Consider the following 288,358-nt stretch of genomic DNA (forward strand, 5'->3'; position numbering starts at 1 on the left):
ACCTTATGCCACAAATATTATTCCAGACCCTGAGTAGAGTAATATTGGTTGCAAGGCACACAGAGGCACATTCCACTTTCCAGACACGCCTGATTCATTAAGAGGTTTGTGTCTCTTAAGGAATCAGGCATTTCTGACTCCAGCATGCCCCCTCAATAAGACCAGCATGAGCAATACCATCAGGATGAATCGGGACCAGAGTATTTAAACAATGTCTGGCAGACTTACCTGAAAAATTAAGTTGTATTTTCCCTGCAGCCACTTGCTTCCAGTCATCAATCTCTGAGTTCTACACAGTGAGCGTGCTTTGATCCCTCCCCAGCACAATGATTGACAGCCTGCTCTGCAACATGTGTGTGCAGAGTGTGTGCAGAGCAGACTGTCAATCAATGTGCTGGGGAATGATCACATTGCCCTCACTATATAAAATAAAACTTCATTATCTCCCTCTAGTCACTGTAGATCTGATTATGTTATTTATTTACCTGCAGATTATCACTATATCTGCATGTAAGTAATATTTTTGTAGGTGAGTTTTTCAAGTTGTATGTTAAGAATGCAACTTAGTAGTAATAGACATCTGACTGGGATGATTTAGCGAATCCTGCTTTGAGCAGGCGGTTGGACCAGATGGCCCAGGAGGTCCCTTCCAACTCTACGATTCTATGATTCTTTCTGTTCCACACTGTTTTCCCCATATCAGTGAATTACAACACTGTGGCTGACATTCAAAGATACATGAGCTGAAAACCAGGACACACACAAGGACAAAATTGGTGGTTTCCCTTGTGATCAGGGTCGGTCTGGCCCCGTGTGGTATCGGGGAAATCCCCTTTGGACCCTTTGCTGAGGGAAGGAGAGGAGGAGAATAAGTAGAAAAAAAAGTCTGTGGTTTTAAGGGGCGTGGGCCCTTTAAAAGCGCAGGCCATGTATGTGCATGGGCACATGCACACAGCAAGACTCATTACCTGAACTGCCGCGTCGCATGTCCCGATCCATACTGGCAAGTGTGCGCCCGTCGTCACTGGCATGTGACGTCAGTGTCATGCGCTACATGCGACGGGTGCACACATTCACCGCCGGCCTCTGCTATGTCGTCGGCTATTTTACCATGTGCACGCTGGACCTGCAGAAGAGGAGGACGCCGCTCAATGCTGGGAGCGCAGGAAGGTAAGACAAATCTTTTTTTTTTCCTCCTCTCTCTCTCTCTCTTTGTGTGTGTGTGCATGGGGCCAGGCTGGAGACACATGGGGGGACCAGGCTGGAGACACTTGGGGGGACCAGGCTGGAGACACATGGGTGGGCCTGGATGCATACACATGGGGGACCAGGCTGAAGACACATGGGGAGGCCTGAATGGAGACACATGGGGGACCAGGCTCGAGACACATGGGGGAGCCAGGATGGATACACTTGGGGTTACCAGGCTAGAGACACAAGGGGGGACCAGGCTGGAGACACATGGGGCGACCAGGCTGGAGACACTTGGGGGGACCAGGCTGGAGATACATGGGGGACCAGGCTGGAGACACATGGGGGGGCTTGGATGGATACACATGGGGGGACCAGGCTGAAGACACATAGGGAGGCCTGAGTGGAGACACATGGGGGACCAGGCTCGAAACACATGGGGGAGCCAGGATGGATACACTTGGGGTTACCAGGCTAGAGACACATGGGGGACCAGGCTGGAGACACATGGGGGGCAGGCTGGAGACACATGGGGGGACCAGGCTGGAGACACATGAGGGGGGACCAGACTGGAGACACATGGGGGGTCTTGGATGGAGACACATGGGGGGACCAGGCTGGAGACACATGGGGGGACCAGGCTGTAGACACATGGGGGGACCGGGCTGTAGACACATGGGGGACCAGGCTGGAGACACATGGGGGCCAGGATGGAGACACATGGGGGGGTCAGGATAGAGACACATGGGGGACCAGGCAGGAGACATATGGGGGGACCAGGCTGGAGACACATGGGGGATCACGCTAGAGACACATGGGGGACCAGTTTGGAGACACATGGGGGCCAGGATGGAGACACATGGGGGACCGGACTGGAGACATATGAGGGGACTGGGCTGGAGGCACATGGGGGGACCTGGCTGGAGACACATAGGGAGACCAGGCTGGAGACACATGGAGGGACCAGGCTGGAGACACATGGGGGGACCAGGCTGGAGATGCATGGGGGACTAGGCTGGAGACACATGGGGGGTCAGGATAGAGATGCATGGGGGGACCAGGCTGGAGACACATGGGGGACCAGGCTGGAGACACATGGGGGCCAGGATGGAGACACATGGGGGGTCAGGATAGAGACACATGGGGGACCAGGCTAGAGACACATGGGGGGACCAGGCTAGAGACACATGGGGGACCAGGCTGGAAACACATGGGGGCCAGGATGGAGACACATGGGGGGTCAGGATAGAGACACATGGGGGACCAGGCTAGAGACACATGGGGGGACCAGGCTAGAGACACATAGGGGACCAGGCTGGAAACACATGGGGGCAAAGATGGAGACACATGGGGGACAGGACAGGAGACATATGAGGGGACCGGGCTGGAGACACATGGGGGGTCAGGATAGAGACACATGGAGGACCAGGCTGGAGACACATGGGGGGACCAGGCTGGAGACACATGGGGGACCAGGCTGGAGGCACATGGGGCCAGGAAGGAGATACATGGGGGACCGGGCTGGAGACATATGAGGGGACCTGGCTGGAGGCACATGGGGGGACCGGGCTGGAGACACATTGGGGGCCAGGCTGGAGACACATGGGGCCAGGATGGAGATACATGGGGGACCGGGCTGGAGACACATGGGGGCCAGGATGGAGACACATAGTGGGGCCAGGTTGGAAACACATGGGGGCAGAATGGAGACACATGGGGGGGCCAGGATGGAGACACATGGGGGCAGCAGGACAAGGTGCCAGGATGAATATATGTAGAGGCAGGACAAGGGGCCAGGATGGGTACATATGGGGTAGGAGGGACCAGGATGGATATATAGGGGTAAAGATAAATGTATGGTGGTCCAGGATGCAGATATATGGGGGAGCCAGGATGCATACAGTTGTGGCCAAAAGTATTGACACCCCTGCAATTTTGTCAGATAATGCTCAGTTTCTTCCTGAAAATGATTGCAAACACAAATTCTTTGGTATTATTATCTTCATTTAATTTGTCTTAAATGAAAAAACACAAAAGAGAATGAAGCAAAAAGCAAAACATTGATCATTTCACACAAAACTCCAAAAATGGGCCAGACAAAAGTATTGGTACCCTCAGCCTAATACTTGGTTGCACAACCTTTAGCCAAAATAACTGCGACCAACCGCTTCCGGTAACCATCAATGAGTTTCTTACAATGCTCTGCTGGAATTTAGACCATTCTTCTTTGGCAAACTGCTCCAGGTCCCTGATATTTGAAGGGTGCCTTCTCCAAACTGCCATTTTTATATCTCTTCACAGGTGTTCTATGGGATTCAGGTCTGGACTCATTGCTGGCTACCTTAGAAGTTTCCAGTGCTTTCTCTCAAACCATTTTCTAGTGCTTTTTGAAGTGTGTTTTGGCTCATTGTCCTGCTGGAATACCCATGACCTCTGAGGGAGACCCAGCTTTCTCACACTGGGCCCTACATTATGCTGCAAAATTTGTTGGTAGTCTTCTGACTTCATAATGCCATGCACAGTCCAGTGCCAAAGGCAGCAAAGCAACCCCATGACATCAGGGAACTCCGCCATGTTTGACTGTAGGGACTGTGTTCTTTTCTTTGAATGCCTCTTTTTTTCTCCTGTAAACTCTATGCTGATGCATTTGCCCAAAAAGCTCTACTTTTGTCTCATCTTACCAGAGAACATTCTTCCAAAACGTTTTAGGCTTTTTCAGGTAAGTTTTGGCAAACTCCAGCCTGGCTTTTTTATGTCTCGGGGTAAGAAGTGGGGTCTTCCTGGGTCTCCTACCATACAGTCCCTTTTCATTCAGATGCCGACGGATAGTCCGGGTTGACACTGTTGTACCCTCCGACTGCAGGGCAGCTTGAACTTGTTTGGATGTTAGTCAAGGTTCTTTATCCAACATCCGCACAATCTTGCGTTGTAATTTCTTGTAAATTTTTCTTTTCCGTCCACATCTAGGGAGGTTAGCCACAGTGCCATGGGCTTTAAACTTCTTGATGACACTGCGCATGGTAGACCCAGGAACATTCAGGTCTTTGGAGATGGACTTGTAGCCTTGAGATTGCTCATGCTTCCTCACAATTTGGCTTCTCAAGTCCTCAGACAGTTCTTTGGTCTTCTTTCTTTTCTCCATGCTCAATGTGGTACACACAAGGACACAGGACAGAGGTTGAGTCAACTTTAATCCATGTCAACTGGCTGCAAGTGTGATTTAGATATTGCCAACACCTGTTAGGTGCCACAGGTAAGTTACAGGTGCTGTTAATTAATCAGTAGTGAAACAAAGGAGGGCACCACCAAATGAAATGTTGGGATCCTCCTGCAGTCAGCAAAAGACAGATACTATATAGAAGTAGAAAAGCTACTTACCAAAAACAAGCAGGGATCACCAAAACAGTATAGTAAATTTTATTAGACAACCATAGACAACACCAACATAAAAACAATTAAAAGTCATAACACATGACAAATTGGGCAGGGCACTCCACAAGCTCCCCCATATGTAAGAATGTTATCATGACATTGCGGGCAGTATTTTTTATTTATCTCTTGCAGAGCATTTTGTGCTTCTATCGTTAGATGATGTAATACATGGGTCTTATTTACCTTGGCTTTATTTCAGCTTGTCCTTTTATCTTCATTAGTGGTATTTATATTACATTGAATTGTGATTGTTCTGTACTACTGTCATAATTGTTAGCGATAGGGGATGTTGACATTGTTGTTTTTTTTACTCAATTACTACAATTTTTACATCAAATTACACACTGCTCTCTTTAGGTTATTTGTACCACTTTCATATTACATTTAACTGCCTAGCCATTTTCTTAGGTATATGGGGGATGTCTTTTTTGGCTTTATTAGGAGCCTAGTGTACAATTTGTCATGTGTTATGACTTTTAATTGTTTTTATGTTGGTGTTTTCTATGGTTGTCTAATAAAATTTATTATACTGTTTTGGTGATCCCTGCTTGTTTTTGGTCAGTAGCTTTTCTACTTCTAGATAGGTGCTGTTAATTACACATATTAGAGAAGCATCACATGATTTTTCGAACAGTGCCAATACTTTTGTCCACCCTCTTTTTTATGTTTGGTGTGGAATTATATCCAATTTAGCTTTAGGACAATTCTTTTTGTGTTTTTTCATTTAAGACAAATTAAATGAAGATAATAATACCAAAGAATTTGTGTTTGCAATCATTTTCAGGAAGAAACTGAGCATTATCTGACAGAATTGCAGGGGTGTCAATACTTTTGGCCACAACTGTATGTATGGGTGAGCCAGCATGCATATATATGGCAGAGCCAGGATGCATATATATATATATGAGGGGCCAGAATGGATTTATGAGGGGTGGGGCAGGACAAGGGACCAGGATGCATATATATGGCGGACCAGGATGGATATTTGGGGGGCCTGGATGGATATATGGGAGTTCCAGGATGGTTATACATATATATATATATATATATATATATATAGGGGGCCAGGATGGATATATGGGGGGACCAGCACATGGCATCAGGATGAATATATGGGGGGAGCAGCACAAAAGGCCAGAATGGATGTATGGGGGGAGCAGCACATGGCACCAGGATGGATATATGGGGGTGGCATCACAAAGGACCAGGATGGACATATCGGGGGAGCAGCACAAAAGGCCAGGATAGATATATGGGGGTGGCAGCACAAGGGACCAGGATGGATATATGGGAAGGTGGCAGCACAAGGGACCAGAATGGATATATGGAGGAGAGCAGCACAAGGGACCAAAATGGATTTATGGGGGGAAGCTGTTGTGAATTCTCTTGATCAGACTTCTGAGTCGGGGCTCCCTCTGGTGGTTATTGCGGGTAGTGGAGCTGGCCGGGTTGATAGAAGTCTGCCACCCGACGATGACGATTGGAAATCAGGGGTTACTGATTAGGAGGATATAAGTGAGCAGGCTTCCCTCACTTGTTGCTGGTGATTAGTTTCTTCCTGTGCATTCTGAGTTCTGCTGTCTCCTGCCTGATCCTGCATTTTTCAGTTAAGTTGTTCATTTGCTAATCCTTTGCATCTGTTCTGGTTTTGCCTCTTTCTGCTTTGCTGTGAGGGTTCCGGGTGCTCCCTGCTGGAGCAGTGCTGGACCCCGCTCCATATGTTGCAGCTTGTGTCAATTTGTTCAGTCCCCTGTTATATTAGTCTCTTTTGCTTTGCTGCCAGTTCACACCAAGATATAGTGATATAGTGGGGGAGAGGTCGTGAGACCTCAATGTTTTTTGTACATCAGACGTGTTGGATTTTTTAGGGTTTTTGCGTAATTGCAGACAGTGTCTTTCCTTTCCTATCCTATCTAGACAGTTTGGGCCCCATTATTTGCTCAGTCTATTTTCTGTCTGTGTTTGTGACTCATCTTGTCTAACCAACAATATATGTTTGGGGGCTATCTATTTCTTTGGGGTTCTTCTCCGGGGCAGTTTAGATTTCACCTTTCTTACTTTAGGCTTAGTTAGTTCTCCAGCTTTGCCGAAGTGTCTAGGGCATCGTAGGTACTCCCCACAGCTACTGTTAGTTGTGTTGTTAGGATTAGGGGTCTGCAATCCGCTAAGTTACCAACCTTTCTGGTTTCCTGGGGGCCTAGCCTATTCCTTCCATCCTCCTCGGTGACCTTTTCATAACAGGAAGCAGCACAAGGGGCCAGGATGAATATATGGGGGAGCACCACAAGAGGCCAGGATGGATATATGTGGGGAGCAGCATAACAGGCCAGGATGGATATATGGGGGGATGGCAGCACAAAGAACCAGGAAAGATATATGGGGGAGCAGCACATGGGCACATGATTCTTATATGGGGGGGAGCAGCACAAGACACCAGGACGGATATATGGGGGATGGCAGCACAAAGGACTGTGATGGATGTATGAGGGGGGAGCAGCACATGGGCCCATGATTGTTAAATGGGGGGAGCAGCACATGGACCCATGATTGTTACATGGGGGGAGCACAAAAAGGACTAGGACAGATATATAAGGGGAGCAGCACATGGGCCCATGATTGATATATGGGGGGAGCAGCACAAGGGATGGATATAGAGGAGGTGAAGACAAGGGACATATGGGGGCCTGTATAGATAGCTGGGGGATGGTGGATATCTGGGGCCCAGGCTGCAAATATTGGGGCCAGGCTAGACAAGCGACATGGGGGGCCAGGATGGGGCATATTATAAAATAAAAGGTGCCAGGCTGGGCGAGATTATTAAATAAAGAGGGCCAGGTGAAGGGACTTAATTACTGTTTGGGGGCCAGAATGAGGAACATGCTGTATTAGTTTATGGTAGCAAGTGGGGAACATAATTTTTTTAGGATCCAATTAGATATTATTACTACTGTCATATAATTACCTTTTTAGGAAACTGTTTTCTATGGAGGGAGCAAAATGGGGTCCTGTTGCTGTACAGTGTGGCATTATGTCACTTTTTTTATATCTGACATAGTGTTGAAGTCGGGGAAAAAAGTGTGGAAAGTGCTCTGGAAGCGATCAGCTATTGATGACTATGTGTTATATTTTGCAGAGATGAGCCCTGGCTGCAAGAAGTGATGGTCTGTGCTGGATGAAGAAGAAAAGTGAAGGTAAAGGACTTCAACTGCAGATGTCACTGCTGAGTCAGTGTATTACATGTACACGCATACTATACACTATATGCAGAGCTCCTGTGTACAATGTCACTGGTGATCCCTGTATTATCTGTACACTTACACTTTATACAGAGTTCCTGTGTATAATGTCATTGGTGTTCGCTTTATTACCTGTACACTGACAGTATACACAAAGCTTTTGTGTATAAGGTCATGGGTGATCAATGTATTACCTGTACACTGACTCTATATACAGAGCTCCTGTCTATATTGTCACTGTTGATCACTGTATTACCTGCACACTAACATTATACAGAGCTCCTGTGTACAATGTCAATGGTGATCACTGTATTACCTGTAGACTTACACTATATACAGAGTTCCTGTGTATATTGTCACTGGTGAACACTGTATTACCTGCACACTGACACTATATACAGAGCTCCTGTGTATAATGTCACTGGTGCTCACTATTTTACCTATACACTACATGCAGAGCTTCTGTGTATAATGGCACTGGTGGTAATAACAGTGTTTAGTATTTTGGTTTGTATTCATGATCAGTATTGTAGTATTCAATAACTGTGTTGTGGTAATTTGTGGTCTGATCATGGTGTTGCGCTATTTATCTCCTGTATGTGGAATTATTCGGTCACTATGTGGTGGTAATTTGTGGTCTGGTCACAGTGTGGCGGTATTTGTCCCTAGTATGTGGTATTATTCGATCACTATGTGGTGGAATATGTAGTCTAGTTATGGTGTGGTGGTATTTCTCCTTGTATGTGGTATATTCGGTCACTATGTGATCTGTTCATGGTGTGATGGTATTTCTCCCCTGTATGTGGTATTATTGATCTCGGTATAGTCGATTGTGTTGTATATGGTGGTCATTTGTTGTCTCTGATATTAATTAGTAGAAGATTCTTTATTTCCATTTAAAATTAGAAACTTGGAACACAGCGGCATAGATAAACTAAAGCCCCCGTCACACTAAGCGACGCACCAGCGATCCCGACAACGATATGACCTGGTCAGGATCGCTGGTATGTCACTACATGATCGCTGGTGAGCTGTCTAACAGGCAGATCTCACCAGCGATCAGGACCAGCGACAACGCGGGTAACAAGCGCGCGTCGCTTAGTTACTCCCTGCGTACCCTGGATACCAGCGTGCTCGCGCTGAGAGCTGGTGTCCAAGGTAAGCAGCGGGTAACTAAGTGCGCACGTCGCTTAGTTACCCGCTGTTTACCTTGGATACCAGCCCCCAGCGCGAGCAAGCTGGTATCCAGGGTACACAGCGGGTAACTAAGCGATGCGCGCACTTAGTTACTCGCTGTTTACCTTGGATACCAGCTCCCAGCATCTGCTTACAGCGCTGGGAGCTCACTGATCAATGGTCTCCCGCTGCCACACACACGTGCTGGCCAGCGGGAGACCAACGATCAAACAATGGCCCAGGACATTCCTGACCGATCAGCGATACCCGGGGGGGGCCATCTCTGATAGGTGTCACACACAGCGAGATCGCTGCTGAGGTCGCTGTTGCATCACAAAACTTGTGACTCAGCAGCGATCTCGCTAGCGATCTCGCTTAGTGTGACTGGGGCTTTACAGGAGTTCTCCTGTGGAAAAAAGTAATCACCTCTCCACAGGATAAGTGATAACGTATTGATTGGTGGGGGGTCTGACTGCTGGGACCCAGTCGGCAGAATGTGGAGCTTTTATCCCCATTAGACTGGAGTAGCATGTACAACTCGACCACTGATCTATTCATTCCAAAAATGGCTGTACTTGTTTTTTATGGAAGCCTCAAAGAGGGTGAATGGAATCAGACATTCCACCTGCCGCTCCAATTTAAAACGGGGATAAGTGTCCTATCAACGATAAAACTTCATAATTCTTCCTATCGGTGCAGTCTGTAATGGTCGAACCTAAGCAATCACCTATCCTGTGGAGCCCATGGATCGGTTATAACATGTTTTAACTAGAGTAGGGCGAAACAGGTCGGCCAGATTCATAAGTCGCCGACTTATGGCAAAGTCGGGTTTCACCGACCGAAACCCGACCACAGCGTGAGGTCGGCCATACGGTCGGCAAAACGAGCTGCAAAGTCGGATTTCCCAGAATGCTTGCATGTGACTTTTTTCAGCCACTGAGGAAGGACGTACACTGTGGGCAACGAGATGACATGTGCAGCGTCCGGGGAGAGAGAGATAGATAGAGAGAGAGAGAGAGAAATCCGGCATGTAGGTGTGCTTACCGTTCTCCACTCCCTGCCGACTTTGCTTCCACATTGACTTGCATTGGGTTTCATGTTTCAGTCGGACCTTCGACTTTTCACGATAGTCGTGCCGATTTCGTTCGACTCGACTTTTGAGAAAGTCGGGTTTCATGAAACCCAACTCGACCCTAAAAATGGTAAAGTCGCTCATCTCTAGTTTTAACCAAAGAACCCCATTAGTGTAATCCACCATAATTATACATCCCAGGTATGGGGGCGCACAGTAGATGTGCAGAAGCCGCCTGTATTTTTGAGCCGATGCTCCACTATAATGTGGATAACTACTGACAGATATTTGCATATAGCTGTAGGGTGGGCCCCTAAAGTCCATTCCCCTGGTGGGCCACAGACACCTCAGTCCGATCCTGCTTGTGATAAAGTAAGAAAACCCACAATTGCCATTGAATTAATGTTAAACTCTGAAAACTAATTTTCAACTTCAATTTTATTGAATATGAACTAATGAAAATTAGACAAATCATAAAAATAAAAAAACTAATGAAAATGGTCTGAACAAAAATGATGGTAGTTCTCGAAAAGTTTGAAAACAATTTGACCATACATACATGATAATCTAAGGCGTGTAATGAACTGTACTGTACTGGGTTTTTCTTACTTTACCAGATGGTACCAACAATTTTGTCCATGTGTGTCACAGCCTAAGCAATGGTTTGTGAGCAAAAACTAAAACTAAGAGCAGCGACTCTCAGGTACCAGTATTAAGAGGCATTCACCTATTTATGGTGAAATACTGTGGGGAAGGTGACCTGACGGACAGACTTGTCAGCAAAAAGAAGGGATGGTTTGTGCACTTTAGACAGATGTTAGTTATGACAGAAGGGAAACAGCTGGAAAAAGTGTAGATTGAGTGCAGTACCTTGGGTTGACCACAAGATGGCAGGGGAGAGCGTGAGTTCAGGACTTGACAGCAGCTTAGGGCTTTAGAAACCGTTGGTCATGGGGGCGGAGTTACAGGGAACTGGGAAAGTTATAAATAGGACACGAGGGTTCCAGACCTGGGAGGAGCTCAAGAGGACAGGAATCTGTGACGAAGTGTGTGCTGTGTGGAGAGCTCAACTAGGGGACTGAGGAGAAAGGAAGTCAGGGGGGTGGCCCCGACACGAAGAACCGCAGAACAGACGAGGCCTGGGGGAGATATAACAAATTGACGACGACCTCTGACCAGTAAATTGCTGTTGGTGAACAGGCCTAAGGTGGCCACAGTGACCGAGCTGGTAGGAACGTCACTAAGCTAAAAAGTACGGTGTATGTACCCGGGCCTGGAAACGGAAGGCTGTGGGAGAAGTGCGGTGTATTGCTGGAGTCGTCAGACGGACGACTAAAATAAACTTGGACCTGTTGTACCTGAAATCTGCCTCCATCTTGTGTCTGTGACGTCTGTGCGCGGTAAATGAGGGAACACCCCCCAGTCCGGCCCACCCTCCTACATTACTGTCATGATGTGGCTGAAAAGCCAGGTCCATGAATAATGAATGTGTCTTTAGATGCTCTCATTTGCAAATCGCACCATGGCTTTACATTGGCTGAAAAATGAAAATATCCAGTTTTCCTTTAACTGATTCATCCCAGGAGCAAGACATGTGTTGGATCCTTCACATGACGTATAATAGCAGCACATCATTGACCATAAAGGTATCCGTGGGGTCTTGTTATAAATTGCACAGCATGCTGCTCTAGTCGTTCTGGAATGTTTATTGAAATTTGCTATGTGAGCGCCTAACAAAGCCTCCAATGTAGCTGTGCATGGAGCCTAACTAAAGAGTCCAAGTTGTTTTAGGCTGTGATCCTGAGATGAGTATTGGGTGAGTTTTTCATGGTACGGATTTTCTGCAGCATCTCTGGACCTATTAGGTGAATTAGGTTGCATCCACTTTGCGTTTCTTTAAGTGCTTTTTTATCGCACTTTTAGTGTTTAGAGCGGAAATGCACTAAAATCGTATATGCTTTATTTACCTGTGGATTTTCTGCTGCATAAAACAAGCACAGATTTCATGCACTTTACTGAAACTCTAAGAAGCAGAAAAATACCATCACCAACACCACCAAATATCAATATCTGAAATTCAACAAAATCTCATTGTTGGAACTTATCTTTAGGATGATTTGTTTGTTTGTTTTTTTTACCGGGATTTTTTTATCTGCATTTTAAGTTTTTTTAAATTTTTATGTACACATGCATTTTTTTCCCCTGCATTTTTCCCATGAAGGAACCTACGGGAAAAATAGCGGGGTAGTGGTGGAGACTCAACATTGGACTAAAGCAAACTGGCCAAGGAAAGGTCACATGCATCCACCATAGTGGGAGTCATTGCAATGGTAATAGTGGAAAAGGTATTCAGCTCACCTTTTTAGCGTATGGTCACCAACAAGCTCTCCGTGTAAGTCGATAAGAGCCTGGTTCTGACCTCATTCTGGCTCTCTGTGTTACATTACTGTAAGTTGTTACTTCTGGATTGCCCAGGAAACACTGATACTTTAAATAAAGCTATATCCTTTGGGTACGTGCAACAGCTCCCATGGCATTCCTTGTCCCACCCCCTGCAATAGTATTTAAACTATAAAGTACAATGCAGCCCAATAAAGTCCAATGCAGGGTATAATGTAAGCTTAGGTAGTACCCCCTACCTTTGTGGCCACTGTGTGCATATGATCATGAGATATGTGCCCCAATGTGTCCGTAGTGAGGATGAGGCTACAGAATAGTGAGCTATTGCAAGAAATTGTATGTAGCATATTGCAGCCCCATAGAGTATATTGCAGCCCCATAGAGTATATTGCAGCTCCAAAGAGTATTATGCAGCACCATAGAGTGTAATGCAGCTCCATAGAATATATTGCAGCCCCATAGAGTATATTTGCAGCCCCAAAGAGTACATCACAGCCCATAGAGTGTAATGCAGCCCCATAGCATATATTGCAGCCCCATGGAGGATAATGCAACCACATAGAGTGTAATGCATGTAATGCAGCCCCATACAGAAAATGCAGCCCCAGAGCATATTGCAGCCTCATAGAGTATGATGCAGCCCCATAGAGTGTAATGCAGCCCCATAGAGTATGATGCAGCCCCATAGAGTGTAATGCAGCCCCATAGAGTGTAATGCAGCCCCATAGAGTATGATGCAGCCCCAGAGAGTGTAATGCAGCCCCATAGAGTATGATGCAGCCCCAGAGAGTATAATGTAGCTTCCTTGAGTATAATGCAGCACCATAGAGTATAATGCAGCCCCATTAATATAAGCTTAGGGAGTACACCTTGACTTTGTAGCCACTGTGTGCATATGATCATGAAATATGTGTTCCAATGTGTCCGTAGTGAGGATGAGGCCTACACAATAGTGAGCTGTTGCAATAAATCTTATGTGGCATGGTAGAAGTTTGTTTGCATTGTCCCTCTATATAAGAAGTGTGTTCTGTGGCTGACCATACTGTAAATGCGACAATATGGGCACTTATTTCTGGCACAAAAAGGCAGAAACATAAACTTTTGTCCTACATGTTAAGATTGCACCTATAAGACAACAGTAAAGTACACATATTCAAAGCCCCCATGGTATAGTGTAGCCAGTGCACTGACACAGTGTGTACCTAGGCTAATGGATCATTACTGTCCACTACATATTCATCAATTTACCATTTTCATTTGTCACTCACCTCTACAGGATCCATCTCAGTTTGTTATATTTTTTTTTCTAGCTCTGTTCCTGTGCTCTTACGATTTGGCAGACAAGCCCGGTTCACTCTTGTGAAGCATTATAATCCCACCTCCTAAGAATTAATTTTGTTGCTATTAATTTTTTAGTAATTGAGGAAGATAGATCCGACTGTATTGTCCCATTCCTCAATACTGTTATTGTGCAATATCAGACATCACAGCTAGAACTGTGTTTTGAAATCAGCCTCCAAAGAAGGAACAGAAGTGATTGCTCTCACTTGTCGGCTACATTTGTTATCACTATTACAGCTATTTTATTCCACTTTAGCATAACCTGAAGCGACTTCTCACATGGCGGTCTCACATTTGAAAATGACTTGTGAGGGGTTAAGTGTTGGAATGTGACCTACTTCCCATCACACAACAGGAGTTTAAAGAGTGTCCATCACCAGTCTGGGGATGCCTTTAGCATGTGGCAGGGACCAGACTTATCTTGCTCCTAAGTATAAGTTATAACCGGGGCAGAGCCACTAAGCTCAGTCATTGGCTGCAGCATTATCAATGTGATGTCATCACTCGCACACAATAAGAAATAGCGGGGTAGTGGTGGAGACTCAACATTGGACTAAAGCAAACTGGCCAAGGAAAGGTCACATGCATCCACCATAGTGGGAGTCATTGCAATGGTAATAGTGAAAAAGATATTCAGCTCACCTGTTTAGCATACGGTCAAAAAGCCCACCACAGAAATAGTCCAAAAAGACACCAGAATTCACTTCATCTATAATGTACATATACATCTTTATAAATATGTATATTTTTTGTTTTTTTTAATTTTTTTTCGTTGACTTTAATATGTACACATGTGTATGCTAATTGATAAATTTGAGATTGCATTCATTTGACTTGTTTTGGGTGCAGGAAAAATATATATCTTTGTACCATGTTAGCCAGTAGATAGAAATATATTCAGAATTTAGAGTCCTAAGTGGTTGATACCTTTTAATGGCTAAGGCCTGTTTCACACTTCCGTTTTTTCAAAAACGGCAAAAACCGTTGGTTTCCGTAAAAAAACGGATCCGCCATTTTTTTGCAGGATCCGTTTTTTTTGTCCCATAGACTTCCATTAGTGGTTACCGCGGATCCGTCAAAAAAACGGATCCGTTTTTTAAAAACGGATCCGTTTGCATCAGTTTCCGTCAAAAAAACGGAAACGGATCCGTTTGGCGGACACAAAAACGGAAGTGTGAAACAGGCCTAACTGAAAAGATGGTAACAGATTGCAAGCTTTCCAGACTACGCAGGTCTCTTTATCAGGCTAGACTAATACAACATCTGAAAAATCACATATTTATGCACAAGACAGCACAGAAATAATGCAATAGATAAGACAAGTGATGTGAAGCAGAATAGTCATTATGGGAGAGGGATAAACATAAATATTGGAACAGTTCATAGATAAGGAACCTGAAAGTTTTATTGCCCTCTGATTGGGGTCTGGTTCTGTGTTGTGATGACCTCAGAAGGTCTGAGGAGCAAATTCCTTAATTGATGTAAAAAGACATAAGTCCATGCAACACATTCATTCCTGCACTGAATGTGTCAAAAGTTGTCATAAATTTGTACTCCGAGACTCTTCTGTCTCTCTGAGACTTGAAGTTACCTTTTAACCCCTTACCTACATTGGACGTAATATTCCGTCCATGTGACCCTGGACCTAATTCCCATGGACGGAATATTACGTCACAGCGATCAGCAGCGCCCACGTGGTGAGCGTCGCTGATCGCGGCCGGGTGTCAGCTGATTATCACAGCTGACACCCGGCACAATGTGTCAGGGGCGGTTACGGACCGTGCCCGACACGTTAACCCCTTGCACACCGCGATCAAACACGATCGCGGTGTACCGGGGGTTAAAGGGAAGCATCGGCAGGGAGGGGGCTCCCTCCGTGCTTCCCTGAGCCCCCCACAGCAGCGCAATGTGCAGCGCTGTTGCGGGAGTCTTTTTCCCTACAGGTGACCGGATCCAAGATGGCGATGGGGACCTTCAGGGGCCTGTAGGGAGCTGATTTCCTCAGTGCCTGCAAAGAGCAGGCATGAGGAAGTCTGCGTCTATGCCTGTGACAGATTGCTGATCTGTCACAGTGATCTGTGATGTGACAGATCAGCGATCTGTCACAGAACAGTGATATCCCCCCTGGGACAACCTAATGAAGTAAAAAAAAAAAAAAAAAAAAAAGTGTAAAAATAATTTTTTTAAAAATCGCTAAATAAATTAGAAAAAAAAAATATTCCCAAATAAATTCATTTTTTGGAAATAAAAAAACCCCAAAACAATAAAAGTACACATATTTGGTATCGCCGCGTCCGTAACGACCTGCCCTATAAAAACATCCCATTAGTTAGCCCCTTTAGCGAACCCCTTAAAATTTAAAAATAAAAAACGAAGCAAAAAATTATGATTTATTATCATACCGCCAAACAAAAAGTGCAATAACGCGCGATCAAAAAGACGCATATAAATATCCATGGTACCGCTGAAAACGTAAACATGTCCCGCAAAAAACGAGCCACCATACAGCATCATCAGTGAAAAAATTAAAAAGTTATAGCTCGCAGAATAAAGCGATGCAAAAATAATTATTTTTTATATAAAATAGTTTTCATTGCATAAAACCGCCAAAACAAAAAAAAGACCTAAATGAGGTATCGCTGTAACCATACCGACCCCAAGAATAAAACTGCTTTATCAATTTTACCATATGCGGAACGGTGTAAACGCACCCCCCAAAAGAAATTCATGAAACGCTGGTTTTTGTTCATTCTGCGTCCCAAAAATCGGAATAAAAAGCGATCAAAAAATGTCACATGCCCAAAAATTATACCAATAAAAACATCAACTCGTCCCGCAAAAAATAAGACCTCACATGACTCAGTGGATCAAAATACGGAAAAATTATAGCTCTCAATATGTGGTGATGCAAAAACTATTTTTACAATAAAAAGCGTCTTTTAGCGTGCGACAGCTGCCAAACATAAAAACCCGCTATAAATAGTAAATCAAACCCCCCCGTTATCACCCCCTTAGTTACGGAAAAATAATAAAATTAAAAGAAAATGTATTTATTTCCATTTTCCCATTATGGCTAGGGCTAGGGCTAGGGTTAGGGCAGAGATTAGGGTTAGGGATGTGTTGGGGTTAGGGTTGGAGTTAGAATTGGGGGTTTCCACTGTTTGGGCACATCAGGTGCTCTCCAAATGCAACATGGTGTCGGATCTCAATTCCGGCCAATTCTGCGTTGAAAAAGTCAAATGGTGCTCCTTCCCTTCCAAGCTCTGCCATGCGCCCAAACAGTGTTTTAACCCCACATATAGGGTATCAGCCTACTCAGGACAAATTGCAAAACAACTTTTGGGGTCCAATTTCTCCTGTTACCCTTAGGAAAATAAAAAATTGGGGGCAAAAATATAATTTTTGTGGAAAAAAATGATTTTTTTATTTTCACGCCCGGGTGTTATAAACTTCTGTGAATCACTTGGGGGTTCAAAGTGCTCACCACACATCTAGATAAGTTCCTTAGGGGATCTAGTTTCCAAAATGGGATCACTTGTGGGGGGTTTCCACTGTTTAGATACATCAGGGGCTCTCCAAAAGCAACATGACACCTGCAGACCATTCCATCAAAGTCTGCATTCCAAAACGTCACTACTTCCCTTCCGAGCCCCGACGTGTGCCCATACAGTAGTTTCCTCCCACATATGAGGTATCAGCGTACTCAGGAAAAATTGGACAACAACTTTTGGGGTCCAATTTCTCCTGGTACCCTTGGGAAAATAAAAAAATTGGGGACTAATTGATCATGTTTGTGGAAAAAATACGATTTTTTTATTTTCACGCCCGGGCATTATAAACTTCAGTGAAGCCCTTGGGGGGTTCAAAGTGCTCACCACACATCTAGATAAGTTCCTTAGGGGATCTAGTTTCCAAAATGGGATCACTTGTGGGGGGTTTCCACTGTTTAGGTACATCAGGGGCTCTCCAAAAGCAACATGACACCTGCAGACCATTCCATCAAAGTCTGCATTCCAAAACGTCACTACTTCCCTTCCGAGCCCCGATGTGTGCCCATACAGTAGTTTCCTCCCACATATGAGGTATCAGCGTACTCAGGACAAATTGGAGAACAACTTTTGGGGTCCAATTTCTCCTGGTACCCTTGGGAAAATAAAAAAATTGGGGACTAATTGATCATGTTTGTGGAAAAAATACGATTTTTTTATTTTCACGCCCGGGCATTATAAACTTCAGTGAAGCCCTTGGGGGGTTCAAAGTGCTCACCACACATCTAGATAAGTTCCTTAGGGGATCTAGTTTCCAAAATGGGGTCACTTGTGGGGGGTTTCCACTGTTTAGGTACATCAGGGGCTCTCCAAAAGCAACATGACACCTGCAGACCATTCCATCAAAGTCTGCATTCCAAAACGTCACTACTTCCCTTCCGAGCCCCGACGTGTGCCCATACAGTAGTTTTCTCCCACATATGAGGTATCAGCGTACTCAGAACAAATTGGACAACAACTTTAGGGGTCCAATTTCTCCTGGTACCATTGGGAAAATAAAAAAATTGGTGACTAAAAGATCATGTTTGTGGAAAAAATACGATTTTTTTATTTCCACGCCCAGGCATTATAAACTTCTGTGAAGCACTGGGAGGTTCAAAGTTCTCACCACACATCTAGATAAGTTCCTTGGGGGGGTCTAGTTTCCAAAATGGTGTCATTTGTGGGGGGTTTCCACTGTTTTGGTACATCAGGGGCTCTCCAAACGCGACATGGCGTCCGATCTGAGTTCCAGCCAATTTTGCATTGAAAAAGTCAAACGGCGCTCCTTCCCTTCTGAGCTCTGCCATGCACCGAAACAGTGGTTACCCCCCACATATCAGGTATCAGCGTACTCAGGACAAATTGCACAATAACTTTTGCAGTCCAATTTTTTCTGTTACCCTTGGTAAAATAAAAAAATTGAACCTGAAGTATTTTTTTTGTGAAAAAAAGTTAAATGTTCATTTTTTTTTTAAATATTCAAAAAATTCCTGTGACGCACCTAAAGGGTTAAGAAACTTCTTGAATGTGGTTTTGAGCACCTTAAGGGGTGCAGTTTTTAGAATGGTGTCACTTTTGGGTATTTTCTATCACATAGACCCCGCAAAGTGGCTTCAAATGTGATGTGGTCCGTAAAAATAAAATGGTGTTGCAAAAATGAGAAATCGCTGGTCAATTTTTAACCCTTATAACTTCCTAACAAAAAAAAATTTTGGTTCCAAAATTGTGCTGATGTAAACATGTGGGAAATGTTACTTATCAAGTTTTTTGTGTGCTGTATCTCTGTGATTTAAGTGCATAAAAATTCAAAGTAGGAAAATTGCGAAATTTTAAAAATTTTCGCCAAATTTCCATTTTTTTCACAAATATACGCAAGTTATTTGAAAGAAATTTTACCACTAACATGAAGTACAATATGTCACAAGAAAACAATGTCAGAATCACTGGGATCCATGTAAGCGTTTCAGAGTTATTACCTCATAAAGGGACAGTGGTCAGAATTGTAAAAATTGGCCCGGGAGTTAACGTGCAAACCACCCTTGGTAGTGATGGGGTTAATACAAGTAATTTAATGCTCATCATGCTATGACCGGGGATACAAAAATGTTTTGCCACAGGTAGATCCATTCTTTTTTCTCTTATTGTGTGACGATGAGAATTCATCCTTTTTTCGTGGTTTTCCTTTGAAATGAGATCTGGTCCCTTCTTGTACTTTTTTATTGTAACGGTAGGTACGTAAGTTATTATGAACATACAGTACATTCAGGAAATATCTGGCCAACAGGACCCACAGCCAGGATGGCTGCCGAAGCCTTCATCTATCAAAGGGATGCATTGAACACAAACTCCTCTTTATGTCGTTCGTTATGTTACTTCCAGGAGCACATATGAATAATGAGAGTTAAGCCTTTGGCCTTCATCATATCTGCCCTTTGTGGTTCATATATACAGTAGATTCCATTTTCCTTATACAGGATCTTATATACTTTGCTGTTTTACATCATGGTATACATATATTAGCAGAGGCCCTCCATATAGGATGGCGCTTTCCTCTACTGTACATAGCATGTAGAAACACATCGTATCTTCCAGACAGCAGTTACGAGAACAGTTTGGACCTCCGTCTGGTGAATATGGGCGTATGGAAACGTTACAGTTTACATTGAAAAAAGCTGCTAACGTATACTGTAGGCAAAGTGCACATACGCAGTTAGGCTAAAATATGCTATATTACATGGTATCTGTAGGTTTGTATGTTCATACATATAGAATAGCGCAATGCTTTCTACTTTCCTGGAAGACAAAATAACTGTATGGAGACAGCGTCCAGCCGTAGGGTGAAAGAACACACTTTTGTCCTGTGTATGTGTAATGTGTGAAAGGGATAGGATGCACCTCCATGAATACATTTTAGTGATAGGGTGCTACACCTTGTTGGAATATGAATAATGCAAAAACAAGGAGAGAAAAGACTGAACAAATAATGGCGTGCACATCTAATGCAAATCAATAAAAATACATATAAATCTTTTTTGAGAATCCGAGACAGACAACAAGTTTGAAAGCATCTAATACCAAAAATATGACATGATGATCAAAACACACCCCCAAGGGAACATGCGTCTAAATGGGACAATGAATGTATGGAGCTCCATTACCAAAACTCATGAAGTGATACCCAGATAATCACTGTAATAGACATAGAAATGAGACTGTCTCATGTGGACAGTATGCCCACTTGGGCTTGATAGGAACTCCTCTCTCTTTGAGCTACACAGGTAGCTACTTTTTGGGTTCTTACTGCAGCTTCTGCTCTCATTAGAGCATTTAGTGTTTCTTTGAACATTCTATTACCAAGGCACTTGCACCTTTCCTCTTTTATTTATCTACAGATATGCCCATACCATGCAATTTTCATTCTCTTATTGGGTTTCTATTAGAGTGATTATCTGGGTAACACTTCATGAGTTTTGGTATTGTGATTAGCCAGTAGTGGTTTTGGGTGTGTGGTACAGTAAAGGGTGTTTTACGTGATGGGAGATACATTTCTCCCAGCAGGTTAATGTTTGGCCGGGTTTTTCCCTAAAGACAGGTCCTGCGATGATGTCATGGTCACGTGATCAGCCCATGTGATGTTTACCTCACTTGTAGGAGGGGTTATGGGCTACATAATGGAGGTTGGTGTTTGGCACATGGTGAGTGTGTCTGGAAGTTACAGGAACTTGGCTGGACTTAGCCTGAACTTGTATACAGTATCCCCGTGCTGCAGGACTATAGCAGCAAGACTCTCAAAAACCCTGGGAATGGCACCTGGCAGATGCCGCGGACCTGGCAGCCACTTAGTTAAGCCCATCCCGTGCAAGGGGTGAGTCTGGGACCAGTGGTTCTCCAAGCTGGAGTATATTTATGTTTTTCCTTACTTTCTGTTAATCTACTGTTTGCAATGTGACATTAAACCACTGAAATTGGATTTTAATCCTGTGTGTTGCCTCGTTACTGCAGCCCTGCCATTACCTACCAGAGCGAATCCCTACAGGTGTTACATGGTAATTGATATTGCTGCATTATTATGACTGTATTTCGTATTTTACTATTTAATGTTAATGGAGCTCCATACATTCATGGTCCCATGTAGACACTTGTTCCCCTGGGGGTGTGTTTTGATCATCACGTCGTATTTTTGGTTTTAAATGCTTTTAAATTTGTTTTCTGTCTCGGGTTCTCAATAAATATTTATATGTATTTCTATTGATTTGCATTAGGTGTGCATGCCATTATTTGTTCGGTCTTTTCTCTCCTTGTTTTTGCTGTGTATGTGTAACAAGAAGCCGTGAAATCCAAGAAGAGCCCGTGCAGGATGTGCCATTAATGAGGAGAGACTGCCATATGCTCGCCAGCCAAAATCAAACTGAACAACATTGTGCTGGAAGATTTGACGGGGGGGGGAACAACCTCATGTGCTGTACTGGATCAGGTGACCCATTGGAAGTACTTCCCTGATATAAAAGCCCTGTGCCCCAAGCCACGAGAAGATTTTGGCAGCAGAGAAGAAAGCGGAGCAGATGTGCTCCAGAGATACCTCTGACACCAGCATGACAGGCCTCAGCGGGAAGTCTACGCCACCCAGGTGCCGGTCACCGCATGGTAAGGTATGGATCCCCCGCATGAGACCTCCAAGTACCGCCTACTCTGGTCAGAGCCAGGATCTGCGCCCTCCGCTTGTCAAGCCTCTGAGGCCCAGTGTCGCCTTTTAAGAGCCGAGGCCTAGTCCTCTAAGAGACTTCTGCCGACGGTCAAGCCGAGAAGATTTGTGAGGAGACTACGGCAGGTGAGGCCACAGAGTGAATGAACAGCTATCACCTATGGTACCGGGGTCAGCTGGGATTAGGATTACAGGTTGGGAGGAGGCTGGCAGGTGCGTGGGAGGCTCAGCGGGCTTTGATAGACTACGTCAGAAAGAGACTTGCAGCCTAGCTGGAAAACCCAGTGACTCTTGCTAGGGCAAGAGCTTCAGAGAGAACTTACGTGGTGACTCCCATGACTGGCAGCACCACCTTTTGTGAAAAGAACATTAACGTTAAATAGTGACAGACTTTCTTCATTATTCCAGTCTTATTGTCATTCGTTCTACTATTGATTTGCATAGTTACTAACACTAATAGTTTAAGGTTACTGCTGTATAGAAAAATAATTATATCAATCCTTACTGTTTCCCTCCTCATGTCTCTGTGCGTTGCATCCAGACACCTGCATTACATATGATGATGAATGGATGCTTATGCAACAGTACGTATCTGGAAAAGATAAAGACGTATATATAATGTAGCCGAGATGCACAGTGCGCCTGCATGCAGTTCTTTTACTGTTTAGTAAAGCACTCAGTGCACCCTTAAATATTTAGTGAGGCACTACAAATGTATTTCATGTGGTATCCAGTAGTGTTGCTAGGGTCAGAAAAGATTAGGGGCCCAAGCTCCATGACATACTGTATACTCCTATCGCCCTTTCCCCATTACAAAAAATGTAAAACCATAAATAACACAGTGATAACTCTCAGTATGGGTATAAACGCACATATAAATCCCAGCAGAGGATGACTAGTTCACTCCCCTTGAGTGACACACACATAAGGTGAGACCTGTTGCTTTTTAAAGGGGCTATACAATGTTGTAGGGGACTTAGCCCTTAAAGCACCCTTACTAGCACTCTGTTACTGGTACAGTGTCTGAGAAAATAACTTTTAATTCATATACAGATGAGGGTCCTTCCGCTGCTTTTGATTGACAGTGCACTCATCCCAGAGTGAGCACTGTCTTAATGCACTTTTTGATGATCAAAGCCAAGTGATACAGATTACCAAAAATCCGGTCTGCCCGTCACTAACTGTAAACACTGTATCAACCTCAGACTGGGAGCTGTGGTAAGGGGCAATGGCCGCACCCTTGTGCTGACCCGTTACATGCCCAGCAACTTTATCCCATGCAGTTTCCTTTTGGCCACGTCACATCTGTCACTGGCTACTCCAATAAAGAGCATAGATTCGAGAAAATAAAAATACATGTATCTCAGAACGTTAATCTGGCTGCTATCCAATCCGGTTCATTAGAAATGTTTAACTCAAAAACAAAATGACAAGCTGATATAATAGGAAAAAAATATGTTTTAATATATTTTATGTGCTAAGTGGGAAGTTTACTGCATTTTAGGGGAACCTGTCTTCTTCAAAAACATTACTTACCTGCAGATATAATGGTAATCTGCAGTAAAGAGAGTTTACATCACATCTGGCTGGTTTACTGAAGCAGCAGCTACAGGGAGAAAATGAAGTTATATTCTCCGTGTGTCCTCTCACTTTCAGTCATTGGGGGTGGAGCAGGTAGCACTTATAATCACCGCTCACTCTCCGGCACATTGATTGACAACCTGCTCTGCACACATACGCTGCGAAGCAGGATGTCAGTCAAGATATAGAGGAATTGATTACAGCCACACTCTCTGTATAGTGAGCAGTCACTGTTACAGCTCCCTACACCGCCCCATAACTAGAAGCGAGTGGCTACAAGAAGAACATAACTTCATTTTCTCCCTGCATCGGCCCTTCCAATAAACCAGGCTAGCATCATTTTAATGCTATTTACCTACAAATTACAGCAATATCTGCAACTAAATAGCATTTCTGGGCATGTCAGGATCCCTTTATTGTGTGTTATTAAGAACATTGACAATAATCCAGTATGAAAATCTAATGTTCAGCTCCTGATGAAGCCATCAGCGCAGTAGACTTCTCTTTTTTACTGTTCCTATGATGTTACTTTTATTTAGATATTTGGGAGGCTTTGCAATGTCCTCTCCCGAGCGGTGTTTAGTAAGTTCCAGGAGGAGCTGCTGTCTACTTCATATGAGTTCTCCTCCAGAACTTTTTGATTTGGCTTCTCCATTTCTCTCATTCTTCTAAAACTCCTTCGTCCCCAGCATTCTCCAGTGCTGTTCTTCCTCCCTGACTTTAGTTCAGGTTGGTCCCAGTGAACTTCAATATTAATCTCCTGGCAGTGTATCACACTAATGCTTTCCATACATTCGCTTCTGTCTTTCTGGTGGTCGCTCTGATTATCTCCTGCTGTAGTGAGTACAGCATACGTTCTACTCTCGGTGTCTTTCTCTATGTTGTCTCTTTGGTTTTTATTTGTCTCCGGTTTTTCCAAGCTTTCCTTTCTTCTATGCTTATTACTGTTCTTTTGTACACTTTTCCCCTCTTCTGACTCAGTTACTTGCCCCTCTCCTTCCCTAACAGCCAAGAGATTGCCCAGGCTGCCATTGTCTCTAGTGTCCTTAGCGGAGATAATGGCCAGACTGGTCCGTTTTCTGCTTGGCATGGGCTCCGACTGTCTTATGCAGAGTCTTCGTAAACACGAACATGAAAGTTTTGTCATAGCCGCGGTCAGTCTCCTCTGATAATTATCACTGGCCATGAAGTACAAGACTGGGTCAAAGCAGCTATTGGCACTGGCCAAGGGTCGAGTTATCTTGTATACCACATTTATCACATTGAGTAGTTGACAATTTGCATCCAGTAGTCGAAAATAATAATACAATGTACGGGTAATATGAAATGGCAGGAAACAAATGACAAATACTGTAAGGACCACAGCAATGGTTTTTATGGATTTTTTCTTGTAGGAGGGCAATGTCCTGCGAGAGCCACTTTCTACTGGTTTCATCAACTCTCGAGCCATGAGGCCATAACAGATGGCAATCACAAGGCACGGTACTCCAAAGAGAAGGCTCATAACCGCCGTGCTGTACTCAACATAGTTCTCAAAGTCCTCAGGCCTTGTTGTGTCATGGCATATCGTGTCATTACCATTAGGACTGACAGTAACAAAAATGAGATTAGGCACCAGACAGGCACTTACTGAGAACCATACCCCGACACACAACATATGAGCGTATTTAGCCTTCATTCTCTGCAGAGAAAATAGCGGGTGACAGACACCCATGTATCGGTGAACGCTGATACAGGTGAGGAACAGGATACTGCAGTACAAGTTTGTGTAGAACAGGAAGCGGACAATCTTGCATGAAGACTCCCCAAAGGGCCAATTATTACGATCAGCATAGTAATGGATCAGTGTAGGCAATGAGAGCAGATACAGTGTGTCAGAGAGGGCTAGATGAAACATATAAACTGTTGTAGGGCTCCATGGGCGCATCTTTGCAAAAAAAATCCATATTGCTGTAAGATTTAATGGCAAACCCAATATAAAGACGGCACTGTAAGACACCGGCAGCAAGAGAAACTTAAATTCTTCATTAAAAACACAGGGTTCTACTGTCTGATTAGATTCGTTCTGTGGAAAGATCGGCGAGATAGGCGTAGGTGTGTAGAAATGATCCATTATATCAAGTGGCGATGGAGAGTAATTTCATGACAAGCGTAAAAATGTTCTGATCCTGAAAGAGAAACAGAAAAATTCAGTTCATTTTTACACATGATGGGGCAATGCTAAGACTTCATTCAGACATCCATTCATCACATATAGTATAAACGTCCGTGTTTTTTTAAGATCACGCGTTAGTTAAAAAAATCATGGAGACATGTCCGGTTTTGATCTGAGTCATGGATCAAAATCTCCCATAAAAATATATGGGTCCAGAAAATCACTAGCGGCTCCAGTTAGGAAGAGGTGAAGCAAACCAGGCAAACTTTTACGCTAGAATTCTGGTGTAAAAATTTTTGAAAAGTTGCAACATTTTTGAGCAACTTTGAGTTCTGGAAAGATTTAGCAACTTTTGCCATTTTCACACCAGTTTCTCTCAACTGTGACAAAATAGGCATAGCTGGGGCAGAATGGGGGAGCGGCAGGGCGCGACGCCACAACTCCTCTAATTCATGATGAGTTGTAGAATGTTCTACGCCAGAAAGCTTACTCCAGTCAGGAAATGGAGTAGTATTTGTATGACGGCAAACAGAGAAGCAGACCACTCTTCAGGTACAGAATTAGGGGAAGCAGATAGTAGGTAAATAATGTAGGTTGAGAAAAAGTGGGGTGAATGCAGGAAAAGTCATACAATAGTGCAAGTGCAATAATTAAGATAAAATGACAAGACCCCTCCTATGTATGGAGTGTACCAGGTTAGGTTTTCATTACCTGCAAGATCTTAGTAGACAGAGCACCTGTGTCCTTAACCCTGTGTATACCAGACTGAAACTTGTACTATAATTATAAGTTATTTTATAGTATTCATCATATTAAATATTTAAAGGGAACCTGTCACCATAAAAAATGCTATTAACCTGCAGATATGGGGTTAATCTACAAATTTATGCGTTAGTAACCTGCGCGACGGCTGTGCCACCAGCTCTTGCTTGAGAAGTCCTCTACACATAAGGGGCAGAATAAATACCCAACTTAGCCATTGGATTTTTTTTTGTTTTTTGCTGTCCCATCTGACAGCAGAATAATGTAGAGCCAGAAACCCTGATTCCAGCAATATATCATTTATTGGGCGGCTTGCTGCAGATTTGATAAAATCACTGTTTTCTCTGCTACAGATCTACCAGTCCTCTGAATGCTGAGCCCTGTATAACCCCGCCCTCACTAGTGATTGGCAGCTCTCTGTGTACAGAAAGCTGCCATGGGGGAGGGGTTATAGAGAGCTCATGAATATGGAGGAAACATGGCAGCAGGTTTACCAGTCCTCTAGTGATAATCTAGTGCTGACAAAACAGTGATTTTATCAAAACTATAGTAAACAGCCCAGTAAAAGATTCATCACTGGAATCAGGCTTTCTGTCTCTTTATTACCGTATGTTGCGCTCATAATGGTTGCCTAAGACGTGGTAACAGATTAACTTTAAACATAGGTCAAAAGCTTAAATATAAGATGATGTGTGATCATCATCATCATGTGTTCTATGAGAAAGAGCAGAATGATTTGAACACAACTATTACCATTGAATGTGGCTCATAAGCTAAAATCATTTTGGAATCTTCACTTTTTAGAGAAATATATCAAAAACTTTTATTAGTGGGTGGTCGGCTGCTGGGAATCAATTGATCACCTCTCTTGATGTGCAATTAGAGAGTACAAATACTATATTCTGCTATTTTCTCCAGATCTCATTGATGGTCTCCAAAAAGCAGTTTGTGTTACATTATTTTCACAATAAAATGTCAATAAAATTACAGTATATAGCAAAATCTCATTTAAGATCCTACAGTACTATCCTAATGCAGTCCTAATACAGCGTAACTGTCCTAATTTATTAATGTATATTTTATTTAAAGGATCATCACAGAAAACACCTTATTATGCCTTGAATCATAGAATGGTAGAGTTGGAAGGGACCTCCTGGGACATTGTGTCCAACCTCCTTCTAAATGCAGGATTCATTAAACCATCCCAGACAGATGTCTGTCCAGCCTCTGTTTGAAGGTTTTCATTGAAGGAAAACTCCCCACATCTTGTGGCAGCCTGTTCCACTCATTGATCACCCTCACTGTCAAAAAGTTTTTTCTAATATCTAATCTGTATCTTCTCTCTTTCAGTTTCATCACATTGCTTCTCATTTTTCCATGTGAAAATAGGAATAAGGATGATCCATGTACACTGTGACAGCCCTTGAGATATTTTTAGACAGATATTAAGTTTAATCTTAGCCTTCTTTCCCAGATCCTTTAACCGTTTCTCGTAGGACATGCTTTGCAGTCAGCTCACCATCCTGGTAGCTCTTCTCTGAACTTGCTCTGTCTTTTTTAAAATGTAGTGCCCAGAACTGGACACAGTATTCCAGATGAACCCTTACCAAGGAGGAGTAGAGAGGAATAATTACTTCATGTGATCTAAACTCTAGGTTTCACTTAATATATCCAAGAACTGTGTTTGCCTTTTTTTGCTGCTGCATCATACTGTTCACTCATGTGCAGTCTGTGATCTATTAGTATACCCAAGTCTTTTTCACATGTGATGTTGCTTAGTTCTATTCCTCCCATTCTTTAGATGTAATTTTTGTTTTTTTTGCCCACATGTAGTACAGTGCAGATTGTGCAAGTCTCCAGGGGTGATGCATGGCTTGGCAATTCAAAGAGCTCCAATCATCTGGGGGCATTCACCTGTTACCAATGCTGAGCCTTATATTACATTTTCCATAAAATTAGGCAATTTGTCAGATGAAGGTCTCAAATTAAAGTCCAAAATGTTATGTTTTGTACTACATTATAAAGTCTTGAAATCCTTTCATTCATTATCTGGAGTGCAGGGTCCCATTTCTTTATATCAGCAATTCAAAGGTTTTCAAAGAGAGCCTTTCTGCCATACTCGACCCCTAAGGTATTGTACTAGCCGTATCACAGAATTTCATTAGCCCAGATTGTTCCTCCAATCAACATGCTGATTATAGAGATTGTCACTGTTTATTTCTTATTCTGTGGGGTTTTTGTTACTAGTAGACGCTTTGTTTGGATACCATTTATGGATGAATTAGTTTGCAAATTAGGGCTTAAGCAGATGCTTAGACTAAACAGAGGTCTTAATTATAATTATTTTTTTGTAGCCAGGGCCAAAGTAAAATATTTGCTTTGCTTTTAAATAGTGTTGATGCAAAGGAATAGTACTATATTGTGCAGTCGGTCACGTTCACTACTGGTAGTTGTCCATCATCCGTAAATTTAGATTTTATGATTTTAAAATGGGGACTTAAGTACTTTTTCCGTAATGTGCAATAGATGCAACTGGGGCCTTTTTTTTTACCATGGAGGTGTTGTTAAAGCTTTGGGCTAATAATTAGCATTTTATATTTCCTTGAAGATGCTGCTGTTGTCCATTCAATACATAGCTCCTTTGCAGTACAGCTAATACATCCGAAGCTGCTCCACACCAAAGCATGTTCTATAAAGACAATGAACCAGCAGGGGCTGCTGAGAGATGTGACCTCATGCAGTTTCAGTACAGAAAATACTAGAATATTGAATGCAGTCTGCAAGTGAAGCAGATTTGTGATGGGCAGCAGGTAATTCAGGATCAGTGCGTGCAATTTAGTAAAGTAGGTTTTAAAGAAGAAAAAAATATATTATAAGGCTAAAGAGGGTCTGTCACGAAAACAAAATGGCCTGAACTTACTTTTACATTATTCTCTCTGTTCCTATAAGTATTTTTTTTTTAAATCCGCCATACAGTTCCAGAGATTTGGGCATTTTCATTTAGTGCCAATCTTACAAGGAGTGTGGCTCACAGGGATTCTCTGGGGGTGCCACATTGCTTTGGGACAAACTATAAAAATTAATCACTATATAAAAAAAGTCAATTTCCCTGGAACAGTTTGGCAAATTTGATAACAAATAAAAAAATAAAATAAAAATAGAATAGTCAGGCTGTGTGCACACGATGCAGATTTGCAGCGGATCCGCAGCGGATTTTACCTCGCAGAAACGTTGCATTTCTGCATTGTGATGTACAGTAGCCTTAAAATCAATCTAAAAAAAAAACGCTGTGCAGACGCTGCGGATTTTTCCGCGCGGTTTTCCCGCGGTACAAAATCCGCAGCATGTTACTTCTTTTGTGCGGTTTTCCATCTCCCCTGTCACCAAATCCGCAGGGGGGAAAACCGCACAAAAACCGCATGAAAAATGGAAGAAATCCGCAGGGGGAAAACCGCGATGGAAAACCGCACAAGAACCGCATGAAAACCGCATGAAAAATGGAAGAAATCCGCAAAAAAAAATGCAGGTCATTTGACCTGCGGATTTCTTCCATTCTGCGCGGAAAAATCCGCAGGGCCAAAAAGTACGTGTGCACTCACCCTTAGAGGAACACCGGACGTAAAACGAGCAAAATGTGCACTTTATGATATACAGTGGGGCAAAAAAGTATTTAGTCAGTCAGCAATAGTGCAAGTTCCACCACTTAAAAAGATGAGAGGCGTCTGTAATTTACATCATAGGTAGACCTCAACTATGGGAGACAAACTGAGAAAAAAAAATCCAGAAAATCACATTGTCTGTTTTTTTTTCATTTTATTTGCATATTATGGTGGAAAATAAGTATTTGGTCAGAAACAAGCAATCAAGATTTCTGGCTCTCACAGACCTGTAACTTCTTCTTTAAGAGTCTCCGCTTTCCTCCACTCATTACCTGTAGTAATGGCACCTGTTTAAACTTGTTATCAGTATAAAAAGACACCTGTGCACACCCTCTAACAGTCTGACTCCAAACTCCACTATGGTGAAGACCAAAGAGCTGTCAAAGGACACCAGAAACAAAATTGTTGCCCTGCACCAGGCTGGGAAGACTGAATCTGCAATAGCCAACCAGCTTGGAGTGAAGAAATCAACTGTGGGAGCAATAATTAGAAAATGGAAGACATACAAGACCACTGATAATCTCCCTCGATCTGGTGCTCCACGCAAAATCCCACCCCGTGGGGTCAGAATGATCACAAGAACGGTGAGCAAAAATCCCAGAACCACGCGGGGGGACCTAGTGAATGAACTGCAGAGAGCTGGGACCAATGTAACAAGGCCTACCATAAGTAACACACTACGCCACCATGGACTCAGATCCTGCAGTGCCAGACGTGTCCCACTGCTTAAGCCTGTACATGTCCGGGCCCGTCTGAAGTTTGCTAGAGAGCATTTGGATGATCCAGAGGAGTTTTGGGAGAATGTCCTATGGTCTGATGAAACCAAACTGGAACTGTTTGGTAGAAACACAACTTGTCGTGTTTGGAGGAAAAAGAATACTGAGTTGCATCCATCAAACACCATACCTACTGTAAAGCATGGTGGTGGAAACATCATGCTTTGGGGCTGTTTCTCTGCAAAGGGGCCAGGACGACTGATCCGGGTACATGAAAGAATGAATGGGGCCATGTATCGTGAGATTTTGAGTGCAAACCTCCTTCCATCAGCAAGGGCATTGAAGATGAAACGTGGCTGGGTCTTTCAACATGACAATGATCCAAAGCACACCGCCAGGGCAACAAAGGAGTGGCTTCGTAAGAAGCATTTCAAGGTCCTGGAGTGGCCTAGCCAGTCTCCAGATCTCAACCCTATAGAAAACCTTTGGAGGGAGTTGAAAGTCCGTGTTGCCAAGCGAAAAGCCAAAAACATCACTGCTCTAGAGGAGATCTGCATGGAGGAATGGGCCAACATACCAACAACAGTGTGTGGCAACCTTGTGAAGACTTACAGAAAACGTTTGACCTCTGTCATTGCCAACAAAGGATATATCACAAAGTATTGAGATGAAATTTTGTTTCTGACCAAATACTTATTTTCCACCATAATATGCAAATAAAATGAAAAAAATACAGACAATGTGATTTTCTGGATTTTTTTTTCTCAGTTTGTCTCCCATAGTTGAGGTCTACCTATGATGTAAATTACAGACGCCTCTCATCTTTTTAAGTGGTGGAACTTGCACTATTGCTGACTGACTAAATACTTTTTTGCCCCACTGTAAATGTGAAATTACCTTGCCATACCACAATTTCTACCATCCTCCAGTGCAAAATTCTTCTTGTCATTTTGCTCAAAAAAATTGTCCATCAGGGTTGCCACATGCCTAGAAATTAGAGGACAGACCGTAAATATAGAACACTTTTTTTCTTGTTCATAACAATTTTTTAAGGTGTCTGTGATTTTTTTTTTCTTTTGAAGCTGAAAAAACTTATACAAATTATTTTAACTGTAATTATCATCAATTTAAAATTGAGAGTGAATGCAGCTAATGTCTTTCTATCAGAATTATGGACTGGAGAGATGGATCACTTGTATTCATAGTGAATTATTATGGTTTTCCATTGTCTCCGTAAAAAAAATTGTGGCTGTCTGGGATTTTTTGATAAACTGTCCAGAAAAAATAAACAGTCAAGTTTGTGCACTTAGAGGAACATGTCCAAACTGAGGCATGCAACTAGACCGATACACAATTATGCCGTGTATAAAAGCATTATGGTGGAAATAATTCTCTGAGGAAAAAAGAGAATCTTTCCCATTACATAATGACGGAAATGTTCTGGCGATAAGAACACAGTTCAGAGAGTGAGCAGCGGTTACTGATTTACATCCCATTTTATGTTCCTAACACAATCCATCAACAGCTGGAAGCCAGTATGGACGTCTTTTGGCTTCAGCGACAGCTTCTGTATGTGCCTTCTTCTTATACTAACAAGGATGCTTTTCTTTTATTCTGTATGCATAGGAGGACAGAGGTCAGGAGCATATAAGAAATGACCCTATCGTGATGCTATCAGCTATGTCTTCCAGTGCCAGATATTATGTAAAGCCAGATGGGCACAGCTGTTGGGATTAGTTCCATTGCCTATGAGGAGCAGACTGGTTACAGAGCTCTGTGTAATGTACGGCTGTGCACCGATGTTGTAGTTTTCCCTATGAAGGAAAATTACAACCTCTCTTACTCTGCAGGGCTCCGTATGAAGGTGTTTGCACCACTACAGAAGCCTTATCATTGCTCCCTACAAATACATATAATACAGCTGTGTGATTAAGACCTTCGTCAGACCTGTGTGCTGCAAAAACTGCCCTGGTCGCTAAGACCTGTTTCACACTTCCGTTTTTGCAAAATTCTTTGTTAAACAATGCGTGGGCTTCCCATTGCCCTATATTGGTGGCGAGTGGGTTAATCTAACAAAGGGTTAATGTCACCAATCGATAGTAAGGTGACATTAACCCTTTGTTAGATTAACCCATTCGCCACCGCTACAGGGCAATGGGAAGCCCAAGCATTTTGTAACAACGAATTAACCCCTTAAAATAAAAACTACAACTCCCAAATTTTGCACACAAACCCTCATCTAATTAATAGTCAGGGACATATAAAAAAACATGAAATGAAATGCTTTACTGAATGTAAACCATGTGTCATTTGATGTCGGGTTGGTGAATGATTTCATAGAAGCCGGCAAGTTAATTAGCGGCTATTCTGCTATGAAGAAATCTGTGAAGTACAAATATATATATAAGTTTGTAACAATGACATGTATGTATATATATATATGTATTCTATGTGTCTATATCTATTCTTTCGTTTGTGTTATAAAACCTGTCATAGGGCTCCATTATATGTCCATTTTGCAAGCCTGCGAGAAAATCTCACAATACGGATTACATACGGATTACATACGGATGCTTACATGCGCAAAATACGCGACCACACCTGGCTTACGGATGACATACGGAGCACTATTTAGGGGTCATTCATCCGTATTACGCCTGTAAACTACGGACCGTATTTTGCGCCGGTTAGTGTGACCCCGGCCTCACCAAATTTATTTTTTATTTTTTGGGGGCAGTGACTCAAAAAATCATAGACAACTTTTTACTGATACAATAGATGACTGTAGTGAACCATTAATAGAAGCGATACATATCTACAGACCACAAATCCTATATGAAGACGTGAACTGTAAAAGGGTGATAAATGTTGGCATAAAAGTCTCTCCAGCTTCAAAAAAAATAAAGCACAAGCACATCAATTTTTTTTACGACAAGCTAGAAAAGTACCTTATTTTTACGGACTGTCCAGGAATATATAACCAGTTGGCCACCTTATCTACCTGGTAGATATACAAAAATATCTCACGAGGACACAAATATGTTTTTAACCAACTTTATAGTTTGGTTGTAGTACAGTAAATGTGCTGTGAATATACACTAATACATAGAGTAGCTGTACAATGTCTACCTCCATCCCAACAAATCCTGATGGATGCAAAATGATATATTGGAGTTCCAATGTCTCTGACGGGAAGAACAGAACTAAGAATTGCAATATTCTTCCCAATAAAAATAATAGAAGCTCAGCAAAACCGCCTTTTAGGAAAAGCTGTATCTCACAAAATATTTAATGAAATACATATCCTGAGTTGTCACTGTCCTTCCCGAAAAGTCCAATATGACAAATGTGCCCAGTTATGCAGAGCAGCTCCTCATATTGCTGGATGATAAGGCATTCTCCTTGTTCGGGAGCCTATGAAAGTAATATTTGTGTGATGGCGTATCTAACACTGTCCATGTAAAATGTAAACCATTCAATATTATAAGCAAGCATTGTTAATTTTAATAATATGATCAAATGTCATTAACTCTTTACTGAATGCTAAGAATAAATGGCCAGTGTATTCTGCATAACTTGCAATCAACATTGTGTTTCCTAATATTGTTAAATAAATTATGTCTGGTAAAGTTCCTAACAATTATACTGAATTCAGGTCACTGAGCGCTGGCAGTACATGGGTGTAATCATAATGTATATGGACATCCCCATCCGTAGGTGTGATCATTATGTTTTTGGACATCCCCATCCGTGTGGTCCTCCGCAAGCAGCATTGGTGCAGATCTATCACGTAGGCTTACCTGTGAGTGTGACCTGGAGTGTCCGCTTTACTTCCCATCATTTTTATGGTCCGCTCTTCACAAACATTGCAGCTTCAGTCAATCAGCTTTAGAAATCTGATATGTTCCCTGTTGAGTTTTTCTCGGTAAAGATAATATTGGCGCACAACCGGCTCAATGGGAAACTGATGTTCTATCCATGAGACGTCTTCTCTTCACATGTGCTCAGTATCTAGGTCTCCTCTAGTGTCTGCTCCTGTGTTTCTACATGAAGACATTCTTGTGAAGCTCACAGTGATGTCACCAGGGGTGGGATAAACAGTTATTGGGGGCAGGGGAAGGGACAGGGTAATGCTTGGGTAGATCACAACAGATACAAGCTCAGAAAACCACAGAGTTGTGTGCAGGAATGTAGGCAAAAACACTATTTATTGAAAAAGGCATGTTTAACGTGTTCTAAAGTTTACTTTTTTCAAAGTAGAGGAAAAAAAATTATATTGCAAAAGCCAGAAAAAAGTGTCCAAGGTTTCAAGTGTATGAGATAAATTAGGTTACTTTTTTGTAAATGTCAGAAAATTGTATGGAAGTACACATGCAGTACACATTTGGACATCTCAGGAATTCCCCAGGAACACTGGTTTATTTCCATTTCTATTACATTTTTTTTTACTCTTAGATGTACATATTTCACAGCCAGGTGTATAACTAGGGTGATAGGTGCCCCAGGGCAAATTTTTAATCTAGGCCCCCTGACCAGAACAACCAAGTTTTTGGTTTGATCAGTCAACACAAAATGTCCAAAACGTAGAAACATAAAGGCTTCAGAAAATCACATATAAACACAACCTGGGAAACGTGGTCTCAGGACACAAAGCCACATATGCAAAATTAAAATATATAATTTTTATTGGAAAATTTCTATTAAATGGTAAACTTGTAAGTCAAGCAGGGATTCCAGCACTGCAGCCTTGCAATGCTGGAGTCCTGGGTTTGAATCCCACCAAGGACAACATCTGCAAGGAGTTTATATGTTCTCCCCGTGTTTGCGTGGGTTTCCTCCGGATATTCCGGTTTCCTCCCACATTCCAAAGACATACTGATAGGGAATTTAGATTGTGAGCCCCATCTGGGACAGTGATGATAATGTGTGCAAACTGTAAAGCGCTGCGGAATATGTTAGCGCTATATAAAAATAAAGATTATTATTATTATACCAATCGGTAGCAGGTAACAGACAAGATCTAGGCACAATTATATAAACACTAAGGACATAACAAAATAATATTTCAGGATATCTTTGTAGGGTTACGACAATCAGATCAAACCAGTACAAGATGGTTAAACATTAGAGATATACAAATTAGGGATAGATAGATGATAGATATATTTATAGATAGATAGATAGATAGATAGATAGAAGAAGAAATTTAAAGCAGCAGAAAAGAAAAAGAAAAATCAGGGTGCAGAGCCCCCAAGGCAAGTACCTAACCTCAATTGTAGTAATCCAAAAATCAGAGGTAGCACACCGTTCCTATTGAAAATAGAGCTATTTTATTTAGCCCATCTTGGCGATGTTTCCATCCAAAAAGATGTGAAATTGAAAAAGAATATGAATGATAGCACCAGAACTTTTTCTCCACTCATAGTTAGTGGTTGGGAGAAGTAATTTAAGCCAAACTACTGTCTCTTTTTAAATCATAATGACAACCCAAAACATCCAAATGACCCTGATAAAAAAATTCATATACCCCATTTCTTAATACCGTGTACTGCCCCCTCTAACATCAATGACAGCTTGAAGTCTTTTGTGGTAGTTGTGGATGAGGTTCTTTATTTTCTCAAATGGTAAAGCTGCCCACTCTTCTTGGAAAAAAGCCTCCAGTTCCTGTAAATTCCTTGGCTGTCTAGCATGAACTGCATATTTGAGATCTCCCCACAGTGGCTCAATGATATTGAGGTCAGGAGACTGAGATGGCCACTCCAGAACCTTCACTTTGTTCTGCTGTAGCCTACGACAGGTCAACTTGGCCTTGTGCTTTGGATCGTTGTCATGTTGGAATGTCCAAGTACGTCCCATGCGAAGCTTCTGGGCTGATGAGTACAAATTTGCCTCCAGTATTTGCTGTTAACGTGCTTCATTCATCTTTTCTTCAACTTTGACCGTTTCCTGTGCCTTTGTAGCTCGCACATCCCCGAAACATCAGCGATCCACCTCTGTGCTTTACAGCAGGAATGGTGTTCCTTTCATCATAGGCCTTGGTGACCTCTCTCCAAATGTAACATTTATGGTTGTGGCCAAAAAGTTCAATTTTGGTCTCCTCACTCCAAATTACCTTGTTAGAGAAGTTTTGAGGTTGTCTCTGTGCTGTTTTTCATATTGTAGGCAAGATACTTTGTGGCATTTGTGCAGTAATGGCTTTCTTCTGGCGACTTGACCATGCAACTGTTACACCCGGTCCCCGTCCTGGCTCTGTGCCTCGGTCTGCTGCTGCTCCCCGTTCAGGGCACTCACCTCGTGCCTTGCACGCTGTGCCTGTGCAGCAGCCGGCTCCCCGTGTATCCCATCCTGCTTCTCAGCGTTCAGTTCTCTCCCCTTCCCCCACCTCCTGGCGTCCTGTCGGCAGGTCTTCAGCCAGAGCTAATAGGGCATGCGTGCATCCCATCCTGCTTCTCAGCGTTCAGTTCTCTCCCCTTCCCCCACCTCCTGGCGTCCTGTCGGCAGGTCTTCAGCCAGAGCTAATAGGGCATGCGTGCATGCCCCCCGGCTTCTTAAAGGGACAGTGTGCATTTTTCAAAATAAGCAATTATCCAATTGCAGCGCACTGGCTGCTATTTCAGGCCTCTCCTCCATAGGGAGAATGCCGGAGCAATGAGTATCAATCATTACTACATCCGGTTCTGTTGCTAACCTGTCTGCGCTGCGTAGCAGTCTCTGTGCATTTTCTTATGTTGTCTGTCTCTACAGAAATATCTGACTCCTGATAACCCTGGTTTTAACTGCAATCATCTGGGCGAAAGCCATCCCATTCCGCCAACAACCAACCGAGTCTGAGAACTGAATCAAGGTTACCGGAACCAGCTACACCCCATCTACCCGGATCCAGGACCCGTCTTATTACGAACTCTGCTCTCATTTCTGTTATCCCTTTTGGTCCCGCTGGGACAGCTGCCACGTGTCCGGGGTTTAACTTTAGGTAGCACCTGTGTCCTCCAGGTATTTCATTCTGGTCCTGTCTGAGGGGCTTTACGAGTACCCGGGGCTCACTAGTTACGCCCCCTTCGGAGCCCCCTGGACCGTGGTCCCAAGGTTCCACTTTAAAAATAAAAAACGAATGTGAACTTCACCATCTCTGCCTCTGCTTCCATTCGTTAAAGCAACTCATTTTTCTTGAAGTCCCTATTTATTATGCATCTTGAAACAGCCACACAGCTAGTTTTCAAAGAGTCCTGTATTTCAGCAGATGTTATTTGTGGGTTTTTCTTTGCATCCCCAACAATTTTCCTGGCATTTTTGTTGGTCTACTTGACCATGGTTTTGTTTTTACAGAGCCCCTGATTTTTCATTTGTTAATCACAATTTGAATGCTGCTCACTGGCATTATCAATTCCTTGGATATCTTTTTGTATCCCTTTCCTGTTTTATACAGTTCAACTACCTTTTCCCGTAGATCCGTTGACAATTCTTTTGCTTTTCCGATGACTGACAATCCAGAAACTGGATATTATGGCTTGGACACCCTACTTGAGCACCTTTACCTTTTCACTGTATGAGTGCCATGTTTTTTGATCTCACAGTCCAGAAACGTCAGTGGCTGGATGAAAGATGCAAGAGTCTGTCTGGAACCCGGAAACTCACTCAGCTTTTATGCACACACACTGATTACAAACAAACAGGTCACAAGTGAGTATGTTACCTTTAGTAGCCATTCAAACCCATTTGTGTCAACTTCTGTGCATGTTATCAGGCCAAAATCACCAGGGTATGTAAACTTTTGTTCAGGGTCATTCGGATGTTTTGCGTTGTCATTATGATTTAAAAAGAGAAAACACAGTAGTTTAACAATAAATGGCTTCACCCAACAACTAACCATGAGTGGAGAAAAAGTTTTGGTGTTATCATTCATATTCTCTGGAAAAAGGCCAAAAAAAGCAAAATTTCTGCCAGGGTATGTAAATGGGTCGACTGCCAGGGCAGTGGGGTACTCGGTACCGGGCCGGTATATCAGAGGGAAGTGTCACAGCAGCGGTGACCCGGTCCGTGGCCCTGGGCGCCCATGTAAAAGGGGTAAAGCGTGGCTGATTAAAGTTTATGAGTGGATGATACGTGATGCCACCTGTAGTGATCGGCAATGAAGGTGTTAAGCCGACGCTGGGGTGCCGATCCTCTGGGACAGATGGCGTGGGGCAGCAATGATGTTGTAGCCCTCCACAGGCAGGGCTGTAGTCCCAGGGCAGTGAGGATAGATGTTGAGGAAGAGGATGTAGTGTCTGGCACAGAGATGTAGCAGTGCTGGAGAGTTTGCAGGAAGAATGCAATGACACAACAGGGTGCAGTTTCCTTTACCTTTACTTTGCTTGGTAAATGCAGTCCAGAATCCAGATTACAGATGGAGCAGAGGCTGGCCGGCCTGGAAGCAACTTAGGAATTTCTCTATCAGATGGGTTGTGTAGTCTCCTTTCTAGTGCTTATATTAGGTACTTGCAGTACTGTGTTACACTGAAGTTCCACTTACTTGTTCTCATCTAGAACTCCCTCGTATGGCAGACAGCTGTAGCCTTCTTCTTCTTCATCCGTTGCTGTTGTGCCTCCGAGTCTTATATGGGAACAGAGCATTTACAGCTTCCTATTCCTCCGGTTTCTGCTGCAGGAACATCAGTATCCATACAACCTTGGAGACCGGGCTCCAGATCATGCGCTATAGCTAGAAGTGAGCTCTGAACTCTGCTCAATCTTCCAGCTCCTCTCCTCACGTCCACACACATTGCCCTCCTCACACAAACTGACTCATTTCCCCTTCCTGGCCCCCAGAGAGTAGCTCTTCCCCCTAGTTTTGGGTTCAGAGCTCCCTCTGCTGGCCTGGAGTGGGAGCTGTGTTGTGTGTTGTGATTAACTGATAGAGAGACCCTTCATTGCTTCCAAGCATGACATCACACTCCCTAGGAGGAAGGTAATGCCACTGTGTTGACCATACTCCTGGGGACGCCACATTCCGCCCTAGTGCAATTCAGTACTCCCGGACTGAGGAAAACATGCAAAAACATATAAACAATTGTAACTATTACAAGATTTAAAAAAAAATGAAAAATTACAAAAACCAAAGCTCAAAAATAATCCTGATGATGATTAGTCCATACGTCAGTCCATGGTCCATTTCCTGAGCAGTTGGTAACTATGTACAAGATAGTTTTGACCACACATAGTCCTGTGGCCCAATTGTCCATCAAAAACAAACTGATATTTCCAAAAGGTTCTTACAGAGTCTCTGTAGGCACATAAGCTTGAAAAGGTTGCATATTTACAGTTTACCATTTACATTAGTTATTTATATACGAAACCTTATGGGTGGTATACCTTGGGTACTACGGACAGACCTACGTAGCACTGGTGCTGTTGGGGACCTTACTGGATGCCTTGTGTTAACTACTACTGGTGTATTGTGTGTTGTACTGCCAGATGCTAGATTTCCTAGGACCACTTCTACTCACTGTGGGCATGACAGATTCACCACTGGCAGGGTGAGAATTCTCTTTTCCACTGCTGGTGTGGCATCCGCTGCCTGTACTTGCTGGTTTTCAGGGCGGTCTTGAGTCCATCTATTATGGGTGGGCTTTACGTTATGGTGCTCAATGTGTGACCCCCACATTTTTCCTTTCCTGGCTCTTGGTGTCATATTTTACATGCAACTATGCTATGACTATTGTATGCTTTTTCTGTACTTTGGTGTTAATAAAATTTGATATTTTTATACACATTTTTGGATTCAAGTACTCCGTTTCTCCTGGTTTATACAGATATCTATGGAGTAGAACCACTCATGATTATGGCAGGCCCTAATCTGAGGCCATTGCCATTTGTTTCGTATAAAGTATTGGGCTATCTTGCTATACTCACTCTCATTAAGTAGGCTGGTGTGCAGTTGGTGGAATTCACAGGAATGTGATTGTACAGTAGAGGTCTACCAGATCTGGCAACTTTTCGGGCCACAGATTTCTCTCTTCCAAAGGCAAGGTCTTCAGTAGGTCGATCACCACCTGATTCATCTTTTCACATGCCATTGGTCTGTGGATGGTATGGTGTTGTCCTGATCTTCTTGCAACCGTACAAGTTACAGAATTTCTGGAACACTTCTGCCTCAAAGGCTGGACCTTGATCTGTAAGCACTCGCTCGGGATATCCGTGTAGTCGAAAAAAGTGCTGTTGGAATGCTCTGGCTGCTGTCCTGGCTGTTTGATCCTTGACAGGCACGACTACCAGGAATCTCGAGTAGTGGTCAACGATGGTAAGAGCAAAAACGCAGCCTGAACAGCTTGGAACCACATGGTCCAGGGCGACCAACTCAAGTGGTTGTTTGGTTATTATTGGCTGCAAAGGAGCTCGCTGGCTGTTACGGTCCTTTCTGTGCAGATTGCATTGTCCACACTCCCGGCACCAATTTTCAATGGCTTTCCTCATACCAGCCCAGTAGAATCTCTCCTGGAGCAAGGCCTCCAACTTCTCCCATCCGAAGTGTCCAGCTCCATTGTGGTATGCTTCCAAGACCATTGATGCCTCCCTCTTTGGGACTACCACTTGCCAGACCAACTCATGAGTGCGGGCATTGATACTCCTCCGACACAGCTTTCCCTCATAGAGGAACAGCCGGCCTCTTTCCTTCCACAACTGCTGGCTTTCTTCAGGAGCATCTGAACTTGGGCGTGAGTCTACTTGTGACAGTAGCTCCTTTACCAGGCAGACTGCGGGGTCGCTATACTGCGTTTCTGCCCAGTCATGATGAGGCAATGGATTTAGGGTGGCCTCTTTTACGATAGACCGTCTGTTTCTCACTCCTTGGGCACGTTGGGCCGCAATTGGCCGGTGGAAGGCAGGTAACTCTATTTCTTCGAGTGCCTCAGGGTCTTCTGCATCTGGCAGATTAGGCATTCTGGACAGCGCATCAGCATTGGCATTCTTGTGCCCCGCTCGGTACTTGATGGTGAATTCATAGTTAGACAGCCGGGCGATCCATCGCTGCTCCAGTGCACCTAGTTTTGCAGTTTCCAAGTGAGTCAACAGGTTGTTGTCCGTGAAGATGGTAAACCTGGCTGAAGCTAGGTAATGCTTGAATTGTTCAGTCACAGCCCAGACTATGGTGAGGAACTCCAGTTTGAAGGAACTGTAGTTGTCAGGGTTCCTTTCAGTGGGACGAAGCTTCCTGCTGGCGTAGGATATCATTCTTTCTTTGCCATTCTGTACCTGTGACAGTACTGCTCCCAGTCCCACATTGCTGGCATCAGTATACAAAACAAAAGGTTGGTCATAATCTGGGTAGGCCAGAACTTCATCTCCTGTGAGGGCCATCTTCAGTCGAGTGAAGGACCTCTCCAGTTCCTCATGCCATTCAAAAGTAGGACTCTTCTTCCTGGCTTTCTTGGGCTGGCCCACCAGAAGATTTTGCATATGGGTGGCTATCTCAGTGAAGTCTTTGATGAACCTTCGGTAGTAGCCTACCAACCCGAGGAATTGACGTACTTCATGGAGGTTGCTGGGCTTCTGCCAGTCTCGGATGACGGTGACTTTATCAGGATCCGGTGCCACAACTTCTGCACTCACTACATGACCGAGGTACTGTACCTTCGGCTTCAGGAGGTGGCATTTGGATGGCTTCACCTTCTGGCCAAAGTTGGACAAGGCTTCAAACACCTCAGCCAGGTGCTTCAGATGGTCTTCATAAGTCTTGGAGAAAACAATGACATCATCAAGGTATAACAGAACTGTCTCAAAGTTCTTGTGTCCAAGACAGCACTCCATTAGCCATTGAAATGTCCCTGGGGCGGTGCAGAGCCCGAACGGCATGTAACTGAACTCGCAGAGACCCATTGATGTAGTAAACGCTGTTTTCTCCTTGTCTGCCTCTGCCATGGGAACCTGCCAATACCCACTAGTGAGATCCAAGATGGAAAAATAGCAGTTTTAAGTGCAGCTAATGACTCCTCAATTCTGGGTGATGGGTAGGCATCCTTATGTGTAATGCTGTTAATTTTTCTGTAATCAACACACATTCTCATGGTACCATCTTTCTTTTTCACAAAGAGCTATTGGAGCTGCCCAGGGGCTACAACTGTCTCTGATCACCCCAGCCTCCTTCATTTCCCACAACATACTTTTGGCACATTGGTATTGTGTTGGGGGTATAGGCCGATACCTTTCTTTAATGGGTGGATGATCTCCAGTGGGGATATGGTGTTGAACCCCTTTGCCTTCCCAAAGTCTAGAGGGTGTTTACTGAATACCCACGCATACTCCTGAGTGGCTCGGTAAACCCCACTCTTTTGGTATGAAGGGGTGGAGTCAGTTCCCACCTGCAGCTGCTGACACCACTCATCTGGCTGCTTTACAGAGCCATTGTCCCCTGCCTGGTCAGACGTGACCAAGGGCTCTGCTGCCTGTATTGCGTTGTTACTGACAGTAAGCAGCTTAACCAAAGTATTGTGGCCTCCTCCTCCCCACAATTCAAGAGGCGTACAGGTACTCTCCCTTTGCGAACATCAACTACCCCTCTGGCTGTCAGGACAGTGGGCCGGCTATCAGAGTACACTGGCTCTACCAATGCTTGGTAATCTTTTCCTCTGAGGCCTATGGCTGCCCGACACCAAATTAACATTTCACATCTGGGGGGTATCGCAATGGGGAAAGAATCACTCACTCTGACGCTGCCAATTTCTCCGCCAGACAGTTCTACCTGCTGTCTTTGCATCAGGGCCTTGATCTCCTTCTGCAGGACTCGTTGTTCACTGGAGCCAGCAGTCTCAGCCACCTGTTGCAACAAAACAATAACCTCAGCAAGACAATTTTCAATCACATTAGTACCTAAGGTCATCATTGGGTTACATTCTCGTCGATCAATGTCTACAACTATCAGACCTTGAGATTTTAACTCCACTCGCCCCACTTTAATGGTAATCTCTTTACATCCTACTTGCGGCAAAGACTGACCATTGCTGGCAACTACTGTGAGTTGATCACTTGGGCCGCGAGTAAGTTCAGATTCAGCCCAATACCGCTTGTAAAGGATGTATGGCATAGTTGTCACCTGAGAGCCAGTGTCCAACAAAGCGTTCATGGGGATGCCGTCAAACACCAGTGGGAGGACCGGTCGCCCTCCAACATACTTGGCTCTCCAGTTCTTTGGGCCTTGTGGTCCTACTCCTGGGGGTTGGCCCTCTGCCCCAGGGGTTGCTCGTTTAAATAACATAACCTTGCAATGTGGCCTGCCTTGTGGCAGTGACGACAGATGGGACATCCGTCCAGGTCATAGCAATCGTTGTCTCTCCCTCGGCATGGCGGGATCCTCTTCTTCCATAGCCACAGGACATCCTCTGGACTGGAGGCCAGGTGGATCTTCTCCTTTGACACCTGCATGGACTGCACAGTTTCGGCAAGTGCAGCCATATTTTTGGTCAGCTCTTGGACCTGAAGGCGCAGTTCTGTAGACGGATCCTTATCCAGAGTATGTGCATCAGGCTCTACAGGGCTGAGAAGGAAAGATGCGGCTTCTTGGTGGTATGTGATCACTGGGCGCCTAGGGGGTGCTGGAAGGCTGTCATTTGGTTCATGCAGCACCCGGATAGCCCTGTCTTTGAAGTCTGCAAAGTCTAGATCAGGGTTCTGTAGGGCTATGATGCACAGCTGTGCTCTGTGGGTACTGGATAGGAGTCCCTCAATAAACTGCTCCTTTAACAGTCTGATCCAGACAGTGTGAAAGATGGAGACAATCTGCTTGATGGCTCGCAGCGCCTCCTGCTGGTTAAGGGCATAGTCCCGTATACTGTCCTGCGCTCTCTGCTTACACCCAAAGAATCTCATCTTTATTTCAGCTGCAGTGCGGATGTCAAAGGTGCTCTTTAGCTTAGCCAGGATCATTTTAACAGTCTCTTTATCAGTGTCCTGCCAGGCTTTTACTTCCCTCTGTGCTGCACCAGTTAGCTGCCCAATAAGGATGTTCACTTTTTGGTTTTCAGACAGAGGATACACCTCAAACAAACTGCACAGTCTCTCTTTAAATTCACTCAGGGTATGTGACTCCCCTGAGTACTGCGGTAGCCAGGCTGCTTCCGGTATATAGGGCATGGACAGCGGCATTATGGGAACTGCTGCGGTGGGCGCTTGTTCCTGCTGCACGCTGGAGGTGGCGCTGGCTGCTGGATTCTGCGGTGCTATTGGAGCCGCAGCTGCGCTGGCCCCTGCATCTTGCAGCGCTGTGGGGAGGTGCGGTGGCGTCCGCCGCTGCATCTGCTCTTGCTTCAGACATTCTCCTCCCCTCCTAGTTAACGTTGGCCAGGCCCTGGGTTGCACTGGCTTACCAGTTGCCGCTTTGCAGGCTGGATGATCGGGGGACGCCGGGACTGCAAGCCTCGGCTTCTCACTTCCCACGCGCTGGCCTCTTCCCGCGCAGCACTTCACTTTTTCGCGCTCTTCGGCTGGCTCCACCCACGACGGCCCACTCCTTTGGCTTCCCACGCGCGCCAAGCAGCGGGGTAATGGCGCCAATTGCGCAAACAGTCTATGGCACACAACACTGTCTCTGGCACACAGGACCCGGGGACATCGGGCTCCGTAAATCCTGTTCGTGACGCCAAAATGGGTCGCCCGCCAGGGCAATGGGGTACTCAGTACCAGGCCGGTATATCAGAGGGAAGTGTCACAGCAGCGGTGACCCGGTCCGTGGCCCTGGGCGCCCATGTAAAAGGGGTAAAGCGTGGCTGAGTAAAGTTTATGAGTGGATGATACGTGACGCCACCTGTGGTGATCGGCAAAGAAAGGTGTTAAGCCGACGCTGCGGTGCAGATCCTCTGGGACAGATGGTGTGGGGCAGCAATGATGTTGTAAACCTCCACAGGCAGGGCTGTAGTCCCAGGGCAGTGAGGATAGGTGTTGAGGAAGAGGGTGTAGTGTCTGGCACAGAGATGTAGCAGTGCTGGAGTTTGCAGGAAGAATGCAATGACACAACAGGGTGCAGTTTCCTTTACCTTTACTTTGCTTGGTAAATGCAGTCCAGAATCCAGATTACAGATGGAGCAGAGGTTGGCCGGCCTGGAAGCAACTTAGGAATCTCTCTATCAGATGGGTTGTGTAGTCTCCTTTCTAGCGCTTATCTTAGGTACATGCAGTACTGTGTTACACTGAAGTTTCACTTGCTTGTTCTCATATAGAACTTCCTCGTATGGCAGACAGCTGTAGCCTTCTTCTTCTTCTGGCTCACCCGTTGCTGTTGTGCCTCCGAGTCTTATATGGGAACAGAGCATTTACAGCTTCCTATTCCTCCGGTTTCTGCTGCAGGAACATCAATATCCATACAACCTTGGAGACTGGGCTCCAGATCATGCGCTATAGCTAGAAGTGAGCTCTGAACTCTGCTCAATCTTCCAGCTCCTCTTCTCATGTCCACACATGTTGCCCTCCTCACACAAACTGACTCATTTCCCCTTCCTGACCCCCAGAGAGTAGCTCTTCCCCCTAGTTTTGGGTTCAGAGCTCCCTCTGCTGGCCTGGAGTGGGAGCTGTGTTGTGTGTTGTGATTAACTGACAGAGAGACCCTTCTTTGCTTCCAAGCATGACATCACACTCCCTAGGAGGAAGGTAATGCCACTATGGCGACCATACTCCTAGGGGCGCCACATAAACTTTTGAGCACAACTGTATAGATAGATAGATAGAGAAGAAAAAATCAAAAAGCAGCACAAAAAATAGCAAAAGGGTGCAAAAAGCCTTCCAGTCATGTACCCAGTTTCGGACTGGCCCACCGGAGAACTGGAGGATTCTCCGGTGGGCCCTGGCATCCTTTGGGCCCTGGCACCTGCTGGCATACAGTGCCAGCTGCCTAGGGCCCCTGCTGCTCCAGGGGCCCCCAGCCAGTGGTGTGTCGCACACCATGCAGCTGCTATGGGGGCCCTGTGCCAGTGGAGCAGCAGCGGGTGACAGGAGGCAGGAGCCCCTGTCCCCGCTGCTAAAGAGAAATGAATATTCACTGCAGTGAATATCATTTCATGGTCTCCACTCCCTCAGGGGCCCCGCCCCCCAGCCCAGTAAGCCAATATGCGGCCCCAAATCAGGGCCGGCGCCGCTGTGTCTGGCAGACATGCAGCGGGCACCAGGATAAGCACATTGATGGCAGCCATGAGGGCGGCACCCAGAGCAGTGAGCGGTGGGAGGAGCGGCAGTCACCAGTGGCACCGCACGATGTTGATGGAGCCGGGACCGGCGATGCTATCCAGACAGTCTGGGCAGTAGCGCGGCAGAGGCGGCCGGGAACAGCGCGGCAGAGGCGCTGGGAACAGCGCGGCAGAGGCTGCCGGGAACACTGCACCAGGGCCGTGCCAGCAGCACCTGCAGGTGAGACTGGGCACACGGCGTGGATGGAGAGGAAAACGGCGCGGAGTTGGTCAGGTCACGTGATCCTTGCATAGAACTGCAGGCAGACTCGCTGCATCCTCTCTGGAGCTCGTCCATATGGATGTAGCAGTGCTGAGCCGCTCAGGTGAGGAGGAGGTCAGAAGGGGTATGTGCTTCATGACAGTATCACAATGTGGCATCCATAGTTTTACATAGGACTACAAGATCTTATCATAATGGGGCATCCATGGTTTTACATAGGACTGCAGCAAAACCTGCTCTGTTTTCTTAGCGTTGGTAAATAGCTATTCTGCACAATTGTAGCAGAGCTGAGTTTGTCTGCTGTGCAAGGGGAAGTCCGTCACTTAGCAAGGGTCCTGGTCAAAATGTGGTTTTACCTAGGACTGTAGAACAAAACTATCTTATACTGATGTAGCAGAGCTGAAGCTGTCAGGTGTGTGAGGTTTGTCACTTGGTCCTGACACACACTGAAGCTGGAATCAGTGTGGGAGCGAGGAGGATAGGTGAGTATTGAGGCTTGTTTTTTTATATCTCTGTCTATCTATCTATCTATCTATCTGTCTGTCTGTCTGTCTGTCTATCTATCTATCTATCTATCTCTATATCCATCTATTTATCCATTATCTATCTTCTATCTATCTATCTATTCATAGATCTATTGTGGCGCCCCCAGGAGTATGGCCGCCACAGTGGCTTTGCCTTCCTCCACGGGAGGGTAATTCCAGGCTTGGAGGCAATCATGGGTCTCTCTCGCAGTCAATCCATACATGCAACACAGTTCCACTCCAGGCCAGCAGGGGGAACTCTGAACCAGGATTAAGGGGAGGAGTGCCCTCTGAGGGCCAGGAGGAAGGGGAAGTCAGTTAGTCTGCGGAGGGTGAAGTGTGCAGACGTGTAGAGAGCTGCTGGAGGTTGAGCTAGGAAAGGAGAGCTCCCTCACAGTGAGAGCGCAAGAACTGGAGCCTGGTCTCCACGGCTGTATGGATACTAACGGTCCTACAGCAGATACCAGAGGAGTAGGAGGCTGTAAATGCCCTACTCCCATCTAAGACTTGAGGCACAACAGCAGCTTGGATAGAGAGCCAGGACTCAGAGTGAGAGGAGTCCCCGAGAGAGGCTACCGCTGTCTGCCGTGCAAGTAAGGTTCTTGGGAACATCTGACAGGAGGAACTTCAGAGTAACTTAGTACTGGAGTGCTTCATTCAAACAAGCGTTAGGAAGGAGACTGCACAGCCCGTCTGCTGAGAGAGAATCCCTGAGTTGCTTCCAGGCTAGCCTGCTCCGTTACCCTCTGTAATCAGGACCCTGGACTGCAGTTATCAAGTAAAGGTACAGAAATTGCACCCCGCTGTGTCATGTCTGCTTCCTACCCTTACGGCACTGCTACATTCCCGTGCCACCCACATCTACACTGCCCTGGGACTACAGCTTCACCTGTGGGGAACTTTTACATCCTTGCTGCACACTACCATCAGTCCCAGTGGATCTGCATGCAGCGTCGGCTTAACACCTCCCTTGCCGAGCACCACTGGTAGCGTCACGAACTATTCCACTCCATTAACTACATTCCCCCATTACTTAGGCGCCCAGGGCCACAGACCGGGTCACCGCTGCTGTGACACATTCCCCTGATACCGGCCCGGTACTGAGTACCCCACAGCCCTGGGAGGGTGACCCAATTTGGTGTCACGAACAGGATTACGGAGCCCGGTACCCCCAGGTCCTGTGTGCCATAGACTGTGTTTGTGCAAAAAGACTGTGTGTGAAAATTGGCGCCAATAGTCGCCATTGCCGCGCTGCTTGGCACGCGCGGGAGGAAAAAGGCGGGCCTTCGTGGGCGGAGCCTGCCACAGAGCGCGAAGAAGTGAAGTACCACGCGGGAAGAGAGGACAGCGTGTGAGAGAAGGAGGAGCTGAGGCCTACAGCCCGGAGCGTCGGGCCTGTGAAGCGACCGCCTGTGAGCTCCCATAACCCTCGGCCCTGGCTAACGTTAACTAGATGTCCGTGCCCAACGGCGATGCAGCGGCAGGTGCCAGTGCCAACCCCGCAGCACCGCCGGGAGGAGCACCTGCCACAGCGGTCTCCATAATGCCGCTGTCTATGCCCTATATACCGGGAGCGGCCTGGCTACCGCAGTACTCGGGTGAGTCGCATACCCTGAGTGAATTTAAAGAGAGACTGTGCAGTTTGTTTAAAGTATATAGTACGCTCTGTCTGCTGTCTGAAAGCCAGAAAGTGAATATCCTGATTGGACAGCTAACGGTTACAGCACAGAGAGAGGTGAAAGCCTGGCAGGACACTGATAAAGAGACTGTTGCAAAGATCCTGGCCAAGCTGATGAGCACCTTTGACACCCGACTGCAGCTGAAATCAAGATGAGGATCTTTGGCTGTAAACAGAAGGCGCAGGACAGTTTCAGGGATTATGCTCTCAACCTGCAGGAGGCGCTGTGAGCAGTTAAGCAAGTTGATCCTGACAGTGTAAAGGAGGAAGATAAACTAAAGGAGGAAGATAAACTGTTAAAGGAGCAGTTCATTGAAGGACTCCTATCCAGTACCCACAGAGGACAGTTGCGTATTATAACCCTGCAAAACCCTGATCTAAACTTTGCTGATTTTAAGGACAGGGCTATTCGGGTACTGCAGGAGTCCACTGACAGCCATCCAGCGCCCCCTAGGCGCCCAGCGATCACCTACCATCAGGAAGCAACATCTTTTCCTTCCATTCCTGGGGAGGCTGATGCACAGACTCTGGATAAAGATCCAACTGAGGAGCTGCGTCTTCAGGTCCAGGAGTTGACCAAAGGAATGGCTGCACTTACTACCTCCAAAGAAAAGATCCAGCTTGCTTCCAGTCCAGAGGATGTCCCGTGGGTCCGGAGGAGGAGAGCCCCACCACTGCGAGGGAGGAACAACGATCGCTATGACCAGGACGGACGTCCCATCTGTCGTCGCTGCTACAAGGCCGGTCATCTTGCAAGATTTTGTCCTTTAAACGAGCAACCCCTGGGGCAGAGGGCCAACCCCCAGGAATAGGATCCCCAGGCCCAAGGAACTGGAGAGCCAAGTATGTGGGAGGGAGACCAATCCTTCCTGTGGTGATTGACGGTATCCCCATGAATGCTTTGCTGGACACTGGCTCCAAGGTGACCACGATGCCGTACATTCTGTACAAGAGGTATTGGGCTGATTCAGAACTTACCCGTGGCCCAACTGATGAACTGACAGTAGTTGCTAGTAATGGTCAGTCTTTACCGCAGATAGGATGTAAAGAAATTACTGTCAAAGTGGGGCGGGTAGAGCTAAAGTCCAATTTTGGAATGAAAGTGAAGCCCTCCAAGTGCCACCTCCTGAAGCCCAAGGTGCAGTACCTCGGTCATGTGGTCAGTGCAGAAGGTGTGGCACCAGATCCTGATAAGGTCGCAGTCATCCTTCATGAAGTACGCCAATTCCTTGGACTGGTAGGCTACTACCGAAGATTCATCAAGGGCTGTACTGAAATAGCCACCCCTATGCAAAATCTCCTGGTGGGGCAGTCCAAGAAGACCAAACAGAAAAATTCCACCTTTGAATGGACTGAAGAGTTGGAAAGGTCCTTCACCATATTGAAGATGGCTCTCACAGGAGATGAAGTTCTGGCCTACCCAGATTATGACAAACCCTTTGTGCTGTACACAGATGCTAGCAACGTGGGACTAGGAGCAGTACTGTCGCAGGAACAGAATGGGAAAGAAAGAGTGATCTCCTACGCCAGCAGTAAGCTGCGCCCCACTGAAAGGAACCCTGATAACTACAGTTCTTTCAAGCTGGAGTTCATTGCCATAGTCTGAGCTGTCACCGAGAGGTTCAAACATTACCTAGCCTCCGCCAAGTTCACTATCTTCACGGACAACAATCCGTTGACGCATTTGGACACTGCAAAACTAGGTGCACTGGAACAGCGATGGCTGGCTCGGCTATCGAACTATGAGTTTACCATCAAGTACCGGGCAGGGCACAAGAATGCTAATGCTGATGCGCTGTCCAGGATGCCTAACCTACCAGATGCAGGAGAAGACCCTGAGGCTCTTGAAGAGATAGAGCTACCTCCCTTCCACCGGCCACTTGCGGCCCAGCGTGCTCAAGGAGTGAGGAACCGATGGTCTGGCTTGAAGGAGGTCACCCTGAACCCATTGCCCCATCATGATTGGGCAGAAACACAAGATAGTGACCCTGCAGTCCGTCTGGTGAAGGAGCTGCTGACCCGAGCTGACTCACGTCCAGAGTCGGATGCTCCCGAAGAAACTCAGCAGTTGTGGAAGGAGAGAGGCAGGCTGTTCATTTATGAAGGGAAGCTGTGTCGGAGGAGTATCAATGCCCGCACTCATGAGCTGGTTTGGCAGGTGATAGTCCCAAAGAGAGAGGCATCAATGGTCCTGGAAGCATACCACAATGGAGCTGAACACTTCGGATGGAAGAAGTTGGAAGTATTGCTCCGAGAGAGGTTCTACTGGGCTGGTATGAGGAAAGCCATTGAGAGGTGGTTCCGGGAGTGTGGACAATGTAACCTGCGCAGAAAGGATCGAGACAGCCAGAGAGCTCCCCTACAGCCAATCATCACCAAACAGCCCCTTGAGTTGGTAGCCCTGGACCACGTGAAGCTGGTTCCAAGTCGGTCAGGCTACATCTATGCTCTTACCGTTGTGGACCACTACTCAAGATTCCTGGTAGTTGTGCCTGTCAAAGATCAAACTGCCAAGACAGCAGCCAGAGAATTCCAACAGCACTTCTGTAGACCACATGGGTATCCTGAAAGAGTGCTGACAGATCAAGGTCCAGCTTTCGAGGCAGAAGTGTTCCAAGAATTCTGTAACCTGTATGGTTGTAAGAAGATCTGGACAACACTGTACCACCCACAGACCAATGGCATGTGCGAGAAGATGAACCAGGTAATGATTGACCTCCTGAAGACTTTGCCCTTGGAGGAGAGGAATCTGTGGCCAGAGAAGTTGCCCGATCTGGTGGACCTCTATAACCATATCCCAGTGAACTCCACCAACTGTACCCCAGCCTATTTAATGAGAACCAGACCTGGTAAGCTGTCTATTGACTTAGACATGGGAGTCCTGACACCTGAAGTAGCATCACCAGATGCTGATTGGGACACGGAGTGGCAGCAACAGTACCGGAGAGTTCAAGAATGCGTGGAAAGGAGTCTGGCTCAGGCAAGGCAAAAGCAGGAGAAGCTTTACAATCAAAATACACTTGCCGTTCCTTTGTTGCCGGGGGAACAAGTCTTGAAAAGAAAGAGAAGATTGCACAAATTGGATGATCAGTGGGAAGCTGAACCTTATACCATTCTGCCCTCTAACTTTGATAATACTAAGGTATGCCTTGTAAGTAAACATGGAGGAGAGACCTCTGCAGCGGTATCGAGAGATCATTTGAAGTTGTGTCCTGACCAGTTGAAGGAAAGGAATGAAGAACCAGATAACATCCAGCCCATAGTGGAAGAAGAGAAGGTCAGCACAGTGCTTGGAGAATTCTCTGTGAATTGGACTAGAGTGAACGATGCTATAGTGGTGCCAGTGTTGCTGTTTCCCCAATTGGTAGCACAGGAAGATGTGACTCAAGAGAATCAGGAAAATCGGGTAGCAGATGCCACACCAGCAGTGGAGCCAGAGAACCCTCGCCCTGCCAGTGGTGAACCTGTTGTACTCTTGGTGAGTCTAAGAGGTCACAGTCAGTCTAGTATCCCTGTGTTACATAGAACCCCCAGTAGTGTATCCAGTACATTACCCACTACACCAGGTCTACCCGCACCACACAAGGTACGAGGGGCGATCCAAAAGTAATGATAATCGGTTATTTCTATTGCACACAGAAATTAAAATAAAATGTTTTCTTCTCTCTTAGGTACCCACTAGTCCAGGAAAAAAAAATCACTTAAATAGGCCACGATTCCCGGGAGCTACATTCATTTGAATATGAACTGCCAAGGAGTGAACATCAAAATGAAAAAAAAGGGGTTAAGGGCTGTCATCAAATACCTCTGCTTGAAAAAAATATTTACCAAAGACATACACAGCGACTTGGTGGAAACATTGGGGGACTCTTCTCCTCCATATTCCACAGTTGCACGCTGGGCCAAGGAATTTAAGCTGGGAAGAACATCGACAGAAGATGAACATCGCGAAGGACGCCCATCCACGTCCCTCAATGAAGAAAACGTGAAAAAAGTTGAAGATGTTGTGTTGGCTGATCGAAGAGTGACTATCAGGCATGTAGCTGAGGTCACAGGGATCTCATATGGCAGTATTCAAAGAATCCTTGCAAAAGAATTGCATATGAGAAAGGTCTCCGCGCGTTGGGTGCCAAAAATGTTAACCGACGAGCAAAAGAAGAAGCAAGTTGACATTTCAATAGCAAATCTCGAAAAGTTCCAAGCAGATAAGGAGAATTTTTTGTCACGTTTTTTGACCATGGATGAGACCTCGATCCACCACTTTGATCCCGAAACTAAACAACAATCGATGACTTGGAAACGAGCCGACAAACCGACGCCGAAGAAATTCAAAGTGTCAAGCTCAGCAGGGAAGGTTATGGCGTCCGTTTTTTGGGACGCTGAAGGAATTATTATGGTGGACTATTTGGAGAAGGGAGCCACTATTATGGGCTCCTACTACGCAGAACAAATAAGAAGATTGCGGGAGGCTATCAAGGAGAAAAGGCGCGGCAAACTGCGGGCTGGAGTGCTGTTTCACCAAGATAACGCACCGGCTCACAAAGCTGAAGTTCCCATGGCTACCATTCAAGAAGCGGGCTTTGAACTGGTGGAACACCCCCCCTATTCGCCAGATCTAGCCTCCAGTGACTTATTTCTCTTTCCTCGGCTCAAGGAACACCTCTGGGGCAAGAAATTTGATGACAATAGCAACGTGATAACCGCTGTTGGGGAGTTTTTTGAGGGTCAAGATCAAGAATTTTTTTCGAAGGGAATTCTAAGTTTAGAAAAGAGATGGACTAAATGTATAGACTTGTTAGGAGACTATGTAGAAAAATAATTTTTTTTTTTACTATATTCATTGTGTTTATTATTGATTATCATTACTTTTGGATCGCCCCTCGTATATCACCCCTTAGATATCGCATATAGCAAAATAAATGTAAATGTTGAAATTGTCTATGTGTAAATATGTAACAGTTTTTCAAGCTTTGTGCCTACAGGTAACCTGTAAGAGTTTCCTTTGGAATTTGTTTTATGGACACTGAACCACAGGACTTGTGTGTGGTCAAAAACTTTTACCATTTGCCCAAGAATGGACCATGGACATTGATGCTTGGACTTGCCATCATAGGACCATTTTTGAAGCACTTGGTTTTTGCACATTTTTCATTTTTAAATCTTGTACAATTGTTATTATTGTAACTGTTTATATGCTATTCATGTTTTCTTTTATTCAGCCCAGGAGTGCTGACTTGCACTAGGGGGAATGTGGCGCCCCCAGGAGTATGGCCACCACAGTGGCTTTGCCTTCCTCCAGGGGAGGGTAATGCCAGGCTTGGAGGCAATGATGGGTCTCTCTCACAGTCAATCCATACATGCAACACAGTTCCACTCCAGGCCAGCAGGGGGAACCCTGGACCAGGATTAAGGGGAGGAGTGCACTCTGAGGGCCAGGAGGAAGGGTAAGTCAGTTAGTCTGTGGAGGGTGAAGTGTGCAGACGTGTAGAGAGCTGCTGGAGGTTGAGCTAGGAAAGGAGAGCTCCCTCGCAGTGAGAGCGCAAGAGCTGGAGCCTGGTCTCCACGGCTGTACGGATACTAACGGTCCTACAGCAGATACAAGAGGATAGAGAGCCAGAACTCAGATTGAGAGGAGTCCCCGAGAGAGGCTACCGCTGTCTGCCGTGCAAGTAAGGTTCTTGGGAACATCTGACAGGAGGAACTTCAGAGTAACTTAGTACTGGAGTGCTTCATTCAAACAAGCGTTAGGAAGGAGACTGCACAGCCCGTCTGCTGAGAGAGAATCCCTGAGTTGCTTCCAGGCTAGCCTGCTCCGTTACCATCTGTAATTAGGACCCTGGACTGCAGTTATCAAGTAAAGATACAGAAATTGCACCCCACTGTGTCTTGTCTGCTTCCTACCCTTATGGCACTGCTACATCCCCGTGCCACCCACATATACACTGCCCTGGGACTACAGCTTCACCTGTGGGGAACTTTTACATCCTTGCTGCACTATACCATCAGTCCCAGTGGATCTGCATGCAGCATCGGCTTAACACCTCCCTTGCCGAGCACCACAGGTGGTGTCACGAACTATTCCACTCCATTAACTACATTCCCCCATTACTTGGGCGCCCAGGGCCACGGACCGGGTCACCGCTGCTGTGACACATTCCCCTGACACCGGCCCGGTACCGAGTACCCCACAGCCCTGGGTGGGCGACCCACTATCTATCTATCTATCTGTCTGTCTCTCTGTCTGTCTATCTATCTCTATATCTATCTATTTATCCATTATATCTTCTATCTATCTATCTATCTATCTCTATATCTCTCTATCTATTTATCCATTATCTATCTTCTATCTATCTATATATCTGTCTATCCATAGAGCTATCTATTTATCTATCTATCTATCTATCTCTTTATCTATCTATATCTATCTATCTATATATATATATATAGCATTATATCCTATTACGGGGTGCATTATACCCTATCAGGGGGTAGCATTATACCCTATGAGGGGGGAAGCATTATATCCTATGAGGGGGCAGCATTATACCCTATGAGGGGGGGCAGCATTATACCCTATGAGGGGGGGCAGCATTATACTCTACAAGGGGGGGCAGCATTATACCCTATGAGGGGGGCAGCATTATACCCTATGAGGGGGGAAGCATTGTATTCTATGGAGGGTTACATTATATTCTATGAGAGGGCTGCATTATATTCTATGAGGGGGCTACATTATATTCTATGAGGAGGCTGCATTATACTATATGAGGGGGCTGCTTTATATTCTATGAGGGAGGCTACCCCAACTCCTGCTACATAATTAAGACATGTACTACCTTATATTATACCCGGATATTAGCGTGTTTTACCGCACAATTGGTGGTCTTGTGTTTATTTCTATGTAGCCACATAGTGGGCCCCGAGAATGATTTTCTCTGGTGGGCCCAAGGTGTTCCAGTCCGACGCTGCATGCACCAAACCTTACATTTAGTAAGAAAATGATGAAGGCAGCACACCAATAGTAGAATATCCAAGTGCAGTTTATTGGCCCATGTGCGACGTTTCAGTCTTAAGTGTGGACGTTTCTCAAGCAAACAGGTCCACACTTGGGACCGATATGTCGCACATGGGCCAATAAACTGCACTTGGACATTCTACTATTGGTGTGCTGCCTTCATCATTTTCTTACTAGATAGATAGATAGTTAATAGATAGATCCACAAAATACATTAAAGTGCAAATACTTTTAATGTTATCATAGATTTCTATTTCTGTTTGTAGAATTGGATGGTATTGATCTAGCCAAAAGAACCTAGACTAACAATAATGAAAAGAATTTGAAAGAGGGTGCCATTAACCCCTGGAGCTTTGTTCGGATTTGCGTTTTCATTTCTCACTCCCCTTCTTCCCAGAACCATAACTTTTTTATTTTTCCGTCAATTTGGCCGTGTGAGGGCTTGTTTTTTGCAAAAAGAGTTGTACTTTTGAATGACATCATTGGTTTTACCATGTTGTGTACTATAAAACAGGGAAAAAAATCCAAGTGTGGAGAAATTGCAAAAAATGTGCAATTCCACACTTGTTTTTTGTTTGGATTTTTACTAGGTTTACTGATCTGCCATTATAATTCTCCAGGTCATTACGAGTTCATAGACACCAAACATGTCTAGGTTCTTTTTTATCTCAGTGGTGAAAAAATTCCAAACTTTGTTAAAAAAAAGTGCTATTTTCCGATACCCGTAGCGTCTCCATTTATCTTAATCTCGGGTTGGGTGAGGGCTTATTTTTTGCGTGCCGAGCTGGCGTTTTCAATGATACCATTTTGGTGTAGATACGATCTTTTGATTACCCGTTATTGCATTTTAATGCAATGTCGCACCGACCAAAAAAAGTAATTCTGGCGTTTTGACTTTTTTTCTCGCCACGCCATTTAGCAATTAGGTTAATCTTTTTTTTTACTGATTGGATGTTTCTGAACGCGGCGACACCAAATATGTGTATGTTTGATTTTATTTTTATTGTTTTATTTTGAATGGAGCGAAAGGAGAGTGATCTGAACTTTTATTTTTTTATTTTTTTATATTTTTAAACATTTTTTTTACTTTTGTCATGCTTCAATAGTCTCCATGGGAGACTAGAAGCTGCAGTACTTTGATCGGCTCTGCTACATGCAAGCGATGATGAGATCGCCTGTATGTAGCAGAAATGCTCACTTGCTATGGGCACCGACCACCGGGCAGTGCTCATAGCAATCCGGAGACCTCTGGTTGTCATGCCAACCCATTGATGACCCGCGATCACGTGACGGGGTCACCGATGGGTGGGATTTCCAACTCGCTTCCAGAAAGTGCGAGTTAAATGCCGCTGTCAGAGATTGACAACGGCATTTAACTAGTTAACAGGCGCGGATGGATTGTGATTGCACCCGCAGCTGTTAGAGGCTCATGTCAGCTGTTCAAAATAGCTGACGTGCCGGGAAAGATGTGGGCTCAGCGCCGGAGCCCACATCAAAGGGAGGGATTCTGACATGGGCATCCTATTACTCCCAATGTCCGAAAGGGGTTAATATGGAACTAATGTATTAGCAGTCACCAGAAATTAATACAGAGCAAAGAAGAGCCAGTGTTAGGTCATTTCTATGTAGAATACAGTTTATTAATATTTTCTTAAAATGCAGAAATAAAGGTAACAGCTGAAAAGATTGAAAATATGTGAGTAGCGTAAGTCTAAATATATGCAAACATATCCACTGCCAAAATCTAAATCTGTCTAAAAAAATGTATACAGACATAAATTTTACAACATAAGCTTCAATTTCTCAGGCTTTCAACTTGGGAGAGCCCTAGGAATATTTTCTCTTTGACTCTGAATTCCCATCTCATATTAAAGATGCTTAATGTGAGGGAAGGTAGAGCCTTAAGCTGGCCATTCACATTAAGTTCACGTTGGTTGTACCTGCCTGTTTAAGCGGGTCCAGCTGACCATAGTCTGTTATATAGGAACCCTCAACCTGGCCACCGGCAGTACATAAGATTTCATGCAACTTAATGATCCCGATTCATCAATGATGAGGACTCTGAGGAGTAGTGATGGAGTCAGACACTCCTGAATCAAGACAGTCGGACAAGTGGTGGGCACATATGTGCATCTTGGCTCACATTCTTCTCCAGCCCCTGACTGGAATAAGATTTCAGGCGTAATAAATTCCAAAGCTCATCATGAAATAGGCAAGATGTAGCGTCACACCCATACCATGCCCAAGCCCACCATTTTGGAGGAGCTAGGACAAAATGGTGTGAAAACGCCAAAAGTCACAACAATTTTGCAGAACTTCAAGTTGCACAAAAATGTTGCAACTTTTCAATGGAATTTTTGCCACAATTGTGACAAAATTGCTTTGATGAATTGCGACTTTATTCCTCACCTGTGGCTCAATAAAAGGTTAATTCAGTCAGTTCAGCAGCAATACCAAAAGCCTCTGTAGCAGTAAAAGAAAAATGAACTTAATGGGAACCTGCCAGCTGATTCATGCAGCCCAAACCCAAGCAGCAAGGATCTAAGCACGGCTGTGTGATTGTAGCCAGGTATGTTTCACTCTGGAGTTTTAGATAAAATATAGTTTGAAGATCCATCCAGGGACCATAGTCAGACAAGACTAGTCCTTTGGCTTTTGCCAGTGGTGTGAAAGGTGATTGACAGATCTTTCGCTCTAGAAAAGAACTGTCAATCAACTGGAGCAACACTGGGAGAAACCAGATCTGAACGGCGCCAGAATAGTCTCGTCTCCGGTTATGGTCCCAACTAGTTCTTCAAATTATAATTTTTCTGAAACGCCAGGAAAAATATACCTGGCTGCAATCACACAACCAAGCTCTGATTGATGCCACCCGAGGCTTGAGCAGCATGAATAAGCTGACAGGTTCCCTTTAGAGGGTTATTCCAATTTTTCTTATGTACAGGGTGGGCCATTTATATGTATACACCTGGGTGGGCCATTTATAAAATGGCCGCCATGGTCACCACCCATCTTGAAAAGTTTTCCCCCTCCCATATACTAATGTGCAACAAACATGAAGTTTGTGAAGTTTGTCAGTGATGGTTTGGGGAGACATGTCATCTACTGGTGTAGGTCTACTGTGTTTTATCAAGACCAAAGTCAGCGCAGCCGTCTACCAGGAAATTTTAGAGTACTTCATGCTTCCATCTGCCGACAAGCTTTTTGGATATGGAAATTTCATTCTCCAGCAGGACTTGGCACCTGTCCACATTGCCAAAAGTACCAATACCTGGTTTACAAACAACAGTATCACTGTGCTTGATTGGCCAGCAAACTCGCCTGACCTTAACCCTATAAAGAATCTATGGGGTATTGCAGGGCCGGACTGGGACTGGCATTTGAAGTTACACAGGCCCACTAGTCACATAGTGACTATATAATATCTTTGTACACTTGTAGGTTACAAGAAGTGAGAAGAGATTAACACAACTATATAACATGTAGTCAGAGCTGTGCCCTGTATTTCAGCTCAGTCCTATTTATTGCTTTTAGGTACAGTACTCTTCCCAAAGCTCTGTCCCCTTTTGTATGCATGGTGACAGAATTCCTGGCAGAACTGCTATCCATTGGGCAACCAGACCCCCTGGTCATAGCTGCCCCTATCATACCTCCCAACTTTTGAAGAAGGGAAATAGGGACAAAGACTGCGGCGAGAGAGAAAAAAGAGAGAGAAAGAAAGGAGAATGAGAGAGAAAGAAAGAACAGAGAGAGACAGAGAAAGAACAGAGAGAGAAAGAAAGAAGTAAAGAAAAGAAAGAAAGAACAGAGAGAAAGAAAGAGGAAAGAAGGGGAAAGAAAGAACAGAGAGAGAGAGAAAGAAAATGAGAGAAAGACAGAACAGAGAATGAGAAACAAAGAACAGAGAAAGAAAGAAAAAGAGAGAAAGAAATAAAGATTCTATAAAGATACTATAGCAGCCCAGCTCCCATCGTAGTGCCCACCTGAGCCTCCCGATGCAGGACATATCATGATGCGCTCACATTGTCGACATCCCCGATTCCAAGGCGATCCTGCTGTCTGCGCTGTCGGAGGAGGACACGGTGATGGATCTGAAGCATTCCTGGTTCCGTCACAATCTCCTCAAGAAATTATCTCATTTACGGTCAGCTTCCAGCACATCACTTCAGGTGGAACGTCATGTGTGTGTTTTAAAATGCTCCTCGGGGCTCCGCCATGTACTCCTGTGTCCGTGGGAAAAGCCCGCTTTGTATGCTTCGTACACACTTGGCTCCGCTCCGTACATCCCGTACACATATGGCTCCGCTCCGTACATTCCGTACACACACGGCTCCGCTCCGTATACCCCATACACACATGGCTCCGCTCCGTACATCCCGTACACATATGGCTCCACCTCGTACACACGCGGCTCCGCTCCGTACACCAAGTACATACATGGCTCCGCTCCGTACACTTCATACACACGCGGCTCCGCTCCGTACACCTCGTACACACACGGCTCCGCTCCGTACACCTCGTACACACACGGCTCCGCTCCGTACACCTCGTACACACACGACTCCGCTCCGTACACCTCGTACACACACGGCTCCGCTCCATACACCTCGTACACACATGGCTCCACTCTGTACAACCTCACAAACATCTCTGCTACATCTACCCTGTAAACCCCTCCTGACCCCACACATACGGTACTTACCTCATCCAGCAACATGACAACAGCACAGCAGAGTCTTGCAGACACCAAGAGGCAAGGCTGAGCGCACAGGACCTGTGATGAGGTCACAGGAGGGGCGGAGTCAGGGGTCATATGATCAGGGGTCTGAACAAATGCTCCCGATTATGTGACCCCTGACTCCTCCCCACCTGTGACTTCATCACAGGTCCTGTGAACAGAGAAGAGAGCAGGCAAGCGACGCTATGAGTGGCTGCGGGGGGGTCTCATGCTACGGCGAGGATGGGGGTGTGGGGGGCGTGGCGGCTTATCTCCCTGCAGTGCGGGAGGGTAGGAAACTATAACCGCCATGCCCGCAGAGGGCCGGCAGCAGGAGCAACAGCCAGGCCAGTGGCCGCATCAGCTGGCAAGCAGCCAGATGACCGGGCGCTGCCGCCCGCAGCCCACATGACAGCAGCCCAGCGGGAAAATGCCCGGTTGGTTATATTACCAATCCGGGCCTGGGGTATTGTAAAGAGGAAGATGAGAGACACCAGACCCAACAATGCAGACGAGCTGAAGGCTGCTGCTATCAAAGCAACCTGGGCTTCCATAACACCTCAGCAGTGCCAAAGGCTGATCGCCTCCATGCCAAAGGAGCCCCAACCAATTATTAAGTGTATTTACTGTGCATACATGTCAGTAGGCCAACATTTTGGATTTTAAAATCATTTTACAAGCTGGTGTTATAAAGTATTATGATTTACTGAAATAATGACTTTTGGGTTTTCATTGGTTGTAAGCCATAATCATCAACATTAACAGAAATAAACCCTTGAAATAAATCACTCTGTTTGTAATGACTCTATATATGAGTTTCACTTTTTGTACTGAAGAACTGAAATAAATTAACTTTTTGATGATATTCTAATTTTGTGAGAAGTGTAGAGACCAGAAAAACCATTACTAATATACACTCACTGGCCACTTTATTAGGTACACCTGTCCAACTGTGTGTTAAGACTTAATTTCTAATCAGCCAATCACATGGCGGCAACTCAGTGCATTTAGGCATGTAGACATGGTCAAGACAATCTCCTGCAGTTCAAACCGAGCATCAGTATGGGGAAGAAAGGTGATTTGAGTGCCTTTGAACGTGGCATGATTGTTGGTGCCAGAAGGGCTGGTCTGAGTATTTCAGAAACTGCTGATCTACTGGGATTTTCACGCACAACCATCTCTAGGGTTTACAGAGAATGGTCCGAAAAAGAAAAAAAAACCAGTGAGCGGCAGTTCTGTGGCCGGAAATGCCTTGTTGATGCCAGAGGTCAGAGGAGAATGGGCAGACTGGTTCGAGCTGATAGAAAGGCAACAGTGACTCAAATTGCCACCCGTTACAACCAAGGTAGGCAGAAGAGCATCTCTGAACGCACAGTGCGTCGAACTTTGAGGCAGATGGGCTACAGCAGCAGAAGACCACACTGGGTACCACTCCTCTCAGCTAAGAACAGGAAACTGAGGCTACAATTTGCACAAGCTCATCAAAATTGGACAGTAGAAGATTGGAAAAACGTTGCCTGGTCTGATGAGTCTCGATTTCTGCTGCGACATTCGGATGGTAGGGTCAGAATTTGGCGTAAACAACATGAAAGCATGGATCCATCCTGCCTTGTATCAACGGTTCAGGCTGGTGGTGGTGGTGTCATGGTGTGGGGAATTTTTTCTTGGCACTCTTTGGGCCCCTTGGTACCAATTGAGCATCGTTGCAACGCCACAGCCTACCTGAGTATTGTTGCTGACCATATCCATCCCTTTATGACCACAATGTACCCAACATCTGATGGCTACTTTCAGCAGGATAATGCGCCATGTCATAAAGCTCGAATCATCTCAGATTGGTTTCTTGAACATGACAATGAGTTCACTGTACTCAAATGGCCTCCTCAGTCACCAGATCTCAATCCAATAGAGCATCTTTGGGATGAGGTGGAACGGGAGATTCGCATCAGGGATGTGCAGCCGACAAATCTGCGCCAACTGTGTGATGCCATCATGTCAATATGGTCCAAAATCTCTGAGGAATGCTTCCAGCACCTTGTTGAATCTCTGCCACGAAGAATTGAGGCAGTTCTGAAGGCAAAAGGGGGTCCAACCCCTTACTAGCATGGTGTACCTAATAAAGTGGCCAGTGAGTGTATGATTGCATTTGTGTCAACGGTTTTCTGTTTTGCCTTGGGAGGAGGTAAGTTACTTATTATGCTGCCCTCTCCTGCCTTGTTTTGGTATTAAAACTTGTTTTTCTGATTGGAAAATAAGTAGCAATTGGAGGTGCTGTGAGAGTGAAAAAACATGTTGTTACATGCGGTCTTGGTGGTGAGAGGAGGTAGGAAATTGAGGCTCCTTGTCTAGGACAAGCGGGTAATACAAAGCACCTTTTTCTTGGAGATCCCCGCGTTTACAGCAACAAAGTGCTGAGACAAGTGAAGGAGCTGCAGAGCTGCGCAGCAGATTATCCGGATACTCCGATCTGATTAAGGTCAGCTAATCCTCCCCCGTCGTGCAGCACAGTTAGTTATATGAAAAGTTACTGCCATCCTCCCAAGGCCGGGACCGAGAAAAAGCTTTGACTAACACAATGCTTAAGGAAAATTGTATCTGTTATGCATGACTGTTTTATGGAAAAACATAACAATTGTTTCAAGCCTTCAGTAAAATTCATCTTTCAAGTTTGCACGGATCCTCCGGTGTATGCTTCTTTCCTCCGCGGCCTCATACCTTGCAGGTATCAACGTAACCCTCAGTCTCATATATCCGTAAACTCTCCCTTTTATAATTGCCACCTAGCCTAGGGATTGTTAGAGCCAACGGAGTCACCATGATTGAACCACCCTCCGAGATACTAGGCCTGCATCCCACAAGGCGGTGTGACAGAAGCACCTGTAGACTTATTTGCAATCAGAAACTTGTAGCAGGAATAACAGAAGAGGTGTATATGCTATCAGGTACATTGATAGTAGAAATTAGTTACTTTTAGTTTGAATGAACAGAGCAGAAACAGGATTCACCGGTCAGATCCAGGTTAAAAGAAGATAGATCCTGGAAAGCAGGTAGAAGGCAGAAGACAATTAGCCAGCAGCTGGATCTGAGTTTTTAGTTAGAAGAAGCCATTTACTGCAAAAGCATGTGGTAGCTAAGTCCTAGACTTTGCTGAATACTCAGGCAGCTGCCAGCAGAGCAGGCCTAAAGAGGCCTTTGTGTGATAATGTCAAAATGTCAAAGACGTCGATTAGTACAGAGAGGGCCAGCCATATGAGAAGGGAGCAAGGCCCGACACTGGAGCCAGAACAAGTGAGTAACAGTTAGTCAGTGGCACTAATTTTTAAGCAGGCTTAAAAATCATGGTTATCAACAGCACATATTCTTGTGTAAACAGGTGAAATGCTGCGAATAACATAATATTCTTTGGGCACAGAACAATCATATTATTGATCATTCTGTGTGCATAGATTGATTGTTGGCCTGTGTAAACAGCTTATATATAGCCAATCAGAGGTCATTTAATGTCCTGGATCATGCCATAATAAGCCTAGCATAAAAGGACTTTATTAAACACTAGATGGAGGCCCGATGCTATCGCATCGGGAGGGCACAGTGCTCTGCAGGCGGGATTTCCGTTACAAACAGAGATATACTCACCTTCCCACGGCCCCCAATCTCCTGTCCATGCTCCCGGCATCTTCTAGTCCCAGTAATACGTAGCACGAAGGACTGGAGCCAGAACAAGTGAGTAACAGTTAGTCAGTGGCACTAATTTTTAAGCAGGCTTAAAAATCATGGTTATCAACAGCACATATTCTTGTGTAAACAGGTGAAATGCTGCGAATAACATAATATTCTTTGGGCACAGAACAATCATATTATTGATCATTCTGTGTGCATAGATTGATTGTTGGCCTGTGTAAACAGCTTATATATAGCCAATCAGAGGTCATTTAATGTCCTGGATCATGCCATAATAAGCCTAGCATAAAAGGACTTTATTAAACACTAGATGGAGGCCCGATGCTATCGCATCGGGAGGGCACAGTGCTCTGCAGGCGGGATTTCCGTTACAAACAGAGGTATACTCACCTTCCCCCGGCCCCCAATCTCCTGTCCATGCTCCCGGCATCTTCTATTCCCAGTAATACGTAGCACGAAGGACCTGAGATGAAATCACTCTCGCGTTAGCGCGACGTCATCAGCGGTCTTTCGCGCAAAGCATTACTGGGACCGGAAGATGTCGGGCACGTGGTGAGAGGAGGGAAAGAGTCTGGGGGCCGTCAGAAGGTGAGTATATCACTATTTCTTATTTTAATTCTATTTTTACAGGTTTATGGTACCCAGGGCCTGGAGGATAGTCTCCTCTCCTCCGGTCCCTGAGTACATTGAGCGCTGCGCCGGTCATCTCCCGGCTGCGTTGCCACTGACTTCCGTGCGGCAGGAAATGACCTGCAGCATCCATCGGGAGATCAGTGGCTAGTGCCGCAGATCTCAAGATGGTAACAATGGCGTGCGTCGTTCGAATGCCACGCCAATTTGCGGCCGGACAGCGCCTGTCTCTGATTGGTCGCGGCCGGCCAGGCATGACCAATCAACGATGCGGGATTTCCGCTACAGACAGACAGACAGAATTAGACGATTATATAGTAGCTGATGGATTTTTATATGTATGCATGATATTATGTCAGCACCCTGCTGTTCCCAATGTATGGTAGTCTCCACAAGACCTTACAGTTGAATGTTGTTGCCAAAAAGAGCTACACCAATAGCAAAGAAATATATATAAATGACTCTCAACACAGCATGAACTTTAGTTTACATCAGCCATAACTGTATGAGGATAATTTCCATTGTATACATAGCAGTTGGAATTCAAGAAATCTTTGTCTGTAATTCTTCATGGTTTTTTTTCACTGCAGTCACAAGTCAACCATAACAACCTATTATTTTTTATGTTTATGTAAAAATGGATTGGAAGCATATTTTACAGAATGGCAATAATTTTAATGACAATGTATACAAAGAAGAGATTAACATGGATTGTTTTCTCATGTACAGACTGCTAATTCCATAATGTATTTTAGTACATTCCCGGCAATACAATTTTCATGGATTGTAATAAAAGTGCTTCCTGTCACCATGAAAGCCTTTACACCGATTCCTGTTGGAAGCTTATTGTTCACTCCGTCTTAGTGAATGTTACGTGCTACAGGCTGATAGGCATCGCTAGTAAGGCAAAAAAAAATTTTTTTATTTTTGGCCACCGTTTTTGTTGTGTGTGGAAATGTGTGCTCAAATATGGCATTAGCGATGACAGCCACAAAAATACCAAAGGTCGCTATTATTAATTTATTTTTTTCAAAATATATTTCTCTGACTTGTGTCTTTGTGGACATAATCATAGAAATTGTTGATTTGTTTTGTATGGTTAAACCATAAAAATAAACATAAAAACCTTACACATTTCCTTTAATATAAGTGTTATCTTTCACCTAAAGGTGGGTCTCTTAGAACGAGATGATGCAATTGCCCACTCCAAGTCATCCCGAAATACTTTTTGTCCATGTTCTGGTGTTTTTTCTCCACTCACTAATGCAGAACGAGGCCTTGGAGATGTTGGGGTGGAAGAGCCACTTAAGCTCTCAAACATAAAATATTCAGCGTTACTGTAACTTTCACAGCAGATACTTGCAGGACGTTGTCTGTAAAGAAAAAGAAATTTGGCATTAAAGTTGCTCATAAGAATCATAAATAATAAAGGCTGTGGTGGCCAAAAAATGCACAAACCCTGAGATATTAAAAGGAATCTATCAGTAGGGTCAACCCTCCTAAGCCGTCTATATGGGCATGTAGGTCACAGGAAGCTGAATAAAATGATACCTTGATACCTGTAATTTGACTTAACTTAACTTATATCAAAGAAATCCATATTTATCTTACTATATAAAATGAACTGTTAAGATCTTTTGTCTGGCACAAATCTTCTGAATCTGTCTCCAGAGATTATTTTAAATGTAAGGAGATGTTACCAGTAGCAAAAGAGAAAATCCAGCAATTCCAAAAGAAAACAATGTAGAATATTAAAACTTCCCATTTAATTAAAAACAATTAAAATACATTAAATGTAAATTAGAAAAAGGGGCATAACAAATTAGAAAAAGGATGACGCGTTTCGAACCAACATGGTTCTCACTCATGGATATGAGCAAGATGTGGTTATGGGTAAAAACCATGCTGGTTGGAATCATGAAATCCTTTCTCTAATTTTTATGCCACCTTTTCTAATTTCCCTTCAAATTTAATGAAAAACAAAAATATTTTAAAGTTTTAATGTTCTACATTTTTTTTCTTTTGAGGTTGCTGGATGTTTTCTATTGCTACTGTGCCTTATCCATCCTCCCGTTGAGATTTTTTTCCTTCCGTGCATTCCTACCTTGATTGAAAGATCCAAGGGCTGTACTGCTCTTCAGGAGAGGTGATAAGTAGTTTTTCCTACTTTGAATTTGGGTATTACCAGTGTGAGACATATAATGTCTGACAGTCTGCACTCTTGATGTCACTGCAGAGCTGTGCTTGATCATAACTAATACAGTATAGTAGATCTGAAATATCTCATTACAAACACATTTGCAGTGGCAGTTGTTGTCTCATAGTGCTGTCAGCTCTGCTGAAGTGCTGTGTCTGTTTTTAACTAACACAGTATAGCAGTGCTGAACATTGTCTCATTACAAACACATTTGCACTTGTCCTGTCAGCTCTGCTGTACTGCTCTTCCTCTCACACCGGCTGAGAGAGGACTGCAGCTACTAATGTGTTTCTAATTTAAACAAAGCTACTTGATACCTCACAAGCTTTATCCGGGCATAGTGGAGTGGATTGCCCAGGAAAACAGTCTGAAACCAGGGTGAGCTATAGCTACAAACTTTTTTATATTACTGTGTTTGTAATTAGACAAAGTTCAGCTCTGCTTGAGCCTACTGACAGATTCAACAATCTGAAATATAATCCTTCAAGGGTTCTCAAATAAACTCATAAATTTATTCCCTAAAATGATACTTTATTATTTAAAAACCACGAGTGTGGTATACACCAGAAAAAATGTGACAGAAAATGAAAATAAACAAACCAAAAGTGTTCAAACAAAGCCCACACTAAGGTGACACCTTCGAGTCCCTAATTTGTTGCTGAGCTGTACCCTGCCTGGCCGCGGAGGTTGGCACCCTAGGGGGGAACGTTGTGGCGCCCCCGCTCACGATGGCTATCCCTGGGGGCCCTGACAAACCCTACAGCCACTAGTGGTCCCTTCTACCCGATATATAGGGAACCCCTACTTCTAAACAGAGATCAAACCTGCTCTATAGAGGACCCTGTGTCCCAAAGAAAGAGGTTAAAAATAAATTTAGAACACACATGGCATTAGGTGGTCATATTAATGTCCCACAAAAAAGCAGACAGCCATAAGGCAAAACAATGGGATAAATCAATTCAGATAATGCCTAAATCTTGTACAGAAGATTCATAACAAAGAGAGGCACTTATTACATTGACTCAATAATAAGCCATAGCCCAAAATAAGGCCATCAACAGTATCCCACTGTTAAAAGTATAGGGAACGCAGAGCTGCAACAGCGGTACTTATCTGCGTTTGTCGCCACCTGCCATCCAGTAGTTAATGCCTCAACGCGTTTCGCCTTCTAGGGCTCATCAGGAGGCCTGATGCTGCGATAATTTGTGTCCCATAAAGGTGCAAATAGCTTACCGATGTTCAATACTGCTCCACTCTTTAAACCTGCCGCGCAGAGCCTAAGCTCTGCCCACTCACATCCTGTGGCATCTCTGAGCGCCACCCATTTACTGTTGCTCCAATCAGCTATCAGATCTCTCATGCAGCGTCATGATGACCAATCATGTGTCCCCACACAGAGGGTTCCCCAGCACTCTCCAATTGTCCGGGCTTAGACTGGTTACCGCATCTGACGTGAATGCAGCGTCGCTGCTGACTCACCAATCACATGTCCTTAGACAAAGAGTCTCACGGCAATCGCCAATCACTGCATCTCAGACATATTGTCAGCTCTGAGATATAACCCCATATACACAGTAAACGCTCCACAAACCAGGCATATATGTCCACACCACTATATTTGACCTACAATCTCATGCCTGACGGTCTCATTAAATATGTTACCTATATTATATTAATAATTAGCGTTTTGCTCGGTATGTAAAATCGCATCATACCCTTCAGCAATGTGAGCAGGCATCTATATATAACTACCTCATCATATGTAATCACCATATGACCTATGATCCCATACTTGGCAGCCTGGTTACAATGTGGTAACTGTATTACACTCATACTTCGCGCAGAGCTAGACACAAATAAATCGCATCATAACCTTTAACAATGTGAACAGGCATCGATATGCAACTACCACACCAAATTCAATCCAAGGTATCCACTCTCCCAGAGTAGTCACTGTGAAACATATGTATATAGATATCTGACTTATTACTCACTCCAGACAGTGCATGCGTTGTAAAGATGATCAAATTCATAGATCACTTCAATATTATAAATATGCAACTGCCCTATCAAAGTCATGTAGTGAGGACCTTATTTATATGCAACCGGGGTTAGGATTAAAATTGCTCATAAATCATTTAGGGAGTGGATATATAACTACGGCAGTAAAGAGGGAGATTTTATATATATTCAGTATTCCACGACAATGCATAGAGATTCCACTATAACAGGGAACCAACAAAACAAAACCCAGAAGGCCGGTATCCTCAAAGAAGGGAACATATTATTCAATTGTGGCTCATAAGAAACAGGCATATGACAGTTGCTCATTCAGCCCCTTCGGCTCGAGTGACTCCATCCTGAATATCCATTCACATTCTCTCCTAAGAATCACCTTATCCATATTCCCTCCTCTTGGGTTCACATTGACTACCTCTATAACACAGAATTTTATGTCACCGGGGTCACCTTTATGACACATCCACATGTGCTTAGCAAGCGGGGTTTCTCTTTTGTGTCTGATGTCTCCAAGATGTTCTCCCACTCTTCTGAATTCTCTCCTGGTCTTCCCTATATAATTTTTAGGGCATGAACATGTGGCCATATAAATGACCCCTGTAGTTTTGCAATTTGAGAAGTCACGTTGAAAAAACATCTTACCAGTGCTTGCACTACAAAAAGACTTCCCCGGTCTCATATATTTGCAAAAACTACAGTCCCCGCATTTAAAAAAACCACATGGTCTCCTGTCTAGCCAGGTACCACCAGCCAATGGTCTCCTATATTGGCTGTGGACCAACATATCCCTAATTGATTTACCCTTTCTAAAGGTAATATTGGGACGCTCACCAATTATATTTTTCAAATCTGGATCCAACCTGAGAACATCCCAGTGCTTAGACAGGACCTTTCTGACCTCCTGATGGTTAACGTCAAATGTCCCAATCACTCTTATTAATTCTGTCGAGTCTTCAGTCTCACGTTTCTGCAGCAATTTACCCCTGTCTGCTTTTCTTGCAAAGTCATACGCAGTGTCTAGAACATGTTGCGGGTACCCCTTGTCCTTAAACCGACAAAACATGTCCCCGGCCTGTTTTTGGAACAGATCATTCCTGGAACAATTCCTCCTCAATCGTAGGAACTGTCCCTTCGGAATGCCTCTGAGGGGGACTGGATGGTGGCTCTGCCAATGTAACAAACTATTTGTACTCGTAGGTTTCCGAAATATACTTGTAGAAATACCTCCCATCCGATCTTTTTGGATTTTAATATCCAGAAATGGTATTTCGGTTTTCTGAATTTCTGAGGTAAATCTCAAGTTAACACTATTTTGGTTCAGTTCTCTCACAAATTCTTCAAACTGATCTTTATCCCCTGTCCATACCATAAAGACATCGTCTATGAACCTGTACCATAGAGAGATCAGACAGTGCCACCACTTCTCCTCTCCTCCAAACACAATGGTCTCCTCCCACCAGCCCAGGAACAAATTTGCATACGAAGGGGCACAGGGGCACCCCATCGCAGTGCCCCTGAGCTGGTGGTAGAATTTGCCATCAAAACAGAATGCATTGTGGGTCAATATATACCGCAATAGAGAGGACAAAAAAATGTTATGCCCTCTACAGGCTGTTGACCTCTGACTTAAAAAGTGTCCCACACCTTTGATGCCTACATCATGCGGTATATTACTGTAGAGCGCTTCTATATCAATGGAAGCCAGCCAAGCATTCCCTTCCAGATGTACGCCCTCCAATTTTAGCAATAGATCTGATGTATCCCTCAAGTATGACGGCATAGAAACCACAAAGGGGCGTAATATCTGGTCAATATACAGGCCACTATTTTGTGTCAACGAGTCCACACCTGATACAATCGGCCTCCCCTTCAAGGGATTCAGGCCCTTATGTATCTTTGGTAATGCATAAAACGTGGCCACCAGTGGGAACTTAGGAAGAATGAAATCAAATTCTGTCTTTGAGACCACACCCTCCGCTAAGGCCCCATCAAGAATCAGCTGCAACTCCTCTTTATAGGAGACCATAGGATTCTCTTTTAACACCTCATATGTTGAGTTGTCCTGCAATATAGCATAACACATTTCACGATATTCAATGTGGTTCAGAATTACCATATTGCCCCCTTTGTCGGAGGGTTTTACCACTATTTGATCATTTTTCTTTAAGGCCTCAAGTGCTGATCGCTCACTGGCCAGCAGATTATCATTATTTTCCCACTCTGGTCCTGTTAATTTCTTAAGGTCCCTCTCCACCAAGCTGGCGAAGATATCGATATTTCCCATATCACCTAAGGGTGGCATCTTTTCACTTTTATTTCTTAAAGTAGTGAAGGGACCCTTCCCAGCAGTGGGAACTCTATCATTTTCATTCAAAAGTCCAATGAGCGCCTCATATCCTTCAATATCTTCCTCATTAAGGCCCTGTTGTCTACAAGCCTCACGGCTATTGTGTCTAAAAAACTTTTTCCACTTGAGTTTTCTGCAAAACAAATTCAGATCTTTGACCCATTCAAAACAGTTGAACCTGTTCACTGGCACGAAATTTAGGCCTCTAGAGAGGACACTCTGCTCATCCCTAGTAAGGATGTGCGAGGACAGGTTCAAAATCTGACCTTTTAATGGTTGAACCGAGTTCTTAATTGGTAACCCGTCCTCGCACCTTGTTCCAAAAAAGAGGAAGAGGAGACAGTTGGAGTATAAGGCTGAGCAGAACCAGAACCAGATACCGAATTGGAGCCTAAAAAGGGAGTTGACATTCGTATACCTCCCCTGTGCGGCCCTCTTCCCTTTCTCACGGATCTGCCCCTCCCACCTTGCCATCTCTGTTTCAACAGCGTATCTCTGTACTGATGTATACCCCCTGGTGCCCTCTCCGTCCTTTCTGTATCGGAGGTATCAATATCAGATGACGAAGCCTCAGACTGTCTTTCTTTCTGGTAGTTGAACACCTGATTATCACTAAAGTCCCTCAGATCTCTATGGAACTGGAGATGCTTTCGCTCTTTTAGCAGGGCCTGATACCTCTCAACAGAGGTTTGTAATACTCCCTCCCTTCTATTAAAATCGGGATCCCCTTTAAACTTCAGGACTCGTTTGATCAACTTATTCAACTCCCCAGTAGCCCTCTCAAGCACCTTTTTTTCTTCTGCCAACAAAATTTGCATAAATCTAAGGGATGACTCGATGGATTCCTTCATCCACACATTCATAAGGTCAGGTGAGGAGATTCTAGGGGAGGGATTGATGTTTATCCTCAGGCCTCTTGGAATTATCCGATTTTTTATATAGTTTTCAAGTGTCCTAAGTTCCCACCAAGATTTCAAAAATTCTTTATAACCTCCATATACTTCATTGAACAGATTCTTAAGAGCCAAAGGGCCAGTATTGCTCTCAGCCGACCCTGCTATATTAAATGCCTGATTAGCATCTTCTATCCACAAGTCTGAATTAATAGGACCTGCAAGGAAACCAGCCATCCCAGATTCGAATAATAACAATCTGAAATATAATCCTTCAAGGGTTCTCAATGAGCCCTAGAGTCCTGATGAGCCCTAGAAGGCGAAACGCGTTGAGGCATTAACTACTGGATGGCAGGTGGCGACAAACGCAGATAAGTACCGCTGTTGCAGCTCTGCGTTCCCTATACTTTTAACAGTGGGATACTGTTGATGGCCTTATTTTGGGCTATGGCTTATTATTGAGTCAATGTAATAAGTGCCTCTCTTGGTTATGAATCTTCTGTACAAGATTTAGGCATTATCTGAATTGATTTATCCCATTGTTTTGCCTTATGGCTGTCTGCTTTTTTGTGGGACATTAATATGACCACCTAATGCCATGTGTGTTCTAAATTTATTTTTAACCTCTTTCTTTGGGACACAGGGTCCTCTATAGAGCAGGTTTGATCTCTGTTTAGAAGTAGGGGTTCCCTATATATCGGGTAGAAGGGACCACTAGTGGCTGTAGGGTTTGTCAGGGCCCCCAGGGATAGCCATCGTGAGCGGGGGCGCCACAACGTTCCCCCCTAGGGTGCCAACCTCCGCGGCCAGGCAGGGTACAGCTCAGCAACAAATTAGGGACTCGAAGGTGTCACCTTAGTGTGGGCTTTGTTTGAACACTTTTGGTTTGTTTATTTTCATTTTCTGTCACATTTTTTCTGGTGTATACCACACTCGTGGTTTTTAAATAATAAAGTATCATTTTAGGGAATAAATTTATGAGTTTATTTGAGAACCCTTGAAGGATTATATTTCAGATTGTTATTATTCGAATCTGGGATGGCTGGTTTCCTTGCAGGTCCTATTAATTCAGACTTGTGGATAGAAGATGCTAATCAGGCATTTAATATAGCAGGGTCGGCTGAGAGCAATACTGGCCCTTTGGCTCTTAAGAATCTGTTCAATGAAGTATATGGAGGTTATAAAGAATTTTTGAAATCTTGGTGGGAACTTAGGACACTTGAAAACTATATAAAAAATCGGATAATTCCAAGAGGCCTGAGGATAAACATCAATCCCTCCCCTAGAATCTCCTCACCTGACCTTATGAATGTGTGGATGAAGGAATCCATCGAGTCATCCCTTAGATTTATGCAAATTTTGTTGGCAGAAGAAAAAAAGGTGCTTGAGAGGGCTACTGGGGAGTTGAATAAGTTGATCAAACGAGTCCTGAAGTTTAAAGGGGATCCCGATTTTAATAGAAGGGAGGGAGTATTACAAACCTCTGTTGAGAGGTATCAGGCCCTGCTAAAAGAGCGAAAGCATCTCCAGTTCCATAGAGATCTGAGGGACTTTAGTGATAATCAGGTGTTCAACTACCAGAAAGAAAGACAGTCTGAGGCTTCGTCATCTGATATTGATACCTCCGATACAGAAAGGACGGAGAGGGCACCAGGGGGTATACATCAGTACAGAGATACGCTGTTGAAACAGAGATGGCAAGGTGGGAGGGGCAGATCCGTGAGAAAGGGAAGAGGGCCGCACAGGGGAGGTATACGAATGTCAACTCCCTTTTTAGGCTCCAATTCGGTATCTGGTTCTGGTTCTGCTCAGCCTTATACTCCAACTGTCTCCTCTTCCTCTTTTTTGGAACAAGGTGCGAGGACGGGTTACCAATTAAGAACTCGGTTCAACCATTAAAAGGTCAGATTTTGAACCTGTCCTCGCACATCCTTACTAGGGATGAGCAGAGTGTCCTCTCTAGAGGCCTAAATTTCGTGCCAGTGAACAGGTTCAACTGTTTTGAATGGGTCAAAGATCTGAATTTGTTTTGCAGAAAACTCAAGTGGAAAAAGTTTTTTAGACACAATAGCCGTGAGGCTTGTAGACAACAGGGCCTTAATGAGGAAGATATTGAAGGATATGAGGCGCTCATTGGACTTTTGAATGAAAATGATAGAGTTCCCACTGCTGGGAAGGGTCCCTTCACTACTTTAAGAAATAAAAGTGAAAAGATGCCACCCTTAGGTGATATGGGAAATATCGATATCTTCGCCAGCTTGGTGGAGAGGGACCTTAAGAAATTAGCAGGACCAGAGTGGGAAAATAATGATAATCTGCTGGCCAGTGAGCGATCAGCACTTGAGGCCTTAAAGAAAAATGATCAAATAGTGGTAAAACCCTCCGACAAAGGGGGCAATATGGTAATTCTGAACCACATTGAATATCGTGAAATGTGTTATGCTATATTGCAGGACAACTCAACATATGAGGTGTTAAAAGAGAATCCTATGGTCTCCTATAAAGAGGAGTTGCAGCTGATTCTTGATGGGGCCTTAGCGGAGGGTGTGGTCTCAAAGACAGAATTTGATTTCATTCTTCCTAAGTTCCCACTGGTGGCCACGTTTTATGCATTACCAAAGATACATAAGGGCCTGAATCCCTTGAAGGGGAGGCCGATTGTATCAGGTGTGAACTCGTTGACACAAAATAGTGGCCTGTATATTGACCAGATATTACGCCCCTTTGTGGTTTCTATGCCGTCATACTTGAGGGATACATCAGATCTATTGCTAAAATTGGAGGGCGTACATCTGGAAGGGAATGCTTGGCTGGCTTCCATTGATATAGAAGCGCTCTACAGTAATATACCGCATGATGTAGGCATCAAAGGTGTGGGACACTTTTTAAGTCAGAGGTCAACAGCCTGTAGAGGGCATAACATTTTTTTGTCCTCTCTATTGCGGTATATATTGACCCACAATGCATTCTGTTTTGATGGCAAATTCTACCACCAGCTCAGGGGCACTGCGATGGGGTGCCCCTGTGCCCCTTCGTATGCAAATTTGTTCCTGGGCTGGTGGGAGGAGACCATTGTGTTTGGAGGAGAGGAGAAGTGGTGGCACTGTCTGATCTCTCTATGGTACAGGTTCATAGACGATGTCTTTATGGTATGGACAGGGGATAAAGATCAGTTTGAAGAATTTGTGAGAGAACTGAACCAAAATAGTGTTAACTTGAGATTTACCTCAGAAATTCAGAAAACCGAAATACCATTTCTCGATATTAAAATCCAAAAAGATCGGATGGGAGGTATTTCTACAAGTATATTTCGGAAACCTACGAGTACAAATAGTTTGTTACATTGGCAGAGCCACCATCCAGTCCCCCTCAAGAGAGGCATTCCGAAGGGACAGTTCCTACGATTGAGGAGGAATTGTTCCAGGAATGATCTGTTCCAAAAACAGGCCGGGGACATGTTTTGTCGGTTTAAGGACAAGGGGTACCCGCAACATGTTCTAGACACTGCGTATGACTTTGCAAGAAAAGCAGACAGGGGTAAATTGCTGCAGAAACGTGAGACTGAAGACTCGACAGAATTAATAAGAGTGATTGGGACATTTGACGTTAACCATCAGGAGGTCAGAAAGGTCCTGTCTAAGCACTGGGATGTTCTCAGGTTGGATCCAGATTTGAAAAATATAATTGGTGAGCGTCCCAATATTACCTTTAGAAAGGGTAAATCAATTAGGGATATGTTGGTCCACAGCCAATATAGGAGACCATTGGCTGGTGGTACCTGGCTAGACAGGAGACCATGTGGTTTTTTTAAATGCGGGGACTGTAGTTTTTGCAAATATATGAGACCGGGGAAGTCTTTTTGTAGTGCAAGCACTGGTAAGATGTTTTTTCAACGTGACTTCTCAAATTGCAAAACTACAGGGGTCATTTATATGGCCACATGTTCATGCCCTAAAAATTATATAGGGAAGACCAGGAGAGAATTCAGAAGAAGAGTGGGAGAACATCTTGGAGACATCAGACACAAAAGAGAAACCCCGCTTGCTAAGCACATGTGGATGTGTCATAAAGGTGACCCCGGTGACATAAAATTCTGTGTTATAGAGGTAGTCAATGTGAACCCAAGAGGAGGGAATATGGATAAGGTGATTCTTAGGAGAGAATGTGAATGGATATTCAGGATGGAGTCACTCGAGCCGAAGGGGCTGAATGAGCAACTGTCATATGCCTGTTTCTTATGAGCCACAATTGAATAATATGTTCCCTTCTTTGAGGATACCGGCCTTCTGGGTTTTGTTTTGTTGGTTCCCTGCTATAGTGGAATCTCTATGCATTGTCGTGGAATACTGAATATATATAAAATCTCCCTCTTTACTGCCGTAGTTATATATCCACTCCCTAAATGATTTATGAGCAATTTTAATCCTAACCCCGGTTGCATATAAATAAGGTCCTCACTACATGACTTTGATAGGGCAGTTGCATATTTATAATATTGAAGTGATCTATGAATTTGATCATCTTTACAACGCATGCACTGTCTGGAGTGAGTAATAAGTCAGATATCTATATACATATGTTTCACAGTGACTACTCTGGGAGAGTGGATACCTTGGATTGAATTTGGTGTGGTAGTTGCATATCGACGCCTGTTCACATTGTTAAAGGTTATGATGCGATTTATTTGTGTCTAGCTCTGCGCGAAGTATGAGTGTAATACAGTTACCACATTGTAACCAGGCTGCCAAGTATGGGATCATAGGTCATATGGTGATTACATATGATGAGGTAGTTATATATAGACGCCTGCTCACATTGCTGAAGGGTATGATGCGATTTTACATACCGAGCAAAACGCTAATTATTAATATAATATAGGTAACATATTTAATGAGACCGTCAGGCATGAGATTGTAGGTCAAATATAGTGGTGTGGACATATATGCCTGGTTTGTGGAGCGTTTACTGTGTATATGGGGTTATATCTCAGAGCTGACAATATGTCTGAGATGCAGTGATTGGCGATTGCCGTGAGACTCTTTGTCTAAGGACATGTGATTGGTGAGTCAGCAGCGATGCTGCATTCACGTCAGATGCGGTAACCAGTCTAAGCCCGGACGATTGGAGAGTGCTGGGGAACCCTCTGTGTGGGGACACATGATTGGTCATCATGACGCTGCATGAGAGATCTGATAGCTGATTGGAGCAACAGTAAATGGGTGGCGCTCAGAGATGCCACAGGATGTGAGTGGGCGGAGCTTAGGCTCTGCGCGGCAGGTTTAAAGAGTGGAGCAGTATTGAACATCGGTAAGCTATTTGCACCTTTATGGGACACAAATTATCGCAGCATCAGGCCTCCTGATGAGCCCTAGAAGGCGAAACGCGTTGAGGCATTAACTACTGGATGGCAGGTGGCGACAAACGCAGATAAGTACCGCTGTTGCAGCTCTGCGTTCCCTATACTTTTAACAGTGGGATACTGTTGATGGCCTTATTTTGGGCTATGGCTTATTATTGAGTCAATGTAATAAGTGCCTCTCTTGGTTATGAATCTTCTGTACAAGATTTAGGCATTATCTGAATTGATTTATCCCATTGTTTTGCCTTATGGCTGTCTGCTTTTTTGTGGGACATTAATATGACCACCTAATGCCATGTGTGTTCTAAATTTATTTTTAACCTCTTTCTTTGGGACACAGGGTCCTCTATAGAGCAGGTTTGATCTCTGTTTAGAAGTAGGGGTTCCCTATATATCGGGTAGAAGGGACCACTAGTGGCTGTAGGGTTTGTCAGGGCCCCCAGGGATAGCCATCGTGAGCGGGGGCGCCACAACGTTCCCCCCTAGGGTGCCAACCTCCGCGGCCAGGCAGGGTACAGCTCAGCAACAAATTAGGGACTCGAAGGTGTCACCTTAGTGTGGGCTTTGTTTGAACACTTTTGGTTTGTTTATTTTCATTTTCTGTCACATTTTTCCTACTGACAGATTCCCATTAACATAAACACTTAGGTTTCATTCAGACATCCGTGTTGAACGTACGTGATATATCTGCTTTTTTCATGGATGCAATATGTGCCCATTATAATCGATGCAAAACTCACGGAGACAAGTCTGTTTTTGTCTGGTGTGGCTGATGAAAAGTGCCAATACGAGTCTATGTGTCCGTGAAAAATGCATACAGCACACAGATGACTCTCGAGTGCCATTCGTGTGCTGCCCATATTTAAAATTGCAAATTATAGAAGTTTTGTAATTTACTTATTTATGTATCCATCCGTGAAAAACACTGATGACACATTGATGATAAAAACGGACACACGGACCGTACACTCATGACACACTGATCCAAAACACTGATGACACTGGTACTATTTCTTCACATACATGTTTAAACGGACATGTAAATGAGGTCTTGGGTATACATTGCACACAAAACATCACTTGATGAAGATGCAGCAGCAGAAAACTTGCACTGTCTACTGACAAAGATTGCAATAGTACTGCAGAAATAGGGCAGCATAATCAAAGCAGAAAATCTTCAGTGAAGGTGATTTTGGAGGATGGATTCTCATCTCCAATTGTAATACTGGTTGAATAAACCTGAAGCACTTTTGAATTTCCTGTGCTGCTTTGAATATTTAAATAGTTTGGACTTTTACAAGCCTGGCAATGTGAATTATTTTTATTTTTAATTTTTTTTATTTTTAGATGGAATCTGTCAGAAGGTTTTTATTATGCAGTCTGAGAGCAAGTACCGTAAGTAGTAGCGGCTTCAAAACTAAAATATAACTTTTAACACGTATTACTTAAAAAACGCTTTATGTTCAAAAACCAAACACTAGACAGATAAAGTGCAAATGTGCCAACAAATCACTCAACACCAAAAATAGCCTGTTTTTTTGATAGTGTATCACAGATTGCCCACTTAGCTGACCAGAGTAAACAAGATAATACCCATGCAGATCCACAGCTTCCGCATTCTTTGATGATAGATACACAGGCCTAAAATCAAGTAAAGTATCCAATTTAGTTGCAGGATTTACCCGTTATATCCTGAGCAGCCTATCACAACTCATATACACATACAGAGGCTCAATAGTATTTACTATATAATCTACCCAGGCTCAATGAGATCCTTAACCCCTTAAGGAACGCCGATACGCCTTTTAACGGCGGCAGTTAAGGGTACTTAAGCCTCAGCGCTGCTTTTTAATGGTGCTGAGAAATAAGGGTATAGCACCCCCCAGAGTTGGAATTTCTCCGGGATCTCAGCTATCGGGCATAGTTGAGACCCCAGAGAACATGATTTGTGTCGGTTTTTACTGACCCCAGTGTTGCGATTGCCGTTATTAACGGAATAAAGGGGACCGCAAAAAAAGTCCGATTTCCCATTTAATTTCTCTCTCCTCTGATGTGCTTGCACATCAGAGGAGAGAGAAATGGGGTCCCCGATTCCACCCCGGTACCTTCGGTGTCCCTGGACCCTCCTGCATCTCCCAGTCCTGTCCCCCGGCCACCAGCGTCTTCTTCTGGTGCGCATGCGCAGTGCGCCCGCCGAGATCTGCCGGCTGCCACCCGGCAACAATAGGAATTTTTCCTATTGGTTCAGTTTGATAGGGTCTATCATAGTGATCAAAATAAAAAAATAATAAATCAAACCTCCCTTTATGACCCCCTTAGGTAAAAATAACAAAATAAGAAAGTGTATTTATTTCCATTTTTACATTAGGGTTAGAGTTGGGCTAAAGTTAGGGTTAGGCTAAAGTTAGGGTTGGGCTAAAGTTAGGGTGGAGCTAAAGATAGAGTTAGGGTCGGGCTAAGGTTAGGGTTGGGGCTAGGGTTAGGGTTGGGCTAACTTTAGGGTTGGGCTAAAGTTAGGGTTGGGCTAAAGTTAGGGTTGGGCTAAAGTTAGGGATGGGCTAGGGTTAGGGTTGTGGTTATGGTTGGGATTACGGTTGGGGTTGGGATTAGGGTTAGGTTTGTGGTTAGGGTTATGGTCAGGGTTGGGATTAGGGTTAGGGGTGTGATGGGGTTAGGGTTGTGGTTACGGTTGGGATTAGGGTTAGGGCTGTGTTGGGGTTAGGGTTCAAGTTAGAATTGGAGGGTTCCACTGTTTAGGTACATCAGGGGGTCTCCAAACGCGACATGGCGCCACCATTGGTTCCAGCCAATTTTGCGTTCAAAAAGTCAAACGGTGCTCCTTCCCTTCTGAGCCCCGCCATGTGCCCAAACAGTGGCTTTCCCCCACATACGGGGTATTGGCATATCAGGAGAAATTGCACAACAAATTTTGTGGCCCATTTTCTCCTGATACCCTTGTGAAAATAAAATAATTTGGTTCCAAAGTAAATTTTTTGTGAAAAAAGTAAAATGTTCATTTTTTCCTTCCACATTGCTTTAGTTCTCATGAAGCACCTGAAGGGTTAATAAACTGCTAGAATGTTATTTTGCGCACCATGAAGGGTGCAGTTTTTAGAATGATGCTATTTTTGAGTATTTTCTGTTATATTGACCTCCCAAACTCACTTCAAAAGTGAGGTGGTCTGTAAAAAAAAATGGTTTTGTAAAGTTTGTTGGAAAAATTAGAAATCGCTGGTCCTCTTTTAACCCTTATAACGTCCTAACAAAAAAAATGTTTCCAAAATTATGCTAATGTAAAGTTGACACATGGGAAATATTTTTTATTAACTATTTTGTGTGACACCACTCTGATTTAATTATATAAAAATTAAAAGTTTCAAAATTGCAAAATTTTAAAATTTTTTGCCAAATTTCCATTTTTTCATGAATAAACGCAAGTTATATTGAAGAAATTTTGCCACTAACATGAAGTACAATATGTCACTAAAACTCATTCACAGGATCAGTGGGATACGTTTCAGAGCTATAACCTCATAAATTGACAGTAGTCAGAATTGGCTTGGTCATTATGTAGCAAATTGGCTCTGTCACTAAGGGGTTAATATTAATATCTATGTTGTTGTATTCAGAAGGTAACTATGAAACCAACTCATTTGCTCACCTAGAGTATGAATAGAGTCCTGCCTCCACCTTCAAAGGGGCAAGGATCTCCCTTCCCACAAAAAACTCCTTTATTTGTTATGTTCAGCCCACAGACATAGGGAATGGCAATCTGGTATATATAAATATAAGGCAAGACTATCTCACATATAGCAGGGAAATATTCAATTTCAATATCCTGTAGGTCCTACAGTGGGTATGGAAAGTATTCAGACCCCTTTACATTTTTTACTCTTTGTTTCATTGCAGCCATTTGGTAAATTCATTTTGAATTTACCCCATCTTGACTGAAAAAACCCAGAAATGTAGAAATGTGTGTACATTTATTAAAAAAGAAATTCTGAAATATTACATGGTCATAAGTATTCAGACCCTTTGCTCAGACACTCAGATTTAAGTCACATGCTGTCCATTTCCTTGTGAACCTCCTTGAGATGGTTCTACTCCTTCATTTGGAGTCCAGCTATGTTTAATTAAACTGATAGGACTTGATTTGTAATGGCACACACCTGTCTATATAAGACCTCACAGCTCACAGTGCATGTCAGACCAAATGGGAATCATGAGGTCAAAGGAACTGGCCAAGAAGCTCAGAGACAGAATTGTGGCAAGGCACAGATCTAGCCAAGGTTACAAAAGAATGTCTGCAGTACTCAAGAGCAAAGTGGCCTCCATAATCCTTAAATGGAAGAAGTTTGGGACCACCAGAAGTCTTATTAGACCTGGCCGTCCAGCCAAACTGAGGGAGAAGAGCCTTGGTGAGAGAGGTAAAGAAGAACCCCAAGATCACTGTGGCTGAGCTCCCAAGATGCAGATGGGAGAAAGAAGAAAGTTCCACAAAGTCAACTATCACTGCAGCCCTCCACCAGTCGGGCCTTTATGGCAGAGTGGCCCGACGGAAGCCTCTCCTCAGTGCAAGACATATGAAAGCCGCATAGAGTTTGTTAAAAAAACACATGAAGGACTCCCAGACTGTGAGAAATAAGATTCTCTGGTTTGATGAGACAAATATAGAACTTTTTGGTGATAATTCTAAGCGGTATGTGTGGAGAAAACCAGGCACTGCTCATCACCTGCCCAATACAATTCCAACAGTGAAACATGGTGGTGGCAGCATCATGCTATGGGGGTGTTTTTCAGCTGCAGGGACAGGATGACTGGTTGCAATTGAAGGAAACATGAATGCGGCCAAGTACAGCGATATCCTGGATGAAAACCTCTTCCAGAGTGCTCTGGACCTCAGACTTGGTCGAAGGTTCACCTTCCAACAGGACAATGACCCCTAAGCACACAGCTAAAAGAACAAAGGAGTGGCTTCAGAACAACTCTGTGACCATTCTTGACTGGCGCAGCCAGACCCCTGACCTACACCCAATTGAGCATCTCTGGAGAGACCTGAAAATGGCTGTCCACCAACGTTCCCCATCCAACCTGATGGAACTGGAGAGGATCTGCAAGGAAGAATGGCAGAGGATCCCCAAATGCAGGTGTGAAAAACTTCATTCCCAAGAAGACTCATGGCTGTACTAGCTCAAAAGGGTGCTTCTACTCAATACTGTGCAAAGGGTTTGAATACTTATGACCATGTGATATTTCAGTTTTTCTTTTTTAATAAATTTGCAAACATTTCTACATTTCTACGTTTTTTGAATTTACCAAATGGATGCAATGAAACAAAAAGTGAAAAATTTAAAGGGGTCTGAATACTTTCCGTACCCACTGTATATTGTTCATGACTTAAAGCCTAGGATAGGGATTATACTTTTATATTATGTGTCATTGAATGGACCATCAGGTGCAGGACATGTTAGAAAACACAGCTCCTACAACGGTCATCAATCAAATGATCAGGAAATATACAGTATTTATTCACTGGAGGAGGGAAACAATAAAGATTCTTATTGAATGACAGCAAGCAGAAATCTAAAGAATCATAAGCACATTATACAGAAAATTGTAGACATTTTAATTAAACAAAACATTTATTTGTGAAAACTAGATTACTGCTATAAATGACAGTCACTTAAACTATTATTTATGTTGAAACCAGCTAAAACATGTTTGTTTTATGGTATAAAATTGTGGTAAGAAACAAAACACAAAGAAAAATAAATGGGTTGTCTACTTTTGAATGTCCCCAGTGTGCTGAATAAAAAAGTAGAAACCATACTTACCACCAGGATCGGTGCTGCTCCGTCTCTCTGAGCGATTTTGTGGTTTTGTTTGCGCCATGTGTGCGTTGCATCCCATCGGTGGCTGTGGCCTGCACAGTTCTAATAGGGCAGATGTCTGACGGAACTGTGAATGCTGCAGCCAATCATCGGCCACTGATAGCCTGCAGTGCCCACATGGCAGGAGATGACTGGGATACCCAACACCTTCATTGGAGGATTTGCTCCAGTCCAGGAAGCAAGTATGCTTTTTTTTTATTTGCGTCAACACATATCTCCAACAGAGAAAGCCCTACAATGCATCCACCGTCATACAAACAAGGATTCATTTTGCTAAAACCACAGTAGTTTATTTTTCACTGAAAATAGGTGCATTCAACAAGGCTTATCACCTACAATTACACACATACAGCACAATACCTGGTGAAACGTGTTGATGATCGTGATTTGCCGCAGAGAGATTCGGCAGCACATGCGACCTGGGCAGCATTTCCTCTCACTATGGAGTCACCAAAAAATATAAGTGAATAGGGAAATTATAGAAAATTGTATTCTAAAGCTTACCGAAGATATTTTAGTAATATATCTTTTTTTTTTGTTAAATAGACATGGCATCGGATTTCAAGGGGTATTCTCATGCAGAAAATTCTGTCTATACAGATATAAGGTAACACATAAGGCTGTCATAGCTGGATGCCCTCTGACCAAAACCCCCTTATGCCAAATCAATTACTTACAAAACCTACAAAAGACAAAATGTAAAAAACCCTGCTATAATTAAATAAGTAAAAAGCAAAAGTGCATTTAAATCATACAGAGTTTTTAGTAATACTGTATTTGATCAAACATAGCATAAAAGCCGTCCCACCATCGACAAGGTGACTCTGTATTTAAAGACTTCCCCTGACTGGTGTCCAGTGGTTGGGACCCGGTCCTTGTCTGCCCTTATTCACACAGACGTCAACTTTGACACATGATAAGGTTATTAATACTAGACAGTGTAGGACCGCCCCGACCACAGAGTCACCTTGTCGATGGTGGGACGGCTTTTATGCTACGTTTGATCAAATACAGTATTACTAAGAACTCTGTATGATTTAAATGCACTTTTGTTTTTCAAATCAATTACTTGCTATATATATATGTTGATGATTTAGCGAATCCTGCTTTGAGCAGGGGGTTGGACCAGATGGCCCAGGAGGTCCCTTCCAACTCTATGATTCTATGATTCTATGATTCTATATATATATATATATATATATATGTTGCCTCCAAATCTTTTGTTTAGATGTCATGTCTGCTCTTCATTGGCTAGTCCACTTCAATTATCTGTTCAAAGTAGGAGGTCATAGATCAATTGGGGTCAGATGTAGTGCTATAGTAATGATAACTCATTTTCCTTTCAATTTATGATGGAGCCATCCTTCCCCCTCAATGTGAGGGTAATATGTCCCTACTCAAGGGATGGCTTTATACATTGGTTCTATGTTACCATTACATTATGACAAGCTCTAAAGGCCCCGTCTCACTAAGCGATCTCGGTAGCGAGATCGCTGCTGAGTCACAACTTCTGTGACGTAACAGCGATCTCACCAGCGAGATCGCTGTGTGTGACAGCGATCAGCGAGCGGCCCCCCTGCCGGTATCGCTGATCGCTGGAAGAAACCTCTGGACATTTCTTTTGTCGCTGGTCTCCCGCTGGCCAGCACGCATCGCTGTGTGTGACAGGCGGGAGACCAGCGATCAGCTGTAAAAAATAATAAAAAAAATAAAAAATATAGTTATTCTCACCTTCCGACGTCCCGTTCAGCCATCCTGCCTCTCTCCACGCTCCGGTCCCAGTGATCCTTTGCACGAATGACCGCGAGATGTCACGGTCTCGAGGGATAACAAAGTCTCACGGTCATTCGTGCAAAGGATCACTGGGACCGGAGCGTGGAGAGAGGCAGGATGGCTGAACGCGACGTCGGAAGGTGAGAATAACTATATTTTTTATTTTGATTCTATTTTTTACAGCTCACCAGCGATCACATAGCGACTTACCAGCGATCCTGACACCTTGATATCGGTGTCGGGATCGCTGGTAAGTCGCTTAGTGTGACGGGGCCTTAAGGCAAATAGCTACCGAAACATAGTTAGAAGTCCAGTACCCATCTATATGGTCTGATATCAGGTACCTTTCTAATTTTTAAAATGTCAACTCTCTATCCTGTACTGGGAACTAGAGGTTCACATTTTTTACGACCCTCCCCAAGTTATTCCCTATCCAGTTTTGGCTATCCGCTGTATTCGCATTGAGAATGAATGGAGAGGATATGCGATTGGTCAACCTCCACTACCTTCAGAGTTGCCACTTCAGAGCCCCGTTCTTGAGATCGCTGGGGCTGACTTGGAAATTGATTGATATAAATATTAGGGCGCAGTCAGACAGCCATCTAACATGGACGATGATCGCATAGCAATGCTCAGACTGGCCGTTGACTCTCCTGACCCAAGCTTGACAGCTGCATAGAAATACATGCTGTCATGGTCAGGTCAGGAGAGATGACGGCCAGTCCGAGCATTGCTATGCGATCATCGTCTGTGTTAGACGGCTGTCTGACTGCACCCTTAGAATAAGAATAATTCTTTTTGACTTAGCATTCCATGCACAAATTAAGGAACCTATTGTTAAAAACTTGAATTCCACCCTTGGTCAGAGCAGTTGTGGTATGACCAGTCCTTCCCAATGCAACACACATATTTGTTCAGACACATTGGGGTAAATGTAAAAGATATATAAAAAGAATTAAAATAGATCAAGTAATGTAAATGACACTTGTCAGGAGGCCAAAAATGTTACAACCTTTCTCACTTTCTCTGCCTGGCATGTTAGGACTTCTCTCTGGATTGACTGTTAGTAGGTGGCTCATTCTCAGCCGGCCCCTCAGTGACCCAGTTTCCTCTCCTCGTTGGGACAGAAATACTTGAATATTATGCTCAGTATTAATGCTTTCTGACTGTAGTGGAACACAACATTCACCTTGAAGACAAACAGCAGAACAGAAAAGATGGAATAAATAAGCATAAAACATTCAAGCATGCATGAGGAGCAATACAGCTACTTTCACTTACCATAGGAGTCTCCCCCGTCTGTTGGGCGAATACTTAAGAGTATGTGCCTGGCACAGGTAGCTTGGGTGAGATCTTCAACCAAGATGAGCTAGGATGATACAATGTACAGATTTTGTAATGCAGAATTGTGTATTTAGATTTCAGAAATTATTGTATTAGTTCTTCTCAGTCGCTCGACTTCTCACCTCAGGCAGATCTTGTTCTGACCAGCCAAGCTTTAGAAATGCTGCCCCTTCTGAATTGTGGGCACTGTTTACACTACTTTGTGGGGCGCCTGAGAAAAAAGACCCAACAAATATAAAGCAGTAATAAAAATAGGCCCCTAAGAATTCATAATGAGTTGTGAGTGATAATAAAATGGCTAAATCTTGTGCCATTTGAAATGTGTCGGATTTGGAGCCCAAATTCTTTTTTTGATATTTGACCTTCGGGTGCAGCATACAATCGTCTGAAAGTGAATTTCAACCGTTTATCAGCAAGCCGGTTTTAAGTTAAAAACTATGTACTAATAACTTTCTTAATTGGTTGTTATTAATGGCTGGAGACCCAGTTCTCTGATACAGAGCTCTGCATTCCTTGCAGAAATAGAGACTTTAGAGGAGTTTATTGCATAATGTGATGGTGGCAAACTAGCATGTTATCCCATTGTATGTAGGGAAAGGTGGGCAGTAACATTACAGCTGCATTTACAATGAAAGACAATGAGGAATGAGCTTTCTTAAAAAAGGTTCATTTCACAATTATCTTGTCGTGTAAACAGGTTGCCAATCACCCAATGATCGAGCAAAATGCTCATTCATCGGGAGAAATTATCTTTTGTGCAGCGCTCGGTGTAAACAGGTCTGAGAACCATGGCAGCCTATGTGCAATGAGCGATCTATTGTTCCGTGCACATCGTTTACTTTTGTCCACCTGTGCAAATAGACTATTAATCAACTGCCGATCCATAAAGGTTTTCTGATTGGCGGTCATGTCGTGCCGTGCCGCTGGTCAGTCCATGTAGACGGACCTGATTGTTACAACAGATTATCAGACAACATGATGGAGTTTATTTAAGAAAAATGAGATAACATGGATTGATATACCTTTAAGGCATAAGGATCGGAACTCAATGTATCCTTGGGACCGGCTTTGCGTTTTAATAATGGCTTCAATACTCAGGAATTTAAGACTATATCTGCAATCTAGAGAAGTACAAAGGAGATATGAACAGAATTATTCTGTAGAAGCTTGTTATTCTGCCACAACAATATATTTGTATTTTACCTCTTTGAGACAAAGCATGAAGTCCAACCTCAAATGTGGAGAACACTGGTGAATGGTCACTGGTTACAATATCATCTGTACAGCCTAAAAAATATATGGAAGCTTTAAAGGGGTGAAGGACAAATATCAGAACAGTGGGGTCCGACATACACCCTCTGACAGTCGTTATTAGCTGCGGTAGTTGCTTGATATACTGTACATAGTGTACAGAGCAGAATACCACAGCGCTGTACTCTGTATAGTGGCCATTACCGGGTACTGCAGCCAGTTCCTAATGAAATGAATGGGAGCTGATCTGTGCTACGCATGAGTGGACTCTGCACGGAACTGTGCTGTTCCAGCTCTGTACACTGCTTACATCTGGGTGGGGTAGAAGCACATAACAGATATTCAGTGGAGATGCCAGTGTTGGGTCCCTAACTATCTGGTATTGATAATATATGCATCAAAGCTCTTGACAAATCCTTAAAGACATCCCTCAAATTTATAGTAAATAGTCTACAGAGATACAACATGTTCTGTGCAGTTTATGCATACTATATTTAGTGTATTAAAGGAATTTTCAAGGCATATGAAAAGGTCATCAATATCAAATTGGTGGTAGGCTGACACCTGGTACAGCATAAATTATTAGCTAGAGCAGAAGCTGGATGTTACCTCTGAATGGAGAGGACTGCACAGCTCCATCCATTGGGTTGTGTCTGCTGCCGAATACTGCATTGCAGTTCCTTTCAATGTGTAGCGTCTGCCGCCGAGTACTGCAATGCAGTTCCATTCAATGTGTAGCATTTGCTGCAGAGAACTGCAGTGCAGCTCCATTCAATGTGTAATGTCTGCCACCGAGTACTGCAGTGCAGCGCTATTCAATGTGTAGCGTCTGCTGCAGAGTACTGCAGTGCAGCTCCATTCAATGTGTAGCATCTGCTGCAGAGTACTGCTGTACAGCTCCACTCAATGTATAGCGTCTGCCACCAAGTACTGCAGTGGAGCTCCATTCAATGTGTAGTGTCTGTCACCGAGTACTGCAGTGCAGCTCCATTCAATGTGTAGCATCTGTTGCAGAGTACTGCTGTACAGCTCCATTTAATGTGTAGCATCTGCCACCGAGTACTGCAGTGCAGCTCCATTCAATGTGTAGCGTCTGCCACCGAGTACTGCAGTGCAGCTCCATTCAATGTGTAGCGTCTGCCACCGAGTACTGCAGTGCAGCTCCATTCAATGTGTAGCATCTGCTGCAGAGTACTGCTGTACAGCTCCACTCAATGTATAGCATCTGCCACCAAGCACTGCAGTGGAGCTCCATTCAATATTTACATCCAGCTACCAGAGCTGGTAGCAGCTAATCGGTAGGGGTGCTAGGTGTTGGACCCACACAAATCTGATATTGATGTCCTATTTAAGGATAGGTCATCGATATATTATGCCTGGATAACCCCTTTAAAGAATATGTTGACAAACCTTTTCACCTAATGTTTATTTTTTCATCTTACCATAAGAGGTACATTTAACCTCAGTGCCTGGGTATGATGTCCACAGAATACGATCACTCCAGGATGGTGAAAATATTCTGGTCTTAATAAAAAACACATGGAACAGAGTGAAAACTATTAGAAGCCTATTTATTATTGATATAATCAAGCAGCGTTACTAACTTGATTTTTTTTTTCTGGACAGCTTATCAAAAAATCAAGGACAGACAATAATTTTTATGGACACATTGGAAAACCATAAGAAATCATTATAATTATAAGTGATAGGTGTCTGCAGCCCATTATTCTGATATGAAGACATTAGCCGTATTTACAGTAAACTGTAAAATGATGACAATTACAGTCATTATAATCTACGGTATATAAGTTTCTTCAGCCTCAAAAAAATCAAGGATGTTTTCAAAATTTTTTATGGATAGATGAAAAATTTGCCCTATGTTTATGGACTGTCCTGGAATTTCTGGATGGCTGGCAACCCTGTGGTCATCCTGGGAAATAAGGATTGCTGAGTGATCAATATCCACTATGGCTGATCTCCTCTTCATTATAATAGAGCAAATATGTAACATCCTGCTCCCAGGTTCACAAGGGTCCCATCTGTCAGGCCGCCACTAATCACACATGTATGGCATATAGATGATAAGAAAACCGCTTTATACTAGAAAGTTCTTGGCATCAGTGGTATTAGAGTCTCAATAATTTCATTCTTCGGCATTGCTAAAGTTTTTTAAATATGCACAAACTTCTACTCTTCCTCTCTGAAGAGACAATTTGCAAACTACTACTGTCACCAAAAAGTTCTTCAATCTATAGTTTGTTACATTCCCTTGATTTATTTTTACTTTTTCTATTTCTAATAAAGGAAACAAAATTTCACCTTTTTGTTGTTTTAACCAAGATGCAGGAACATTTCATACTACTAAATCACCATTTTTCCTTCATCATTCAGATGTGGATAATAGATGGACACATTAAGATATAGCAGAGAGAACATTTAGAAATTCAATAAATTAACCTCACTCCAGTTTTCTTGGCTTTCTGCAAATCATATGAGCGGGAACCTCTCTCATAGCGACAAGTGGGTGGAAATGTGATTGGATGCTCCTCTGAAAAAAAATGATAATGATAATAATGATTAAAGTGGGTTCATGTTATGTTAACCCCTTAGTGACGAAACAATCTTAACCTTAAAGGGGGTCACATACGCTCCAGCCGCAGGATTCAGCTGTGTGTGCTGACGCGACAGGACTTCCGAGGTCATTTTGATTGACAGCCTGCTCCCCCAGTTAGACAGCAGTGATCAGGCTGTCAATCAGAAAGACCTCGGTAGTCCCGCTCCATCAACAAAGCAGACCATAAAAGAAGCCTCCACTCTGCAGACGTGACCTCATCAGAGGCTTCTCAATTTCTGACAGGAGTGGTCTGTGACCACTCTGTGCTGGGGAAGAACGGCGCTGCATACAACAGGCAGGTAAGTTGCAATTTTTTTTTTTTGTAAACTTCCGAATATCCCCTTTAATGACCAGGCCAAATTTTTTTTAAATCTGACCACAGTCACCTTACGAGGTAATAACTGTGGAACATGACAAAATGCCCATAAGTGAGACCAGTCTAAAAACGTCATTCCTCAAAACCACAATCAGGAAGTTTATTAACCCTTCAGGTGCTTCACAGGAACTAAAGCAATGTTGAAGGAACAAATTAACATTTTATTTTTCTTCGCAAAAAAATATTTTAGTCCCAATTTTTTTTGTTTTCATGAGGGTAACAGGAAAAAAATGAACCCCACAATTTGTTGTACAATTTCTCCTGAGTACACAAATACCTGATATGTGGGGGAAAACTGCTGTTTGAGCGCATGGCAAGGCTTGGAAGGGAATAAGCACCGTTTGACTTTTTGAATGCAAAAATGGATGGAATCAAGAGTGGATGCTATGTCGCCTTTGGAGAACCTCTGATGTTCCTAAACAGTAGAAGTCCCCCACAAGTGATCCCATTTTGGAAACTAGACCTCTCAAGGAATTTATCTAGATGTGTGGTGAGCATCTTGAACCCCTAGGTGCTTCACAGACGTCTATAACATGAAGCCATGAAAATAAAAAATCAAAATTGTCCCACAAAACTGTACATTTAGCCCCATTTTTTTATTTTCACAAGGGTAACAGGAGAAAATGGATCCCCAGATTTGTTGAGCAATTTCTCCTGAGTACATCAATACCCAATATGTTGTGAATATGTTGTGAATATGTTGGATTTTGGAGCACAGATTTGGTAGAATACTTTTCGGGCAAAATTGCAGAGCCCCAAAGGTGCCAGAACAGCAGAAATCCACAAAAGTGACCCCACTGTAGAAAAAACACCTCTCAATGAATTTGTCTATGGCTGCAGTGACTATTTTGTAACATCCACACCAGGATTTTTTGCTGGGGAATTACAAATATGCCAGTTTAGTGCCCATATATTGTGCCCCCATAAAGTCTAGAACCTCCATATTGTGTAGTGCCCACATACATTGTGCTCATGGTGACGCGCATGCCGCAAATTGTTAAGTGCTCTGTCCCCATTACAATAATGCCAAACATGTGGTCGCTTACTGTGGTTTAGGCATAGTGGGGCTCAGAAGGAGGGTGCATTTGGATTTGGGAGAGCAGAATTCACAGGATTTTATTTGAGGGGGCAGGAGCCATGTCGCTTTTCCAGGAGTCTTTGTTCTACCAGTAATGTGAGAACTCCTCATTTCCAGTGACAGATGAAGGACCTGAGAGGTGACTGGTTTTGTCTGGGATAAATTATGATTTTTATTGGTAAGATATTGGGGTACATCATAATTTTTCGTTCGCTTCCAGAATAAGGCTGGGATCGCATTCTTATGTTCAACGCTGAGCACTTATGTCTGGGTTTCCATGTGAATCTCACAAAAATATGATTCAGACTCAGACGAAACCCACAAGGGAACCACCCACCATAATGAGGCAGGTGGAGACACTTTGGAGTCCGCTTGGGGTCTGCTCCAGTGGTATCCATCTTTTTAAGCATACCTAGATCTGTGGTCGCCCACACTTGTGTGCTAAAAAGATGCCTTAAAATGATGGGACACCGCTGGAACACAGACCAGTCCAAAGCGACTCCATCTGCCTCATAAGTGAGTGGTTCCATCTGGAGTTTTGTCTGAATTGGGTTTTGTGGAATTTATACCGAAACCCCAACTTAAGTGATCAGCGGAGAGCGCAGGAGAAATGTGACCTGAGCCTTATTCCCATTTTTGGGAGGTAGAATGAACAAATAGACAGCAGTACAAGAATAGTTCTTATTTTTATTTTTGCACAGTTCACCGTGCGGTATAAGTGATAAGGCGGATTTATTCTTTAAGTCGGTGCGATTACAATGATACCAGATTTGTATCTTCTTTTTAGGTTTTGATGCTATCACACAATAAAAATGCTTTTTTATAAAAAGTAGGGGGGTTTTTGTTACCATATTCTGAGAGCTGTAACGTTTTAATTTTTTTAGCGAAAGGAACTGTATGAGGGCTTTTTTTGCTGGACCAGTTGCAGATGTTTTGGTACCATTTTGGTTACATAATTTTTTTTATCGCTTTTTATTGAGTTTTTCAAATACAGAATGAACAAAAACCAGCAATTGTTTTTATTTTTTGTGTGGTTCACCAAGCAGTAAAAGTGATGAGACCGATTTGTATGTTGGGTCGGTACGATTACAGCGATGCAAGATTTATATTGTTTTTTTGTGCTCTGCAATTTTTACAGACTAAAAACAATATTTTACAAAAGTTAATTTGTTTTTGCATTGTCATATTCTGAGAGCTGTAACTTTTTTATTTTTTGATAAATGAGCCATATTAGAACTTGTTTTTGCTGGACGGTTTGGCGTTTTTATTTGTACCTTTTTTTACATGCAACTTTTTTCTCGCTTTTTATTCATTATTCACTTTTTGTGAGTCAGTGTAATGAAAAAGCTACATTTTTGTCTAGTTTTTTAATATTTTTACGTTCGTCATACGGAATAAATAACGTACCAGTTTTATAGAGTAGGTCGTTCCGGACGCATTGATACCAATTAGGTGCACTGTTTTTGTATATTTCTGTTTTGTAAAAAACGCTGTGTTTTGAGTGGCAAAATGGATTTTTGTTATTTGTGTGCCTTTTTTGTGTTTTTTTAACTTTTTTACATATTTTATTTCAATTATTTTTATCACTTTTTTACTTAGCCCCACTGTGCGACATGTATAATTTTTTATTTGATCACTGGTCTTATGCACTTCACAGCCTGTGAGACCCAGCTGAATCTCACAGGCAACCGTTCCCTGGGGTTTTCACATCACCTGAGGGTACCATGGTAACGATCGGGACCTGCGATTCTCATCGCACTGGCCCGATGGTTACAAAGGCGGTCTTGTAACCCCCTTGCAACCAATTAATTACCAAAATTGACCGCGGTGTTTAAGGGGTTAACTTGTCCAGATCGGCTTCAAAACTGGACGTGGCTGATACCGCAGGGTGTCAGCTGTCATGTACAGCTGACACCTGTGGAAATTGTGTCCGTCAGCTATTCCCTTATTGCTGATCGCCATTTTAAAATGGCAATGAGGGAGTAAGGCCACATAATGCCGTTTTAAGGTGTATCAGCGATCGTTAAGGGGTTATCGCATGATGATGAGTATTTTGTCGGGGTTGTACCTGAATATCATAAAAATGGTACCGTATTTGAAAGTGGCCCTGTGCATATCCAATCACTTTATTTTCTTCATTAAAGTCTAGAAGATGAAATTTTGAACTCCATTTAACCTGTTTTTCATAGTTGTCAATACAGGGATAACATCTGTGAAATCTGACTTCATTAATTACTGATTTTCCCATTACGGAGATAGGAACTGAAAGTTACTGATCATAAAATTCTATGGGAAGGGGAGGGGTTTAGAGGAGGAGACTGATCTCCTGAAACGACAGTTAGGCTTTAAAATAAGGAGGTCAACCCCTTTAAAGAAAATTTGCCATGTCAAGAAACGCTATAAACCTGCAGATATGGGGGTAATCTGTAAGTTAATTGTGAGCCCGGCTGCTAGAAGGGAATGAACTTTATTCTTTCAGGCAGCCTCCGACTTTCAGTCATAGTCCCAGCTTCATTCACTGCTCAGTACATAGTGCGCGGCAGCTGTAACCATGCATCATCACTGATCGCCGGCTCTGTGCTGATACTGGGGCGTGGTTATACTATATCCTGAGCTGTGAAACTATGACTGGAAGTGGGAGACTGCCGGAAAGAAAAAAGTTAATTTCCTCCCGGTAGCCAGCCTGTCAGTCGCACGGCTCCTAAATACTATTGACCCGTAGATTAACCACGCATCGGTAGGTTCATATTGTTTTTTGACATGATGGGTTCCATTTAAACCACACAAAATACTAAAAGGGAAAAAATTGGGACACACTGACCTAGAGCAACTGTTACATACTGTGTTTGTTCTTCTCTTTCAGAACAAGTCAATTACGGAACACAAAGCATCAGAGAAGATTTCACAAAAAGAGTTTTCTGACATGACTACATTAAATTATTTCCCATACTTTCATGGCAGCTAATTATCTACATTGTAGTCAAATTACTAGTGTTTGTAGCCACTGCAAAATACTAGAAAATAAGGTGACGTGTGGCAGTGATGTGAATGTGCGGGATGTAGTAGCTATGTACAGTATATAGGCCATATGTATGGTAGTAAAACAGGGTTAAACTTCTCACTGAATCCCAGGAAGATTTTCTTCTTCTCGCGTTCTTGGTTGAGTTGATCCACCGGAAGCAATAGTTGGTGCTGACCACTGTAGATGCACTGTAGCACATCCTACATGCAAGGAACAAAAAACTATGGATCAGGTGTAAAAGCGATTGACACAAGAAAAGGCTTATGGTTTAGTGCAGAATATTGTAGGACTGAATTGAGCAGCACAGAAAGCTTAGGAAGTGTTAGCACTGTTCATAGGCACTAGGATAGAGCAGATTGTTCAAATAACACAATCCCCAGATGTTAGCCATGTTGGATTTTTTACTATAAAGGGAAAGTGTCATCAGAAAAATTGGTATTTTTTTTCGCACCACGATCTTTAATAAAAATAAAAATGAGAAATCTTGCAACTTTCAGAGTAGACTTTAACTTCCTCTTCTTTCATGAAATTGACATGTACATTAGCACCAATGAGCACATGCCAACCCTATCTTTTATAATGAAGCATCTAAAAGGGGGAGCAGCGGAGCTGTGACATTTCCTATTATGATTGGTGGATATGCTATATAATTGTGCATAGAGGTGTTACCTGTCGTTGTAATCCTGCCTCTGATGATAATGAGCTTGCTGAAAACACTTCCTGAAAGGACAGGAACTATATGCCTAAAATAGCCCCACTATGTGTCTACAATTAGTTAAAGTTTGAAAACTGCAAGTTTACAACATTTGTTTTCTAAAATTAAGATCATGATATAAAAAAAAATTACTAAGAGTTTTGAAAAAATATATGTAACACAGAAACCTGATTTAAACAATAGGTCATTTTATGAAGACACATTTCCTTTTAGACTATCAGTAGAAACTTCTCTGGCTATACCTGAAAAGGCATGTCTAGTTTATAGTTTAAGTCGCCAGCCCAAAACAGGTATGTTAGTCTCAGAGGCAGCTGGAAGCTTCTTAAAGATTCATCTCCAAGCATTAGACCTCGCAGGATATCCCCAAAACTCTGGTTCCTCCTGCAACAATTTATCTGATAAGGACAAGACTCTGAGAATGGACAACATGCAGTGAGAAATACAGTACATATACCCATACGAAGTTGGACCTACTCACTTTTGGACTTTCTCTATTCCAGACATAAGGTGACAATTAACAAAACCCAATGACACCAGGTTGAAACTGAAGGAGACACCAACGGCTCCTCTGATACCTGCAATTATTATTATAGCATCACTATGTACAATGAGATCATTAGGTTTGCTCCATTGTATATTTTATAATGAACACATTGTAGGATCAGATTATCCCGTGTTGCGAGTCATACCCAAGGTGTTGCTGATTCCCGTTCTCACAGTTGATGTTTGCACATTGGAGACGAAATATTCATATTCTTCTCTTACCAGTAAAGCAAGTTTTATCCCACCAAGGGAGTGAACACAAACCTTGGTAGAAAAAGAAGGTAAACCACTGAAATGTCTTAGTAAACACACAAGCTGAGCATACATATATTCCATTCCTTCATGTAATAGAAATTAGAGGAGTAAGGGGGTTAACAAACACTGAAATACATTTTTTCTAGATATTAATGGTTTAATTAAAAGCTATAAATTGAGGCATACTCACCTATGTGCTTCAGAACACATGTCTGTGCTGTATGGAAGTCACCAGGACCGCTGCAGGCAATCATAGGTGACTAAAAGAGCACATCATCTAATGTTTTTCTGCTCTTTTTGTCACTTGTGAGTACCTGCAGTGGTCATGGTGGCTTCCAAAAGGAGCAGACATTGCTTATGGAGCTGGTAGAAACCCCCAGTGCAGCTTACGTTGCATGTATGGAGGTGTTGAAAGGTGAGTATTACATAACTATAGAAAAATAGACATGAAAGCATCAAAATTGTATACATTGATCTATTGAACTAAACAAAAAAGTAAAGTTCTTAGTTAATACTGTGGTCAGAATGTATAATCACATTTGAAGTGACTTTGAAGGGTCCATGTGACAGAGAATATCCAAAAGAAACACCATTAAAATAACTGCACCTTCAAACTACACAAAGCCACATTCAAGAAGTTTATTAACCATTCAGGTGCTTCATGGGAATTAAAGCAATGTCAAATGAAAAAATGTACTCTTTTTCCCACAAAAATTATTATTATTATTATGCATTTATAGAGCGCCATTTATTCCATGGCGCTTTACATGTGAAAAGGGGAAATATAGACAAGTGTAATAAACATGTGTAAGACAAGGGACACACAAGTACATAAGAAGAGGGGACCCTGCCCTCGAGGGCTCACAGTCTACAGTGATGGGTGAGGATACAGTAGGGTAGAGCGTGGAGCAGGTCGGGCGGTGGTTCAGTAGACCGAGGATCATTGCAGTCTGTAGGCTTGTCTGAACAGGTGGGTCTTCAGGTTCTTCTTGAAGGTTTTTGTTGATGGTGAGAGTCTGATGTGTTGCGGCAGAGAGTTCCAGAGTATGGGGGAAGCACGGGAGAAGTCTTGTATGCGGTTGTGGGAGGAAGAGATAAGGGGAGAGAAGAGAAGGAGATCTTGAGAGGATCGAAGGTTGCATTCGGGTAGGTACCTGGAGACCATGTCACAGATGTATGGAGGAGACAGGTTGTGGATGGCTTTGTATGTCATGGTTAGGGTTTTGAACTGGAGCCTCTGGGCAATAGGAAGCCAGTGAAGGGCCTGGCATAGGGGGGAGGCCGGGGAATAGCAGGGAGACAGGTGGATTAGTCGGGCAGCAGAGTGTAGGATGGACTGGAGTGGTGCCAGAGTGCTAGAGGGGAGGCCAGAGAGTAGGAGGTTGCAGTAGTCAAGGCGGGAGATGATAAGAGCATGCACTAGTGTTTTTGTGGTTTCGTGGTTGAGGAATGAGCGGATCCGGGAAATATTTTTGAGTTTGAGGCGGCAGGAGGAGGCGAGGGCTTGAATATGTGGTTTGAAAGAGATCGCAGAGTCGAGGATCACCCCAAGGCACCGAGCGTGCGGGACTGGAGAAAGCGAGCAGCCATTGACATTGATGGATAGGTCTGGTGGAGTGGTAAAGTGAGATGGGGAAAGATGATGAATTCTGTTTTGACCACGTTCAGTTTGAGAAAGCGAGCAGAGAAGAAGGCTGAGATAGCAGACAGACATTGTGGGATTTTGGTCAGTAAGGAGGTGAGGTCGGGTCCAGATAGGTAGATCTGCATATCATCGGCGTAGAAGTGATACTGCAAAAATGTACTTTAGCACCAAAATTTGAAATTTCACAAGGGAAAGAGGAGAAAATGGACCATACAATTTGTTGTGCAATTTCTCCTGAGTACGCTGATACCCCATATGTGGTAGGAAAACTACTGTTTGGGCTCACGGCAGGGCTTGGGAGAGAAGGAGCACTATTTGACTTTTGGAACACAAAATTGTCTGGAAAAGATAGCAGATGCCATGTTGCGCTTGGACAGCCCCTAATGTGCCTAAACAGTGGAAACCCCCCACAAGTTACCCTATTTTGGAAACTAGACTCCTTAAGAAATTTACCTAGATGTGAGGTGAGCACCTTGAACTCCCAGGTGCTTCACAGAATTTTATAACGTTGAGCAGTGAAAAGAAAAAAATCTAATTTTTCCTACAAAAATGTTATTTTAGCCCCAAATTTTTTATTTTCACAAGGGTAGTAAGAGAAAATGAACCTCAAAATTTGTTGTTCAATTTCTCCTGAGCACACCGATGCCCCATATGTGGTAGGAAACTACTGTTGGGACACACTGCTGAGCTCCAAAAGAAAGGAACATGGATCCTCTGTGTACCTGAGAGAAAGAAAAATCAATGGTGGCCACTGAGATCCTCCTGCAAACTCCTTTATCTCCTGTGATTCAGTGCTGTGCTTGGGTGCATGGCTCAGGCGATGTAACAAGCTCATGTGAGCCCTGGCAACGTGAGTGCCAACACCACTCGAACGGGAGTTTAATATAGGTGTTATTATTTTAACGGGGCCAAACATGGGGACTGAGAAGGGGTTTTCCAAGTGGTGGGCAACCCCTTTTAAATAAAGAACAAAACCATATGCTTCTTTTTCATGGATTATGGAACAAGTACAGAAAGGTCACAGAGAATGTAGCAGGGTGATACTGAATTTCTCACATATTGCCTTGTTGTGACTCACCCTTGTATAGCATGAGGGCACTGAGTATTCTGAATGATATCATGGTATATTATAACCAATTCAGTTGTCTTGGTTTGTCTGTAGGTTGCTCTTCTTGCTCACTAGTTCTGTTTTCTGTTACCCACAGAACCAATAAAATACCCACCAGTTCACCATCCTCCTGAGCACTTATAGAAAGGTCAGAGAGGTCCTGCGCCTGTGCACTGCAGTACTTTACTCTGCCTTCAACAGGGCCTGCGCGGGAACCATGGCAGAAGTAAGGAGGAGAACGTCATCGCAAGAAGATGGGAGGCGCCGGACCAGACCGCGACACCTATTGGACCGGACCCTGGGGTGAGTATAATCTAACTCGTTTTTCTTATCTTTCAGGTTACATCGAGAGCTTATCTGCAGCATTACAGAATGCTGTAGATAAGCCCCTGATGGCGGTGGCCGCATCTCATAGGCCAAAAATGAGATGACAGATTCCCTTTAAATATAACCCCCCACATTCCCTATATTTTACAATATAATACCCATTGTTTCAGCATGCTTTGTTGATCATCAATACACATTTACCGATCATATTGCTAATATTCAATTTATAACAACTTTAGTCTGTTCCCACGTGCACAGGCATATATCCCATTTCATTACTACACACTTAAGGCAAACTGCACTATTATAGGCAACACAACTTGCTCTATGCGCACCATCTCATGAGATATGGATGGCGCTCTGCATTATCCACATCCTACCACTTCTCTTCTACCATAAATGAATCAATCTCTACCTAGAGACGACCACTGGAAGAGCTTTCCATCTCATGATCTAATACACCCTGTATCCTTTAAATCAGTGGTCCCCAACCTTTTTTGCACCGGGGACCGGTTTCAAGCAAGACCATTCTTCCATGGCCCGGCAGGGCGGGGATGGAGGTGTGGCAGGGGCGGGGCTTTGTCATAAGGGGGCGGGGCTATGGACACGGTTGTAGTGTAGCAGTGCATACTTATAATTAAATAACATTTATAATGTGACTCAACTCACCATAGGTTTTGAATAAATGCTCCATCACCCCCTTCTCCCCATCATTGCCTTCACCCCATCACTCCCTTCTCCCCACCATTGCCTTCACCCCATCACTCCCCTCTCTCCATCATTGCCTTCACCCCATCACTCCCTTCTCCCCATCATTGCCTTCACCCCATCACTCCCCTCTCCCCATCATTGCCTTCACCCCATCACTCCCTTCTCCCCATCATTGCCTTCACCCCATCACTGCCATCTCTCCATCATTGCCTTCACCCCATCACTGCTGTCTCCCCATCATTGCCTTCACCCCATCACTCCCCTCTCCCCATCATTGCCTTCACCCCATCACTCCCCTCTCTCCATCATTGCCTTCACCCCATCACTCCCTTCTCCCCATCATTGCCTTCACCCCATCACTCCCCTCTCCCCATCATTGCCTTCACCCCATCACTCCCTTCTCCCCATCATTGCCTTCACCCCATCACTGCCATCTCTCCATCATTGCCTTCACCCCATCACTCCCTTCTCCCCATCATTGCCTTCACCCCATCACTGCCATCTCTCCATCATTGCCTTCACCCCATCATTCCCCTCTCCCCATCATTGCCTTCACCCCATCACTGCCATCTCTCCATCATTGCCTTCACCCCATCACTGCTGTCTCCCCATCATTGCCTTCACCCCATCACTGCTGTCTCTCCATCATTGCCTTCACCCCATCACTGCCATCTCTCCATCATTGCCTTCACCCCATCACTGCTGTCTCCCCATCATTGCCTTCACCCCATCACTGCTGTCTCCCCATCATTGCCTTCACCCCATCACTGCTGTCTCCCCATCACTGCTGTCTCCCCATCATTGCCTTCACCCCATCACTGCCTTCACCCCATCACTGCTGTCTCTCCATCATTGCCTTCACCCCATCACTGCTGTCTCTACATCATTGCCTTCACCCCATCACTCCCTTCTCCCCATCATTGCCTTCACCCCATCACTCCCCTCTCCCCATCATTGCCTTCACCCCATCACTCCCTTCTCCCCATCATTGCCTTCACCCCATCACTCCCCTCTCCCCATCATTGCCTTCACCCCATCACTCCCTTCTCCCCATCATTGCCTTCACCCCATCACTGCTGTCTCCCCATCATTGCCTTCACCCCATCACTCCCTTCTCCCCATCATTGCCTTCACCCCATCACTCCCCTCTCCCCATCATTGCCTTCACCCCATCACTCCCTTCTCCCCATCATTGTCTTCACCCCATCACTCCCCTCTCCCCATCATTGCCTTCACCCCATCACTCCCTTCTCCCCATCATTGCCTTCACCCCATCACTCCCTTCTCCCCATCATTGTCTTCACCCCATCACTCCCCTCTCCCCATCATTGCCTTCACCCCATCACTCCCCTCATGGCCTTCTCCTCATGTCCCCATCTCCTCCAGGGCCAGGCTACACAAACACAGACACACACACACACACACAGACATACATGTACACACACATTATACACACACACACAGACAGACATACATATACACACACAGACACCACCTCTCTCCTCTCACCTGTCGCAGCATCGCCCGCGCTTCCTCGCTCTGACACAGCAGCGGCGCGCTCCTCTCTGTGTCAGTCAGAGACAGGAAGCGCGGGCGGCGGGCAGGAAGCTGGACGGGTCCTTGCAGCTCCGCTCCTGCTATTCCCTCTTGCAGGCAGCGGAGCTGCTTGATCGCTCCCTGCCCGCCGCTAAGAACTGCTGCGCGTCGCCCCAGCCCCCGCTACGCCACTGACCGCCCCTGGCTCCCCTTGTGTCCGCGGACCGGCAAGGGCACTGCAGCGGCCCGGTGCTGGGCCGCGGACCGGCGGTTGGGGACCCCTGCTTTAAATGATCTACTTTTCACACTATCATAATATAGCTTACCATACTTAATTTATCAGTATACCTATTACAATATTTATATTGTCATGCTTATATTTCCATATATGATGGTGCATATTACCACTGTTAAATTGAATGAAAGTTTCTGCTGTTAGATGCATTTTCTATAAAATAATTTTTTGAGTACTTCTTATATTTTGAAAGAAGAGAAAGAATGTCAGTCAATATACATAAAAAAAACTTTTCTTAACGTTGATGTCATAATGCCTGTAAGAATTTTCACTTCTTTATGTATATCTTACTCAACCTCCTTAATTTTTTTTTTTTGTATACATTTATTTTTCACAGTTCTGAGGAAGGTTTGATTGTAAGCCCGAAAAGGTTTATCTTCTTTGCCTGAATAAATTACTCATTTCACTGCAAATTCTTCTGAGTGCAAAGTTTATTTGCTTATTACTGAATAAATCACAAGCCAATATTAAAATATGACCATCAAAAATATATGTACTATAAAGGCAAACTATGCAGCCATGTTTCACATGTTTGACAAACAGTCAGGAGAATTAGCTGCTGGCCAACAGTTGACAGCATTCTGATGTTGGAAATCAGGGCTACCAAACTGCTTTTCTTTTTTGGACCACTCACCCACAAACCACATATCACCACCAACTTTTATTGACACATTTGAAAACCACAAGTCATTGAAATAATTAATGACTCCAATACGTATGTGTATAAATCCATTGGATCTAACCAGTGTATTTATACACATACGTATCTACCTACAGTGCCATATTCTTTCCATTAAATGTAGATACTAAATCTTTTATAAAGGGATAGTTGTGTACATTTCACACCTTGTCATGAAAGTTTTGCAATTAGAACTTGCGCATGCACACTACCCTGTGAAAAAGCGGAACGCAAAACGCTCGTCGGGGCATTTGTGATATTGTGGACGGGCGGACAACTGTGGGTATGTGTTGTTGTCTACATATTTGCTGACATATACTGCTTTTTGCACTAGGCACGTTAACATGACCATCATGGATTTGATTTACTTTATGTATACCGATATGTTGGTGCTTATATAAACATCATGAGTTCCCAGAGCCTGTACCCATTTCCCTTATCACCTTTTTGTGCACTTTACTCGGGTAAAATTCCTTTCCTCTCTATATGTGCTATGCTGTCATCTTATGACTGTGACTATTTTTAATATGAATTGTAATTTGAATGAAATTTATTACTTCTTTAACACTCTTTTTGTGAGTGGTGTGCTTTGGATACCTTGTATCCACATATGAGCTAGCATTTAGAACTTACTAGTTTATATTGATTCATTGTTTGAGATATCAATGTTGTTCTAAGAAACTCGGCCCATTCCCGGTCTCCTTGAGGATTTTCTTGTGTTCCAATCATGTACAGGTCATGGGACACACAGACAGAAGCGCTATCCAGGTTCCCTTCAATCTTCCTTGCGGATAGCCATGAAGAAAGAGAACGAGGAGGAGTTGAGCCACCTGAAGAGTCAAAGCTTTCATTATTTATAATCGTAAGACAAAAAGGACACTCTTTTCCCTTATGTTTGACTAATGATAACCTATACCCATCCTATACTTATAGACTATACATATAGACAATAAGCACTTCTGGTATGTGTACCAGATGTTCACTTACGTGATGTGTACCTGTCCAAATATTTACAGTTGCCCAATGCCAAACAGATCTTCTACACAAAATGATAAGTGATGTGATTGCCATATTATCCATTAGAAGGGCAGGATGGCACCTGTCCGAGTGCACAGCAAAATAATAAAATAACAGATACAGTACAAACAATAGCTGGCACTTACATCTTCATAAAAAGTGCGTTATTAAATCCAAATTAAAAACAGCAGCAACAATGGTGCACATGGTGGCACTAAAAAATGTTATGAAGAAGGCTAAAAAAAAAACCCACACACTGCACTCTCAGGCGACGTGTTTGTGACCTACATGGTCCTTTGTCAAACTTTGCCTCCTTCATAACATTTTGTGTTGCTGCTGTTCTTGGACTTAATAAAGCACTCTTTTTATAAAGATGTGAGTGCCAGCTATCGATTGGACTGTTGGAGTATTTTGTTGTGTACCGAGACAAGTGAGCTGACTGCTCCTACAGTGGGGAAAATAAGTAAGTTTTAACTTAGGAAATGATGTCATTGTATCCTCACATCTTACTGTATTTCAGCAAGTTGTTGTCATAAGATCCTTTGTCAAGTTTTATTTTCGAAGTACCTTAATGCTTTCTGGATGTCTGTAACCCATGTGTGGTTAGTCATTTTATTCATCTGTGTAAAGCTTCACCTATTCTTTAATGTATTCGGACAATAAAAAAGCTTTGGCATCAGCTGTCCTTCCACTTATCTTCCAGGATTGCATACTTGTCGCCTTGGAATTTTACGAGTCCTTTAGCTGTCATAGGTTTTATGGATAATAGTTCTCCTTCTAGACTCGAAACATACAACACGTCTTTTACTAGTGTAGCTAAGTTCTGTCCATTAATACAAACACAATCTGTCACTTTTTATGATGCAATTTTGATGCAGACACAACTCCTCCGTTGACTCAGGTCATACATACTCCTAGCTGTATCCTCCTATTGGTTTTGTCTTAGAAACGCACTATGAATTTGCTTTAAAATTACCAGATTGAATATGCTCTTTGTGTATGACTGATGGAGGTCAATGGGACATAAACTTAGTTTTTTTCATTTCGACCTATCCAGTGAATACAATAAATTGCATCATAAAAAGAGTGCCAAATTCCATTTGTATTGTATTCTGGATTGGGACCCTATACATGCATTTACCACTAGGAGTGCCGTGCTTCCCATATTGTCTATAAATTCTCTCCATTGTTAGTGGGACATGTTCAGCATATTCTATATTTATTCTGCTACCATCAATAAAATACCGTACATGATATCCTTGTTATTATGGTTAAGTCCTGTGAAAACACTTACGGTATGTAATTTGACATATGACTTCTTGCTCCGGAGTCAATGCATAAACCTTGTAATGTCCAATTATTTGTTAATTTTAATGTTCTATTCCATTTACAGTATCTGCACATGAATCAGAAATTGTAGCTTTAATGTTTGTCTAGTGCTTTTGAATATTGTTTCTCTTGTTCTGTTTTCCATATTGCACTGTACAGTCTTTCTTTAGTTTCTCTATTTGACGCTCTTGTTTATTTCATGTGTAACCATGTATCTATTGCTTTGATAGTGATTCCACTGTCACCTTCTGTGGAGTCCTGCACACATTCTTTTCTTTGTACTCATCGACTAGCCTGGTTATTACAAATTCTAGTAGCCGGTCTGTGTCAGGGCTTCTTTTTAGTCTAGTAGTAGTTCATTTGTAACCTGTATGTGTCAGGTAAACTGCATATCAACATGGCTTCAACATGGCTTTCTCTTATATCCTTACCTACTGATCTCAGGTGTGTGATAACTTCTGCCATTATAAAAATATGTTCTTGCATATCCTTTTTTTTTGCTTAGTCTCATTGTGTACAGTTTCCTTAGCAGAAATAATTACTTACTTAACAAAAGCATTTTTGCAATGCATTCTACGTGAATTTAGCAGACTTCTCATATCTTACATGGATCAGTTGGTCATCCTCCACTGATATGCTGCCTGTCTGCTTTTCTTGTTCTATTCCTGAAGTCTCTCTTTAGTAATAACCTCCCACGATCTGGTGATCTCTGGTTGTAGTTTGATTTCCCTCTCTGTTGGACCACAGCTCGTGTTTCCTCTCTCCAACGGCTGATAATGCTGTTGTCTTTACTTTGCTGTGTTGCTTCTCTGCAGGCGTTTTCAGTTCATCGTTTGGTTTGTACTATCACATTCTGGCAAGGACAATTTATACTCTCCTGGCACATAAAAGGCTTTGATGGCAATTTTCCAAGTTAGATGGATGTTTGGAGTCCCAGCTCCCCAGTCAAGGATTCTGTTGCTGAAGTTTTCTCTATTGCTTTTCCTGCAGTTTATTTGTGTGTTTCCCTTCCCAGCACTCTTCCCATTTTGTTACATTTAGGGTTTAGTGGGGTTCCACATATATATTGAAGGTCTTTTGGGTTCCTTTCTTTTTCTTCTGTCTTTCATGTGGAGTGCCCGCCAGGGCTGTGGGGTACTCGGTACTGGGCCACTTCTTACAGGGGCAGTGGCACGGCAGCGGTGACCCAGTCCATGGCATGGGCCTCCAAAAAAGGGGAATATTTACAGGGGAAAAATAAAGAGTTTGTAATAAGTGTTCGTGACGCCACCTGTGGTATCTGGTCAGAGGTGACCAGCGCTGCAGTGCAGGTCCTCTGGGACTGATGGTGTGATGCAGCAGAGTTGGTATAGCTCTCCACAGGCAGAGCTTTGTCCCAGGGCAGCTTTGGTAGAGGTAGATGATATGTTTGAGGATGATGGCAGATGAAGATAGATGTAGCAGTGCTGACTGAGTGTTGCAGTAAGAATCAGAGGACACAGTTGAGTGCAGTTCCAAAGCTTTACTCACAGTTCTGGTGTGCATAGATGCCCGCTTGATGCTGCGTCCTTCAGGTGAGGGGCTCAGTCAATTCCCAGGCAGATGGAGAACACCTTTCCAGCACTCCCTTCAGTATATGCCTTTCCTGGCGTCTCACTGTGTTGCTTTCTCGCCTCTTCCTACACAACACCTCAGTCAGTGTCCAAGGCCAGCAGCCGCGGACCTTGTCGGATAACGTAATCTCTGCGTTTCCTTGCTCCCTTTTGGCTGCCTTTCCAGCAAAGATAACTGTGGTTTGTGGCTGAGGTACATAAAGGTGCCTCAAATATCGGCTTTATAGCTGAGTCCATTGTTCACTCCACTAGGCTAGGGGCCAATATCCTTCTGCAACCTGATCCCTCCACCTGACATCAGTCAGCGTGGAGCGAGTCCCACGGGCAGGATGGTCACTGCTCTGTGTCTCTAGAATCCCTTCCATCTACAGGGAGCTTCCTTCTGTTTCTTTCCCTTCCAGCAGCTCCTCCAGACCAGGAGCTGCTCCACACATGTCTGTTCCCTTCTTCCCCTCTGAGAAGACTGTCTCCACGCGTCCTTCCTCCTCTTCCCCTATGGGAAGACTCTCTTGACTTCCTTCTATTCTCCCGTACTAACCCTCAAGCTCCACCCACCTCCCAACACCCTTTATGACCAAAGCAGGTGTTATCCAGGGTGCCCTGCTACTCTAGGGGGTGTGTTGGTTGCAGGTGTAAGAGTACTGTCAGATGCCTTCACCTTACCTGGGAACTGGGATACCACACCTCTGGGTGAGGTGCAGTACCTCTGTGGTGAATGAACCTTCAAGGGCACCACACGTGTACAACTGTGTGAACATGTCTTTAGCCCTGTATCTCACCCCAGTCTGTGTGCACTACGTTCTGCTGTTGTTATTTTGGGTTACACTCCCTGTATAGTTGAGGGTGCAGTTAAGGACCCTCACGGTCAGCCAATGTTGAGTGGGAGTGCCATTGCATAATTTTAGGGTGCCAACCTCCTTGGTAAGGCAGTGACAAATCAGGGTCAAGTTCGGGATTTGCCTAATCTGTAAAGGAACCTGTAGTGTGCAGGTTTAACATCTGCCCTGGTTTCTTCATCCTCGTGCAAGTGCTAGGACTCAGCCATAACATTTTATCATTATTCAGCTTGGTCACTGTCAGTTTATGCTATGAGTTGAGGGCTATTTTTATTCTCTTATATACACTCACTGGCCACTTTATTAGGTACACCATGCTAGTAACGGGTTGGACCCCCTTTTGCCTTCAGAACTGCCTCAATTCTTCGTGGCAGAGATTCAACAAGGTGCTGGAAGCATTCCTCAGAGATTTTGGACCATATTGACATGATGGCATCACACAGTTGGCGCAGATTTGTCGGCTGCACATCCCTGATGCGAATCTCCCGTTCCACCACATCCCAAAGATGCTCTATTGGATTGAGATCTGGTGACTGAGGAGGCCATTTGAGTACAGTGAACTCATTGTCATGTTCAAGAAACCAATCTGAGATGATTCGAGCTTTATGACATGGCGCATTATCCTGCTGAAAGTAGCCATCAGATGTTGGGTACATTGTGGTCATAAAGGGATGGACATGGTCAGCAACAATACTCAGGTAGGCTGTGGCGTTGCAACGATGCTCAATTGGTACCAAGGGGCCCAAAGAGTGCCAAGAAAAAATTCCCCACACCATGACACCACCACCACCAGCCTGAACCGTTGATACAAGGCTGGATGGATCCATGCTTTCATGTTGTTTACGCCAAATTCTGACCCTACCATCCGAATGTCGCAGCAGAAATCGAGACTCATCAGACCAGGCAACGTTTTTCAAATCTTCTACTGTCCAATTTCGATGAGCTTGTGCAAATTGTAGCCTCAGTTTCCTGTTCTTAGCTGAGAGGAGTGGTACTCGGTGTGGTCTTCTGCTGCTGTAGCCCATCTGCCTCAAAGTTCGACGCACTGTGCGTTCAGAGATGCTCTTCTGCCTACCTTGGTTGTAACGGGTGGCAATTTGAGTCACTGTTGCCTTTCTATCAGCTCGAACCAGTATGCCCATTCTCCTCTGACCTCTGGCATCAACAAGGCATTTCCGGCCACAGAACTGCCGCTCACTGGATTTTTTTACTTTTTCGGACCATTCTCTGTAAACCCTAGAGATGGTTGTGCGTGAAAATCCCAGTAGATCAGCAGTTTCTGAAATACTCAGACCAGCCCTTCTGGCACCAACAATCATGCCACGTTCAAAGGCACTCAAATCACCTTTCTTCCCCATACTGATGCTCGGTTTGAACTGCAGGAGATTGTCTTGACCATGTCTACATGCCTAAATGCACTGAGTTGCCGCCATGTGATTGGCTGATTAGAAATTAAGTCTTAACACACAGTTGGACAGGTGTACCTAATAAAGTGGCCAGTGAGTGTATTTCTATATACGCTGAGGTATTTAATTGTATGCCAGAGATGTGAACCTCTACAAGATTCCTTGTCTCATCTCATTAACCCCGCTGTGCTCTTTCTGCGCCTGGACTCATGACCTGCTGCAGATATCAGCTTTCAGCAGAATCATCCAATACTCAAATATTGTGGAAGAATGTACTGTTTGACAAATACTGTAGCAACCATTATTTCTGTCATCTCAGCATGGAGGATATACAGAGAGTTGGCATAAATAAAACCGAGAGGTCATACTATGCAGTCTAGAGGAACTACATAAGAGTATGCTAACAAACTCCAACAGTTAATACAGCACCATCTGCTATCTACTTAACACAATGTCTCCAGGATAAATCTGCAGCTACTGCTATTACGCCAACACCCAGAAAGGAATGAATGATACCCAATAATTTGGGAGTTTATAGCAGTTTATCTACTTTGGTGCTTCAAACACATCCCTGTTATATTTACCCATATTCCAGGTCCCGACAAATACAGACAGACTGTGGGGTGCAGTCTTTTGGGTCCGAAGCTGATCAGTTTGTTTCAGCTATAGGAAAAGTATCATAATCAGTCTAGTGAGAACTGTTAGCTACTGTACATTGCAAAAGCAGCCTTTATTTTCCTACTTACATGTTGAGATTCTTTTGCTCTGTATGTCTTAATACCGGGTGAATAACAAGTTGCCAGAGAAGTGGAGCAACCAGAAACACCCTCATTGTATGTCCGTTTGGCCTGTAAACGTGTAAAAAGTAGCACCAAAAATAAATGAACATACAATAATACGTTTATTCGATGCATAAACTTTAATTAAATTCTACCAGAAAAAACTAATAATCATGACAATTATAAGATAACAAATGAGCCTTTAAATAAAAAATGAAAATTTGAAAAGCATGTATCCTCATTAAAATATATCTAAAATAAAAAAAACAAAAGTAGTTTGAAAATCATTAGAGCTGATAACACTGGTCAACAGCATTTTTGGTGCCAAAGATATTTCATCGAATTTAGGGTATTTTTGGGGTGCTGATTCTGAATATGTCATCAGTTTTGCCAGATTGGCTCAAGTTTTTGAGATTTTTGGTATCTTATTTATAGCACTTGTTGGTAAATGCGACGCATCATCTCATTAATTTCTTTGGATTAGTACTTGAACTGAGCAGTTCTCAATATAGTTTTGTGTTAATTAGTGTTCTAAAAGTTTGTTCATAGCTTGATTTTTGCACTAACTTTATGTTGTTGTCTGTTTTCCAGTGAAAAGCATGAACTCATCAAGAAGAAGTTGTCTTAACGATCCAGACTCATTCTGTTACATTTGTGGTGAATACACACTGCCAAAACATAGAAGAAACATAACAGACTTCGTAAAAAAAGTGTATTTTGCCTATTTTGGGGTTATGCTTGGGGACCAAGACAAGTTTTGGGCACCACACATAGTGTGCAAAGCATGTATCGAATTATTACGAAAATGGAGCAAAGGACAAAGAAAAAGCTTCAAATTTGGTGTTCCAATGGTGTGGAGAGAGCCAAAAAATCATCATGATGACTGTTATTTATGGTAAACACAGGTACAGGCACATCTTCACAATGAGGGACAGGCCTTCTTGCAGATTCCATGTTACTCCCATTTTCGTTTCTTATGCTTATTGAATCCTTGCACTTGCACTGCACAGAAATAACAGTCATCATGATGATTTTTTGGCTCTCTCCACACCATTGGAACACCAAATTTGAAGCTTTTTCTTTGTCCTTTGCTCCATTTTCGTAATAATTCGATACATGCTTTGCACACTATGTGTGGTGCCCAAAACTTGTCTTGGTCCCCAAGCATAACCCCAAAATAGGCAAAATACACTTTTTTTACGAAGTGTGTTATGTTTCTTCTATGTTTTGGCAGTGTATATTCACCACAAATGTAACAGAATGAGTCTGGATCGTTAAGACAACTTCTTCATGATGAGTTCATGCTTTTCACTGGAAAACAGACAACAACATAAAGTTAGTGCAAAAATCAAGCTATGAACAAACTTTTAGAACACTAATTAACACAAAACTATATTGAGAACTGCTCAGTTCAAGTACTAATCCAAAGAAATTAATGAGATGATGCGTCGCATTTACCAACAAGTGCTATAAATAAGATACCAAAAATCTCAAAAACTTGAGCCAATCTGGCAAAACTGATGACATATTCAGAATCAGCACCCCAAAAATACCCCAAATTCATTAAAATATTTTGGACACCAGAAAAAAAATTTTTTTTCGTTGACCTGTGTAATGTATTTGGGAAGTGTTCTAGTGCTTTCTGCATCAAAGAGGCTTATAGGACATCATAATGCACTAATAATTTATGGTAATGTTTATGGAGACCCAAAGGTCGAACTTATGTTATAGAAGTAAGTAACAACTGGAAAACTAATAGATAAGTCATTAATAAAGAAAAATGAATGTAGAAAATGGACCAAATGATTTTCTCCTTTCTTATTATCTGGTCTCATTTTTAATGGGGAAGCTGGGAGTCGTACTCCTATCTGATACTGATGACCTGTCCTAAGAATAGGCTATCAATATTATTATCCCAGAAAAATCTATTTTTTCATTTTTATCTGAGCCCATCAATTTTTGCAATTTACCTTGTGTTCCAGAGCAGAAAGTGACTGCAGAACAAGCGGAATGCTGCACATGAGACCGTCCAGTATATCGACCTGGGGTGAAAAACAAGAAACCATGAATGAAAGCATTAGAAATATAAGGATAAGTCTTCAATGAATATTAACTTCCTCAAGTACTTATACCTGTCATATTAATTATTTGCCTGATATTTATATTACTTATATATACTAGGTGGGCCATTTATATGGATACACCTAAATAAAATGGGAATGGTTGGTGACCCAGATCGGCGAGCTGAATTTGCAGAATGGGCAAAGCAAAAATTGGAACAGGACCCTTAGTTTACACAGAACATTATGTTCATGTGATGAGGCAAACTTTTTTGGATGGGCCATTTATATGGATACACCTAAATAAAATGGGAATGGTGACAGGTTTCTTGCGTAGGGTGTCTTGTATTGAAATCTGCTGCAATGACCCGGGTACTGCGTTCACCAGACATCAACACAATTTCTATTCGCTCCTCACATGTTAACCTCTGCGACATGTCAATGGCTGCAAACAAAGAGAAACTTGTAAATAACTCATGAAAGAATAAATTTATATTAAAACCAAGCAAACCATTGTTTTTCTTGTGAAATTCTCAATAAGTTTGATGTGTCACATGACCCTCTTCCCATTGAAAAAATAAAGTTTTATCCAAAATGGCCGACTTTAAAATGGCCGCTGTGGTCACCACCCATCTTGAAAAGCTTTCCCACTTCCATATACTAATGTGCCACAAACAGGAAGTTGATATCACCAACCATTCCCATTTTATTTAGGTGTATCCATATAAATTGCCCACCCTGTACATACAGTATATAATATAATAATATAACACTTTCAATGGTATACACAGCTGTATGTTTTTATACAGGTAAGTATTTATTGTGTGTCAGTTTTAAATACAGTAAGGCTATGTTCACATACAGCATTTTTGCTGCGTTTTTTTTTCTGTAGCCAAAACCTGCTCCCTTGGCATTAAAAACACTGTGTTCAAAATGCATGTTTTTAGCTTTTTTTGCTCATTTTTCAAGGGGTTTTCGCTGTGTTTTGTCACTGTTTTGTGCAGCATTTTTGGTTGCGGATTACGTGTGCATTGTTTACAGTACGTGTTTAATAAAGTTAGTTTTATTAACAAAAAATTACGCAAAGCTGCTGTCCAAAACATTTGCAGTGTTTTCTTACTGCTTTCTATGGGTAAAAAAGGCTGGAAAAATGCTGAAATTATTGACATGGTGCAGATCTCCTAAAAACTGCAGTTCCTGCAGGCACAGTGCCTTGCGAAAGTATTCGGCCCCCTGGAACTTTTCAACCTTTTCCCACATATCATGCTTCAAACATAAAGACACCAAATGTAAATTTTTGGTGAAGAATCAACTAGTGGGACACAATTGTGAAGTTGAACAAAATTTCTTGGTTATTTCAAATTTTTGTGGAAAATCAAAAACTGAAAAGTGGGGCGTGCAATAATATTTGGCCCCTTTAACTTAATACTTTGTTGCGCCACCTTTTGCTGCGATTACAGCTGCAAGTCGCTTGGGGTATGTCTCTATCGGTTTTGTACATCGAGAGACTGAAATTCTTGCCCATTCTTCCTTGGCAAACAGCTCGAGCTCTGTGAGGTTTGATGGAGATCGTTTGCGAACAGCAGTTTTCAGCTCTTTCCACAGATTCTTGATTGGATTCAGGTATGGACTTTGACTTGGCCATTCTAACACCTGGATACATTTATTTGTGAACCATTCCATTGTAGATTTTGCTTTATGTTTGAGATCATTGTCTTGTTGGAAGGCAAATCTCCGTCCCATCTCAGGTCTTTTGCAGACACCAATAAGTTTTCTACAAGAATGGTCCTGTATTTGCCTCCATCCACCTTCCCATCAATTTTAACCATCTTCCTTGTCCCTGCTGAATAAAAGCAGGCCCAAACCATGATGCTGCCACCACCATGTTTGACAGTGGGGATGGTGTGTTCAGGGTGATGAGCTGTGTTGCCTTTACGCCAAACATATCATTTGGCATTGTTGCCAAAAAGTTCGATTTTGGTTTTATCTGACCAGAGCACCTTCTTCCACGTGTTTGGTGTCTCCCAGGTGGCTTGTTGCAAACTTTAAACGGCACTTTTTATGGATATCATTGAGAAATGGCTTTCTTCTTGCCACTCTTCAATCAAGGCCAGATTTGTGCAGTGTACGACTGATTGTTGTCCTATGGACAGACTGTCCCACCTCAGCTGTAGATCTCTGCAGCTCATCCAGAGTGATCATGGGCCTCTTGGCTGTATCGCTGATCAGTCTTCTCCTTGTTTGAGATGAAAGTTTAGAGGGATGGCCTGGTCTTGGTAGATTTGCAGTGGTATGATACTCCTTCCATTTCAATATGATCGCTTGCACAGTGCTCCTTGGGATGTTTAAAGTTTTGGAAATCATTTTGTATCCAAATCCAGCTTTAAACTTCTCCCCAACAGTATCACGGACCTGCCTGTTGTGTTCCTTGGTCTTCATGATGCTCTCTGTGCTTCAAACAGAACCCTGACACTGTCACAAAGCAGGTGCATTTATACGGAGACTTGATTACACACAGGTGGATTATATTTACCATCATTAGTCATTTAGGACAACATTGGATCATTCAGAGATCCACAAAGAACTTCTGGAGTGAGTTTGCGGCACTGAAAGTAAAGGGGCCGAATAATATTGCACGCCCCACTTTTCAGTTTTCACAAAAATTTAAAATAACCAATACATTTTGTTCAACTTCACAATTGTGTCCCACTTGTTGTTGATTCTTCACCAAAAATTTACATTTGGAATCTTTATGTTTGAAGCATGATATGTTGGAAAAGGTTGAAAAGTTCCAGGGGGCCGAATACTTTCGCAAGGCACTGTAATAAAAAAAAAACAAGCGGGTGCATGAGATTTCTGAAGTCTCTTTGCTTTTACTGGTACTGTAAAAAGCAGCTTTTGGGCTGGTTTCACACTAGCGGTTTTTAGCGCTGCGCTTTGTGCTCGTGCATGCGCATGCGTCCTGCGCCCCTATCTTTAACATGGGGGCGCATGGTCTAGCGTATGCGTTTTCATGCGCATGCGTTTTTTGTAGTGTGCGCCTAGGCGCGCCGAACACAACCTGTTGCATTTTTGGCCCTTCCGACCTGTCTCAAAAAAACGCATGTGCACGCTTGCGCACGGAATGCACAAAATAATCACATTACTATGGGAACGCAGGCGTGCACATGGACATGCGCACGCCTGCGTTTAAAATCGCATGTGTTTTAAGAGTTAACATGGCTAGAAACTGGTTAAAATGCATGCGCCTTAAAAAAGCAAACGCATACAAAACCATAATGCGTTTTTTGCATGCGATTCTATTGCGCACGAAGCGCCGTACTAAAAAACTCTAGTGTGAAACTAGCCTTAATTTGCAGAAAAAAATGCTGCCTGTGAACACAGCCTAACACAGATCTAACTCTTTAGGCTACATTCCCATGATGAGCTTTGGATGTTGCTGATTTTCTGCACCTATTAAGTAAATTAGGTTACTTGAGTTTTTTCCATTGCAGTTTTAAGGGCATTTTTTAACATGCTTTTTTATCTTGTTTTCAACGATGCAGTTTTTGATTTTTTTCTGGTATTTGACTTTGACTAAACTCCACTTGTGCATATTACATGCAAACTAAATGTGCTTTTGATGTGTTTCTGCAGTGGAAAAGCTCTAGAAATATATGCATTTTTTACCTGCTGATTTTTCGCATTTAATGCAAGTCTATGTGGAAAATCTGCACAGAAAACTCAGCGTACCCGCAAGAGAAATTAACATGTTACGGCTCTGAACCACGCACCGCAGGTCAGTTCATGCTGAGTAAAAAAGAAGCCTAGTGGGCAGGAGATTCCTATAAATCCCACCCACGCTGCTGGAACTGTAAGACAACGCATTTTTTGATGCAGAGAAAATACACAGCGACAAATGCTCACCAAAAACTCAGCATGGGCACAGATCCTAAAAGTACAGTAAGGAACAGTTACTGACCTGGTCACCGGAAGGAATTATTAGCACAGATGTTTGTCCAAAGACTTGATCAAGTGTCTTTAAACTGTGCAACGTGTCTTTAACCTCTCTGGAAATAAATTAAAAAAAGATAATAATGACATTAAGTTAGTAAATATCTAAAGCTGCTTGTTCCATGAGCAGATGCTTTGTGCATACAGTATATTACCATTTATTATAAAATATCACACTTTATAAAATGTATTGTTTGTCCTGCAAGCTATAATCTACCACTTAATGTCATGTAGTATAACCTGGTAGATCTGATTCACAGGTGGGGAATGGGAGTGTAGCCAGCTGTAGACATGCAGCCATAGAAAAAAGGGAAAATATGTAGATATTTATTAACTATTGAAAAAGTCTTTTACGGTAAAGGTAAGCAAACTCATACATTTATCACAACCAAGGTAAAACAGACAGCTGGGATCTGGTATTCTCAGGCTGGGCAGATTCTTGGACATTTGACCCTCCCTAGCCTAAAAACAGCAGCCCGCAGATGCCCCAGAAAAGGCACATCCATTAGATGCGCCTATTTTGGTGCTTTGCCTGGCTCTTCGAACTTGCCCTGGTGCAGTGGCAAGTGGGGTAATAATTTCGTCTTGATGTCAGCTGTGTAATGTCCGATGACATCAAGCCCAGGGGTTAGTAATGGAGAGGTGTCTATAAGACACCCCCATTATTAACCCCCTAGTCAAAAGCAATAAATACACACATACACACACAGAAAAGTCCTTTAATTGTAAAATGTACTCCACAACCCTCTTTTAACTTTAAAAAAATTAAAATAATCCACCATAAAACCATCCCTCGACGATCTCCGACTGTGCTACATCCGATTGCAGTGCTGAGCGGTGACATCAGTAATCTGACCACTCAGCATGGGCGCCGGAGCACATTGACTGTAGCGTGTGAATCCAGTTGCTGTGATGAACATGCTGACGTCAGTAAGGTTATCGCAGTTTACAGCTGATGAACTGCGGTAACCTTACTGACGTCACCGCTCGCAGCGTGAAAAAGAGGCCTGCCGGCTTCAGGAGATGATACTGCCCGACGCTGCAGCGAACGGAAGGTGAGTACAATTGTTTGGGTTTTTTTAATATACATTAAAGAACAGCAGCAGAACAGCGGACATATACCAGCATTGAGCCCAGGATAAGGGACATATTACCAGGATAAGGGACACATTACCAGGATGAGGCCCAGAATAAGCAACATATATACCAGGTTAAGGAACATATTACCAGGATGGGGCCCAGGATAAGGGACATATATAGCAGGAAAAGGAACATATTACCAGGATGGGGGTCCAGGATAAGGGACATATATACCAGGATAAGGAAGATATTACCATGAAGGGGGTCTAGGATAAAGGACATATATACCAGGATAAAGGACATATTTACCAGGATAAAGGACATATTACAAGGATGGGGCCCAGGATAATGGACATATTACCAGGATGGTATATTATTATGACTGTCAAAGAACATTCACATGGAAAATGTACAAACCAGGAAAACAAATATCTGAATCTGACAGGTCTCTGTTCAACCTAGGAAAAAAACTTTTCTGACCCTGATCTGTCCCTGCCTGCCCACGGAGTTTAGCACCCTAAGATAACGTAATGGTGCCCACACTCGATGGCTGCTTACCCTGAAAGTCCTTAGCAGCTTTTAGGATCACTAGAGTAGCAGTTCCCTAAGGAATAAAGGAACCAAACACAAAACTACTGCAACCATCACAAACTACTGCAAAGTGAATGAATCCAATAAAGAATATCACCAGCAGGAAATACCAGTAGGGGAAGGTATTTAAAGAAGCTCCTGAAAGGTGATAGGACAGACAAACAAAGTAAATGAAAAACATCTGTTACCCAAAATTGACAGAAACAAAGATAATAGAGCTAAAACTCCCAAAGAAAAGGCATATCTGTTGTGGTTCAGCAGAAAGAGATGCTGACCACAGAACAAAGAATCAAGGGTCCGAATCAAGAAGCATGGCATATATATCAGGATGGAGGGTGGTCCAAATCTTGCACTGGGGCCCATCGGACCCTAGTTATGCCACTGGCCAGAAGGTCTGTTTGGTCGGTTAGAGGTTGAGCTCGGTAACTAACAAAAAGCTGAGGTCAGCATCTATTACATCAGCTGAAGAAGAATTGGACTATTTGCCAGAAGACATGTTTTGTCTAGGTTTTCTATTTCCTTGCTTTAATTTCTGGACTTTGATAAAAATGAATGGCTAGGCATGTACTTGGGAGACGAGCAGTGGCAACAGTTATGGCAGAGGACGGTAAAGCCAAGGTGGGATTTTTCATGGGAGAAGCATATGTTGCACTGCATTCATCCAGAAAGAGGTAAGAGCTATCAGGGCATAGTCATCTAGCGGGTTACAACTCAGAAGGATAGATCTTAATAAAATAAAAAAAATTGTAATAATTTTTTTCAAAGACTCTTTTGCAAGAATAATTCTTTTTTGAGTGCGACTGTTCATTCATTGACTTGAGATAGGAGACTAGTCTCCAAAAATTTTAGAGTGAAGCCCCTATTTATGGTGGAGTATGTTCTAGTCTCAAAAAAAGAGATCACCTTAACAGAGATCCATAAAAATTAAGGCTAAGCCCTCAATGTAGGCTGACTTGATTGCTTCAGCATGCTAGATTTCTATGCTTTTAGGTCTGTGCAGTATGCTGAGAGACCACTAGGTGGCAGTATTGGAGCAAAAATGCTCACGGGACTGACTACTATGAGTGATTATAATAAAACCGTAATAAAGTTGTTAAAAAAAAAAAAGAAAGGGTTCTGATGCAAATAGTAAGCTAAAGCACGATGTGTAAGGGCAGGAGAAAAGGACCATACTTGTTGTACATGTGGAAAGCTGAAGCTGTGGCGGTATGTGTGCCAAGTTCTGCATCCTATTGGCAAAGAATAAATGAGCTGGGGACTCAGAAGCCGAGACAACATAAGTCTGTCTAGTGGCGGCCAGGAGTATGGTCATGGGGACTAGAGGTGGTTGCGATTCGCCTTTCTGCATCTGAACCTACAGGACTTAGGTAGTCCCAGCAGGCTGTTGAAGGTATTGAGAAGCTGCATGGCAGGTGGTGAACTAGAATCCTTCCGGCCAACAGTCTTTATCCAAGGGTTCAAGAATGGTCCCTTAGATCCGAGGTAGCAGGTGATGCAACTTGGCGTTATCCCTGGGGTGCTCCTTCGTGTGGTAGGCATGAAGCTAGTTAGGCTGCTGTTGCTTGTGGCCGAGTAAGTCTCAGATGAAGGATTGCCCCAAACACACAGAAGAAGGTTTAGGACTAACCTGGGAGGTTCATAACGGTTAGGTATGTACTTGCACTATCAACATGAGGATTTTGTAAGGCTAATTCCCATGGATAACAAATTTAAAGCTTGAGCTGTGTCATGGACATGGTTTGTGGAACCACTGTGCCACGGACCGCGGAGAGCCTAGAGGGGCGTGACTAATGGAACACCTGACTGTTCGCTAGAGTCTCTGATGTTGAGGTTAGACTTGGCGCCCGATGAATGCCAGGTGCCACTCCAGGACAGACCATCGGACGTGCAGCAGCTGGACCCAGAGGACAGACTGGAGGGAGCAGCTCACAGAGTTTGTATTAGAATGCAGCTGACAGAGTTCGCATCAGAGTGCAGCAGGAAGAGTTTACATCAAAGTGCAGCAGAGTTTGCACCAGGGTGCAGCAGACAGAGTTTGTATCGGACGATAGCAGGCAGTGTTTGTATCAGAGGGCAGCAGGCAGGATCTGCACCAGAGTGCAGCAGGCAGGACTTGCACCAGAGTGCAGCAGGCAGGACTTTCACTAGAGTGCAGCAGTGACTGGTATGCAACCTTACTGTCATGTCTCCGTCAGATTTGGGGCCTGCTGTTCCGGTCGCAGCCACTAGGAGGCGCTGGGCCGCCACTTCGCCGTCAGACTCGGGGACGGCTGTTCCTGCCTCGGCCACTGGGAGGCGCCGTGGTTCTATTACGTCGCCGTCAGACTCAGGGCCTATGGTCCCAGCTTTAGCCACTAGGAGGCGCCGGTCTGTCACGTCACCGTTGGATTCGAGGCCTGCTGTTCCGGTCACGGCCACTAGGAGGCGCCAGACCGCCACTTCACTGTCAGACTCGGGGACGGCTGTTCCTGCCTCGGCCACTGGGAGGCGCCGTGGTCCGCCCGTGAGTTATGGTGGTGACAGAGAAGTGGCTCCTGCGCAGGAATCTGGTGGGCGCAGGCTCCGCCCCTCTGTCAGTCATCAGGGGGTTACTGCAACACCATCTGGCCTGGTCCTGGGGCGGCCCTAATGACATCACCAGTCCAGGAACCTGTGAGGGATGACCTGATCCCTCAAATACCTTGGGACTGGTCTTGCAAGCCGCCGGATATATTCTTGGTTCCCCTGTGTGTTACTTAGTGATTGATTTCTGTTTGACTCTGACCTCAGCCTGGATTTCTGACCCCTCTTTTGCCTGACGATTCTGTACTTCTGCTACTCTCCTGGTTTGTGACCTTGGCCTGGATATTCTGACTCTGCAACTTCCTAACGATTCTGTACCTCTGCCGCCCTCCTGGTTTTTGACTCTGACCTTGGCCTGAAATTGACTCTGTTATTGCCTGCCGTTTTTGTACTTCACTCTGACGACCGTCCTGCTCTGGCCGCTGCTCCTATTCAGACAGTACCTCCTGGGCTCTGTTGTAAATCCAGATCCCTGTATAGGGGTAAAGGGTATCAGTGTTTCTCGGGGTGTTGCCTGGCTGCAGCCCAGAACCGCAGACGAACGTTACACTTACACAACTTAGACTGCAAAAGAGGAAGGTTGCTCAGGCACCTCTCCAGTGGAGAGCAAGCAATATATACATAATGCCTCTCAACCAATGGCTGGGGAGGAAATAGCAAGTGCACGCGTTGGCCCTTTAAGAGGGCAGGAGTGCGCACGTGCTCTAAGGACCCGGCTTGGAGGTGCTGCTGAGAGCATGCAGAGCATAAGGAAGAGAGGAACCGACCGTAGCACGGGTGAGTGAAATGACATGCCGGAGACCCTGCCTGTCAGAGCAGGGATCCGGCGTGGTGCTAATAAGCTGCACTAAAGTGTATCTGTCTTGCTTGACTGCAAGCCATGCCCGCCCGCCATATTTTTATAAATGTTATTAGACTTTTTTTAAAAATTGTATTTAGTCCCTCTATGCAACTTGACTTTTGCCTAATTTGATCACTGTTCTCCTACTCTGCAATACTTTTGTGTTGTAGGGTATTAGACCTGTCAGTTTTATTCCAACAGGCAGCCTGCTAGACCCTGCTTATGGCAGGGACAAAGAGGTCACCATGGCTGACTCCAAGGCCATTACATTGCAACCATCAGCATATTGTGATCATGGGGTGCCAGTAGGGATACAGCTGGAGCCTCCTTCTTCAAATAAACATCTAGATGCCACTGTTGTGACAGTGTCATCTAAGTGGTTAAACTGCACAATCAGTGCTAGAACGAATCACAGCCAAGATGTCAGCTATATTAAACAGTTAAGACACCATTACGTACCCTGAGGTTGCTATAACAACCATAGGCATCATACAGTTGCGGGGTGCCAATGTGATTAAAGAGGGTGCTCACTCTCTCAAATAACCATCTAGATGCCGCTTTCACTATTGACAGGGGTATCTAAAGGGTTAAACTGGTGCCATCAATACCTACTGATCACGACGTTGGCTCTGCTTGTGAGGCACCTTCATTATCATGAACACCAGATTTTGGAAAAGGGTTAAGCAGGTAGATAAGGAAGAGTATAAAGCAGTATGGATTGTAGTTAAATAAGAGTCAGAGTCATTTCGACATTTTTTGTGTTTTAGAGAATTTGACAGTAATCCCACATCCACCTCTAAGAAGGAATTGAATAAAGTTGTGCTATAAGCAGTGGAACAGAGCATCATTCCTCGTTCTTGGTATGAAGGTTTATTTGTGGAAGATCCGGTAACATCAACATTATGCTTGTTACCAAAAGTCCACAAAAATACTATGGATCCACCAGGCCAATCCCTTCTCTTTTTGCAACGGGGGTCTGTTTGAGCTAATGTGTAATTGTGTTAAAGGGAATCTGTCACCCCATTTTAGCCCTATAAGCTGCGGCCACCGCCATCAGGGGCTTATCTAAACACGTTAGATTATACTTACTTAGATCAGAGAGGTCCCGCCCCTGCGAACTGCAGTACTTTACTCTGCCCTCAACAGGGCAGATAAAGTACGCCTGCGCAGGAGCCGAGGGAGAAGCAAGGAGGAGGACGTCATCGCTAGAAGATGGGAGGCGCCGGACGGGACGGCAACACCCATCAGATCGGACTAAACGCTAGGGTGAGTATAATCTAACTCTTTTTTTCTTATCTATCAGGTTACATCAGGGGCTTATCTACAGCATTACAGAATGCATTACAGAATGCTGTAGATAAGTCCCTGATGGCTGTGGCCGCAGCTTATAGGCCAAAAATGGGGTGACAGACTCTCTTTAACCTGTTAATGTGTACTTTGCCTTCATACATACAGAACCCTTTGACACTAGATGGCATTTATTATGGTACTATATATTGTTAATTATTTTAATTGTCCACTAGATCGTCCAGTCCCTTCGTGGGAAATTACATATCCTAGTAATACTTTCATGGTAAATTATATCTATAAATCATCTACCACAGTCATTTAGAATTAATAGTCACCACAAATTTTTAATTCATCTGCCTATCATTTCACATATGGCGCTCTTAAGTATCTAGGCGTTCAGTATCTAGGAAACGCCAATAATAATGTGCATCCCCTCTCACCTTTCCCTATGGTTCTCATACTGCTCACAAGTACATGTGGCTCCCCTGAGGCTTCAGTCGCCACAGAGGTACTGCACCTTTTCCTAAGGTGTAGCGCCCCACCATCCAGGTAGGGTGGGAACTCCTGACCACGCTCCACACCTGCATTCCACACACAGGATAGTTCAGTGGGGCCACCTAACAGCTTCATGCTGGGGGTTAGCAGAGCACCCCTCGTGGAACCCTGGCTTCGTAACACGAGATGTGCTGGGAGGCGGGTGGAGTAAGATGATACAAAAGAGTGGGAAGAGTGAGAGTTAGAGGTCAGTTGGTTAGAGGAGAGAGAAGAGAGAAGATGGGTGTCTGAAGGACGTGCTGCAGCAGGTCCCAGTGATCTGGGCTGCTGGCACGAGAAAGACCAGAGAAAGAGACTGATAAGATTGATAACCTAACCTTCCATAAGAGAGATGGAACAGATTGGAACAAAGGAGAATAGAAGGACGGTGGGAAGCTGGTTGAAGAAAGATAGAGAACCCTTCCAGTCCAGAGAGCGCAAAGGCCGGGGCCCGGTCCCCGAGGTTGATTGGATCTTTATGTCTGGCAACAGACACCGGAGGAGTAGTGAGCCGCTAACGCCTTGCTCCCATCGTAGACTTGGGACACAACAGCAACTGAATAGAGAGCCGGGACGCAGTGAGGAGTCCCCGAAGCAGGCTACAGCTGTCTGTCATACAAGTAAAGACTAGGAACACCTAGAGAGAGGCATTCCAGGGTAACTAAGTACTGGAGTGCTTCGCACCTAAAGGCGCATTGGAGGAGTCGTTCAGTAAGGTACATGTTGGCGGAGTTTGGAAGGGAGAATCCTATCCTGCCTGGAGGTTGGCTGGAGCCCTGACCTGGAGAACACGGTACGGAGGCAGGCAGTTGAGTGAACTGCAAACAGTGAGTAAAGCTTTGGAACCGCACACCCTGGTGTCCTCCAGTTATTCCAGCACCGCTACACCTGAGTAACAGCCTCCATACCATTCTGCGCCTCTCCTCATCCATTGCACCTACACTGCCCTGGGACTACAGCTCCACCTGTGGGGAGCTACACCATCTTTGCTGCACCACACCATCAGTCCCAGCGGATCTGCATGCAGCGTTGGCTCAACATCTTACTTGCCAAACACCACGGGTGGCGTCACAAACTATTCTAATAAACTTTAACACCATTAACATCACCGCCATTGATATTGGGCGCCCAGGGCCACTGACCGGGTCACCGCTGCTGTGACACATTCACACCTTGACACCGGCCCGGTACCGAGTACCCCGCTGCCCTGGGTGTGCGAGGGCGACCCATACACAATGCCACTTGCGAAATACTGCGGTTGGGCAGAGCGGATCACATGGATACATGACATACACTGCATAGTTTGAAGAAATTTGTTACAGGTGAATGCTTATTATTTAAATTGGCAGTGGATGCAATTTCAGTACTCCTGATGAAGCAATAACACAAAACTCATGTTGGGGTACTGCGCAGTCTTACACGTGGTGTGGCAGTTATGGCTCATGGTTTTGTGATTCATCTGGCTATGTATATCTAGTGTTATATCATTCTACATGTTCTGGAAAATTCCTATATAATGTATCACGTACAACTCCAATTCCAAAAAAGTTGTGACACTGTGTAATATGGAAAACAAAAATGATTTAGAAATCTCTGACAGCTATATTTTTCCAGAACATATCAGAGGTTGTTGGTTAAATATTTTTCTGTTTAATTGGAAAAAAATAACTAATTTAGAAATTGTTGGTAGCAACACATCTCAAAAAAGATTTGGGAGAGGAATGTTGTCCTATTCTTTTCTGATGGTAGGATTCTCGCTGTTTAATAATCCTGAATTTTTTGTTTTATAATGCGTCAAATATTTTTTATTATTGAAAGGTCTGGGCTGCAGGAGGCAGGTTCATCAACTCAGCTCTTCTTTTGCAAAGCCAAGTTGTTGTGATGGATGCAGTAAGTGGTTTAGCATTGTCTTGCTGAAATATTCAAGGCCTTCATTCAGGGGTGGATTAAGGGTAGCCAGGGCCCTGGGCTGTTCAGACTCTGTTGGCCCCCTGGTCATGTGACGGGTCCGGTAGTCACTAGTTTCCATGACGCATACGGTGCGTCAAGGGGCGGGAAGGGGCTAAATACTGAGGTAAAAAAAACTCTGCAAATGTGCATGAGGCCTCACAAATACTGAAGTAAAAAACACCAAATGCTCAGCATGTCCATGAGGCCTTACAAATACTGAGTAAAACACTCACCAAATACTCAGCGTGTGCACGAGGCCTTATAAATACTGAGGTAAAAACTCACCAGATACTCAGCGTGTGCATGAGGCCTTATAAATACTGAGGTAAAAACTCACCAAATACTCAGCATGTGCACGAGGCCTTACAAAAAAACTGGAAGGCTTCCACCCAACATCTAGTCCTGACTCACCTGTACCTAACATCGAAACCAGCTAATAGTCTGCAATCACCTGCTGACCTGGACCCATGACCTGTCAGACATGTTACTTCACATGAGTCACAGAGAGGCTTCTGCTTCATGAACTTCCCCAGATAAAAGAAGCAGCCTCCGATGTGCAGCCTGTGGCCGGATACACAGGAAGAGAAGCTCCTCATCACAGGCTGTGCCCAACATGTGAGCAGAGGGGCTAACGCCACCGACAAGTCGCCGTCTCCTCACACACTGGACACGACGCTGCATCTGGTGACGAACAAGCGCACATTGCGCAATGTTAGTCATGTCCTAGATGTTCAGCATGTGGAGGACCAAGGGGGGACCAAAAAAGACCCCAGGATTGGAACAGGAGCATGGGAAAGTGGACAGCAGTCGGAGATATATAGGGGTCGGAGTAAGTAAATACATATATATGTGGGCAGCGCACACATGCACAATCCTCAGGTTGTATAACTTTCAACTGGTCAAAACATTTCTCTCAGTAGGCCAAGAAAGAAATGTGGCAGGAATAAAGTACAACTCATAATAACTTAGGTGTGAGGCAGAGGTGACAAGACCCGCCATCTCGTGCCCTCCTTACTAGAGGTGCCCACTGCCCACATATAAAAAAGTTGATGGAAACAGACGACTTCCACTATGATGATTGGTTACCAGCCGCCCGACCACATGCATTTCACAACTAGTCACACCTATATCCACACCCCAACCACACCCATTTAGCACTGCTGATCACACTGATTGGTACTGAGGGCACAGTGGCTGGTACTGTGGGCACACTGACTGGTACTCAGGAAAAGAAAGAACAGAGAGAGAGAAAACATAGAAAGAAAGGAGAGAAAAAGAAAACAGAGAAAGAAGAAAGAAAGAGAGAGAAAGGAAGAAAGAACAGAGAGGAAGAAAGAACAGAGAGAAAGAAAGAGGGGACAGACAAAAGAACAGAGAGAGAAAAAAAGAAAGAGGGGAAAGAAAGAAAGAAAGAACAGAGAGGGAGAGAGAAAGAAAGAACAGAGAGAACGAACAGAGAGGGAGAGAAAGAAAGAGGGGAAAGAAGGAACAAAGAAACAAAGAGGTGAAAGAACAAAGAGAAAAAGAAAGAAAGGGGAAATAAAGAACAGAGAGGGAGATGGAAAGAAAGAACAGAGAAAGAAAGACAAGGAAAGAGGGGAAAGAAAGATTCTCTAAATTTACTATACCAGCACGGCTTGTAGTGCCCACCTGAGCCTCCTGGTGCAGGACATATCATGATCCACTCACATGGCCAACATCCCAGAGTCCAAGGCGATCTCGCTGTCGGAAGAGGACATAGGACATGGTGATGATCTGAAGCATTCCCTGAAGTGCCTCCATTGTTCCGTCACAATCTCCTTTGGTCAGCTTCCAGCACGTCACTTCTGATGGAATGTCACGTGCGAGTTTTCAAGTGCTCCACGGGGCTCCGCCATATACTCCTGTGTCAGTGGGAAAAGTAAGCTCCCAGTCGGGGCAGACTCTCAAAATCTGGGACGGTTGGGAGGTATGAATGCTCCCCATCATACACCTTGTACACGCATGGCTCCGCACACCTCATGCACATACAGTTCCGCTTTGTACGCCTCGTACACACGGCTTCGCTCTGTACACCTCACGCACACATGGCTCCACTCAGTACTGTACACACATGGCTCCACTCCGCAAACCTCGTACACATGCGGCTCTGCTCCGTACACCTTATACACACGTGGCCACGCTCTGTACACCTTGTACACACATGGCTCTGCTCCTTAAACCTTGTACACACGCAGCTTTGCTCCATACACCTCATACACACGCGGCTTTGCTCCATACACCTCATACACACGTGGCTTTGCTCCATACACCTCATACACACGCGGCTTTGCTCCATACACCTCACACACACGGCTCAGCTCTGTACACTTTGTACACACAGGGCTCCATTCCATACACCTCGCACACACACGCGGCTCCGCTCCGTACAACTCGTGCACACACACACGCGGCTCCGCTCTGTACATCTCGCGCACACACGCGGCTCCGCTCTGTACATCTCGCGCACACACACACGCGGCTCCGCTCTGTACATCTCGCGCACACACACACGCGGCTCCGCTCTGTACATCTCGCGCACACACACACGCGGCTCCGCTCTGTACATCTCGCGCGCACACACGCGGCTCCGCTCTGTACATCTCACGCGCACACACGCGGCTCCGCTCTGTACATCTCGCGCACACACACACGCGGCTCCGCTCTGTACATCTCGCACACACACACACGCGGCTCCACTCTGTACATCTCGCTCACACACACACGCGGCTCCGCTCCGTACATCTCGCGCACACACACGCGGCTCCGCTCCGTACATCTCGCGCACACACACGCGGCTCCGCTCCGTACATCTCGCGCACACATGCGGCTCCGCTCCGTACATCTCACACACACACGCGGCTCCGCTCCGTACATCTCGCACAAACACGCGGCTCCGCTCCGTACATCTCGCACACACAAGAGGCCCCGCTCCGTACATCTCGCACACACACGCGGCTCTGCTCCATAAATCTCGCACACACACGCGGCTCTGCTCCGTAAATCTCGCGCACACACGCGGCTCCGCTCCGTAAATCTCGCACACACACGCGGCTCCGCTCCGTACATCTCGCACACACATGCGGCTCCGCTCCGTACATCTCGCACACACATGCGGGTCCGCTCTGTACATCTCGCACACACATGCGGCTCCGCTCTGTACATCTCGCACACACACGCGGCTCCGCTCCGAACACCTCGCTCAGGCTGGTTTCACATTCGCGCTTTTTAAGCGCACGCACGGCCGGGGGTAGCTCCGCCCCCGATCCGGCTCTCTGCCCGGCGTGCCCGCCCCTTCCTTGTAGCACCGCCTCCTAGCGCACAGCGGCGCCTGCGATCGGCGCACCCTATCTTTAGCATAGGGTGCGCAGATCGTGCGCAGGCCGTGCGCTAGTTGCGCTTTGACCTGCGCTGCGCACTTTTGACGGTGCGCCGTGCGCGCCAAAATCCGAAAAGTTTGATTTTGGCGCGCACGGCGCACCGTCAAAAGTGCGCAGCGCAGGTCAAAGCGCAACTAGCGCACGACCTGCGCACGATCTGCGCACCCTATGCTAAAGATAGGGTGCGCCGATCGCAGGCGCCGCTGTGCGCTAGGAGGCGGCGCTACAAGGAAGGGGCGGGCACGCCGGGCAGAGAGCCGGCTCGGGGGCGGAGCTACCCCCGGCCGTGCGTGCGCTTAAAAAGCGCGAATGTGAAACCAGCCTCACACACGCAGCTCCGTACACCTCGCACACACACGCTGCTACATTCACCCTGTAAACCCCTCCTTACCACACACATAATTCCCTCATTCAGCACCATGACAACGAGCACAGCAGTCCCACATATAATACATTGAGGGCTGTGTGCACAGGACCTGTGATGAGGTCACAGGAGGGGAGAAGTCAGGTGTCACATGATCAGGGGCCTCCACTGAAGGGCCCCTGATCATGTAACCCCTGACTCCTCCTCTCCTGTGACCTCAACACAGGTCCTGTGCACACAGAGCAGGGATTTATTAGCGAGGGGCTGGCGCTGCGGGGGCCGGTGGGTCTGTGAGGGAGAGGAAGGGGTCGGCACATGGGGGGGCGTGGCGCTATGGTGGCGGATTATAATGGGGCAATTTTCCTTGGGCTGGTGGGCCCCCCCACACCACTGGGCCCTGGGCTACCGCTCAGATTGACCTCATTATAATCCACCACTGCCTTCATTGATATAGCTGTTGACAGGATGGGAGCACATGTTGTTCTAAATCTTCTATATAATGCTCAGCATTGATAATGCCTTCCAGGATGTGTAAGCTGACCATGCCATAGAAAATAATGCAACCCCATATCATTAGAGATGCAGGAACTGTGCGCTGATAACCAGCTGGATGGTCCCTCTCCTCTTGAGTCCACAAGACAACATGTCCATGATTTTCATAAAGAATTTAAAATTTGGACTCATGTGACCACAGAACAGTTTTCCATCTTACCTCAGTTCATTTTTAATCAGCTTTTGACTTGAAACGAAGGCAACATTTCTGGATTGTGTTTATATATTGGAAGCCCCCCCTCATAAGAATTAAAATAGGGGTCTCATGGTGACACAAACCCTTCATTTTATTTATTATTGCTACGGGTCTTTTTGAGGTCTCTATGTTACAAAGTGTTAAATTCAGTAAGTTGTGCATGACGGGAGCAGCTTGTTCCAGTTTAAACCAATTTTTCAGTGGTTCATTTATCTCTGTTTTCATTGGTTTAAATAAAAAGAGCGGGAAGAATTGTTTCTAGAAATAGCTGCCTCTACCGAAGCAGCTGGTCAATCTACAGGAGCTGCAAAAGTGTGAAGCTTTGTCGTGAAGTTTTGTTAGCGGGAAAATCGCCTAGCCCTGCTAAGTGGATTGTGTCATTTTTTGGTGGATGAAATATTTGGTGTTATTTATTCATTTATTTATTTATAATGTTACGGTTATTTATTAAAATCTTTTATGTAACTCTTAAAGCTTCACGGACAATTTTTAATCCAAAAAATATTACTGTATCCTGGTGTTTTTTATTGGTTAGCTAAAGTGGTTTTTGTGTCACCATGCTTCTTTTTTGCATGATTGAGCTTTAACTTGCATTTGTGGATAGCATGGTGTACTGTATTCAGCGGCAATGGCTTCTAGGAGTATTCCTGAGGCCTTGTACTGATTTGCTTTTCTACCTTACACATATAAAGTGCCATTGCCCAAAACCAACAAGAACGTACCTCTGTATGAAGTTGTAAAGTGTACTGCTTGCTGCCTTGTGCTTCAGTGTCTTGCCAAGTAAAGAGTACCGTGATTTTAAGAATGTTTCTGGTGTCCTTCTTTTGATGTCTAATGGACCTAGTGAGGAGTGGAATGGGACCGCCCTGAAGGTAAAGGTACCAATAGCAACACTGCCAGCATACACACACACCCAGAACTTTCGTGTTTTCTATAAAAATTTGCCGGGGGTGTTGGACTCATGACATTCGCTCATGACTACCACCCCAGCTACTCTTACAAGTGGCCCTGCGAGAAGAGTGAGAATTCCTCGCATGGAGAAAGCGGGGTGAATAAGACCCATGGGACAGATGGAACAGGGTCGAAAAATATGCGGGCCAAGATGTCGGCCAGAAGTATGCACTCTAAGATGGCGACAGTAGCAGTGAATAATAGGACTGCGTGAACGGCGCCCAAGAGTGTTAAAATGTGTCCAGCCCACAAGGGTGTTGGCGCGATGAAGGATGTGCCCTTCAGCCAGGATCCAGCCCGGATTGGGAGGTGCATACCTGGGGAAGGCATGGTTCAGTGTGAGGCATGGCTCATCAGGTAGAGGATGGTGAAGACAGGAGCCGTGGCCGAAGGCGGTGTCGCCAGGAATGAGGTGTGACGCTGTGACCGCGTCGGAAATCCGGCCCAGGAAGAGCCATAGCCAAGGAAGCCTATGTGTCATGATCCCAGTGCAGGTTTTGACCTGCACGACAGGGGTTAATGTCTTGAGCTCAGTGCAGGGTTTGACCTGCACACCTGGGGTTAATTATTGCCGCCTCTCTTTGGTTCAGGCAGAGCTTTTTATAGCCCTGAGAAACTCCAATCCCTGTCAGTTATACTTTTGCCTTTGGCCGAGTGTTGTGACCCCTGTGTGCCTGTTCGTTGTCGTATAGCTTGCTTATATGGTTCTGATCCTGTTCTGTCCCCCGTTGTGAGTTTGCTTGTTGATTCTGTACTGTATATCTGCTTCTCTGGTTTCTGACTTCTTGGCTTCGTCTTAACTATCCGTTCTTTCTTGCCCTTTGGTAATTGTCATGCTACCTCGTGCTTTGACCCCGGCTTGATCTGGTTTATGTCCCTGTCTATGCGAATTAGTAACTTTGTTCCGTAGTTACCATTCTAGCAGTTTTCCTGCAGCTCCTAACTCTCTGGAGTTTAGGCCACGCCCCCAGCAGTCACGTGCTTCAGGTCCTGTGGGTCTGAAGCACGCATCTTCTCTGCTTCTGCCTGCTCCACATGTATCTCTGAGCACAGTTTGTCTTACTCAGGACACGCGCAATGGCTCAGTGAGCAAGTGCAGTGCGGTGTTCCTGACACTATGGTAAAGGAGTGACTGGCACTTCGCAGAATTCATCGTGTGAGGAGCTGAAGAGAAAAGCTAAGGTGAAGATGGCTTGTAGCAACCAGGAAGCAAGTGTCCTATAGACATCGAGGAAGATGGAGAAGCGGATGAGATGCCACAGATCATCATTTAAAGTGCAGAGGTGGGAGGCTAATGTTCAGTGAGCACTACACGCCATTTCTCCAGTGATGATGATGCAGTGGTCATTCACCCCACAGCTCAAGGTAGGCCTCTAGTACATGAGCTGTGGGTGTGCTGCTGGAGTTGGATGCCGAGAGAAGAGGAAGTTGCTGGGTACACCATGAGAAGGAAACAGATATCTTGTGTAAAAGTGCAGTCTCGATTTTGGTTCACAAGTAGGCTGGAAAGCCATGGGAAGAAAATTGGTCCAGTTATGGAGGTCAGCCAGGTTTGGGAAGCTACAGTTTGAGGTGTCCCACCTCTCTTGTAGGTTGATGCAAAAGGAAAAGGACTGTTTAGTATCTTTTTGGCTGTAAGGCATAGGTTTTTTTCTTTCCCTGAAAGAGAAAGAGGGACTGTTTGAGACACCCTTGTGGTCGGAAGAGGCCAGTTGGCAGGAACTGTGCTAAGAAAAGTACGCTACTCCAAGGACTCTGCCAATACAGAACTTTGCCCAAGTCCTATGGACTGTTGTCGGGGGTAAAAGGGTCAGGAAAACACCGAGGAGCTGTGCCAAGTTGAAGAAAAAAAGACTGTGATCTTGCTACTTAGACAGGGCTGTGCAGTTAAAGGACTGTGTCCCTGTGTTATGGACTGGTGGGAGACAAGGGACTGTACCCCTCATGAACTATGTCCTGGTTATTAGGACCAATGTTTGAGGAGGGGGTTGGACGAACCGATGTTCCTGCAGGGTCAGGAATCTAAAGTACTGTGCCCTTGGACAAGAAGGGCTGCTACATAGACACTTTGTTCCGGGGTCATGGCGACCCAAAGAAAAAGGAGAAAAAACATCTGTCTTCTGGAGAAGCAAAATATTATTGTTTTTATATGTGGTTTTATGCATTAATGTCTGTCAGATTTCTGAATGCACGAAGACAACCATCATTAAAGAAGGGAGGAATGTAAGGAGGTTGTTGAGCTCTCATACCCCCCTCCCCTGAAGACAGCATTGAGTTTAATGTAAATGTGTGAAGTATGTTTTCTTGTAATAACAGCCCACAAAGAATTTAATGGTCACAAGACAGTTGAAAGGTTAAGTTTTGCCCAGAAATAGTTAACAGAGAACAGATACAGGTGTGTGAGAGTTAACTATAAGGACAGCCCATAGAGGGTAGGAGCATTTAGAATCTCTGGGTAGTTAGAGACTTTGCAGGAAGTTCAGTCAGAGATTTTAAGTTAAGAAGAAAGTCTGGAGAGAAACAAAGCTAATGTGGAGCTGAGAGACACAAGGCGACAAGAACCATTGCAAAAATGAAGAGGCAACTGAAATTCAGTTCAGCAGTCAATTGAGTGAAATCTATTAGTGGGAATATAAAAGGAAGAAGTGAGCCCACTGTTGACCAGACATGGGGGCCCTGTGAAGGAAGGATGCTGCCCAGGTGACACAGAAAAGGGAAGTGGCTCTAAGGGAAGCTCTTGTAGGAGAGTGTAAGGGGGTGGCAGGTCCCCTCATTTTCACCCTCCTCTCCTTTCTTCTGACCTCCTGTGCACCTAATATAAACGTGTTCTGATTGTATGTGCTGTATCTGTTATGTAGTGATTAATATCATGTGTTTTATGCTGTGATGTTCCCCTTTAAATAATCTATGTGAATAGTTAGGCGTAGGGAAAGAGTTAATGTTGTGGGCTGGACTTGCAGCCTTGAGGGAAGAGGAAGCTGCTGATTCCTGGTCAGAGTGCCCGGGTTCGTCGACCAGTACAGATGTGTGCTACAGAAGGGGCATTGCCAGACTCCCGGATGGGAGAGATCTGCTGCCCCTGATTAAGGCGTTATACAGACTGAAGATTTCAACACCGGCCCCCAGGACTTAGGAAGGGCCTTTGCTGAAGGGGTCTTGGGTGCCCAGATGCCAGCAACTGGACAACTGTGAATCTCGGCCACTGTGGACGTTGTTGGTACTGCCACAGCATGTGTCAGGTAGAGAGCAGGAAGCCAGTGTTAAAATTGTCTTTTTGTCCATCCTTCATCGTTGTTCAATAAAAGTTACTTTTCCCTGTTGGAGTACAGCTGCCTTCCGGACCCTTATTTGCCTGGACTGCTGTGACCAGAGGAAGAGAAGGTAACCTGTGGGGAAAAGCTGTGTTGGTCCTGTATTTTTATGTGCAAGGGACTGGGGGTCCTAGATGATCATGTGCTCAGTGGACTCTGTCTATGTACTGTGCCTTTAACCCCTTTACTCCCAAGGGTGGTTTGCATGTTAATGCCCGGGCCAATTTTTACAATTCTGACCACTGTCCCTTTATGAGGTAATAACTCTGGAACACTTCCATGGATCCCATTGATTCTGACAATGTTTTCTCGTGACATATTGTACTTTATGATAGTGGTAAAATTTCATTCATATAACTTAGGTTTATTTGTGAAAAAAAAAATTTGGCAAAAATTTTGAAAATTTTGCAATTTTCCAACTTTGAATTTTTATGCTCTTAAATCACAGAGAAATGGCACTCAAAAAACTTAATAACTAACATTTCCCACATGTTTACTTTACATCAGCACAATTTGGGAACCATTTTTTTTGTTAGGAAGTTATAAGGGGTAAAAGTTAACCAGCGATTTCTCATTTTTACAACACCATTTTATTTTTAGGGACCACATCACATTTGAAGTCACTTTGAGGGCTCTATATGATAGAAAATACCCAAAAGTGACACCATTCTAAAAACTGCACCCCTCAAGGTACTCAAAACCAGATTCAAGAAGTTTATTAACCCTTCAGGTGCGTCACAGGAATTTTTTGAATGTTTAAAAATATGAACATTTAACTTTTTTTCACAAAAAAAATTAATTCAGGTTCAATATTTTTATTTTACCAAGGGTAACAGGAGAAATTAGACTGCAAAGGTTATTGTGCAATTTGTCCTGAGTATGCTGATACCTGATATGTGGGGGTTGACCACTGTTTCGGCGCACGGCAGAGCTTAGAAGGGAAGGAGCACCGTTTGACTTTTTCACTGCAAAATTGGCTGGAATTCAGATCGGATGCCATGTCACGTTTGGAGAGCTCCTGATGTGCCTAAACAGTGCAAACCCCCCACAAGTGACCCCATTTTGGAAACTAGACCCCCTAAGGAACTTATCTATATATGTGGTGAGCACTTTGAACCCCCAAGGGCTTCACAGAAGTTTATAACATACAGCCGTACAATTAAAAAATCATATTTTGTCAAAAAAAATGATCTTTTCACCCACAATTTTTATTTTCCCAAGGGTAACAGGACCCCAAAAGTTATTGTGCAATTTGTCCTGAGTACGCTGATACCCCACATGTGGGGGTAAACCACTATTTGGGCGCATGGCAGAGCTCAGAAGGGAAGGAGCGCCATTTGACTTCTTTAGCTGGCATTGAGATCGGATGCCATGTCGCGTTTGGAAAGCCCCTGATGTGCCAAAACAGTGGAAACCCCCCAATTCTAACTCCAACCCTAACCCCAACACACCCCTAACCCTAACACTAGCCCTAACCCTAATGGGAAAATGGAAATAAATACATTTTTTTTTATTTTATTATTTTTCCATAACTAAGGGGGGGTTGATTTACTATTTATGGCGGTTTTTATGTTTGGCAGCTGTCGCACGCTAAAAGACGCTTTATATTGTAAAAATAGTTTTTGCATCATCACATTTTGAGAGCTATAATTTTTCCGAATTTTGACCCACCGAGTCATGTGAGGTCTTATTTTTTGCAGGACGAGTTGACGTTTTTATTGGTACCATTTTCGGGCACGTGAATTTTTTGGTCGCTTTTTATTCCGATTTTTGGGACGCAGAATGAACAAAAACCAGCATTTCATGAATTTCTTTTGGGAGGTTCGTTTACACCGTTCCACGTGTGGTAAAATTGATAAGGCAGTTTTATTCTTTGGGTCAGTACGGTTACAGCGATACCTCATTTATGTCTTTTTTTATGTTTTGGCGCTTTTATGCAATGAAAACAATTTTATATAAAAAATAATTATTTTTGCATCACTTTATTCTGCGAGCTATAACTTTTTTATTTTTTCACTGATGACACTGTGTGGTGGTTTGTTTTTTGCGGGACAAGATGACGTTTTCAGCGGTACCATGGTTATTTATATCCGTCTTTTTGATCGCACGTTATTGCACTTTTTGTTCGGCGGTATGATGATAAAGCATTATTTTTTGCTTCGTTTTTTTTTATTTTTTAAGGAGTTCAATAAAGGGGTTAACTAGTGAGACAGTGTTATAGGGCGGGTCGTTACGGACGCGGCAATACCAAATATGTGTACTTTTATTGTTTTTTTTTATTTTCAAAAAATGAATTTATTAGGGAATACTTTTTTTTAATTTATTAAGCAATTTTTTATAAATTATTTTTACACTTTTTTTTACTTTATTACATTGTTGTAACATGTCAGATCGCTGATCTGACGCCTTGCACAGCAGTGTGTCAGATTGGCAATCTGCAGGCACTGCTGGAGGCTTTCTCATCCCTGCTCTCTGCAGGCACTGAGAAAAGACACCTCCCTGCAGGCCCCCGAAGTTCCCCACCGCCATATTGAATCCGGGGACCTGCTGGGAAGGAGGCCCCCGCAGCAGTGCTGCACATTGCGCTGCTGCGGGGGTCTCAGTGACCGCCATGACCGCCCCTGACATGACACATAGTGCTGGGTGTCAGCTGTGATAATCAGCTGACACCCGGCCGCGATAAGCGGTGCTCCCCACGGGGGGGCGCCGCTGATCGCTATGACATACTATTCCGTCCTTGGGACTTAGGTCCCAGGTCACATGGACGGAATAGTACGTCTAATGTAGGAAAAGGGTTAAAAAACCCATCCACATGTAAAGTGACATCACCCTAAACCAATAAAAGTGGTTTGGTACCGTGTTAGCCAGTAGAAAAAAATATATCAAGTGCTCTCAGTGAGAGAAACAAAATAGGAATCTTGTGGGTATGATACCTTTTAATGGCTAACAAATAATAGTGAATGATGTTACAAAGCAAGCTTTCGGGACTGCTTGCGTCTCTTCATCAGGCTGATATAACAAAATATTTGAAGAAACCTTATTTATATACAGTGGAGAGCAAAGGCATGGTGTGATACATGGACATTTCAATAAACAAACACTGAGCTTGAAGAGAGAGTCCTTAGGGTGCGTGCACACGTTGCGGTTTTTGCTGCGGATCCGCAGCGGTTTTGGTCCTGCGGATCCGCAGCAGTTTTCCATGCGGCTTACAGTACCATGTAAACCTATGGAAAACCAAATCCGCTGTGCACATGCTGCGGAAATTTCCGCGCAGATTTGCTGCGGTTTATTTTCCGCAGCATGTCACTACTTTTTTGCGGAACCGCAGCTGCAGTTTTCATTCCAGGAAGCTCGCACATACAAAAATCTCTCTCTCTCCACACTTTCTCTCTCCACACTCTCTCACTCTCTCTCCACACACACTCTCTCTCTCCACACTCTCTCCACAATCCGCACAGGCCAAACCGAAATAGAATCTCCATCAATTCCGATGGACAAAGTATAGGAATCCGCAGGGAATACTGCATGCATTTTACACAGTGGTTTCTGCCAGGTGATGCGGATTTTTCTGCAGAAAAAATCCGCAGTGTGTGCACACACCCTTAATTAGGTAAGAGTAGATAAGTGGTGTGAAAGTTTTGTGAGATCAAAGGGCTATATGGTGGAAATAGCTCAGATATGGTGATGGGCCATAAAACCGCCTGACAAATTGAGTCCTGTGTGAATAGAATCAAAGATTGTAATGAATTTGTGTTCCAACACCCTGCGATATTTCTGTGATTTAAAATTGCCTTTTAAAATGACAACTTTCATATTGTCTATGTTTTCTATGTTGTGTCCTGGACCACAGAAATGTTTGGCCACAGGTAAATGGTTTTTTTGTCTGTAATTGTATGACGATGATGCCTCATCCTTGCTCTCAGTCTCTGTCCTGTTTCTCCAACATAGAGGCTACCCACAGGACATATATTGCATAGAATTAAATACACCACATTGGAAGAGGAACATGTGAATGTCCCAGGGATCTTATAGTCCTGCTATGTGTTGGGGATTTGGATTTTGTCTTTGGTCTCTATATGAATGCAGGTTTTGCATCTTCTCCCATAGCAAGGGTATGTTCCTCTTGGTGAATCTGAGGGCATTGAACTTTAGATAATGATGTTTCTTAGTGTTATGTCCCATGAATGAGACATTTTTACAGACTGTCTTGTACATTTTACATGCTGTATTGCAGTCTCTTATTGTTTATTGTTGCTATGTGTCCCTGTGTTTTTGCATAGCTGAATGAAATCCTCCCTTTCCATTAAGTTTGTCTCTTCTGTCTCCCTCTTCTGGGTGTGATGTCACTTCCTTCTTCTTCCCCCTGTGTCTCAGTCTCCATCTTGGCTTCATTAGAGGCACATGTGCTTTCAGCCTGTCTGAAGAAAGTCTTTTTTACCTGCTGCTGTTTGTATGCATTCAACAAGAATTCTTAAAGGAATCAAAGTCTCTGCTGGATTCTTCATAACATGTGTGCCGGCAGCTGAGTTAAGCTATCTGTGACCGTTGCCAATTGTAAGTAAGGTGAAACTCTTACCAAACTCTCCCCTCTCCAATCTGTCTTGAATGCTGCAGCCAGGATCATATTCCTCACCAATCGCTACACCGATGCCTCTACCTTGTGCCAGACATTACACTGGCTACCCATCCACTCCAGAATTCAGTATAAACTTATTACCCTCACCCACAAAGCCCTCCATGGCTCAGCACCACCCTACATCTCATCCCTTGTTTCAGTATACCACCCTACCCGCGCCCTCCGCTCTGCTGATGACCTGAGGTTAGCATCCTCAATAATCAGAACCTCCCACTCCCATCTCCAAGACTTTACACGTGCTGTGCCAATTCTTTGGAATGCACTTCCCAGGTCAATACGATTAGTCCCCAATCCCCAAAATTTTAAGCGTGCCCTGAAAACGCATTTATTCAGACTGGCCTATCGCCTCAACACATTAACCTAATCTATCCCTGTGTGGCACAGCCAAAAGTTTTACCATAACCAGGTTCCACGCATCATGTTCCCACATGCTTTATGCATCTATTAGCCCTCTGTGTCTGTACTGTTACACACTTACATTATGGCTGGTCCATACAATCAGGGCAACTGTTACCACCCACCTTTCGTGTCTACCTCTTTCCTCATAGACTGTAAGCTTGCGAGCATGGCCCTCATTCCTCTTGGTATTTGTTATAATCTATGTGATTATTTTTATGCTGTAATGTCTATTGTCTGTACAAATCCTCTCTGAAATGTAAACTGCTGTGGAATATGTCGGCGCTATAGAAATAAAATTTATTATTATTATTATTATTATTATTATATTATAAGAGATCCAGCATCTCACAGAGCCATATTTGCAGCCACAGGCCCCGGGAATAGAATAGTAAAAAAGACTTACCAGATTCATCTGCAAAGCCTTCCCAGCTTCTATAAAGCTTCAGAAGTTCCTGCAGAGCACCCGCTCTCAGCATATAAGAGACTGAGATACAAGTCCCCTTCTCCATGTGAATCAGGATGGCTGAAGGAATGACTACATGGTGTCTGCCAGACCCATTGTTAAAGGAAGAGTGCATAGAACTTGATCCACCATCTAGTGAGAAGGCTAGACATCCCACAAAGTCTACATGGAAAGTAAGGGAGAATCTAGAATCCAGTAAACATGATCTTCTCTGTGCTATAACAGAGCTATGGCAAAACTGCTGAGTCATATAGACAGCCTGTCTCAGCCTGCTTCTCTCCAACAACCATTAGAGGGAACCCTTGCACAACTGTGTCCAGATTATCAACAGTATGCAGAAATAGCAGGCCAGTATATCTCAGTGTTAGAGACTTAATCTGTCAGTTCCCTGCATAGAGCTGCAAGCTTTCCAACAACTTAACGCTGAGAGAGAATGCATGCCATATAAAAGCCAAGACAGAGGCAAGAATTGCGCTAATAGCCAAGATGTCATCTTGTATTTCTGGCTCAGCCAGACAGTCAAAGCGATCATTTAAGTCACGCTCTTCAAAATCCTCAACCCTCAGCGAACAGCTCGTAAAAGCACGTGCAGAAGCCGAGGCCACTAAAATACAAGCTGCCTTCGCTCAAAAGGAAACTGAGATGAAAATAGAGGTCCTAGAGAAGGAACGTGAACACGCCATAGCCATGGCAAGGTTAAAGGTCCTGGAACAAGCCATCAGTGGGAGCCAAAGAGACAGCATCTGTGTCATGATCCAGTGTTGGATCTGGCGGTATTAAGATCACTGGGTGAACTTTTTTTACTTTGGAAAGTTCCAAGGTGTCTTGACTGTCCCCGGTGGTGGTTTTGATATTGCACTTTAGGTTTTTGTGCACTTAATCATGTATCTGGTGTGACACCCTATAAAGGTGTGCTAGGGGGGTGCAATCACTGTTGGTGATAGTTGTTCATTTGCAACCAACCTTGGTGGTGGAAGGAGCTGGAGAGATTGCTCAGCTCAGTCTGAGTCCTGGTGTGGAAGGAGTCACAGAAGGGAGTTCTTTGCAGCGCTGACTGAACTTGGTGGCAGCTATTCAGGAGGAAGGCTGCAGTCGGTTGCTGGACTCTGTGCTGGAGCATTTGCACAGAGAGAGCTAAGTTTTCTATTTCCCCTGTTTGTGACTTTCCTTATGTGTGATCTAGTGCAGTGGTGGGATTAGTTTCCGCACCGGCCAATGCCCTAGCGAGGGACTAGGTTCAGGGCGAGTCAGGGCATAAGGTTCGCGTGCGGCGACAGGTGAGGAGCCTGTATAGGGAACATAAGGAGTGTAGGGACGCTGCCTCAGGGGAGCTCAGGAGGTCTCCACTTCCCTATTTCCTATTACAGGGCCCACCACTGTAATTGTTCCTGTGTTTCCCCTTATTATTTAAATTCGCCAGCTGGAGGCGGGGTATCCAGTTTTACGTGTACTTTTTAAATTCGCCAGCTAATGGCGGTGTGTCCGGCTGCACGTCCCGGTATTATTTAAATTCGCCCCGCTGGAGGCGCTGTATCCAGGGTCACGTGTGTCATAAATTCGCCCTGCTGGAGGCGCTGTGTCCAGTCACACGTTGACCATTACATTATCACCAACCCATAAAGTTTTTTTGTTTTTTTTCTTCTGCTGAGCCATGGACCTAATGCAAACCTTTACCCAGGTACTGCAGACCTTTACTGAAGAGATTAGGGGGCTGCGCGGTGAGATGGTGCAGCAACTGCAGCTGTTGGTGGGTTTTGGAGGTTTGATTCAGGCACAGGCTCAGCCAGAACCCAAGATATCTCTCCCAGACCGGTTTTCTGGAGGGAGAGATCAATTCTTGGTATTTCAGCAAGCCTGTAAATTATATTTCAGGCTGCGCCCTCGTTCTTCAGGGAGCGAAGAGCAACGGGTGGGAATCATTATGTCCCTTTTGAAGGGGGATCCCCAATCCTGGGCCTTCTCCCTGCTGGACGATTCACCATCTTTAGAGTCCGTGGACGAGTTTTTTGCGGTTTTGGCGCTTGTGTATGGGGATCCTGATGGCGTCTCTCTGGCGGAATCCCGACTCCGTAGGTGTAAACAGGGAGCCCGGGTTGCTGAGGAGTACTGCTCTGAGTTTAGGAGATGGGCCACTAACACTCAGTGGAATGACCCTGCACTTAGGAGTCAATTTGTGCAGGGTCTGTCTCCAAAGTTGCAGGACACTCTGGTGCAGTACGCCGCCCCCAGGTCGCTGGAGGCCGCCATGTCCCTCGCCATCCGGGTGGATAGACGCCTTAGGGAAAGACATACACAAAATGTGCCCCCTGTAGTCCCCTCCGGGGGGGGGAGGACCCCCCGGTACGGTTGGTGGAACCCAGGCAGCCCGGGGTTGTTGGTACAAATAGGGGGTTGCCTGGGGTTCGCTGTGGTGGGGGGGTATGCTTTTCCTGTGGGAAGCCGGGCCATTTCATGGGAGCCTGCCCAGGGCGTGCCAAGTCTCCGGACGAACCTATGCAAGTAGGAGGTGTTGGGTTGTGTTCAGGCCTGCCTACGGTTCAGGGAGTGGGGTTGGCATGTTTTTCCTGTGGGCAGATTGGTCATTTCCTTAAGGCGTGCCCATTACGTGCCAAAATATCTGTGTCATCTCGGAAGCCGCAGACCCCTCGTCGTTTGGAGGAAGACAACCAGGGAATGTGCATTTCCTCCATTTTGCCCTCCCAAGGTATTATGTCAGCGGAAGTGTTGGCTGGCGGGGTACCGGAGGTAGTACCGGTGCTTGTGGACAGCGGAGCAGGAGTCAGTCTGGTGGATGCTCGTTTTGTCCAGACTCATGGCCTGAAGTGTAGGATGCTGGCCCAACCTATAAGCGTCCAGGCCATTAACTCTGTTCCACTGAGCCAGGGGAGCCTTACCCAAGTCGTAGAAAACGTCTAGAGCCTGTATAGGGAACGTAAGGAGTGTAGGGACGCTGCCTCAGGGGAGCTCAGGAGGTCTCCACTTCCCTATTTCCTATTACAGGGCCCACCACTGTAATTGTTCCTGTGTTTCCCCTTATTTAAATTCACCAGCTGGAGGCGGTGTGTCCTGCTGCACGTCCCGGTATTATTTAAATTCGCCCCGCTGGAGGCGCTGTATCCAGGGTCACGTGTGTCATAAATTCGCCCTGCTGGAGGCGCTGTGTCCAGTCACATGTTGACCATTACAATCTGTTTAAGTGATTTTGATACTGAAGACCCTCTGAAGCGTACTAGAGACTATGTACAAAGCCAATACAGTGCTACCCCTGCTCCTGCAATCCTTCCTGACCGCACAGATGCTCCCCTGAGACAACAGGACACAGAGTGTTTACCCGCATCCTGCACCCAAGGTCAGTACAATACGCTGCCAACCTTGCATCCTGATCCTCCTCTGTGCACCAAAATGTACAAGAAACCTGCACCTCACCAAATCTTATACACAGAAACATACGTGCAGGCCAATATGCAGGCAAGTCGCCACACTCCGGTCAGTCACACAATTCTAGTCACTAAACTAAGCTCATTAAGCCAGTTAATGGACTGAATGCCTACGCTGCCCTGTTATGATTGGGTCACCGAGGAGGAGAGCAGGCCCAAGCTAAGCCACAGAAAACCAGAGAGCTTGGTAACTAAGCAGATTGCAGACCCCTGATCCTATCCACACAACTAGCAGTAGCCATGGAGCATGCCTACGATGATCCTAGACGCCTCGGCACAGCCGGAGAGCTAACTAAGCCTAAAGCAAGAAAGGGGAAATATAAACTGCCCCAGAGCAGACCCCAAAGGAATAGATAGCCCCCAAACATATATTGTCGGTGAGACAAGATGAAAACCCAAACGCAGGCAGGAAAATAGACTGAGCAAACGATGGGGCCCACACTGACTAGACAGGACAGGAAAGGAAAGACACTGTCTGCAATCACGCAAAAAACCCTGCAAAAAAGTCCAACACGTCTGATGCAAAAATACTGAAGTCGCACAACTTCGCCCACTATATCAGCACTCTGGTATATTCTGAAAGCAGTGCAAAAAGAGACCAATCTAGTAAGGGACAAAAATAAACTGGCACAAGCAGTAACATATGGATGGTGGTTCAGCACAGCCCCAGACGGAGCTGGCTGACCCACACAAAACTGAAATAGACAAAACCAGATCAAATGTGAACAGAATAGCAAAAGAACACTTAGCTGAAAATGCAGGGACTGAGCTGGAAACTAAGACCTCAGGAAGCAGGAAAAAATCACCAGCAGGGATAGAGGGAGTCGGCTGTCTTAAACCCAGTCTGAAACACCAGATCTCCAATCGTCATCCTCATTATCAGGTGGCAAGCCTCTGTTAATCAGATCAGCTCCATTACCTCCAGTAACCACCAGAGGGAGCCCAGAAAGAGATCTCGCAACCCCTCTGTCAATTTGACCAGCTCCACTACCTTCAGTTGTAACCAGAGGTAGGCCAGAAAGCGAATTCACAACACTGCCCCATATGTACCTGCATTCCCAGGTCAAAGCACAGACTGTAGGAACAATGCTATCCAGCCAGCAACTGTCCTAGAAAAGTCGGAGAATGCTGATATGACTGGCCTTGCGAGGTACATGATTTGGCGTGATCTAACTAAGACCGTTATTATAGAGTTTGACGATAAACCATAGAACTACAAAGGTTGGAAGTGTACCTTTAAAACCACAATCAGTGACCTCGGCATCACCGCCGCTAAAGAGCTAGACCTGCTAATCAGGTGGCTTGGGCCACAATCCACTGATCGGGTCAAGAGACTTAAATTCGTCTTCATCAGTAATCCCATCGTGGGTCTCACCGCTGCATGGAAAAGGCTTGAAAGAAGCTATGGCAGTCCTGAGGCCATAGAAAAGGCCCTGTTCAAGTGACTGGAGGATTTTCCAAAGGTATCTAATAAGGACAGTACAAGGTTCCAAGAGTTCAGTGACCTCCTGTTAGAGCTTTAGCTGGCCAAAGCAGACCCGTACCTTCCTGGTCTCAGCTACCTGAACACTGCCCATGGGGTAACCCCAATAGTTTCCAAGCTGCCGTCCAATATACAAAATAAGTGGGCCATGCTTGGATCAAAATACAAAAGTGAAAACTAAGTCTCCTTCCCTCCATTTTCCTACTTCTGCGAGTTCATCGAAAATATTGCAGAGTGTAGGACCGATCCAAGTTTTTCCTATGGTGAACACAGCGACCCTGCTTAATCTCTTAAACACGACAGTTCACGTCTTAACTACAGGAACCGCCGAGCTCCAATGTCCGTCAACAAGATGGATGTTCTTCCCACACCTACAGTATCACAAGGTAAGAGTAACAAAGTAGAGAAGGCTGAGAATCCCAATCGTATGTGTCCCATTCACAAGAAACCTCACACCTTAAAGAAGTGCATCGGCTTCAGAAAGAAACCACTCCAGGAATGCAAAGAGCTTCTGAAGAACTTTGGGATGTGTTACAGGTGCTGCGCTTCTACTGAACACTTTGCTAAGGACTGTAAAATATCTATTAAGTGTTTGGAGTGTGACAGTGAGGAACATGTGCAAGCGCTCCATCCATCCCAATCTAATACTGCACAGCCTACGCCTTCCCCCACCACAAGGCAAGGCGGGGAGCATGCTGTTCAAACTGTGAGTTCTATCACAATATCTTCTTCATGCACAGAAGTCTGCGGAGAAGGCCTCTGGGACAAGTCGTGTGCAAAGATATGCCTGGCAAATGTGTATCCCAAGGGTCAACCAGAGAAAACCGCAACGATCAGAGCCACCGGTCACTTGCTAGGTCAGAGCTCTTTGACATGTTTGACTTAAAGGGAAACTCTCACCCCTACACCCTAGGCACCTGCAGCGGTGTTACGGAGGTCTCTGGGAGAAGAGCCAATGGACTCATGGTGTCTTCTCTTGAGAACAGTGTGGAGATACCCTTACCCACTCTGGTCGAATGCAACCAGATACCATCCAACAGAGAGGAAATTCCAACTCCAGAGGCTGCACTCCATCACCCTCATCTAAGGACTTTGGCGGGCAAGATACCAGCCCTTGACAACAGCGCAAACATCCTGATCCTGCTTGGCAGAGACATTCTGCGATTACACAAGGTATGTCAGCAAATCAACGGGCCACACGACGCTCCTTTTGCTCAACGCTTAGACCTAGGCTGGGTTATCATAGGCAATTGTCTGTATAGAAAAGATGAAGAGACCCACGAGGATTTCCTCATTTAAGACTCACGTCCTACCAAATGGTCGCAGAACTTACTTTCAACCATGCCCATATCATTACTGGGTGAAAGAGAAAATAAGCGATAACAAGTGAAAGAAAGAAACCTCTGACGACACAAACATATTCCTGTCCCGTAATGATGACCTCGGGTCAGCAGTGTTCAACTCTACAAGGGAAGGAAACCAGCTAGCACCTGCAAGGGAGGGCAAAGAATTTATAAAGATTATGGAAAAGGAATTCGCCCAAGACGATTCAAATAGCTGGGTAGCACCTTTACCTTTTCGTTCTCCAAGAACAAGGCTACCTGATAATCTGCAACAAGCAACGGCAAGGTTTTCATCCCTAAAACCCACCTTAAAGAGAAGGCCAGAGATGGAGAAACATTTTGTCGACTTCATGCAGAATATCTTCGATAGTGGTCACGCAGAACCCACACCCCCGCTAGAAGAAGGTGAAGAATGCTGGTATCTTCCATCCTTTGATGTCTACCATCCTCGCAAACCCGACCAAATTAGAGTGGTGTTTGACTCTAGTGTCAGTATGAAGGCATCTCCCTAAATAGCCTGCTCCTCACTGGGCCTAATCTAAACAACAGCCTTATAGGAGTACTGATTCGCTTCAGACAAGAATCTGTCGCAGTAATGGCCAACATTCAACAAATGTTTCATTGCTTTACCATGAGAGAAGACAGCAGAAACTACCTCAGATTCCTATGGCATGAAGACAACGACGTCCGCAACAAGGTCATAGACTACAGGATGAAGGTGCACCTCTTCGGGAACAACCCCTCGCCTGCAGTGGCCATCTATGGACTAAGACGGACAGCACGGGAAGGTGAGAGAGAGTATTGGTCTGATGCTCGTCTATTTGTGAAAAGGAACTTCTACGTAGATGATGGGCTTTAGTCTCTTCCCACAAGTGAAGAGACTATCGATCTGCTCTCTAGGACTCAGGAAATGCTGTCAACAGCGAACCTTAGACTCCACAAAATAATCTCCAACAGTGAAAAGGTAATGAAAGCATTTCCATCTGAGGATCACGCTGCTGGTGTAAGGGATCTTGTTCTGGGTTCTGACGTTCCTCCCACGCAACACAGCCTCGGTCTGCTTTGGGATATTAAGCAGGACACATTCACTTTCCAGGTGTCAGCTTGCGATAATCCTTTCACTAAACGAGGAGTCCTATCTGTTGTGAACAGCATCTATGATCCTCTTGGGTTTATTGCACCCATCACCATTCAAGGCAAGATACTGTTGAGACAGTTGACCGCCGAGAGTACGGATTGGGACACTCCGCTACCATCCCAGAAACAACAAAGGTGGGAGGCATGGAAGAAGTCTCTGAAGGTCTTAGCGCATTTCCAAGTCCCAAGTTGTTATTTCCCAGGCACCCTTTCAGCCACCATCAGAAGAGAAGTCCACATTTTGTCCGACGCTTCTACAGAGGCTTTAGCTGCCGTAGCCTACCTGAAGGCCTTAGAAGAAGGTAACAAGGTGCATTGTGCATTCATCCTTGGTAAGGCAAAACTAACCCCGAAACCTGCTCACTCTGTTCCAAGACTCGAACTTTGTGCCGCCGTTCTGGCAGTGGAGTTAGCTGAAGCTATAAAGGACGAAATGGACATTGCTATTGATTCATTTACCTTCTACACAGACGGTAAAGTGGTACTTGGTTACATCTATAACCAAACAAAACAATTTTATGTCTACGTCAGCAATAGAGTAGAGTGTACCAGAAGCTTTGCTACCCCTGACCAGTGGTACTATGTCCCTACTGACATGAATCCAGCTGACCGAGGGACGAGACTCACCGCTGCATCTAAACTCAGTGCCAACATATGGGTGTCACCTCCAAGGTTCCTGTACGAGGATTCCAGTTCAAGGGACTCTAACAACATTTACGAGCTGGTGGAACCAGAGTCTGACAAAGAGATCAGACCAATCATTTCTACTCACTACACTTCTGTGTTGCCAAAATTGAAACAGATCTCTCCGCTCTGAGCGCTTCTCAAGATGGTCAGCTGTCGTGCGGGCCATAGCTTGTCTTATTCACATCACCCAGTCCTTCGTCGGTAACAAGACATCAGAGTGTTGTGGCTGGCATATGTGTAGAGGACACCCTACCATTGCTGATATTAGACATGCCGAGCAATTCATCATTCGATGTGTGCAACAAGAAGAATATGGTCACGAGATTGACAGTATCACAAGGGGTACTAGCCTGTCTAAGAACAGTTCTCTGAATTGGACCCAGTGATCGATCATCATGGATTGCTGAAGGAGGACATCACATGAAAGTCGTTTCTATGGACAGAGCTCACGGCAGGGAGCCTACCACCATACAGTTATGGCCAAAAGTATTGACACCCCTGCAATTCTGTCAGATAATACTCAGTTTCTTCCTGAAAATGATTGCAAACACAAATTCTTTGGTATTATTATCTTCATTTAATTTGTCTTAAATGAAAAAACACAAAAGAGAATGAAGCAAAAAGCAAAACATTGATCATTTCATGCAAAACTCCAAAATTGGGACAGACAAAAGTATTGGCACCCTCAGCCTAATACTTGGTTGCACAACCTTTAGCCAAAATAACTGCGACCAACCACTTCCGGTAACCATCAATGAGTTTCTTACAATGCTCTCCTGGAATTTTAGACCATTCTTCTTTGGCAAACTGCTCCAGGTCCCTGATATTTGAAGGGTGCCTTCTCCAAACTGCCATTTTTAGATCTCTCTACAGGTGTTCTATGGGATTCAGGTCTGGACTCATTGTTGGCCACCTTAGAAGTCTCCAGTGCTTTCTCTCAAACCATTTTCTCGTGCTTTTTGAAGTGTTTTGGGTCATTGTCCTGCTCAAAGACCCATGACTTCTGAGGGATAGCTTTCTCACACTGGGCCCTACATTATGCTGCAAAATTTGTTGGTAGTCTTCAGACTTCATAATGCCATGCACACGGTCAAGCAGTCCTGTGCCAGAGGCAGCAAAGCAACCCTAAAACATCAGGGAACCTCCGCCATGTTTGACTGTAGGGACCATGTTCTTTTCTTTGAATGCCTCTTTTTTTTTCTCCTGTAAACTCTATGCTGATGCCTTTGCCCAGAAAGCTCTACTTTTGTCTCATCTGACCAGAGAACATTCTTCCAAAACGTTTTAGGCTTTTTCAGGTAAGTTTTGGCAAACTCCAGCCTAGCTTTTTTATGTCTCGGGGTAAGAAGTGGGGTCTTCCTGGGTCTCCTACCATACAGTCCCTTTTCATTCAGACGCCGACAGATAGTACGGGTTGACACTGTTGTACCCTCGGACTGCAGGGCAGCTTGAACTTGTTTGGATGTTAGTCGAGGTTCTTTATCCAACATCCGCACAATCTTGCGTTGAAATCTCTTGTCAATTTTTCTTTTCCGTCCACATCTAGGGAGGTTAGCCACAGTGCCATGGGCTTTAAACTTCTTGATGACACTGCGCACGGTAGACACAGGAACATTCAGGTCTTTGGAGATGGACTTGTAGCCTTGAGATTGCTCATGCTTCCTGACAAGTTGGTTTCTCAAGTCCTCAGACAGTTCTTTGGTCTTCTTTCTTTTCTCCATGCTCAATGTGGTACACACAAGAACACAGGACAGAGGTTGAGTCAACTTTAATCCATGTCAACTGGCTGCAAGTGTGATTTAGTTATTGCCAACACCTGTTAGCTGCCACAAGTAAGTTACAGGTGCTGTTAATTACACAAATTAGAGAAGCATCACATGATTTTTCGAACAGTGCCAATACTTTTTTTTTTCATTTAAGACAAATTAAATGAAGATAATACCAAAGAATTTGTATTTGCAATCATTTTCAGGAAGAAACTGAGTATTATCTGACAGAATTGCAGGGGTGTCAATACTTTTGGCCACAACTGTATATTCCTCCAGCTGTGTTGGAACATTCTAACATTTGAACTTTCTCCAGCGGATTGTTGGGTTGGTGGAAGTGTTTGCATGTTGCAGCTTCCCCTGTCTGAAGATGGGTTTACGTTTGAACTCTGTCTATTCCGCTATTGAGGACTTCATGCCTCCAACTGAAGATTGGACCATGCCAATTGGACTACAACTGTTGTTATTGTTGTTACTTGCATGCTTGTTTTCCCTTTATTTTTCAGGTCTACAGTGACATCTCCAGAGGACATCATAAAAATTATGAAATCTATAGATTTCAGATGGGGAGTGTTATGTCCCATGAATGAGACATTTTACAGACTGTCATGTACATTTTACATGCTGTATTGCAGTCTCTCATATTGTTTATTGTTGCTATGTGTCCCTGCATTTTTGCATAGCTGAAATCCTCCCTTTCCATTAAGTTTGTCTCTTCTGTCTCCCTGTCTCCCTCTTCTGGGTGTGATATCACTTCCTTCTTCTTTCCCCTGTGTCTCATTCTCCATCTTGACTTCATTAGAGGCACATGTGTTTTCAGCCTGTCTGAAGAATGTCTTTTTTACCTGCTGCTATTTGTATGCATTCAGCAAGAATTCTTAAAGAAATGAAAGTCTCTTCTGGATTCTTCATAACATGTGTGCCGGCAGCTGAGTTAAGCTATCTGTGAATTGTAAGTAAGGTGAAGAGATCCAGCATCTCACAGAGCCATATTTGCAGCCACAGGCCCCGGGGACAGAATACTTAGATTGGGAGGTTGCATGTAACATAGCAAGGGGGGTCTTTGAATAGTATTTTTAACCGGTTAAAAATACTATTCAAAGACCCCCCCCTTGATGTGATTATTTCCAAAGGAATTTTTCACTTCAAATATTTTGTTATATGATTTGCTCTTTATTTCATTTTTTCTGGATGATATTTTGTGACATCTACATTGGATGCCACTTGATTGTTTACATTTATTTCAGCACAGGCACTTTATTCCATACTTATGTCATCTGTATGCTCTTATGAATCATTTGTACTGTAAGGTAATTTGCTAATACTTTTGCAGAGGAGGGCAGGTGGTCACTTATTATAGGTACACATGATTGATATGCATAGTCTATTGGCTTTTTAATTGTTTTTATTTTTGTAAAATAAAATTATACTTTTTTGATGATTCCTTCAATTTACCAAATATACAAATGAATATAAATCTGATAGGGTTCCTTAACAAATACGGTAATTAGAAATCTCCATGATTTTCAAAAAATAATAAAACAGGCTTATATCATACCAAAGGTCATATCTCATTAACCTGGGTATAACATGTCCCCAGTTCTTGACGCATTTTCCCCCAAAACAGGGGATGAGAGGGTTCTTCAAAAGACTATAGCTCAGAGTTTAGCCAAATCGCTACTATCCATTAGAGGAGCTTGGAATGGAGATGCACGTGTAGTTTACCATGTGTCACATTACGCCACGGAGAGGTGAAAGCTTGCCTTCGCCTCTGCCCAATCACTGCAGCAACTGGACTCAGTGTGCGGTCCAACATACATAGGTCTAAGGGGTAACATCTCTCCTTGTGGAGAATTGTCGTGCAATGCTCCCTTGGGAAATTAAATATGCAAATTGTCTCTTCAGAAAGGAAGAGGTCTAGAACTCTAGTGCCACCTATTGGAGATAGCAATCCTAAAAGTTAATATCGACCCTTTATAACCAAATAACATCTCATGCTTTGCACTAAGGGGGAGTAACACACCAAAACATGTGTCTGAAAATTGAGATTCTGGTTTGGCTTTTATCCTAAGTCATGTGGCAAGGCTCGGTAAAGGGTCAATATTGACTTTTAGGATAGTTACTTCTAGTAGATGGCACTAGAGTTCTGGTCCTCTTCTCTGAAGAGACAATTCCCAGCTGTCAGGAATATGACGTATTTTTGCTCTAGTCATACACACAGCGCTCTTCTACATCTCCTTGGTTTTGTGAATTACATGCTCCAGCAATGATCCCCTGTGCAGCTTTCCCCCCATCATAGTTGCATGCCCCCTCAATCTGCCTGTGTAATTCTATACTCTCTCCTTCACCCTCCCTCCAGCTACACACGACTTTGGTGACCAGCAGAAGCCGAGAAACAAATTTCGACCCAACCGAGCCAGCCAGCCATGGCATGTTTAGTGTTAAATGGAAGGAGAACTCGTAGGCAAACCCTTGTCATCTCTGTCCGAGGTTCTCTCTCAGAGATGTGGCACTCATAAGCTTTTTAGTAACTTTCAAAAAGGGGAGTGCATGCCATAGCTCTGCCCACCCAGTGATGTCACCCAACAGAGATTACAAGGCTATGAAGCCCAATTAGGAGGGTGTCATTTGCCCGTGGTGCCAGCTAGGAGACAGCTGTGCCCATGAACCATTGTCCCTTGGGGAAGGCACCCCTCCCCCTCTCCCACATAGCTTGCCATTGACTGAGATATGTAAGTTCCTTCTTTTAATCTATGTTATTTTGTATTTGCTTGTATATATTGTAATTGTCTCGTTTGTAACATCTTTTTATATTTTTGTAAACACTGCCTATCTTTTCTGGAGTAAAACTATAATAATTTACTAGCTTCGTTTTCCTTGCTCTAGACGTACTGCCACTTCCTTCGTGGTAAAACCATGCTACTGTTGGGTTGGCTCCTTACCCAATATTGATTTTAATATCAGAACTAGGAGCTGGTGGCAGCAAAGTGTGTCCTGGGGTATTTGGGGAGACTCTGGCAGTGATGGACGGAGGATATTTTGTGTGTATTACCTGCCTGAGATTGGTAACATACATACCGGCCTCCCTGCAGAGGGCCCAGTAGCCAGTACACAACCAGGCAGCCCTTCTAGCGACTACTTATCCAAGGGTTAGTTCCCTGACTGACCTGCGGGTAAGGGGGGCACCAGAGAGCTGCAAGTTCCAAACCAGGAACTGAAGGTGGGATCGTGAAATTGGATCCCTGACACCAGCACACAAAGATACGTTATGGAAGCTCTGCGCTCTAATACTAGGGAGTGTGGAAGGGACATCACCTCGAATGCCGACACTAAGACAGTGGCCATGGCGACCAGATGTTTATATATATATATATATATATACAACCAGTAACACAGATAATGTATGTATGGGTATGTCTTGTAACAGTACCTCACCTCTATAGCAGGAGAAGATAAATGATCCCTCACTATGTAATGTCATCCCGAAATTATTTCAAAACATGGATATAGAATTGAGCCTATTAAGCCAGCAAAATGGCAAAATTAATGGAATTATAAACATAGATATATAATTATCAGTCATAAATGATAATATAAAGGCAGGGTCGGACATACAGGGGTCCATAGCTCTGAGGGCGGCCCATTGCCAGATTGCCCTAATCATTAGTGTTGCACATGGCGGGGAGCATTCCTGAAGCCCCACTGTGTACAGTAGAAAATAGCAGAGGAGCCGCAGAAAGCCGTCCTAACCGTCCTCAACATAAAAACATGCCAGGAGACTGAAACTCACCTGAAAATAGAACTTGCAGCAGGACTATAGCTCAAAACATCACATCCCCCCAGGAATAGATTGTAAAAGAAGACCTGCAGCAAATCGCCTTGACATTCTTTATGTTTTAAAAAAAATTATATTTTACTTCCCATATCAATATCCCAAGTATTTGCTTTTAAATTTTCACTACATATATAATGATGCTTAAAAAAACACTAAAATCTCTTACTAAAACACACTGTTATCTGATGTTTAACTTCCATATCCTTTTGTGGTTTATACAAGAACACTCAATTTCGGCTTAGTTATCATAAAAAGGCTCACTTACAAGCGGAAATTGCATCACATACTTTTCCTTGAAACATCACGAGATTGCTAACTATCACATCTCATCTAATATGAGTTGTGAGTTCGGTCTGCATGGATCCATGTGCTACAACACAGGCCAGATCTCTGCTACAATCTATGGGTCTGCCATTCATTAGCCATATATTCATTCATCTCTGCATACAAGTTAAGATTTATATGGCATACATACAAATTATTATATATTTATATTCATATACTGAATGCATATGTTCTTTCATTAGTTTTAGCGTTCGCTAACTGGTATATTATAGTATTGTTTAATAACCATTGAGCTGTTTGTACCCCTAGATAAACCTATGCTCTGTGTGATATCCCTGTATAGACAACACAAGGGTGCACCCTTTATGATATACAGTACATGTCACAAAGATATAGACAAGGGCGTACCATCCATAATCAGAGATGAATCATTATCACAATTTTAACGGTATCCGCATCCTCAGCATGTAGATGCTATTGAATAAAATGGTGGACCAGAGAGCCAAAGCCTCCGTGAGCCACAATTCAGCCTGCTCCTCTGTGTCTGAGTCAGCACAATGCTTGCTGTTTGGAGCCTTAGTCCTCACACTGTACAAACTCAAGCAGCATGCAAGAAAAACTAGAGTACCTAAGTAGTGTTTTTTTTTTTTTTTTTAAATGTCTGTACTTGTGGGGGCCATCATACTGAGTGTGAGTGTGGGGCTGGGGGGGCCATCATACTGAGTGTGGGTCTGTGGGGGTCATCATACTGAGGGTGGAGCTGTGGGGGCCATCATACTGAGTGTGGCGCTGTGGGGGCCATCATGCTGAGTGTGGGTCTGTGGGGGCAATCGTACTGAGTGTGGGGCTGCATGGGCAATCATTCTGAGTGTGGGGCTGTGGGGGCCATCATACTGAGTGTGGGGCTGTGGGGGCCATCATACTGAATGTGGGTCTGTGGGGGCCCTTATACTGAGTGTGGAGTGTGGGACTATGGGGACCATCATTCTGAATGTGGGGCTGTGGGGGTCATCATTCTGAGTGTGGGTCTGTGGGGGCCCTCATACTGAGTGTGGGGCTATTGGGACCATCATTCTCAGTGTGGGGCTGTGGGGGCCATCATACTGAGTGTGGGTCTGTGAGGGCCATCATACTGAGTGTGGAGCTGTGGGGGCCATTATTCTGAGTGTGGGGCTGTGGGGGCCATCATACCGTGTGTGGGTCTGTGGGGGCCATCATACTGAGTGGAGGGCGGTGGAGGCATCATATTAAGTGGGGGTTTTGTGGGCATCATACTGAGTGAAGTGCCATCATACAGAGTGGGAACTGTGGGAACATCATGCTGAGAGACCATCATACTGTGTGAAGTTATGTCAGCGCCATGATACTTGGGAATTTACTTAATGGGGGCCATCAAACTAAGTGGGGGCATTATTCTGTACGTGAGAGGGGAATGTGGAGTGAAATTGTGGAGGGGGATTTACTGTCAATATCATACTTTGTGTGGGTGGGTGTCACGTCCGCCATGTCTGTTTGTCTCAAGAACTCCTGGAGCTATGTGCATGCGCATGCTTTGTCTGCTGTCCTGCATGTCCCCTAGAGCAGTGTGCACACTCACCTCATGTCTGAGCTACAGGATGCCTGCGTTTCTGCTCTGCCTTCTGTGATATTCTCGTCATGTCTGGAGTCCTTGATCATGTGACATTTCTTAAGATCCTGCACTGTCTGGTTCTGCAATCATCTCGTCATGTCTAGAATCCCGGATCATGTGTTCTTCCTAGGATCCTGCACTGGTTGGTTCGGTGATCATCTCGTCATGTCTGAAACCCTGATCATGTGACGTTTCCTAAGATCCTGCATTGTCTGGTTCTGCTATCATCTCGTCATGTCTAGAATCCCGGAAGTGCTCCCCTGGTCCTGACGTGGAGGAGGAGGTGCTATGCCCTATATCAGGCCGCCTCTTCCTATGCTCAGGGCCTGATTATTGTGTTGCTTCCCTGCAAGGCTCTGGGTCTGTGGGGTTGCTCCCTCTATTCTGTGCCCTTGCACTTTGCTCTGTAGTGTGTCTCTGCACACGCTCCGTGCTCGTATTCCGCCTCTTGTCTTGTGCCATGTCTTGTGTTGTCTCTCGTGCCATGTTTGTCTTTGCCTTGTAGTCCTTCTGCTGTTCTTTGTCTTAGTCTGTTTTGCTATGTCTCGCCTTAGCTATGCTTTGACTTGTAGTCCTTCCTGTGTTCTCTGCCTCGCCTGTTTTGCCATGTCTTGCTTTTGCTATGCTTTGACTTGTAGTCCTCCCTGTGTTCTCTGCCTTGCTATTCCTTGCTTTGTGTTCCTCCCTATGGTCTCAGTCTTTGCTTGCTCTGCCTTGCTCTCTCCTATGGTGCTCTGCAGTGCTCCCTGGCACACGCACCATTTCTCCTCTCCTTAGTGCTCGTTTCTATGTCTAGTCCCAAGGTCTTCCCTTGGCCCGGCTCTGGGCTTCTGCCTACGCTCCACTGCTAGACTCTGTCCTCGCTCTGACCTGGCTCTGTTTCTGCTTGTTCCTTGCCTTGTTCCCTGCCTTGTCCTTGCATTGAACCCCGGCGTGGGTTCCCCTTGGCAGTCTCCTGTGCCGTGGTAAGTGCCACGTGTTTGTGTACAGCCGTGTGCACTGGCCAGTGTGGCGTGCCCCCTGCGTGGCTCCTAGCACGCACCCTGCCTTGAACCCTGGCGTCGCTCCTAGCACGCACCCTCCTTGAACCTTGGCGTGTTTCTACACGCACTCTGTCTTGTACCTTGAACCTTGGCGTGTCTCTACACGCACCCTGTCTTGTGCCTTGGCGTGTCTCTACACGCACTCTGTCTTGTGCTTTGGCGTGTCTCTACACGCACTCTGTCTTATCCTATGCTTTGGCGTGGCTCTACACACGCACCCTGTCTCGTTTGTGAACCCAGGCGTGTCCCCTACACACGCACCTAGCCTTGAACCCTGGTGTGTCCCCTACACACGCACCTAGCCTTGAACCCTGGCGTGTCCCCTACACACGCACCTAGCCTTGGACCTTGGCGTGTTCCCTAAACACGCACCCTGCTTGGATATCTGTCGTGCCTCCTTGCCTGAACCCTGGTTTGCCTGCCGGATGCCCGGAACCTGCCGACCGTTGCCAGAGGTCCGGAACCAGATGACTACGGCCTGATGTCCGGAGCTGACGTCCGCAGCCTGATCCCTGGACCCTGTCGGTTTGCCAGCAGTCCGGAGTCCGATGCCATCATGCCATTACCTGTACCTAGGCGTGCCACCTGGCACGTACCATGTTATGGACCTTGGCGTGCCCACGCGCGCACCTTGCACGTTTTGCTTGTTTACACTGTATGTGATCCTGAGTTATTCTAATGAAGATACCTTGCACCTACGTCTAGTCTCGTCTTGCTTCCTGCTCGTCCTTGTCGTCAGACACTCGTCTAGTGTCCCCTGAGCCGGCCGTCTGGTCCCAGCAGTTGTGGTGGCTCACCCCCTTGGTCTTGCCCCTGACACTCCCTGTATAGGGGGTGGATTCTCACAAGGTCAGCTCGCCCTCGGTGGGTGGGTGCCACGACCCAGAGGGTCCACTCAAAAAATGGGCTCAGCAGGAGCTGAGTCCGTCACAGTGGGGGTATTTTTGGGAGCATCAAACTAAGGAGCTTCAATAGTGGCTTAATTACTATGAATGTAATTCAAAACATGTCCCTCTCCCTGTTTATAAAAGTTGGAAAATATGACGCCACTTACTCCACCGAATATTTATTTTGGGATGGAGGAATAGCACAATAAGAAGTTTCGGTATGGAGTCCTGTGGTTTCTACATATTTTCCTTGTTCAACGTTACCAATTTTTTTTATCTTAAAGGGGTTGTCCATTACTAGGACAACCCCTTTTTGATCTAAATGTTTGGCCCGGTAAAATAAAAAAAGCCTATACTTACCTCCGATGCCAGCGTTCCAGTGGTATCGGCTCTCATGCGGTTGTTGTGACACATTAGCCCGGTGCCCAATCATCACTGGCGTCACTGTCTCCGCCTTCAAATTAATTGAATATGAAGGGGAAGTCTGGACTGCAGCTGATCTCTGACTTTCTCTTCATGAACAATTCGTATGAAGGCGGGGACAGTGACGCCAGCGCTGATTGGGCACCGGACTCACGTGTCACAACAACAGCAAGAGAGCCCCGGGACTGCGAGTACCGATATCGCTGGAACGGAGCCAGCATGGGAGGTGAGGATAATCTTTTTAAATTATATCAGGGCCAAGCATTTAAATCAAGAAGGGGTTGTCCTAGTAATGGACAACCCCTTTAATACAATGCCTATATAAGTACAAATATAATTCAAAGGCAGATAACATTTGCCACATAGGAGCTCAATATCGGTAACATATGCCAACATTATATCCACACTGATATGAATTATGATAAGGTGTCCTTATCGGAGAACATCTTTACCATATTCCGCTCTTGTTTTCCGTTCCAATAATACCAACCTGTAAAGATTTTTGCATTTCTTCTCTAATTCTGCCATCAGGCTACAGTGGCCCAGTTCTTGCCTCCTTGCAGCTGGCTGGATTTCTTGTAAAGTTGTATTACAGATTCTACTTGACCCATCGCCCTGGGATAAACTACATTTTAATTCTGTCTTGACTATCTCTTTCCAGCATTGACATTTGCAAACATGGTCTCCTAAAAGAAAAATGTGAAACACAAGTATATGTGAAGCACAATTCACATCAATTAATCAAAGTCACCATCCATAGGACCTGGCATGTCCGTTTATGAAATAGTCAGTCCATTGATTGCAATTTCCCAAATTTGGTAGTTCTGAAGGAAAATTTAGCTTTTTCTTCTCACCCTTACAGAACAGCTGATCACCAGCATTTCAGTGGTGGGCCAACCAGTGATGGGTTTAGTTTTTCTCATTCTATGGCTGGAGTCACACTAGACGAATAAAAAATAGTTTCGTTTTTTATGGACGAGAATCACACAAATGTTTCATGAACAGTGATTCGTATGTCATCCATGTGCAATGCGAGGATGCGATTTCCGCGCATCAAAGTATCCATGTGACATCCGTATGGCATCCATGCGACGAGATTTTCTTGCAAAATGGACATATAATAGATCCATGGCCTCAAATATTTGTGAAAACATATATACAGTGCCTTGCGAAAGTATTCGGCTCCCTGGAACTTTTCAAACTTTTCCCACATATCACATGCTTCAAACATAAAGATACCAAATGTAAATTTTTGGTGAAGAATCAACAATAAGTGGGACACAATTGCGGAGTTGAACAAAATTTATTGGTTATTTTAAATTTTTGTGGAAATTCAAAAACTGAAAAGTGGGGCGTGCAATATTATTCGGCCCCTTTACTTTCAGTGCAGCAAACTCACTCCAGAAGTTCATTGTGGATCTCTGAATGATCCCATGTTGTCCTAAATGACTAATTGTGATAAATATAATCCACCTGTGTGTAATCAAGTCTCCGTATAAATGCACCTGCTCTGTGACAGTCTCAGGGTTCTGTTTGAAGCACAGAGAGCATCATGAAGACCAAGGAACACAACAGGCAGGTCCATGATACTGTTGTGGAGAAGTTTAAAGCCGAATTTGGATATGTTAGCGCTCCCGCTGGGCGAGGCAAGACTCCAGGAGTGGACCCTCTGGACCGTGGCACCGAGGGGTCCTCGGGCGAGCAACCAGGTGGAGCCGACCCCTATACAGAGACCGTTAGGAGCAGGCCCAGGGGTTCAAGTGCCACGGCAGCTGGTACCAAGAGGGGCGGCTCGGAATGGACTGGAGTAGGACAGAGTACCTGGTACCCCGAGCACAAAGACAGCGTAGAGCTGGGGTGGCGAGACTGGAGACAGAGATGGACAGCAGGATGGAGCTAGGACACAGGACCGGAGTAGGATGACAAGAGCCAGGCACGGACAGCAGGACGGAGCAAGGGCAGAGAACTGGAGTAGGAGGACAGGAATCAGGCACGGGCAGGCAGGATGGAGCACGGGTACAGGACCGGAGCAGAACGACAGGAATTAGGCAGGGGCAGGCAGGACAGAGCAAGGGCACAGGACCGGAGTAGGACGACAGGAATTAGGCGCAGGCAGGTAGGACGGAGCAAGGCGGTAGGAAGAAGCCCAAGGAAAAGTGAGAACCGGGCACAGAGCACAAGGCAAGGGCACGGGGGCCTAGCGTGTGGGTATGAACATGAGTCAGGCGCCTCCAATACAGGAGGGTGGCCTGAAATACCTTGGGAGCAGCTCCTATTGGTCCAGAGGTGCTTCCGGGTCAGGGCACCCCCAGAGTATAAGAAGCAGAGGGAAGACGCGGCCAACGGCGCATGCGCAAAGCATGCAGTGACGTCGCAGGCCACAGGCTGGTCAAAGGAGGACGCTGCGGCTGACGGGAGGGGATAGGCTGCGGCGTGGGAGCGGCCAGGTAAGTACAGCGGGGCACGACGGAGGCCGTGACAGGATACAAAATGATTTCCAAAACTTTAAACATCCCAAGGAGCACTGTGCAAGCGATCATATTGAAATGGAAGGAGTATCATACCACTGCAAATCTATCAAGACCCGGCCGTCCTTCTAAACTTTCATCTCAAACAAGGAGACAAGGAGAAGACTGATCAAAGATGCAGCCAAGAGGCCCATGATCACTCTGGATGAACTGCAGAGATCTACAGCTGAGGTGGGACAGTCTGTCCATAGGACAACAATCAGTCGTACACTGCACAAATCTGGCCTTTATGGAAGAGTGGAAAGAAGAAAGCCATTTCTCAAAGATAGCCATAAAAAATGTTGTTTAAAGTTTGCAACAAGCCACCTGGGAGACACACCAAACATGTGGAAGAATGTGCTCCGGTCAGATGAAACCAAAATAGAACTTTTTGGCAACAATGCCAAACGATATGTTTGGCGTAAAGGCAACACAGCTCATCACCCTGAACACACCATTCCCACTGTCAAACATGGTGGTGGCAGAATCATGGTTTGGGCCTGCTTTTCTTCAGCAGGGACAGGGAAGATGGTTAAAATTGATGGGAAGATGGATGGAGCCAAATACAGGACCATTCTTGAAGAAAACCTGTTGGAGTCTGCAAAAGACCTGAGACTGGGACGGAGATTTGTCTTCCAACAAGACAATGATCCCAAGAATAAAGCAAAATCTACAATGGAATGGTTCACAAATAAACGTATCCAGGTGTTAGAATGACCAAGTCAAAGTCCGGACCTGAATCCAATCAAGAATCTGTGGAAAGAGCTGAAAACTGCTGTTCACAAACGATCTCTATCAAACCTCACTGAGCTCGAGCTGTTTGCCAAGGAAGAATGGGCAAGAATTTCAGTCTCTTGATGTACAAAACTGATAGAGACATACCCCAAGCGACTTGCAGCTGTAATCGCAGCAAAAGGTAGTGCAACAAAGTATTAAGTTAAAAGGGCAGAATAATATTGCATGCCCCACTTTTCAGTTTTTCAATTTCCACAAAAATTTAAAATAACCAATAAATTTCGTTCAACTTCACAATTGTGTCCCACTTGTTGTTGATTCTTCATCAAAAATTTACTTTTGGTATCTTTAAGTTTGAAGCACGATATGTGGAAAAAGGTTGAAAAGTTCCAGGGGGCCGAATACTTTCGCAAGGCACTGTAATATATATATATATATATATATATATATATAATATGTCAGTGAGACACATACATATTTTTGAACCCCTCTCCATAATCTTTGAAAATTCTTGGAGAACAGGAGAAGTCCCAGAAGATGGGAGAAGAGCAAATGTTGTTCCTATCTTCAAAAAGGGAAAGAAGGTGGACCCAGGCAACTATAGGCCGGTGAGTCTAACTTCTATACCAGGAAAGATCTTTGAACAAATTATTAAACAATATGTATGTAAGTACCTGGATAAGTATGAAGTGATTAAACAGAGTCAGCATGGGTTTGTAACTAATAAGTCATGTCAGACTAACTTAATTTCCTTCTATGACAGAATCACTGATTGGGTGGATCATGGAAATGCTGAAGATATAGTATATCTTGACTTCAGCAAAGCATTTGACAAAGTATCTCACACAATCCTTATTGAAAAAATGGCTAAGTATGGAATGGACAAGGCAACTGTTAGGTGGATTCATAACTGGCTTAGTGATTGGACCCAAAGAGTGGTCGTAAATGGCTGCACATCCAGTTGGAAGAATGTCTCAAGTGGGGTACCACAGGGCTCTATCCTGGGCCCTGTATTGTCCAACATCTTTATCAACGATTTAGATGAAGGAATTGAGGGTAAACTGATTAAATTTGCTGACGACACAAAGCTAGGAGGGATAGCTAATACTAGAGAAGAGAGAGGATTCAAAAAGATATAAATAAACTGGAGCAGTGGGCAGCAACTAATAGAATGGTTTTTAAGAGGGAAAAATGCAAAGTACTACATCTGGGCAATAAAAATGAAAAAAGCATATACAGAATGGGAGGAATAGGGCTAAGCAACAGCACATGTGAAAAAGACTTGGGTATACTAATAGATCACAGACTGAATATGAGTCAACAGTGTAATGCAGCACCAAAAAAGGCAAATGCAATTCTAGGATGTATTAACAGAAGCATACAGTCTAGATCACGTGAAGTTATTATTGCCCTCTACTCCTCTTTGGTCAGACCTCATCTGGAATATTGTGTCCAGTTTTGGGCGCCACATTTTAAAATAGACATCAACAAACTAGAGCAAGTTCAGAAAAGAGCGACCAGAATGGTGACCGGACTGCAAACCCTGTCTTATGAGGAAAGGTTGCAGGATTTGGTAATGTTTAGCTTGCAGAAGAGAAGACTGAGAGGAGACTTAATAGCTGTCTACAAATATCTAAAGGGCTGTCACATTGTAGAAGGATCATCTTTATTCTCATTTGCACAAGGAAAGACTAGAAGCAATGGGATGAAACTGAATGGGAGGAGACAGATTAGATATTAGAAAAACATTTTGACAGAGTGATCAATGAGTGGAACAGGCTGCCACGAGAGGTGGTGAGTTCTCCTTCAATAGAAGTCTTCAAACAGAGGCTGGACAGACATCTGTCTGGGATGATTTAGCGAATCCTGCTTTGAGCAGGGGGTTGGACCAGATGACCCAGGAGGTCCCTTCCAACTCTACGATTCTATGATTCTATGATATATACTAGATGGAGGCCCGATGCGATGCAGCAATGTCATGATGAGAGCAGGCTTTGCAACGTTGAGAATCTCTACCCCCATGTGCTCACCCACCTATCCACTCTCTCTCTCCCCATGTGCTGACTTCTCCCATCTGGGCTCTCTTCTTTTACCTGTCTACCCCATGTGCTATCCCCCTTGTCTGGTGTCTCTCTCCTTCCTGTGCTCTCCACTCATGTGCTGTCCCATTTGAGCTGTCTCCCCCCTGTGCTCTGTCTCTCTCAACCCTGTGTCTGACCGTGTACAGAACATACCACATCTCCTGGGCAGGAGAGGAAGCAAAAGACAATACTGACATTACAGCAGGAGATCGCAGAGGATCCAATTTGTGAGGTAAAATATTGTTCAAAAACAGACAGTGAAATATTTTACTTCACAAAATGAATCCTCTGTGATCTCCTGCTGTAATGTCAGTATTGTCTTTTGCTTCCTCCCCTGACCAGGAGATGTGGTATCCTCCGTACACGGTCAGACACAGACAATTTTTAAAATGAACTTTCGTTCGTGGGAAAACCCCTTTAATATGACCGACTTCCTCTGCCTGTAGACATGTTACGCATCTGCTGCTGGTATCAGCCGCATGATTCACTGCGCCTGCACCGAATTCCGCACAGGCACAGTGCGACGGTGTTCTGCTGGTGGTACTGCGCAAGAGGCTGCATGAGTGTGTGAGTTTGAGTGTGTGAGTGTGAGTCTGAGTGTGAGTGTGTGAGTGTGCGTCAGTTTGAGGGTGAGGGTCAGTTTGAGTGCGAGTGTATGAGTGTGTAAGTCTGAGTGTGAGAGTATGAGTGTGTAAGTCTAAGTGTGAGTGTGAATTTGAGTGTGAGAGTGTGAGTGTATGAGTGTGAATGTGTTGTGTGAGTATGAGTCTGTGAGTCTGTATGTGAGTGCATGAGTGTGAGTTCCGTGCAGGCACAGTGCGACGGTGTTCCGCTGGTGGTACCACGCAAGAGGCTGCATGAGTATGAGTCTGAGTGTGTGAGAGTTAGTGTGAGTGTGTGAGTGTGAAAGTGTGAGTGTATGAGTGAGTGTATGAGTATGAGTGTGTGTCTGAATGTGTGAGTCTGAGTGTGAGTGTGAATGTGTTGTGTGAGTCTGTGTGAGTGTAAATGTGAGTGTGTGAGTGTGAGTGAGTGTGAGTGTGAATGTGTGTGTATGTAAGAGTGAGTTTGAGTGTGTGAGTGTGAGTCTGAGTGTGTGAGTGTGAATATGTTGTAAGTATGTGAGTGGGTGTGTGAGTATGTGAGTGTGAGAGTGTGAGTATGTGAGTGTATGAGTGTGTAAGTGTGACTCTGAATGTGAGTGCGAACGTGTGAGTTCCATGCAGGTACAGTGCGACGGTGTTCCGCTGGTGGTACCACGCAAGAGGCTGCATGAGCGTGAGTCTGAGTGTGTGAGAGTGAGTGTGAGAGTGAGTGTGAAAGTGTGAGTGTATGAGTCTGAGTGTGTGAGTCTGTGTGTGAGTGTATGAGTGTGTGAGTCTGAGTGTGAGTGTGAATGTGTTGAGTGAGTGAGTTTGTGAGTCTGTGTGTGAGTGTGAGTGTAAATGTGAGTGTGTGTGTATGTGAGAGTGTGAGTCTGAGTGTGAATGTGTTGTGAGTGTGTGAGTGTGAGTGTGAATGTGTTGTGTGAATGTGCTGTGAGTGTGAATGTGTTGTGAGTGTGAATGTGTTGTGAGTGTGAATGTGTTGTGAGTGTGAGCATGTGTGAGTCTGAGTGTGAGTGTGAAAGTGTGAGTGTATGAGTCTGAGTGTGTGAGTCTGTGTGTGAGTGTGAAAGTGTGAGTGTATGAGTCTGAGTGTGTGAGTCTGTGTGTGAGTGTGTGAGTCTGAGTGTGTGAGTGTAAGTGTGAGAGTGAGTGTATGAATGTGAATGTGTTGTGTGAGTGTGAGTGTGAGTATGTGAGTGTGACTGTATGTGTGAGTGTGAGTGAGTATGACATCAGCGCTAGTCACTGAGGCTGAGCAGACTCCCCGCCTGACCCGCGGTGAACTAACAGCATGGGAAAGTATTCAGAAACTTTCCCACGCTAATGAGCCGATCTGCGGTCAGGCTGGGAGGATGCGCAGGCAGTTTTTCGTTCATTCCTCTGTGGTTTACATCCAGGCCAGTCGCATTAGCACCGGTCCCAGTTGTAAACTATTTAACCCCTTCAGATGGATTGCGGCATGGGACTTGAGTGAACGGCGGACAGGTATAGGATATTGTTGCTTTTTTATTTTGGATTTTTTACAAGAGAACGATGGCTTCGAATGGATTGGGATTGAAATAAAGAAGGAAAAAATGTGTTTATTTAATTAAAAGTCTTTTTTCTTAATGTGTGTGTGGTTGTTTTTAACCCTTTCAGACTAGTGGATTAATAATGGATAGGTGTCTTATTGACATCTCTCCATTATTAACCAGACTTAATGTCACTTTGACATTAACCCCTTATTACCCCATATGCCACCGCTACAGGGCAATGGGAAGAGAGAGGGTAAGTGCCGGAATTGGCGCATCTTACAGATGCACCTTTTATGGAGTGGCTGGGGGCAGATTTTTTTAGCCGGGGGGGGCAAAAACAATGGTCCCTCTCTAGGCAAATAATTTCTGCCCTCAGTTACTGGCTTGCCCTCTCTGGCGGAGAAAATTGCACGTGAGCACGCGCCAGTTTTTTCTGTAAATTAATTCTTTAACACCTACAGCTCCAAATTTTAACATACACACTACTAACATTATTAGTGAGGGACATATAAAATATAACGGATATGCAATGGTTTTCTATATGTAAACCACGTCTCATATCCTGTCAGGTTCTGTAATGATTTTACAGATGCCAACAATTAAATTTTAACCTATTCTGCTATCTATATCTCTATGAAATATAAATATATATATATGTGTGCGTCTCTGTCAGTGTAATTTTACTGTACACTGCACTGAATTGCCGGCTTTTCAAAGGACACTGGTGCGTATTTCTCGCAAGTCACATACATGGTCCGTGTGTAATCCGTTTTTTTCTCACCCCCATAGACTTGCATTGGAGAGTCTCTGTCGAGATATGGTGGAAATCGCAGCATGCTGCAATTTCAGTCGCACGTATAATATGGGTGAGAAAAAAATGGATGATGGGAGCTGCCCCATAGATTAACATTGGTCTGAGTGCTATGCGATTTTTTTCTCGCATAGCACTCCTCTGTATTTCTCTTTAGTGTGACTCTGTGACTCCGACCTAATAAAATGGGATCCTAACACCCCCCCCACCGCCAAGAAAAAAAAACTTTAAATGGGTTATCTCCTATCAGAAAAACCTGGTCCCTGGGGAGTATGCGTTACTAATCCTCCATGGGTCCACCGCTGAGCCTCCGGCACTGCTTTCAAATATATTGGTGGCATTGCTGATGTCATGTTGACAGCGCGGCAGCCAATCACAGAGCTCACTTCTGAAAGGATGATCTCATCTACAAAGGCAAAGCAGTTGACCTCACGTAATTACTGCAGCCAATATCAGACCCCAGGAGCAGCGGCAGAGACTCAGCAGGGGGCCCCAGGACGATAGGTAAAGCCCCCATTACACATAGCGATATCGCTAGCAATATCGCTGTAACGTCACTGTTTTTTGTGACGTAGCAGCGATATTGCTAGCGATATCGCTACATTTAATACTTACCTCCGACCGCTCCCCCGCTGGTAATCGCTGATCGCGCGAGAAGCTCCGGGACCATTTCTCGTTGGGCGCTTCCTGTGGCGCCGATGAGTGACGCGGGAGGACGTCAGGATCGCCTCGTCTGACAGGTAAGTAGCGACCCCCGACCCCTGCGATGTCGCTGGTGAGATCTGCCTGTGTGCAGCTCACTAGTGACCACTTAGCGATGCACCAGCGATCCATATCGTTGTCTGGATCGCTGGTGCATCGCTAAGTGTAACGGTACCCTTAGGCACAGTTTCCTCTATATAACTTGAACACTTTATAGGGAATCTATCATCAGGTTTTTGCTATGTAATCTGAGAGGAGCATGATATAGCGGCAGAGACCATAATTCCAGTGATGTGTCAACTTGTACATGCCGTCATTTTTATAAAATCCCTGTTTTCTCTACTGCAGATCTCATAGTTCTCTGGATGCTGAGCTCTGTATAACTCCGCCCCCACCACTGTGGCAGCTTCACATAGCCATATGAAGATTTGATTTTTGCAGGATGATATTCTAATTTTGTGAGAAACACCTATGTGGCACCCTGGGAGCACGGTTGCCACAGTGGCCTTACCTCCCTCCAAGGGGAGTGATGTCAAGCCTGGAAGCAATGAAAGGATCTCTCTATCAGGTAGTTCCAGCATACAACACAGTTCCTGCTCCAGGTCAGCAGAGGGAGCTCTAAACCCGACTTCAGGGGGAGGAAGTAAGCGAATTAGTGTGCGGACAGGGAAGCGAGAGGACGTGCGGAGAAGAGCTGGGAGGACTGGAGCTATAGAGGAGCTCACCCCTAAGCTTAAGCGCCAGAGACCGTATGCCGGAGTCCGAGGCTGTGTGGATGCTAAAGGTCCCACAGCAGAAACTGGAGGACAAGAGGCTGCAGATCCTCTGTTCCCAACTGAGACTTGATGACACAGCAGCACGTGTGAGCCAGAGACGCGATAGTGAAGCAGTCCCTGAAGAAGGCTACAACTGCCTGTCATGTGAGTGGAGTTCTAAGTAACAGACAGGAAATAGAATTAGACTTACCGGTAATTCGGTTTCTAGGAACCTTCCACGACAGCCACCTTGGAGGTTGTCTCCCCGCCCTAATAGGGGACAGGAACACAAAGAGGTTAAATAACCCTCCCCTTCCTGCTACCTCAGTGTTTTTTCTGACATACTAGCATGAATAGTTACCGCCAGTAAAGCAGGAATCATCAGTCAAATATATCATATAGGGAGGGAAATTAGTGCTGTCGTGGAAGGTTCCTAGAAACCGAATTACCGGTAAGTCTAATTCTAATTTTCTCTAGTCACCTTCCACGACAGCCACCTTGGAGTAATGCCAATGTTAATTTTTTAGGGAGGGACTACGGCTTGCAAGACGCGTCTGCCGACCTTCAGATCCCTATCGAAATCCAGTCTATAGTGTCTGGTAAAGGTGTGCACAGAGGACCAGGTGGCAGCTCTGCATATCTGCTCTGACGACGTATTTCCTCTTGCTGCCCAGGACGTAGCGACTGATCGAGTGGAGTGGGCTTTTAGCGACTCTGGAGGAGAGATATGTTTTGAAGAATATGCCAGGGAGATGGACTGCTTGATCCAACCCGCTATCGTGTTCTTTGCCGCTTTCTTCCCTTTGTTTCTTCCCAAATACTGAAGGAACAGGTTCTGATCGATTCTCCAATCCTTGGTTGCTTCGAGGTAGTGGAGAACCACCCTGCGAACGTCCAGGGTATGAAACCTTCCCTCTTTCGGATTCGAAGGATTTGGGCAAAATGAGGGCAACACGATATCCTGGCTTCTATGAAAATCTGACACCACCTTGATCAAAAAAGAGGGGTCTAGACGCAGTACTATACTGTCTGAATTGAGTAGGAGGTAAGGTTCCTGTACTGAAAGGGCCTGTAATCTCCCACCCATCTGGCCGATGTGATTGCTACCAGAAACACCGTTTTGAGTGTAAGTATTTTCAATGAGATTTCTGACAGGGGCTCAAACAGGGCCTGTGTTAGGCTATTGAGCACTAAATTAAGATCCCAGGGGGGAACCCGATCAGGAAGTGAAGGGCGAATCCTGCCTGCCGCTACCATGAACCGCTTGATCCAGCGGTGTCTGGCTAGGTCTTGGTCAAAGACAGCACTAAGGGCAGATACCTGTACTTTTAACGTACTTGGAGTAAGCCCTAACTCTAAGCCCTTTTGTAGGAAATCTAGTATTTGGGCAATATTTGGATGGAAGGGGTCAGGGGCCCCCGGGAGGCACCAGGAGCAAAATCTCTTCCATATCTTGCCGTAAATTGCATTTGTCAACGGCTTTCTGCTTTTTTGAAGAGTCTGAATCACCTCGTTTGATAACCCTTTAGACTTCAGAATATTGGCCTCAATAACTAAGCTGCTAGACGCAGCTTGGTCGGGTTCGGGTGTAGTAAGGGACCCTGAAACAGGAGGTCGGTGTTTTGGGGTAGGAGCAAGGGACCCGCTTGGGCCATGTCCAACAGAGCACTGTACGAGCTTCGGCCTGGCCACATGGGAGCCACCAGGATCGTTGTGACTCCGTCTGCTCTGATCTTTTGTAATGTCCTTGCCAGCATCGGGATTGGGGGAAAGGCGTAGGCCAGTCTGAAGACCCATGGACGGGCAAACGCATCCGTCCCCCGGGCTCCATACGTGGGACTGAGGGAAAAGAAGGTCGCCGCCTTTGCATTCTGCGCATTCGCGAACAGGTCGACTTCTGGGTCTCCCCATCTTGAGGCTAGGGTTTGGAAGACCTCCTGGTTCAGACACCATTCTCCTTGATGGACGTCTTTCCTGCTCAGGAAGTCTGCTTGGATGTTTTCCGACCCCTTCAGATGTATCGCGGAAACGGATAATAGGTTTTTCTCTGCCCAGAGGAAGATTCTTGCTGCTACATTCTTCAGACTGGCATACCTTGTGCCCCCCTGGTGTTTGAGATATGCCACCGTGGTCACGTTGTCGGAGTATATCCGAACATGATGGTTCTTGACCAGGGCCAATGCGGCTTTCAGTGACTCTTCCACTGCTGTCAATTCCCTTAGGTTTGATGATCCGGACTTTATGTTCTGGGGCCACTGCCCCTGAAAGTATGAGTCTCCGACTACCGCCCCCCAGCCTCTCAGGCTGGCATCGGTACATAGTACCTTTAGAGGAAGTTGATCCCAACTTATTCCTCGTCTCAGGTTCCGGTAATTCAGCCACCACCAAAGGCTCGTTTTTACATGTCCTGGAAGCGGAATCCTCTTTGATAGGTTGTTCGGATACTTTTTCGCGTTCATCAGGACATATGATTGGAGGACCCGCGTATGAGCTTGTGCCCAAGATACCGCCTGAATGCACGCTGTCAGGGAACCCAAGGTGGACATGGCGTCCCTCAGTGTTGGCGCCCTCTGGTCTCTGAACCGGATTATTTTCTGCCGAAGGTCTCTTTGCCGCTCTTCGGGGAGATAGGAGGTTCTTTCTGCTGAATCCAAGAGGATCCCCAGGAATTTCCTCCTCGGGGAAGGATAGAGGGCCGACTTTTGGAGATTTGGTATCCACCCCAGGCCTTCATGTATTTGTAGGGTCTTTGATACGTCCTGGTTTAGCCGGATTACTGATGGTGCGACGATCAGCAGATCGTCTAGATACGGCACGATGCATATCCCTTGAAGTCGGATAGAGATGACCGCTACCCTCATTATCTTCGTGAACACCCTTGGTGCTGGGGATACCCCAAACGGCAGGGCATTGAACTGGAGGTGGTGGATTCCTTGGTTGTGGGAGATCGCGAACCTCAGGGACTTTCGGTGGTCTGGATGAATGGGGACGTGATAATACGCATCCCTCAGGTCTATCGTGGCCATTTGCCAGTTTCGTCCAATCAGCGGAATCACTGAGCTCACCGATTCCATCTTGAACCTTCGGTACTTGATGAAGTGGTTCAGGGGCTTTAGATTTATTATGAGCCTGTGTTTTCCTGTAGGTTTTCTTATGAGTCACAGGCGAGAATAATGCCCCCTGCCATCCTCTTGCGGAGGTACATATGAGACCACTTTTTCCCGTAGAAGTTCTTCTATCTGACACATCAATATTTCCTGCAGAACTGAGGACTGTGTCGGAGTGATTCTTAGGGCGTGGGGGGGGTGCTCGAACTCCAGCTTCAGCCCATACTGTATCGTGTGCAGGACCCACTGGTTTGAAGTCGTGGCCTGCCATTGGGCGAGAAACTGTGTGAGTCGACCCCCTACCCGGGAGTCACTGCTTCTCCGGGGGCTGCTGCTGTTGGGGCACAAGGATGTTTCTCCCTTTACCCCCTTTCGGGTAGCTCCATCGACCCGTTTTGCCCTTTCCCCTGAATGGCCTCTGGGAGGTCTGCTCTCTTGAGGGACGAAAAAACCGCCTCTTGGTGGATTTCAGTTCCGGCAATGCTTTATTCTTGTCCGAGGCTTTCTCTAGAATGTCATCTAGGACACGTGGTGTCCTTGGAAAGGGATAGCACACAATTTTGTCTTGGAGGTGATATCACCCCCCCATGACTTCAGCCACAAGGCTCTCCTGGCCGAGTTTGAAAGGACAAGGGACCTTGCTGCCACCCGTACCGTTTCTCCTGAGGCATCCGCTAAATATCCTGTTGCCTTCTGGAGAATTGATAGGGAGTCTAGGATTTCCTCTCTTGGGGTACCCCCCGATAGGTGGTCTTCCAACGTGCGTAGCCAGAAAAACAAAGATCTGGCTACGCAGGTGGATGCAATATTTGCCTTGAGCAGGTTCGTGGAGGCCTGCCAGGACTTTTTAAGATGGCTCTCTATTTTTCGATCCATCGGATTTTTTAATTGGGAGGCATCCTCAAAGGGTAAGGACATTTTCTTAGTGACCCTAGACACTTGAACGTCTATTTTAGGGATCTCCCAAATAGAGCTATCACCCTCTAGGGGAAACCGGTTTTTTAGCTCAGAGGGCACCGTAAGTGCTTTCTCGGGGGAGGACCACTCCTGGGCTATTAAATCCTGTATGACCTCATGAACCGGGAAACCCCTTCTACCTCTGGGTTTCAACCCTCCAAACATCTCATCCTGGACTGAGAGTTTGATCTCCTTCTCCTCTAATCCCATGGTATTTCTCACCATGGATACTAACTCCTCCATATTCTCCGAGGAGAAATAATATTTTTTGGCATTATGACTGGAGGTGGACGTGGAGCCCTCATTTTCCCAGACATCCTCCGATCCGGAAGAACGGACCTCTCCCGAGTCTGAGTCAGCTTCCACAGGTGCTCTCTTCCGCTTTTTTGGGGCCGGGCCCTGGGCCGCGGGGGTCTGGGCTGCTATGGAGGTCTGCACCTCCTGTCTGATGAGTCTTTATGCTGTCAAACAGGAGGGTTGCTCGGAACACAGGATATTTTGCGTACAGGGTTGGCATAACTTCTTCCTGTAGTCGGAAGGAAACCTGGCACCACAAATACCACACTTGCAGGGATTTTTAGGGACCGAGGCCTTGTCTTCCTGCAAGAAGAAGAGAGGCTCACTCAGACCTGGGCCACCATAGTTTGACAGAGAAGGGACCAGCCCTGCTACTCACTGTAGGAGGGGGAATGCTGGGCTCCGCAGATGCTGCAGCTGAGGGTTCACCATCCATGCTGAACACACCACAGACACACTGCGCTTACCTGGAGCTGCTGCACCCTTTTGAGGGTGTTGCTGGCGTTTCATCCTGTGGTGCTCCTCCCTCCTCCCCTGTCCCTGGGGAGGACGCTGGTCGACCCCCGCCGCCATTGGAGGCTTTCCCCGGGTCCCCCGGGTGCCGGCGCGCGTTTCTCCCTTACAGGACGCCGGAGGCCGCAAACCGGAAGTGCGCGTCATCGCTACTTCCGGTTCACTGCCCGCCCCCTCTGGCGCGCGCGCCGGCTTCCTCCAGCAGCACTGGAAGGAGGGAGGATACCGGGGAGCTGTGCAGGGCCCCGCAGGCACCATACCACCCCGCTTTACCCCGGAGGGCGCGGGAGGGGCGGCAATGTCCCGAGTCACACCGCGGTGGAGACGGGAGCAGCATAAGGAGGAGGAGAGGCGAACCCCACGACCTCGGCTGCCCAGCTTCAGTGAGTATCCAGGGCTCCGCTCGCTGGCCACGGCAGCCCCTTGAGACCTGTCCCCGATAGGGGACAGGAAAAACACTGAGGTAGCAGGAAGGGGAGGGTTATTTAACCTCTTTGTGTTCCTGTCCCCTATTAGGGCAGGAAGGCAACCTCCAAGGTGGCTGTCGTGGAAGGTGACTAGAGAAAGAGGAGCTTGAGTGGAGTTCATGACAGCAAGTACCTCAGAGAATAGCAGTAGAGAAGAGACTTCACACCCCACCTGTATAGAGAGATTCTCAAATTGCTTCCAGGCTAACCGACTCCTGTACCAACTGTAGCTTGAGCCCTGGACTGTACCTGCAAAGCACCATAAAAGGTAAAGGAAACTTCACTCTGTTGTGTTCTTTGAATTCTTTCTGCAACACCTCAGCACTGCTACATCTCTTGCTAAATACTACATCACCATCTTCCTCAACATCTTTCATCTGCCCTGAGACAACAGCTCTGCCTGTGGAGAGCTATACCAACTCTACTGCATCACCATCTGTCCCAGCAGATCTTGTAAAATATCAGTATTTCTATACTATAGATTAATTCTCTCATACAGAATCTATTTAACAGGCTCTGCTTACTTTAGAGAAGTGACTGAGTTATTCTGGGTGCCTTGGCTCATACAGCTGTTTCTCTTGTCAAATGTATAGGTCAAAATAGTCAGAGCTGTCAAAATGTGACTATTTAGAGATAATGAATGGTTCTAAAGATCTCAGACTTTAGGCTTAAATATCTCAGACTAAGGTAATGCATAAATAACTGTATGCATATTGTTAAAATAACTAGGGTTCACTTAATATGGAAGAAGTTATGATCATAGTGGCAAGCCACCATATGTGGTTGTAGTTTATAGGTCAGAATAGTATATAAAGCCGACCTAACTCTTGTTCAGGAGATCTCATATCCCTTGAGACTCTCGAACACCCGGATCACAGCTGCTCAAGACCATATGTAAGAACGATCTTGTTTTTCTCTTCAAATAATTATTGCATGTCATGAACTTACTTTTCTTCATTTTTGTAATCACTTTTTGAATGAACAATTAAAAACAAGATTTATTTTATCCTCAATTCAACATTGCTTTTACTTTTTGATTCTCAACCGTGCATTTACTTGAAAGTAAATAAGGAAGATATATTTTTCTTCATATTGGCGAGCCAAAGCCAGCCTGATCTTTTGTGCTAATTTTGGTTGGCATTCCTTCCTCGATTGTACAAGGCGGGAGAACTCTGCTAAAAACACCTGTTGTACAAGCCTCCTCAGGAATTCCACTATTTCAGGGCACAAGGATCAGACTGAACCTAGAAATGACGGGTGAGGATCGTACAGAGCTGCATGCGTCCCATCCAGACGGAGATCTGAGGATTGCATAAGGACACAGAGGACCATCCATTGACGGGAAAGACTCTCAATAGGTGAGAAAAAAAAAAAATGGATTTTATATATAATTATTGTAAGAAAAGTAACATAGATTTCAAGTTTGTTCATAATCATACGGATGCCCAATTATGGTCTAGTTTGTATAATCAATGTGAGGCAGAAAATGTTAAAATTGACAAAACGTTTCTCTCAGTAAGAAAATTACAAAGGAAACTTCAGAATGTTATGCAGCTAGTTCATGTGTATAATAGCCTAGTCTTTGAGAAAACTGAACCAAACACCTATAAAACATGCATTGTCACACAAGACATTAATCACACTGACACACCACGTGACACACAAGAGTCTGACGGGGATTACTTTGATTGTCCGAATTGCCTGATTTTGTCAGAGCACATAGAACAATAGGAAGATCAAATAGATACCAGGACAGAGTTATTGTCTAAATTACGACAAGATATAAAAAGGGTTTCTGCTAACACAAGATTAACAGGTAAACAGGAGGACAGTGCTGCTGCCTCATCATTTGTACCAAACATGCAAGATCCAGATGCTTCAGTAGAGGAATTAGAGGCAGTAGAATTACAACGGAAAAAATTACATGACAGAGCAGCACGTATTAATCTGAAAATACACGATCAGTTAATGAAAATTGTAAAAGACATTCCAAATTACAATGATAAGGTGGATGCCTTTTATAATGCGGACATTTTTGAAAACACAGACAAATACAATCTAAATGATGAGCAAAAGAATAAAATATTCAAAGTTTGGTTACCTTCACATATGGGAAAAAGATTACAAACCACACCCAGATTAAATGATGAGAATGAAATGACACATAGTACAAAAGAAGACAGACTTAGACAATTAGTATTGTTTACAACTGGAGAAGACATGCCTACAGTTGATATTTTAGGGAGTTTACAAACAAATATTTCTGAAGATCCGTTCTCTTTTTTGGTAAAGTTTGAACAGGCTTATCGAATGGTAATGGAGCTCGGGCCTCACGAAGAGCCAGCATCCATGATCAAATTTTTTGTAAAGAAGTTCAAGTACTTAGATCCTGCCTCAGTGCAATTGGCTAACACTTAGCCATCATTGCAAGAAGCAACAGTTTTTATTGACAAAATAAGGAGATCCATGAAACAAAACCAGGTCAAAGCTAAAATAGCGGTAGTTCATGAGAAAGAAGACAGTCAGCTGAAACCTAGAGCCACAGTATTCTCCAAGAGCAGGAATCACATTGAGCATAGAGGTAAAAATACTACACAAAGGAACAATATCCATTGTTATTTTTGTGGTATACCTGGACACTTGAAGTGGCAGTGCAGGAAATTTTTGAGAGCAGAATCAGAGATAGGTACACAAGGAACAGGTAAGCTTGGAAGGGAAAACGGACTCATGCCAAAATCATACACCACACCTTCCGCACCTGCGTTACAATCTTCTGCACCTGCTCATACTGCCAACAGACAAACACAGTCACCATATGCACCATTAATCAGACAGATCAGAGAGATAACAGTGAAGGAAACAGAGTCAAGGCATAGAATTCCAAGGTCTTTTAAAAAGGACACTGGTCTTCTCCCATCTCCTTCATCTTTCTGACAATCACAGACTATTCCTGTACCACATCCATTGGAATTTGTGACTCGAGTTACATTGGATGATTGTGGAAGACCATTTATCAAAGTAAGTTTAGCAGGCCAGAATGTTGTATTTCTCATTGACACAGGAGCTCAGTTAAGTGTTACAAACCTTGATTTGAAGCTAAACCCAGATTCACCAGTTTGTACAATTGTCGGTTTCAGTGGAAAAGGTGGAACTAAAGCAACCTTAGTTCCCAATGTGACATTGGAAATACCTAGTTCTTTCAAAACAGAAGTTGACATCTGGTATTGTCGTGATTCTGAAAATATACTTGGCACAGATTTTATGCAGAAATTCGGATGGGTAGTTGACCTAGGAAATCAAGTGATCTGGAAAGATTCCAATGGTTGTAAACCGGTAGTCATTGACCCTAATGATTATAGCCATGTTGGAAGTATTTGCTTGAATGATGTGGTGTCATCTGACCATTTGTGGCCTGACACTAATGATGACGAGGTATTGACAGAAATTGTACAGCTTTTTCCTTCTCTTTGGGCTCAGTTCAGGAACGAGGTTGGTACAATGAAGGACGTTATTGTGAATGTGGAGGGGCGTGATCCCCCGCCACAGCGTCAGTATAAATTGCCTCCAGAATCAATTGATTCTATGTCAAAGATCATACAGGAATTGTTAGATCAAGGTGTTATCCGAAAGGCTAATTCTGTAAGTAACAATCCTTTGTGGTGTGTTTTGAAATCTGATGGTTCTTATCGAATGATATTGGATTTACGGATGTTCAATAAGCATACACCCAATGTCGCGCCAATTGTGGCAGATACTCATGACATGATGGCAAGGTTAAATGCAAAGGCGAAATACTTCTCTGTACTGGACATTAGCAATGGTTTTTTCAGTATACCTCTTGAAAAGAGTTGTCAGTATAAGTTTGCATTTACTTTCTTGGACGAGCAATATCTGTTTTGCAGATTACCTCAAGGAGCACATTTGTCACCTAGTGTTTTTCATCAGGCATTGGCAAAGGTATTATCCAGATTTTCGAGGCCTGATTGCATTCTGCAATATGTGGATGATATTTTATTGTCTACAGAGGATAAAGAGACACATGTTTCTCTTCTGACAGAATTGTTTGAGTTGTTGCATGATGCAGGGTTGAAATTGAACACCAAAAAGGTCAAATTGATGCAGACTGAGGTCAGATTTTTAGGGGTGCTGTTGAGTCCAGGAAAAAGGCAGCCACTGCAGGAAAGAATTGAGGCAATTGCTTCCCTACCAATTCCGACATCACACAATAATATAATAATAATAAATTTTATTTTTATAGCGCCGACATATTCCGCAGCACTTTACATTTCAGAGGGGATTTGTACAGACAATAGACATTACAGCATAACAATAATCACATACAGTAGATTATAACAAATACCAAGAGGAAAGAGGGCCCTGCTCGCAAGCTTACAGTCTATGAAGGCATTGAGACACAAGGCATTGAGACATTTTTTAGGTCTTATGAATTATTCAAGGGATTTCATTGAGAATTTTGCAGATAAGGCCAGACCTTTATATGATCTTTTGAAAGGTGAAAACAGTGATTACTTTGGTCCTTGGGGTCATGAACAGCAAACCTCATTTGAACAATTGAAAATGAATTTACAAAATGCACCTGCTTTGTCCACAGTAGATCCTTCAGCTCCATTTGCTTTGCAAGTGCACACATCGGAGATTTCTGTTTCTGCTGTGTTGCTGCAATTACATGGGGAAGAGTGGAGAATTTTGGGCTATTTTTCAAAACTTCTCTCACCTGTTGAAAAAGGTTTTGAGACCTGTGCAAGACACTTGGTAGGTGTGTACTTTGCAGTCAAAGCAACCGAACATATTGTCGGGTTCAACAAAATCATTTTGCAAACTCCTCATTCTACACTAAAACTTCTCTTTGAGAATAATATCCCAGGTGTGTCACATCAGAGATTTGCTCATTGGTTACTGTCATTGTCTCCCAAACAAATTGAGGTAGATTACAAGGCCAAATATGTTCTTCCTCAGCTGATGCAATATGAAGGACAAACTCATGATTGTTTACAGTCTTTTTTCAGGATCCAAGTCCATCACTTTTCAGACGGAAGGCAGAGGTAACAGACGAACCAATTTTTGTAGATGGTTCCAGATTCTATTCAGATGGGCACTATTATTCAGGATATGCCATTTTTTATCCCAAAAGAGGACAGGTTGTGAAGCACAAATTACCGAGTCATTTTTCAGCTCAAAGGGCAGAGCTAGAAGCAGTAAAAATGGTACTACAGCTGAATGAAGCAGATGATCAGTGTCCCATTACAATCTACAGTGATAGCTCTTATGTTGTAAGATCACTGACAGATTACTTGTCAGTTTGGGAAAAAAGAGGCTATGTAGATTCATCTAATAAGACTCTTGTTCACAGTGACACACTGAAGACAATTTTCAGGATAGCATCAAAAAACCCTAATGGTTTTGCTATTGTCAAGGTTCCGGCCCATAAAAAATCTGATGATGAATTATCTGTTGGAAATGCAACCGCAGATATGCTAGCCAAAGAGGAAGCCCTGACAGGAGAAGAGGTGTTTGAACCTGAACCTCTCGAGGTTTCAGCAGTTCAAAGAACAGACACGCATATCCCTTCTTTTGCGGAAGAACAAGGAAAAGACTCATCTCTTGTTGCTTCCCGGGTTGATCCAAAACCTCCCTTTGTTTGTGAAAACGGGGTTTTGTGTCATGACTTAAACGGGGAGTTGCGTCCTGTTGTCCCAAGACATCTACAGGTTGAGTTCACAAAATACAATCATGAAAGTTTGGGTCATTTGGGCCAACAAAAATTGTTAGGCATTCTCAGAGAGAAATTTTACTGGGAAAAGATGGAAGAGACAGTGCAAAGTGTTGTTCAATCATGTCTCATTTGTGCCCAAATTAATCCAAGACTAAAAGGACAGAAACCGCCACTACTCCGAATCGCACCTGCAGATGGTCCATGGTCTACGTTACAAATTGACTACATTGGACCGTTACCATCAGGTAAAAATGGTCTCAGGTATGCATTGGTTGTAGTAGATGTTTTTTCTAAGTGGGTTGAAATTTTACCTGTCAGGAAAGATGATGCGTTGTCTACAGCTAGAGCATTAGTTAATCATGTCTTTTGTACTTGGGGGATCCCAAGAATGATCACTTCTGATCGAGGAAGTCACTTTACAGGAAAAATCATGCAAGCCGTTTGTGCTATTCTAGGGGTACGACAGCAGTTTCATGTACCCTACCATCCACAGTCTGCTGGTATTGTGGAAAGGATGAATAGAACAATAAAATCCAGAATTGCCAAGATGTTATTGGACAAAGGCAATACTTGGGTTGATGCAGTACCTTTTGTACTGTTGAGTGTAAGAGGAACAACCTCTGCCACAACTCAGTTTACTCCTTTTGAACTGATGACAGGAAGAAAAATGCCATTGATTTTTCCTCATGAACCATTTTTGTCTACACCACAAAAAGTTGCTGTTGCAAGGTCCAAATGGTTGCAATTGTTGCAGGAAAATTTGAAAACGATTCTTCCACATGCTGCATCAAGAATGCAGAGAATGGAGCCACCATATGTATCCAAATTCAAGAAAGGGGCTCTAGTGATGATTAAAACTTTCAGGAAGAATGGACCATGGGAAAGTAATTGGGAAGGTCCCTTTGAAATTATCGAAACCATGGGACAAGTGATGATTCTTGTGCAACGAGCATCTAAGGTGGTTAAAAATACCCGCAGACAACAAAAATTGTGGGTACATGTTGATCAATGCAAACTGTATATTGCAAAATAATGATACTGCATTTCTTTTAGGAAGAAATGGATTCCAAGAAGAACTGGAATACGAAACTCCACATCCTTGATGGAAGGGATTCAACATCAATCCTTCAGGAGGAAAAGAAATTTCCCAGGAAAAGCTACTATGTGATGGGAATTACATTTCTGCTGTTTTGTACTGTTTCAACTGTGATCTACGCTGAAGATATTTTACACCATGGAACAAATACTAGTGAAGTGAAAGAACTCTTCAAAGGAACTTTACATCCAAGGAAACCAAGAGGAACGAATCTACAAAACTTAATAGATGAGGACATACCGGACGATTCAGTAGATATTACTGAAAACATTTGCATGGGTTTTGGTGCAAAATGCTGTATTGAGCTACACTTCATACATGACACTAACATTACATGCAGCCACAGGACCTAAGACTAAGTTCACACAGTTACAAGGAGATTATATACACAATAATAAGACAGGCACATGGGAATGTAGTCCTACAGATGTGTTATTCTGGAATATAGAGATAAGAGGTGAAGAGAAAGCTGAGTGGTCAGGCGATATTACAAATGAGATGATCGCAAAAGGGAAAGTTGAAACATCCAAGACAGATGCTTGGTTAAAGACACAACTTTTTGGGAAAGTTTTAGATCCTTCATTTCGTTCTATTACAGAAGGAGACGAGGATTGGGTAAAAACATGGAATTTTCAGATAACCAGAGAACCAGTACAAGTACAGGTATCTGTAGTTTTTACAGTTTCAAATACTATAGCTCCAGAAGTAAGGGTAACACCACAAGCAGTATATAGTCAAGAAAATATGTCTCCTTTATTACTAAAATGCAGCACGAAGTTAGAGCTACCTTAAGAATCTCTGTTAATATGGACCAAAGATAAATCATTTTTGGGAAGTTTTTCAAATGGTCCAACAAATGTTATACACAGAGGTCAATCCGGTAACGTGAGATGGTTAAATAAGGATTTTATTCTTTCTGTAGATAATCCATCTCCTAAGGATTCTGGACTTTACCAATGTTGCATTTTAACGAAATATAACTACAAACAATGTAGAGATGTAAAGGTAAATATATGGTCAGCAATAGATAATGTATGCACACAGACAAGATTTCAACCATCTACTCCTTTTCAGATCAATCAGTTCCAATCTAAACCTCTATTACGAGATGGAGTGTTTCTGACTATGATATGGAATTTTAATATGATCAGCTGGAAGATTTCTACAAAATATCCCCAGTGTCAACCACATCTCACTAACATGGAGATGGGAATAGAACAATGGTTTGGGAAAAGAACTTCAACACAGGTTAGGAGTAAGAGGGGAGTGTTAGAAGGTATTTTGGGGGGATTAGGAACAGTAGGAAGTTTAATTAACACTATGGACATTCATACACTTAAATCAGATCTGGAAAATATTGGGTATATTGGAGAAAAAGGGGTAAAGATTCAGAAAAGCTTGAATCAAGTCCTTGAAAAGATGGTTTTGAACACTGCTGCTGTATTGGGATCTTCTGTATCACATCTACAAGATGCTACTTTAGCTTTAATGGAAAGTGAACAGGAATCTCAAGTGGCCAAAACATGTCTAGAAATTCAGATTGAATATTCCACCAATCTGAAAATGATTGCACAAGCCTTACAAAGTGGAATTACCCCTTTAGGGCTAATAAGAAATTTGCCCATACAATATAACTTTGCGTTAAACCATACAGATTTGTGGGTAAATAAGTGGTTAGGATGCGAACAGAACATTTGTGTAGGAACATCACTGATTCCAGTGTCAGGAAGAGAAGAAACCCTGGTTCCTATAGGTGTTCTGGGAATTCCTGTCAGTCCTACACAATTGTTACATTATCAATTACAGTACACAGATTTTGCATTTGATGGTACAAACATTGAACAATTAGACATTTCGTCATGCTTAAATTTTGTTTCCAAGGTAATGTGTCTACCTGGACAGGATAAAGTCATTTATCATTCATGTTTCCATAATCATACTTCTTGTCATGCCAGAGTTGAAAATGTCCACACGATACATGACTTGGTGACACCAGTAAGCGCTAACAAGATTTGTTTCCAAGTCATGTCAGGAAAAGAAGCAGTTTCTGCATTCTTCTCATCTTGTGTACATGTCGAAAATCTGACAATGGGTTTATATTGTATTGAGGGAAATGTTAAAACTCTCACAAAAAAGGAAGGAAGTATTAATATTACGTCAATAAGCTCAAGACGTCTGAAAATCCTTCCGATCCAGTTCAATTTGTCACAAGTCAATAAATTTCCTTGGGATTTGTGGACAAATGAAATAAAGAAAGACAAGGGTTTATTAAATCTGCTGACAAAACAATTAAAAGAAGCTGAAATTGTATTTAGACATGAACAAGGTAATCTAAATGATATTGAACATGAATGGACGAGTATGTCAGGGTCATCTTGGTGGAGAAATTTAGGAAAATCTGTAACTAGTTGGTCACAGTCTTCAGCGAAAATGGCAGCAGGGAATGTATTATCTAATCCGATTGTTATTTTATTTATCCTAATTTTGCTGTGTATAATATATCAAATAGTTATTATGTGTAAAATTAGGAGAATTTATAAGAATATAAAGATAGAAATGAAAAAGGAAGATGATATTTTAAGAGAGATGTTAAAACGAAAAAATATAACTCTCTAATTTAATTTTTGTTTTTACAATAGGTTTGAAAATTCAGATGACATTCAGGGCAGATGTTGATACAAGGTTTTCAGAATAAAGAATGAATGTGATACGAATGGTGAGAGAATGAGTTAGGATTGATTATGATATGTCTCAAATCATAATCAGGGGGGACTGTAAAATATCAGTATTTCTATAATATAGATTAATTCTCTCATACAGAATCTATTTAACAGGCTCTGCTTACTTTAGAGAAGTGACTGAGTTATTCTGGGTGCCTTGGCTCATACAGCTGTTTCTCTTGTCAAATGTATAGGTCAAAATAGTCAGAGCTGTCAAAATGTGACTATTTAGAGATAATGAATGGTTCTAAAGATCTCAGACTTTAGGCTTAAATATCTCAGACTAAGGTAATGCATAAATAACTGTATGCATATTGTTAAAATAACTAGGGTTCACTTAATATGGAAGAAGTTATGATCATAGTGGCAAGCCACCATATGTGGTTGTAGTTTATAGGTCAGAATAGTATATAAAGCCGACCTAACTCTTGTTCAGGAGATCTCATATCCCTTGAGACTCTCGAACACCCAGATCACAGCTGCTCAAGACCATATGTAAGAACGATCTTGTTTTTCTCTTCAAATAATTATTGCATGTCATGAACTTACTTTTCTTCATTTTTGTAATCACTTTTTGAATGAACAATTAAAAACAAGATTTATTTTATCCTCAATTCAACATTGCTTTTACTTTTTGATTCTCAACCGTGCATTTACTTGAAAGTAAATAAGGAAGATATATTTTTCTTCAGATCTGCATTGCAGCGCTGGTCCCTTCTGATCAGATACCACATGTGGTGTCACGAACACTCATTACAAAAACTCTTTATTTTCATCTCTTGTAAATATGCCCCTTTAATTGGATGCCCAGGGCAACGGACCGGGTCACCGCCGCTGTGACACTGCCCCTTAAAGAAGCAGCCCGGTACCGAGTACCCCATGGACCTAGTGGGTGCTCCAGCTATATATATATATATATATATATATACAGTGAGTACGGAAAGTACAGACCCCTTCAAATGTTTCGCTCATTGTCTCATTGCAGCCATTTGGTAATTTCAAAATAGTTCATTTTTTTCTCATTAATGTACACTCTGCACCCCATCTTGACTGAAGAAAAACAGTAATGTAGAAATTTTTGCTAATTTATTAAAAAAGAAAAACTGAAATATCACAGGGTCATAAGTATTCAGACCCTTTTCTCAGACACTCATATTTGTCACATGCTGTCCATTTCCTTGTGATCTTCCTTGAGATGGTTCTACTCCTTTATTGACGTCCAGCTGTGTTTAATTAAACTGATAGGACTTGATTTGTAAAGGCACACACCTGTCTATATAAGATCTCACAGCTCACAGTGCATGTCAGACCAAATGAGAATCCTGAGGTCAAAGGAACTGGCCAAGGAGCTCAGAGACAGAATTATGGCAAGGCACAGATCTGACCAAGGTTACAAAAGAATTTCTGCAGTACTCGAGGTTCCTAAGAGCACAGTGGCCTCCATAATCCTTAAATAGAAGAAGTTTGGGACCACCAGAAGTCTCCTAGAGCTGGCCATCCAGCCAAACTGAGCAATCGTGGGAGAAGAGCCTTGGTGAGAGAGGTAAAGAAGAGCGCCAAGATTACTGTGGCTGAGCTCCACAGATGCAGTAGGGAGATGGAAGAAAGTTACACAAAGTCAACTATCACTGCAGTCCTCCACCAGTCGGGCCTTTATGGTAGAGTGGCCCGACGGAAGCCTCTCCTCAGTGCCAGACATATGAAAACCCGCATAGAGTTTGCTAAAAAAAAACACATGAAGGACTCCCAGACTATGAGAACTAAGATTCTCTGATCTGATGAGACGACGATAGAACGTTTTGGTGATAATTCTAAGCGGTTTGTGTGGAGAAAACCAGGCACTGCTCAACACCTACCCAATACAATCCCAACAGTGAAACATGGTGGTGGCAGCATCATGCTACGGGGTGTTTTTCAGCTGCAGGGACAGGACGAGTGGTTGCAACTGAAGGAAATATGAATGCGGCCAAGTACAGAGATATCCTGGAAGAAAACCTCTTCCAGAGTGCTCTGGACCTCACACTTGGCTTAAGGTTCACCTTCCAACAAGACAATGACCCTAAGCAAACAGCTAAAATAACAAGGGAGTGGCTTCAGAACAACTCTGTGACTTGACTGGCCCAGCCAGAACCCTGACCTAAACCTAATTGAGCATCTCTGAAGAGACCTGAAAATGGCTGTCCACCAATGTTCACCATCCCACCTGACGGAACTGGAGAGGATCTGCAAGGAAGAGTGGCAGAGGATCCCCAAAATCCAGTTGTGAAAAGCTTGTTGCATCATTCCCAAGAAGACTCATGGCTGTACTAGCTCAAAAGGGTGCTTCTACTCAATACTGAGCAAAGGGTCTGAATACTTATGGCCATGTGATATTTCAGTTTTTCTTTCTTAATAAATTTGCAAATATTTCAGTTTTTTTTCAGTCAAGATGGGGTGCAGAGTGTACATTAATGAGAAAAAGAATGAACTTTTTTTTTAATTTAACAAATGGCTGCAATGAAACAAAGAATGAAAAATTTGAAGGCGTCTGAATACTTTCTGTACCCACTGAGTATATATATATATATATATTATTTTAGTGGTTAAAAACACTTCTGACCTTTGTAAAAAAAATGTGTTATTATATTCCAAGACAAATAACTTTTGTATTTTTCCATCAAGGCAGCTGGGTGTGGGCTTGCTTTTTGAGTATGGGGATACATACAATGTTTTGATAGATTTTTTGCCAGAAGTACATTGATTACAACACTGCAATTTTGTCCTTTCGATTTTTTTCATTTGCAAGGTTTAACCTAATTGGTTAATTGGTTACATAATTTTAAATGCTCATAGATTGTCAAAACATTTTTTTATTTCTTTATTTGCAACTGTAGAAAAGAGGAGTGATCCAAATTTTGATGTTTATTTTTTAGTAACTTTTTTTTTTACCTTACCCGATATCAGCCTTGAACCTGATTGCGCTATGTATTGCAATATTCCAGTACTGCAGTACATAGTGAATGGCACCCTATACAAGCCTATGTGCATTTTGCATATGAGGCAGTCACCCCATGGATGTCGGGTGGGTTAATAAGTGGTTGTTTTCAGTATTTTGCACCTGTGTTGCCCTCCACCTTATCACAGGGGGCCTGCAGCATCCTATCGTGCATTTGTGTATGGACATGGTATTGCAAGTAAAAATAAAAGAAGCCCACAGCAGAGCCATGGGTGTACAGTATTAATCCATGACTCAGCTTTGTAGGGCAAGCATGGGTTAAATTAATAAAGGTAGAAGAAGCAAGGGCTCTGTAGGATCAAAAGTTTAAGGGGATTGGTAAACAGGGAATGTTTACAATAGAGCAGGCCTATATATTATCTGAGAGTTGGTGGGGGCTATCAATCAGCACGAGGCATCAAGGACAAAGGTTCCCCCACGCCCTTTAATTTGGGGGTTCAAGTAATGTTGAATTATCAATAATGGTAGATGGGGGTGTCGTCGGGTCATTTCAGCGAGCGGTGGTGAGGGGATTCTTGAAGTTGGAGGGAAAATTATGGTGGGGGGTTGGACATCAAGTGGATGGTAAACTCCCCTTTATGTTTGGATTTGGTTGATTGCCTGGCGGATTTGGGGCTCTACAGGGTAGGGTCCCTGGGTGTCGGTGTTATGGAAAAGGTTTTCTGGCAACAAAGGTGCCCCCAAGCCTGTGGTTGCGGCTGCAGGTAATGCTGGATGGTTCAATATTATTTATTGGTTTACGCCAGGTTTTGAAGCTCCAAGGACCTCCTTATTGACAAGTTATTTATTGTAATGTTTGTATAATAAAAGGTTGTTTTGGTCAATTAATCCTAAGAAAAGGTGGTACAAGTGTTCATTTGGTCAGGATCTGTGGGAGTGGGGTGGTGATGTGAAATGGTTGGGTGGCAGTAGGGAAGCCTCTACAATACTGCAGTCATGGCTGCAGTTTTTATTTTTTCTGTGAGGTTACCTGTGAAGTCCAGCCAAAATACTTGTCAAGTAAAGACCCTTATTAACCCCAAACTGCTTATCCCTTTCCACTGTGAGCAATCAAAGAATTAAACTGTAGCGATCAGAGCTAGCTCCAGTCACGACTGGTCAAAAACAGATGACGGATGTAAAACACAATGACACCTAGATATATAAACGTGGACTACTTACCAGCTTTAGCCTCTCCTTGCCTACCAACAGGGTAGTGTAATTCAGACACAAGTCCATTTCCCTTGCATCTGTATGCTCCAATTAGTTCTCTGAGGCTGAGAAATTTTTTCACCTCAACACCTTCCACAGACTGAGTGATAAAGGAAGAATTGTATCAAAATGGAAAACAGAACATGATGCAGTGAACTGGTCATCACTGATAACACTAAAAACTATGGAAAAGGCAAATACAATCCTACAGATAAAAATCTATTTCCATAAACAGGGTGGTCCAAAAGTAGGTGGACAGAAAATAATAACATTTATTTTGATCTATATATAAAATTATATTTACTAACACAAGCATAACATTGACAGTTAAATTTTATTCTGAACAATAATACAAAAGCCCTTAAATTTTATCAACGCAGGTGCTCAAACACAATTTGCACAGTTTTGAAGTCTGCATCTTACCCTTCGACAAACATTTTTGCACAAGTCTCTTTGGGTATTAATTTCTTGAAATACATCTCTTATGTAATTTTTCAAATCACTGACACTTTTTGGTTTTCGACTATAAACTTTGTCCTTGTGTACTCCCCAAAAGAAAAAAATCCATTGGGGTCAAGTCTGGTGAACTGCCAGCCAGTCAAGTGGGCCTCTTCGGCCAATCCATTTATTAGGAAATGTTTCATCAAGATACTCGCGGACTACTCTTGAATAATGTGGAGGGGCCCCATCTTGTTGGAAATAAAGGTTATTTGAATTAGGCTGCTCCTGTAACTGGGGAACAACTTGATTCATTAGAATTTCGAGATACTTATCTCCTGTGACTGTTCCATCAAAAAAAATGGTCCAAAAAACATCAAAACGTGAAATACCACCCCAAACATTGGCACCAGGCTCATTTAGTTGTTAATCTAACATTAAATGCATGTTCTCATTATACCAGTAAATACAATTCTGTCTGTTAATATGGCCAGATAATTTGAAAGTAGCTTCATCACTCCACATAATGTTATCTAAAATTACTGGATTTTCTTCAATTTCGTCAAGCATAATCTCACTAAATTGCAGCCGCCTGTCTGGATCATCCTCCAATAAACCATGAATTAGACGTGGACGATAAGCTTTCCACCCAAAAGTTTTCAGGATTCGCATGATGGAAGCTCGTTAAAGTCTCAATTCTAAAGAGACTCTTCTGGTGGACTTTTTTGGACTCTGAACAAATGTTTCAGCAACAAGTTGTATATTATTTTCTGTACAGGCTGTTTTGGGTCGACCAGTTTTTGGAGCATTAAGGATTGAGCCAGTGGCATCGAATTTGTCACGAATACGGTAAATGGTTTGTCTCTTTGGGACTTGAGTACCAAATGTTTCAACCCAATTTGCTCTAACTGTTTCAGCATTTTGAGATTTCCAATACTCTTTTAAAATCCATTTACTTTGATCTGTATTTAAATTATTTGCCATTGTGGGTTATCTGAATTATCTGAAAAGAAAACAGATTTGGGGGAGATTTATCTGTGAAAACTGGATCTCTGAAACTGACTCAGTTGCCCTTAGCAACCAATTAGATTCCACCTTTCATTTTCCAAAGAATCTGTGAAGAATGAAAAGTGGAATCTGATTGGTTTCTAAGGGCAACTGAGTCAGTTTCACTTTACACCATGTTTGATAAATCTCCCCCTTCATAACCCTATTACACATACTGTCCATCTACTTTTGGACCACCCTGTATTTTTCCATGGGTAAACATAAACACCCTGGTACTTAATAATGGTACTAAACTGGAACCTGAAGATGAACTATTATCACAGGGTGCAGAGATTATATAGTGCGAACATATAAATCCCTTAAAACGAATTATTTATTATATACATTAAAAAACACCTATCCCAGTGAAAAATGGCCAATGCCAAAATTAACCAGACCTACGCTGGGATGCTACATAGCCCTACTATAAGGCTCACTGATACCTTCCTAGCCGTGGAGGTTGGCACCCTAAAAACGAGAATTGGTGCCCCCACTCAACGTGGACTATCCCTCACTCCCCTACCAGTCCCTATTCAGACAGGAGGGAAAACAATAATCTGATAGTGAAGAAATGAAACTTCAGAATGCCCTAAGCTCGAGCAAAACCTCAAACAATTGATGTTGTCCTGATAGAACCCCCACATAGGGGTATATTAACCAATATATTGCTTGTCATGTGTAGGTATGCCCATCTGATATTATAGCAATGAACATTAGAGTTGCCTTAGGCTAAAGTAGGACCCCAGGATACTATAAACGATAAAAAATCTAATACCTCCACATCATGATCATATGTGACAAACTGATATGTCCGACAGACAGGTAATACAAACTAACCCCTCTCAAGGGTATACTCTGAATCATAATATAATAAACAAAGTCACTTATCATGTGTAGGTCAACCCCGACGCGTTTCCCCGCCTGTAGCGGTTCATCAGGAGGAATCAATAAACGTCATATCCATGTATGATACCCAGATGATGCATGATGGCACCGGTGGTCAGGAATGAGTGGATTTAAATAACCCCCATGATGCAAAGCCACAAATCAGCCCCACCCATTATCCGGTGGGCAAATCACGTATGAGAAGGTAATGATAAGCCCCAATACAACCACATAATACCGTAGATAGTAGCCGCCCTCAGCGTCAACAGCTCACGTCATCACAACCGCCTATGATACAATAGATCACGTCACTTGTCTTATCTATTGCATTTTTTCTAGGCTGTATTGTGCATAAATATGTGACTCTTCAGATTTTGTATTAGTCTAGCCTGATGAAGAGACCTGAGTAGTCTCGAAAGCTTGCAATGTGTTACCATCTTTTCAGTTAGCCATTAAAAGACATATCTTCTGAAGTTTATACCTGAGAATTCCTAGGATAGGAATTTTCTATATACTTTCCAAGATTCATAAGCCAGGGAAGACAATTATCTCAGGGGTGGGAACACTCACTAAACAAATCTCAGGGTGGGTGGAAAATGTCCTTAAACCACTTGTAAAAAGACAGTCAGCTATTTACAGTATAAAATGAACCTTTTAAAAAAGCTATCTACAATAGGTCCTCTTCCTAAGAATGCCATCTTAGACAACATGGAAGTGGAATCCCTATATTCAAGCATCCCGCATGAAGATGGACTATCCGCCTGCCTAATGTTCCTTGAAGCTAATGGGATCCCTTCTGATTCTGTATTAAGACTCACAGATTGATCCTCACACATGTTTTTCATTTTCGGCAAGGAGCTATATCTCAAATGAACTGGAACTGTTATGGGCAGAAAAAATGATACCCCAGTATGCCAACTTTTTCATGGCTAAACTGGAAAATTACATTGATGACATCTTAATAATCTGGATTGAAACTGAACAAGAACTTCTAAAATTTCAAGGCAAATTCATTACATTTCATCCCACCATAAATTTAACATTGGACCATACAAAATGGAAATCAACTTTCTGGATACCACCATAAAAATTCAAAATAGTTAAATCCAGACATCGGTGTATCGGAAACCAACTGACCGTCCCACATACCTCAGATAGGACAGCTTCTACCCGAAACACAAAACCAAGACAAATAGAAGAGGATGAGGATTTGCACACAGCCGAAACACCAAGCAACAGTCACCAATCAACACTACAAACTCCTTTACCAACAACCGACACCTCTACTCCAGAGACTCTAAGCTGAACGCTAACCTCTGCACTGCTATCAGAAGTGCTTCTAATTAGTGCAGAAGTACTTGAAATCAAATGCTGCAGTCTTCTGGTCCCTCTCTGTCACGGTAAACCCATGACAGGAGCACTGTGTATATGTCACCCTAGCCTTAAAGAGATAAAGACGAACAAAATTAATTTTAATCAACACTTTAATCAGTAGATCTTTGAATAATAATAAGTTCCACAATTGGATGTGTTTAAAAAAAATCCTGTGCTGACATAATCTAATAAATGTGCCCCTTTTATGTACAGTATAATGGCTGTGTCTGACCGTACAGGAACATGATCTGATCATAGCACATCTCCTAGGCAGAGGAGGACACAAAAGAGAGGATACAGACATTACAGCAGAGGATCACAAATTATTCTTGCTTTCAGATAAAACATCACTTAAAAACAGGCATTGAAATGTTTTGCATCATTTGTGATCCCATGCTGTCCTGTCTGTATACTCTCTCTTGCTTCCTCCCCTGCCCAGGAGATGTGGTATGATCAGACCATGTTCCTGTACGGTCAGACACAGCCATTACACAGTACACATCAGGGGCACATTTATAAGATCATATCAGCACAGGAACATTTTATTTAAACACATCCAATTGTAGAACATATATATTATTTCAAGAAATATTAATTAAAATGTACTTTGCTAATGGGAAAACTCCTTTGAATATATTGTAAAGTGTATCTCTTTGTAATCAATATATGGTGTAAGGTAGCGCTGTCATTCGGGTAAGGGATACTTGCTTGGCAGCCAATAAATCACATTCGGCACAGGTTTTCCATAAAACAATCACAGTCCAAGCGGTTTATTTAGGCATCATAAACCATGACCAGCAACATAAAGTTCATCAAAACAGCATAGCGTCCATGACAGAGCTTCACTCTGTTTATCCTGTAGTGGTACAGATTGTGTAATGTCCAGCACACAGGCTCTCTTAGCCTCACAGTTATATCCCCTCTCAGGGTTTACCTCATGACTACTTCTCCATACTCCAGACATTCATTCCCTCCAGGGAACTATCAGGCATGTGCAGCCGTTAAACACAGCGTTCACTTGCTGTCAGGAAGACAGCCCCATCTCTCTCAGACGGGACCTTCCAAAACAGACCAACCAGGTCCCAGAATTCACTCCATGTGACCTACCCTGGCCACCTTATATGGTCCGTAGCCATGCCCACTGGGTCACATGGCTATGACCTCATCACAGGTCCTTCAACCACTCATACACACTTTAGAATAGCGTTCTTAAACACACCCCCTGGGTGAGTTTGTAGGTAACTGGTTCCGCCCATCTCACCAGTTACCTGGAGACTTTCCAAACACATTGAAACAGCACCTCAGCAGTATCACTGCTGATCAACACACACACAAGTCTCCATCCCAAGGCCACCCACCTTGAGATACATAACGGTCATTCAGTATTCTGCCACTCATCCTCTCTCCTGGGACATCCACACAGCGCCACATAGCGGACACAGTGGTCACTACACCACAATGGTGAATATGAAAAAGCCAGACATGTTGTGTACCTACATCATAAGATTAATACTTTGTAGCGGTGATAGGCACTATGGCTGTGTCGGACTGGGGTGACAAGGGCCCACCAGTAACCAAGTCCCGGGTCCCATTTTTCAGCTACATGCAAATGTGACATTATCACAAATGTGTATAACAGTGAACTGCTACTTTTGTCTGTATATAGTGATTCCAAGTATGTTATCCAAGTACTGCTCATGTAAGATGGTGGTGGCCCTCTCTTGCAGAGGGGCCCACCGGAGGATTCTCCTGTTTTCCTGTGGGCCAGTGCAAGTCTGCACTATGGTTAGGACCAGATTACTTACTAACCTGATTGCAATATACAGTATTAAGTGTCTAAAGCTAAAATGTCCTTCCTTGTGAAAATTGCCTTTTCATTATAAAAACTCTTTGAGAATTCTAGCAAATTATGTCTACAACAACCAAATACTTGTACTCCCCCAGATTTCTTTCTTTTGACATTAAATACAAATTATTCATTTCTGACATGTGGGATTTGGTTGACACATACTGTTGGGTAATAAAATTTGCTTTAAGCTGTAACACCTCTAATTTCTGTGGCTATGAAAGGAAACCAAATCATGAAGAGTATGCAGAAAATAATGTGAGGCAGAAAGAAAATGTGGAGGGTTACATCAATTATACAAAGATAAGCATTGTATTTTTCTTATATACTTGTGGCCAAAGTATTCACACTGACTCAAGTTTTGTTTTTTTCACACATATAGCTGCATTAGTGTTTTAAATATTTAGTCAGATTTTTCTTTGGTTCCTGAAGTACTATTATCAAATTTCATAAGTTTTCACACTTTTATTGACAAATACATCAAGTTTATGGAAAGACTTTATATTTACAATGTTGATCCTTATTTTTCAAGATCTTTGCAATTCCATATTTGCTGGATATCAGCTTTTGGGCAGAATTCTGACTGATGACAGCCCATTCTTGTCTAATCAGCGCTTAGAGTTTATCAAAATGTTTGTGTTTTGTTTGTCCACCTGTTTTTTATGGATTGACCGAAGGATCTCAATGGCAATGAGATCTGAAGATTATACTGAGCAATTTTCTGACCCAAAATTTCAATGTTTGGTTCATCAAGCCACTTAAAATTTTTCCTTGTGGCATGGCGCTCCATCATGTTGAAAAAAGCATTGTTCAATACTAAATTGCTCCTTTATGGGAGAAGTTGCTCTTGGGAGATGTTTAGTCACCATTTTTTATGCATTGCAGTATTCTTAGGCAAAATTGTGAGTGAGACGACTCCATGGATGAAAAGCAACCCCACACATGACTGGTCTCAGGATGATTTACTGCAGACATGACACAGGACTTATGGTGGTGCTCACTTTTTCTTTTCGAGACAGTCAGTCTTCTAAATTTCTCAAAAAAACAGAAGGGACTTCATCAAAGAAAAAATAACTTTACCACAGTCCTCTCCAATCCCTGTATATTTCCCGTAGAATGTTTGTTTCTTGGACGTTATTCTTGAAGGGAAGTGGTTTTTGCTGCTCTTGTTGACATCAGGGCAACCTCTAAAATTCTTCACCTTACTGTGCATGCAGATACACAGACCCCTGCTAACTGCCATTCTTGAGCAAGCACTGCACTTGTGTTGAAACAATCCCGCAGCTGAATCCTCCTTAGTAGATGGTCCTGGCAGTTGCTAGAATTTCTTGGAAGCCTTCTTGAAAGCAATTCAACCCCTCTTTTTGAAGGTCTTAATAATCCGATAATTGCTTAAATGAAGGTGCAAAATTACAAAAAGCAATGTCCTTGCCTGTAAAACCTTTTTATGCAAAGCAATAATTACTGCAAAGGTTTCATCGAAGGTAACCATGTTTAACAGAAAAATTATTTCAAGCAGTACCCTCCTTTTAAAGCAACCGGTTAGCTTTCATCAATCATTCAGCATGACTGTCTTGTCTTTGTTAACGCTTTATCCTGAGCTACCGAAAAGAACACTGAAATAATGTAAGTCAGTCATTTTGTAACATGACTAGAATTTAGTCAAATTTTTTAGTTATTAAGTTAATTTGCTTTCATAGCAGGAAATAACTTTGCAATGTTTTATAACTAACATGATCAATTTTAATAAAAGTCTAGGGTTAAAGCACATTTCCACTATAAATTCAATCCTCGTTAGTAGAGTGGTGAGTATCCCCGCCTGTCACGCGGGACACCGGGGTTCAATTCCCTGACGGGGAGGTTTCTTATGTTCTTGCAATTTTAATAAAAGTCTAGGGTTAAAGCAAATTTCCACTATAAATAAATGGAGCAGTAAACTTTATGAAAACCGTAATTTGTGTCGGCATCAAAACTTTTAGCCACGACTGTACAATAGTTAAACATCTCTTGATGATGACAGCATCACATGATTTTGATCATAATTGAAACAATTTGGAATGGAAGGGAGGAACTCACTGTGGATTATAGTGTTTGGGGGGCAATAGCAACCTGAGTGGATCAGAGTACATGTGGAAATGAAATATACACATTTTAATAAACATGTACATACAGTATGCTTTGTTTAGTACACACGCACCTGAACTGAGAGTAATCCATTCTCATCTGGTAAGACACGATAGGTGTGCACTTGCTGAAGGTACCTTATGGTAAACAAAAAAAGTAAAACATTTTCTTTGTAACCATTTTTGCAACTTAATGCAGTAACTATAACATGATAAATCCTTATAAATTAAAAAGAAAAGCTAACAAAACAAACATGTTTGATTAATATCCAAATTATTACAATAGAGCAATACCGGCACTACCACCTTCTAGTGTGCACATTTGCTGCAAAAAGCGACAAGTCATCTACTGAGGTTTGCTTCCAATTCAACAAATAAAACAGTTAAAAATGAGCACTATGAGCACTTGAAAGTATTTCCAACAATTAGGGTATGTTTCCATGGTCAGGAAACGCTACGGATTGGACGCTGCGTACAACCGCAGCATCCAATCCGCAGCGTGCAGATGTTACAGCATAATGGAGGGGATTTTATGAAATCCCATCTCCACAATGCATTCAAAGACGCAGGGGGCAGACATGCGTATACACACATCAGGTGCGTCTTTATAGACCGCAGCATGTCTGTGCGTCTCCGCAAGATAAATTACACAGTCTATGTATAGGATGTGGTGATTCCGCATGTGTTCAATGAACGCATGTGGAATCACCACGCATACAAAAGCCTGCAGCTCTTTGGGCGGAGCGCTGCCAATACTCAATGTGGAGACATACCCTTATTAACACGTACAGTTAGCTCCATATATATTTGGACAGAGGCAACATTTTTCTAATTTTGGTTCTAGACATTACCACAATGAATTTTAAACAAAACAATTCAGATGCAGTTGAAGTTCAGACTTTCAGCTTTCATTTGAGAGCATCCACATTAAAATTGGATGAAGGGTTTAGGAGTTTCAGCCCCTTAACATGTGCCACCCTGTTTTTAAAGGGACCAAAAGTAATTGGACAGATTAAATAATTGTAAATAAAATGTTCATTTCTAGTACTTGGTTGAAAACCCTTTGTTGACAATGACTGCCTGAAGTCTTGAACTCATGGACATCACCAGATGCTGTGTTTCCTCCTTTTTGATGCTCTGCCAGGCCTACACTGCGGTGGTTTTCAGTTGCTGTTTGTTTGTGGGCCTTTCTGTCTGAAGTTTGAATATCCCATGGAGGTCTGGATTTGGAATGATACTCAAAATCAAAGTGGAAAATCAAATTACAAGCTGATCCAACTTCAGTTCTGACTGCTTATTTGGACCGATTTGGGTGAGACTCTATTTAGTGCTGGACTTGTTCTTTTGGAAACTTTAGGATGTTTATGGGGCCATATTTATGGTGATATGGTTTTATTTGATTCTGCTATACCTATAGCCATTTTGTGATTTTCTGGCACTATGATAGTGTTATAATGTATAAATATATAGTATATTATATCATTATGATATTTTTTCATGGTCTTTGAAACCCATGTCCATACATTTCTGTAAATGTGCCAGACCTTTTGTCATGTGTTCTTCACTTTGATTTTCCTTTTTATGTAATATTTTTAAATATTTTTCAATTTTGGATAATATGTCTTTTGTGATGAATTAATAAATTTGTTATATTTCATATGGGTATTTTGTACTTCTTTTCTTTTTTCGTGTATATAGCCTTATTTGGAGTATACCTTTTTAGTGGTAAATTTTATTTATTTAACCCTTTTTCTGGATTTTTATTCCTTTATTGAAGGTGTCTTGATAATTGCCAATAATTTCCATCTTTTGTCTATTCCATTTGCACAACAGCATGTGAAATTGATTATCAATCAATGTTGCTTCCTAAGTGGACAGTTTTATTTCACAGAAGTTTGATTTACTTGGAGTTATATTCTGTTGTTTAAGTGTTCCCTTTAATTTTTTGAGCAGTGTATTTAGGATATCATTAGTTATGCAGATTCTTCTCATGTCACTGCATTGTTACTGTTTTGCTCCTAAAAATCTAAATTTGTTTTATTTTGTTAGTACAGGCGCATCTCACAAAATTAGAATATCATCAAAAAGTTAATTAATTTCAGTTCTTCAATACAAAAAGTGAAACTCATATATTAGATAGAGTCATTACAAACAGAGTGATCTATTTCATGTGTTTATTTCTGTTAATGTTGATGATTATGGCTTACATAATCCCAAAAACCCAAAAGTTATTATTTCAGTAAATTAGAATACTTTATAACACGAGCTTGAAATGTTATTTTAAATTCCAAAATGGCCTCCTGAAATGTATGTTCGATAAATGTATTCAATATTTGGTCGGGGCTCCTTTGGCATCAATTACTGCATCAATGCGGCATGGTATGGAGGTGATCAGCCTGTGGCACTGCTGAGGTGTTATGGAAGCCCAGGTTGCTTTGATAGCAGCCTTCAGCTCATCTGCACTGTTGGGTCTGGTGTCTCTCATTTTCCCCTTGACAATATCCCATAGATTCTCTATGGGGTTTAGATCAGGCAAGTTTGCTGGCCAAACAAGCACAGTGATGCTGTTGTTTATAAACCAGGTATTGATACTTTTGGCAGTGTGGACAGGAGCCAAGTCCTGCTGGAGAGTGAAATTTCAATTTCTAAAAAGCTTATCGGCAGAGAGAAGCATGAAATGCTCTAAAATTACCTGGTAGATGGCCGCGCTGACTTTGGTCTTGATAAAACACAGTGGACCTACACCAGCAGATGACATTGCTCTGTTGCAGTACTCTGGCTGACAGCACCGTACTAGATTAACAACAGTTCTAATGAAGCAATCCACCTCAGACGGTGTGACATCACCCACTACGGAACAGTCCACGGATAAGGGTAACCTATGCGTTTCGAAGGAGTCGTCCTTCTTCCTCAGGGATTGCAGCTCCTATGGTTTTCATAGACTTATATAGGTGGTCATCACTCCAGGTGACTATGTAACCAATGGTATACCATATCTAATTATTTCTATCTCAACTCATAAAAGCAAGCAATTAAAGCTTTATGCTCTGCATTCTGATATTCTGATCTTTTGTTGTCGGACCTTGGATTTGCCTTTTGACTACCCTTTTGTCTTTGATGGATTCTGACCTTAGTTATCAGACCCCAGAGTTTGCCGCTGACTATCCATTTGTCTTATTCCTTTGCCTTTGACGTACCTTCCTGGCTTTTGACCCTGGACTTCTGGACCACTGGCCACACGAGCAGTCTGTGAGTAGTGACTAGCGTGAAAATATGTGTGTAATGAAGATATTACATCGTGTACTGTTGCCCCAGATTATACCTATTCACACCACACATAAGGATCAAATCGAAAAAGTATAATGCACAAAAACATTGGTTTGTTGTAATCAGGGCCAATTCTAGCTTTTCTGCTGCCTGAAGGGAGAATTGAAAAGGTATCCCATCCCCCTCTCCCCATCCAAAAAAGTATCCAGTAATTAATAGACCATAAATACAATTACATATCAGAATGAGGAAACCGCACATGTAACAATATACCTGCATCCAGCAATGAGTAATCTGTACACACAAATAAATAGCAGAGAAGAAACCATACACATAAATATATATTAGTGCACCTGCCAAGCAACCCAAAGTTATTAGTACAACTCATCCTCTCAGTGTTGCTCACGAAGACCCACTATGGGCAATTATTGGGTATTTAGATCCTGATGTAACTGCCTTCAGAAGAATCTCTTGCTGGTGTGAGCTGGAATGTAGTTTGTAGACAATAAAACCGTAAAACTTTTATTCTCAGAAGAGTTCTGGATCTCTCTTCCTTGTTCTTAATGCAAGCTTACAGGTTCAAGTGCCCAATTTTACCCCTTCATGACCTTTGACGTATAGGTACGTCAAAGGTTGTGTCCTTGCCTTAGGGTCGGAGCCCGCATCTTTACCCATGCATGTGGGTAGCCCTCCCAGGGCTGTGGGGTACTCGGTACCGGGCCGGTATCAGCGGGATGTGTCACAGCAGCGGGGACCCGGTCCGTGGCCCTGGGCGCCCAAGTAATGGGGGAATGTAATGGTTTGAATGAATAGTTCGTGACGCCACCTGTGGTGATCGGCAAGTGAGATGTTAGGCCGACGCTGCATGCAGACCCTCTGGGGCTGGTGGTGTGTGGCAGCCAAAATGGTGAAGCTCCCCACAGGTGGAGCTGTAGCCCCAGGGCAGTGTAGATGTGGGGGCAGAGGAGAGGCACAAGCGGTGTAGAAGCCGGTACCCAGGTGTGGCGGGGCTGGATGTGTTGGCGCAAGAATGAATGGAGGACACCAGGGCTTGCAGTTCCAAAGCTTTACTCACAGTCTGTAGTACACACAGGTGCCTGCCTCTGTGCCGTGTCCTCCGGGTCAGGGACTCAGTCAACCTCCAGGCAAGATGGAATGCTCCCTTCCAACGCTCCGCCAACATGTGCCTTTCTGAACGTCTCCTCTATAGCGCCTTTAAGTGTGAAGTACTCCCAGTACTGAGTTACACTGGAGTCCCTCCTGACAGTTGTTCCCAAGAACTCTACTTGTACGGCAGACAGCTGTAGCCTGCTTCGGGGACTCCCTATTCCTGAGTCCCGGCTCACTATCCAAGTTGCTGTTGTGCCCCCAAGTCTTAGATGGAAGTAGTGCATTTACAGCCCACTACTCCACCAGTGTCTGCTGTAGAACCAATAGTGTCCATACAACCTCGGGGACCGGGCCCCGGCCTTGCGCTTAGAACTTCTAGGCAGGGTTCTTCCTCTAACCCACGTCCTCTCTGTTCCCTTTTACTCCTTCGTTCCGTACTAATCTCTCTCTCCTATGGAAGATCAGGTATCAGTTCAATGTCTTTCACCTTCTTTCCTTTCCCGTGCCAGCAGACCCGGGTCACTCAGGTCTGCTGCAGCACCTCCTTCCTCCATCCCTCTTCCAGGGATCTTCTTTCCCCACTCCTCTCTGAGTGGCTTCCTCTCCCAGACTGACCTGTAATTCTAAACTTTCCCGCTCTTTTATGTATTCTCAACTCTACTCACCTCCCAGCACGTTTCGTGTTCCAAGCAGGGAACCACCAAAGGTGCTCTGCTACTCTCCAAGCAAAGAGCCGCAATGTGGCTTTGCTGAACTACTCTGTTGTGTGGGGCGTGAGTGTTGGAGCGTGGTCAGGAGCCTCCAACTTACCTGGATGGTGGGGCACCACACCTCAGGAGGAGGTGCAGTACCTCTGTGGTGACTGAGCCTCAGGGGCGCCACATATGACAACTAATGAGATCCACTCACTCTGTTAACATCACTGAATCACTTAATCACTGTGTAGCATCTGCATCTCTGCCTGCAGTCCCTCCCATTCTGCAAAAACATCAGCGTACTCACCTCCAAGGCTACTGTCCTGCTCCATCCGGGTCTGCTGCTGTCCGGGGTGTGTGAACTCCTAGCAGATCTTCAGGCACTGTGCTTAGAGCCCACGTACGTACACTTCCTCTTTCTTAAAGGGGCCACGCGCGTTCCTCTATAGTGTCCCCAGCCAATAGCTGGAGGTCACTTACTATTTAAACCACCTCCTCCACCATGGAGGTACCTGTGCAATGTTGTGAGTTTGTTTCTAACACACTTGTCAATTATCAGGTCCCTGTACTTGTATCCGAGTCTTTTGCACCTGCCAGTGCACACCTCAATTATTATTATTATTTATTATTATTTATTGTTATAGCGCCATTTATTCCATGGAGCTTTACATGTAATGGCAGCAGAGACAGCTGCCCTTGTCAGCACTCACCTCAGCAGCAGCAGAGCCAGCTGCACCCACCTGTGCTCACCTCAGCAGCTGCAGAGCCAGCTGCATCCACCAGTACTCACCTCAGTGGCAGTAATGCCACTGCACCCGCCAGTGCTCACTTCAACAACAGCAGAGCCAGCTGCACCCGCCAGTGCTCACCTCAATGGCAGCAGAGCCAGCTGCACCTGCCAGTGCTCAACTCAATAGCAGCAGAACCAGCTGCACCTGCGAGTGCTCACCTCAACGGCAGCCGAGCCAACTGTACTCATCAGTGCTAATCTGTCCGTTAGACTGTCCTGTCTGCACCTGCGGTTCCTGTCATCTTCTCTGCCTGTCTGCATCTGTTGGGAATTTCCCCAGGCCATTCCAGCTATCCACTCCTAGGTGTCAGCTGCCATCTACACAAGGTCAGGCCTGAAGTAGCACCTGGATCACCTCCCTTGTCTCTCCACGGACTGTGGTGTCGTTAGCTGCTGCGTGTCTGTGGTCGGATTGGGTAATACTCCTAGTCACGCCCCTCCAGGTCTTACTTGGGCTTTGGCACAGTGGTTCCACGACCCAGCCTTTTACACACTGACAGTGACATTTAACACTCGCCGGGCGGAAGCGCACCACAACTCCCACCCATCGGCGCCCCTATCACGTGATCTTTTTCCGGTACTGTATACAGTCAAATCAATTGTGTCATTAAAAAGAACAACGTGTACCGCAAAACACAAGCACTCATACAGGTATGTTGATAGAAAAATAAAAAGCTATGGCTCTAGGAAGAAGGGGAGCAAAGTGAAAAATCACAAGGTCGTCAAGGGGTTAATCCCTTACTGCCAGCTGACGGAATAGTTTGTCAGCTGGCAGTATTTCCAGCTTTGAGGTGAGCTGACATGTGCCCGCAATAGGCGCAAGCTGAATCGCATTCCGCCCGCGCCCATTAACCAATTAAATGCCGCTGTCAAACGCTGACAGCGGCATTTAACAAGCGCTTCTGGCCGCCGGGCCGCAAATACTCGCATCGCTGACCCCCGTCACATGATCGGGGGTCAGTGATGCATTGCCATCACAACCAGAGGTCTCCTAGAGACCTCTATGGTTGTTGATGATGGATTGCTATGAGTGCCACTCTTTGGTCGGCGCTCATAGCAATGCTGTAATTCAGCTACATAGCGACGATCTGTGCATCACTTCTATGTAGCAAAGCCGAATGAGTAGTGGATGCTTGTAGCCTCCCATAGAGGCTATTGAAGCATGTCAAAAGTAAAAAAAAAAGTGTTTAAAAATATTAAAAAATTAAAAAAAACATAAAAGTTCAAATCTCCCCCCGTTCGCCCCAATCAAAATAAAACAATTAAAAAAAATCAAACCTACACATATTTGGTATCGCCGCTTTCAGCATCTCCCAATCTATCAAAAAAAAGGATTAACCCGATTGCTAAACGGCGAAGCGAGAAAAAATCAAAACACCAGAATTACGTTTTTTTGGTCGCCGCGATCAAAAGAATGTATCCGCACAAAAGTGGTATCTTTAAAAACGTCTGCTCGGCATGCAAAAAATAAGCCCTCTCCCAACCACAGATCACGAAAAATGGAGACGCTACGGGTCTTGGAAAATAGCACAATTCTTTTTTTTTTTTAGTAAACTTTGGAATTTTTTTCACCACTTAGATAAAGAACCTAGACATGTTTGATGTCTATGAACTCGTAATGACCTGGAGAATCATAATGGCAGGTCAGTTTTAGCATTTAGTGAACCTAGCAAAAAAGCCAAACAAGTGTGGGATTGCACTTTTTTGGAATTTTTTCCCGTTTTCTGTTACACGACTTGGTAAAACCAATGGTATCGCTGAAAAGTACAACTCGTCCCGCAAAAAATAAGCCCTCACATGGCCATATTGACAGAAAAATAAAAAAAAGTTATGGCTCTGGAAAGAAGGGGAGCGAAAAAAGAAAACGCAAAAATGAAAAAAGCTCCGGTCATTAAGGGGCTAAAATGATCTTGGGTAAATTGTCATTGCTTCTAAAATTCATTCATCGTTGCACAAAGAAAAACAGAGACCTCTTTTAAAACATGCGAAAGTTTCATTTTGCAATTACCACAAAGTGGGACACCACCAACAGAACAGCAATGCAATAAACAAGGGGCAAATTAAAGGAAATGTATCTGCAGGGTTTCACACCCCAAACTATTTATATACGCATGAAGTTCTTTCAAAGACAAGTCCAGTAATACCTTTTTACATGGCCGGTCTATTCCTCCATTACTCATAAAGCAGTCCTTCAATTGATATGCAAATGGCTATGGTAGATCTGAAGCCTCTGTCATTCCAGCTCTATTCTTCGCCCAGAGCTGCCTCCTACTTTATGACTGACAGCCCCTAGGCTGTATGTCATCAGACAAAGGAGTCATTAGTCAAGCAGGAGGAAGCAGCACCTGTCTGGGAATAGAGCTGGAGTGCCAGAGGTTTCAGACCTATAAATAGCACTTCAGCCTCATTTGCATATGAATTCAAATGCTTATTTCTCAGTAGCAGTGAAATAAACTGGCCATGTAAAGATATTGTCACACGAATATTTGAAAGAGCTACATAATAGTTTAGGGGGGGTGGTAGAAATCCTTCTGACACATTCCCTTTAAAGAAAACTAAGAAACACTGAGGAAAGACATGGAAGTTAAGCCTGACCAGCCAAGAGTTAATTCATGTTTACGGTTAATACTTTAAGTACTTGAGAATATGTTTAAGTTGGAGGCAGAATAGATGTATGGCAACAAGATGGACACTGATGGAAGCAACTAGCATGCTGTTCACACTGCTATTTAGTAAAATGAAAAGTGTAAGATAAATATATAATGTATGCACTTATATATGACATGTAATACTATGTGCTATTGTAAGTACAGTGGGGAAAAAAAGTATTTAGTCAGTCAGCAATAGTGCAAGTTCCACCACTTAAAAAGATGAGAGGCGTCTGTAATTTACATCATAGGTAGACCTCACCTATGGGAGACAAACTGAGAAAAAAAAATCCAGAAAATCACATTGTCTGTTTTTTTTTCATTTTATTTGCATATTATGGTGGAAAATAAGTATTTGGTCAGAAACAAGCAATCAAGATTTCTGGCTCTCACAGACCTGTAACTTCTTCTTTAAGAGTCTCCTCTTTCCTCCACTCATTACCTGTGGTAATGGCACCTGTTTAAACTTGTTATCAGTATAAAAAGACACCTGTGCACACCCTCAAACAGTCTGACTCCAAACTCCACTATGGTGAAGACCAAAGAGCTGTCAAAGGACACCAGAAACAAAATTGTAGCCCTGCACCAGGCTGGGAAGACTGAATCTGCAATAGCCAACCAGCTTGGAGTGAAGAAATCAACTGTGGGAGCAATAATTAGAAAATGGAAGACATACAAGACCACTGATAATCTCCCTCGATCTGGTGCTCCACGCAAAATCCCACCCCGTGGGGTCAGAATGATCACAAGAACGGTGAGCAAAAATCCCAGAACCACGCGGGGGGACCTAGTGAATGAACTGCAGAGAGCTGGGACCAATGTAACAAGGCCTACCATAAGTAACACACTACGCCACCATGGACTCAGATCCTGCAGTGCCAGACGTGTCCCACTGCTTAAGCCTGTACATGTCCGGGCCCGTCTGAAGTTTGCTAGAGAGCATTTGGATGATCCAGAGGAGTTTTGGGAGAATGTCCTATGGTCTGATGAAACCAAACTGGAACTGTTTGGTAGAAACACAACTTGTCGTGTTTGAAGGAAAAAGAATACTGAGTTGCATCCATCAAACACCATACCTACTGTAAAGCATGGTGGTGGAAACATCATGCTTTGGGGCTGTTTCTCTGCAAAGGGGCCAGGATGACTGATCCGGGTACATGAAAGAATGAATGGGGCCATGTTTCGTGAGATTTTGAGTGCAAACCTCCTTCCATCAGCAAGGGCATTGAAGATGAAACGTGGCTGGGTCTTTCAACATGACAATGATCCAAAGCACACCGCCAGGGCAACGAAGGAGTGGCTTCGTAAGAAGCATTTCAAGGTCCTGGAGTGGCCTAGCCAGTCTCCAGATCTCAACCCTATAGAAAACCTTTGGAGGGAGTTGAAAGTCCGTGTTGCCAAGCCAAAAGCCAAAAGCATCAATGCTCTAGAGGAGATCTGCATGGAGGAATGGGCCAACATACCAACAACAGTGTGTGGCAACCTTGTGAAGACTTACAGAAAACGTTTGACCTCTGTCATTGCCAACAAAGGATATATCACAAAGTATTGAGATGAAATTTTGTTTCTGACCAAATACTTATTTTCCACCATAATATGCAAATAAAATGAAAAAAAAACAGACAATGTGATTTTCTGGATTTTTTTCTCTCAGTTTGTCTCCCATAGTTGAGGTCTACCTATGATGTAAATTACAGACGCCTCTCATCTTTTTAAGTGGTGGAACTTGCACTATTGCTGACTGACTAAATACTTTTTTTCCCCACTGTATATAACAGCACTTAGGAATAAATAAACTGTATACATAAATAAATCAGCAATCAAGAAACCATATACATACAATACATACAGTACGTATATACAGCTTTGGCAAAAATTAAGAGACCACTTCCAAATGTTCAGTTTGTCTGATTTTTCTCTTTATAGGTATATTTGAGTAAAATGTAAATTGTTCTTTAAGTCTACAAACTTCTGACAACATGTCTCCGAATTTCTAAGCAATACATTTTGTTTTTGTTTTTTTTTTCTGAAAAGGAGAAATGGTCAAAATTTAAAACAACCCCAGTGCTTTCAGACCTCAAATAATGCAAAGAAAACAAGTTCATAATCATTTAGAAGCAACGATACTAATGTTTTAACTCAGGAAGAGTTCAGAAATCAATATTTTGTGGAATAACCATGATTTTTAATGCTTGCCACCAGTCTTTCACACTGCTTTTGGGTGACCTTATGTCACTCCTGGTACAAAAATGTAAGCAGTTCTTCTTTGTTTGATGGCTTGTGACTATCCATCTTCCTCTAGATTACATTCCAGAGGTTTTCAATGGGGTTCAGGTCTGGAAAATGGGCTGCCTGTGACTGGTTTTGATGTGGTGGTCTCTTAACTATTGCCAGAGCTGCATAAGCACCCAATAATGAAAAAATTACACATAAATACATCAGCAGGCAATAGTGAATAATCCACATATGTAATCACATAAACATTGCAGTAATCATCATATTTCCTCCTGATTATAATCACTGCAATTACAGCAATAACCATCCATAGCTCTTATCCCGGTATTACCATATTAACAATAATTTGCAGTTATCATCCAACATATGCCATTCGCCATTCCCACTGCCCCTCACTGTTATTGCCCCAGTCAGTAACCATGATAACATGCAGTAATCATCCATCATTGTGAGTTTCCCGATAATCGCGCAGTGTGAAAAGGATGCCAGTCATCATTCATCAGGATAAAATAATTTTTAGGCTGGCTTAAAAATTATCATTCTCGGCAACACATTGCCCTTTGTAAAGCAAGGCATTAGCTGTTGAGAATAATAACAGTTTAAGTGTACAGAACATTTAACACTGCAAATCAGCTAGTTTCTGAGTTAAAAAGCTAAAAGACTGTGGGGTATGAATATTTACTTCACATCATAGTTACTGTTTTGGGGGGATAAGTAAGAAAGAACCCATGATATGCAATAAATAATCATTGGTTATCATTTGCTCTTAGTCCCCTCCAGACCATAATTGTGGCATAGCTGCACTGTATTTAGTAATCTCATAAAAATAAACGCCTGAATATAATGAGATTATTAAATGCTGCTCATGCCATAGTTATTGCCTGAGAGGTAAGTGGTGGTATTAGGGGGTTTATTATATTAATAGTCTGGGGCTTAAAATAAGCCCCTCACATGCAAACAGTAATGTAAGCATGTCCTGCATATTCATAATATAATGAATCTCAGCCTCCGCATTAAGTGGTATAATATTCAAAGCTTCATACTGACACAGGAGACAACTACTAGGGCAGCAACCAGGGTGATGACCCCCAAGACAGTATAATGTCCCCCACTGTGAACCTCATACAACTATAATGCACCCCATAAAGTAATAATGCCCACCTATTCTGGCTCCAATGTTGCCCTTATACAGTATTATGTCTCCCGTTTTGGCCCCAATATAGTTATAATGATTCTATTGTGGCCATCATACTGCATAGTGTTATCCATTTTGGCACAGTTCATTCTTCTCTTTTCTCTGCTCTACATAGAAAACTGAAGTCTCTTGTCCCTGCATGAGTAATGCCTCTCTTCAACTCCTGACCTAGCAGCTCCTCCTCCCTCCTACCAGGGACTTTTGCAGTGACTTATGACTCATACAGGTAAAATTGACTTCCTATTTCTACATAGAGCTTAGAAGGATTCAGGATTCCCTATATGTAACAGCAGCAAGTGATCGTGATCAGGGCTGTTTTTTGCTGAACTTTATGGATTGTTTTATTGTCTCGGAATCTGGGTTTATTAGTAGGTTCTCCGAGTCTGTGAGCAGTTACACCCTGATATACAGTAAATGCATTGGCGGGTAACTGATAGCCTTATTTCCTGTATTATAACATGAAGAAGAAGTATAAAAGAAGGACAAAACATTGTAAGTAATCACTCACATAAGGCAGATGGCAAATGCCCCACTGACAGATTCACTCTGCCTCACAAGAAAGGCGCCGTCTCGTCCATCACGGTTCAGCAACTGCTCAGCATACATTTGGCTTAATTCAGCATGGTACCAACAGTCACACATGCTCTTTATGGGCTCGATAAAACGCTTTCAAATAGAAAAGTGAAATGTAAAAGCATTATATAACGTTACAACAGTTTCCAAAATGTGACAGAACATGAAGGCTAAATTCAGGCTTACTGGTAGGTATACTTAGTTAATAAAATGTGCTTTTTTCTTATGGTTTGAAGACCCTGAGAATGTATATACATATATATATATATATATATATATATATACTTAAATGTACATTTCTTTCGAATAGTTATAAAGACAATTGTTTAGAGGTTTTCCCTGATCATAGAATTTGACAAGCAACAGCACTAAAATTATTAGAATTATTACCAATTGTCGCGAATCTAAATTTATGACATTTTCAAGCCAATTAATAAAGTCAGGATCATTTTAGTTTATTGGTACAATGTGATCTCTTTCTTACAATAGAATAGATGTTTAGTTGATAACCGCAATACAAACATTACCGTACCCTGATCTGTACACGTCCATAAATAATATGAGGGTCAATTCCATGTGAAACATTTTATTAGGTGTCACTCTGCTTTCAAGGTTGATTGAGAAATGTTGGCATAAAATAAAGGATGTGAGTAAATCTACTGCTAGGATTTTGGGGCATAAATTGAATACTGACTGAGAAACATATTAAGTTATTAAATAAATAAATCTAAAACACGGTGGCCCCTTGAATTCTTGAACCTTACCTAACATACATTCTTTGAATTTAGCCCTTCAGACCTTAATGAAGTTTTTACTAACTGTATTGTAGATTACTAAAGCCCCCGTCTCACATAGCGGGATCGCTATCGAGATCCCTAAAACGTCACCGATTTTGTGACGCAACAGCGATCTCGCCTGCGATCTCGCTACATGTGACACATAGCGGCGACCGGCCCCCCCGCTGGATATCGCTCAAATGTCCTGGGTCATTTTTTCATCATCAGGCGTCCTGCTGGCCAGCATGCATCGCTGTGTTTGACCTGACGAGCGACCTTGTTGGCGATGCAGAACTCAGGGACGCAGGCTGGAATCATTCAGAATAGCTGCTGTGTGACAACGCACCAGCGATCCTTACCAGGTCGTATCATTGTCGGGATTGCTGGTGGGTCGCTATGTGAAACGGGACCCTAAGACTTGGCAGTGACTATAGGGAAATGTTATTCCCTAAACTCCTATATCTAATAATCTTCATTTTTTACTGACTCATTTTCATTGCTAGTTATAAGTAAAGCGCTAGTAAATATAATATGAAAAAATACAAGATTACATAACTTAACTTCACATCTAGAAAAGGCAATTCAAACTGACCACCCTGCTATTTGTATAGCATGGAAGAAGACGATGTATTCATTCTAGGAACCATCCTCAAAGTGATTTAGCATGTCTCTCTATAACAGTGTGCAGCTGCTGTATTTTCTTCTATTTTAATGCAGCTACACATTTACTTGCAATTATTGCAAGAAAAAAAATCAATTTTTTCTTTATGAGAATGAGAACATACCTCTACTGTTAGGTTAGCGTACATGGTCCCTGAGCACATGTAACCCTGCTCTAATATATCACTCTGGATGAAAGATAATAAATATATATCTTGTTTTATGTCCATATGGATATTTATTATTACTACTCTTCTGGTTTATCTTTATTTTTATGCGGCGATATTTGTAAAGGAGATAAAATGAATTTGGGAAAATGACAACACTTTCTTCAATAATGTTACTATTTCAACCTGAAATTATTGAAATCACATCTTTATTATACTTCTTTGTATATGTTGCTCTGTTTTGAGAATTTATTTTTTTGTTACACTTTTAATACATTCCTTAAGAAATGGACACATAAAACATCCAGGTATCAAAGTTTTCTTCTGCTGCTATTGGTAGGTTTCATGGCTAATTACTATGTCAGTGGCTCATTGGCCTGATTAATGTGTAATTAGTGTAAAATGAATACGTTCCAAGTGTCCCTCTTATGAAAAAGAAAACTTTTTGACAAACATTTTGATAGACTGCGATAAAACTTTGTGATAAACATTTTGATAGACTGCGATAAAACTTTAAAACGTTGTGATAGTTTGGTAAACTGCGATAAAACTCTATGTGCACACGCTGCGGATTCTGCTGCGATTCCGCAGCGTTTTTAGTCCTGCGGAACGGCAGCAGTTCCGCAGACATGGTACAGTACCCTGTTAACCAATGTGATTTCCAAACTGCAGTGCCCACGCTGGGTTTTTTTCCGCGCGGTTTTGCTGCGGTTTATAATCCACAGCATGGCAATTGTTTCTGCGGATTCCGCAGCGGTTTGGCACCTGTTCACTTGTCCAGGTGTCAAACCGCAGTGGAAAACTGCAGGCAAATCCGCAGATAAACCGCAGGTCACTTTACCTGCGGTTTTACTTGCGGATCCGCACGGAAAAAAACGCAGGTTAATCCGCAGTGTGTGCACATAGCCTGATAGTTTTATAAACTGCGATAAAACTTTCTGATAAATACTTTGATAAACTGTGATAAAACTTTTTGCCAAACACTTTGATAAGTATGAGCCACCTATCCCAGTAAATAATAAAGAGCCGCTCTATAGTATATACAGCTCTGGCAAAAATTAAGAGACCACCACATCAAAACCCTGTCATGGGCAGCTCATTCTCCAGACGTGAACCCCATTGAAAACCTCTGGAATGTAATCAAGAGGAAGATGGATAGTCACAAGCCATCAAACAAAGAAGAACTGCTTACATTTTTGCACCAGGAGCAGTGTGAAAGACTGGTGGCAAGCATGCCAAGACGCATGAAAGCCATTTTTAAAAATCATGGTTACTCCAGAAAATGTTGATTTCTGAACTCTTCCTGAGTTAAAACATTAGTATTGTTGTTTCTAAATGATTATGAACTTGTTTTCTTTGCATTATTTGAGGTCTGAAAGCACTGGGGGTTTTTTTGTTTGTTTTTTTTAATTTTGACCATTTCTCCTTTTCAGACGCTTGTAGACTAAAACAACAATTTACATTTTACTCAAAAATATACCTATAAATTGAAAAATCAGACAAACTGAACATTTGGAAATGGTCTCTTAATTTTTGCCAGAGCTGTACGTACGTAAGTGCTATCTAATTATGGGATACATCTCAGTGCTTGCAGTTCTCGCCCTCTTGTATTTGCAGGCATGAAACATTGCACTGCCACAGCTGGGGCCAATGCCGTCATTCAATTCCTTATGTAACATCAGACACATGAATGTTAGATGTGTTATATATTATAATATACGTAGATACATTAATCTGTTAGATGTATCACTGGTTTGCAGTGTATCAATGGCTGCAGCTAATGTAATGTGGGGAAGTTAGGAAAAATGCTCACCTGTTCTAGTATTGGATTACAGCTGTAAAGCAAATGTACTCCACTGCTTGTATTGCAGTTAAAGCATGGTATTAAGGAGGATTGAGTCGGAAGGAAACCATAAGGCGTCTCATAACCCACAGACCTGTGGCTTTAGCTCAAGCATGAACACCATGCAGTTACATAGCTCTTAGATGAGGGAGTTACTTAATGACACGTGATAACACGCAAGGCAAAGATGCACAAAAATAGACTAATCTGGTACAGAGCAAACCCAGCAGACAAAGAGTGTACACTGTATCACTGTTTCCACTGAAAAACTCAACTTGAGACTTCATGAGTTTTTTTGCGGCTTTCTTTCCACTTTTTTAGTGGGGAATCGAGGATTTTAGAGAATAAAGAGATTGACAAACAGTTGAGTGAAAAGATACAGTTTACTTAGTGGTAAGATACAAAGAATCATGCAAAATATCAAAAGATACAATGAAAGGATAACAAACATACAGAAGTAAAGAAGCAATCCCTGGTCCTATAGTCCTTGGGTGGGGGGAATGCACCAACTCCCAATGAATGAGAATGACAGTAGCGAATGTAATTGTCACGTTGGCGTGTTAGATCGGGTCAGTTCCCATCTGTCTATCCCATCCTTATATACCCTGCTTTACAGTTTTACTATACACACTGTTAATGGAAAATCCCCAGTATTATAGGAGCTTTGACCACTCAGTCCTAATTAGCATACAGTACAATGGGGAAAATAAGTATCTGATACACTGCCGATTTTGAAAATCTTCTACAAAGAATGGAGAGGTCTGCAATTTTTATCGTAGGTACACTTCACCTGTGAAAGACAGAATCTAAAAATAAAAACCAGAAAATTACATTGTATGATTTTTAAATAATTATTTACGTAATAAAGTATTTTATCACCTGTCAACCAACAAGAGCAAGCGTTCTGGCTCTCAGACCTGTTAGATTTTCTTTAAGAAGCTCTCCTACTCTGCACTCATTACCTGTATTAATTGCACCTGTTTGAGCTCCTTACCTGTATAAAAGACACCTGTCCACACACTCAATCACACTCCAACCTCTCCACCATGGCCAAGAACAAAGAGTTGTCTAAGGACACCAGGGTGAAAATTGTAGAGCTGCACAAGGCTGTGAGGGGCTACAGGACAAAAGGCAAGCAGCTTGGTGAGTAGGCAACAACTATTAGAAAATGGAGGAAACACAAGATGACTGCCAATCTTCCTCAGTCTGGGGCTCCATGCAAGATTTGTACCATATATTATGTTCTACTTTTCTATTGTATCCAATACTTATTTCATGCAGTAAAATGCAAATTGATTATGTAAAAATGATACAATATGATCCAGCCATGGTGGAGAGGTTGAAGTGTGAGTGTGTGCACAGGTGTCTTTTATACTGGTAACAAGTTCAAACAGGTGCAAATAATACAGGTAATGAGTACAGAGTAGGAGGCTTCTTAAAGAAAAACTTACAAGTCTGACAGCCAGAATTCTTGCTAGTTGGTAGGTGATCCAATACTTATTTCATATAACAAAATGCAATTTAATTATGTAAAAATCATATAATGTGATTTTCTGTTTTTTTATTTTTAGATTCTGTCTCTCACAGGTGAAGCGTACTTACAATAAAAATTACAGACCTCTCCATTCTTTGTAGGGGGGGAAAACTTGCAAAATCAGCAGTGTATCAAATACTTATTTCCCCCATGATACATAGATTCATAAACACATGGACTTTCTATCCGTTACACCACAGTCCTAAGATTTCCTTGCTATCTCCTTATACTTAGAGCATTCTGAATATTGATGGAATCCTTTTGCAATATTCTTTATAATTTTTAACAATAGATTTAAATGTTTATTAGGGAATGTTCGGGAATTGAAATATTTGTAGATCTACTACTATAGTGGTAATAAATATAATATCAGAACTGGCAGCTTGATTTTTATTTATGACATGATTAGGTGGAATCACTTCTCTATTGGTATAATGAAAGCAAACACTAGTTATATATTAATCATGTTTTTATGCACTTAATAGTCTTCTCAACAAAGACATGGTAATACCAAGAAAGGAAAGTCATGGTATTGTGAAAATTACAGGATTCACAGACATGTTAATGGTATGAAAATGTTGAAAAAATGGAAACGCAACTTTCAAAAAATCTCAATTTATTCAATATAGAGTATGAGCACCATGTGCAGAAATCCCCACACTTACCCAGTTTGCCCGTTATCAATAAGGTTATTAATGGCTGCCTGAGCAATGTTCTTCCATACTGAATACGCTTGGGCATACAAATCATCAAGATCCACAGCTGGCATCTCCCTTAGCAATTACCAACTATGGGAGACAAGTCAAACTCTGCAGGTCACTGGTAGCACGTTTAGGCCACGCAGGCTGCTTATAGTATGAACAATATGTGGCCTGGTGTTGTCATGTCAAAAATCATCTCCTGTAATACTTTGAAAAAATGGCAGTACTACATGACTTATTACTTCCAAAGACCATACTAAGGTCCAGGGGGCACTCATTACGGGTGGAAGAAAGGCGATTCCGGCAGCTAAATAGGAAAGGGTTCTTTACGGTTAGAGCAGTAACTCTTACCCTGATCCCAAAAAATCTTCCCACATTCGAGCCTTTTCACTATCAGTTTAATTAGACCTTTAATTATAATACTGGTAGTGTGTTTAGGTTACCGTACATAGTAATCTTATGTAACAATAAGAAGAATTGTAAAATACATACCCGGGATTCATCTATAAAGCTCCACCTAATAGACTAAACGGAAATGCCCCAAATCTCAACCTTTTGTCACATGTTGGGATTTGCAGATGGATGGTGTGCTGTTCTACGTGCACTAACCTCCACATCACTGCTTAAGTGACTATATAATTCTTGATAGCTGATTCCAATATGTTCAACTCTAGGCCAAAAGGTTAAGTAGTATTTCTCCCCCCTCATCTTGTAATCCCCTGAAGCTTAAGCTTCTTCACAAATGTATTTATACATTACTGTTAGGACTTACTACTGCTTCGCGGGATTCGTCCGCTAATAGGATTTAGATTACCCCTCCCATTCTTAGAGATTGTGAATCTGAAGTATATAAAGAGAAGTCAGGTAGGACATCAATAGCAGATAATATCCCGTAACCTACATAACACACTAACAATCCAATTTCAGGTAAGGAGAGCATATTCTATAGCAATTGTCATTAAAATTTACCCATAAATGTCTACATAGCTTTTACTTAAGGTCGGGGTTATCAGCTATAGGTTTGTATGTGTTTATTAGAATTGTTAAATAATTTGTATTCTGTAGATGTTGCACTGGAATATAAGGAATAGATGTAAATATCCTTAAACAGTGAGTGTACAGTATTCATTGTCCACACTTTCTTATATGGTGGCTCCATATTAATTAACCTTATTTTTTTAATTTTCTGGACAACATATTCAAAAATCATGGACTTCTGACAAGTTTAACAGACAAAATGGACAATATAAAGAACAATTAACTATTGCTACATGTCTATATCTCAATATACAGATCTAATCACTTTAGAGTCGCCTTTACTGTAAACCGTAAAAAGATGATAATAAGAAAAATAATAATAAGAAAAAAAAAATTTTATGGGCACCAGAAAAAATGCTTATTTTTTTTTCGTTCTGGAACTTATGGACGCTTGACAAACCTGGGTGGTAGAGAAGGGGCTTTATACATGAAAGCTTTCTCTTTGTCTGGAGACACACACTTATTTGTTGGATATCATCCATCTTTATTGATGCTGGTTGGACTTTTCCTTTCAACTGTTCTGAGTATACTTTTCTTTATCAATACATTTCATCCTTAATAAGTCCAATATACAGAAATTTTCAGTTGTGTTAGTTGGTTAGTTGTGAATAACTAAACTTGATAATTATGAGGAGCCACTATTTTTCATCCTTGTCATTTCTTAAGTTCTTAAAAAGCTAAAAAAAAAAACATCAATACTTTCCCATCCCACAAAGAACTGTACAGCTTTTACTTATGCTAAACGCCATGATGGCTCCTAATGATGGCTTACCAGAATGGTGATAATCACGTCATTTGTTTTTTTTGACTTTGAGAAAGGCGCCGGTCCCGTATGAAGCACCAAGACTCCCCATTTCCAATGTAATTCTCTCCATTCTGGTAAATACACATCTAGAAGGTATCTCCTCCAGGCACATTGCAGCAGCAGCAGATATTCCCTCTTAAAGAGGTGTTTTGCCTTCAGACAACACCACCAGGTGAGCACACCCACCCCCTCAGTGGTGTTCTTTTTTGTCCCTCTCTAGTGTTCTTAAAATTGTGATTTTTTTTTTTGTTTTTGTACCAAGATCATTACATTTAATCTATGCTCTATAAAGTACTAGCCTATTTCACATTTATTTTAGATCTGGAACCTGAAAGAATACAAAAAAGCAGTATATACATACTCTGTGCTATACTGTACACCATATATCCTTCGTTATGAGATAATGGCCTGTAAAGAAATTGAATTAGGAAGTATTCTTAAATTCCTAGAACTGTCTATGATCAAATCATTCCTGTATATATCCTTGACAATTATTTTTAATGCAGTAGGAATCGTGGATACTTGTAGTCATCTGATTCTGGGAGTATTGTAGTGTTAAATGACCAGGCAATAATGACTAAAGAATAAGAAATGGCGCAGGGAAGAAGAAAGAGTTGTAAAGATTTTGTCTACAGCAACGTCTCCTGTTTTTATGTGTGTTTTCTGTTAAGTGGATTTTTCGTGTCACATTTGGGATCTCAGTAACTTTTGTTAATAGAGTTTTTCCTGAATGAAATTGTGCATGTACCGTACTTGTTGGAGAAATGATATATCTTAAGGCTATGGCTATGCAGTAACATTACACGATGGTTCTACAACAGAGGGACATCACAATAGTTGCTTTGGTAGAGCGAGACATTGCCGTTTATGATGTATTTTCCATAAATGAGAGTAATTTAGTGCTAAGGCTATTCTCCATGTCAATATACATGTGCTGACAGGGCATACTGTACAGATCTATATGCAGACAGACAAAAAGCATCATCAGAATTTCATGATGCTGCATGCGAATGAGTGTGTCAACTAAATGGAGGCTCATCTGAAAAGAAAAGGCAAAGTTAATTGACCCAACAACCATAGTTGCCAGAAAGGAATGGTAAACTATGCTGGTTTTGACCATATATACCTAAATGTTTGGATATTTTACTGCAAAATGTGTACTTTACAATTATACTTTGGTTCTTATATACCATACATAACATGCTTCAGATCAACCACCCAGCTGAGACTCTAATCGAAAACCGAGCCGAAAAGTAAAATTCTCTTTCTGTTGTATGTAATGTGTCTACTTATCTTGATCCTAATCAAAGCCTTAATTTTCATCAGTTTTGTCACTATCCTGGTTTTTTTTTTGGGTTGTGAACAATGGTTGATGCAATAAAAAAACTAACAATAATATATTGCAAAGGGTGCAAGAGTGATGCCAGCTAAAAATCAGCAGGACCTACTGAAAATCTATTTACGTGGGAGACTGAAGGATGCAAAGATTCAGCATGCAAGACATTAAAATTTGTGGTCCTTTGCTACCCTGAAGGGAAGTGATAAGTGTCAGGCAGCAGCTTATCCACCTATTGCACTACGGCTTATAGAGAATGCATGCTCATGGGGAAAATCATGGAAGATACTGGTTGGCAGAACAAAAATTTGAGCTGTAATGTACGTGTTATTATGGTTCCTATTTTATGCCTTGTTTTGATTATCATTTAGACAATTCTATATCTATTATTAGGAAAATCAAGAAAAGTTATAGCAAAATGTATTCTCAAGAGATGTTCTCATGGCACAGATAAATGAATGTTTGTAGATTTGTACTTATCTAACACCCTGTTCCGGGATAGACTTTGAATGTGACTGCGACCTTGGATTGATACAGGACTTGGTTAGATGAGCAGGCATATTCAGGGGAGACAATTCAAAACAGCGTCATCTCTTCCCGTATCTTTTGTATGATAACTAACATTCCAAGTAGTTAATGATGCAAATAGATATTAACCAATAAGAAATAGACAAGTGTATCTGAGTGACTCTATTGTATCGTAAGAGTATAAAAAGTCCGGTGATGTACAATAAGTTAGACAACGCTTATGATGAATGCCTTGTCCGCACGCTGCAAGTTTCGAACAAATAACTACCTTGATTCAGATTACATCGAGCCTGGTTGAATACATTTTTCTAACAGTGTATTCAGAGCATATATGAAAATTTGACATTTGGACAGGCTTCCAAAGCGCCATGGATCCCTAAAGTTATTATATTAACAAAATGTAGTTTTGAAAGTAGAATTAGGCCGTAAGGTGAAAAACTATTTACTAAAATTTTTGATCCATGCACAGTATCTTTATCTGATGGACCCTGACAACATATTCCCCAATTTATCATAGATAGCATGCTTGCTCAACCGCACACCCACAATCTCCTTACACAAAAAAACAGCGATACACAGTTATTCACACCTACCATAATGAATCAAGCACAACACCTACATAAAGCGCACAATGCATAAAATAAAGATTGCATCGGTGATTCATACTGGACTCAACTTTCTGTCACTTTTGCCACAAGTTCTGTACTTTGCTTATCATCCATGATTGAAAAAGTTGGGGTAACAATATTCTGAAGCAGTGAAGTCTTCTCCATATGAACTTCTTGGACGTCAAAGTTCAAATTTCTAAACGTGTAATCCCCTCTCTCTGGTATAGTAGAATATGTCCTTTGACATCACTCATCCCATAATGAAGAAAAAGATTTCTTTATAGAACTTTAATAATAATAACAATAGTAATAGAAGTAAAGACTTTGCAATTTTTTTTAGAATAATCCAACATTATTTTCCAGGGAATCACAAGTGGATCTACCATTTTTAAAACAGACATCTGTCATTCAATTTTTTTTTTACCTCGTCAATCATTTATGGTGAACACTAATCCAAATTTCTAAAATGTCTTTGTATACAACTATTTATTGCAATTAAAAGGCAAATGTGAACATTTGATTCATCATGCATCTTATTATATTTTGCGTAAGCAAATCTAGAAGGAGGCAAAGTTAAAGGGTTTTCAAATCCTTTGAAACCAATGGCCTTTCTTTAGAATGGGTCATCCAAATTAGATTGGTGGTAGTCCAAGTCTCTGCACGCACGCTGATCTGATAATGTCATTTCATTTTCATTCTTTACATCTCATTGACATTCTTAAAATATCTGATCAACGGGCTTAACGTTAGTCAGACCTCTCTCCCAAATCAATTGAATTTTGATGGCCAATTCAAAGGATAGTCCACCTATTTTGGAAAACCAAAAACCTATGTGAAGGGACAATTTTAGAAATGTAGAGAGATGTAAAACTCGGCACTCAGATAGGATATGATGAACAGAAGAAATGCATTCAAACAATCCAGTAGATTCACATAATATTAATGTTTCGGTCCTATATCTGGATCTTCATCCGATGCAGCGGAGTGCGTGGAGTGTAGTGATTGAAAAATGACAGTAGCACTCTGAAGGGAGCAAAATCCGTCGTTGTATGAAATGTGATAGCATCTATTGTTTATCATATCCTATCTGAGCACAGAGTTTTACATCAATCACTATTATTAGGGGATGTGCATATGTTAAGTATTTGGTGCAGAAATTTCTGCACCCCTTGCATTTTTTTAATTGCGTTTTTAGTGCAAATTTTTCCCCACTCATTAATATCGGTGAAATCTGCAGCAAAAATGCTGAAAGAATTGACATACTGCAGAAATAAATCTACACCAAATCTGCAAGTTACTAATAAGCAACGTGTGCATGAGACTTCAGTATTCTCATTCAGGAAAACTTCAGGTTTTGTTACAAATCTGCACTGAAAAAATGCAATAATGTGTGCACAAAGCCTTATGGGTGGGAACCTTCCCACATTTTTGGATATGCCGTATACCACTACTTCCATTTTAGAAACATAGTCACAGAATGTCCCAGGCCTTAAATGAGTTATCCATTCCAAATCGATAAGTCTGTAGTCACTCTGCGTGACTGCAAAATAATGAATCCCCCCAGCGCATGCACAGTGTACTGCGGAGATTTTCAGGTTTCTGAGCCGGGACCGAAGGGTATGTAAGAGATACACATACATAGATACTCCCGGTCAAAGTCCGTCCAGTGAGTCCGGCCTTGCTCTTACATTTTTATAGAGTGAGGCCACGTCCTCTAGTCGAACATGTCCATTAAACGGCCTCGTCATGAGTTGGGGAACGGTCTCACTCCATACAGTGGTATGGAGCGAGGCAGCGCCCACTAGTCGAGCCCTGGCCAGGAGAATGTATAACTCATATATACCCTCCTGTCCCAGGCCAGAAACTGGCGAATCGCCGCAGTGCACAGTGCATGCAGTCGGGGGATTCATAATCCATAAGACTCAGAGTGACTGCAGACTTATCTATACGAACCAGACAACCCATTTAATATTGTGTTCTCTTCTCATACTTCCTGGTAATCATATTGGGATAAAATATTTATTATTATTCCTGTTTGTCCAATGATATATACAACAACCTTTATTATCACATTTCACATAACTGTTATCACTGAGGCTGCAGTGTGGGGCGCGTCCTATGACCATCCTCTGTGATTGTGAACATTCTCTGTGACCAGCCTGTGTGACCAGCCTCGGTGACCATCCTTTGTGACCATCCACTGTGACCAGCCTCTGTGACCATCATCTGTGACTATCTTCTGTGACCATCCTCTGTGACTGTGACCATCCTCTTTGACCAGCCTCTGTGAACAGCCTCTGTGACCGCTCTGTGACCAGCCTCTGTGACCATCCTCTCTGACCACCCTCTGTGACCAGCCTCTGTGACCATCCTCTGTGACCAGCCTCTGTGACCAGCCTCTGTGACTAGCCTCTGTGACCAGCCTCTGTGACCATTTTCTGTGACCAGTTTCTGTGAGCTTCCTCTCTGACCATCTTCTGTGACTATCCTCTGTGACCATCTGCTGTGACCATCCTCTGTGACCAGCCTCTGTGACCATCCTCTCTGACCAGCCTCTTGACCATCCTCTGTGACCACCCTCTGTGACCATCCACTGTGACTGTGACCATCCTCTGTGACCATTTTCTGTGACCATCCTCTGTGACCAGCCTCTGTGACTACCCTCTGTGACCAGCCTCTGTGACCATTTTCAGTGACCATCTTCTGTGACATTCCTCGGTGACCATCTTCTGTGACCATTCTCTATGACCATCTGCTGTGACCATCCTCTGTGACCAGCCTCTGTGACCATCCTCTGTGACCATCCTCTGTGACCATCTTCTGTGACAAGCCTCTGTGACCATCCTCTGTGACCAGCCTCTGTGACCAGCCTCTGTGACCATCCTCTGTGACTGTGACCATCCTGTGTGACTACCCTCTGTGACCAGCCTCTGTGACCATCTTCTGTGACAAGCCTCTGTGACCATCTTCTGTGACTACCCTCTGTGACCAGCCTCTGTGACCATCTTCTGTGACCAGCCTCTGTGACCAGCCTCTGTGACCATCCTCTGTGACTGTGACCATCCTGTGTGACTACCATCTGTGACCAGCCTCTGTGACCATCTTCTGTGACAAGCCTCTGTGAACATCTTCTGTGACTACCGTCTGTGACCAGCCTCTGTGACCATCTTCTGTGACAAGCCTCTGTGACCAGCCTCTGTGACCATCCTCTGTGACTGTGACCATCCTGTGTGACTACCCTCTGTGACCAGCCTCTGTGACCATCCTCTGTGACCATCCTCTCCATTTGTCACGTTGCTAGTGCCACTGTGGATTCCATCATGCTGCTAAATTTGTAACATTTTTTATTTTACTTGGCAGTAAATTGTTACTTACTTTTAGTTTATTATTTCTGTGGATTTCTCTAGGGTGACTTGGTGCCGATCTAGTGCAGATTAATTATTTCTACAAGTGTCGTCTAGTTACACAAAATCAGTATAATATTGCCCTCTACAGTACTGTAAAGTGTATTTCTCCTTTCTTTTGCAATCCCATATTATAGCAGTCACTGCCGTCACAGTGTTTGCTGCGTCTTACAATCTGTACTCTCTTTTTTGTATCCTTATATTTAAGTTGTTTCAAAGTTTTTTCTTTTGTACACAAAAATCAATCTCCTAAATCTTGTAACATGGTAGACTTCTTTCATCTTGCCAGTCTGTAGACTTCCTATTCTGTCTGTATGAATAAGTGATCCCTGTAGCCCTGAAGTTTGGGGCTTTGACTGTCGTTGAATCATGCACATGTTATGCTGGTTGTTCTGTTGATTTTAAAGAGGCGCTAAAAAAATCAAGACTTTTTTATCTTGAAAGCTGGGTTAATGGAATTTTGCTCATGCTATTATACAGTAATTTGGAGTGGGATCCCTGTATAGGGATTGAAATTGGCTGTGGTGAGATCTGTTTTTGTCAGGGATTGCCTGCAGTGGTCACATGTCCATCCTGATGGCGCAGAAAGTTAAGAGCCCAGTGCTCATAAGTGTGGGAAGTGTGAGACCCGTGCTAGTAAATTAATTCATCGTATGTGACAGGTTTGTACAGGGGAACCCTTACCATCCTTATATTTGAGACTTTTTTTGTCCCCTTATATTTCCCCTTTACTAGTCTATACTTTATTTTGAAAACAAAGTTGCCACCAAACATTTATAGCATTCCTATTTCCAGGAAAATTAGTTTACTAACTTCCATTCAAGAGAAGGGGAACCCCACATCAGCGTTGGCTTTGGCAGAAGCTGATGCTGATGTTGGGATAGCATTGAGGCACTGCTATAAGGAGGAACATGGAGGAAGGTATATTAGTAGTTGTTAGCAAAAAATGCATCTTTCAGCATGTATGTAGATGAAGGTAATGACTAGGAGTGCTTCAAAAATAGTAGGTCAGACTCTGCTCTGCAACATGGGCCAGATATTAAGACAGAGACTCCTAAAGTAGAGGTCAGCAATTTCTTTTTAACACATACACCCTATTTATTTCATGAAGAGCAAACCCTGGAAATTGATTACATATCTCTAAAATCCATGACATATCCAAAGAATACTCCATACAAGACCAAAAGATGTGAATCCCATGTTTGATTTTACATTAAGTGTCCGTGAGTAGCTTAGTTGGAGAAGCGATTGCACCAGGATGAACTATGGGAAAAAAGCAGGTCGAAGGAACAGTCATTTTCCAGACCATGCCAAGTCCTGGCATTCCTGTAGATGTTACTTTGACATGTACCACCAGATGTGGAGTGACTTTCTATTCTTTATGGTTGGGCAAAGTAAGCGTAGATGATGACTCATGCCTGATAGTCATCTTCTAGAAGGCCACAGCACCATACGAACTTGCTTTTTTACGGCAGTCACACCTTAGCCACATGCTACCACATGCCACCAGTTGTAACTCTGTATATGACTTATGTTGACCCTTTCATGACAAATTGTTGTACTATACATCTGCTGCCTAGACTAGACCATTTGGAATAAGCCCATCTATAAATCAGCAATCTTATTTATATAGGTCATTATTAACCACAATTTCCACTTTTGTTGGCCAACAGTTAATCAGTTCTATGAAGACAACATCTTATGATGTCTCATAAATGATATATGGTATACAGGATTTCAAACACTTGTATACAGATGTACAGTATGGCCATGGTGGTCGTAAATCTTGAATGGCCCTTGTATTTTTAATGTTTTTCTTCATCTGTCTATCACAGGTCTGAATCAATATGGCAGACGGCTCCAAGTAAGTATAAAATCATAGTGCCGTAGTTACACTGAACATTAGAGTTTTATCTTTAGTCAATTATCGACCCACCAGACAGTGTGATAAATGAATCAATAAGTACTAAACAAATGGAAAGTTATGGAAGTTTTTTCCATATTCTTTATTTATTAAATTTAACCTCTAATCTTATTAATATTCCCTGCATGCCATCTGTCTCTCTTAATTGTGCACTTTGGAATTCTCGCTCAGTGTGTAACAAACTCTCCTTCATTCATGACTTCTTCCTTTCTAATTCTCTTAACCTCCTGGCTCTTACTGAAACCTGGATCCAGCAGTCAGATACTACCGCTGCTGCTGCTCTTTCATACGGGGGACTACACTTCTCTCATACCCCAAGATCAGACAATAGAGCTGGTGGAGGCGTTGGTCTGCTCCTATCACCAAAATGTACCTTTCAGGTTATCCCTCAAGTACCCTCACTTGTCTTCCCTTCTTTTGAGGTCCATGCCGTCAGACTCTACACCCCCTTCTCCATGCAAGTGGCGGTGGTGTATCGTCCTCCCGGCCCCTCCCATCAGTTCCTGGATCATTTTGCCACTTGGCTTCCACATTTTCTCTCCTGTGACATCCCTACCCTCATCATGGGTGATTTCAACATCCCCATTGCTCTTCCCCTCTCCCCATCTGCTACTCACCTTTTATCTCTAACCTCCTCATTTGGCCTTTCGCAGCTTACTAATTCTCCAAAGCATGAAGACGGAAACTCCCTCGACTTGGTCTTCTCTCGGCTTTGTGCAGTGGATGATTTTGCAAACTCCCCTCTCCCGCTCTCTGACCACAATCTTCTTTCATTCTCTATACAGAACTGCCAGGCTGCTCAGGTCACCCCCACTGTCCAGACTTATAGAAACATACAGGCCATTAACACCCAGAAACTTCTGAAGAACTTGCAGTCTTCATTGGCCCCTATCTCCTCCCTCTCATGTCCTGATTCTGCATTGAAGCATTACAATGAAACACTTCAAAGTGCCCTGGATGAATTTGCACCCCCTATAAATAGAACACCACAACACAGACGGCGACAACCCTGGCACACGGTGCAAACACGTTTCCTGCAGCGGTGCTCCAGGTGCGCCGAACGTCTGTGGAGAAAATCCAATCTACACGAAGATTTCATCCATTTTAAGTTTATGCTTAGAACATACAACACTGCCCTTCACCTCTCCAAACAAACCTATTTCAACACCCTCATCACCTCACTGTCCAATAACCCGAAACGTCTCTTTGACACTTTTCATTCTCTACTCAATCCAAGAGTACAGGCCCCAACCACGGAGCTCCGAGCTGACGATCTGGCCAATTACTTCAAAGAAAAAATTGACCAGATCCGACAGGAAATTATCTCCAAATCCCCTCATACCATGCACTGTCCTCCCTCCCCCACTGCATCTAACTCACTCTCTGATTTTGAACCAGTCACAGAAGAAGAAGTAAGCAGGCTCCTTGCATCTTCTCGCCCAACTACTTGCACCAGTGACCCATTTCCGTCACATCTCCTCCAGTCCCTTTCCCCTGCTGTCACCCCTCACCTAACTAAAATATTTAACCTCTCTCTCTCTTCTGGTATTTTTCCCTCCTCATTTAAGCATGCCATCATACATACACTACTTAAAAAACCATCCCTCGACCAAAACTGTGCCGCTAACTATAGACCTGTCTCTAATCTTCCCTTCATCTCTAAACTCCTGGAACGCCTGGTCCACTCCCGTCTTATCCGCTATCTCTCAGAAAACTCTGTTCTCGACCCTCTCCAATCCGGTTTCCGCTCTTTACACTCCACTGAAACTGCCCTCACTAAGTCTCTAATGATCTGCTAACTGCTAAATCAAATGGTCATTACTCCATGCTAATTCTCTTGGATCTCTCTGCAGCATTCGACACTGTGGATCGTCAGCTCCTCCTCACTATGCTCCATTCCATTGGCCTCAAGGACACCGTTCTCTCCTGGTTCTCCTATCTCTCCGACCGCTCCTTTACTGTTTCTTTTGCCGGTTCCTCCTCCTCTCACCTTCCCCTTACTGTTGGGGTTCCTCAAGGATCGGTTCTAGGCCCCCTCCTCTTCTCCTTGTACACTGCCCCTATTGGTCAAACAATCAGTAGATTTGGTTTCCAGTACCATCTCTATGCTGATGACACCCAATTATACACTTCTTCTCCTGACATCACGCCAGCCTTTCTAGAAAACACTGGCGATTGTCTAAACGCTGTGTCTAATATCATGTCCTCATTATATCTGAAACTGAACCTGTCAAAGACTGAACTCCTGGTGTTTCCTCCCGCTACTAATGTACCTATACCCGACATTGCTATTTCTGTGTGTGGTTCCACTATTACTCCCCAGCAACATGCCCGCTGTCTTGGGGTCATACTTGATTCCGAGCTTTCCTTTGCCCCCCACATTCGATCACTGGCTCACTCTTGTCATCTGCACCTCAATAACATTTCTAGAATTCGACCTTTTCTTACTTTTGACTCTGCAAAAACTCTTACTGTTTCTCTTATTCATTCTCGTCTCGACTATTGTAACTCTCTTCTAATCGGTCTCCCTCTTACCAAACTCTCCCCTCTCCAATCTGTCTTGAATGCTGCAGCCAGGATCATATTCCTCACCAATCGTTACACCGATGCCTCTACCTTGTGCCAGTCATTACACTGGCTACCCATCCACTCCAGAATTCAGTATAAACTTATTACCCTCACCCACAAAGCCCTCCATGGCTCAGCACCACCCTACATCTCCTCCCTTGTTTCAGTATACCACCCTACCCGCGCCCTCCGTTCTGCTGATGACCTGAGGTTAGTATCCTCAATAGTCAGAACCTCCCACTCCCGTCTCCAAGACTTTACACGTGCCGCGCCAATTCTTTGGAATGCACTTCCCAGGTCAATACGATTAGTCCCCAATCCCCACAATTTTAAGCGTGTCCTGAAAACGCATTTATTCAGACTGGCCTATCGCCTCAACACATTAACCTAACCTATCCCTGTGTGGCAGAGCCAAAAGTTTTACCATAACCAGGTTCCCAGCATCATGTTCCCACATGCTTTATGCATCCATTAGCCCTCTGTGTCTGTACTGTTACACACTTAACATTATGGCTGGTCCATACAATCAGAGCAACTGTTACCACCCACCTTTCGTGTCTACCTCTTTCCTCATAGACTGTAAGCTTGCGAGCAGGGCCCTCACTCCTCTTGTTATTTGTTATAATCTACTGTATGTGATTATTGTTATGCTGTAATGTCTATTGTCTGTACAAATCCCCTCTGAAATGTAAAGTGCTGCGGAATATGTCGGCGCTATAAAAATAAAATTTATTATTATTATTACCCATTTTACAGACACTAACTTTGCCTGTTCTAGTTTTAGAAGCAGACCATTCATTCATAGCTACGTTTCCTTTTCACTTTTACTGAAAATTATTACATGCTTTTGCAGAGTTTTCAAGAAAACCAGTGCTGATGGAAAGGTAAGAATACAGTCTAAAAAAAAACTATAAAATCAGTTTTTCATTTTTCACAAATAATATACAGTAGGATAATAGCAAACGATAACCAGACTGACTGTTTGTCTCCTCTTCTAGTTGTCGATGTATCTTGCAAAGCGTGACTATGTGGATCATGTGGAGACTGTAGAGCCTGTAGGTCAGTCATTATACAATCCTTACAGGATTACTAAACATAGAATCCATAGAATTTCAATCAAACCTCACGATTTTCATCCTCTTGCAGATGGGGTAATTTTAATTGATCCTGAACTTCAAAAAGACAAGAAAGGTAAACTAAAGGTTCCAGCTGGTTTGTCCGGGACATGATACCATTATTTACACTGTGTATAGTAAAACACATACATAAGGTCACTTATGCATTTATATCTTATGTGACAATGCTGTTCAATTTGCAGAGGAAGATGTTCCAACTTTTTCTCCAAATTTGCAGACCAGTGCCATGAATGTAGTACTGGTCTCAGTCATATTGTTAAATATCAAAGTGAATATGGCTGCATTTTTTCATAGAACAGTACAAACAAATACGGCACTCATACAAATTGGAGATATCGGTGCTCAAGTAAGGTATCCAGCCCGTATATATAAGTGAAGAAGAACTTGGCACTCAAAAAATTATGCAGAAAAAAAGTAGTCCATTTATTATATAGTTAAACAATTTCGGTCCCTATGTGGACCTTCATCAGAACTGGTTCAGAGAAAAATTCAGAGGAAGATTCTATGTTTCACTCTGTGCAGTAATACTTCAATGGGATTGGATGCCTGAGTGATGTGGATGAGCACCCATCCACAGCGACGGAGGTCGCACAGCCCAGACGCACTGCTTCACATAGATTCGTGATCATCACTCAGGCATCCAATCCCATTGAAGTATTACTACACAGAGTGGAACACAGAATCTTCCTCTGAATTTTTCTCTGAACCAGTTCTGATGAAGGTCCATTAGGGACCGAAAATGTTTAACTATATGTCTACTGGATGGACTTTTTTTCTACATAATTTTTTTGTGCCAAGTTCTTCTTCACTTGCGTTTTTTCATAGATATGGCATACCATGTTAGTTTGGCTGATAATTACCTTTCACTAACCATGGCATATTTATAATTCCCCATTCTGTCATTTATTTAGTGTTTGTGGTACTGACCTGTGCTTTCCGCTATGGTCGGGATGACATGGAGCTCATTGGCTTGAGTTTCAGAAAGGACCTGTATGTTCTGGCCTGCCAAGTGTACCCCCCACTACCAGAGAACAAGAAGCCACTAACACCGTTACAGGAGAAACTGCATGCAAAGCTGGGGAACAATGCCTTTCCTTTCAGCTTTACTGTGAGTAACATCACTATAAAAGATTATTTACAAGAGTTATGACTTCATAACAAATTGCATTTTGCTTTCTTCATTCTACATTTTTAGATGGCCAAGAATTTGCCATGTTCTGTGACACTGCAACCCGGACCTGAAGATTCTGGGAAAGTAAGTAGAGAATGCTCATATGTATCATTTATGGAAATGCTCTTTGCCCCATATGTGCCAACACATGTGGTATATTCCATAAACAGTACATCACATGTAAAAAAACATTGTTTTATGAGAGATGAAATCATTGGCTGATACAAGCGCCGTAATACAGTGGGGAAAAAAAGTATTTAGTCAGTCAGCAATAGTGCAAGTTCCACCACTTAAAAAGATGAGAGGCGTCTGTAATTTACATCATAGGTAGACCTCAACTATGGGAGACAAACTGAGAAAAAAAAATCCAGAAAATCACATTGTCTGGTTTTTTTTTCATTTTATTTGCATATTATGGTGGAAAATAAGTATTTGGTCAGAAACAAGCAATCAAGATTTCTGGCTCTCACAGACCTGTAACTTCTTCTTTAAGAGTCTCCTCTTTCCTCCACTCATTACCTGTAGTAATGGCACCTGTTTAAACTTGTTATCAGTATAAAAAGACACCTGTGCACACCCTCAAACAGTCTGACTCCAAACTCCACTATGGTGAAGACCAAAGAGCTGTCAAAGGACACCAGAAACAAAATTGTAGCCCTGCACCAGGCTGGGAAGACTGAATCTGCAATAGCCAACCAGCTTGGAGTGAAGAAATCAACTGTGGGAGCAATAATTAGAAAATGGAAGACATACAAGACCACTGATAATCTCCCTCGATCTGGTGCTCCACGCAAAATCCCACCCCGTGGGGTCAGAATGATCACAAGAACGGTGAGCAAAAATCCCAGAACCACGCGGGGGGACCTAGTGAATGAACTGCAGAGAGCTGGGACCAATGTAACAAGGCCTACCATAAGTAACACACTACGCCACCATGGACTCAGATCCTGCAGTGCCAGACGTGTCCCACTGCTTAAGCCTGTACATGTCCGGGCCCATCTGAAGTTTGCTAGAGAGCATTTGGATGATCCAGAGGAGTTTTGGGAGAATGTCCTATGGTCTGATGAAACCAAACTGGAACTGTTTGGTAGAAACACAACTTGTCGTGTTTGGAGGAAAAAGAATACTGAGTTGCATCCATCAAACACCATACCTACTGTAAAGCATGGTGGTGGAAACATCATGCTTTGGGGCTGTTTCTCTGCAAAGGGGCCAGGACGACTGATCCGGGTACATGAAAGAATGAATGGGGCCATGTATCGTGAGATTTTGAGTGCAAACCTCCTTCCATCAGCAAGGGCATTGAAGATGAAACGTGGCTGGGTCTTTCAACATGACAATGATCCAAAGCACACCGCCAGGGCAACGAAGGAGTGGCTTCGTAAGAAGCATTTCAAGGTCCTGGAGTGGCCTAGCCAGTCTCCAGATCTCAACCATATAGAAAACCTTTGGAGGGAGTTGAAAGTCCGTGTTGCCAAGCGAAAAGCCAAAAACATCACTGCTCTAGAGGAGATCTGCATGGAGGAATGGGCCAACATACCAACAACAGTGTGTGGCAACCTTGTGAAGACTTACAGAAAATGTTTGACCTCTGTCATTGCCAACAAAGGATATATCACAAAGTATTGAGATGAAATTTTGTTTCTGACCAAATACTTATTTTCCACCATAATATGCAAATAAAATGAAAAAAAAAAACAGACAATGTGATTTTCTGGATTTTTTTTTCTCAGTTTGTCTCCCATAGTTGAGGTCTACCTATGATGTAAATTACAGACGCCTCTCATCTTTTTAAGTGGTGGAACTTGCACTATTGCTGACTGACTAAATACTTTTTTTCCCCACTGTATCTGCACACTCATACAAGCTTTTTACGGGAATGATATTAATTCACACGTCTTTTAATGTCTTCACATTCCATGGGTCAAGTAGTCAATCAGTTCACTGGGAAAAGATTAATTTAACATCTTGAGTTAATTTTCTGAGTCTGTATAGGCAACGTCTTCCCCAGATAGTGAAATGGATTTCCAAAGATTGGAAAAAATGATGCGATGTTAATTTATTGTCAAATTATTAATATATAATTATGTTGTAAAATTCACACAGTGGTAGAGAAATGTAATACTTGCAAATCCTCTTGTGCTCCTTTTTCTCAGCATTTGTCCTGCTATCCCTTGTTATCTTGCAGCCCTGTGGAGTGGATTTTGAGGTGAGAGGTTTCAGTGGAGAAAATGCAGAGGAGAAAGCCGACAAAAAGTAAGAACTTTGGTGTAATGAGTTACATAACCTAAAGGGTAGTATATCATTGTCCATCTTATGTCTTTCTTTTGTGTGGGCACTCCTGATTGACACTTCAGGCCATCAGCATTGTTACATCTCAGAACATACTGTAGACTGGGGTAGTAGAGCAGAATAATTAGTTCTGCACCGACAGCGCTGCAGCTGGCTTGGATGGAAAATACTGTAGACGTGCTGCTCCTAGACTGTTGCCTACAACCAGGAGTTATTCTATATAAATGAATAGGACTGGAAAGAGGAAGCCATGAAAAGGAGTTAGCAGGCATGCTCATATTGTGAACTCCTGAAGTCCGGAACAGCCTCAATGAAAACTTGCAGGTAGCAAGCTGAGTGTTATTCACATGTGGTAGTAAACAGGGTGAAAGGAGCTAACTATAAGAAAACTGCACAAACCCCACTCGGTTCCTGCAATGTCTAAAGTATCTGGCAACGCAGGCCCTACCAGCTCAAGCGCAACCAGGAAAACCCCTGAAGGGAAAACTAAAGATGACCACTCGAAAATGGCTCCCTGAAAGGCCAGAATGACCACGGTACAAACAAAAATGAGCAGGTGGTCCGAGTTCAGGTCCCTCATTTGGACCTCAGCAAGCACCAATTTGCACAGGTTCGCTCGTGTCTTCCAAAAAGGAGGAAAAAGTAACTGGAACAGCTTCAAATATATCTTTATCCCTCAGATATTTGTCTAAACGGACAGCAAGTGATATTGCCTCCTCCAGAGACATACAGTAGGTGAAGGGCTGTAAACAATCTTGTCTCTAATCTGACTAGAAAGACCCTGCAAAACAGACTGCGGAGAGCTGGGTCATTTCAGGATGTCTCCACTGCCAAACACCTGAATTGAGAGCAGAAATCCTCAACTTTGCGATTACCCTGAACCAACCTGCAAATCATGGAATAAGAAACCGCGACCCTATCTGGGTTGTCATAAATTAGTCCATGCACCAAAAAAAATTTACAGAAGAAAATATTGAATAATCCCAGGCAAGCCAAAGCCTAAGGATCTCCACGGAGCAAGAACATAACAATACCCACTCAATGACTTTCTCCTCTGGAGGAAACAGGCTGGAGGCGAAAATAAAGCTTACATCGTGAAGGAAAAATTGAAAACTTAGTTCGGTCTCTGTCGAAGCAATCCGGCAATTTTACCTTATGTTCAGGAGGAAGGGCTGAACCCCTGCATCGGTGGAGAGTGTTAGTTTCTGTTGTTGTGTGATAGTCACCACCTCCACCAAGGATAAGGACTGTAGCTGCGTTGCTCAAGGCATCTATATCACACAATGCAGAAATATTATTATTGTCCATGATTGGAATACCCATTCAAAGAATAGTTGTCTGACACCCGAAACTATAACCGCAATAGGTGGAAAGAAGTAAATCAGCACATACTGTATTTATTTTACTTACTTTTATTGTACCATTAATGCCTAAGCACAGACATCACAGATATTATTGTCAATGTCCCCATTGAGGCTCCCAACCTAGATTCCCTATCAGTAGGTCTTTGAAGTGTTGGAGGAAACCGGAGAACCCGGAGGAAACCCATGCAAACATGGGGAGAACATACAAACTCTTTGCAGATGTTGTCCTTCTTAGAATTTTACCCCAGGACTCCAGCACTGCAAAGCAAAAGAGCTAACCACTGAGCCACCATATGCTTCCACTAATGAACTAAATACCTTATATGCTTCACCAAATAGACACCTTTGACTGGGCTACTATTTATTTATTTCTTCTATCCTAGGTTGGGGTATAAAGAGGCTAAAAAAAATCTTAGAACCTGGAAAAGATGTGATGAAGCATAAGACTGAGGTTTATAGTGATGATTTTACCATGGCGTAGGATGTCTATGGTGTATTACTGCTACATGGACATAGTGTCCCGTTTAATGAATATCAATTTTAGTTTTAATCTCATATTCCTTCACCACTAGGAATATAGTACGTCTTATTATTAGGAAAGTCCAGTATGCCCCAGATGCCAGAGGACCAGGCGCAAAAGCAGAAGTCACCCGTCAGTTCATGTTGTCAGACAAACCACTGCAACTAGAGGCCTCATTAGATAAGGAGGTAACATCTCTTATTAATTTTATGACTTTTGCATATCTTCATATTTTAGCATTAATACATCAATATAGGAAATAAATTCATGATTATTTGTGCAACTATGAAAAAAAAAATCACATAATATTACTGTATTTGACAAACAAAATGGCATGATGGCTAGGGCAAAATAGAAACTGGAGGGAAATATATACAAAACCGTCAGTTGTTACATGGAAAGATGTGAATTCATTATTAAAGAAATACTCCCATCAAAGTTTTTATCCTCTTAACATATTGCAGTCATCATCTTATACAGCACCGTGTACTTACAATTGCTCATTTTTCATGTCTACCCAGATAATCCTTCTGTTCTCTGCTCTAGGTAGAAACATGAAGTTATGTGTCCTTGCAAAAATCATTCCTCTCTTCAACTCCTGATCCAGCTGCTCCATCCCACCTCCCCCCCTCCAGGGACTTTTGCAGTGACTTATGACTCATGCAGGGAAAATTGACCTCCTGTTGCTACGTAGCGCTTAGAAGGATCCAGCTAGTCTTTTTTTTTTCATGTGATGTCATAGATCTAATGGAAAAGAGAATAATTATATGGGTAGAAGGGAAAAATGAGCAATTGTAAGTACACAGTGCTATATAATATGATGGCTCCAAAATGTAAGAGGATAAAAACTTTGATGGGAGGAGTGCTTCTTTAAAGTACACTATATCTTATATTATAGAAGCATGCAACACAGCAGGGTCAAAGTATATGTAAAATAATGAACCATGGATGGACCCAGCAAAAGTGACTGACACATCACAGAAGAGGTCTCCCAGATATTTTGGACTTTTCCCCATACATGTACAAATGTAAAGGGATGAGAGGGCTGAAACTGCAGGAGATGATAGTGCCACTCATCTGTCTGTGGCCAATTCATCTGAGAATGAGAAGTTGTGGCTGTATGACACTACTGATAATTCACAGCACTGTGCAATTATCATACATGCGATGCATCCTTATAATTGGATATTGTTGGATAGTGCTAGTAAATACAAGCAATTTTGCAATACTGCTTATTAAAAATGTCAGCTATTGTCTTGGAGGCTGAGCACAGCTGCTAGACAGCAGAACATGTACAGTGCTTACAAGCTCTTTTCTCTCAAGCTTGTAAGCACTGTCTTAAACCTGCCAAAGGATTGCTAGAGTGTGCAGTTAGCTCCTAATCTCAGCCATCTTCAGTACAGTGTTTTCAAAAAGTTTTCATATCTGAAGAATGGCTGAAAATTTTAAAAAGCAGTGAATTTCAAAATAGCTTGATTTTACAAGCACTATCCAATAATATCGAATTATGAAGATAGGAATAACCATCTAACAAAAATCTAGACTGGAATGCAACAGCAGTGGCTGTAAAATAAAATAACATCATTAACTTGTAGCCTATAGCAGCAATAACTTGAAGTAATATTTTTCTTTATGACTTTATCAGTCTCACACCGCTCTGGAGGAATTCTGGCTCACTCTTTTTCACAACGCTACTTAAGCTTATTGGGGCTTTGTGGTAATTCATTTGTGCACAAGTTCTCTTAAGTTCCCACCACAACAATTCAATTGGGTCAATGTCTGGACTCTGACTGGGCCATTGCAACTCCTTCTTGTAGATTTGCTGGTGTGCTTGGTATAATTGTATTGTTAAATGTCCTTATTTCTGCCAAGCATTAGCTTTTGAGCAGATGGCCTTACATTTCATTTTAGAATACTTTGGTATACAGAACAAAACAAGTCCAAATCATTACTGTTCCACCACCATGCCTGACAGATGTTTTTTGTTTGTCTTTTTTGCTGATATGTTGTGTTTGGAGTTTGGAGTTTGCTAAACACAGCAATATGGCCAAACATTTTCATTTGTTCTTGCCTGTATAAAAGACATTGTTCCAGAAATCTTGTGGTTTCTTCATAATCAACTTTGCACACTTTAATCACGCTGCCATGTTCTTTTTAGAAAAAAAGAGTCTCTCTCCTGGCAAAGCTTCCAAACAAGCCACTGCCATTCTCGCCCAGTCTTTTTTATTTGTACAGAGCTGTGCAAATTAATTGGGACAAAGCATTTTTATAAGTAAAATTGTAAGTTGGTTACCAGTCAGTGATTCAAACCAGTTTTAACTGCTTTGAACAGGCACTCACACCTGTTCAAAGCAGTTAAAACTGGTTTGAATCACTGACTGGTAACCAACTTACAATTTTACTTAAAAAATGCTTTGTCCCAATTAATTTGCACAGCGCTGTAGTATCAAGAACTTGAACATTTAACATGCTAATTAAGGCCTTTAGAGTCTGAGTTGTAGCTCTTGTTTTTTGCTTGCAATTTCTAAGGCTAGTTTTACATTTGCGGTTGAGTCCGCAGCGTAACGTCTGCAACCGCAAACGCATGCAAAAACGCATGCAAACGCATGCTAATGCTTTTGCGGTTGCATTCGATAGGACAATGCTTTTTCCACTGGAATTTCCTAGACACCAATGGGCGTGTCTTATGTTAATTCTGGCGTGTGCTTGCGTACGCAAATGCAAAGCGTACGCATGTCATTACGTACCCTTGCATTCTTGCAGACAGGAATGCGGGTTTTTTACTCATTTCATCCGCAGTCATTCTTATGCGGATGACTGCGGAAATTTGACGCCTCAAAAAATGCAACATGGTGCGTTAGCCACGCCCCACCGCATAATGTGAAACGACGCATGCGTAAGCATCCGCAGGCAAACACATGTCCCTGTGTCCACCATGTTAAAGATAAGAAAACAGGACGCATGTGGATGTATGCGGATGAAACGCGGGCACAACCGCACTTGTGAAACCGGCCTAAGAGCATCACAGAGTCTGGCCTTGAGGCAAATTTGTAAAGACATCCACTCCTGGGAAAATTGCTATTGTGTTGACAAAGACAAAGACCAGAAGATTTTTTTTATTATATCCTGATATGTAAAATCATAGAACTTAGGTTTTATCATGACTGTATATTATTAAGATCCGAAGTGATAATCAGTGAGCACTAATTACGTAAACATCTATGCATGTATCACAGACCTCTCTAGTTGTTATATATTAATGAGAATTTTCACATGCAAGAAATTATCATGGAAAATCAACGTTTTTTACTTTGATCAATTTGTTAACTATAAAATACCAGCAAAGCAAACAAGAAAACCTAAGTTTATTTCCAGGCCCAAAGACCCATTTAGTTTGCAATTATGTTTATATCTCTTTTTTATTTTTGTAGATATATTATCATGGTGACCCAATCAAAATCAATGTGAAAATCAACAATTCAACCAACAAAATTGTGAAAAAGATTAAGATCACAGGTATTTATAAAGTACAGAAGAGTGTAAGTCAAACACAATTTTAAAAGATTGGTCTTTAAAAAAAACAACTACCGTAATTGCCGTTTGAGCGGACCTGTTATGTGCAATATGTAGTTTGATCTGTCTGGGTGATGAATAAAAAAATCATATATCCTTTTGTTGGAAAATATTCAGTTTATCTTGTAAGATATTGATATAAATTCTTGCTCATGCCAGGCTTAAGATTACAGTGGATAGTCGTATCAATGATTAACAGCTATCTCTGCATGCAAACCCATGAAAGTGAGACCACTCACTTGACTCCTAGGCTTAGCAGGAGAAAAAAATAATAAAAAAGTTAGACTGAATCTTTTCAAATAAGGCTATGCTTCAGTCTGCTGAACCCCTTTTTGTTTATGACACATTGCCCTGAGATTGGAAGTTGAAAGTTCACTTTAAAGTGTTTGTCTGGTTTTTCAATATTTATGGCCTGTTATTAGGATAAAAGCTCCGTTACACACTTCAATGTCACAGCAATCCCACCAACGATCTGACGTGGATGGGATCGTTGGAACATAGTTAGCTGATCGCTGGTGAGCTGTCACATAGGCAGACTCACCAGCGATCAGGACCAGCGAGCACCCTGGTATCCAGGGTAAACAGCGGGTATCTAAGTGCCGCGCGGCTCTTAGTTACCCGCTGTTTACCCTGGATACCAGCTCCCAGCATCTGCTGTATGGCGCTGGGAGCTCGCTGATCGTTGGTCTCTCGCTGTCACACGCAACGATGTGTGTTGCCCAGCGGGAGACCAGCGATAGATTTATGGCCCAGATCATTAGGCAACGATTAACAATCAGCCAACTGATCGTTGATCGTTGCTACGTGTCACACGCAACGATCTTGTTTCGACATCGGTGCAACATCACCAAACTGGTGACGTTGCAACGATATCGTTCACAATATCGTTGCATGTAACGGGACATTAAGTCATCAATGTCTTATTAATGGGGGGTGCGACACCTACCATTCCTACCAATCAGCTGTTCCCCATGTCGTCCGGAACTCCTCAACAGCATAGCTGCACAGCACAGATCTGTCGACTGTACAGTGGCCGCGGCTGGGCACTGCACATCTGCCACATATTCAAATCAATAGGGGGCAGACATGCAGTACCAGGCTGCGCAACTATTCCATCAATGGAGCTGTGTAGCTCCGCAACTGAGCAGTTCCGACTGCCGCCAACACTGGGAACAGCTGATCGGAGGGGATGTACCCCACCGATCAGACATGATAACCTATCCACTGGATAGGATATCAAAGTTAAAGTCCTGGCAACCCCTTTAACAAAGAGGGTACATACACATAACATCTCAGTGTCCATTTAGTTCCTAAGCCAGACTGTATGGACTGTATATTTTTTTTGATACATACATAAACAAAAAGTATATGCTCACAGGATGCAATTGTGCTAGATTTTTTCTGCCTTGATTTTTGCCATAAATTTGTGAAAATCATGGCAAAAGCGTGTATGTGTTTTTAATCTGACTTGGAAAATTTTTGAAAAAATAAGCAACATGAATACGTGAATATGTGAGATGACCTAAAGTTGTTGGCTTCTATATCAAGATATGGTAATGATATGCTGTTCATGTGGGGGGGATGCCACTGTCATGTCACCTGTTATTACCAGGATGGGAGGTCAGCATTGCATAGCATTCCTTGGAATAAATCATATTTAGAGTGGTTGTCCAAGACATGCATATCAATGACCTATCTGTAGAACAGGTCATCAGTGTGAAATTGGTTTGAGTCTAACACATGTGACTCCAATAGATCAGCTGATATCGGCTCTGGCAGTGCAAAGAGTAGAACACATAACTCTAGAGCAGATAGCAGTTATCTGAGCACACAAATCTCCAAGGTGCCCAAACTCTTGCATTAGTCCTTTTTCATTTTTGTAAAAAAAAAAAAAATGACAATATATTTTTTTGCCTAAAATACAAAGGAAATGTGTCATCTTTAACTATAGGTCTTTTAGAGGTCATTTCATCGTCAACTTGCTTAAGTGTTCACAATAACCATAATTTTGACCAGAGCTGCCCAATCTTTTACATGCCACTGTATAGGTAGATGTCCATTGATTAGCAATCCAGCATTTTTGATTTGTAAAATAGTTGACTTCATGTAACCACACAGAATATTGTAAATGCAGTAAAGTTAATGATCATTTGCTTTTTTGCTATCTCTCTAGTGGAGCAGGAGACAGATGTGGTGTTGTATTCACTGGACAAGTACATAAAAATTGTTTTAAGCGAGGAAATGAAGTGAGTAGATAAAATACCTCCTCCTTCAGCTTAAATGACACTGGAAACACAATGAAGAGTTGTTTGTAACCAAGAAAAACTGTGGCTCGCTTTTTGATTGTGCCCAAGTTTATTACATTTAAGGCTGTGTTCACACTATGGGTGTCATGCAATCCTTGCATGTGTTGTGTCTGTCTAACAGCCATGAGACATGCAGGTGCTGGTACTTAAACATATTATTTTAGCACGCCAAAAATCACTTGGTTAGCACCCGAGTATGCTCCGATAACACCTTATCCGAGAACGTTCACTCATCACTAATAGTAATGATTTGTAGCACTTGATAAAAAGTTCAAAATGTTCACTTGGACTCCAAATTCTCCAGATCTCAATTCAAACATGCATGTCAAGGACAGCTGAAAAACAAGTCTGATTCATGGAGACACCTACATACAAGAGCTTTTATTATATCCTATTCTAAATCCAGGGCATTAATATGGAATTGGTTCCCATATTGTAGCCATAATAGCTTCCACTCTTCTTGATAGACTTTCATCAAAATGTTGGAGTGTGTTTGTGGGTATTGTGGGACAATTACCCAGAAGAGCATTTGTAAAGTCAAATCACTGATGCTGGACATGAGGGCCTGAGTCACAATCTCTGGGCCAGAGCTCTATTCATCTAGTAAAGTTCTTCTACACCAAACTCACTCATCCTTACCTTTGTAGACCTAGTTTTGTGCACAGTATTGTTGGAATCGAAAACAGCCTTCCCTGTTCTCGCAATGCTTGAAGCATACAATTCTCCAAAATGCCTCTGGAAGTGAAGGATGTATGGCAATCCATGGCTTGTCCATTCTAAATTGATAAGTCTGCAGTCACTCTTTGCGATTGCAGACTTATGAATCCCTCCAGCGCACGCATTGTCAGCTGCATGGATTTGCCGATTTCTGAGCTGGAACCAGCACATAAGTATATGTTATGCATACTCCCATCCACAGCCCATCTAGTATGCGCGTCCTTGCTCCATACAGGAGTATCGAGTGAGGACCCACTAGACAGGCTCTGGTCGGAAGTATGCGTAACACATGCATCACCATCAGTCCCTGCTCAGAAATCGGCTACTCCCTGCAGAACATAGTGCTGAGGTGATTCATAGGTTTGCAATCACACAGACCTATCAATTTAGACCACACAACCCCTTCAAGGAGTCAGCAGAATGTTGGCAACTTTTGTGCACTATGCAATATCAGCACTTCGTGACCCAGTTCTGTAACTTTATGAGGTCTGCTGCTCCATAGTAGAGTTGCTGAGGTTCCTAAACACTTCAGTTTTTCAGTAATTACACTCCTAGTTGATCTTGGAATAGTTAAGAAGAATACATTTCATTAACTGTCTTCAGGTCTCCAGAGAACCCACTATTTCACAAATGTTTGTAAAGGCAGACTGCATGGCTAGGGGCTGGATTTTATACACTTCTGATAATGGGACTGAATGAAAAACCTGAATTCAATATCATTACCTATATAGTGTATAATCTTTCTATCTTTTAAGTATGACAAGGAATTTTTCCTCCTATTTCTCGTTAGTGATACTGTAGCAGCAAATTCAACATTCTCACAAACATATTCAGTGACTCCGCTACTGGCCGATAACCGAGAGAAGCGTGGCCTGGCACTGGATGGCAAACTAAAGCATGGAGATACTAACTTGGCGTCATCAACAATGTAAATTCCCAATTAAATAACTGCAATATTCATTTTTTTTATTGATGTCTAATTTAATACAGATTAAGTACATTTTCTACTTTGTAACTTTCTTATTCATAATAATTATTGTGAACATAGTCATCTTACTTTAAAAAATGGATGTAAATTATATTTTGCTATTTTTTTCCTCACAGTATGCGCCCTGGAATGGACAGAGAGGTGATGGGCATGCTTGTATCTTACAGAGTCAAAGTCAATTTGATGGCAGCCAGAGGCGGGTACGTGACCTAATAAAAGTACAAAGGTCCCTTTAAAGAAAGGAGTGAGCGAGGGAGACTCTTTATATTCTCTCTTCACTATTGCTTATCAAGGAGAATACTGTAAAGGGACCCGTGTATAAGTCAGAATTCCCTAATCAAAACAAAAAGCCCCTTTAATCTGGCCATGGTCATTGGGTTAAAGGTGTTGTCTTGACCATGAAGAATTCTTTGTATTCACTCTGTGTGACTGTAAACTGCCAAATTGTGACAGTGTGCAAGGAGCACACTATCACAGACACCCTGTATGCCCTGAGCGAATAGTCGTTCACATGTCTGTACATGTGCGACTTGTTTCTTCTGGTTTATATGAACTCAGAAGATAGAAGAAGGATAAGACTGGTCAGCAAGTGACCACAGACCTGTAAATCATGTATATATACCAGAAATGTAGAAATGTTTGCAAATTTATTAAAAAAGAAAAACTGAACTATCACATTGTGATAAGTATTCAGACCCTTAGCTCAGACATTCGTATTTAAGCCACATGCTGTCCATTTCATTGTGATCCTCCTTTAGATGGTTCTACTTCTTCATCGGAGTCCAGCTGTGTTTAAATAAACTGCTAGGACTTGATTTATAAAGACACACATCTGTCTATATAAGACCTCACAGCTCAAAGTGCATGTCAGACCAAATGAGAATCATGAGGTCAAAGGAACTGGCCAAGGAGCTCAGAGACAGAATTGTGGCAAGGCACAGATCTGGCCAAGGTTACAAAAGAATTTCCTAAGAGCACAGTGGCCTCCATAATCCTTAAATGGAAGAAGTTTGTGACCACCAGAAGTCTTCCTAGACCTGGCCGCCCAGCCAAGGCAATCGTGGGAGAAAAGCCATGATGAGAGAGGTAAAGAAGAACCCCAAGATCACTGTGGCTGAGCTCCAAAGATGCAGTAGGGAGATGGGAGAAAGTTCCACAAAGTCAACTATCACTGCAGCCCTCCAGCAGTCGGGTTTTTATGGCAGAGTGGCCCGACAGAGGAAGCCTCTCCTCAGTGTCTGACATATGAAGCCCGCATAGAGTTTGCTAAAAAACTGAAGGACTCCCAGACTATGGAAATAAGATTTTCTGGTCTGAAGAGATGAACATAGAACTTTTTAGTAATAATTCTAAGTGATATGTGTGGAGAAAACCAGTCACTGCTCATCACCTGCCCAATACAATCCCAACAGTGAAACATGGTGGTGGCAGCATCATGCTATGGGGGTGTTTTTCAGCTGCAGGGACAGAACAACTGCTTGCAATTGAAGGAAACATGAATGTGGCCAAGTACAAAGATATCTTGGATGAAAACCTTTTCCAGAGTGTTCTGGACCTCAGACTTGGCCAATGGTTCACCTTCCAACAAGACAATGACCCTAAGCACACAGATAAAAAAAACAAAGGAGTGGCTTCAGAACAATTTGTGACCATTTTTGACTGGCCCAGCCAGAGCCCTGACCTAAACCCAATTGAGCATCCCTGAGAGACCTGAAAATGGCTGTTCACCTACGTTCACCATCCATCTTGACGGAACTGGAGAGGATCTGCAAGGAAGAATGGCAGAGGATCCCCAAATCCAGGTGTGAAAAACATGTTGCATCATTCCCAAAAAGACTCATGGCTGTACTAGCTCAAAAGGGTGCTTCTACTCAATACTGAGCAAAGGGTCTGAATACGTATGACCATGTGATATTTCAGTTTTTCTTTTTTAATAAACTAGCTTGGCCCGTGCAATATTTTCACATTGGTCGTCGGGAGCACAGGCAATTTCAGAATTTCATGAGATGATGAACACAGACAAGTATTTATATATGTAGATTGGTAATACAATAAATTGGTTTGATAAGTAGAGGCCAAAAAATGTCTTCCGGTTGAGGTGCCACATGCAGTTCATTGTGTCTTTCTGCAGGTTTATGAAAATGAATGTTTAAACTGTATTTAGTGATAAAATCGTGAATGTGTGATTTGTTTGGTTCCTTTCTTGCTGAAGGGAGCTAGTTTACCTTTCAAATAGTATATAATTTGTGTGTGTGGGGTGAAGTAATAAGCAAAAAAGCAGTGCATGTTTACAAATGTGTTTGCATATGTGACTCACCATTTGTCTGTGTGGGGCGAAGTAATCACTGAAAAAGCATTGCATGCATACAAATGTGTTTGCATATGTGACTCACCTGCATTGAAGTGTGCAATCCTCCAATGTGGCTGAAATAGGCTGGGCAAGCACTTGAGTAAGCTCGAAAGACCCCAAGGAAAATGTTTGGATTTGTTTGTGATGTCTGTAAGCAGCTTTGTGGTAGTGTGCTTTGGTGTAGTGTGTTGCCATCTGCAGGTAATTTGACCTTTCAAATGGTGTATAATTTGTTTGTGTGGGTGGAGTATGGGCGGAGCAAGTGTGCAATTCAATAGGCAGTGCATGTTTACAAATGTGTTTGCATATGTGTCTCACCTGCAGTAAAGTGTACAATCCTCCAATTTGGCTAAAATAAGCAGGGCAAGCAGTTCGGCAAGCTGGTAAGCTCCCAAGGCAAATGTTTGGATTTGTTTGTGATGTCTCCATGCAGCTTTGTGGTAGTGTGCTTTGGGGCACTGTGGTGCCACCTGCAGGTCATTTTTCCTTACTGCAGGTTTATGAAAATTAATGTTTAAACTGTATTTTGTGATCAAATCATGGATGTGTAGTTTGTTTGACTATTTTCTTGCTGAAGGGGGCAAATTTGCCTTTCAAAAGTTTACGTACACTAAGATTACTAGGTTTTTGCAACATCTGAGTTAATTAGAGACACACTTGTGGATGTATTTTAATGTTCCCCTGAATCACGCTGCTTCTTTGTGTAGCATCATTGGAAGTCTCAGAAATCAAGCCAAGATAGCACCAAGATATCAGGAAGAGAATTGTAGTCTTGCACAAGTTTGGCTCATCCTTGGGTACAATTTCAAGATACTTGAAGGTGCCTTATTCATCTGTACAAACAAGTATACACAAGTACAAACAAGATGGAAATGTCCAGCCATCATACCGCTCAGGAAGGAGATGGGTTCTGTGTCCCAGAGATGAACGTGCTTTGGTCCGACATGTGCACCTCAATCCAAGGACAAAAGCAAAAGAACTTGTGGAGATGATGGCGGAAGCTGGTAAGATTGTGTCAACATCCACAGTGAAAGGAGTACTATATCAACATAGTCTGAAAGGTCACTCTGCCAGGAAGTAGCCATCACTCCAAAAGAAACATATAAAAGCCATATATAATGTTTTCAAATGCACAATGGAACAAAGACCTTCAAAAACTAAAACTTGAAGCTAAAATTGATTTTTTTGGGGCATAATGACCATTGTTACATTTGAAGGAAAAAGGGAGAAGCTCGGTGTGACGGACTCAGCTCCTGCTGAGCCCATTTTTTGAGTGGACCCTCTGGGTCGTGGCACCCACCCACCGAGGGCGAGCTGACCTTGTGAGAATCCACCCCCTATACAGGGAGTGTCAGGGGCAAGACCAAGGGGGTGAGCCACCACGACTGCTGGGACCAGACGGCCGGCTCAGGGGACACTAGACGAGTGTCTGACGACAAGGACGAGCAGGAAGCAAGACGAGACTAGACGTAGGTGCAAGGTATCTTCATTAGAATAACACAAGATCACATACAGAGAAAACAAGCAAAACGTGCAAGGTGCGCGCGTGGGCACGCCAAGGTCCATAACATGGTACGTGCCAGATGGCACGCCTAGGCACAGGTAATGGCAAGATGGCATCGGACTCCGGACTGCTGGCAAACCGACAGGGTCCAGGGATCAGGCTGCGGACGTCAGCTCCGGACATCAGGCCGCAGTCATCTGGTTCCGGACCTCTGGCAACGGTCGGCAGGTTCCGGGCATCCGGCAGGCAAACCAGGGTTCAGGCAAGGAGGCACGACAGATATCCAAGCAGGGTGCGTGTTTAGGGAACACGCCAAGGTCCAAGGCTAGGTGCATGTGTAGGGGACACGCCAGGGTTCAAGGCTAGGTGCGTGTGTAGGGGACACGCCAGGGTTCAAGGCTAGGTGCGTGTGTAGGGGACACGCCAGGGTTCAAAGCGAGGTGCGTGTGTAGGGGACACGCCAAGGTTCAAAGCGAGGTGCGTGTGTAGGGGACACGCCAAGGTTCACAAACGAGACAGGGTGCGTGTGTAGAGCCACGCCAAAGCATAGGATAAGACAGAGTGCGTGTAGAGACACGCCAAGGTACAAGACAGAGTGCGTGTAGAGACACGCCAAGGTACAAGACAGAGTGCGTGTAGAGACACGCCAAGGTACAAGACAGAGTGCGTGTAGAGACACGCCAAGGTACAAGACAGAGTGCGTGTAGAGACACGCCAAGGTACAAGACAGAGTGCGTGTAGAGACACGCCAAGGTACAAGACAGAGTGCGTGTAGAGACACGCCAAGGTACAAGGCAGGGTGCGTGCTAGGAGCCACGCCAGGGCACAAGGAAGGGCTGCATGCTAGGAGCCACGCAGGGGGCACGCCACACTGGCCAGTACACACGGCTGTACACAAACACGTGGCACTTACCACGGCACAGGAGACGGCCAAGGGGAACCCACGCCGGGGTTCAATGCAAGGACAAGGCAGGGAACAAGGCAAGGAATACAGGCAGAAACAGAGCCAGGTCAGAGAGAGGACAGAGTCTAGCAGCAGAGCGTAGGCAGAAGCCCAGAGCCGGGCCAAGGGAAGACCTTGGGACTAGACAAAGAAACGAGCACTAAGGAGAGGAGAAATGGTGCGTGTGCCAGGGAGCACTACAGAGCACCATAGGAGAGAGCGAGGCAGAGCAAGCAAAGACTGAGACCATAGGGAGGAACACAAAGCAAGGAATAGCAAGGCAGAGAACACAGGGAGGACTACAAGTCAAAGCATAGCAAAAGCAAGACATGGCAAAACAGGCAAGGCAGAGAACAAAGGAAGGACTACAAGTCAAAGCATAGCTAAGGCGAGACATAGCAAAACAGACTAAGACAAAGAACAGCAGAAGGACTACAAGGCAAAGCAAGGCAAAGACAAACATGGCACAAGAGACAACACAAGACATGGCACAAGACAAGAGGCGGAATACGAGCACGGAGCGTGTGCAGAGGCGCACTACAGAGCAAAGTGCAAGGGCACAGAATAGAGGGAGCAACCCCACAGACCCAGAGCCTTGCAGGGAAGCAACACAATAATCAGGCCCTGAGCATAGGAAGAGGCGGCCTGATATAGGGCATAGCACCTCCTCCTCCAGGTCAGGACCAGGGGAGAACTTCCGGGATTCTAGACATGACGAGATGATAGCAGAACCAGACAGTGCAGGATCTTAGGAAACGTCACATGATCAGGGTTTCAGACATGACGAGATGATCACCGAACCAACCAGTGCAGGATCCTAGGAAGAACACATGATCCGGGATTCTAGACATGACGAGATGATTGCAGAACCAGACAGTGCAGGATCTTAAGAAACATCACATGATCAAGGACTCCAGACATGACGAGAAGATCACAGAAGGCAGAGCAGAAACGCAGGGATCCTGCAGCTCAGACATGAGGTGAGTCTGCACACAGCTCTAGCGAACATGCAGGACAGCAGACAAAACATGCGCATGCACATCGCTCCAGGAGTTCTTGAGACAAACAGACATGGCAGACGTGACACTCGGAAGCCTAAGAACACCATCCAAACTGTGAAACACGGGGGAGGCAGTATCATGTTGTGGGGTTGATTTGCTGCAGGAGGGACTGGTGCACTTCACAAAATAGATGGCCTCATGAGAAAAGAAGAGTATGTGGCAATATTGAAGCAACATCGAAGACATCAGCCAGGAAGTTAAAGCTTGGGTGGAAATGGTCTTCCAAATGGACAATGACCCGAAGCATACTGCCAAAATGGTAACAAAGTGGCTTAAGTATAACAAAGTCAATGTTTTGGAGTGGCCATTACAAAGCTCTGATCTCATTCCTGTTGAAAATTTATGGGCAAAGCTGAAAAGGCAGGTGAGAGCAAAGCGACCTACAAATCTGGATCAGTTACACCAGTTTTGTCAGAAGGAATGGGCCCAAATTCTAACCAACTATTGTGATAAGATTGTGGAAGGATATCCCAAATGTTTGACCCAAGTCATTCCGTTTAAGGACAATGGTACCAAATGCTAATGAAATGTATGTAAACGTTTGACTTTGCAGTAAATAATAAAAATGCCTAATTGACCTAAAACGGGAAAAAAAATTTTTTTTTATTTCATGTCAGATGTTGAGTAAAATATGCATATGTATCTCCTTACAATATAGTGTATGGAAACTTCTGGTTTCAACTGTGTGTGTATATATATTGTGGTGTAGTGACCACTGTGTCCGCTAGGGGGCGCTGTGTGGGTGGTCCAGGACAGGCGTATAAGCATTTCTAGTGTCCTGATAGGAGTAGGATGATTAATGATCGGAATGTATCTCAAGGTGGGTGGCCTTGAGATGAAGACTTGTGTATGTGTTGATCAGCACAGTGATACTGCTGAGGTTCCGTGTCAATGTCTTAGGGAAGTCTTCGGGTAGCTGGAATCATAGAATCATAGAATCAGAATCATAGAATCGTAGAGTTGGAAGGGACCTCCTGGGCCATCTGGTCCAACCCCCTGCTCAAAGCAGGATTCGCTAAATCATCCCAGTCAGATGTCTGTCCAGCCTCTGTTTGAAGACTTCCATTGAAGGAGAACTCACCACTTCTCGTGGCAGCCTGTTCCACTCATTGATCACTCTAACTGTCAAAAAGTTTTTTCTAATAGAGAGATGGGCGGAACCAGCTACCTACAATCCACCCAGGGGTGTGTCTGAAAACGCTGGTAGTAAAAGACTTTGCGAGTGTGAAGGACCTGTGATGAGATCATAGCCATGTGACCCGGTGGGCGTGGCTACGGACCATATAAGGTGGCCAGGGTAGGTCACATGGGTGAATGCTTGGACCCGGTTGGTCCGTTGTGGAAGGTCCCGCTGGGAGATGGGGCTTCCTGCCTGACAGCACGTGAATGCTGTGAGTAAAGGCTGCAAGCGTCTGACAGTTCCCAGGGAGAGGGAATGAATGTCTGCAGTGAGCTGAAGCAGCCATGAGGTAACCCTGACGGGGTGAGATATCTGTGAGGCTGAAGAGCCTGAGTACTGGACATTGCGTAACCTGTGTGAGTACAGACTTAACAGAGTGGAGCTCTGTCATGGACGCTATGCTGTTTATATGAACTTTATGTTGCTGCTGTGGGTTTATGATGCCTGAATAAACCGCATGGATTGTTATTGTTTTATGGAAAACCCGTGCCGACGTGATTATTTGGCCTGCCAAGCGAGTGTCCCCAACATAGAATGACAGCGCTACCTTACAATATATATATAAGGTAAGGTATATATATATATATATCTCAATGTACTGGAGGAGAGATATGTGTCACTGAGGTTATTAGCTTCATTCATATGAACCTAGGAAAATGCTCCAGCACACTAAGGGTACCATTACACTAAGCGACGCACCAGTGATCCCGACAACGATACGACCTGGTAAGAATCGCTGGTGCGTCGCTAAATGGTCGCTAGTAAGCTGTCAAACAGACAAACAGAGAGATCTACTCTACAAAGCAGCATCGATCCGGCGATCTGTAGAACGACCTCTGCGGTTGTTGGTACTTTGTCACACAGCAGCTATTCTGACGACTCCCGCCTGCGTCCATGAGTTCTGCGTCGCCAAGGAGGTCACTCGTCTGCGTCAAACGCAGCAATGCATGCTGTCCAGTGGGACACCAGTGAACAAAAAATGGCCCAGGACATTCGAGCACGATCAACGTCATCGCAGCGGGGGCCTGGTCGCTGCTAAGTGTCACACGTAACGAGCTCACTGGCGAGGTCGCTGTTGCGTCACAAAAGGTTGGACAGTTTTGTGATAGAACAGAGGAAGAATAGAATCCAAGCGAACAGATATGCACACTCCATCTCTAGCTCTAGATATGTGCCTTACTCGACTTTCGGGTTGAGGTGTTGCTTCAGACCATATTTTGATTTTGCCCATTCTGGGATCCACAACATATATTCTATTTCTATAACCACACCACACATCCACTGCTGAACAGCAGATTGATTGCCGTGGCCTCCCCAAGTCAACAACTTTTTTGGTTGTCCAGATTCCAGTTCCTAGTAGTAGTCCTTTTAAAAATAGCAAGTGTCCCATCAGCCAGAATAGTAAGTCATTGTTATGAGTAGTACTGTGAATTGCATCTTTAAGTTGAATTATCTGAAGACAAGTCCTCCATTCAGAAACAGCCGAATGAATTAACAAACTTCCTTCCTGATAGTGGCAACTCTGTTCAAATCTTTGCATTATTCTTCCTCTTCTACACCATTCAATCTGTGGCTGGCATGTAGGACACACAGAGAACATGTGTATTATGTATTTCAAACTGATCCACAACATGGTTGGATGAACTTGCATGTATCACCATGATCTCGTTTACAGGATGGGTACCTGGACAGATCCAAGCTATACTACTACTCAAGTGAGTACCATCTTCTTTCTTCTGTTGATGTTGCAGTTGCACACCACAGCTGTTTTCTTGGATCTTTCTGATCCAAAAGTCAAAGTTGGACTAGTAAAGGAGTGTTCCTAAGCTCACTTTCCGCTAGACAATCACCCATGTTCTTTAAAAAAGGTGAAATACTCCAGCCATGAACCTGTGCTCTCCCATGCTCCTTCCAGATGTGAGAACGAATGTGCCGTTAATGCCCGTGTTTCTTTCATCATAACGACACGGCATCAACATCATTTGAGGTATTAGATATATAAAAATTCATAAACTGATTTAGTATAACACTATTTCCACCAGAAGAAAACAGCAGCAGAAGGCTGGGATTGGTTAAGTCCTATTGATGGTGTTGAAGGTAGTGTTATTGCTTTCTCTTGTGGTCCAGTAGAATAATCTGTCAAATACCTTGCAGAAGGAAGATTTTTCTCATTTGTACATCTTGCACTTCTTTGAAGGCCCTTAACATTTCTGTTCTGCTAATTACATCTTGAAGGTCCATAAGTTTCTCCTTATACTGATTTCTTTCCATCAGTACAAGTGTCATCTCTGCTCTGGTAAATCGTTTTCTCTGGGCAGCAGGTATAGCCACCTCAGAATACTCGCTGCATAACTTTCTTGCTTCATCCAGTTCAATGCGAGTCATCTGCAGATCCTGATCAGTTTCTCTTAACTTCAGTTTATATCGACACAGGATTTGCTTTACAGTTTCAATCTCGCTTTTAAGAAACTCTCGCCCTGCCATCAGCTCCTCCACCCTTACAATGAGAACTTTTCTGGCCATATCAATTTCATTCTGTGCATCTCTCAGCCTCATACATCCCAGGAAAGAGTAAACTGTTGTTTCAGTCAGCTGCATCGTCTTCTGGATCAGAAATATCTTTTGCTGTACTTGCTTCAGAAGCTTCAAAATGTAACTTCAGTTCTGGAGTAGAATTAATTATATCATCAACGACTGATGGAACTTCCTGAAGGGCATAATCTTCAGCTTGTGGCTGCAGCTCATGTCTTAGTGGATTGGTGACTGTGTTCACAGATATGCACTGCCCAGTTTCCGGACTTCTCGACCACCTGGTAACTTTCAACTAGGCCAACCAGGTCGTCCGCATTCTGGGGGGCTCCCTGTACAACTCGGAACTGCCTCAGCCTAGGAAAGGAGTGGATGAATCTGTCCACAACAACTGTCCTCCTGTGAGAAAAAACTATGCCATAGTAGAAAAAGAATGCTTGGCCATCAAGTGGGCAATTTACACTCTGAGTTACTAGCTATTAAGCCAGACGTTCAGGCTAGTGTCAGATCATGAGCCCCTGAGACGGACGAGAGAAAGGAAGGGGATGAATGCCTAGGTGACTAGATGGTTTCTAGGGCTCCAAAACTTCAACTTTCATGTGGAGAACAGTGGGAAACTGCATAGTAAAGCCCCCGTTACACACTGCGATATCGCTAGCAATATCGCTGTAAAGTCACCGATTTTGTGACGTTGCAGCGATATTGCTAGCGATATCGCTGCATGTGATACTTACCTCCGACCGCCTCCCCCGCTGGTTATCGCTGATCGCGCGAGAAGCTCCTGGACCATTCCTCGTCGGTCACTTCCTGCTGGGCTTCCTGTGGCGCCGACGAGCGACGCGTGGAGCCGGGCGGGAGGACGCAGGATCGCCGCGTCTGACAGGTAAGTAGCGATCCCCATCCCCAGCGATGTCGCTGGTGAGATCTGCCTGTGTGGCAGCTCACTAGCGACCACCTGGCGATGCACCAGCGATCCTGACCGCGTCATATCGCTGGTCGGGATCGCTGGTGCATCGCTAGGTGTAACGGTACCCTAACACAGTTAATGCCCTGTGTAGACTTCCCTGTCTGGTGACTGAAGTTGCCAGAACTCCCAACTGTGGGCTAAGGGGGGGTATATAGGACAAAGTCACTGGCAAAGTACTGGAGAACAGATATGTGTCACCAAGGTTATAATTTTCAGTGATATGAACCTAAGAAAATGCTCCAGCACACTAAGTACTGAGAGGAGTTAATCAGCCATGTTTAGGGCTAGATTTAGTGAACAGCTGAAGAGTGGGTGAGAGGCCGTTCACCATATTTACACCCCAAGATGGAGTCCAGAGGATAAATATGCAGTCTTCTGGCTCATTCAGTGTTGGGTATGCCTGGAGATGGGGAATACAGAGCTGTGTTTGAGGATAAGGAAAGTTGAAGCTTTTTTTATGTTTGTTTCCTGAGCGGGCGGATCTCTGCAGCAACATGGACTGTGCCATTTGTTTTTTGTTTAGTTTTCCAGTTGGGCCAGAAAGGCCATGTTTATGTTGCTACCCTGCCCTGGTTTATGCTGTACCTCAATAAACCAGTGGAAAATTTAAAGAGACAGCATTCCTGTGTTGTCTACCTCTGTGAGCAGATGAATGAGCAGATATGCCATTTCTTTATACAGTATATATACAGTGGGGAAAAAAAGTATTTAGTCAGTCAGCAATAGTGCAAGTTCCACCACTTAAAAAGATGAGAGGCGTCTGTAATTTACATCATAGGTAGACCTCAACTATGGGAGACAAACTGAGAAAAAAAAATCCAGAAAATCACATTGTCTGTTTTTTTTTCATTTTATTTGCATATTATGGTGGAAAATAAGTATTTGGTCAGAAACAAAATTTCATCTCAATACTTTGTGATATATCCTTTGTTGGCAATGACAGAGGTCAAACGTTTTCTGTAAGTCTTCACAAGGTTGCCACACACTGTTGTTAGTATGTTGGCCCATTCCTCCATGCAGATCTCCTCTAGAGCAGTGATGTTTTTGGCTTTTCGCTTGGCAACACGGACTTTCAACTCCCTCCAAAGGTTTTCTATAGGGTTGAGATCTGGAGACTGGCTAGGCCACTCCAGGACCTTGAAATGCTTCTTACGAAGCCACTCCTTCGTTGCCCTGGCGGTGTGCTTTGGATCATTGTCATGTTGAAAGACCCAGCCACGTTTCATCTTCAATGCCCTTGCTGATGGAAGGAGGTTTGCACTCAAAATCTCACGATACATGGCCCCATTCATTCTTTCATGTACCCGGATCAGTCGTCCTGGCCCCTTTGCAGAGAAACAGCCCCAAAGCATGATGTTTCCACCACCATGCTTTACAGTAGGTATGGTGTTTGATGGATGCAACTCAGTATTCTTTTTCCTCCAAACACGACAAGTTGTGTTTCTACCAAACAGTTCCAGTTTGGTTTCATCAGACCATAGGACATTCTCCCAAAACTCCTCTGGATCATCCAAATGCTCTCTAGCAAACTTCAGACGGGCCCGGACATGTACAGGCTTAAGCAGTGGGACACGTCTGGCACTGCAGGATCTGAGTCCATGGTGGCGTAGTGTGTTACTTATGGTAGGCCTTGTTACATTGGTCCCAGCTCTCTGCAGTTCATTCACTAGGTCCCCCCGCGTGGTTCTGGGATTTTTGCTCACCGTTCTTGTGATCATTCTGACCCCACGGGGGGGGATTTTGCGTGGAGCACCAGCTCGAGGGAGATTATCAGTGGTCTTGTATGTCTTCCATTTTCTAATTATTGCTCCCACAGTTGATTTCTTCACTCCAAGCTGGTTGGCTATTGCAGATTCAGTCTTCCCAGCCTGGTGCAGGGCTACTATTTTGTTTCTGGTGTCCTTTGACAGCTCTTTGGTCTTCACCATAGTGGAGTTTGGAGTCAGACTGTTTGAGGGTGTGCACAGGTGTCTTTTTATACTGATAACAAGTTTAAACAGGTGCCATTACTACAGGTAATGAGTGGAGGAAAGAGGAGACTCTTAAAGAAGAAGTTACAGGTCTGTGAGAGCCAGAAATCTTGATTGCTTGTTTCTGATTAAATACTTATTTTCCACCATAATATGCAAATTAAATGAAAAAAAAACAGACAATGTGATTTTCTGGAATTTTTTTTTCTCAGTTTGTCTCCCATAGTTGAGGTCTACCTATGATGTAAATTACAGACGCCTCTCATCTTTTTAAGTGGTGGAACTTGCACTATTGCTGACTGACTAAATACTTTTTTTCCCCACTGTATATACATATATATACAGTATATATATATATATATATATATATATATATATATATATATATACGCAATCACATGACCACCCACCTGCACAGGGCATGCAGGGGAATGGCAACAGTGTGTCACATTGAATGACTGCAGACTTTGCTTCGAATACCAACAGCCAGTCCAATGACTACGCCTTTGTCTTGCCACTCTGTGCAGCAACTCTGATCTTCCGTCAGCTGCTGCCAACCCGGGGATTGCCTTAGGGTGTGGTACCTGGTGACTACCGGCGGCTAAGCCTATCCTCAACATCAGAGGTTCCAGCGAATTCCCAGTCTACACCGACCCAGCGATGTAAAATGGATTTACAATCATCAGAAAAAAAACAATGTTACTATCATATTTGGTCATTAATATTTTTTCCTCATTCATTTGCAGCATTCTAGGAGACCTTATCTCAAGGTAAATGTACAATTATTTACATATATCTGCAGTGATCTTCAGTCTAATGAACCGCCGCACGACCAGCTCTACCCTCTCCTAGTGTATCCTCACCCAACCCCTGTAGACTGTGCACCCTCGCGGGCAGGGTCCTCTCTCCTTCTGTACTTGTGTGTTCCTTGTATTGCTCATGTTTATTGTACTTGTCTACTGTATGTATGCACTTTTTTCACATGTAAGTGAAGATGGCTTTAAGGTGCAATGATACACTGCGCTGCTGTAGGTATAATTCAAGGAGCTTTATTGGTGCCTATGCGTTTCCTGAGCTGTCCCAGCTCACTTCATCAGGGCATGATACAAGCATGCAATGCAGGAGTTTATATACAATCCAAAGTGGGAAAAAAAAAAAAAAAAAAAAGGGGGGCAGGACAAGTAACTGCCACATCAGCAAGGCAATAGTATAAAACACATTAAAATAATTGTATTTTAATAGAATATATTAAAACCGCATATAATAAGAATACATACTCAAGAACAATAAAAAAGAAAATATATATATTTCTTTTGAAATAGACACGGGGGATCACGGGGTCCAATAAAAAAGTAGTTAAAACCATCTTCAAGGAGTCTAGAACACAGTTGAGTATGGTTTTAACTACTTTTTTATTGGACCCTGTGATCCCCCATGTCTATTTCAAAAGAAATATATATATTTTCTTTTTTATTGTTCTTGAGTATGTATTCTTATTATATGTGGTTTTAATATATTCTATTAAAATACAATTATTTTAATGTGTTTTATACCATTGCCTTGCTGATGTGGCAGTTACTTGTCCTGCCCCCTTTTTTTTTTTTTCCACTTTGGATTGTATATAAACTCCTGCATTGCATGCTTGTATCATGCCCTGATGAAATGAGTTGGGACAGCTCAGGAAACGCGTAGGCACCAATAAAGTTCCTTGAATTATACCTACAGCAGCGCAGTGTATCATTGCACCTTAAAGCCATCTTCACTTACAAGTCCTTGGACCCTGTGCAGACTGCAGCAGCTGTTTCATGCGTTTGTAGGTGTTGTGACCGAAGTTTCACAACCCTATCAGGTGAGTCTCTCCTTGCCTCACCATTACAATTGTGTTTTAAAGGTTTCACACAGTGGATGCGCCCTGTTTTGTTTCTTTTTTCACATGTAAAGCGCCATGGAATAAATGGCGCTATAAAAATGAATAATAGTAATAATAATCTAATATATAATGCTGAATGTATGTATGTGTGTATGTCCGGGATTGGCATCTGCACCGTCACAGCTACAGCCACAAAATTTTTCACAGTCACACGTCTGGACCCCGAGAGCGTCATAGGCTATGTTGTGAGGCGAAATTTTAACCCCACGTGTTACAATTCACCAAACAATTTTGCCCCTAGGTACATTATGGGGAAAAAGTGTATGTATGTATGTATGTGTGTATGTCCGGGATTGACATCTGCACAGTCACAGCTACAGCCACAAAATTTTGCACAGTCACACGTCTGGACCCCGAGAGCGTCATAGGCTATGTTGTGAGGCGAAATTTTAACCCCGCGTATTCCAATTCACCAAACAATTTTGCCAATTATTCCTATCATTTCTATGGTGTTATCGTCCTTCTGTAAAGCTGGAAATAACACAATTTATTACCGTGCCAACACAGACCACCCTCTGACACAGACTGCAGGGGGAGCCCAGTATCACACAGGATAGGATTAGATACACGGCTCAGCAGTCAGTATCACACAGGATAGGATTAGATACATGGCTCAGCAGTCAGTATCACACAGGATAGGATTAGATACACAGATCAGCAGTCAGTATCACACAGGATAGGATTAGATACACGGCTCAGCAGTCAGTAACACACAGGATAGGATTAGATACACAGCTCAGCAGTCAGTATCACACAGGATAGGATTAGATACACGGCTCAGAAGTCAGTATCACACAGGATAGGATTAGATACACAGCTCAGCAGTCAGTATCACACAGGAGAGGATTAGATACACAGCTCAGCAGTCAGTATCACATAGAATAGGAATAGATACACGGCTCAGCAGTCAGTATCACACAGGATAGGATTAGATACACAGCTCAGCATACAGTATCAAACAGAATAGGATTAGATACACGGCTCTGCAGTCAGTATCACACAGGATAGGATTAGATACACGGCTCAGCAGTCAGTAACACACATGATAGGATTAGGTACACGGCTCAGCAGTCAGTATCACACAGGATAGGGTTAGATACACGGCTCAGCAGACGGTATCACACAGGATAGAATTAGATACACTGCTCAGCAGTCAGTATCACACAGGATAGGATTAGATACACGGCTGAGCAGTCAGTAACACACAATAGGATTAGATACACAGCTCAGCAGAAAGTATCACACAGGAGAGGGTTAGGTACACAGCTCAGCAGACATTATCACACAGGATAGGGTTAGATACACAGATACACATGTTGTTTATCAAAAGGCTCTTGAATGAGTTGAAAATAAAATACTATCAATACTTGGGTTATCGTTAGTTAATTTGTGTTGCAAATCTGTAGTGTTGAATATATGATGTGAAATGTTTTTATGTGCAATATATTCATTATAATTTGTTATAACTAACCAAAGTTGGTTACTATGCCCAGGCAACGCCGGGCTCTTCAGCTAGTATTAAATATATGTTATTACATTTTTCTACAAGCATATGAAAGGAAGCTTTGAGAAAAATATTTGGAAACTCTAATTTTTACAGTGTTTGTTTCAAGCAAAAACTTTCCTCTATAAGGACCTGCATATTTAAAAATTCTAACTAATTTTGTATCTATTATCCTCCAGTGATGTTTTTGTGGAACTGCCTTTTAATCTGATGCATCCAAAGCCATCTGATGGTAAGTCTAGATATATGTCATGAAAAAATTAATATGGAAGTTTATTGAGGACATTATTGACATAAGTCACATATAGCGATGGTATGAATCGATTGGCATGTCCCAATCCATCTGCCACAATAGTAATCTATGGCCACTGCACGTCAGATGGAGTACTGCCTTTTTGATTAACCGTCTTGGTGCAACGTCACATGAGTGTCACTGCAACAATGACGTCTCACTGAGTCAGTTGATCGTAAGAAAACCAGCGGTTTGCATCAGGTAAGATGCCCCCATGCTATCAGGTAAGGTACTCCTGCTCACATGTAGTGACCACAAACTAAGGTTGTGGCTGATCGAATGGTATGTGAATCGATTCACATCGACTCTAGTTATATATTCATTCAGTACACCCTTGTTCTGAAACTAATAGTATGTATATATGTTACATACATAGTTATAAATGTTGATAAAGACTTACGTCCACCAAGTTCAACCTTTCTCCACCAATTGTACATTGCAATTCTCCACTTTTGTTGCCTTTTACCTCTACAGCCAGATATATTAACCACAAGCTTAAAACAGAAACGAATACATTTCTAGTGTTTCTAATAAAATTGAAATTGTAAAAGTAAAATGAATACAGAAATTTTTCAGACTACAATTAGATATCAGAAGACATGTTGGAAATCTTCTTTAGAAATATATACCGTATATACTCGTGTATAACTCGACCCATGTATAAGTCGACCCCCCTAATTTTACCTAAAAAAACTGGGAAAAATGTATTGACTCGCGTATAAGTCGAGGGTGGGAAATGCAGCCTTAGTGGGAGACAGCAGGAGGCTGAGAGAGAGAGAGAGAGAGGCAACTTATGACAGGCTAACAAGCCTTTCACTTTATTGTTTTTTTAATACAGTATTTCATAACCTCATAGCATGCTCCGTACGGGCCGTGCTAGAGGAAAACCCAGCCACCCACCTCACCTCCGCTCTTTTCAGCACGCAGCTGCGTATGAGAATCAGAGCAGGGAGGGGGTGGGGGTGGGAATGCAGGACAGAGGAATTGAAAGTTAGAGCTGCAGAGCCGGAGGGGGAGGCGGGCCAGAGCGGCCAGAGCTGCCAATTGCATTTCTCCTAAGTTCTCTGACTGGTGATTCACCAGTCAGAGAGAAAGCTTCAGCGCTGCAGAGCCGGAGGGGAAGGCGGCCCAGAGCGGCCAATTACATTCGTTGTACCGTCTCTGACTGGTGATTCACCAGTCAGAGAGAAAACTACAGCTCTGCAGAGCTGACGGGGGAGGCAGGCCGAACCGCGGCTACTCATAAAGAAGACATGGCGCCGGAGCAACGCGGAGGACATCGCCGTGTGCTGGCAGTGTGCTGGCCGGACTGCTGCGTCCCCGCAACACCTCCCGAAAAGTAAGTTTGACTTAAAAACTTGCCTGACTCACGTATAAGTCGAGGGGGGTCTTTTTCAGCCCATTTTTTGGGCTGAAAAACTAGACTTATACGCAAGTATATACAGTATATCACAACCAACAGAGAGCTACAACTGCTTTAAATTGACAATTTGACTTTATTAAAAAATTTACTAAAGGCAGTTAATGTAGTAAAAGAAATAAATGAGGCAAACTCTAAAGATTAAACCCCTATTGCTCCAGCACACGCTGCTCCGATACTCTGCCAAGACCGGAAGTGACGTCATCAGTGACAGAACATCGAAGAGTCTGCAACCTAAGAGAGGTAGCAGCACAGCAGATACATGGTTAATACTGGGACACAGACTACATTTTTGACATTTCCCTTTCCTTTGACATTTCCTTTATAAAAGAATGAGCGAGACAGTTCTGCCATCAAGATTTCTGCAAAGGACTATATCGTTTTCAGAGCGTGATGTTGGTGCGAGCTCCTGCAATCACACGCATCAAGCTTATTTTTTACATCATATTCAGAATTCCCTTTAACCAAAAAAAAAAAAAAAATGGTTTGACTTACTTATGATCTGTATGACTTCAGAAGAGATACATGAAAAGAGTTACCTATACATTATTAAATAACATAAAAGAACATAAGCAAAATGAAACTGTGATAAATCATTTGAAATGCCAAGTTCTGAGCCAGACTGGATTCTATCTAAAGGTGCCCATATATATTTACTAGCAGTTGGCGAAAGCTACTACTGCCAACTACCCATACATAAGTGTGGCATGCTTTGTTCAGCTGTGTAGTGGATAGTAAGCCAATATTCAGACTACTTCTGTGGTGGCTTATTCACCTGCAAGAACAAAAAGATCTGGAGCTACAGTTCAAAAGGATGAATCCTTCATCTCCCCAACAACATACAGTATGTTGAGGGGGAGTCGGGAATTCCCCATACATTTTACGTGACCGTAGGCTCTATATATATATATATATATATATATATATATATATATATATATATATATGTGTGTGTGTGTGTTTGGACTGGTGCTTCTCACAGAATTAGAATAACATTAAAAAGTTAATTGATTTCAGTTTTTCAATACAAAAAGTGCAACTCATACAGTATATTATATTAGTCATTGCAGACAGAGTTATCTATTTCAAGTGTTTATTTCTGTTAATGCTGATGATTATGGCTTACAGCCAATGAAAACCCAAAAGTCATTATCTCAGTAAATTAGAATACTTTATAACACCAGCTTGAAAAATTATTTTAAAATCCGAAATGCTGGCCTACTGAAATGTATGTTCAGTAAATGCACTCAATACTTGGTTGGGGCTCCTTTTGCATCAATTACTGCATCAATGTGGCGTGGCATGGAGGCAAACAGCCTGTGTCACTGCTGAGGTGTTATGGAAGTGCAGGTTGCTTTGATAGCAGCCTTCAGCTCGTCTGCATTGTTGGGTCTGGTGTCTCTCATCTTCCTCTTGACAATACCCCATAGATTTTCTATGGGGTTAAGGTTAGGTGAGTTTGCTGGCCAATCAAGCACAGTAATACAGTTGTTTGTAAACCAGGTATTGGCACTTTTGGCAGTGTGGACAGGTGCCAACTCCTGCTGGAGAATGAAATTTCCATCTCCAAAAAGATTGTCGGCAGAGGGAAGCATGAAGTGCTCTAAAATTTCCTAGTAGATGGCTGCGCTGACTTTGGTCTTCACACTTCACACTTTGATCAACTTGGATGGTGTGCCTCTCCACTCTTCCTCCAGACTCTGGAACCTTGATTTCCAAATGAAATGCAAAATTTACTTTCATCTGAAAACAACACCTTGGACCACTGAGCAACAGTCCAGTTCTTTTTCTCCTTGGCCTAGGTAAGACATTTCTGGCGTTGTCTATTGGTCATGAGTGGCTTGATACAAGGAATGCGACACTTGTAGCCAATGCCCTCTGTGTGGTGCCTCTTGAAGCAATGACTCCAGCAGCAGTCCACTCCTTGTGAATTTCCCCAAATTTTTGAATGGCCTTTTCTTAAAAATTTCCTTTAAAGGCTGCGGTTATCCCAGTTGCTTGTGTAACCTTTTTCTACTACACTTTTTCCTTCCACTCAACTTTCCATTAAAATGCTTGGATACAGCACTCTGTGAACAGCCAGCTTCTTTAGCAATGACCTTTTGTGGCTTACCCTCCTTGTGGAGTGTGTCAATGTCTGCCATCTGGATATTTCTCAAGTCAGCAGTCTTCCCCATGATTGTAGAGCCTACTGAAATAGACTAAATGACCTTTTTAAACACTTAGGGAGCCTTTGTAGGTATTTTGTGTTAATTATTCAAATTTACTGAATTAATGACTTTTGGGTTTTCATTGGCTGTAAGCCATAATCATCAACATTAACAGAAATAAACTCGTGAAATAGATCACTCTTGTTTGTAATGACTCTATGAGTTTCACTTTTTGTATTGAAGAACGGAAATAAATTAACTTTTTGATGATATTCTAATTTTGTGAGAAGCATATGTATATGTACATCTAATGTATATTTTCTAAGGAAATCTTTCCATTTAAATCCAATGGTAGATATACACAAGCACAAAAGTCAATTTGCAGCCAACAAGCAGTTTTATACTAAACCTTTATGTGTTTCTCTTCTCTTTCTGCTTGTATGTTGGACATCTACAGTTTCAGCAAGGTAAGAGGGACAAAGAATGATTTAAATTAAAAAAAAATATATATATATATATACAGTTGTGGCCAAAAGTATTGACACCCCTGCAATTCTGTCAGATAATACTCAGTTTCTTCCTGAAAATGATTGCAAACACAAATTCTTTGTTATTGTCATCTTCATTTAATTTGTCTTAAATGAAGAAACACAAAAGAGAATGAAGCAAAAAGCAAAACATTGATCATTTCACACAAAACTCCAAAAATGGGCCAGACAAAAGTATTGGCACCCTCAGCCTAATACTTGGCTGCACAACCTTTAGCCAAAATAACTGCGACCAACCGCTTCCGGTAACCATCAATAAGTTTCTTACAATGCTCTGCTGGAATTTTAGACCATTCTTCTTTGGCAAACTGCTCCAGGTCCCTGATATTTGAAGGGTGCCTTCTCCAAACTGCCATTTTTAGATCTCTCCACAGGTGTTCTATGGGATTCAGGTCTGGACTCATTGCTGGTCACCTTGGAAGTCTCCAGTGCTTTTTCTCAAATCATTCTCTAGTGCTTTTTGAAGTGTGTTTTGGGTCATTGTCCTGCTGGAAGACCCATGACCTCTGAGGGAGACCCAGCTTTCTCACACTTGGCCCTACATTATGCTGCAAAATTTGTTGGTAGTCTTCAGACTTCATAATGCCATGCACACGGTCAAGCAGTCCAGTGCCAGAGGCAGCAAGCAACCCCAAAACATCAGGGAACCTCCGCCATGTTTGACTGTAGGGACCGTGTTCTTTTCTTTGAATGCCTCTTTTTTTCTCCTGTAAACTCTATGTTGATGCCTTTGCCCAAAAAGCTCTACTTTTGTCTCATCTGACCAGAGAACATTCTTCCAAAACGTTTTAGGCTTTTTCAGGTAAGTTTTGGCAAACTCCAGCCTGGCTTTTTTACGTCTCGGGGTTAGAAGTGGGGTCTTCCGGGGTCTCCTACCATACAGTCCCTTTTCATTCAGACACCGACAGATAGTACGGGTTGACACTGTTGTACCCTCGGACTGCAGGGCAGCTTGAACTTGTTTGGATGTTAGTCGAGGTTCTTTATCCAACATCCGCACAATCTTGCATTGAAATCTCTTGTCAATTTTTCTTTTCCGTCCACATCTAGGGAGGTTAGCCACAGTGCCATGGGCTTTAAACTTCTTGATGACACTGCGCACGGTAGACACAGGAACATTCAGGTCTTTGGAGATGGACTTGTAGCATTGAGATTGCTCATGCTTCCTCACAATTTGGTTTCTCAAGTCCTCAGACAGTTCTTTGGTCTTCTTTCTTGTCTCCATGCTCAATGTGGTACACACAAGGACACAGGACAGAGGTTGAGTCAACTTTAATCCATGTCAACTGGCTGCAAGTGTGATTTACTTATTGCCAACACCTGTTAGGTGCCACAGGTAAGTTACAGGTGCTGTTAATTAAAAAAATTAGAGAAGCATCACATGATTTTTCGAACAGTGCCAATACTTTTGTCCACCCTCTTTTTTATGTTTGGTGTGGAATTATATCCAATTTGGCTTTAGGACAATTCTTTTTGTGTTTTTTCATTTAAGACAAATTAAATGAAGATAATAATAACAAAGAATTTGTGTTTGCAATCATTTTTAGGAAGAAACTGAGTATTATCTGACAGAATTGCAGGGGTGTGAATACTTTTGGCCACAACTGTATATATATATATATATTTATATATTTTTTTTTAATATAGCATAACTGGGCATACGTTATTTTTTGTAAATGGCACAGTAGGAAAATAAGATTTCAGTCCCCCCATTTGCATACAATTGTTTCTTAGGTCATACTTTGATAATTTCTTACCCATAGCTTTGTATGGTATAAAATGACATAGCTCTCCTTAATTATCACTTATTGCTGTCTCCTGGCTCATCCCCACCTCTTTATTCTGGTCTTTGACGATAATGTGGACCATGCTATTGCTACCACATGTGTCACATAGCAGTTGTGAGTTAAGAATGATAAAATATATATACAGTGTGTCCACATGAGCCCTGGAATGAGGGAGAAGTATAGCTCTCACTGTGTTTAGAAGAGATGAGGGAGTAACTGTGTGACGGGGTTTTTAGAAATCTGACAGCAATGGTTACAACTAATTTAGTTCCAAGAAAATGATGGCAGGAAAACACATAAGGCTGTGTGCCCACGTTGCGTTTTTTATGCGCTTCCGCCGCAGCGGAAACGCTTAAAAAACGCTAATAAAACGCATTCCCATGCAATCCTATGGGATTCCGCAGTTGCTGTGCCCATGCTGTGGATTTTTCCGCTGCGGAATCGCATAGCGGTAAAATCCGCAGGATGTCCATTATTTCTGCGGAATCGCGGCGATTCCACCGCCATAGGATTGCATTGAAACGCTCAATTTACGCATGTGGCTATGCCCTCCATGTGTGAAGCGAACGCTTCATGTGCGGATGGTACCCAGGGTCTGGAGGAGAATATGGTACCTCCATGCCCTGGGTACCATATTCCTGTTAAAAATAATAAAAAAAATAAAAAATAGAGATATACTTACCCTCCGTCGGCCCCCGGATTTCCCCTGGCCCTCATGGCACTGCCGGCAACTTCCATTCCCAGGGATGCATTGCGCAAATGACCACTGATGACGTAGCGGTCTCGCGTGACCACTACGTCATCAAAGGTCATTCATGCAATGCATCCCTGGGAATTGAAGTTGCCGGCAGCGCCATGAGGGCCGGGAGGATTGCGGGGCCCGACGAAGGGTAAATATATCTCTATTTTTTATTTTTTTATTATTTTTAACATTCTATCTTTTACTATAGAAGCTGCATAGGCAGCATCAATAGTAAAAGCTGGTCACACTTGTCAAGCACTATGCTTGACAAGTATGACCAACCTGTCAATCACTTTTCCAAGCGATCCTTCAAATTGCTTGGAAAAGCGCAAGCATTCTGCAAGCTAAAAACGCTTGCAAAACGCTTGTGTTTTGCAGGAAAACGCATGCGAATTCCGCATGCGTTTTACCCGTGGCGGGGAGTTGAGCAAATGCTGCAGACATTTCCGCAGCATTTCTGCAACGTGGGCACATAGCCTAAGACTGAGGTTAAAGGGGTTTACCCATCTTATTAAGTGATCATTAAAGTAAGACAAAGCATTACTCTCTGATTGGTGAGAGTCTAATTGCCGAAACCCAAACCGTTTCTGAGGATAAAGGGTCTGTAGTGCTGGTTTAGCGTCATTTTGTGCTCCGAGTCACTGACTGTGCAGGGTACCGCAATATGGTTCCATTCCCTTAAATTGTACTGTGCTGCAGTTCCTTGCACAGGAGCACTCCCGCTATGAAGAGGCACAGTGATAGCCAACTTTCTGGCCACTTATTTCTCAGATTAATGTGGGTCCAGGCAGCAGTTATGCCATTAATTTATGAGATGGGAAAAAAACACACTGCCCAAAGTATATGGAAGAATCGTTGCGTATGACCGGTAAAATCAATGGAGTAATACGTCAGCCATCAGATTTGTTTTAGAGCTTCACTAAAAAGCATCTGTTCACAATACAGATACATCTTTCATTCAATTATAGTGCAGAGGACGTGGTCATTGAGGAGTTTGCAAGACAAAAGCTGCAAGGAGAACAAGACGATGAAGATGAAAAGGAAGAAGCAGATAAAAGCTGATATGATTCCACTTACTGATTAAAAAAAGTCTTTGGCACATTGTCCCCTTCTATCACAATCATCTGTTAATCTGACAATTGTAGTTATCATTCACACAAATAGCATAATTTGTTAATTTCGATATGTTCTTGTCAATCAGAAAGTTCAAAATTAATAAAATAAAATGTGACTTCCCATTTGTTTGTCTGGTCTACTCAATATGTATGGCATGCATGAAGATAACGTAGCTTTTTATATATACTCGCATATATATATATAATTAGTCAGATAACAGCGGACTCTTAAATACAAGAGTCTTGTGTACATCAACTTTCTTACAGTAAGCCTTATCATCATCATCGTTAAAAACAATATGTGATTAATGCAATTTTACTGTTCGCCAGTGGGCCCAGGCACTGACATCTGCTGGCATACAGGGCAGCTGCATACGGCCCCCAGCCAGTGGTGTGTTGCTAATAGCTGCACACAAAGCAGCTGCTTTGGGGCCAATGAGTCAGGGGGGCCCACCCGGCGCTAGCGAAGCAGCAACAGCGGTGAAGCAGCGTGTGACAGGAGGCAGGAGCCGGCTGCTGCAGCTAAAGCCTGTGCCCGCTGCTAAAGAGAAATGAATATTCACTGCTTCCCACACCCATGGGTGTGAAGAGGAGTGAATATTCATTTTGTTTACTAAAGAGAATGAATATTCACTCCTCTCCACGCCCATGGGTGTGTGTCAACATCAGAAAAATAAAAATAAAAAACTAAAGCTCACGGAGCAAAGAGCTCAGATGAAAAAAAGGGGGCTACCAGATAGAAGCACTGAAAATGACACATATGCCTAAAGCACTGTATTAAAACATACAAAAAAATCAGTCAATAAAGTGCCAAATGCTAAGTAATAATACTATTTAAGACATGGCCAAAGAGAAGCCCCCTATCAGGGTCACACAAGCTAAGAGTGATATCAGCAAAAAGAGTGCAAAGTGCAAAAAATAAACTGCCAGTGCAAAGTCCATCCAGAGTTAATAGAGGCCCTCCCACAGGAAAGTAAACAAGGCATAGAAAAAGGGGTGCACTTACTGGTTTGTATAAGGTAACCGTGATGTCCCTGCAGCCCCAACGCACGTTTCATTATAGACTTCTCATGTATGATTACTTCACTTAGTTACCTTGTACCCAGCTCCTTGTTCAAAGAGTGACATACAGCATTGCTGCAGTCTCAGTGAGTGCTGAGTGGAAGCCAAGACCCCAGATAGCTCATAAAGAAAAGCAGTCCCTCGGGGACAAGTGTGACTGTAGTGTATTCCCTCCCATATGAGAGTGTACAAAGAAGTTCAGCATTTGGTCAGTATTTTACATCAGTATTTGTAAGCCAAAATCAGGAGTGAAACAGTCAGAAGAAAAGTATAATAGAAACACGTCACCACTTCTGTATTTTTCACTTACTCCTGGTTTTGGCTTACAAATACTGATGTAAAATACTGACCAAATACTGAACGTGGCCTGATATGCAGACCCAGGTCGTACTCTCCTCTCACTGTGACTGCTATGTACAAAGTAACTGCACAAACTATTAAGACTCTGATAGCCTCCCCACACACCCAAATTCATTGTTGGGACATCTGTACTACATACCTTATTTTTCAGACTGTAAGACGCACTGGACCATAAGACGCACCCCAAATTTTGGGGTGGAAAATAGCAGAAAAAAGATTTTTATAAGATCGGGGTCCGTCTTATTGTCCAAATTTAAGGTATCTTACCTGAGGGATCACAGGAGGCATGGTCCCTTCTTCAGAAAGCCGGCGGCGACAGAAGTGGAGCAATGCTGCAGTCCCGAGGTGCGATGCTGTGGGTCTGGTGTCGGCGGTGAGGCAGAACATGAAGCAGGATCCCTTCCTCAGGATAACGGCAGCGGCAGAAGTGGGGTAATGCTGCAGTCCCGTGGTGTGATGCTGTGGGTCCGGTGTCGGTGGTGAGGCAGAGCAGGGAGCAGGGTCCCTTCCTCAGGATGCCGGCGGCAAAAAAATACGACGACGCCGGAGCCCGGTGTCCACGGCGAGCAGAGCCGAGTGCATCACTGGTTTATCGGCAGCCATCTTCCTTAGGCCGAGCGTGTGCAGATTGATATCTCGGCGTCCCTCGGCTTCAGGAAAATGGCTGCCGAGAGCTCAATCTGTGCACGTGCGGCCTCCGGCGGCCATTTAAATGAAGCCAAGGGTTGTAGAGATCGCAATCTGCGCACGTGCCGCCTCCAGTGGCCCACGGCTTTAGGAAGGTGGCCGCAGGGAAAACAGTGATGCACTCAGCTCTGCTCGCCGTGGACACCGGGCCGAGGCGTCACCACATTTCTGCTGCCGGAATCATGAGGAAGGACCCTGCGTTCGGACTATAAGACCCCCCATTTTCCTCCCAAATTTTTTTGGCAAAAAGTTTGTCTTATAGTTCGAAAAATACGGTATATACAAAACGGATCTATGGACTTGTTTAATTTTAGCACCTAATTTCTCTATGAATTCATCACAGTATGGTTGATAACAGGGTTCTCTGGGCAAAATTAAAATTTCACCAGTGTCTTGGTGTAGTAAAAAAACAAACTAAGCTAAACTGACCTACCGACATTTATTGGGAATCTGTGCAGGCTACACATGGTCTATATGTTTACGGTGCTCAACATAAATGACAGATTTGTCAGAAAACCTTTTGCTTCCTTTCAGAATCAACATTTTCTATAGGATACCATACTAAAAAATACTCCCACAAATGTGGGCCAACGCAAGATTTGTTATTCTTACACTCTCCAAAAAATAATTTTAATAACAAATTCATTCAAGATCATGTTGCAAAAATGATTATGACCCAGGGAAAGTCTTAGGAGCAAAGCTAAAGTTTAGACTACAAAATTCTAATTAACAAGAATTCAATCACAGGTAAGTATAATATTCATTAAACAGGTGACCAGCAGTTGACTATAAAACAATGATGTCACAATCCATTTTTGGATTTGTGGCAGCTCTGGTTACACTCTGTTTAAATGTAGCTTTTTTCCTTTCAGGTGAGTGGGGGTTAATGTCAGTTTTTCCCTCACTGGCAATCTTCTGTAGTTGCAGAGTTGCTGGGTCAGCTGATGTGGGTGGGGACCACTCCCACCATTCTTTAAATGGTCACCTGATGCACCAGCTGACTGTTGGTGATAAAGTTTCTCTATGGACACAAGCCTTGTAGGAGCAGTTCTCTGGTGTCAGCCACTTCTGGTGATTGTAGTCCTGTTGCTGTGCTATCTGCGGTGTGGAGCTTGGCAGCAGTCTCTGGAAGCTAAGTGCTGTGTTTTCTCCTTGTCCCTTTGGTGTTTGTCACTGTCCCCGTGTGGTATTTTCTGCAGTGGTGAGGCTAGCACCCCTTACCAGCCAGTGCATTAGCCAGGGCAGTAATAGGTAACAACGAGGGATGAGGTTCCTGACAGTGGTGGGGGGAAGGACCCACTTAGGGTGTTAGGGGAATGCAGGGACAGGCTCAGCGATAATGGCCGCCAGGGTCGGCGCATGCTCAGATGGAGATCTCGGGGATGAGATCTCAGTGCTGATGGATAGCAGACATGAAGTATGTACATAGCATAATTAACAAGTAGCTGACCATTGTGGAAGTGTAAACTTTGACTGCTTCATAGGCAGACTAAACAGCTCCATATCAGAAAGCCTTCCAAAACAATGAAAGTACAATATTTTCCATGCCATTTCCATATATTCTGGGTTTCACAAAATCCATGGCTATATCCATGATCAGGAAGCCTATGCCCAACTCTGTGTAAAATTACAAATGTTTTTGTAGCAGGCAACCCACAGGAAGCATAGCATAAATATGTGTATATTTTATCCTATGCTTCAGTTCCTATAATAAGAATATACAAGAAGGAAGGCACAACAGTCATAAATGTCCATTAAAAGGAAGTACTTTATTAATATAAATAGATAAGACATAGACCAGGAATTGAACAAGGGGGGAAGGGAAAACCAACAATTATGGCATATAGATGGCAAATGCGGCCAAATACGTCACCTAGGTGCTCCAGGAAACAAAAATGATTAGATGTATATAGGGAAAATATCCCATAAACGCATTAATGCAACGATGTTCCCCTGGCAAAGACATAGTGTAGATATGTATTAAGCATACTGTCAGACTAAATGACCGTAAACATGGAATACCAGGACCAAGCAAAGTAACGCATTAATAGCATAGATCATCCCTTGTGGGAACTGGTGGCACGACATGTACACATGGATACAAAGTAATTAGTAGAATGTGCTGACAGTATCAGTAGCCGTCTACATGACTAAGGGGAATCATCAGCCTTGGCACAAAATTGCAAACAGGGTCGCCATACATGTGGTGGCATGAATTACCTGGAGAAGACAAAAAGACGTGAGGTGGCCGGACCCCGACGCGCGTTTCGGAGCACTCGGCTCCTTCCTCAGGGGGGCGTGGCTAACAACGTAACCATGTGAGGTATAAATACAGCGCCAGCCAACGAATGGTTGGTACGCACACGCGTCCGTCATGCTCTGCATCGTCCCGCCCCCGGTACTTGCCAGGAAACACGCAGGCCCCACGTGGTCTGGCAAGCCAGGGGGCGGAGGCGATCACCAAGCAGCCGGAGCAATGCGCAAGCGCAAGAAGACAGGGGAACCCTATCCGCCATTACAGATGTGGGCATATAGAAAAATGAGGAGGCTAAAGAACCAAATGATGTCAATATGAACTAATATGCACCACCCATAACAAGGGCCATATAAAACGGACAAACCAAAAATAAAAAATAGAAAAAAATATAAAAAAATGAAAAATAAATAATAAATAGCCAAACAAATGGTAGTACAAAATAGTGCAAGAGACAAATCCATAGGCGAACAATCATATAAATATCATTTACAGCCAAAAGATACATGCAGTACTTTGTATCCATGTGTACATGTCGTGCCACCAGTTCCCACAAGGGATGATCTATGCTATTAATGCGTTACTTTGCTTGGTCCTGGTATTCCATGTTTACGGTCATTTAGTCTGACAGTATGCTTAATACATATCTACACTATGTCTTTGCCAGGGGAACATCGTTACATTAATGCGTTTATGGGATATTTTCCCTATATACATCTAATCATTTTTGTTTCCTGGAGCACCTAGGTGACGTATTTGGCCGCATTTGCCATCTATATGCCATAATTGTTGGTTTTCCCTCCCCCCCTTGGTCTATGTCTTATCTATTTATATTAATAAAGTACTTCCTTTTAATGGACATTTATGACTGTTGTGCCTTCCTTCTTGTATATTCTGTATATTGTACAGTTGTCCGCGATTTAGTCCTGCAGGTATATGTGGCCTGGAGCGACATTTCGTCATCTATTTGACCATCTTTTTGGCCACATGTATACCATATGTGCCTCAATCTTCCTTTACTATATTTCTGCTGTGTTATGCACAGGTGGCTCGATTGTGGAAATCATGGACTTTCGAGCAAGAGACAAAGTCTGGCTCGATCAAGTGGACCAGGTTTTTGGGGCTGGGGGGAGTAACCCACAGCAGACGGGGGACTTCAATTGGGATAGTTAATTCCAGCATGTGAAAATACTACTACTCAAAAGGTCTAGAGTGTGGTGGAACCGGCTGTTCCTGGAGAAGTACATATCTCACAACATGGTCAAAAATATTAAAACAAATCAATTATCTAAATTTAATAGAGATTTGAGAGACTATCAAAACAAAAGGGTGTATCTATGGAAGATGTCTAACAACTTCAGAGTACATCGTACTACTTCTGAAACCTCTATTGGCTCCATCAGTGGTCAATCTGATACATCTTTGACCTCTACCGTCTCTTCATATGAAATCAGTGGAACTCACTCCTTAAGGGATCACTCCTTTCATCCGTATAAGAGAAGAGTATTGAACCAGCCTGATGGTGATCGGAGAGACAACAAGGTGATCAACCTTAGTAATCATACTTTAACTGAGGTTGACCTATCTCTCTTAAGGAGAGGTTTAACTTTTTCACCTTCGTCCCAATTTGATAAGTTCACCGCTATTAAAGATCTCAATTTGTTTGGCAGATCGTTGTTGTTTAAACGGCATTTTTTTAATAAAGATCTCCATCATCTTTTTCCCACAGAGGAGGAACAGGAGGCGATAAGAACTCTTGAGGACCTGGCGGCTGGACGTGATGATGAGATAGGTATGATACCACCATCAATACGTCCACGTTCGACGAAATTTCCCCCTTTAGTATCGTGTCCCAACATTGACTTATTTGTGCGGGTGGTCACTGAAGACTTTAATAAAATCCCTAAGTATGGTAGACATGATAATCTAACCAGATGTGAGAGGGAAAGATTGCGGTATCTGCAGAATTTGTCTAATGTGGTTATCAAACCAGCAGACAAAGGTGGGAATGTGGTGATTTGGCCTACACAAATGTATGTGAGAGAGGCACTTCGCCAGCTTCAAAATCCATCATGCTATAGGAAACTTACCTATAACCCTCTCTCGTCATTTGTGGCCAAACTGGACCACATCCTGGAGAAAGCTGTGGTGAATGGTATTATCTCCAAACAACTGTCTTCTGCACTTACCGTAAAAGAACCCTCCATTCCCACGTTGTACCTTCTACCTAAAATTCATAAGGACTTAAATTGTCCTCCTGGTAGACCAATCATCTCGGGAAGGGGGAACTTTCTTGAAAACGTGAATAGATGGATTGACCATCGCCTCCAGCCGCTTGTGACATGCCTCCCTTCGTTCCTTAAAGACACAGGAGATCTATTGCAGAAGATCGACGGACTATGCTTGGAGGGTGATACTCTCCTGGCTTCAGTTGATGTTGAGTCCCTGTACACCAGTATTAGACATCAAGACGGACTCTCTGCTGTCCGGTTCTTTCTTGAAACTTCCACACTTTCTAGGTTGTTTAGGGACCTCATCCTGGAGCTACTTGAGTTCACCCTCACACACAACTTTTTTGTGTTCAAGGGATCCTTTTACCTGCAGCTCCAGGGGACTGCCATGGGTGCCGCTTTTGCGCCATCCTATGCTAACCTCTTCCTGGGGCTGTGGGAGAGGGATCTCTTCCTGTCCGACAAACAGGGGTCGATTGAGCGTGTCCACATATGTGCACGATATATCGACGATATCTTTTTTGTCTGGCAGGGTAGTTCCGTCGATCTTTTGCAATTTGTGTCTACCCTTAATTCCAACGATCTGAATATTAAGCTTACTTTGGTATGGGATCTACATAAAATTAGTTTTCTTGATGTTGCCATCAAAAAGGATGCCAAGGGGTACATTCAGACTGATATCTACCGTAAAGATACTGCTACCAATACTCTTCTCCATGCTTCCTCTTGCCATCCTCAACATCTTATCAAGGCTATCCCTGTGGGTCAGTTCCTGCGACTGCGACGTATCTGTTCCTCTGATGCTGATTTCTACACCCGAGCAAAGGAGTTACAGATCCGATTTCTGTCACGCGGTTATAGCAAGCGTTGTGTTAAGAAAGCATTTCAACGTGCTAAACACGCAGTACGCAATGAGTTACTCTATGGAAACTCTACATCTGTTAAGCCTAGAACTGACAACACTATGAGATTTATTACTTCCTTTCACCCTCGGCATGATATGATGCGGCTGGCAATCAAAAAGCATGGCCCATTTTGAAGTCTGATCCAACTCTCAATGTACTCCTCCTGGACCAGCCTGCCATCACATTCAGACAGGCAAGAAATTTACGAGATAGTCTGGTACATAGCCATTATGCCAACTATTCAGTACCTACCTTTCTAGATAACATCACCTCTAGACATGGTTGCTCACCATGTGGCAGGTGCGTTGCCTGCCCCAATCTTGATCGATGTTCTACCTTCTGCAACCATGATGGTACCAAAACTTTTCAAATCAGACACCGGATTTCATGTATCACACGTTATGTGATCTACCATGCTACGTGTCCGTGTGGTCTGGTGTATGTGGGTATGACAACCAGACAACTCAAAGTTCGTGTGAGAGAACATGTTTTGTGAATACAAGCTGCAGCTACGTGTAATGATATTTCACTTTTGAAAACGTTACCTCGCCACTTTAAGGAGTTCCACCAGTGCAACTCTACAGCCCTTAGGGTATGTGGGATAGATGCCCTCAATATTACTATCAGAGGTGGAAAACTTTCTACCCGCCTGGCACAATTGGAGACCAGGTGGATTTGGCGATTAGGTACTGTACACCCTAGAGGTTTAAACGAACATTTATCCTAGGCCCCATTTCTCTAACTTTGTCTGCTGGCTCTATGGCCATTGTTTGGCATTTGTTTTTATTATGCTCTTGTTTTCATTTTATTCATATTTTCTTGTTTTAATCTCATTTTAGTTTTTCCTTGATGTTTACACCAGTGGAAACCCTATCCTGACGGTTTTGTTATGTATACCTTCTTATGACATCTGATGAAGATAAAATCCATGGACGGCCATCTATTCGTTTGACTCCTGGGAGATGTTATTTCGTCTTCGGTCTGCAGATGTATACATATCTATATATATTTTTGGACATTTTTCTCATATAGATACGTTGGTTATATTCATATTTAGGTGTATTTTGTTTTTTCTTGCTATATTGTGATCATGTTTGACTGTTAAATCTGAGGGACATCTCTGTATAATTGAGTATTTGTCACATATATTCTTGTGACATACATTTACTTCAGTGTCCAAATTGACATCCATGACCCAAGTCGATTTTCCTCCTTTTTTGATTTTTGTGACACATGTGTGTCTTTTTCTATCCTTGCATTCTTGACCAACAGGCTTTTCTCCTGGGTATGCCATATACAGTATTTTCAACTTATAACATTAACTACATGTGTGTATATGGATGTGCACACACACGCGTGTATATACACGTTCATGTGTGTACATGCATCTCTACTGCATGTATCTTTTGGCTGTAAATGATATTTATATGATTGTTCGCCTATGGATTTGTCTCTTGCACTATTTTGTACTACCATTTGTTTGGCTATTTATTATTTATTTTTCATTTTTTTCTATTTTTTTCTATTTTCTATTTTTGGTTTGTCCGTTTTATATGGCCCTTGTTATGGGTGGTGCATATTAGTTCATATTGACATTATTTGGTTCTTTAGCCTCCTCATTTTTCTATATGCCCACATCTGTAATGGCGGATAGGGTTCCCCTGTCTTCTTGCGCTTGCGCATTGTTCCGGCTGCTTGTTGATCGCCTCCGCCCCCTGGCTTGCCGGACCACGTGGGGCCCACGTGTTTCCTGGCAAGTACCGGGGGCGAGACGATGCAGAGCATGACGGACGCGTGTGCGTACCAACCATTCGTTGGCTGGCGCTGTATTTATACCTCACATGGTTACGTTGTTAGCCACGCCCCCTGAGGGAGAAGCCGAGTGCTCCGAAACGCGCGTCGGGGTCCGGCCACCTCACGTCTCCTTGTCTTCTCCAGGTAATTCATGCCACCACATGTATGGCGACCCTGTTTGCAATTTTGTGCCAAGGCTGATGATTCCCCTTAGTCATGTAGACGGCTACTGATACTGTCAGCACATTCTACTAATTACTTTGTATCCATGTGTACATGTCGTGCCACCAGTTCCCACAAGGGATGATCTATGCTATTAATGCGTTACTTTGCTTGGTCCTGGTATTCCATGTTTACGGTCATTTAGTCTGACAGTATGCTTAATACATATCTACACTATGTCTTTGCCAGGGGAACATCGTTGCATTAATGCGTTTATGGGATATTTTCCCTATATACATCTAATCATTTTTGTTTCCTGGAGCACCTAGGTGACGTATTTGGCTGCATTTGCCATCTATATGCCATAATTGTTGGTTTTCCCTCCCCCCTTGTTCAATTCCTGGTCTATGTCTTATCTATTTATATTAATAAAGTACTTCCTTTTAATGGACATTTATGACTGTTGTGCCTTCCTTCTTGTATATTCTATATATTGTACAGTTGTCCGCGATTTAGTCCTGCAGGTATATGTGGCCTGGAGCGACATTTCGTCATCTATTTGACCGTCTTTTTGGCCACATGTATACCATATGTGCCTCAATCTTCCTTTACTATATTTCTGCTGTGTTATGCACAGGTGGCTCGATTGTGGAAATCATGGACTTTCGAGCAAGAGACAAAGTCTGGCTCGATCAAGTGGACCAGGTTTTTGGGGCTGGGGGGAGTAACCCACAGCAGACGGGGGACTCCAATTGGGATAGTAAATTCCAGCATGTGAAAATACTACTACTCAAAAGGTCTAGAGTGTGGTGGAACCGGCTGTTCCTGGAGAAGTACATATCTCACAACATGGTCCCTAGGGGACTCAGGGTTAAGGTCATTCCTACCTTCCCTATTGAGGATGACCAATTTATTAAAAAATGGGAGGAATCCTGTAATTTATGCTCCCAGACATTTCTGCAGCTGTTGATTGGCTTCTATACTACTAACATAGATGTGCTTGACAAGACCATCGATATAGCACTTGATGAGATACGGAAGAATTGCCCAGCAGACAAAATATCGAACTTTGAATCTGATCTCGATAAAGCCATGGATTCCTTGGTCAAAAATATTAAAACAAATCAATTATCTAAATTTAATAGAGATTTGAGAGACTATCAAAACAAAAGGGTGTATCTATGGAAGATGTCTAACAACTTCAGAGTACATCGTACTACTTCTGAAACCTCTATTGGCTCCATCAGTGGTCAATCTGATACATCTTTGACCTCTACGGTCTCTTCATATGAAATCAGTGGAACTCACTCCTTAAGGGATCACTCCTTTCATCCATATAAGAGAAGAGTATTGAACCAGCCTGATGGTGATCGGAGAGACAACAAGGTGATCAACCTTAGTAATCATACTTTAACTGAGGTTGACCTATCTCTTAAGGAGAGGTTTAACTTTTTCACCTTCGTCCCAATTTGATAAGTTCACCGTTATTAAAGATCTCAATTTGTTTGGCAGATCGTTGTTGTTTAAACGGCATTTTTTTAATAAAGATCTCCATCATCTTTTTCCCACAGAGGAGGAACAGGAGGCGATAAGAACTCTTGAGGACCTGGCGGCTGGACGTGATGATGAGATAGGTATGATACAACCATCAATACGTCCACGTTCGACGAAATTTCCCCCTTTAGTATCGTGTCCCAACATTGACTTATTTGTGCGGGTGGTCACTGAAGACTTTAATAAAATCCCTAAGTATGGTAGACGTGATAATCTAACCAGATGTGAGAGGGAAAGATTGCGGTATCTGCAGAATTTGTCTAATGTGGTTATCAAACCAGCAGACAAAGGTGGGAATGTGGTGATTTGGCCTACACAAATGTATGAGAGAGAGGCACTTCGCCAGCTTCAAAATCCATCATGCTATAGGAAACTTACCTATAACCCTCTCTCGTCATTTGTGGCCAAACTGGACCACATCCTGGAGAAAGCTGTGGTGAATGGTATTATCTCCAAACAACTGTCTTCTGCACTTACCGTAAAAGAACCCTCCATTCCCACGTTGTACCTTCTACCTAAAATTCATAAGGACTTAAATTGTCCTCCCGGTAGACCAATCATCTCGGGAAGGGGGAACTTTCTTGAAAACGTGAATAGATGGATTGACCATCACCTCCAGCCGCTTGTGACATGCCTCTCTTGGTTCCTTAAAGACACAGGAGATCTATTGCGGAAGATCGACGGACTATGCTTGGAGGGTGATACTCTCCTGGCTTCAGTTGATGTTGAGTCCCTGTACACCAGTATTAGACATCAAGACGGACTCTCTGCTGTCCGGTTCTTTGTTGAAACTTCCACACTTTCTAGGTTGTTTAGGGACCTCATCCTGGAGCTACTTGAGTTCACCCTCACACACAACTTTTTTGTGTTCAAGGGATCCTTCTACCTGCAGCTCCAGGGGACTGCCATGGGTGCCGCTTTTGCGCCATCCTATGCTAACCTCTTCCTGGGGCTGTGGGAGAGGGATCTCTTCCTGTCCGACAAACAGGGGTCGATTGAGCGTGTCCACATATGGGCACGATATATCGACGATATCTTTTTTGTCTGGCAGGGTAGTTCCGTCGATCTTTTGCAATTTGTGTCTACCCTTAATTCCAACGATCTGAATATTAAGCTTACTTTGGTATGGGATCTACATAAAATTAGTTTTCTTGATGTTGCCATCAAAAAGGATGCCAAGGGGTACATTCAGACTGATATCTACCTTAAAGATACTGCTGCCAATACTCTTCTCCATGCTTCCTCTTGCCATCCTCAACATCTTATCAAGGCTATCCCTGTGGGTCAGTTCCTGCGACTGCGACGTATCTGTTCCTCTGATGCTGATTTCTACACCCGAGCAAAGGAGTTACAGATCCGATTTCTGTCACGCGGTTATAGCAAGCGTTGTGTTAAGAAAGCATTTCAACGTGCTAAACACGCAGTACGCAATGAGTTACTCTATGGAAACTCTACATCTGTTAAGCCTAGAACTGACAACACTATGAGATTTATTACTTCCTTTCACCCTCGGCATGATATGATGCGGCTGGCAATCAAAAAAGCATGGCCCATTTTGAAGTCTGATCCAACTCTCAATGTACTCCTCCCGGACCAGCCTGCCATCACATTCAGACGGGCAAGAAATTTATGAGATAGTCTGGTACATAGCCATTATGCCAACTATTCAGTACCTACCTTTCTAGATAACATCACCTCTAGACATGGTTGCTCACCATGTGGCAGGTGCGTTGCCTGCCCCAATCTTGATCGATGTTCTACCTTCTGCAACCATGATGGTACCAAAACTTTTCAAATCAGACACCGGATTTCATGTATCACACGTTATGTGATCTACCATGCTACGTGTCCGTGTGGTCTGGTGTATGTGGGTATGACAACCAGACAACTCAAAGTTCGTGTGAGAGAACATGTTTTGGGAATACAAGCTGCAGCTACGTGTAATGATATTTCACTTTTGAAAACGTTACCTCGCCACTTTAAGGAGTTCCACCAGTGCAACTCTACAGCCCTTAGGGTATGTGTGATAGATGCCCTCAATATTACTATCAGAGGTGGAAAACTTTCTACCCGCCTGGCACAATTGGAGACCAGGTGGATTTGGCGATTAGGTACTGTACACCCTAGAGGTTTAAACGAACATTTATCCTACGCCCCATTTCTCTAACTTTGTCTGCTGGCTCTATGACCATTGTTTGGCATTTGTTTTTATTATGCTCTTGTTTTCATTTTATTCATATTTTCTTGTTTTAATCTCATTTTAGTTTTTCCTTGATGTTTACACCAGTGGAAACCCTATCCTGACGGTTTTGTTATGTATACCTTCTTATGACATCTGATGAAGATAAAATCCATGGACGGCCATCTATTCATTTGACTCCTGGGAGATGTTATTTCGTCTTCGGTCTGCAGATGTATACATATCTATATATATTTTTGGACATTTTTCTCATATAGATACGTTGGTTATATTCATATTTAGGTGTATTTTGTTTTTTCTTGCTATATTGTGATCATGTTTGACTGTTAAATCTGAGGGACATCTCTGTATAATTGAGTATTTGTCACATATATTCTTGTGACATACATTTACTTCAGTGTCCAAATTGACATCCATGACCCAAGTCGATTTTCCTCCTTTTTTGATTTTTGTGACACATGTGTGTCTTTTTCTATCCTTGCATTCTTGACCAACAGGCTTTTCTCCTGGGTATGCCATATACAGTATGTTCAACTTATAGCATCAACTACATGTGTGTATATGGATGTGCACACACACGCGTGTACATACACGTTCATGTGTGTACGTGCATCTCTACTGCATGTATCTTTTGGCTGTAAATGATATTTATATGATTGTTCGCCTATGGATTTGTCTCTTGCACTATTTTGTACTACCATTTGTTTGGCTATTTATTATTTATTTTTCATTTTTTTCTATTTTTTTCTATTTTCTATTTTTGGTTTGTCCGTTTTATATGGCCCTTGTTATGGGTGGTGCATATTAGTTCATATTGACATCATTTGGTTCTTTAGCCACCTCATTTTTCTATATGCCCACATCTGTAATGGCGGATAGGGTTCCCCTGTCTTCTTGCGCTTGCGCATTGCTCCGGCTGCTTGGTGATCGCCTCCGCCCCCTGGCTTGCCGGACCACGTGGGGCCCACGTGTTTCCTGGCAAGTACCGGGGGCGAGACGATGCAGAGCATGACGGACGCGTGTGCGTACCAACCATTCGTTGGCTGGCGCTGTATTTATACCTCACATGGTTACGTTGTTAGCCACGCCCCCTGAGGAAGGAGCCGAGTGCTCCGAAACGCGCGTCGGGGTCCGGCCACCTCACGTCTCCTTGTCTTCTCCAGGTAATTCATGCCACCACATGTATGGCGACCCTGTTTGCAATTTTGTGCCAAGGCTGATGATTCCCCTTAGTCATGTAGACAACTACTGATACTGTCAGCACATTCTACTAATTTCTTTGTATCCATGTGTACATGTCGTGCCACCAGTTCCCACAAGGGATGATCTATGCTATTAATGCGTTACTTTGCTTGGTCCTGGTATTCCATGTTTACGGTCATTTAGTCTGACAGTATGCTTAATATATATCTACACTATGTCTTTGCCAGGGGAACATCGTTGCATTAACGCGTTTATGGGATATTTTCCCTATATACATCTAATCATTTTTGTTTCCTGGAGTACCTAGGTGACGTATTTGGCCGCATTTGCCATCTATATGCCATAATTGTTGGTTTTCCCTCCCCCTTGTTCAATTCCTGGTCTATGTCTTATCTATTTATATTAATAAAGTACTTCCTTTTAATGGACATTTATGACTGTTGTGCCTTCCTTCTTGTATATTCTGTATATTGTACAGTTGTCCGCGATTTAGTCCTGCAGGTATATGTGGCCTGGAGCGACATTTCGTCATCTATTTGACCATCTTTTTGGCCACATGTATACCATATGTGCCTCAATCTTCCTTTACTATAGTTCCTATAATAAGAATACTACTTTGTAAATATTGTTGCACAGCTTTATTTAAGTATGTATTGCTTTGGTAATATATTTAGTAATAATTTGGTGTGTCATACCTTTTAGATTGTATAAAATAGGTGTGCTGTTTGGGGCGGTACTTGGGAATATAGTCTTTTGAAACTTTGGAATAAAGCCTATTGATATTTTTATTCGGGTGAGTTTCTGTTTGGATGTGCCTGTCAGTCTTTTGATATTTGTATACATAGGCTCTCTGATTGAGCATTCCACCCCTCAGCCTCAGGCATTTTTAATTACAGCAAGATCCCACCTTCCCATATAAATGTAGGCTTTAGCCCAAGAGAGGATTCACACAGGCAGGTTCCCAGCAACGAGAATCGCCTTATTGTGGCTGCCGGGTGCAAATGAATTGGCCTATTTATGAGCTAAGTATTCGCAATTTTTCAAATTTTCAAGTGCAGTAATGCAATTCAAATTTCATATATTTCATATTTGCATGCTATAGCTGTGACGCTAGTCACTACTTAAGGACAGGCCGTGAGGGAGAAGAAGTCAGACGTTCAGGGGTCAATACCGAGAGAGTACATAGATAATGAAGGGAAAAGATGAAGGCGTAAGTCATGTCACAGTCCAGGGTCAATAACAAGAGATAGCAGATCAGAAGCCGGAGGACAAGACAAAGGAATAGTCAGAACACGGTCCAAAGGGTCAGGCAGCAGATGATCATAACTCAGAGCAACAGAATCAGGCTAACACTTACCAAGAAATACAAACTACGTCTGGCAGGGATCAGGGCAGACAGCTTAGTTAAGTAGCTATGCGATCACCAGAACACTGAATACCAGCAGAAAGTCCTGCATATCCCAGTCATAGATTGGACAGCAGAGCTGTCAATCAAGGCACCGACAGCCCAGCAAGCCTATCACAGTATTGGGCAGCCAAGCTGTCTGTCAAGACACAGACAGCTCAGCAGGACAGTTTCCATAGAACAGCATAGCAATCATTCATAGAGCAGTGGAATGGTGACAATAGCGTTACAGAGTGCTACTTTGTTGGCAGTCTTTTGATATCTTTCTATACCATAGTTATTATTCTGCCATGTCCGCCCGCGCTCCCTGCGCTCCAGTCTCCCGACGGGCTGCTGTGATTGGGGCGCGCCATGCTGTCTCTATGCTCCCAGCCTTGCAGTCTCCCCAGGTCCCACTCTGTCCTCGCATACGGACTCTTAGGCCTCGGCCGCGTGCTTGCCGTGTGCACTAGTCTTCTGCCAGAGTCCTGACCCAGAAATGATCTCGCCGGGCGCCTGGTGTCAGGTATATCAGACGGCTTCGGCCGTTCCTCAGCGCCTGATTATTTGCTGCACTTGCCTGTGTTGGTGCTCTTCCAGGTCCCTGTACGCTTCTAGTGCGTGCTCTGCTCTGTCCCTGTTCGCTTCCAGTGCATGCTCTGCTCTGTTCTGTCCCTGTACACTTCCAGTGCCTGCTCTGCTCTGTCCAGGATCTCGCAAACTCTGTGATCTCAGCCTCATCCAGGACCCCATGTCTCTGCAGCTGCTCCGCTTTGACTCGTTCTCCTTGAGTACCCTGATTCTTCTCGTTATCTTTGAGCCGTTCCTCTGGCACTAGCTATTGCGGTATACCTTCCTCCTAGGCCTGCCCCTAACGGTCCCTGTATAGGGGTCGGTTCCACCTGGACAGCTCGCCCAGGGTCGTTCGGCACCGCGATCTAGTGGGTCCACTCTAGGTTTCATAACAGTTATGAACAAGGCTGCCACTGGCAAAATTTTCTGGGCCCCGTTGAGACTCCTCCCAGTCTTCACCCTTCGAAACTTCTACAGTCCCACCTTGGAAAAACTCCACTTCTGCACCACATCCTCACCAATCACACATTTACCGTTCCCATTACCACATTCATAACCAGAAGCTTTTGTTTTGGCCAAAAGATTTTTTAATCCACCACTATGACAAGGTAGACTCTTTTGGCCGGGCTCTATGCTACTGTTACATACTAAACATTTGTTAAAATATCCAATACAATTTAGGTATATTTTTATCTATTTTTCAATTTTTAAAATGACCAATAATATCACTAAAAAGGAACAAATACGCCACACCATGACCAGACCACATAATACCACCATATAGTGATCAAATAATACCACATACAAGTAACAAAAACCGCCACATACTACAATTCTGATCATTAATAAAAAAAAACACAATACCAATGTCACCATAAGTGCCAATATACTCACGAGATCTGTACTTCGTATACAGTGTCCGTGTACAGGTAATACCACACTAGAGCAGGACCTGAGACGTGACCACCGGGGGAGTGGTCGGAGGTGGAGCTAACTCCCGTACGGGAGAGAAAATGAAAGCGGGAGCCAGCGGAGTCGGGAGCGAGGTCAGACAAGCCGAGTTTAGTAACTAGAGGGTAACGCAGTGTACTAGGGATGAGGCAGAAGGATGGTGTAATAAAAGCCGAAGTCAGAAACTAGATAGGAACGCGGTAACCAGGGGCGTAGACAGGAGGGAAGTCATAGAACTTAGCCAAAGCTTAGAACTGGAGATATAACAGAAGTACGGAATCACAGAGCAGACACAAAACATGTGTCAAGCCGAATCATATACAGAACAAGCACACAGAGGAACACACGGTATACACTAGAGTCACTAGGTCAGCTGCTCAGCCGAGAACAGAAGTATCACTGGCAAAGACCCCAGCCCCAGAGCGGGTACAAATAGCTCTCCCCGAACCAAAGGGAGGCCATGCAGAGTTAACTCCAACAAACCCAGGATGGAGAAGGAAATCCCGTCCTGAGCCATGACAGGGGCAAGTCAGGGATCACAGCAGGACTAATCAGGATATACCAGAGTCAGGTTCACACGCTGAAGGCAGAACTATAGCTGACACCGCCTGCAGGATGCAGCAGAGATAAATAGCAAACCTGAGACCAGACTGAGTCTGAGAAAAGTTAACCCCTGAAATTACCAGATCAGGATCATAACACACAGGAGCTCTATATATAGTGTCAGTGTAGCGGTAATATAATGATCACCGGTGACATTATACATAGGAGCTCTGTATATAGTGTCAGTGTACATGTAATACAGTGATTACCGGTGACGTTATACACATGAGCTCTGTATATAGTGTCAGTGTACAGGAAATTGTGATTACCAGTGACATTATACACAGGAGCTCTGCAAATAGTATACAGCTATAGCTATACCGATGCCTCTACCTTGTGCCAGTCCTTACACTGGCTACCCATCCACTCCAGAATTCAGTATAAACTTATTACCCTCACCCACAAAGCACTCCATGGCTCAGCACCACCCTACATCTCCTCCCTAGTCTCAGCCTACCACCCTACCCGTGCCCTCCGTTCTGCTAATGACCTGAGGTTAACATCCTCATTAATCAGAACCTCCCACTCTCGTCTCCAAGACCTTTCACGTGCCGCGCTGATTCTTTGGAATGCACTACCCAGGCTATTACGATTAATCCTCAATCCCCACAGTTTTAAGCGTGCCTTAAAAACACAATTATTCAGACTGGCCTATCGCCTCAACGCACTAACCTAAATATTCCTGTGTGGCTCATTTCAAAATTTTTTACCATATCCAGGTTCCTCGCATCATGTTCTCACATGCTTTTTGCATTTAATAGCCCTCTGTGTCTGTACTGTTACATACTTAGACTGTTAACTGGTTCATGCAGCAACAGGAACATCCGATTCTTACACTAGGGATGGCCCAAACAATAAAAATAAAAGCAATTGTTACCATCCACCTTTCATGTCTCCCTGTTGTGAATTCGCTTTCTGGCCTCCCTCTGGTTATTACTGAAGGTAGTGGAGCTGGTCTGATTGACAGAGGGGTTGCAAGTTCTCTTTCTGGGCTCCCTCTTGTGGTTACTGGAGGTAATGGAGCTGATCTGATTGACAGAGGCTTGCCACCTGATAATGAGGATGACGATTGGAGATCTGGGGTTTCAGATTGGGATTTAAGACAGCCTACTCCCTCTATCCCTGCTGATGATTTTCTTCCTGTTCCTCCTGAGGTCTGATGTCTCCAGCTCTGTCCCTGCATGTTCAGTTAAATGGTTCATTTGCTATTCTGTTTGCATTTGATCTGGTTTTGTCTATCTCTGTTTTGTGCGGATCAGCCAGCTCCGGCTGGGGCTGTGCTGAATCACCGCCCATATGTTACTGCTTGTGCCAGTTTGTTTTGTCCCCTGTTAGATTGGTCTCTTTTTGCTCTGCTTTCAGAATATACCAGAGTGCTGATATAGTAGGGGGTGAAGTCGTTCGACTTCAGTATTTTTGTGCATCAGACGTGTTGGACTTTTGGCAGGGTTTTTTGTGTGATTGAAGACAATGTCTTTCCTTTCCTGTCCTGTCTAGTCAGTCTGGGCCCCATCATTTGCTCAGTCTATTTTCCTGCCTGCATTTGTGTTTTCATCTTGTCTCACCGACAATATATGTTTGGGGGCTATCTATTCCTTTGGGGTCTACTCTGGGGCAGTTTAGATTTCCCCTTTCTTGCTTTAGGCTTAGTTAGCTCTCCAGCTGTGCTGAGGCATCTAGGATCATCGTAGGTACGCTCCACGGCTACTGCTAGTTGTGTGGATAGGATCAGGGGTCTGCAATCCGCTTAGTTACCAACCTCTCTGATTTTCTGTGGCTTAGCCTGGGCCTGCTCTCCTCCCATTCATAACAGAATCCCCAGCCTAACTTTAGACTCTATGGCACTCTAAAGAAGGAAAGAGTTTAAAAAAAAAGTGTCAGAATTTTTTTTATATATATATTTTTTCCTCTTTTTTTACTGGGGCTGCAGGAGGAGATTTTTTTTCCTTTCTCTAAATGGAGACTAAGCAATTGTCTGATCATGTTGAGCAGCTCGCTGCTGAAGTGCGGGGAATTTCTGCCTATCTCGCTCAATCTGCTGTTGAACCAAAAATCCCTACTCCTGATGTTTTTTCTGGGGATCGGTCTAAATTTTTGAATTTTCAGAATAATTGTAAACTATTTTTTGCTTTGAAACCTAACTCATCGGGGAGCTCTGTGCAGCAGGTTAAAATTGTAATTTCCCTGCTGCGCGGCGATCCCCAGGATTGGGCGTTTCTTTGACACCCGGAGATCCTATTCTGGCTATTGTGGATGTGTTTTTTTAAGCCTTGGGGTTGTTGTATGATGAACCTAATGTTATTGATCAAGCTGAGAAAACTTTATTGGCATTGAACCAGGGTCAGGATTCTGCAGAGTTATATTGTCAAAAATTCCGAAAGTGGGTGGTCCTTACTAAATGGAATGACGATGCCCTATCAGCTCTCTTTCGGAGGGGTTTGTCAGAAACCGTAAAAGATGTTATGGTGGGATTTCCTGTTCCCTCTGGTCTAGAAGACTCTATGTTATTGGCCATTCAAATCCATGCAAGGTGATAGGGTTTTGTCTAGGGCGCAACGTCAGGAGTTTAGAAGGCGTAATAAGCTGTGTTTTTTCTGTGGGGACGCCTCTCATACTATTGCTGTCTGCCCTAAATGAGAAAAGCGTTTTGCTCACACATTTGCGGTAGGCAGTGTACAGCCTAAGTTCCTTTTGGCAATTACCCTGATCTGCTCCTTGTCTACATTTTCCGCTAAGGCTTTTGTAGATTCAGGACCAGCTTTGAATCTGATGGATTTGGACTTTGCTAAACGTTGCGGTTTTCCCATGATACCTCTGTGGACTCCTATCCCTTTGAGGGGTATTGATGCTACTCCTTTGGCGGAGAATAAACCCCAGTTTTGGACCCAGGTGATAATGCGGGTCGCCCCGGACCACCAAGAAAATTGTAAATTTTTGGTGTTGCACAATTTGCATGACACTATTGCTCTGGGTTTTCCTTGGTTGCAAACTCATAATCCTGTTTTGGATTGGAAATCTGTGTCTGTGGTGAGTTGGGGTTGTCAATGTGTTCTTAGTGACACTCCTGTTTTCTCCACCTCTCCCCAGTCTCATGATGTTCCTGACTATTTAGCTGATTTTTCTGATGCATTTAGTGAGAGTAAATCTGCGTCTTTGCCTCCTCATAGGATTTATGACTGTGCAATTAAGTTAATGCCCGGGTGTAAATTTCCCAAGGGTCGGCTTTTCAACTTATCGGTACCTGAACATGATGCTTTGCGATCTTATATCAAGGAGTCGTTGGAGAAGGGTCATATTAGACCATCCTCTTCATCTTTAGGTGCTGTTTTTTTTTTTGTGGCCAAGAAAGATGGTTCATTAAGGCCATGTATTGACTATCGTTCCCTTAACAAAATTACTGTTAAATATCAGTACCCGTTACCCCTGATTTCTGATTTATTTTCCAGAGTTAAAAGTGCCTGTTGGTTTACCAAGCTTGACCTCAGGGGGGCGTATAATCTTATTCGCATCAAGCACGGTGTCATGGCCGCCATGTCTGTTATGCCGCATATCCCCTGGAGCAGTGTGCACGCGCACCGAACTGTCATGCCCGCCATGTCTGGTATGCCGCATGACCCCTGGAGCAGTGTGCACGTGCACCGAACTATCATGCCCGTTATGTCTTATGCTGCAAGATCCCTGGAAGCAGTGTGCACACGGACCTCGTGACTATTGTGCTGCAAGATGCCTGGAGCAGTGTGCACGTGCGCCTCATCTCATAGCTGCCTGCCATTGCCAGTGCACATGTGTGTTTTACCTCATGGCTACACGCCGTTGCTGTGTGACCAGTCATCTCTGCTCTGCCTGCAGAGATCCTCTCTGTGTTCCTGGAGACCCTGATCATGTGATCTTTCCTATGTTCCATCACTGTCTGATCCAGCTATCCTCTCTGTGATCCTGGAGACCCTGACCATGTGACCTTTCCTATGTTCCAGCACAGTCTGATCCAGCAATCCTCTCTATGGTCCTGGAGGACTCTACCATGTGGTCCTCTCTATGGTCTTGGAGGACTCGACCATGTGATCCTCTCTATGATCCTGGAGGATCTGAACCGGAAGTCCTCCCCTGGTTCTGACCCGGAAGTGCTGGTGCTAATGCCCTATATCAGACTGCCCCTTCCTATGGTCGGGGCCTGAGTATCGTGTTGCTTCCCTGCATGGCTGCTTGGTCTGCTGGGTCGCTCCCTGTATTCTGTGCCCCTGCACTCTGCCCTGTCGTGCGTCTCTGCACACGCTCTGTGCTTGTACTCTGTCTCTTGTCTCGTGCCATGTCTTGTGTTGTCTTTTGTGCCATGTTTTGTCTCAGCTATTCTGTGCCTTGTAGTACTTTCTATGTTCTCTGCCTTTGCCTGTTTTCGCCATGTCTTGTCCTTGCTATGCTTTGTCTTGTAGTACTTCCTATGTTCTCTGCCTTGCCTGTTTCACCATGTCTGGCCTTTGCTATTCTGAACCTTGTAGTACTTCCATGTTCCCTGTCTTTGCCTGGTTTTCCTTACTCTGTCTTCTGGTGCTCGCTAGCACATTCCATGTCTAGTCTCAAGGTTCTGCCTTGACCCGGCTCTGGGCTTCGGCCTACGCTCCGCTGCTAGACTCTGTCCTATGGTGCTCTCTAGCACATTTCATGGCTAGTCTCAAGGCTCTCCCTTGACCCGGCTCTGGGCTTCGGCCTACGCTCCGCTGCTAGCCCTATACTCTCTCTGACCCGGCTCCGTGCTTCTGCCTACGCTCCGCTCCTTGTTCTGTACTTTGCCTAGCCTTGCCTTGTTTCTTCGCGTGCCCTTTGCACGCGCCTGGCCTTTCCTTGCCTGCCTCTCTGTGCCTCAGCCGTGCCCGCCTTAGCCGTGCCCGCCTGTTTGTGCCTCAGCCATGCTCGTCGGCCAGTGACAGCTGTGTCGCCTGTTATGTCTCAGCCGGGTTCGCCTCAGTCTTGCCCATCTGTCTGTGCCTCAGCCCAACCAGCTAGCCAGTACCTCAGCCGTGCTCTCTGTGCTTGCTTGCACCCACGCTGTCTCTGCACTGTGCATTGCGTGCCCTCTTAGCACGCACAGGCCATAGCCTGCTCCTTGGCATACCTCCCCATGCTTCTCTAAAAATACGCGCAGGTCTTGTCATGTACCCTGTCGTGCCCTCTTGCACGTACAGGCCCTAGCCTGAACCTTGTCGTGCCCTCTTGCACGCACAAGCCCTAGCCCGAACCCTGGCGTGTCTCCTAGCACGTGCAGACCCTTGCCTGAACCCTGGCATGCCCCTCTGCACGTGCAGGACCTTAGCCTGAACCCTGGCGGCTCCTCTAGCGCGTCCAGGACCTTGGACCTTGAACCCTGGCGTGTCCCTACACACGCACCATGTCTCGTACTTTGAACTTTGAACCCTGGCATGTCCCTACACACGCACCATGTCTCGTACTTTGAACTTTGAACCCTGGCGTGTCCCCTACACACGCACCATGTCTCGTACTTTGAACCCTGGCGTGTTCCCTACACACGCACCTTGCCCTGGACCCTGGTGTGCCCCTAGCACGCACCCTGCCTGGAACTTTGCCTTGGACCTTGGCGTGTTCCCTAACATGCACCATTTGTACTACAGGAACAAAAAAAGCACAAATAGGGTCTTATCCGATGATAAAATTTGTACAAATATATAATATCTGCTCACCCGTTATAGGAGAGATAAAGCACATAAAATTAGTGTTCAGCTGCTGCACGTCCACGGGCCAAACTAGTGACCGCCGATATATCAAAACCCATGGAACTTTTTTTATGGACTTCGTGCGCTGCTTAACAATAGACACAATTCCAGTTGAGATGAAAGATTGATGTTTTATTCCTAACGCGTTTCAAAGTAAAAGTAACTTCTTCCTCAGGGGATGTCTGTCATCCCCTGAGGAAGAAGTTACTTTTACTTTGAAGCGCGTCTTGTCTTGTCTTGTTTCCTGCACATCCTTTGTCTTCAGACACTCGTACTTAGGGTCTACCTGAGCCGGCCGTCTGGTTTCATCAGTCGTGGTGGCTCACCCCCTTGGTCTTGCCCCTGACACTCCCTGTATAGGGGGTGGTTCCTCACAAGGTCAGCTCGCCCTAGGTGGGTGGGTGCCACGACCCAGAGGGTCCACTCTAAAGAAAACGACTCAGCGTAAGCTGACTCCGTCACAACGGGGATGAATGGAAGACGGCGTTTAATACTCCAGAGGGACATTTTGAGTACCTGGTGATGCCTTTTGGGCTCACTAATGCCCCTTCTGTCTTCCAATCTTTTATGAACGATATTTTCCGGGACTTTGTGGAAAAGTTTTTGATCATTTATCTGGATGATATTTTGATCTTTTCCAGTGATTGGGATTCTCATGTGGAACATGTTCGAACTGTGTTCCGGATTTTGAGGGAAAATTCTCTGTATGTTAAGGGATCGAAGTACCTCTTTGGTGTACAGAGGATTTCATTTTTGGGATTCATTTTGTCCCCGTCTGCTATTGAAATGGACCCTGCCAAGATACAAGCCATTTATGATTGGGTTCAGCCCACTTCTTTGAAGGCTCTCCAGAAGTTTTTGGGTTTTGCTAATTTCTACCGTAAATTTATAAGTAATTTTTCTAGTATTGCTAAACCACTGACTGATTTGACCAAAAAGGGCGCTGGTGTGGTGAACTGGTCTCCAGAGGCAGTCTCGGCATTTCAGTAGCTTATGCGGAGATTCACTTCTTCTCCGGTTCTACGGCAACCTGATGTCTCACTCCCATTTCAGGTGGAGGTAGATGCTTCTGAGATTGGTGCAGAAGCCGTTTTGTCCAAAAGAGATCCGGTGACTTCTAAGATGAATCCCTGTGCCTTATTTTTTCGAAAATTCTCTCCATCTGAACGTAACTATGACGTGGGGAATCGGGAATTGCTGGCCATAAAATGGGCATTTGAAGAGTGGAAACATTGGTTGGAGGGAGCTAGACATCAAGTAGTGGTCATCACCGACCACAAGAATTTGATTTATCTTGAATCAGCCAAACGCTTGAATCCTAGACAGGCTAGGTGGGCCTTGTTTTTCACGCGTTTTAATTTTGTGATCTCTTTTCTTCCGGGCACTGAGAATGTTAAGGCAGAAGCCCTTTCTAGGAGTTTCTTTGTTCCTTTGCGGATTCTCTTGATGTGACCGAGCCTACTACCATTCTAAATGAGGGTGTAGTTCTTTCCGCCATCTCACCCGATTTGAGACGTGCCCTGGAGGAATTTCAGGAGGACAAAACGTTACCCTATGGGAAAATTGTATGTCCCTGACCAGTGGAGGAAAAGAGTAATGTCTGAAATTCATTGCTCTGCATTGGCTGGTCATTCAGGTATTTTTGGTACCAGAGATTTGGTGAGTCGGTCTTTTTGGTGGCCTGCCTTATCTCGTGATGTCAGGAATTTTGTGCAGTCCTGTGGGACTTGTTCTCGGTCCAAGCCCTGTTCTCATTCTAGTGGGTTGTTGATGCCCCTGCCGGTGCCCAGATGGCCATGGACCCATATCTCAATGGATTTTATTTCCGATCTTCCTGTCTCTCAGAGAATGACTGTTATCTGGGTGATTTGTGATAGATTTTCTAACATGGTCCATCTTGTACCACTCACAAAGTTACCATCTTCTTCTGAGTTGGTGCCCTTGTTTTTACAACAGGTGGTTCGGTTGCACAGGATTCCTGAGAACATTGTGTCGGACAGAGGAGTCCAGTTTGTTTCCAGATTTTGGAGAGCTTTTTGTTCCAAACCGGGAATTCAGTTATCTTTCTCC

General features: G+C 43.5%; 3 protein-coding genes and 1 pseudogene across 4 annotated transcripts; 1 reads left to right on the forward strand and 3 right to left on the reverse strand.

Moving 5' to 3' along the window:
- Positions 1 to 23,520: 23,520 nt before the first annotated feature.
- On the reverse strand, positions 23,521 to 34,989 carry P2RY4 (pyrimidinergic receptor P2Y4). Its single transcript, XM_073556119.1, has 2 exons — positions 34,754 to 34,989; positions 23,521 to 25,829 (listed from the first exon to the last, which is right to left on the reverse strand). The coding sequence occupies exon 2, from the start codon at positions 25,772 to 25,774 to the stop codon at positions 24,197 to 24,199; it is 1,578 nt and encodes a 525-aa protein (XP_073412220.1). The 5' UTR covers positions 25,775 to 25,829; positions 34,754 to 34,989; the 3' UTR covers positions 23,521 to 24,196.
- Positions 34,990 to 66,278: 31,289 nt separating this feature from the next.
- LOC141059916 (phosphatidylinositol 3,4,5-trisphosphate 5-phosphatase 2B-like) lies at positions 66,279 to 210,213 on the reverse strand. The gene is made up of 23 exons (XM_073556120.1): positions 210,105 to 210,213; positions 206,624 to 206,781; positions 194,250 to 194,313; positions 186,433 to 186,562; positions 158,163 to 158,358; positions 116,567 to 116,654; positions 112,516 to 112,587; positions 110,513 to 110,614; positions 110,351 to 110,429; positions 104,220 to 104,416; positions 97,177 to 97,294; positions 96,966 to 97,062; positions 96,730 to 96,868; positions 95,873 to 95,972; positions 91,145 to 91,230; positions 90,125 to 90,206; positions 88,635 to 88,718; positions 88,454 to 88,552; positions 87,554 to 87,642; positions 87,369 to 87,456; positions 87,100 to 87,276; positions 84,675 to 84,753; positions 66,279 to 66,981 (listed from the first exon to the last, which is right to left on the reverse strand). Exons 2-23 carry the CDS (start codon positions 206,755 to 206,757, stop codon positions 66,768 to 66,770), a joined length of 2,514 nt encoding a protein of 837 aa, XP_073412221.1. The 5' UTR covers positions 206,758 to 206,781; positions 210,105 to 210,213; the 3' UTR covers positions 66,279 to 66,767.
- Positions 210,214 to 221,935: 11,722 nt separating this feature from the next.
- Positions 221,936 to 262,681, forward strand: ARR3 (arrestin 3). 2 transcript variants are annotated; one of them, XM_073555894.1, is made up of 16 exons: positions 221,936 to 221,952; positions 225,434 to 225,464; positions 225,579 to 225,639; positions 225,727 to 225,771; positions 226,628 to 226,824; positions 226,912 to 226,971; positions 229,076 to 229,143; positions 231,116 to 231,251; positions 234,495 to 234,579; positions 236,810 to 236,882; positions 238,450 to 238,587; positions 238,764 to 238,847; positions 251,898 to 251,921; positions 254,765 to 254,817; positions 260,109 to 260,118; positions 262,493 to 262,681. In XM_073555894.1, the coding sequence occupies exons 1-16, from the start codon at positions 221,936 to 221,938 to the stop codon at positions 262,584 to 262,586; spliced, it is 1,176 nt and encodes a 391-aa protein (XP_073411995.1). In that variant the 3' UTR covers positions 262,587 to 262,681. The 2 variants fall into 2 exon arrangements, with proteins under 2 accessions (XP_073411995.1, XP_073411994.1); XM_073555893.1 differs by lacking the exon at positions 260,109 to 260,118 and having other exon boundaries at positions 254,765 to 254,833.
- LOC141059779 (C-Jun-amino-terminal kinase-interacting protein 4-like) lies at positions 246,743 to 249,850 on the reverse strand (annotated as a pseudogene).
- Positions 262,682 to 288,358: the final 25,677 nt, after the last annotated feature.

Source organism: Dendrobates tinctorius, unplaced genomic scaffold (assembly GCF_039654945.1).
Source record: "Dendrobates tinctorius isolate UK_male_01 unplaced genomic scaffold, ASM3965494v1 ptg000231l, whole genome shotgun sequence".
Lineage (NCBI taxonomy): Eukaryota > Metazoa > Chordata > Amphibia > Anura > Dendrobatidae > Dendrobates > Dendrobates tinctorius.

Coding starts and splice junctions, on each gene's coding strand:
- P2RY4 (XM_073556119.1), bottom strand. CDS start 25,774: ATGGATCATTTCTACACACCTACGCCTATCTCGCCGATCTTTCCACAG.
- LOC141059916 (XM_073556120.1), bottom strand. CDS start 206,757: ATGTGTGACTGTTGGTACCATGCTGAATTAAGCCAAATGTATGCTGAG. Junction 110,430..110,512: donor GAGCAAAAGAATCTCAACAT/GTAAGTAGGAAA, acceptor CTTTTCCTATAG/CTGAAACAAACTGATCAGCT. Junction 95,973..96,729: donor AACTAGACATGCCTTTTCAG/GTATAGCCAGAG, acceptor CCTTGCATGTAG/GATGTGCTACAGTGCATCTA.
- ARR3 (XM_073555893.1), top strand. Junction 226,825..226,911: donor CCTTTCCTTTCAGCTTTACT/GTGAGTAACATC, acceptor CTACATTTTTAG/ATGGCCAAGAATTTGCCATG. Junction 229,144..231,115: donor GAGGAGAAAGCCGACAAAAA/GTAAGAACTTTG, acceptor CTTCACCACTAG/GAATATAGTACGTCTTATTA.